General features: G+C 44.7%; 4 protein-coding genes, 2 non-coding genes and 1 pseudogene across 14 annotated transcripts; 4 read left to right on the top strand and 3 right to left on the bottom strand.

Annotated features, from left to right (window-relative positions):
* Positions 1-9,848: 9,848 nt before the first annotated feature.
* On the bottom strand, positions 9,849-42,190 carry TAF8 (TATA-box binding protein associated factor 8). Of its 2 annotated transcripts, none has more exons than XM_069487744.1 (9): positions 42,128-42,190; positions 41,199-41,355; positions 38,145-38,243; positions 37,743-37,805; positions 36,561-36,685; positions 33,026-33,173; positions 31,517-31,659; positions 23,696-23,835; positions 9,849-10,019 (listed from the first exon to the last, which is right to left on the bottom strand). In XM_069487744.1, exons 1-9 carry the CDS (start codon positions 42,170-42,172, stop codon positions 10,004-10,006), a joined length of 936 nt encoding a protein of 311 aa, XP_069343845.1. In that variant the 5' UTR covers positions 42,173-42,190; the 3' UTR covers positions 9,849-10,003. The 2 variants fall into 2 exon arrangements, with proteins under 2 accessions (XP_069343845.1, XP_069343846.1); XM_069487745.1 differs by lacking the exon at positions 9,849-10,019 and adding an exon at positions 21,569-23,420 and having other exon boundaries at positions 42,128-42,172.
* LOC138395579 (E3 ubiquitin-protein ligase RAD18 pseudogene) lies at positions 20,551-21,490 on the top strand (annotated as a pseudogene).
* A 1,198-nt stretch (positions 42,191-43,388) lies between the features above and the next one.
* Positions 43,389-123,321, top strand: CCND3 (cyclin D3). Of its 6 annotated transcripts, none has more exons than XM_069487699.1 (6): positions 43,389-43,571; positions 57,573-57,761; positions 117,590-117,805; positions 120,795-120,954; positions 121,494-121,630; positions 122,085-123,318. In XM_069487699.1, exons 2-6 carry the CDS (start codon positions 57,681-57,683, stop codon positions 122,250-122,252), a joined length of 762 nt encoding a protein of 253 aa, XP_069343800.1. In that variant the 5' UTR covers positions 43,389-43,571; positions 57,573-57,680; the 3' UTR covers positions 122,253-123,318. The 6 variants fall into 6 exon arrangements, with proteins under 6 accessions (XP_069343800.1, XP_069343802.1, XP_069343803.1 ...); XM_069487697.1 differs by lacking the exons at positions 43,389-43,571; positions 57,573-57,761 and adding exons at positions 116,381-116,705; positions 117,003-117,213 and having other exon boundaries at positions 122,085-123,272; XM_069487701.1 differs by lacking the exon at positions 57,573-57,761 and having other exon boundaries at positions 43,453-43,571; positions 122,085-123,272.
* Positions 64,763-64,948, top strand: LOC138396196 (small Cajal body-specific RNA 16). Its single transcript, XR_011235661.1, has one exon. It is a non-coding gene; the product is annotated as a small Cajal body-specific RNA 16 (non-coding RNA).
* Positions 79,179-79,285, bottom strand: LOC138396132 (U6 spliceosomal RNA). Its single transcript, XR_011235611.1, has one exon. It is a non-coding gene; the product is annotated as a U6 spliceosomal RNA (small nuclear RNA).
* BYSL (bystin like) lies at positions 122,077-134,484 on the bottom strand. Of its 2 annotated transcripts, XR_011235509.1 has the most exons (8): positions 133,905-134,484; positions 129,623-129,785; positions 127,303-127,441; positions 126,838-126,971; positions 126,083-126,243; positions 125,792-125,894; positions 123,762-124,887; positions 122,077-122,098 (listed from the first exon to the last, which is right to left on the bottom strand). XR_011235509.1 is itself a non-coding variant. In XM_069487696.1 (7 exons), exons 1-7 carry the CDS (start codon positions 134,170-134,172, stop codon positions 124,542-124,544), a joined length of 1,314 nt encoding a protein of 437 aa, XP_069343797.1. In that variant the 5' UTR covers positions 134,173-134,484; the 3' UTR covers positions 123,627-124,541. The 2 variants fall into 2 exon arrangements, 1 of the variants encoding a protein (XP_069343797.1); XM_069487696.1 differs by lacking the exon at positions 122,077-122,098 and having other exon boundaries at positions 123,627-124,887.
* A 142-nt stretch (positions 134,485-134,626) lies between these two features.
* MED20 (mediator complex subunit 20) lies at positions 134,627-146,168 on the top strand. 2 transcript variants are annotated; one of them, XM_069487940.1, is made up of 4 exons: positions 134,627-134,726; positions 137,444-137,598; positions 142,401-142,654; positions 145,179-146,168. In XM_069487940.1, the coding sequence occupies exons 1-4, from the start codon at positions 134,713-134,715 to the stop codon at positions 145,392-145,394; spliced, it is 639 nt and encodes a 212-aa protein (XP_069344041.1). In that variant the 5' UTR covers positions 134,627-134,712; the 3' UTR covers positions 145,395-146,168. The 2 variants fall into 2 exon arrangements, with proteins under 2 accessions (XP_069344041.1, XP_069344042.1); XM_069487941.1 differs by lacking the exon at positions 137,444-137,598.
* The last annotated feature ends 67,863 nt before the right edge of the window (positions 146,169-214,031 follow it).

The following is a 214,031-nucleotide window of genomic DNA, read 5'->3' as shown; positions in this document are numbered from 1 at the left end:
TACCAGGGTTTATGACCCCAAGAGGTCAGGGAGGGCCTCTTGAGGTGGTGACATTTACACTGACTTAGGTAGAGCATCCAGCACATGCCTGGAACTCAGCAGCTGCTCAAGAAATGGCATCTTTGGGTGACAACTACCTTACATTTGCGTGTGGCCCATCCATAATGCTTTGACATGGTGTCTTCTGTGAAGCCTCTACCTATCGTGCATGTTTCACAGAGCTGTTCCTGCCAACACTCACCCACCCCAGCAAAAAATTTCCAGAAAAGAAGACAGAACCAGAGAAGTCATCTCAAGACAGCATCATAGAGTTGTGCTTCCTCCTCCCAGTTTTTGTGGGGAGTTGTTGGAAAAGGGAGGACGACTCCCTTATTTGGCAATGTGGGCTTCCAGGAAGGGCCTCCCAGGCTCTCCCAACAGAGCTTCCTCGCTTTGTCTCTCAGCATCCCCCTGCCATGATGTCCTCATCCTGGTAACCCAGAGTGGGGACAAGGGCCCCAGCTCCCAGCAGGGCTTGGGGCTCCGCATCTGGCTTGTCTCCCCTGCCCAGTCCCTTCTGTTTCCCCCTCACTTGACATGGGAGGGCCCACAGAGGTTAACCCAGGCTGGGGGAGGGCGTGGAACAAGGGCCCTGCATCCTGGCCCTGCCTCTGACAAACTGTGTGACCTTGGGTGTCCACTAACTCATGTGAAAAGTGATAGACCTGTGCTGTGTGTGGGTCTGACATTTTGTTGGGTCCCTGACCTCTCTGAGAAGCTGATGAGAGCCATGGGTCCCCGCTAGTAAGAGGCTGCATGTGCATTTTTACACTTTATTTCACGTGCTCCACAGATCCCCAAATTCAGGCCCATGGACTTCACGTTGAAACCCCTGCAGTGACAGCAGCCGAGGTGACCAACACCTACCTACTTGACCCTGACAGTTTGGAAAATTCATTCATTCTCTCATTTACTCCCGACAACCCTCTAAAATGTGTTGGCCGTGTAATATTCCTAATCCCATTTTGTTGATGAAGAGAGGAAGCTCCAAGAAGAGAAGTGAGTTGCTAGAATAGCCCACCTGACTCGAAACTGTTCTGCACACTTCCCCACGGCGGCCTCCCTTCTAGCTGTATCCATTCTCGCCCATTTATCCTCTCCCAATCCTGCCCCGTCCAATTTTATATCTTTCTATCAGAGTAGGGGAAAGCTACTCTAGTGCCAAAAAGTTTGGGTGGGGCAGATGTTCCTGGATCAGGCTGGGCACACCTTGGTTTCTGAAGCCTCCTCACTGCTCCCTGGGTTTGGCCCAGGCCCCAGTGGCCAGAACCCCACCTCTATTGAAAGACCCAGCCTGGCCCAAAGCAGCAGCTGGGGCAGGTCCCAGGAAAGGCTGTGCTGGAAGCCCTGGACCTGGCATCCGCAATGTGTAAGGGGCCTCTCCTCCTCTCAAAAAAGGTCAAGCTCAGCTTTCCCTAGGGCCAGACTCATTTAAGGAGAGAAGCTTCTCCTCACTCCAGGTGACCCTTGGGCTCCCTTCTGTGCAAAGCTTTCGGATAGATGTGACTTTGGAACATAGAGGGATGAGGGAGGGGGCCCCTCATCGCTGAGCTGTCAGGCAGGCCTGCCCCTACCTGCTTGCTGCCTGCCCAGGCCCAGCGGCCTGTGGCCACTTTCATCTCTGCAGCTCAAAGGCAATGCTGGCGTCCCATCATTAGTCAGCTGTCCCGGCTAGGTGGCCAGTGACACCAGGCAGAGAGCCTGGGCCTCCTCCCTCCAAAGCCCCAGGGATGGCCAGATGCTGCAGACCTGCTGTTGGGGCCTCTGGGGATGCTTTTGGCCAGGAAGGCAAGAAAAGGTGCTCTTCTGGGAGAGAGAAAGAGACTCTGGCAATTTATTATGAATACTCCTTCATCTGCATGGATAGTCCGGTACTCCCCTGCCCAATTCTCAGAGCCCTAGAAGCTTCGTTTGCATTTGGCACAGAGAGCCACTCCTCCCTCTTTCTCCTCCTTGAGAACTGTTCTCTGAGCTTCTACAGAATGACGTGCTCCGATCCTCTCCTGCCTTCCGCACTGGCTTCCTTCCTGCACCCAGGTGTCTTGGCACCCCGTCCGTGGCTCTCCAGGCTTCTTTCTCTCTAGCGTCTTCTTCAGAAGACTGAGTGTCACCCCCTGCTCGCCTGCACCAGAGGGCCACCTTTCTAACTTTGGAAGTGCCTCGTGCACATATCCACGTGGATGCCTGGCCCTCCATGCAGACTCGGCCCCTCCAAAAGGAACTATTCTCCCCTTTACTTCCTTCTCACACAATTGTGAGACCAGAGCAGCCAGACCGATGGCCCCAACACTCCCAAATACTCATTCCTGCCCCACTGTGGGGACCCCTCTGCTTCCTCAAGGCCAACTCACTGTCAAGGCCCAGCTGGGATGCGAGCTCCTGCAGGACGCCTGCCCCAGCCCCGCGCTGCCCAGAGATCTCTCCCTCCTCCACAGCTCACTCCATTTCCTCATCTGCGGGCCTCAGCGCTGACATCCCTCACCTGCTAGGCCACACAGCTCCTGCTGAAGGCTCCACAGCCCCTGGCCCCCAACTAGTGCTCCATGTTTCTGGCCCCCAGCAGCTATAAACTCCACAACGCAAGGACTGCCTGTCTTACTCAACACCTATGCCCAGCATCCAGTGCTGCTCCTGGCACTAGCAGGATCGGTATGTGCTTGTTGAGGAACACAATTAGTACTTAATCACATATTGTCAGACACTGTTTAAGTTCCTTAAGGGCAAAGGCCATGTTGCCTATGCACTGGGTGAACATCTAACCCCATTGTTTCTAGAATTGTGTAACCTAATCTAATGCTGGGATGGGTCTCTAAGGTTTCATCATAAACATGTCAGGATGCCTTGAAGTGGCTCCTGGAAGGCTGAGACACGATGCCCTCCAAGTGGAGCCATGAGGTGCTAGCTTGTGATGGTACCAGGTGAGGGAGTTCTGGGCCTAAAAAGGGGCTAGGGTTGGGGATCTCAGGCAGTCCTCAGCACACGCAGGGCTCTGCACCTGCCACTCAGCCATTCAAGAGGGTTAGCCAGCCACCTGGGGCTGCAGCTCCCACCATCCAAGCAACTTGCACGCACTCTGTTTACTTCCCCTTTGAGCTCCTTTAGTCTTCAGAAGCCTTATTTGGTGTCTCAGCCTATCTCAGCTGTGCTACGGGGACCAAGTGTAAAGTTTCTGTCAAATACAGGCCAGTAACACCTCTGGGGCTGGGTGGCAGAAGCCAGCCAGGCCCGACCTGTTCACCATTCCCCGCCACCTGGAGAGCTCCCTTGCAGAGGAGAGCCTTAGAGTTCTAGATTTGGTTTCCATGACGCAGCTAGCTCCTGCACAGGGTTCCCAGGGCCTAGCAGGGATCTAAGCACAGAGTGGGACTCATCAACTTGTGCTTTGAATCTCTTCCCCCTCTGTAGGATAATTACCCCTAGTGCTACCCCCAGACATGGGACACTTGCTTCTCATTCTTGAAAATTAAATTTCTTCAATATTGCACAGACTGAGCTGTCTGCCTCCTTTCACCTTCCCTCACTGCAGGGGAATGTCTTCTGCCACTTCTCATGCTTGCCTTAGTTCATTTTCTGGGCCATTCAAGAGGCTTTGGTAGGCTCCTGCATTCCTTCCCTCGTTTTCACTCTCTCTCTGTCATATCTATCTCTTTCTCCCTCCCTCTCATATCTATCTCTTTCTCTCTCCGTTTCCCTTTCATCTCCCTCTCTCCCTCTCTCTGTCTCTGTTTCTCTCTCTCTTCCTCCCCCCACCCCCGTCTGTCATCTTCCTGCATTTTGGCTCACAACTTTCCCGCGTTTGTCCCAAATACCTAAGGGCAGCACAGGATTCCATCAACTAGATGCAACAGCGCTAGGGGGCGCTACTCGGTACCAGCCAAGGAACCCGGTAAGAGGCTCCCAGGCGGCGCGGGAGACAGACACTCACACAAGTAACCGGGCTGTGGAGCAGGAGAATACAAAGTTCTCCCGCCCAGGAGAGCCCATGGGGCGCTGTTGGCCAAGCCCTGTGGGTGGCCTCCCTTGCTGGCCTGTCACAGGTCCCCGAGGCTGCCGTCAGCCCTGTGGCCCTAGTGGCAGCACGTGCATGAGCTGGGCAGAGGAAGGAGGGCTGCCCTTTGTGCGCTTGGTTTCCCTACGGAGTGTGCTATTGTCTTTTGGTGACCTCTCTTGGCCATTTAAAGCTGCCCTAGACACTCACTGTAACCTGATTTCTCCAGGGAGAGGGGAGCGGGGTGAGCAGAGGGCATCTGTGTGCTCTGCCCTGGTGTCCGGCACTGCTGTGCTAGCTGGGCGTCCCCGAGTCGGCGCTGGCCAGCAGGTGGCGCTTTGCCCCCAGGCGCCTGCCCCCGGGCGGAATTCAGGTTCAGACTTGGATTCCACTGAGGTGGACGTGGCTCCTCCTCGGATCCAAGCGCAGAGCTAAGAGCTGTCCCGCACACCGGTAATGCTCAAACCCAGAAGCACATCAAAAGTACTTGTCAAAACGTAGGTTCCTGGGACTTGTTCCCAGAGCTCCCAATTCAGTGGGTTTGTAGTGGAGCCAGAGAATTCCCATTTCTAACAAGTGCCAGTCCTGATGGGACAGGGCGCACACACTTTGAGAACAGCCGCTGTGCAGTATCACATTTAATCACTCTGGCCCCTCCGGGCAGGTAGTATCACTCCTGCTTACCGATGAATAAACTACAGTCCCCACAAGCCTAGTGACCTTGCCAAGGCCACACAGCTGGAGGAAGGTAGGGACCACACTGCACTGGCTGCTCTGTCCCTTGCGGCCAGGACAGTGTGGCTGGGGTGGGTGTGGCAGCACCTCTCCAAATTCCTGTCCCAGGGTTGGCAGTAAGAAAAGGGGGCAGGTTTGAGAGGTGGTCACAAAGTCACTCTTGCCTGGGAGTCACTCTTTGGGTGTGCACGGTGTTTTAAAGACAGTTTTGCTTCTATTTAAGTCTAGCCTCGTGACAATGGCCAGCAAGCACTCACAGTGAATGCTGCTTTGTCCTGACACCCACCCTCTTCAGGACGGGGTGCTCACTCCCCCAGCCAGCTGGGTGCTCTCAGCCTAGTCCCTCCCAGGACTGTTCTTCCAGGAGAGAGCCACCTCACCCAAGGTCACCCACTCCCTAGGGCAGGCCACATTCGCTGACCTGTCCCTCCCCTCGGCTCAGGAAAACTCCAAAGGGCTACACAGCCCAGGCCCCTCCACTGCGAGCACAGGCAGCCCGGCTTCTCCCCCTGCCTGCGCGGCTGTGGCTTCCACACACGTGTGCGTCCTGCCGTCACTCCCAATGAACGTCCTCCACGCAAATGTCAGTCTCCCGGGGAGCCTGTCCCGCAACGACTTGTTAGGTACCAAGCATTATTCTAAGCACGTTACACATATTATTTCCTGTGATCCTCCCAAGAACCCCAGGAGGTAGGGATTTTTGTTACTGAAAGGCTAAGTAACGTGCCCAAGGTCACAGGATTCCTATGCAAGTAGCTGGGCTCTGAAGTATTATACAACAATGTCTTCGGGAACATTCCTGTGGTCTACCTTCAGAGCAATTAAACACAGGAAACAGTGAAGATAGAATATCTTCTGCCTCCAGTTCTCTACCAGCCTCTTGCTAGCGCCTGAACATGCAGCCTGGTGTTTTATTTCAGTTTAGTGATTCTCATCCGGGGGTGAGCTTGCTCCCCAGAGGACATCCGGCAATATCTGGAGTCATTTTCTGGTTAACCTAGGGGGATCCTAAGGGCATTTGGTAGGTAAAGGCCAAGGATGCCACTAAATGTCCTACAGTGCATAGGGCACCTCTTCACAATAAATCCAGCCCCAAATGTCGGTAGTGTTGAACTTAGAAACCTGCAGTCTAGCCTGAAGCCTGGTCTCCTGGCTGCTTTTACCCTGAAGGAGTCCCAGTGTGATGGCAGCTTAGGAGTAGACTTTGGTGAAGGTCGTCAGAGATACTTGAGCATGCGGGTAGAGAGAGGGTTTGGAGGGCAAACCTCCAAGGACTTCACAATCCTCGAAGAACAAAGTATTATCCCAAGTTGGTTCGGGGGAAGATCACACCAAGCTTCTGGTTAATACCAGCGGCTGAGCTCTGCAGGCACCTCCTTTTCCATGAGCAGGAAGCTCCTATGGTTACACACGGTAGACCAGGCGTTCTCTACTGTCTTCCCAACTCCCCTATAAATATGAACACTGAGGGGTGGGGGAAGGGTGTTCTTCTCCCTGAGCACTTACCCAGTGCTTCCAGCTCTGTCTGGACAAGTCCACCTCTACAAGATAAGGAGGGTTCAGAGAAGCCAGTCACTTTGCTGTTTTTCTGCCTAAAAGTTTCTCCAAGAAAATCTTATTCTGTGTTTACACAGCATGGCTAGAAGCGAGTGTTTCTGAGCCCCGGCATGCCTCGGTCTTACCAAGGAAGGCAGCCTTAAACAGGCGACTCTCTACCCCGTTACTACATCTGTGCATGTGTCTAGGGGAGTCAGGAGGAGGGCAGGGAATGCTGGTCCTCTGTAGAACAAAACAAAATAAAACAAAATGAACAAAAACAAAAAGAACACAACCACCCACTGGGGTCATGGCTATTCAAGGAGGTAGAGAACTTCAGCCTAGTCAATCCTTCCAAGTATTCTAGATGGGTTCTCTCCTTAGATCTATCAAAAGGTAAGCCCTGGATAATACAGGTGACATCCTCCTACCTCACCCATACCTGATACTCCCAGAGCTCTCCCCTGAATGCCATTCATAGAGCCAACTACCCACTCAGTGTTTCCACCTGACTTCTAATGGCATCTCAAACATAACAGGAGCACAGCTGAGTGCGGAGTCCTGCCTGGCCACCAAACTGAGTCTTCTCCATCTCAGGGAGTGGCGTTCTTCCCTGAGCCCTCTTTCACACTCCACATCCAATCCATCAGCAAATCCCATCAGCTTGGCTTTAAGATTTACCCACCACTTCTCATTACTTCTTACCTCTTCAACTACCACACACTTAGTCCAAGCCACTATCACTTTTTTGCCTCCTACCTGGTCTCTCTGCTCCCACCCTATGATGGAAGTCAATCACAGCATCCAGGATGAGCCTGTTAAACCTAAGGGAGATGACCTCCCTCCTCTGCTCAGCCCACCCCCGTCATAGTAAACGCTAATGTCTACGATGTCCACAAGGTCCCACCTGGTCAAGCCCTCCCTCACCTCTGGCCTTATCCCTGCCACTCTGCCCCTTACCCCTCCATGCCGGCCATACTGAACCCCTTAATACGCCAAGCCCACTCCTGCCTCGGGGCCTTTGTACTTGCTGTTCCTGCACCACCAATGCTCTTTTCCAGCTATCTGGTCTCCATTCAAATGTCTCCTTCTTGGAGGGGACAGGCCTACCCTAATCCCTCCACAAAAGAGCAATACCCTTCCTGCTCCACACTCCCTCTTCTCATTACCCTGCTTTATTTTTTTCCTCAGTACTTAGCACCATGTTATGTGGGATATATTTATTTGTTTATCTCTGGCTCTCTTCCTTCTCCCTTCCGAATCGAATTATTTAATGCCCATTTCCACTGGTTCTGCTTTTTAATTTCATATACTGTTGTCATCTACTGTTTTTGTTAAAAGCTCCCTCTAATCTGTTATGGAATAAAAAGAAATATAAAAAGGGAACCAGCTCACTATCACCTGGTTTAAGGCAGACCAGTGCTTCTAATATTTTTCTATTAAGATTTCCAAACAGAAAAGTGGAACTGACATGCTCCCTCGAGCTTTAGGAGAGAAGTCTGAAGCTGCCATTAAAAAAAGCAAAATTTCTTTGAGGCTTTACTTTTCATGGACATTTTATACTTTATTTCCTAATATATTCACATGTATTCAACCATAAAACTTTTGCTCCAAATTTTTTCAGTAAAAATAACCCCACCAGAAAGGTGCTCAGTGTGAGCTGCTGCGGATCTGGGGTCCCCAGGGTTCCGTCTGCCCCTGCCTGGATGTTTACCCAGGGTTGGGAGTTGGGGGGTGGGAATGGGCACACACTCTCCTTGGGGCAAGTGAATTGGCTGGAGCTAGCAAGGGCCCCGCTGGAGTCCTGAGTTGTGGTCCCAGCTCTAGCACTTACTACAGTTGCTCAGTGACCTTGGGCAGGTCCCCCCACTTTAGTTTGGCCTCAGTTTCCTGAAGGAGTTGGGTTTGTAAGCTTAGTTCCCGCCAGGCTGAATATAACGACAGACTTTACTTCTGAACATGGTCAGATGGAAGAAGCCGGGGTGTGGAGAGGCAGGTGATGAGAGCAGGGCTGAGGGGCCGCAAGGCTGGATGGGCCTCCGGCAGGGCGTGGGCTGGGGGAGGGAGGCCTCAGGGGTGGCGGTGGCTCCTGGAGGACCCAGAGCTGGGGCTGCTCAGGCCCAGCTCTCCCCTGAGCAGTAGAAAGCTCTGCGGTGAAGGGGGCTGGAGGGCCGGGCTGTGTCTGGGGCTGGGCTTTCTGGAGGTGGGGGAGATGCCCATCTAAACTTCCGAAAGAGGCAGAGATACCAACTCATCTGTGCCAACATCTGGAATAAAGGCCAAGAACACCGCCCTCCTACATCACCCTCTTCTCTCCCTCCCCACTCAGGCAGCACAGTGTGGAGGGGCAGCCCTGATGCTCACGAACACCTCCTGGTCCTGCTTGTCACCTGCAGTTTCCAGAGGCTTGGTCCTAAACCCAGCTCCCGGCCACCCATCAGATGACCACAGCTCTGGGGCATGGAGGCAGCTCAGGGAAGAGTGTCAATACCAGCCACGAGTGTCACTTATCATGCCTAATATCACATCTCTCAATGACCCCTGTGAGGCACTGTTAGCCTGCTGAATATTAATATATGAGGAAGGTGCGACTCAGAGCAATTCGGTCACTTGCAGCCCAAGGAGCGGATTGCGGGGGCTGGCCACAGACCCGGCATGCTCCGGGGACAGTCAGGCATCTTTCCACCTGTCACAGTGCTCGGCATTTAGAGGCAGGAAGGGGTGGGGGATAAGAATGTCAGGGGAGTGAAAAGAAAAACAGAAAAAAAATCAACCAAAAAAATCCCAAGATACAGAACGTGCATTTCACATGCCACCCCCTGTGTGACAACACAAGAATACATTCCTGTGTGTTTATGCTTTCACAGAATAGCTCTGAAGATACCAGTAATCATGGCTGTTTCTGGGGTGACTGAGAAAGGGGACGAGAAGGAGGATGGCTTAGTTTTTACTGTGTGTCCTTTTGTGCCTTTCGATTTTGCACTGTATCTGTTCATTACGTGAGTTAATGTACAGCACTTAAAATCCTACCTGGCACACAGCAAGTGCTACACAAATGTACACACTATATAATATAAGCTATTATTACTATTCACAAATCATGTAAGATCATTTTGAGGGGGAGACCCTGGGAGGGAGGGAGCGCTGGGCTGGGCTGGGCCGTGGGTCTGACACAGTCGGTGTGCCGGTCGGCCCTGTGCGGGGAGGCTACTGGACGGCAGGGCTCCTGGGTGCTTCCTGGAGCTCAGGAGGGGTGCAGGCCTCCCTCGGACAAGCTGGGGACACACTTCCTGACAAGACCCCAGAGTTCCAGAGCATTCCATGCAGCCAGAGGAAGGCTTGAGGTGAGGCCACGAGACGTGGTGCACTCAGGCTCCGTGGCGAGGGCCTCTGAGAGGGAGGACAAAGTATTCCAGAGGACACGGCAGGACGAGTCTCGGGCTCCTCAAGGACGGGGTCCACACCCTCCGGGTTGGCTGAGTGACCTTCCAGAGGGCTGTAGCTGGCCCTGTCACCTGGGCGATCCAGACAGGGCCCAGGTCCCCTGGTGCTGACCAGCTTGTGGGGACAGCGTCCTGCGCCGGCAAGGATCGGAAGGAGGACAGAACTCGGGTTTGCCTACGTGTGTGTCTTTCGGCGGCTGCTGCTGTTCTGGAGACCGACCTCCTTGGGGAGCACTTGGTAGCTTATGACAAGTCTAACAATTCAGAATGTCCCTGGCCTCATGAACTGTGGGGAAGAAAAACTGCTTTGCTCGTTCTCTTTGGATTGTCAGGGGAGAGTGACGGAGGAAGGGGACAGCTTGTGACACCAGAGAGGGGATGGCGCAGATCAGGGCAGCGGCTGTGATGCGCTTTACAGTTTGTGTCCCCACAGGAACGCAGAGTTTCCGAGGGAGGTGATGGCTTTACACATCCACACACCTGGAGGACGATCCCTGAACTGAAAGGACCGCGGTGCCCACAGCACTCCTGGGACAGTGGGGAAAGCTGTGGAGGGACAACCCCTTGGCTCCCTCCTTGGCCAGGCTTATCCTGGGGACGCTGCCTTTCAAAGTTACACCACGGAAAAGCTCACCTCGGTCATAATAACAGAAATGCAAACTACAGCTATTCTGAAATGCCATTTTTCACTCATCGAATTGGCAAACTATTAAACACATTGTGTTGGCGAGGGTGTGGGGAAATAGGCCTCTTTTTCCTGGCAGGAGGCTGACTTGGCACAACCCTCACGGACGGCATGTGGCAATAGCTGCTGACTTCGTCTGCTTGGGCTGCTATGACAAAGTACTGTGAACTGGGTGGCTTGTAACTCACAGAAACTTATTCTCACAGTCTGCAGGCTGGAAACGCCAAGGTCAAGGAAGATTCAGTGCCTGGTAAGGACCTATTTTCTGGCTCACAGATGGTGCCTTCTCAATGTGTCCGTCCTCATATGGTGCAAGGGGGAAGGCAGCCCTCTGAGGCCTCTTTTATAAGCCACTAATCCCATTCGTGAGGGCTCCGCTCTCAGGACCTAACCACCTCCTAAAAGGCCCCCTGTCCTAACGTGATTGCCTTGGGGGTCAGGATTTCAACATGGATTTTGGGGGCACACAAACACTCAGACCATAGCCACTACCAACATGTTAAATACATATACTATGGACTAGGAATTCTGCTTCTAGGAAGTTGGCCTGCAGATACACCAGCAAGATGGCATCATGTCATTGCAGTGTTGTCTGTTGGAAACATTCCTAATTTCTCTAAATAGAAATTTAATCAAGTTAGGATAAGATATACAATGGGATACTCTGCAGCCATAAAAACAAATGAGGAAGCTCTTCATGTACCAGGAATGACCTCCAAGAGACAGTAAGTGGGGAAGAACACAAGTACAGAAGAGGGTATGCAGTATGCTACCATTTGTGTAAAGAAAGGAAAAAATGTGTATGTCTGTATTTGCTTGTGCACAGAATATCTCTGGCAACAAGGGCTGCATGTTGGGAGGGGCCCTGGTGGTATTTTAGAACAGCCTTCCCTGTGGGGGACTCTATCTCCTCTACCCCTGGGGAGAGGCGATACCTCCCACCCATCCAAGACACGAGCCCCCTCCGACCTGTTGCTCTCCGGGTGCAGCAGGAAGATGTGTGGTTGGGAAGGCAGGGCCATGCCACTTAGTGGCTTGGTGACCTCACCTCCAAGCCTGTTTTCTCCTCTGTTCAGCAGCAAGCATAATAGTATTATCAGTAATGAGATGATACTTGTGTAAATGGGGTAATAATTGTACCAACCTCATTAGGTTATTGTGAGGATTAACAGAGTTAATCTACGTGAAGTGCTTAGCACAGGGCCTGGCGTGGAGCGAATGCTCCGGAAATGGATTTGCTCCAAAATACCTCTTGGTTTCTCATCTGCATTTCTGATCCTTACAGGATCAAAACCCAAACTCCTCAGCAAGGTCAACAAGGACCCCAGGGTCTATCTCCAACCTTCGCTTCCACACTCAGCCCTTGCCACTCCCTCGTTCTCTGTTCCCACTGCCTAGGATGCCCTTCCTTCTTGTGCTTGACTTGGTCAACTTCAAGGTCCAGCTCAAAAGTCACCAGCCCAGAAAGTGTTTGTGCTCCCTCTGCCATGACGGCAGAGCACCTGGGTGTACCTCTGTGGGGTGTCATCACACTGCATGGTGATTATGTCCTTCATCGCAGCTGATACACACACATCTGTTGTTATAATAAAAGGAATAGGGGAAAAAAACACTCAACTCTATTCAAAACTGCAATGAGATCCAGTTATCTACGTATCAGACTAGCAAAGTTCAATGAGTTCCAAGACACTGAGGTGGCGGAGAGAGACCCGCAGACGGGAGTGTCAACTGGTACATATTCCGAGAAGGGGGCAACATCCGTCCACATTCGGTGGCACCCAGAGCAAAATGACATAGCTCAAAACTCCTCATTGCATCAGTGCTGACATAGCAGAAAGCTGGAAACCACCTAAGCGCCCATCAGTTAGGGACTGGGAAGCAAGCCATGGCAGAGCCGTATGACCAACATTATGCAGCTATGGAACAGAGAGAAGCTCTTTATTATTGACATGGAACATCGCCAAAAGATACACTGAGAGGTAGCGAAAAAGCATGGATAGTTTATACAGTATCTACTGTTGTATAAAATGGGGAGAAAATATATACAAGTATTTGCATTGAATGCATAGAATTTCTGGAAGCACACATAAGATAATATTAACAGTAACATACTAGTAGCCTCCAGGAATAAGAACTGTGAGTCGGGGAAACAGGGGAGGAGGGAGATGCTTAGTTATTACTTACAACTTCTTCTGTCTTTTAAATTTTACACTGTATACAAATCTATTCGAAATTAAATAACTTTTTAACAAAGGAGGAAAAGAAAAGCTAATAATAAGATGGAGATGAGGGTAAGCCCCAAGCTCCGAAAGGAGGAAAAATACCTTGAGCTTGTTCCCAGGAGTGAGAGAGTCCATGGCAAAGCTCTACCCTCAGGCCAGTCGCCCCCACTTGCACCTGGGCACTGGCAGTTGGTGTTCAGAGAATTAACAACTTGTTTCAGTATGAGTCTGAGTAAAACAGAAGAGTGATAAACCCACCATCAGTAGCTGAGGATAATTCATAAATGAATGTATAACATCATTCAAAAGAAATAGAATTAGAATCTGGGGGCCCAAGACTCTTTCATTATGACAAAAACTGACAAGGCTCAGGCTGTTCCTCCCACAAAGCCACTTCTAAGAGTCTCCAAGGATCCTGACCTCCTATTTAAAAGCCTCTGAAGACCAGGCATGGTGGCTCACGCCTGTAGTCCTAGCACTTTGGGAGGTCACAGCAGGAAGATAGCTTGAGCCCGGGAGTTTGAGCCCAGCCGGGCAACAGAGCAAGACTCCATCTCGACAAAATATAGAAAACTTAGCCAGGCGTGGTGGTGCGGGTTCCAGCTACTTGGGAGGCTGAGGCAGGAGGATCACCTGAGCACAGGAGTTTAAGGTTGCAGTGAACCATGATGACACCATGGCACTCCAGCCTGGGTGACTGAGCAAGACCTTGTTTCTCTCTCACACACACACAAACACACACACACACAGCCTCTGAAGATCAAGAAATTACCTAGGTAAAGGCGCATGGGGCAGGGCCCCTTCCAACCCTGGACCCCATGTGGCCTCTATGGGAAAGACCCACCAGAGAAAGGTACAGGAACACCTGTCAGCTCAAACAACCCCTCTCCTGGGCAACCTTGATTCAAAGCAGGCAGAAATGTCCCCAAACCCAAGCTGCCTAGCCAGGGTACAATCTGAGGGCTACTACCGTCCCAAGGAGACCTCTGCTGGCTTTACGAGGGAGAAGGCTGGTCACAGCTGACACCAAACTAGCCTCAAAAGAGATGTGACAACAGGGACACAGGAGCCTCAGGGGCTGTGCCACAGCAGACAGCAGGCACCCCGTTCAGTGGCTGAGTCCTCATAGGCTGAGCCAAACAACACCCCACCTCGACTGCCCTCCCACCTTCCCTCTGCCGTCCCGGGCCCTCCCCACTCCTTACTCACCTCTTCCTGAAGCTTCACTTGCTAACCCCACCCTGTTCGGAACTCAGCACGGGCTTCAGCCCTTAAGTCCTTAAGTCCAACCCTCTAATGACAGTTGCTCTCCTCTGTCTAGGTAAGTGGAGTTAAAAACAGGTTCCTGTGTGTTTATCTGTCTCCCTGACTACCTGACTAACTCCCCGGGGAAAGGGAGTTACCTGTAGGTTTATGTTTCCTCCCTCTCCCTTGGTACAGGCTCGGGCTGCAGTGAGTAGTCGCACTTGGCCTTGCTGACCGGCTGGCTGGCTCTCCTGAGGCCAGGACTAACCTCCCCCCAGTTTTAGGGTGGCTAGCTGTCCCCTGCTGAATCGTGTTTGGCAAATGCCAAACTACGCAGGTCTGACTGGAAGAAAAATAGCGTCCCCCAGACCTGCTTCCAGCCAGAATGACCCCACGTCAACTCCTGTCGCTCCCTTGCTACTCATCTCCCTCTGAATGACATCCAAGGCCCTTCATCAGGCCCGTGAGGCTTTGCACGTGTGGCCCCTTCTCCTCCCCGACTCCCTCTTGCACCCTCATCCTGCTCCTGCCCAGATATATAGCCCCTTGCTGTCGAGGGTGCTCACCCCCGCCTCAAAGCAAGTGCGCTTGCTGTTCCCCCGCCTGAAGGCTTTTCCATGTGGCTGGCCCCGTCACTGCATTAGGTCTGTGCTCAAAGAGAACCTTCCTTTCCCACCTTGTGTAAAACAGCAGCCCCTGCAGCAACCACTCCTTCCCCTGCTGTCTATTGTGTGGCAAAGGTGCCTTTCACCCGCCTCTCCAGATCCACCCTCGCTAGGCCCTGGAGGCTGGCGCTGGTGTGGCTGCATCCACAGACTCATGCCCGCTGCCTTCCGCTCGGCAGAGGGCAGGGGAACACTGGAGGCAGGGAGAAGAATGAGGTCAGGGTATTAGTTTCCCAGGGTGGCTCCCTCCGTGCAGGGTGGCCGCGCTGCCTGGGCTCCTGCACCTGAGGCCTCAGCTCCTGCAGAACACTCTCCCATCCCCCACCCCCCAGGTCCTGGTAACTACCACCTCCTCTTCCCTGTACCAGCCCAGGTGCTACATTAACCCTCCTGCTTCCCCTGTACCTTGCTCACACTTTTGGTGGTAATCCCTTTATTAAACCGTCCCCAAATGACCCAACCCAGGTATGCTGGCACTTTCCTTTCGAGCCCCTAAATTCACTACCTGACATTACATGTCTGTTGTGAGCTGTCTGTCCCCCTACTAGACCACAGGCTCAGAGACCATGGGGATCTTGTTACTTACTCTCCGCGGTATCCCAGTATCTGTATCCACACCTGCACACAGCAGGAGCTCAGTAAATGTTTGCTGAATGAGTGACTGCACAAGGAAGGATCAGAGTGACCTGCAGAGAGGCTACGGGGCTGCAAGGACAGGCAAGGCTTTAGGAAGTGACAGGGAGCAAGGGCTCCGTGGAGGTGCAGGAAGCAGCAGTGGTGGGAACGGCCTGCTCCGCTCAGGGCATAAAGACCCTAGTTTATGTCCTTCTTAGCACATCTCCACGTCTGTAATGATTTGGGTTCTGTTTTCTTTGTATGTCTTCCCACTAGAATGAATTCCCTGTAGGCGGGGACCACGTCTGTCTTGTTCACCGTGGTATCCTTAGAGCTGGCACAGTGCCTGGCAAACACAGAAGGCACTAGATTTGTATTTGTTGAATAAATGAAAAGAAAAATGAGTTATCCAAAAGAAACAGTGAATTGGCAGAGGGCCTCAAAAGCCTGGCTGGGCAGTTTGGACTTGGAGTGAAAAGCAGTAGGGAGGAAGCGTGAGTCCTCCCGCAGGGAGAGGACCCACAAAGCAAGGGCTCGTAGGAAGACCTGGCAGGGGCTGCAAGCCGGGGAAGACCAAGGAGCCTGCTCAGCATCCCGAACCGCAGGGAGGGTAGAGGGGGCACCAGTTGGTTAGCGACTCAATATAGATGAACAAGGAAGATGACTCTGAGTGTTTCACCCCGGGGATGGCGGTGGGGCCAGGGAAGATGAGATGATGCTGTTAAGCCTGCCGTCCTCGCCCGAGGTAAGCACTGCAGGGTCAGCTGCTGTGATCCTCACTGTTTCTAACCTGTCTCAAGTGGGAAAGCTGCAGAGTGGAAGTGGTTTGGGAGGAAGGTAAACCAAACCTGGCCCTGTCGTATTGCAACTGCAACCAGACAGCCGGATGCCGAGGCCCCCCAGGAGGTAATGGCTGGAGGAGGAGCAACAGATGAGCCATCTCCTGTGTCAGCAGAGATGGAGTATTTGGGACCATCCACAGTTGGGAGCATTGGAGGGAAGAAGCAGGAAAGATAAGGAAGGCCAAGCGGTAGAAAAGTGAGGAAAGGAGGGCAGTGTCACGGAAGCCAAAGGACAACTTTGAAGAAGGAAGGGGCAGCCAACACAGTCACCTGCCAGAAGCAAAAGCAAGCGGGTTGGACCTCACTGAGGAGTCCCGATCCTGGAGGAGCACCTTACTGCTGGTCTCTGGGGCAGGCTGGGAGAGCCTGTGGCACAGAGCCAGGGGGTTCATTGTTAGTAAAGGGCTCGCTGCCTGTCCTAACAAGGCATTCCTGGGCGCATGCCCTAAACCTCATTTATGGTGGAGATTGCCAATAAATCTGTTCTTTCCTTCTGCCCATGGTGACAAAGCTCCCAAATTTTACCTAGACAGAGCCACCCAGCTAAAGACCACATTTCCCTGTTTCCCTCGCAGATAGGTGGGGCTGTGTGACTAGCAGGGGCCTGCTCTTAGGAGGAAGGTGAGAGATCTCTTTACACATCCCTTCCCCTTCTCTCTCTCTCTTCCTCATGGCTGGAGCAGGCCCAGCAGATGGGGTGGCAACCATCTTCCATCATGTGGGTGCAAACAGCACCTGAGGTGACAGAGGAGAAAGAGCCACCAAGCCAGCCTGGACCACCTACCCAGCCTTTCATAGAAGGCCTATGCTTCTGACTTAGGCCATGAGATTTTGGGGACTTTTTGTTATAGCAGCCTAACCCATATTGGAACACAACATTGGATCCAGTAGAAATGCCACCTTAGATCAGATGAAAAGTTGCTCAGCTCATCTCTGCCAGGGGCCCCAAGGGGCTGTGAGAGAGGTCACTGGCATTTCCCTCAACAGGAGACGCATTATCCGTGCACCCTCCTCAATCATCTGTTACGGAGCCATCATTCATAAATGGGCCAAAACCCTTCCTAAAAGTTTTTGTCTCTCCATCTACTCCATCGAGGAATGAACATGAGCAGTGCCTAGCGCCCAGCCTGCCTCACCCTCGCTCCTTAACTGGTTCCATTCCTGACTCCCCTTCTCCCACCCACAGGCCAGGAGTACGTGGCAGGAATCAGCTTGCACAGCAGTGCTCGATGCACCTGAGCAAGAGAATCTCTGCAGCGGTCGAGAGGCAACGGCGTTAAGGGGAGAGAGCATAAACTCTGCGCAGAATGCCCGCGTGCAGCCCGCCGCCGTGCCACCCAGCAGCAGAGCACTGGGGCAAGTCATTGCCCTCCCTGCCCTCGACTGCAGATGGGGACGGTAAAAACATTCACTTTTAGGGTAACTGTGAGGCTCAAACAAGTCACCACGTGTAAAACACTTAGAACAGTGACTGGCGAGAGCTATGTTCTCAATTAGCGTTGGCTTTTATAATTTTTAAAGCAACAGGGAAAAAAAAAAAGGCCCGGCAATGGAATGACACTGTCATTTATAAAGCATAGTCAGGCTTTATTAACGAAAAAGACAGTCCGTTAAGCCCCCGAACAAGGTATTATAATGATCCCATGTTGTAGAAACTGACTTGGAAGTTTAGTGATTAGCCCAAGATCTCACAGGTGGTGGGTGGGTTGTGGGGCCATAAATACAAGTCACCAAGCCTTGTTTTAATGAGCCACATGAATTCCAGAAAAAACAAAGCTCAGGAATGTTTTTTACATTTGTTTCCCTGAAAGCCAGCGCATTTTGTTAGTGGTCTCTCAGATTCACCCCACTAACCACCATGCAGGTGCCTCCTGGTCAGAAATATGGGAAGGGGCCTGCTGAGCAGCTTCACCCAAGGACAGAGCTGGGGCTGGTGACGAGGAGGAAGGTGGTCAGGGAAAGGGGATGGCCAGGCTGCCTGCTCATAGACACATACAGGAGGCCGGGCGTGGTGGCTCATATGTGATCCCAGCACTTTGGGAGGCCGAGGTGGGAGGATCACTTGAGCCCAGGAGTTTGAGATCAGCCTGGGCAACAAAGCAAGACCCTGTCTCTCCAAAAAATTTAAAAAGAAAATTAGCCAGGCATGGTGGCACACACCTGTAGTCCTAGCTACAGGGGAGGCTGAAGCAGGAGGATCACTTGAGCCCAGGTTACGGTGAGCTACGATGATGCCACTGCACTCCAGCCTGGGCAACAGAGCAAAACCCTGTCTCAAAAAAAAGAAAAACAGGGAGACTGTCGTATAACTTAAGAAACTTAAAAAGTAAGCAGAATATGTGGATCTTATTTTGATCCTGATTCAAACAAATCAACAGTTAAAAACAAAAACACATCTTTAAGACAAATGGAAAAATTTGAATACAAACTGGTATTGGGGGTGTTATGAAATTACTGTTCATCCGTGATAATAATATAGTGGTTATGTAAAAAAAGTCTATTAACACAAATATGCCCAACTGATTTTTGACAAAGGTACAATAATAATTCAATGGAGGAAAAGTATCCTTTCAACAAAGGGTGCAGGGTCAAGTAGACATCCACAGGAAAAACAAGGAACTTGACCTAAACCTCATGCCTTACATAAAAATTAACTCAAAACAGATCAAGGACTAACATGTAAAACATAAATCTATACAAATTTTAGGAAAAAAATATGGAAGAAAATCTTCAGGACCTAGGACTTCGTGAAGTTTTCAGATTCAATACCAAAACACAATCCAAAAAAAGCAAAACTGATAAACTGGACTTCATTAAAATTAAAAACTTTTGCTCTGAAAAAGATCCTGTGAAAAGGATGAAAAGACAAACTACCGAGTTGGGGAAAGTATTCGCAAGCCACGTATCCAACAAAGTTCTTACATCTAAAATATATAAAGAAATCTCAAACAATCCAATTAGAAAATGGGCAAAAGACACAAAGGAACATTTCACCAAAAAGGATACTCAGACAGCAAATAAGCACAAGAGATGTTCAACATCACACTAGCCGATAGGTAAAAACAAATTAAGAAAACAATAAGAGGGCCAGAGCAATGGCTCACATCTGTAGTCCTAGCTACTGGGAGGCGGACAGAGGAAGATAGCTTGAGCCCAGGAGCTCCAGCAAGCTATGGTTGTGCCACTGGACTCCAGCTTGGGCGACAGAGTGAGACCTTGTCTCCAAAAAAAAAAAAAAAAAAAAAAAACCAAATTAAAAACAAAAAAAGGCTGGGAACAGTGGCTCACGCCTGTAATCCTAGCACTCTGGGAGGCCGAGGCGGTAGGATCGGTCGAGGTCAGGAGTTCGAGACCAGTCTGAGCAAGAGCGAGACCCCCGTCTCTACTGAAAAATAGAAAGAAATTAACTGGAAAACTAAAAATATATAGAAAAAGTTAGCCAGGCATGGTGGTGCATGCCTGTAGTCCCAGCTACTTGGGAGGCTGAGGCAGCAAGATTGCTTGAGCCCAGGAGTTTGAGGTTGCTGTGAGCTAGGCTGACGCCACGGCACTCTAGCCCGGGCAACAGAGTGAGACTCTGTCTCAAAAAAAAAAAAAAAAAAAAAACACCAACAAGAAAATAATAAGATATTAGTACACAACTGTCTAAAATAAAAAATAATAACACCAAATGTTGGTGAGGACATAGAAAAACTGGATCACTCATACATTACTAGTGAGAATGAAAAAATGGTACAGCCACTCTGGAAAGTACTTTGTCAGTTTCTTATAAAATTAAACATGCAGTTACCATAGGACCCAGCAATTGCATTCTTAGGCATTTATTGCAGAGAAATGAAAAGGTTATGTTTGCACAAAAACCTGTACACAAGTGTTCACAGCTTTATTCATAACAGCCCCAAACTGGAAACAGCCCAGATGTCCCTCAATATTGTGAGTGGTTAAACAAACTGTGTTAAAGTGTGGTACGTCCATACCATGGAATGCTACTTAGCAATAAAAAGAAACAAACTATTGATCCAGCAACCTAGATGGATCAAGTAAATTAGGCAGAGTGAAAAAAGCTAACCTCAAAGGGTTACATACTTTATGATTCCATTTAGATGACATTCTTTAAATAAAATTATAGAGATAAAGTAGTGGTGGCCAGGAGTTAAGAACAGGGAAGAGACGTAGCTCGGTAGCGCGGGGAATTTCTAGTGGTAGTGGAACGCGGGAGGCTAGGGGATGGCGGACGCCCAGCATCCTCAGGAGTGACCGTGGACTCCTTGGCTGAGCCTTGGTGGCCTCTGGGCCTGGCAGTCATGAAGACAACAGATGATTTGCTGTGGTATGGAATTTGCTTGAAATTTATTTCAACATTGCAATGATAATTCCTCAGTGTTCACAGAACTACTGTTCTCTCTGTATAAGAAAATTTCTATCCTATAAAACTCGATGTCCAACTTGTTATGTGCCAGTCACAGAGCAGGACCTGAAAAATAACTGCATATTAGATGAACTGGTAAAAAGCTTGAATTTTGCACGCTGCTGAAATAGATTGACAAATTGAAAACGTGGAGAAGACCAGGATGCGTCTTGATGCTAGTAAATGCAACAAACCTGTAATGGTTTTTACTAAGGACCAAACAGAAAAGGAAGTATATGAAATTCACAGTAAATATTGTAAAAAACATCAGAATGAATTTCAGTTTCTGGTGGATCGGGCCAAAAAAGAATACAAGAAAACTGTTGTGGCCAGGCGCGGTGGCTCACGCCCGTAATCCTAGCACTCTGGGAGGCCGAGGCGGGCGGATTGTTTGAGCTCAGGAGCTCGAGACCAGTCTGAGCAAGAGCGAGACCCCATCTCTACTAAAAATAAAAAGAAATTATATGGACAACTAAAATTATATACATAAAAATGAGCCAGGCATGGTGGCGCATGCCTGTAGTCCCAGCTACTCGGGAGGCTGAGGCAGGAGCCCAGGAGTTTGAGGTTGCTGTGAGCTAGGCTAATGCCACGGCACTCTAGCCTGGGCAACACAGAGTGAGACTCTGTCTCAAAAAAAAAAAAAAAAAAGAAAAGAAAAGAAAAAGAAAAAGAAAAAGAAAAAGAAAACTGTTGGAATGGCACAAAAAACAGTAATAACAAAACAGGAAGATGACTCTACAGAAAAGCTAGTATCTGTATGCATGGGAAAGGAAGATAATAAAATGAAGTTCTCAGATATGACCTCAGTAACACACTACTTCCCTAAATCAAAGCTGGGCTCCTTAGGGAAATTGGAGTCTGATAGACGAGATGATTCTTCTAGTGGGACTGATATTCAAGAAGTGCTTTCTTCACCAGAATCAGATTCATGCAACAGAAATGATCTTCAAGACACAGAAATAAGTCCAAGATGGAATCACCACACAAGAGCAGCTGGAAGTGCTGAGACTGAACCAAGAGATAAGCACAGTAGGAACTGGTGTGAGCTTTTGAACACAAATTAAGTTCAAAGCTTCTAGTTCTATTTATTTGCAAAGTTTTTATTATGAACCTTTATTATGAGCTATAAGTCACATTTTTAATCTGCCTCTACTACTTCTTCCCTCTAGGAATTCCCCCAAAGCTATAAAAAATAGAAATTTATAAATATACATTGAGAATTACGCAGTTTTTACACAACATCGGGCAGGTCAATGTTTCAAGTTGTTTGACCCTTTCCCAGTGTCTCCCATCCAGAACTGGCAGGAGTCCGGCCTCTGAAATCTCAGCAGCAGAAACGGCAACCCTTTTCCAAATCCCGCAGCACAAGGGCCTCCAACAGGTGCTGATGTGGGATAATAACGAGTGAGGACCTGCAGAAACACTGACTGGGATGACCACTCCCGAAAGCAATGAGAACAGCAAGCTGGGCTTGAACCTGGGACTGTATTTAAACTCGCCAGGCCGAGAACTGCCAAGAGCTGAATCACAAACTCCGAAGGGTTGGCACAGACTCAGTCTAAGTTGGGGAATCCAATTTTCTCATTGTTGTCCCCTCTTTAGTTCCCAAAAAAACCCAGCTCTTTCCCTCTGGGCAAAGGGACAGAGTGTCCCAGAGAACAGTGGTGCCAGGGGGACACAGAGCCTGCCGGCAAGTCCCCAAGTTTCTCGGGTTTTCAAATTCACCAAGAGAATGGACAATTATGAGATGACTCTAGTTAAATATGGACCTTAGGGTTCTAATCTAGGGAACAGCTTGTTTATCCAGTGGTAACTTCCAGGTGTTTACAGGCATTTTTCTTCCTTCGGAGATCAAAGGATATCAGCCTGCCCAGCATTTTCCTTAAAAACTTCTTTTCTGGTTTGTTGAGTACATCCAGTATGAAGTCTTCTCTCTCCAGGAGGCAAAGAGGTTGAGCAGATTCAGATCTGCTTCCTGGAGAAGCAGGTCAGCTTAGACTACAGGCTCCTCTCGGCTCACTTCCACCGCAAGGTGGGAATGTGGCCTTCCGTCCACGCCGGCCTTCTGGCAGACCAGCAAAATTTCTCAGCTTTCAGAAGAAAGGCCAAGCCCAGCCTTCAGAATCCCACCCCACGAAATCCTTTTCCTACAGCTTAAAAATCTATGTCTCCTCTATCAAGTCCCAGCATAACACAGTCAACGCTCTAGGCTCTTGTCAGAGAAGACCTCTTTTCCCAGGAGAGGCAGGACTCGGTAGTTCCCAAAGCACACGCTCCACAGAGGGACGGTAAACGACTGACCACAGAGGGGAGAGAGAGCACTGCCCCACATCACACGCTGACCAGAGGATCAGCGCCGCTCTGGCATGTCATTGTCCTCCACGTTGACGAGAATGTGATGAGCTCGCAACTCCTGCCGGCCCTAGAACAAAGCCGTGACGTGTGGGCCTCCTGTTACCAACATGTTGAGGGAGCAAAGTCACTTTCCATCAGCTCAGCAGGGCACTTGGAGCCCAAGTGAGGACAGAATTAAGAATGAGGTCCTGACATGATAAATCCGTGCCACAAATTGTGAGTCACAAAAGGGATATCCCGAAACACACCCTGGGCAAGCAGTCTTCTTGGAATTACAGCAAGCAAAGCAGCAAAGAACCCTTTTTTCCTGCCACGTTCCCTGGTCTTCTGGGTTTCAAAGGAATCAAGTCCTATGACAGTAAATGAAGTCCCTGGGTGCTGCTACGCCCACAGTATGTCCTCGCTGATTAAGAAGCCTCATTATCACCATCAGATCTTCCTCAACCCAAACATCCAGTGAAAACAGGTCATCTTAATATAAGGTTTGCTATTAAAATCATGTCCAATCACACCCGCAGCCTTGGCTCAGCCACAGAGAGGTCACTCTCCCTTCTTCCCTCGAGTGGCTTTAACTCCCCAGGGGGTTGGTGTCCGGGCCCGTGGACAAGCCAGGCTTCCTTCTCAGCTCACGAGAGGGACCTAGAAAGAAGAGGAACCATGGAGCCTGCCTGGAGGGGGCCCCGTCTGCTCTCCCAGGGAAGCACAGCTCCAGGGCTTGAGGGTCGGTGCCTGGGACACTCAACACTAAGGAACGAGAGGCACACACGGGAGCCGACTAAGCAGGGAAAATATTTCCTCTCGCCAGAGCAGTTTTCCCCAGGCTCAAACCCACTGGCGAGCCTCTCTTTTCCACCAGGGAGCAGAGACCACCTTGGGAGGCCAGAGGCGGCTCTGGACCTCAGCCTCCAACTCACTTCTTCCTGCGGATCTTGGGTTTCTTCACAGGTCGTAGATAGGGGTTATCAATGATGTTCTCCTCCCCATTCCGGCTTCCTGACAAGGAGGGGTTCTGCTGCAGGACAGAAGTGTTCTCCTTCTCGGCTCCAGAATCGTCCTTTGAGCAAAAGCCGAAATAAAGCACAACACCAACGGCATAAGGAAAGAAATCGTGCCCCTAGTAAGAACTGCTATTAGCATCCCTTTCACTGAGAAATTCTTTCAAATGTTCCTGTCTCTGCCCCAGACAAGATGAGGCCCAGGCAGGGGCTGGCCATAAGGGGTAGGCGAGACTAACAGCCTTGACGCCGGGGGCACACAATAGTCTTGAACCTCCTGAAGGCAGGGACGTGAGTTAGAAAGAATAGAGGCCTTGGAGGGGCAGGTAGTTGGGGGCTAACATTTAGATGCTGCAGGGAGAAGCCCAGCCTGGTGGGGAGAGAAAGAATAAGGGAAGGACCCTGGAAGCCTTGCAGGACCAAGAGATACAGGGCCGGGACAAATATTTGCATAGGGTATCTCCTGGACCAAACTAGCATAAATCAGAACAGATTTCCCCCCAAATTCTCAAATTTCTGGTACTTGCAGCTGGGTACCAATGATCACATCCCAGCACAGGCCAGAAACTTCTTGAGCCCCAGGGTCCCCCCCAGACCAAGCAGAGCCTGCTTGACCAGCACGTGCACGTCATTGATGGCGCCTGTCTGCGCCTGTGAATCCGGCTTTTTACTGTCTGTTTTTTTGAGGAAACTGTGATTCTTAGAGAAAAGGTTATAAGTTCACATACATTCAGTATAATATCAATTAAAATTTTTTAAAAATCACAACTGTGTTTAGATGGAAAAAAGGTAATATGCTAAAATTTTAAAAACTGTTCTGGGAATATGGGTGATTGATTTTTCTTCCCTTATTTATACTCTCTATTTTCCATGTTCTTTTTTTCTTTTTAACTTTTTTTTAAGGGCTAGAGGGTTGTGAGGAGCTGTGGTCAGTTGCCTTGTTTGTTTGTGCTGAGACAGAGTCTCACTCTGCCGCCCTGGGTAGAGTGCCGTGGCGTCATTGTAGCTCACTGCAGCCTCAAACTCCTGGGCTCATGCGATCCCCCTGCCCCAGCCTCCCAGGTGGCTGGGACTACAGGCGTGTGCCACCATGCCTAGCTGGTTTTTTTTTTTTTTTTTTTTCCTTTCCTCCTTTTTTTGGTAGAGATGGGGTCTCACTCTTGCTCAGGCTGGTCTTGAACTACTGAACTCTGGCAATCCTTCCGCCTCAGCCTCCCACAGTGCTAGGATTATAGGTGTGAGCCACCGCGTCCGGCCTATTTTCAACGTTCTTTAAAATGAGCAGAGGCTGCAGGGAAAGGGGGAGAAAATCCCATCAAAAACTTGATCCAGAAGCTCAGGCCTAAGTGCCCAGAAGCTGATCGGGCTGCGCCCCCTGGTGACGGGCCAAGGGTTCCATCGGGGAAGGAGTCACAGAGATTCCTGTTCTGCAACCTGCGGTAAAAGCGGCCCTCACTGACTTCAACCAGGAGAGGCTGCTGTGGAGACAGACAGCAGAGCAGAGGACGCTGTCTGTCGGATGGCACAAGATGAACAGCAGGTTCCTCCAGCAAGGGACAGGTGGCCTAGGGCACAGACACCAGTCTCAGGCTTAAAGCGCCTGCAGAAACTGCATCACGTCTAGGTTCCACTGCACGCCCTCTCACTGTCTTGTCAATTCAGCTCTCCTGAAGCCCCAGTTCCATCCAGGGCCTGTGTGCCTTCCCTCTGCAACACCAATCCAGAGGGACCACAAGGTGACCTCGAGCCACTTTGGACCTTCTGGAGACTCTTGAAAGCGAGCACCCCAAGACCAGCCTAGCTCATGCCAGACCAGGTGCCCAGCAAAGGTGTGCCCACAACCAGACCTACCTTGGACATGTGGCTCCCAACCTTTCTGAAGTTCTCACTGGCATGACCGAGTACCATCTTCCCCTGCTCCATCCTGTCATTTCTCTACGGTAAACATCCTATCTTCAAAGTTACTGGAAGTTCACTTTAACCATGCCTTAAGTGTTTTCTGAGATAATACAGAGGTGACACTGTCAGAGGAGAAAGCCAGCCCTGGGACACCGCTGGAGGGTGCAGAGGCTGCCTCCACTGGGCTCACTATGGCTCACAAGAGCAGGACAGGCCTCTCTCCTCCCAAGTAGAGCTTATGGAAATGCCACTTTCTTACCCGCTTCAGGAACTGACAGCCTTGAAATGGGCAGGGGTACAGGAAGTAGGTAAAAGTAAACTGACCCAGAGATTTGAAAAAAAAAAAAGGCAGGAGCAGAATCACCTGTCAGAACTCTCTGAATTGCCTGTGAGCTCTAGCAAACCCCCCACCCCTGGGTGACTGCATCCCAGCGTTCAATGCCATTTGCACGCCAGCAACGCCCACAAGTACATCTGCAGCCCTCTCCACTCTCCCAACCTCCAACTCATACTGCCAACTGCTCACTTGGGAGTCAGGTAGGCATCTAAAATTTAAAATTTATCTAAAACTGAACAGGGGCCCGGGCACAGCTCATGCCTGCAATCCCAGCACTTTGGGAGGCTGTGGGAGGATCACTTGAGGCTAGGAATTCGAGACTAGCCTGAGAAACATAGCAAGACCTTATCTCTACAAAAAAGGAAAAAGGAAAGGAAAGGAAAGGGAAAAGGGAAAAGGGAAGGAAACACCCTGAATTTGGGACCTTCCCCTGGGCATAAACAGCTCTTCCCACGGTCCTCCCTGTCACAGGTGATGGCAACTCCATCCTTCCAGTGGTTCAAGCTGTAAACTCTGCAGTCATCCTTGCTTCTTTTCCTAGAGACAGGGCCTCAAGCTGGAGCATAGTGGCCATTCACAGGTGCGATCAAAGCCCACTGCAGCCTCAAACGCCTGGACTCAAATGATCCTCCTGCCTTAGCCTCTCGAGTAGCTGGGACTGCAAATGTGCCACCACACCTGGCATGCTTCTTTTCTTTCACTGACATCCCATACCCTATCTGTTAGGATGTCCTCTTGGCCTGACCTTCAGAATACAGGCAGATTCTGACCACCCTGGTAGGGCCCACCATGGCCTCTCACCTAGACTACTGCAACAGCTTCCTGACTGAGCTCCTTTCTCCAATCCATTCTCACCACGGACACCAGAGTGATGCTCCAAGGTCAGAAATGTTCCTCCTCTTCTCCACACCCCCCCAACCCCCACCAACTCCCATCTACTCAGTTAAAAGCCAGCTCTTAAAACAGCCTGTAAGGCCCTGCCTGGTCTGACCCCGCCCCCCGCACCTCCCTCCACCACAGCCACGTGCCGTTCCTCAAGGCCTTTGCACCGGCCATGTCCTCTGCCACAACACTCTCCCCTGCAAGTCTGCATGGCTCACCTCCCCCCCACCCCCCGCTTCAAGTCTCTGCCCAGACATCACCTTCTCAGTGGCTCTGTGCACCCCATTTAACACTGAAGCCTCCATCCTCACTCTGGATCTTCCCCTGGTTTCTTTCTTCCCATAGCACTTTCATCTTTAATATACTATATAACGATTTATTTGCGTATTATGTTTATCATCTTCTTCCACTGCCAAACATGGGCTCCTACAAGGCAGAAGTTTGGTTTTGCTCACCGCTTTACCCTAAGCCACCAGAACAGTATCTGGCACACACTAGGTGCTGGAGAAATACTTGCTGAGTGAATGACTGGTACATTTTTCATAATAGAGTAAAAGTTTCGACATCGTGATTGCCTGCAGAAGACAGCTAGTTCCAATGTATGAGAAAAAAATTATATTATACACTAATTTAAAATGAATAGTTCCTTCATGTTCAAGTACATGAAGAAACTAGAGCTAGGGTAAATCAAGTTCTACCTAGCAAAAGTCCTTGAGAGATGCACCGTCATCCACAGAGAAAATAATTTAAACTACTGGTTATTTAATTCACTGAAACAATGACGGTAAATGCCAAAGACAGAAAACAACCTAAAAGTCTGCAGGGACAAGATAAAGTAAACTGTCACATCCATCCCATGGAGCACGATGACGCTGTGAGGACCGGAGAAGCTCCTCGCATGCAGAGATGGAGTGATGGCCAAGACACAGCCACGGAGGTAAAGGCAAGGAGAGAACCATTCGTGACTTGCTGTTTGTGTTTAAAACAACAATAAAAAATGTCTCTAGAAGGATATACAAGAGACTGGCGAGACAGTTGCTTTGTGGGAGGGAAAGTGGACAGGGGGACGGGAAGAATTGTCACTACATATCTTTTTGCACATTCTGAATTTTGAAACATGATTGTATTTTTCAGTCCAACAAAATAACAAGTCCAAGTGACTGTATATAAATTGTTGCCAGAATCTTTGTCTTGAAGTCTTTTATCTTTCACAGAAGAGCATATGCTCACACCGCCCAAAACAGCAGGGGAGGGAGCAGCGTGTGCCAGGAGCCGCCACGCGCCAGGCACTCGACCGCAGCCCGCTGCATCTCGGGCTCCCCCTTCCCCTTGGGGTGTATGTTCCTACTCCTACTTGGACTTGTGAGGAAACAGATTCCGATGTTAGGTGACCCAATCAGTCACACATCTGGCAAGTGGCATGGCCTGGATTTGAGCCCAGGGTGGTCTGACCGTAAGAGTCAGGCCTTTCTAGGCTTTGCTGTCTATAACCCTGGCTCGGCCTCTTGGTACCCGGGAGTCCTCAGGTAGCCGCTGGCACTCTCCAGCCTCGCCTCACCACCGGGCTGCTGGGGAACACATCTGCAAGCCCTTTAACCGCACTGTGCTTACAAAGGTGTGGTGCTGTCTGCTTAGAAGATTCCTCCTCATAAGGTGAACCTCAACTTAGTCCGTGACCCAATCACCGTATCTCAGCCCAAATTAACTGAGTCCGAAACAGAAGTGTAGAATCACAAGATCCTCTGCTTTATTTAAAGCCACGGGCTCCCAGCCCTAATTCTGAAAGGAATGATTCAACTTAAAGCAATGTGTGTTCAAGCAAGGACGACCTTCAGCAAATACTAGAGATGGCATGGGCACACTCCCCCACCCCCTCCCCGCACATGGGGGCAGCCGGCTGCCATTCCGTGCACTGCATCTCAAAGAACAGGAGAACGCTCGGTCCCACTGCAGCCACTAAGGCAGCCTTCGCATCAAAACCAGGGCTGATTTTAAAGGACAGTTGAATACGGTAACCTGATCATAAGGACCCTGTTGGCCTTGAAGGCATTAGAGCTTCCACAGTTCTGTGACTCTACTTGGCAGTTTCTGCCAAGATGCAGGAACAAGAATGGGGTCTTATCCTTTCACTTGCTGAGTATGACACACCAGTAACCAGAAAAGAACACTCATCTCCCCACCCGCCTTGATCTCTGCACCCACACTCTCTGTCCCCTCCCTGGGTATGAAATGTCCAGAAGAAAGATAGCTACGTGTGGGCACTAGCCCATCCCCTCTCACTGACAAAACACATCATCCCAAAAGGTTTCTTTCTCTCCTGCATCAATTTTCCCTCCCAACCAGATCATTCCTATCAGCACACAAATATGCTGTTATTTCTTTTATCTTAAAAAACAAAAACCACAAAAATGCCTCTCTTAATTCCTTAATTTTCCCCCGTTAGTTAACACTCCTCCCTCCCTCTGCAGCAAAGCCCCTCAACACACCTTGTCTACACGAGCGTTGTCCAGCAGAACTTTCTTTGATGATGCTCAATATCTGCACTGTCCAGTTTAGGGGCCCCTAGCCATGTGTCGCTATTGGGCACTTGAAATGTGGCTAGTGAGACTAAGAAACTGTTTTTTAGTCTTATTTGATTTTAATTAACTTAAATGTAAATAGCCACATGTGGCTAGTGGTTACTACTGTGCCGGACAGCACAAGTCTATACTCACTCCAGTACCTTTTCTCCCATTCTCTCCGAATTCTCTCCAGGCCCCTGCTCTCATTCTTACAGAAATTGCTCTTATCAAGGTCACAAATGACATTCACATGGCCAAATCTAATGGTCAAATTCTCAATCCTCCTATTACTAGAACTAACTGCAGCTTTTGACATGGCTGATCACTCTGTTCTCCCTGAAACACTTACTTCCCTCGGCCTCCGGGGCACAGCCTCTCCTGGTGCTCCTCCCACCTCCCTGGCTGTTCCTTCTCTGTCTCCTTGGCTGGTTGCTCCTCATCTCAACCTCGGACAAAGTGGACAGCCCCAGGGCTGAGTCAGTGTGCCTCTGCTCCTTTTCCCTCTCAGCCCGGGGAGAGCTCCTCTACTCTCCTTGTTTTAAATACTATCTACACACTTCTGATGCCCAAATATGCATCTCTGGCCCTAAGTGTGCCTCAAACTCCAACTTGGATACCCAACTCTCTACCTGACATCACTGCCTTGATGTCTGGCAAGCATCTCACATTTAACACGTCTAAACCTGAACTCCTGGCCGGGCGAGGTGGCTCATGCCTATAATCCTAGCACTCTGGGAGGCCAAGGTGGGAAGATCATTCGAGGTCAGGAGTTCAAAACCAGCCTGAGCAAGAGCAAGACCTTGTCTGTACTAAAAATAGAAAGAAATTATATGGACAACTAAAACTATATATACAAAAAATTAGTCGGGCACGGTGGCACATGCCTGTAGTCCCAGCTACCGGGAGGCTGAGGCAGGAGGATCGCTTGAGCCTAGGAGTCTGAGGTTGCTGTGAGCTAGGCTGATGCCACGGCACTCTAGCCAGGGCAACAGAGTGAGACTCTGTCTCAAAAACAAACAAACAAACAAACAAAAAAACAAACCTGAACTCCTGACTTTCCCACACACACCTGTTCCACCCAAAAGTCTCTTCTGTCTTGGCTGAACATAGGTCCATCTTTCCTTTTTTTGTTCAGGCAAAAAATCTTTCAGTTATCTTTGACTCTCACATCTCACATCCACTTTGTTAGTTGGCCCTGCTCTGAAAAGGATCTAGAGTCTGACCAATAATCGATGTGGCCATGTCTCATTCTCTTTGCTCCTCCTGCCACTTCTCAGTTTACTGCGACAGCCTCTCCCTGGTCTCCCTGCTCCTGCCCCTCCGTAGTCCATCCTTAGCACAGCAACGTGACTGAGCCTGTCAACAAACCTACATCGGATCCTGACCCTCCTCTGCTCAACATCTCCAGCGGCTCCCATCTTAATGAGCAAAAGCCAAAGTGTTCAATATAACTTTTAAGACCCTGTAAGGTCCGATTCCCCCATGAGCTCTCTGACCTGATCCCCTACTGTTCTCCCCCTTGTTCAGTCCACTCTGGCCACCCTGAAGTCCTTGCTGTTCTTCAACACAATAGGTAAGCTCTGACCTCAGGGCCTTTGCATCTGCTCTTCCCGCTGCCTGGAAAGCACTACCCCCAAATACATGCAAGCCTTGTTCCCTTCAGCTCTTGACTCAAACATCACCTTCTCAGTCGCCCTACCTAATATCACATCCGCCATCCCCATACCCACTTCCTATCTCCTAACTTATTATTTTTCCTTAACTCCAAGAGGGCAGGGAATTCTGTCTACTTTGATTCCTACTAATTGCCCAGGACCTGGAACCGTGCCTGGCCCTGGGAGGTGCTCATCCAGTATTTATTAAATGAATGAGTGAATCCTCAGGACATGAATATGTCTCTCATGCTGGATATCACGTCACACCTGGATCATCACGTGCTCATCCTACAAGCCCCTACCATAAAGCCAGAGACCTGGGGTGGGGCATGTCCGATTCCCAGGGCCAAGGGTGGGATGGGCTGGTATTGGGGGTACTCTGAGGCAAGCAGAAGGTGGGACCCACCGTGCTGATATGAAGAGTGAGGTTCTCTGTGTCTGTCTGCTCATCCTGCTCCGAGGAATCCGTCTCTTCCATTTGTTGCATCTCCAGCTCAGACGGAAGAAGAGCTGTCAGGTAGGGGATGCTGAAAGGTCTGGCAGCAATCACTGGGGATTGGAAGAGAGGCACGAGTCCACTGTCACAGAGTCCTTGCGTCTGGCCTAGAGCCTCACAACAAATCAGTGAGCGGCACCAAAAGACAATACTAGCATGCTCGGAGCACTTATACGGCAGGCCAGGAAATGTCCTACGGGCTTTACACTTGTAATCGTTAAACCTTGTTCCCATCCTATTAAGTAAGTACAATTAGGCACAAAGAGGTTAGGTGACTTTCTCAAATACACAAAAAATGGCAGAGTGGGATTCAAACTCAGGCAATATGACTTCGGAGCCCACTTTTAGCAAGTACAACTGAAATCAGATAGAAGTGGAGTTACAGATAGAATCGTAGCAATGAATCAGCTTTGTGATCTTGTACCCAAGGTCAGTTAACCCCTCTAAGCCTCATTTCCAGAGCAAAGATATTGACCTTATCAGCCAAGGACTCAAGTCCGCAAGTAACTCTATCTACCAAGCTATTAAGATGCTGTGGTAAACGAGAATTATAGTTCTTCCAAAAAGCAATGAGGATGAGAGGAAGAAATTGATTAAAAAATATTAAAAGAAAGTTTCTATGTATACTTCTACAATAGGTTGTGATTGTCAGGATATACTCTAAAATTATTTTTACTGAGGGTCAGACGTGGGGTCCTGCAGTCAGAAAGAGCTAGGTTTGAATGCTACCTGCCAACCATGTGACCTTGAGCAAGTTATTTCATTTCTCTTCTGTATGAGTCTTAGCTTCCTGCGAAGGTGGTGACAATAACAGCTCCTAACTTGGAGGCTCACAAGAGGATTTAATGAGATGATGTATGGGAAGTGATTAGCACAGTGTCTGGCACTTACTAACTGATAGCTGCTGTTATTTCAGAGCCAGGAACACAGCAGGCATTCAGCAGGAGCTTGCTGAATGAATGAATCATCCAAACCAATCTCCCTCATTCACCTTTGTAGAAACTGCGGCCTACAAAGTAGCTTGGTCAACATGGCCAAATATAGTAGTTCTCAGACGCAAAGCTAAATGAGATGGGACCCGTAAAAGGGTATCATGATGGGCCACTGGCCCCTGGCGCCAGCGCTCCTTCTCCTACCTGGGCTGCCACTTCTGTATCAGTCTCTCTGATGCCCAGGGCTCAGCTATCCTCAAGGTAACCTCAGGCAGCCAATCCCAACAGAGGCCATTACTGCTTTAGAATCATCAGTTAGGGACAGGCTCTTAAGACCTGGGAAAAGGAGCCAGAAATCTAAGGAACAAGCTATACCCAAAAGAAAGACAAAAGTATATTCATTTCTTTCTCCCATGATGAAAGAAAGGAAGATGGTGGGATTATCTCAAATGACAAGACAGGGTCCACAGAGGGGGGCAACTCTCACATGGAAACGTGCTGACATCATCTTTGAAAAGACTCTGGGTCTCTCCTGTCTTGGCCATGAAACGGGTGAGTGCCCGCTCCACATCGCGCCTCTGGGATGCCGCCTTCTCCCGCAGGACCTGGTAGTCCGACACAGGCTCACGGTAAGTCTGCAAGAGAACAGCCACGACAGTAGGGTAATGCCACCATGTCATTCTGCTCACCTGGAGTCCCTGCCTTGCTGTTGCTATGTCCTTTCACCCTCTAAAATAACCCATTACTTTTATTTACAGCAGAGATCTCCAGAGTGTGGTGGAAGGGCAGAAAGAAAACAACTACATTAATATTTCTAATCTTAAAAATTAAATGTGCAAATGGAGATTGACCCTGGGCCTTCACTCAGCTCCCACGACAGCTGGTCTCAGGTGTAAGAGACACATCCTAAAGGAAGAGTGGGAGTCCCCCAGGGAAGCCCTGACAGGGACCATCGGTTCCATCAGTGTAATGTGACATCCTGCCGTATGGGAGTGGCTGTCTCTGTGGATTTGCGGATCTCGCCATCCTGTTCTCTTAAATCAATCCTCACGATGTGGACACCTTGTTCCAAAAGATGCCCTCAAAGAAAAAGAGACTGAAGATATTACTGCAAGTCCAAGTAAACAAGAAAATGGCAGGCTGCAGCTCCTCGTCCTAATTATGAGCTTGTTAGCAATCAAGTTACAGAGGGAAAAACAACTGAGAGCTAATCAGAATGGGAAGTTAGCCAAAACATTTTAAATGGTAATGGCAATGGTGATATTTTAACAATGACCAAAAAGGTAACTATTCTTCATGATCTAAAGATTTTAAAGGAGGCACTTGGCCGGGTACGGTGGCTCATGCCTGTAATCCCAGCACTCTGGGAGGCCAAGGTGGGAGAATCGCTTGAGCCCAGGAGTTCAAGACCAGCCTGAGCAAGAGTGAGATCCCGTCTCTACTAAAAATAGAAAAATTATCCAGGTGTGGTGGTGAGCACCTGTAATCCCAGCTACTTGGGAGGCTGAGTCAGGAGGACCACTTGAGCCCAAGGTTTGAGGTTGCAGTGAGATAGGCTGACACCACAACACTCTAGCCCAGGTGACAGAGCAAGACTCCATCTCAAAAAAATAAAAATAAAGGAGGCACTTGGAAACATTTCCACTGTTGTCATTGTCAATTCAAGTGTGTCACCTGTACTTCCCATATCTATATGTAGACATAGACACAATTTTCTGATGTTTAAAATTTTCCAAAAATGAAAATGAGTGGATTTTGAACATACTATACTTGTTTAAAACATTAAAATGAAAAATCTTATAATTATTTCTAAGACAACTGTTTGTCATTTGGTAAGTTAGAAATTTAATATAAAATTTTCAACAAAATTCTTTGGATAACTGGCAAATGAGAATGAAAAAAATTAGTTTTATGATTTATTAAGAACAGCATTGGAAATGCCTCACCTGTAGGGGAAAAAATTATGATATGCTAAATGATAAGCGAAACTGAAAAAAAAGAACAGCCAAAGATGCTATGTATCTTTGTGATGTACCCTTTTCAACTATGAGAACCATTAAAGTATCAAAAGAAATTGATCTTAGAATCAGACCTCCAACTTAGTATTCCACCAAGTATTAAACCAAGATTTCAAAAACAAAAAGCTGAGGCAATCACATGGCTCCCATTAAAAAAGTCACAGTTTCCTGAACTTTTAAAAAGAGTGAGATTATTTTTTTTTGAGACAGAGTCTTGCTCTGTTGCAGTGGCATCATCATAGCTCACTGCAGCCTCAAACTCCTGGGCTCAAGCAATCCTCCTGCCTCAACCTCTCAAGTAGCAGGAACTACAGGCACATGTCACCATGCCCAGCTAATTTTTCTATTTTTTGTAGAGACAAGGCCTCACTCTTGTTCAGGCTGGTCTCGAACTCCGGGCCTCAAGCAATCCACCTGCCTCAGCCTCTCAAAGCACTAGGATTATGGGTGTAAGCCACCATGCCTGGCTGATTATCTTTTAATGTACATTATTTTAGCACAATGTTACAATATTCATGTAAATAAGCAAACATGTACTGAAGTATGTACTCAATATTCATAATGACAGAAATGCACTATATAAAGAGTTACAGAATGTTATGGGTTGAATTATATCCCCACAAAAAATGTTTTAGATATACCCTAGTACCTTAGAATGTGACCTTATTTGGAAATAGGGTCATTGCAGATATAATCACTTAAGATGAGGTCACACTGGAGTAAAGTGGATCCCAAATGCAGTATGACTGGTGTCCTTATAAGAAGATGGCCGTGTGAAAACAGAGATACAGAGAGAAGGCCACATGAAGACAGAAGACCGGTGTAATGCATCTACAAGTGAAGAAATGCCAAAGAATGTCGGCAAACCACCAGAGCTAGGAACAAGCAACGAGGGATTCCCCTACAGGTTTCAGAGGGAACGTGGCCCTGACAACACCTTGATTTTGGACATACAGGCTCTGGAACTGTGAGTCAGTGAATTTCTGTTGTTCTGAGTCACCTAGTTTGTGGCACTCTGTTATGAAAACAAATAGATTTGATCAGGGGCAATGGCTATGTTCCATCCGATGGGAAGGCAGCTATTCCTCCCCCCATATCCTGAGGTGTGGTGAAATGTCCTGGGGATTTGCCCCAACAGCCCCCACGATGGCCATCCCTACACAGTGTGAAGGCAGGAAAGAGGGAAGTGTGGGGAGACGCCACAGTCAAACCACGGAGGACAGCTCAACTTCTCATTCAGACCTAAAGCTCAGAGTTATAAGTTCCATTTCATGATATTAAGTAATTTTTAAGTAACTTTTCCTCCAATTTTAATGCATTTTCTGGCCCGGCACAGTGGCTCACACCTGTAATACTAGCATTTTGGGAGGCCGAGGTAGAAGGATCGCTTGAGGTCAGGCATTTGAGACCAGCCTGAGCAAGAGTGAGATGCCCATCTCTACAAAAAATTAGCTGGCATGGTGTTGCATGCCTGTAGTCCCAGGCTGCTGGAGAGACTGAGGCAGAAGGATCACTTGAGCCCAGGAGTTTGAGGTTGCTGTGAGCTACGATAACACCATGGCACTTTAGCATGGGTGACAGAGCAAGACCCTATCTCAAAAAAAAAAAAAAAAAAAAAGCAAAACTTTTCTATTATGGAAAATTTGGAAAACCCAGAAAAACATGCACAAAAACAAAAATTACCTATAATCTCACTAAGAATTACCATGAACATTTTGTGGAGTATCCATCCTTCCAGCCCCGTTTCTCCGTAGCGATGTACTTTTGTGTTTCAGTGAGACAGGCAATACTGGGGCCAGCTTCAATTTCTTTGTTAACTATATTTTTGTTGGCAAACTTGGGAACATAATTCTCACTTCCGAATTGTTTCTCAATGGGGAAAGATATTCTGAGTTCTAAACTACCCTTTTACCGGCAAATGTCTGGACTGCCACCTGACCACCAGTAGGAACTGACTCTGTGTTCCACATCTGTCACAGCCCCCAGTGTGGCTTCGTCACTCACCGGAGTTTTGATGTAGGTGTGGGGATCAGGGAACTCAGGAAAGTGGCTGGGAATATGTGGCGGGTGGGGTCGGTTCTGCCCTGCAGTGAGGGCCTTGGGGGTCACTGGCTGATTGGTCACTGGAGCTGCAACAGAGTCACAACTGGTTACTTCTCCACCTATGGCCCTGGTTTCTACAGATTATGGTCTCTGCCCAAACCCTTCTTTTCTCAAAGTAAATGCCGGACCTTAGTTTTCTAAACAATGGGCACTTTGTATTTCTATCAATAAAAGGCCTTCAATGACTTAAGGATCTGAGAAGATAACCCCCCCAGTGCCCAGCCCTGCTAGATGACCTTGGTTGACATTTACGTCTACAACAATCTATCTGCCTGTAAGCCTTAAGCAGGTAGGTGGGTGGCTGTGACCATGGAAACCAGGGAAAAGAACATGCTCAAGAACCAGGGAAGTGAGATGGGCTGCAAATTCTCTTTTCAGAGACCTCAGATAACAGAAATATACACTGAGCTGGGGAAAGTAAGTATGGGCTTAAAGATAACAAGATGGGATTGAAAATGGCACAGCCCGCTGTTACTTTGAGAGAGAGTTCTTAAAAAGATGCCAACATGAAAAAAAATGACTTTAAAGAAAAAAATCCAAACTGGATACTGTCAATGCAGCTATGGCAACAGGTTTTACCTAAGGCAGAGGTCATCAAACTTTCTGTGTCAAGAGCCAGATAGTAAATATTTCAGGTTTTGCAGGCCATACAGTCTCCATCACAATTAAACTCTGCCATTACAGCATGGAAGCAACCACAGATAATAAGTAAACATGGCTGTGTTCCAATAAAACTTTATTTACAAAAACAAGCGGCAGGCTGCATTTGGCCCATAAGCCATAGTTTACCAATCTGTGACCTAAGGGACAGCAAGAACTTTCACACTTTCCAAGCAGCATCATTTGCTCTTCTGGGGCTAAAGCACACGAAGCACAGCAACATCTCAGAAATGGTTTATCTTTCTGGTAACTGAATTTCACATTCTAATCCTGCTAGCCCAGATAAAGATTATATTGTAGGTAGCCCCAAAGATTGGAAGGGAGCCTGCAACAGGGAAGTAGCTACCAATCCAATCCCTGCCAATTCAATTTGTTTCACAAGCATTGATAATTTACTAAGTACCTCAGTTCAAAGTCACTTACGAGCAGTGATGACCATCCGCTGAGACCGTTTTGCGTAAGCTGGGAGAGTGTCCACATTAAAACCTAAGAAACAGGAAAACAAAAACCAATGCCCAGACCACTGGATACTAAACACGGAAAGGGGAGTAATATTGTGGTGAAATGGCTTAAACACCCAACTCAACCACTCTGCTGCCACTAAAAAGAAGCTCCAGCAGAAACCCCCCACAGGGAGTTAAGAGGCCTCTTACATGGGTTCAGAGGAACCTCTGTTGATACGTCTCTCAAGCTAAAAGCAAATCAGGAGGACCATGAGGGAAACCGAGAACACTCGGCAGACATGGCTGACTTCTAGAGACTCCTCCCTCTCTCATAACCCCAACTCAGATGCACTGAAGTACTGGAAACTGGAGGTGCACTCACCCATCTCAACAAGCGTGACCACGATATCCGACAGTGTGGGCTGAGTCCTGGCTGTGTGCTCACAGTAAGACTTGGCACTCCTCCCAATTTCTGAAATGTCTAAGAGAGGATTCAAAGGCATAAAGTCGTATTCTCAGTTCCTCAAAAAGTTAAACATAGAGTTACCATATCAGCCAGCAATTCCACTTCTAGGTATATACACAAATGAACTGAAAACAGGGATTCAAACAGATCCAGCACCATCATTCACAATAGCCAAAAGGTAGCCAGTGTCTACTGACAGATGAGTAAACAAATTGTGGTAGGTATATACAATGGAATATTATTTGGCTTTTAAAAGGAAGGAAATTATCATACATGCTGCAACATTGATGCACTTTTAAAATATCATGCTCAGTGAAATAAACCAGACACAAAAAGACAAATAAGATTCCGCTTGTATGAAGTACCTAGAAAAAGCAAATTTGGGCCAGGGGCAGTGGCTCATGCCTGTGATCCTAGCACTTTGGGAGGCCAAGGCAGGAAGACTGACTGACACCAGGAGTTTGGGACCAGCCTAAGCAAGAACAAGACCCCATCTCTACAAAAAACAGAAAAATTAGCCAGGTGTGGTGGCATGCACCTGTAGTCCCAGCTACTCAGGAGGCTGATGCAGGAGGATCACTGAGGCCAGGAATGAGTTTGAGGTTTGCAGTAAGCTATGATGACACTACTGTACTCTAGACGGGGTGACAGAGTAAGAGCCTGTCAAAAAAAAAAAAAAAAAAAAAAAGAAGAAGAAGAAGAAGAATGAAAGGAAAGAAAAAAGAAAGAGAAAAAGAAAATTCATAGAGACAGAAAGTAGGTTTGAGGTTACTAGGGGCTGGGGCACAGGGGGAGTGGAGAGTTACTCTTTACAGGTACAGAGTTTCTGTTTAGAATGGGGAAAAAGTTCTAGAAATGGATAGCGCAGCAGAACATTGTGAACATACTTAATGCCACGTTAAAATGGTAAATTTTGCTGTGTATATCTTACCTCAAAAAAAAAGTCTTATTCTATGATAGGTTTTATAATTTTTGTTTCTTCTGCCTGAAGCTGAACCTCTATGTAGTAGTCATGCTGATGTCCTTCAGGGGTAAGGGGAAGGTGTCTAAGATTGAATTTATGAAGCTGGGATCTGTGAATGGGTTCCAAAGGTGGATGGGAGGTTCCATGAATACTCTGAAACTATGTTGAATTTTTTACCCACAAAAAAAGCATTTTTTCTGGGAATGGGCCCACAGATTTCATCAAATGTACAAAGGGGCCCTAAAAAGCAAGGAATCCCTGCTTTAGGTGTTCAGTGGTTCAGAAGATAAAACCAAGTGGTGCTTGACAGGGAAGGGTATCTAACTAAAGTCCTACCACCAACTCCCCTACTACCCTGAGCAAGTCACTAATACCAGTCTCCAGACTCTAAATTCCAAGATCTTTTCAAGAACTTTTTTTTTTTTTTTTTTTTTAAAGACTGAGTCTCACTCTGTTGCCCTGGCTAGAGTGCAGTAGCATCATCATAGCTCACAGCAACCTCAGAATCCTGGGCTCAAGCGATCTTCCTGCCTCAGCCTCCCGAGTAGCTGGGACTACAGGCATGTGCCACCATGCCCGGCTAATTTTTTCTATATATTTTTAGTTGTCTGGCTAATTTCTTTCTATTTTTAGTAGAGACAGGGGTCTCGCACTTGCTCAGGCTGGTCTCGAATTCCTGACCTCGAGCGATCCTCCCACCTCGACCTCCCAAAGTGCTAGGATTACAGGCGTGAGCCACCGTGCCTGGCCAAGAACCCAATTCTTACCTGGTAGGAACTATTATTTCATTCCTTTAGGACAAACGTTCTCAAAGTGTGGTCAGGGAAACCTGGGAGTCCCCAAAATCCTTTCTGAAATCCACAGGTCAGAACTATTTTTATAATAAAGTCATTATTTGTCTTTTTCACTCTCATTCCCTCATGCAGTTTTCCAGAGGCCACATGACTTTGATGACATTATGGCTCTGATGAATAATGGAATGTATGAATATACATTCTTATATTTTAAAAATTTGTTTTCTAACATGGCAAATACACACACACACACACACACACACACATATAAAACACATATACAAAAGCTCCTTGGGGTCCTCAATATTTAAGAGTCTAAAGGGGTCCTGAGACCAAAAAGTTTGAGTTAGGAAAACATTTGATATTTAAAAGCTCCAAGCATCAGCTGCAGACAGCCACTTTGCCCAAGACCACCCCCTTCTTGGGACAGTCTTCACCTAGTATATGATCAAGACCTGAGTACAAAGGCAGGGCCTTTTCGGCTTGATGGACAGTAATTACTCCAGGGCTCCCAGCTAAGCCAGCCCGTTCTTTTTTGCATTGCAGTTCAACATCTCCCTCTGCCCAAACCTTTCTCCCACTTCCTTTCATAGGTGTTGATCCCTAAGAAACACCATATATACCCCCACCCCTCATCTCATCCTATCCCCAAAAAGTTCTAAATGGGGAAATATGTTGTACACGCAGAAAAGCCTATACGAGACCATACCAGGCTCTTAAACCTCACGACATTTCCTTGTGTTTTTTTCCATTCTATAAAACTTATTCATCTTCATTCTTTGTATCACACAATATAGCATGTGACTGCATAGTGAATTAGCCCTGACTCTCCACAAAAATTTAAGTCAAGAATAGAGAGCAATACAGCAATATTAAGGGCACCTGTAAGTCATCAAGATGTTACAATCTCCCTTGCATTGAATGTTTTACATACATCTCACTTATACTCACACTCCATGAAGTACAAATTATTATCCCATTTCACAAATGAAAAAATTGAGGTTCAGGAGGCTTAGTGATTTGCCCAAGCAATTAAGTGGCAGAGATTTACACCCAGGTCTGTTTTTTTTCCCCCCCCTACACCCGGGTCTGATTCTAAAGCCTGTAAATACTTCACTATGCTCTTCTTTTTCTTAAATCTTCTCTAACACTATCATGATGCAGGGCATAGGACTGATGTTGAGGTTGACTCAAAGAAGGACCAGTACTCACAGCTCTGCAGCATCTCTGTCAATGTTTCCACGGATGCTTTTTCGGCACTCTCAAACCCTGCCTCTGTGAGCAAGGAGCTCACAACCACCTGCAGTGTTCTCCTCCGGGCCAGATGGTAGTTATCAGCAGGATTAGTAGACTGTTTACTTCCTGATCTCTGTGAATCAGCCGCCCAGAGAGAGAGTTCCATCCATAGGGACAAGGATGCAATCACACAGTTCACGCATTGTCAATGGCAAAGAAAAAGTGCTTTTGTTAAATACACCTTTATCAGTGCTTAATGTTTAGATTTACAGATCTTAGCCAATTGAGTAATAATTAACCAGGATGCTCTAAATACAGAGGCAATTTTTCTGCCTACCTACAACGGTTCCATACGATAAAATGGTTTTTTTTTTTTCTTTCTACTTTAGCAGATTAGATTACATAGCTGAAGAAACTAGCATGATGGGATGGAATTAACAAATCTCCCAGAAAAAAAATCGGCTCGCTCTCTCTCATCCCTCCCATCGCCACACCATTTCATTAACAAGGAAAATTAAAACAATAACAAACACGTGATGTCGAGGAGAGGAAGGCAAAGGATAACAGCACAAAAAACAAGGGAAACTAAATATTTTGAACCGGGAAGCCCTCCCAACTTTGGCTGGCCAATAAGAAGGCGAAAACGGTCTCTTCGGGCCAATCAGGAGGTGTTCCGGGTTCCCAACCCCCCAACAGGGAACTAGCCAATCAGGACGCGGGTCCCGTAACTCAGGAGGCCGCAGCAAGTCCCAAGGAGGAGGGGCACGTTCAGCCTGGAAGACCCTCCTCGGTTCGGAGCTCATGGTGGGGCCGGGTTTATGGGTATGAGCTTGTTGCCCAGGCCAGGGGAAAGGTGCAGAACGCGTAAACGCTCTCGGCTTCGGCCCCGCGCCCCTTGCCCTTACCGTTCCGGACCCGCCGGCCCCGGCCGCGGCCGCCGCGTCGGCCATCTTGCTCTGGCGTAGCGTGCGCGGGCGCGGGGCGGGATGGGACTTGTAGTCGCGGAGCGGGGCGGGGCGGGGCGCCGCGCGCCCCTCAGGGTTTTCGGAAGGCCAGCTGGGTGGGGGACGCGTTGGGTGACCCCGGCGCACGTGACCTCTTGTGGGCACAGTGTTTACCGGGCCTTCTGTGGGCTTGGAAGTGGGCCAGGAAAATACGCTGCCGGCTTCGGAGTTGAATAAACGTATTTTTAACACGAAACGGTTCTTATAAAGAGCACCCTCCTGGAAGGATCCAGGAGGTCGTCTACACTCGCGGGATTTTCCAAATTGGTCTTATTATTGGCCACATCTGGCTGGGCCCATGCCGGACCGGTGACCTCACTCTCTGGGAGAAGGGCTTGGGAATCTCTGTTGTTACCGATCTCCCCAGGTGCTTCTCCTGAGCGGGTAATCTGGGGAAACCTGGAGCGGCCAACCTCGCGATTGTGTGCCGGGGGCCCCTCAGTCTGTCAGTGACCCAGAGTAGAGCCTCACGGCCACCTGGTCCAAGTCTTCCACTCATTCCGCTGCCTTCGCGCGCTCCCTCCGCCAGCGCCTGCGGGGGAGCCCGAGAGGGTTGTGCCTCGCCCGTCTCCCTCCCGGGGCCACAGGGCGTCGCGCCCACGCAGCTGCCGGTGGTTTTCTGTCACTCGCCGGTCAGCCCTGAGGACTGGGCTTTCCTCATGCAGGGACCGCGCCTTGTCCGTCCTCATTCTCAGGACGCAGTCTCTGTGTGTCAGTACTAACACTCACCAGCTCTATGACTTTGTGCATGTTTACCTAACTCTCACCGTGCCTCGGTTTCCTCCTCTGTAAAGCTGGGGTGGGGTTCATAGCAAGAGTGCAAGAGAGAATGCTCAGAAAGGGTCTGTCACGGTGCCTGACGTGTACAAGAGACCAAGAAATCGCGCCTAACGTTGTTGTTTCTTTCCCGGGCAGTGTGTGGACGAGTCCCAAAGGCCGGTCCGGTCCTCCGCGCCGCGCCTGCCGTGCCGCCCACACCTGAGCCCGGAGGCGGCCCCGCCCGCCTCACCTAGGGCGCGTGGGGCGGGGTCTGCGGGCGGGGGGGTGAGCGGGGACCGAACCTGAGCCGACCCGGGCACCCAGCTCCTTTGTCTCCCCCGCCCCCTCTTCCCCACTTCCTGCCCAGCTTTAAACAGGATTGGCGGTGCGGCGCGGACTTTGTAAACACGCCGAGCCTGCGGGGGTGGAGACGGGTTGTGTTTGGGCCCCTGGGGGAGGGATGCACTCCCCTCTCCGCGGCTGGAGGTTGCGACCACCCTCACTCCCCAAAGTCAGGAGCCGGAGGCGGCGAGAGAGAGCGTCTGCAGCCACAGTTGGTGCTCCGGGGGCCTCACCTGCCAAGGAGGTAGGCACAGAGAAGCCAGGATAGTGGGGCCGTCTGCATCGCCCCCTCTCCCTGGGGCTTCGAAGCTCAGGCTGGAGACCCCGGGTTGGCGAACCGAGCTGGGTGGGTGGAGGGAGTCGCTGCGCCCTCATCACCTCCCCGTTGGCACCCAAAACTTGGCTCACTTTCCCTGCGAGTGAGCTGTTCTGCACCGAGTTGAAGGGCAGAGAAACCCCCAAAGGCCCCGAGCCTTTATGTGTGCACACTTCCTCACATTCCAGAGATCTGGAAGCCCAATGGCTTTACAGGGCTGTTCCTGTTCTTCATACCTCAGAGATGGAGTGGGAGGGCAGACCAGTGTGGGTAGGGAGCCTGTGGGTGCTCTGGCCAGCGCCCTGGAACAGGAAAGGACTAAATGGAGGGACCCCTCAGTGTTCCTCCCTCAGTGGTGTCTGGCAGGTACACACGTGATGGTCTTAGCCTCCTCTGTGTCTCTTAAAGTGTCAACAAGAGGAATAACTGAACAAATTGGTTGCTGTTACTAAGGGGGCAATTAATTTATTCATTTACATGGATTGAACACCGACTATGTGCCTGGCATTGTATGGGATGCTGAGGGTGTGATGACATTCATCCATAGCTTGCATGGGTTGCAGAACAACAGAGATAAGTGCCAGGTGCTGTGGCTACAGTGGCTGAAAAGGCTTCAGAGAGAAAAGAATATTTGGGTTGGGTTCTGAAGGACGAATAGTTCACCAGGCAGAGAAGTTAGTGGAAAGTCTTTGGGGCACTTACTCATTCCACAGAGCTGGACTGAACCCTGACTGCGGTGCTGGGCATTGAGATACAGTGGCGACCCAGAAACAATTCCTGCTTTCTCAAACCCACGGTCTAGACATGAAGAAGAGACAGGAATGAACAGGATGAATTCAGGGAAACAGTTTTATGGGCTGGTTCCCAAGAACCCGGGAATTCCCAGCTGGGTGCAGCTGGGAGGGTCCACTTGGGGGTGATGTGGCCATCCACAGAATCTCAGGCACCTGCTCCACATCCCTAAAACTCTGGGCTGTTTCTTTTTGCCCTCTGCCCACCACCTCAGACTCTGGGACCAGACATGGGTGGAGAATTGGGTCTCCCGTTGCTTCTCTGCACATTCTTCTGCTCTTTGCATTCCTGGGCTCCTTTGAGAAATGGCTGGCACAACAACTTTTGAACTCATTCAACACCTGTTTGCTGTGCCTATGCTCTGTTTGCACATACTAGCTGTTGGGGATATCATGGTAAACAAATCAGAGCTTCAACCCCCTGGAACTGAAAATTGTTAGCATGTCTGATAATTCCAGCAGGGTCCCAGTCTATGCCAGTCATTGACATCACAGCCTTCATGATCCCAAGCCCCTTCTCCTTTCTGTTTTCTTTCCTGTAAGAGCTCAGAATACTAGCTAACAGTTATGTAGCACTGCCCACTACTCTTCTAAGTGGTTTAGAGATAATATCTCATTTAATCCTCCTAATAATCCATTTTATAGATGAGGAAATCCACAGGCGATAAGTCATCTTCCTAAAAAGGACACAAGAAATAATGGCAGAGATGGGATTTAAACCCCAGTTACTTGATTTGGGAGGACCTGTTCTTAACCACTCGGCTAGCCTGCCTCCTAGACCAACCACACAGAATGTACACTTGAGCCAGGGACTTACGAGTTTCCTTGAGTCTGTGGTCCTGCATCTTGGGTGATTCAGAGGAACATGAGCAGCAACCTGTTAGCTGAGCTTGGGTGCTGGTTCTGATCACAGAGAGCCTCCGCAGGCCTGGAACAGGGTTGTGGGGACTGCACAGAACTGCTATCCTTTCCTGAAGGCTGTGTGTATGTGTATGTGTATGTGTGTGTTCCCCTGTGTAAGCTTCATGCACCAAGGGGAAGGAGGAATGTAAATAACCAAAGAGGAATGAACCAAGGTTAGAGGCAAGAAAGAACTTCTCATCGTGTGCTGGAATCTGGGGATGTGGAAAACCAAGATACCTCTTTTATTCGGAATCTAAGAATAGCAGAGGCCCTCATATTCTGGATTCCAAAAGGAACATCCCAGCGTGGTATCTGAGTGAGGATGGTATTCAAGGAGTGGGTGGGATCTTGAGATGCTCACCACCTCTCTTCCCCACGGCCACTGCTTCTGAAGCTGCACCTGTGTATCTGACCCAGTCCCTCCAGGCAGGCAGGACAGTGGCCATGAGGCAGGCCAGGCTACAGGGCGGTTTCCATGGACTCCAGCCATTTTTCCACCCCCTTTCTGAAACCCTTAAGTTTCTCACAAGGGCCCTCAGCAGGCCGTGCCTCTCTGCCTACAGCCAAACAACCTTGTGCACCATCTTTGAGAGAGGGGGGTGTGCTGGGACAATGGGTGTTGAGGCCGGGGGTCAAGGGTAGAGGGTGGGCATCCTGAGAGAACAGATGAGCAGGATGTGAGCGTTCAGGACTACACAGACACCTTCCTCACTGCAGGGTGGGGTACAGTGGAACCCTTGGCACGCCCCGCCCCACCCGGGCCCCCTTCCCCAGGCTTGCTCGGCGGTAGAGAACAGGTTGTACTCTTGAGAAACCACAAAAGGAAGTTTAGGGAGGGCTGGGGGTGGGGAAAGTTCTGGGGCCCCTGCCAAGTTTCCCTTTCCTTGCTGAGTGGTAGGTGTGTTTATCTTGCCCACAAAGACATTTAAATTTTAAATCCTCTGAGTTTCAAAGAACTGTCAATGCCTGCCTGTTTACTGTGGGTGGCCATGGACAGCCCTGAGAATGGGACTGGAACAAGTTACCCACTTGTTGGCTTTCACCTGGGATTGGGCAGGTTGGGAAAGGCTACTTTAATTCCAGAAAGTCTGCTTTTCTCCTTCTTTCTGCCCCTTCACCTTTCTCTTCCCCAAAGCGCTCAATCTTTAAACTCAGAGGAGTGTGGCTATAATGGACACAGGCGCTGAAGGGTGTTGCCAGGACCCCGTCAGTGTTTTACCTGCACTATCTCATTTAATACTTATTCACCACAACCCCAGGGAGTAAACGCCTCTAGCTCCAATTTACAGATGAGGACACTGAGGCCCAGAAAGGCTAAGAAGGTTGCCCAAGGTGACACAGCTAGTAAGTGGCAGAGCCCAGATTTGAACAAGGCTCTATGTGATTTCAAAGCCTGTGCTCTTTACTTCTAAATTAACTCCCAAGTAAGGGGAGCATTGACTTCCCCAACAAGTCAAACGAGGAACAATAGGAAGGTTGAGATCTACAGATGTCTTTTAAATGCTGCTAGGGTGGGGAGGGGAGAGAATTGGAAGGGATTACTTGGGAGTTAACATGTTTAAAAGAGGATAGCCGAGTGAAAAAAACGTGCCCTGGGTGAAAAGTTGAGGTCGGACTCTGGAAGCTTGAAGCAAGTGAGAAGAAGGTTGGGAGGGATAGTATAGGTGTGTGCAGGTATCTGGAAGATTGCCCTGGGAAGCCCTGGGTTTAGGGCGTGGGAGGCTGGAGGAGGCAGATTTCCAAAAAGCATAAAAACTTTCTAACAAATAATTGCCTAATCCCCAAATGATGAAGTGAGTTCCTGTCTGTGGGACCCTGGAACGCATGCTGTAAGGAGGGCTTCTGCCAGCGACAAGACCTCAAAGCCCCTTTTCCTCTAAAGCCCCATTGTGGTTATTCCCTGGCTTCCCTCTTCTGGCCAGCCCTTGGCTCCCCCGGACTCCCTGGCTGGTGGTAGTCCCTGTCCGTCCACTAGGTGGAGCTGTTGCCCAGTGTCTCACTCCAGCGGTGGCTGGGTTGGTAAAAAGCACCACTTGGTCCTTCAGGGCTGCCAGCTGGTTTCATGGGGCCTCTGCCCCAACCCCATCCCCAGCTGTTTACACATCAGGGCCCAGAGAGCCCCTGTAACGTGTGTTCTTCGGTCTCCTCCAGGCTCAGGACGGAATGTGCAGGCCGCCACCAGAGTGCGCTGGGCAAGCTCCCTTCCCAGTTTCAGGGGTTCCTCCCACTTCTCTTTCCCCTTCCTGACCTTCCTTTGCCCTTGAGATAGAAGGACCCAAGGCCAGGGGCCCTGTAGGCACAACAGGATACCTAACGTGGCATGGCCTTTTGTACCCTTCAAAGGGCTTGACGCCCATGTCATCTCCTGGAAGGGACCTCAGAAGCCCCACCTCTCTGAAACTATTTGCCCTCAGCAGTCCGACCAGTTCTCCCACCCTGGGTGAAATCCCCCCAGGACAGCCACTCCTAAGGTGAGGAATCAGAGGCCGAGGTGTTGTCTCTAGAAAGGAGGGGGAAGAGAGGGTTGCTGGCACCTTGTTTGTTGGCCAAGGTCTGTTTGCTGCCCCCTCCGACCCTTAGAAAGGCAGAGAGCCGCTGGGGCTCCAGGGACACGCAGGCAGGGCCCAGACTGAGCGGGGACAGAAGAGTGCAGTTACAAGCTTTGTGGCCAGAGGGCACCATGGAGGGCAGGCCCAGAGAAAGAGGCCCTAACTGGTAGTTTCAAGCCCTTAGTAATGCATATATCTCTCCGACAATGTTATGAGGCAGGGCATCCATTTTACAGGTGAGCAAACCAAGGCAGGTTAAGCAGCTTACTTCCATTCACACAACTGGTCTGTGGTCTGACTCAGCCATTTGGTTGTAAAGTTTGTGCACGTAACCTCTAATTTGTGCCGTCTCTCATGGAGTAGTTGAGAGAGCCTGTGCTCTGTAGGCAAACCGCCCTGCTTTGCATCCTAGCTCAGCTCCTTTCTGTCTGCGTGAAACGGTTTAGTCATCTGTAAAGTGGGCATAATGATAGGCTCTGCCTTGCCAGGTCCTTGTGAAGATTAACAATAGCCGATATTAAGCCAGGCACAGTGGTTCACACCTATGATCTTAGCATTTTGGGAGGCCAAGGTGGGAGGATTGCTTGAGGCCAGGAATTCAAGACAGCCTGGGCAATATAACAAGACCCCATCTCTACAATAAAAATAAAAATTAAAAAATTAGCTGGGTGTGGTAGTACACACCTGTAGTCCCAGCTGCTCAGGAGGCTGAGGTGGAAGGATCACTGGAGCCCAGGAGTTTGAGGTTACAGTGAGCTATGATCCCGCCACTGCACTCCAGCCTGGCCTCTAAACAAAACAAAACAAAACAAAAACAATAGCCAGTATTAGTTGAATGCCTACTATGTGACAAGCACCATCTTTTTCCACCCTCCCAGCAGCCCTGTGAAGGAGGCACTATGATCCTGCCTTTATAGATGAGGAAACTGAGGCACAGGGGATATGCAGAGACTGCTGGACTGAGGCTTCAGAGCCTACACTTCTCTAGGCCCGGGATATAATGCACACAAAGCCCTGCAGAGTGCCAGGCAGGCCCTAAGTCCCATGAGTGATAGCTGCTGTCATCATTGGCATAATCGTCTCCCAGACTGACCTCCTTGGGGTGGGCCTGGGACTATCCAAATCCAAAGAGGCAGCCCTGGTTTCCTTCCTCCCCATCCCACCTTCATTTTTCCCTGTTTTCTAGAATAAAAATCGGCCCACAAGTTCTGGCTGTGGTCAGACAGTTGGACAGAATACTTGCAGTTGGGGCTGTCCCAGAAACTCCCAGTTCTGGCCCCAGCTTTTTCAGCTCCAGCTCTCTTCTCTCTCTGCTGCTCCTCCCTGCCCCCTCCCCTGGGGTCCTTGAGTTCTGGGAAAGGAAGCCGGAGCAGGGGCCTCAGACAGATGTAGACCTTGAGCTCCAACTTGGGCTCCAGATGGAGGAGGGACTGGCCAGGGGAAGGGGGGCTGGGGCACAGAGGGCCTGTCTCCCTGTCCACAGGAAGGCATCTGTCTGTTATTCACAGAATCTTTCTTAAGCTCTGGTTTGTTAAGCTCACAGTGCTGGGTGCTGTGGAACGGGCTATGGATAAAGCCCAGAGGAGGGTTTATTTGTCTCTGGCACGTGGCTGCATCTTGAGTATGGAGGGGCGAAGTGCTGTTTCCTCCCTGCAGCCGGCCCCTGAGACTCAAGGCTGCTCTTCCCTCTCCTCCCAGCCCCGTCCCTTTCCTCTAAGCAGTATCTACTACAGAACCACACACTTGGAGACTCTTCAAATGTGGGATCTATTTTCATCACAGTGAGAAAGGATCTTGGGGTAACAAACTCTCAGATGTACTGGGTGGCTGAGTGTAGGCCAGGGCATAGAATGTTCTAGTTTCCCCAGGCCCTCTCTTCCCTTCCCTGTCGGCTGGTCCCTGCCATTCCTATGGGCAGTTTCCATCTTTTCTTTGAGTTAACTTGACTTCTACCTAGGACCCGACTTGAGTTTTTCTCTCAGCTCTCTTCATCTCCAAGGCAACAGTCTTTTTCCACCTGGGCCCAGCCTCTTGGGTTCTAATTCAGATCTCTTTTTACAGCCACTGGACTTGAACTTGGTGCCTCCTGGGTGGTTCTCAGAAAGTCTTTTTTTTTTTTTGGAGACAGAGTCTCGCTCTGTTGCCAGGGGTAGAGTGCCGTGGTATCATCGTAGCTCACTGCAACCTCAAACTCCTGGGCTCAAGTGATCCTTCTGCCTCAGCCTCCCGAGTAGCTGGGACTACAGGTGTGTGACACTGCACCCGGGTAATTTTTCTATTTTTTGTAGAGATAGGGTCTTGTTTTTGCTCAGCCTGGTCTCAAACTCCTGGCCTCAAGCAATCCTCTGATCTCGGCCTCCCACTGTGCTAGGATGGCAGGTGTGAGCCACCGCGACCAGCCTCTCCCCTGCATCTTCCCTGCCTTTCCTGTGACACAGGTTCTAGGAGTTGTTTTTGGTGTTTCTTGTGGGAATCTGTTTTGTGGATTTTCTCTGAACTGTCATTTGTTCCCAGACACGTGGTACTAAAGATGTGAGGATAAGAATAGCATACCTTTTGCACAGTACTTCCGTGTGCCAAGGACTGTTCTAAGTGCCTATATATACTATATACCATTTGTAAATAAGTCAGTCTATAAAAGTATGGATATTTATTAGCTCATTTCTCATTTACTCCTCACAAGAATCCTGTGAGATTTCCTTGTTTTACAGATGAAGAAACTGAGGCACAGAGGTTAAGGTACTTGCCCAAGGTCATACAGATGGTCAGTATTGAGAGCCTGGTGGCTGAAAGAACTCTGACCTGAATCAGACCCTGCACACAACTGTGCACCGCACACGTAACCAGGGGTAGTGTGAGATGACACCGGGCTTCCTGTTGAGACACTGTCCTGTACACAGTCTCAGGACTGTAGCTTAGACCGCCTCTGTGTGTGACATGCGTGCATTGGTGGAGGTGTGATGGTGTTGGTGCCAGTGCCCCCAGGCAAGCCCAGAGCACCCTGGATCCCTCAGTGCTCTTGCCAGAGCTTTGGGATTTTCCACTAAGCAAGGAACATAGATGGGAAGGACAAGGACAGCCCAGCCCTGCAACATCAGGCGGGTCAGATGTCCCACACAAGCCAGGAAGAGAGTGGATGGTGGCGAATGTGAGCTCTGTTAGGTGAGGCTGGGCCTGACCTATCTGAGGAGCCCTGGGTGAATCATTGTGACCACAGCCACCCCAGCTGCGGTGATGCTGCAAACAGGCTTTTCCTCCAGCTCCCCTCCAACGCTCATGTTCCTTTCCTTGCTCCCCTCAAGACTCAGGCCATGGGAGGGGTGTGGCACCAGGGCAGTGGCTGATGGCACAACTCTGGAACTGGTGATTAAGCTGGGTTCTAGTGCTGGATCTGTGATCTTGGCCTTCTCATAAGGCCTGAGGCCTCCACCCAGAAATGGGCAGCAACCCTGGCCCAGAGTGGGGGCCACACACCCTGTCTAGAGGACAGGATTGCATAGGTCTAGGACTCCTGGGCTCATCCGCCTGCTATATTCACCCAAGAACATGCTTAAGTCTCAGAGGCCTTGGAACCATTTATTTGTTCATTCCTCGTGCATACTGGAACCACATTTTATGCAATTTGGGGTTGTATAAAAACAGGACACACATCAAAATTACCATTAAAGTCTCTTTAAACTGCTCATAAAACACAGGATACATGGTCTGGGCATTCTCTCTCATCTCTAAGACTCTTCCGCATGGCCAGTTTTCATTGGTCCTGATAGCTGAGTCTCCGGTTGAGCATTTTGTTAAGGGATCACATTGTATAAACAGTACATAGATTTCTATGGTTGGTTAGTGTCTCCTCCAGTAGATAGAAGTGAATTTGTGACAGTTAAATGTGCACATTTAGTAATTCAGTATGCACGCTTTTATGGGCTAGCCGGGCCTCAGGAAAGATTGGAACCACAGTGCTGTGGGAATCTGGACGAAGGAGCGGCTGCTTTCACATGTGTTAGCCAGGAATTTCGTCTCAGAGGTGCCATTGGAGGAGATAAAGGAGGAGTGGATTTGATGAGAAAGTATTCAGGAACAATTTTAAATGGTGACTGCTTTTGTATATTTACTTTTCTGAATGTTCTGAGATTGTTGTTTTTTTTTTTTCTTTTTCTTTTTTTTTGAGACAGAGTCTCGCTCTGTTGCCTGGGCTAGAGTGCCATGGCGTCAGCCTACCTCACAACAACCTCAAACTCCTAGGCTCAAGCGATCCTTCTGCCTCAGCCTCCCAAGTAGCTGGGACTACAGGCAAGCACCACCATGCCCAGCTAATTTTTTCTACATATTTTTAGCTGTCCAGATCATTTCTTTCTATTTTTAGTAGAGATGGGGGTCTCACTCTTGCTCAGGCTGGTCTCGAACTCCTGACCTTGAGCGATCCTCCCGCCTTGGCCTCCCAGAATACTAGGATTACAGGTGTGAGCCACCGTGCCCAGTCTAAATGTTCTGAGTTTTTACCAAAAGCCGTATTATAGAAATAATCATTTTTTCCTATTATTTCTTTAGCTCTTTTTAGGCTTATTTTTTTTTCTATGATATTACTGATTATTTCTAGAATAACTAGTGACTATTTCTATAATCACTATTATTTCCTTTTTTTTCCTCAATTTTTTTGTTTCTTTCTTTTTTTTTGAGACAGAGTCTCGCTCCGTTGCCTGGGCTAGAGTGCCATGGCATCAGCCTAGCTCACAGCAACGGCAAACTCCTGGGCTCAAGCAATCCTTCTGCCTTAGCCTCCCGACTAGCGGGGACTACAGGTATGCACCACCATGCCTGGCTAATTTTTTTTCTATATATATTTTTAGCTGTCCAGATAATTTCTTTCTATTTTTAGTAGAGACGGGGGTCTCACTCTTGCTCAGGTTGGTCTCGAACTCCTGACCTCAAGCAATCCTCCCGCCTCGGCCTCCCAGAGTGTTAGGATTACAGGCGTGAGCCACCGTGCCTGGCCCTAATCACTATTATTTTTAGAACAATAATTATTCTTAATGTGATCACTTCTTGTTTTTTAGTAGTTTAAAAACCAGCAACACGCTGGGACTGGGAGGTAAAGCATGAGTACCAAGAATGGTGAGGACTGGGCATTTTAGAGACCCTGGGTCTGCTTAAACTGACATGTTAGTCAGTTTCTGGTCTCAGCAACACTTTGCACTCTTAGAAAATTATTGAGGATCTCAAAGAGCTTTTGTTTTTGGTAAGCTATGGCTATTAATAATTTGTTTCAAATAAAAAAATTTAATAGGAACATTTTAAAAAATATTTAGCAATGCCTTTAAAGTAACAATAAGAAACTCATTACATGTTAACCTAAGTATTGTAATTTTTAAAATAAAATAACTATTTTCCAAAACAAAAACAATTAATGAGAAGTATGGGCTTGTTTTCCATTCTTGCAAATCTCTTTAGTGCCTGACTTAATAGAAGACAGCTGGATTACCATATCTGCTTCTGGTTCAGTCTGTTGTCCTATGTTGTTTTGGTTGATGTATATGAAGAAAAATCTGGCTTCAGTCAGATATGTCATTGGAAAAGAGAGGACCTTGTGAACTGAACTAGAGGACAGCTGGCCTAGCAGGACATAAAGCTGGGACGAGTGTTTGGGGTGATGGTGAGGAAGCTGAAATCAACAGTGTGGGGTTGGGGGGTTTGGACTTTATTTCATAGGTAACGGGGAGCCATTAAAGGCTTTTCAGCAAGGAAGTGACATCATCAGAGCTGTTTATGATGATTTCTAGGGCAGTAGTAGAATAATAGAATTGGAGAGAGAGAGTCTACACAAAATATAAAAAGGATTGAAACTAGGGTGAGGCCGGTGGAAATGGAAACAAGGGGGCGGTTTGGCAAAATATTTTGAAGGTAGAAGCAACAGAACTTAGTAATCATTATTTGGTAGGAAGGTACAAAGACTCCTCTGCCCTTCCCCGGGAGGCACCGGCACACTTCTCCGGTGAATCTGTTGCCCGTGCCGCAGTCTGCTGCTCGCATCCCTTCTCTCCTAGGAGGCTGTGTGCTCCAGCAAGTGCAAGAGTGAGAGCAATCAAGGACGACCCCTGCATTTTTCAGCCTGGCTGACTGGCGGAACGTTGGTTCCATTAACAGAAATTTTAACACGAGGAGGAAAAGATGTCCATGATCATTAAGCGTCATTAACTGAAGGGCAGGGAAAGGTGTCAAGCTATGAATAGGGGGGAAATAGTGGGTGGACCTTGAAACATCCCATTGTGTTGGCAAGGAAGTATATTTTTCTAGGTACTAAAGATTTGGGGAGAAATAATAAAAACATCTACCAGAGATTGCTCTGTTCTCTGTTCTCAAGGAACTCAAATCCAATTAGGGTAATGTTTTTCAAAACTGGAAATGTTTTTTATTTTATTCGCTTGCATATGAACACACATACATATGTCTGTGTAAAGCAAGTCTCACTATACAATACTTACCCTGGCTACAGATGATACGCTTTTTTATTTTATTCTGTTGTTTCATTTTTAAAACTTGGAAAACTTGCTGGTCTTGATTAGCTTCATCACTTCATGAGCCAGTAAAGCATCCTGACTTGGCGATTTGAAAAGCACTAAGTCAGGGAGATATCTGTTCTCCAGGCTCTGCTAGCAACAGAAATGGACTGGCCAGTATAAGGCAAAGGGAATTTACTGGAAGAAGGTTGGGAACTCATAGGCTCACCAGGAAGGCTGGAGAACCAGGCTTGGAAATGGAGAAAAACTGAAAAAGTGCCCAAGGGCTGGGAAGAGGGAACTACAGGGAGACAAGAGCAGCTGACTGGTCAGTTGACCGGTCCCCTGTGCCTGGCTGGGCATGGGGGGAATGGATGGGCTTCCGAGCTGTGGCCAGGCGGCCTGGCTCGTCGATTGGTAGTAGGGGAGAGGAAATTCCCTAAAAAGACGTGATGGTGCTGCTGGAGAGGGGACTGGACACTCGGCAGCTGAAAAAGAATAAAGTTTACAGGAGGTACAGGACATGGGCACAGTGAGTGGTATCCCTGCGTGGCAGTGACACTACAGGGCGTGCACATCCCCTGCTCCTGGCCCTCTCATGTGCTGACTTCTGCCTTCAGAAAGCATTTGGCCATAGGTGTCGAAATCAAATGGCTCCGGAATATTCCAGCCTCCTGCCTTGGTAATTCCACTTTGTCAGTTCTGTCCTAATTCAAGAATTCTATTGAAAATGCGCCGGACGCGGTGGCTCACTCCTGTAATCCTAGCACTCTGGGAGGCAAAGGCAGGAGGATCGCTCGAGGTCAGGAGTTCGAGACCAGGCTGAGCAAGAGCAAGACCCCATCTCTACTAAAAAATAGAAAAAAATTAACCAGACAACTAAAAATATATATAGAAAAAAAAATTAGCCGGGCATGGTGGCGAGTGCCTGTAGTCCCAGCTACTCGGGAGGCTGAGGCAGGAGGATTGCTTGAGCCCAGGAGTTTGAGGTTGCTGTGAGCTATGCTGACGCCATGGCACTCTAGCCCGGGGAACAGAGTGAGACTCTGTCTCAAAAATAAATTAATTAATTAATTAAGAATTCTGGCTGGGCATGGTGGCTCACGCCTGTAATCCTAGCACTCTGGGAGGCCGAGGCGGGCGAATCACTGGAGTTCAGGAGTTCGAGACCAGCCTGAGCAAGAGTGAGACCCCGTCTCTATTAAAAATAGAAAAAAATTAGCTGGCCAACTAAAAATATATATAGAAAAAATTAGCCGGGCATGGTGACACGTGCCTGTAGTCCCAGCTACTCGGGAGGCTGAGGCAGAAGGATTGTTTGAGCCCAGGAGTTTGAGGTTGCTGTGAGCTAGGCTGACGCCACGGCACTCACTCTAACCCAGGCAACAGAGTGAGACTCTGTCTCAAAAAAAAAAAAAAAAAAAAAAATTCTATTGAAAATGTAGAAAAAACTTTGTCCATAACAATTTTCACTTAAGCATTAGGTACAGTGACAAAAATTTGGAACAACCGGAATGCTTCACCGTACAGCATGGTTAGGCAAATTTTAGTGTATCTATTAGATGGAATGTTAGACAGCCATTAAAAATGTCAGTTGCAAAGATATGTGATAATGTGAAAATTACTTATAATGATAATGTCAAGAGGGAAAAATCAGGATGCAAAATTGTACCTTTATTTGCAAGTATACATTTTACACACACACGTAGAGAATGTTAACAGTTGTTTTTTGAGGTAGTAGAACTAAGGGAGATTTTTTTTCTAGTACTTTTTTCCCTTTTTTGAAATGTTCCAGTTCTGAAATAACATGTAAAACAGAAAATATGTCATGAGTCATGTTTCCATAAGTATATAGGAAATCAGCTTTTTACTTTTCATAGCATTGGAGACAGTAGGTGCCAAGTACAAAGTTGGCAGCGGGGAATACAGTGTGAGGCCCAGAGGAGAGCCCTGGGAGGTCACAGCTGCCTGTCCGGAGTTCCCAACTAAGCCTGCACTGTCTCCAGCTCTGTAAGTCCTGTACCACCAGGAAAACCGGGGAATGTCCAGGCGACTCTGAGGTGACCAGCTCAGGCTGTCGTGGCAGTTGGGGGTGGGTGAAGACAGATGAGGGGCAAATGACTCATTTTCAAGCCCCAGTTCCCCGTGGATGGGCACAGAGCGGGTCCAAAGTGGAGCGAGCATTTCTTTGGGGGGCCTGCTTTCCCCTTGTCCTTCGTGGTGGCCTGGAGCAGTGGGGAACTAAGGTGGCCAGAGCAGGAAGCAGGACTGCCCACGGTGTCTGCCTCCCCAGCTCAGCAACAGAGAAGGAGGTGGAGTCTGGACTGAGCCCCAAGATAAGGAATATGCAGCAGCTGACAGGGAGATCAAAATAAACAGCTGTGCCCCCAGGAGAATGAGCTCACATTCCATTCTCTGATCCCACCCCCAATTCCCACTTCTCCCCAGTGCCTTCCGCGCCCACCCCCCATCCGTGCACACTCAGCACCCGGTCAGCTCCAGGGGCCTCCCCTCCGGTCAGCTCCAGGGGCCTCCCCTCCGGCCTTGGCTGAGCTCCCTCAGAGCCGCCTTCCCACACCCGCCCCCCCCTAACCAGAGGCCCTGGGGCCGCTCTCCAGCTGTCTGGAAGGAGTGAATACTCAGGACAGGTGGCCGGAGGCGGATGGAGAGGGGCCTCTTCCAGGGCCAGGATCCACCTGCCAGGCTGGGCCACCCTCAGACTCTCCCCTAGGTTGCTCCAGGAAGGCCTGGGAATGCAAGAGGGCCAGGCTGTTGTAGCAAGTGTGGGGAAGCTGAGGCAGGACCTGGGGCATGGGGAGGAAGGTATGCAGGGGTCCTGGAGGCCGGGTCTGCAAACCTCAGTCAGCCCTCACTGTGGGTGGGCCCTGCCCTCCAGGAACCCCCGGGCCAGTAGGGGAGACACACAGCAGGTACAAGATGTGCCTCCTGAGGTGGCTTATGGGCCGCTCTGGAAGGTCATGCCTCATCACAGTGTCTAGGGTACCCCCAGCACCAGGGAACCCGTGTAAGGTGCCACATCTCCCCCTACACCCCGGTACTTTCTAGACGTGCTGGCCTGAGATTTAAAAACTAAGAGATAGAAGGAGCAGATATTTTCCATCTCCTGGGGCTGGGCCAACCCCTCAGGCCACTTCGAGTGATAGTTAACCCCCTTCTATGCTGCCCCGATGCCAGTTCCAGTGTGAGCAGCAAGACCCAGCTTGGACCTGGGCACTGAGGGCTTCGGGGCAGCACTGGTTTCCACCGTGTAGTCCCTCCATGTCCTGAAGGTGCAGGGTTGCCATGGACATCACTTCTGTATGCATGAGCTTGTGCATGGCCTCTCTCCTGCGTGCAGAGAGGATTGCATCCAGGGGCAGATGGGTGGGTGTTTGCTCTGAGGTATGGCGGCACCTTTGCCCTTGCTGGGAGGCAGTGGTGAGTTCCAGAGGCTGCCCACTGTCCTCGCTGTCTGAAGGAGGGCACCCCCCCATCCCCAGAGCGTGTGTGGGGGTCTCACATGGCCTGCTCCCACATCAGTGTGCTTAAATCACTCCCTCGGGGCCCCCAAGGCCCTCTGATGTCCCACGTCTCCAACAGACTGCTGGCCGTGTACTCCCTTGTGTAGCCGCCCCAGCCAGCAGACCCAGAAACGTATGCTGATAATAGCCAGCACCAGCTACGTCATTTGCAGGGCTCCTTGTTCAAAAATTATTGAGAATGTCACGATGGCGATGACAGAACATTAAACCAAGTGTGGGGCCCTTCTGAGCAGGGGACCCTGTGTGACCACACAGGTCGCAGGCCCATGGCTAGCCTCGATAACCGCTAACGTGCATTGAACGCGTGCCGTGTGCCAGACGCCGTGGGAGGCGCTTCCATGCGTGGTCTCATTCCTTCTCCACGGCACTGCTGTCCCTGTTGTGTAGACGCGGAACCTGAAGCTTTAGATGAATCACGAACTTGCTGAGGTCACCCAGCTCTTCAGTGCTGGAGCTGGGAACAGAACCTGGCCTGTCTCCAGGGCCTGAGCTCTTGCCCAGCTCTCGGGGCAGCTCCAGGCTCCAGGGGCAGGGAGGTTGCCGGGGAGAGCAGCTGCTTCCCCTGCTGCCTTCTGCCATAGCGTGGGCAGGAAGGAAGATGAGGCAAGAAACAGCAGCTGAAAGTGTAGCAACAGTGACCGTGGTGGCGAGGGTGGCCAAGCCGGCAGAAGCACTGGGGCAGAGACAGAAGTGAGATGGGCACAAGAATTGTACGAGCTGGAAGCAGCTGGTAGACACCACAGCTGTGCCTCCACCCTCCTGCCCAGTGTGGGCATTGCCGAGCCCTCTTCTCTCCTCTCCCCTGATGTCACCTCCAGCTCTGCCTCACTCTTCCTCTTTACAGCCACAGTTTCCTCTCCCCGACTCCCTGCCTGGCCACCCTCCACTGGGGAGGTCACTGGGTCTCTTCTCCAGCTGTGTCCTCAATGCTCCCATGCTTATCTCCATAGTAATCATAGCCACAATTTAGTGAGCATCTACTGTGCGCCAGGCCTGCTGCTAGGGATTTTGTTACACATTTGGTAATTATATCTTGAATTTTCTCCAGAAACCTGTAAATAATTATTACCCCCATTTTATAAAGAAAGAAACTGAGGCTTAGAGAGGCAGAGAGATTTGTCCAGAGTTACACGGCTGGAGAGCAGTGGAGAGGAGATCTGGGCTAGGATGAGAAGCCCACGCATTTTCTGCCCCTCCTCACCACCTTCCACGTAGGACAGGGTTGGCCTGGCTAGATGCAGTGGTCCCCTGAGCATGGAAGAGCCTTTTCTCAGAAAGGAGATAAACAGTTTGAGAAATGGTCAAGTTGAGGAAAGAACAAATATGTGCAGTGTGGGAGACATCCACCTGCAGCCTCAGTTTGGCGTTAGCTGGGGTGGGGATGGGGCATCTCCTCCACCTGGAAGGCGCTCTCTGACACCTGGGCGCAGAGCTGCTGGAGCTGGAGGGCTGAGGACACGGACGAGGAGGAAGGCCCCTCGCACACACCTTTACCCGGCAGCATCCTGGCACCCAAGAATGGCCTGAGATAGGTATTAGGGGAGTAGGCTGCTGTAACAGAAACCCCCAGATGACTGGCTTAACAAAATGGAAAGTTCTCACATACAAATCTGGGTGGGTGATCTGACGCCTTGACAGTGTTAAGGACCCAAGCGCCCCCCTCGCGCCCCCACCCTGCCGCCGTGATGCCGGTCTCCCGCCCTCGGGTGCGGAAGGTGGTACACCACCACATCTACCGGCTCCATCACCCGGCCGGTGGGAAGGGGATGAGTTAAGAGGGGGAGAAGGCACTGCCCTTCCTTTTCAGGACATGACCTAAAAATTGCCACATCATTGGTCCCTTTGGCCAACACTTGGACACCTGCCACACTTAGCTGCGGGGAGTTTGGGGAACATACGTGCTGGGGCTTCCAGTGCGAAAGGTACAAGAAGGGGAAATGGATTTGGGAGGGGCAGTTAACAGCCTTTGCCGTGGGATCTCGATGGGACCGGGGAGCCCACATTCACGTGTGAGGATGCTTTCCTGTGGGGACCCTCTGGGAGGAGAATGTTCTCGGACGGACTGCTCTTTGGGGGGCCTCGAGCAGAGGGGCCAGAACCCCCTTGGGTAATGCCCTCCCCCTGCACTTCCTCCTCCCTGGGGAAAGGTGGAGGGTTTGACTCTCCCTCGCCCTGGGCAGAGGCCCCTGGGAGTTTGTTTTGGAGCCCTTGTCCCAAGAGCACTGTAGGATCAGGGCGAGGTTCCCTGAGGAACACCACATTTGCCACTTTGGGGAGGCTCTGCTGTCCTCTGATGGGGTAGAGGAAGGTCACGTCCCCACACCTCGGACAGGTCATTGAGAAGGTCAAATGTAATGTGAGCAGGGTTGAGGCAGGGCCGTCGAGGTTCGTCAAAAATAAGGGAAAATGTCCTTTTCTCTGGAAATGGCGTCTCCACGCGGCTCGATGCCGACAGGCAGTCTTCTGGGTCCAGCACTGAGTCATTCATTCCCTCATCCACTCGGCGCCTGTTTGTTAAGTGCCTTCCCTGGATGCGCCGGGCACCGTGTGGGTGGATGAGGAAAGAACAGGACAGGCACAGTCCCTTACCTTACAGGGCCCTCAGTTTCCCCTGGTCCCCTCTCTGCCTCCCCGAAGAGGAGAGACCAGCCCATCACAGCTCTGAGAGAGCCGCCCTGTGACTCAGAACTCGAGAGGGCCACAGGGCACCCGTGCAGGCGTGTGACAGGCCTTCACCTCAGAGCCGGACAGCCGCCATCCTGGGGAGACCGGTGGGGAGGGCGGTGGAGCAGGCATTGGAGTTACGGTTTCACTTCTTGCTCACAGCAGGCGTGGAATCTGATTTTCTCAGTTGGTGAGGTTTGTGACTTCTCATGTGAGCTGAGGGGAAGTGTCCCCTCTCACCCCCTCTCCAGCCCTCGCTGTCCCTCCAGTGTTCCAGGTTAGATGTGACCCCCTTCCCATTACCCGTGACCCCCGTTCACCAACTGCACGGCTTTGCTCCAGGAAAGAGGGCGGCGTGGGAAGGGGAAGTCTGTGGGGACACTTCCTCTATGAGGCATTTTGTCTCGAAGGCCTCTCTCTGGGACTCACCTCCTTGGAGAGCTGCCCGGGCTCCCTGTGTCCTCTCACAGCTCGTGCGTTGGCCTCCGTCACACCACCCCCACTTCACTCCCTGAGGCAAGGCCCCCTTCGGGCCCTGCTCACCTCCTGTCTAGACTGTGGAGTGGCCTCAGCCTCCCAGTGTCACCTCGTGCTCTCTTGCTACTGGACAGTGCCAGAGGCCCAGCTACAGAGAGGGACCCTCCCGTTGCTGGGGGCTGGGGAGCGGCTGAGATCCTTACAAGCTGCAGGGTCTCCTTTCAGGCCACAGGTGGTGGCGTAAACCCCTCTGTCTCTGCCACACGCCAGCTGTGTGATGTGGGTGGGTTCTTCACCTCTTTGCCTCTCTGTGCCTCAATGCCTTTATGTGTAAAATGGGGATAATAATAGCATCTACCGTACAGGGCCATCAGGAGGATTGTGTGAGTCCTTAGGAGGCTTCGTGCACACAGAACACTCAGAACAGTGCCTGGCCCGTAGCAAGCGTTACGTAAGTATCGGGCTGTTTTTATGACACAAGGGTTTGCCATCATGATGAAAACACTGGCAAATATTGTAGCCCCCAAGACTGGTATATAAACTCTGGGGTCTAGGCCAAGTACACAAGTAAAACCTTCAGAATCACATGTCCCCATCCCTGCAGTTAAGATGGTCAGTGAAAGGCCAGGGCCCTGCCTGTGTCCCGTATTTTGGGCTTTTCGTACTGGAGTTTGTACTTAGGAGGTATTCAGTAGATGCTGCTTGGTAGATGGGTGACACTTGTTTACACTAGCAGAGCTGAAGCGGGCAGAGCGCTGCCTTGTTCAGCCTCCCCTGGAAATGTGTGTCGGGTGACTCAAATTTTTTGCAGCTCTGATATGTCCCCAAATGACTGCAAAGCGCCTCATGTACTGATTTTGAGGTTATAAATAAATTTTAGCAGGTAGGTGAATTTGCTAGCACAGAATCCATCAATAATGAGAATTGACTGTACCTCCGCATGGTGCCCTTCGGCCCTAGTCCTGCCCACCGAGATTCAGCCATCTCAGGATTGACTGCCTGGCCCAGCAGGGGGTCCCCAGCACCCCAAGGCAGCTCTTGGGCTCCCCTACGCATACCTCCCCTGGGGTGGGGGTGGGTGATGTTGCTGCCCCAGCCTGCACTGGAGGAAGGGTGAGGAAGCCCTGCCTGCCACCCTTTCCCCTTCCCGCTTCCTCCTTCCCCTACTTCCCCACTGCACGTGGGCCTCCCTGGCGAGCCAGACCCACACATGCATAATGCCAGGCAGAGGCGGGATGACTCAAGCAGGCAGCCACCTGTGACTTCTCTAGGCCAAGTGCTGCATCAACACCTGGGGAAGACCCCCCGGTGGTTTGGGGGAGCCTGTTTTGGCCTGATCTTTATTTACCCCTCACAAAGGAAGTAAATAAATAGCTCTTTGTGTGTCTTTGTGGATGCGCGTGTACCAGACTGTACGGGTCCTGTGCACACCGTTACAAACCGTGACCCAGCCCCAGAGGAAGTGGTAACGATTGTTTGATTGTTTGTTTTATTTTCCATTTACCCTTACATCTCCTCCCCACCTCCACCCTCCACCCTTTTCATGTGTGCTGGGAGGTTTTCTTTGCCAGCCTGGGAGCCCGTCGTTTGCTCATTCATTTCTTCACTCGTTCTAACGTGTACTGAACCATCATAGTGCCAGATGCTGGTGAACGTAAAGGCTGTTATAGAAGAAAGTGAGGTAGGGAAAGGCTGCCTTGGCTGTTGGATGCAGGCCAACTTGGATTCAAATCCTTGGGACTGTTCACTAGCAAGATGACCATGGGCAGGTTTCTTTAGCCTGGGGGCACTTGTGAGTCCCCTCTCACAGGACTGTTTCAGGATGAAAGACAGTAGAATGGTGATTTGCTCAGGTCAGCACTCAGTATGTGGTACTTCCCTCCTTTAAGACAGTGACGTGGGAATGAGGTTGCGATCTCCCCTCTGCCCCCACCTGCCTGCTCAGCCCTCTGTGAGCACCACCGAGGTCACTGTGCATTTCTGCAGCTCAGGAGCCATCAGAGGCTTCCCAGGGCCGCGAAGTCAAATTCAGCTTCTCATGGTGTTCTGGTTCTCTTGGGATCTGGGCCCAATGAGCCTTTCCAGGCCTTTTACCCACAATCAACCTCTATACCCTCTCCTGACCAGCAAGATACTGATAGATCCCGGGGTGTTCCTATTTCCATCTCTTTGCACACACTGTCCCCCACCCCCGAAATGCCTCCATCCTCCCCGCATGTGCCCCTATCCCTCCAAACCTGACCAGTCTTCAAGGCCCAGCTTAGGTCCATTCAGCTGCTCCCCAGCACATCTCCCTCCTGGCCAGCATTTCCGAGTGCACGTTGTGTGGATGCTGCTTGTTGTCTTTGAGACTGTGAGCTCCTCGAAGACAGGCTCTGCGTCATCCAAGGCTTCCACCCTTCTTTCATGCATTCAGCCCATGCAGAGGACGACTGCTCTGTGCCCGATGCCTTTGGGCCCCATCCTTGTTTCTCCAGCAGTGTCCGTCACTATGTATGGTTCTCTCTCAATAAATATTGCGCCATTTATTAAGAGAGAGGAAACAGAGTGAGAACAGAAGGTGGCAAATACAGTAGTCCCCCCTTATCTGCAGGGGATCCATTCCAAGCTGAAACGGCAGATAGTACTGAACCCTGTGTTTACTACATTTTCTTCCTATACATACATACCTATGATATAGTTTAATTCATCAGTGAAGCACAGTAAGAGATTAACACCAATAACTAATAATAAAAGAGAACAATTACAACAATATACTGTAATAAAAGTTATGTGAACGTGATCTCTCAGAATACCTTTTGTCTGTACTGCAGGTAACTGAAACCTCGAAAGCAAAACCTCACGTAAGGGGGACTACTGTATGAGGCCTTGGGGTGCAGCCTCTCTGTGCTGTGGACATTCTGAGGCAAAGGAGAGTAGGGGCGAGGGGAAGGCTTTCTGGAAAGCTGAGTGGTCTTTGGAGGTGAACAGGTCGAGTTTGGAGGGTTGGGAGGTGGAGGTAAGGGCAGGCAGGAGCCGTGGCTGTCCTGTCAGAGCCAGGGACTCTTGCTCCAGCCCCTCCTCACTGCACAGGTGTCTGGGTCTGGGGAGGGCGCTGTGGATGGAGGCCTGGACCATGCACACCCGTAGACAAAGTCCTTCCAGGGACCTGATAAGCAGAGTGGAGCAGGGGAGGGCAGAGAGACAGCCAGGAACCTCCTGCAGGTTGGGTCAGACGCAGGCAAGGAGAGGGCTGGGGAAGCTTGTGCATTCATTCATCATTAAGCCTTTGTTTTTAAGGTTTAAAAAAATAATAATAAAACAAATACTTGCTCATTATAGAAATTTGGACAATATAGAAAAATAGGAAAAATTTAGAAAAATCACCCATAGTTCTTACACTCAAAGACAGCTCTAGTTTACATTTTGTGATTTCCTTCTTGATTATTTAAAAAGTTAATTTTGAGATTTAACTTTTAAATTTAATTAAATTGAATAGTAAAAAATTGTAATTATAAAAGTAAAACAAACTTCCTCATTGTAAATACACATTACAGACAGGAAGAAAATAAAGGTGGAAATGCCACCCCCCCCCCCCCCCCGCCCCCAAGTCCCATCCCTCAGGGAAAATCAGTGTTAAGGGTTGGTGTATGTCCTTCTGAGCCCCTTTTTCTGTGCATATACATTCTGCATATAGTTTTCTTCTTTTCAAATAGGATCATAATGGTCTAGGGAAAGGCTCTTGTGCTTTTGAACCTGCCCAGTGATGTGTGCAGCCTTGAACCGGGCAGCCCAACCCTTACCTAAAGTGAATTTCCAGGAGAAGTCTTCCCTGAGTTTTGAATTGCAGTAACAGGTGTGAGCATTCTAGAAGCAGTTAGATGATCACATATGATACTCTAAACAGGAAAAAAAAAAAAAAAATAGGATCATAGAATACTGTTCATGTGCAATCAGTTTTCTTTTTACAAAGTTAGGATGACTTTGCATGCCTAGTGTTGTATTTCCTTTTTTCTTTTTATATAACTTTTTTGATGCTATGTAAATTTACGTAAGTATCTGACATTATACAAAATGAATTCATACCATTGGTGATATACTTCTACACATGCAAGACTGCAATTTGTAACAACTGTTTGAAAATGTGGAGTAGTTTGCCTAAAAGCACAAGAATATTTGATTTGCTCATTTTTAGAACATGACTGAAATGTTCCATTGATTAATTAAAATTATTTGAAAACTTTAACATTTAATATCTAGTTGTAGTATTTTAAAAAATAATGGGAGATATCTTTTTTATTCTGTGATTAGTATATAAAACTAAAGGAAAAAGACATTACTCTTAGATCTCTCAAGTGAAATGAAAATGGCTTCTTAAGTGAACATTTTATTGCTAAAGTATAAAATGCTAATTACTATTTTGAAAAACTTTGAAATTCCAAGCTTTTACCTTCTACCCATAAAACATTTTAATGAATGTTTTTTCTATGTCAATAGATTTTTTAATGCTGGTATAATATTTCACCCATATTTTATTCAGTCATTGCACAATTTCCTAAGTTTTATGCTAGACCCCTGAGACAAAGTGCCTGCCTTCTGGAGTTCACAGGCTGGCTGGGACCTTAATACCTGAGCAGTTTCCACTTAGTGTCATAAATGGCACTAATGGATGCTGTGCTGGGTGCAGTATAAGCTTGCAGAGGTGGGGTGATTGGGGTACAGTCAAGGAAGGCTTCGTGGAGATGTTTTTGCAGTGGACCTGGAAGGACAAGCCGGAGGTCCCAGATGCAGAGGCTGGAGACGAGTGGAGGGCTGCCAGCAGCAGTGTGACTCATTATCAGCCAGCCCCCTGGCTCTGGTGGTTTGTTTCTGCTTTTCCTTTGGAGATGACAGATTCTGCAAACAAGGGCTCCAGCTGTTTATCAGGGGCCCTCCCAGGCCCCGAGTGCCAGGGGCTCCCACTCCCTGCTGGAGAGGCTGTGGGGCCCTGATTAGGGAGACAGCTGAGGCAGGGGACCCCAGGGAGCGGGGGCGGAGGGAGAACCAGCAGGCCACAGTGAGGACAGAGGCGGAGAGCACAGGGTAGGAACAGAGTGACGTACGGGGAGAGCCCGGGCAAGGGAGGGAAACACACGCTGGCCCTCTGTGCCCTCCTCTGCCTGGCGAGACGCTGCTCTGTCGAGGCCCCTTCACATGGCGCCACATCTGTGACTTCATCCATTCGTGGCACATTTCCTGACGGCGCCACTTAGAATTAACGTTTTTCCTTTGTCCATTTAGCAGGTGAACATGTAGTTGAGGGTGTGAACTTTGGAATTGAGAGGAGTAGCAGCTAACATTTATCAGGCATTTAACATGCTGGCACCATGATGAATGTTTTCAGTCTACTTTCTCACTTCGTACTCCCCAACCGTCAGTGAGGTAGGAGCTGTTACCATCCCAGGTTGCAGAGCGGGAAACTGAAGGACTGAGGGATTGGTAAACTGGAGATATCACAGCAGAGATTCATTTTCCCCATTTCCAACACAGAGATGAAAATAGTACCCTTTTATTTTAGCCAAAGGATACAAAATTTCAGTTAGACAGGAGAAATAAGTTCAAGAGATCTATTATGCAACATGGTAACTGTAGTTAATAATGTTAATAATAATGTATATACTTGAAAATTACCGAGAGAGTAGTGTTTAAGCGTTCTCACCACAAAAAAAAAAAAAGAAAGAAACAAAAAACAAGTGAAGCAATGCATGTTACTTAGCTTGATTTAGCCTTTTTTTTTTTCTTTAGAAGCAGTATCTCACTCTTGCTTAGGCTGGTCTCGAACTCCTGAGCTCGGGCAATCCTCCCACCAATCCTCCCACCTTGGCCTCCCAGAGTGCTAGGATTACAGGCGTGAGCCACTGCACCTGGCCATTGGTACATTTTTTAAAATATCATGTACACCATAAATATATACAATGTTTATTTATCAATTAAAAAATAAATTTTTTTCAAAAAAGAAAATGAAGTCATTTCCTGAAGGTAGTTGTAAAAACTAAATGAGGTAATGTACATCAAGCACCTGACACACAGTAGTCACTCAGTCAATGTCAACTCCCACCCCTCCCCTGAGAGTCCTTAGCACTGCTCGTTCTGTATCATCATTCCTTGGGCGGAGCTAGTTTGAATTTATGTAGTTTGGTGGAGTGGTGAAGTGTGTTGGTGCTGAAACTAGAGTGCATTCAAAATTCTGGCTCAGATCCATACTAGATAGGTGACCTTGAGCAAGTTACTTTAACCTCTTTGAACCTCCATTTCTTCATCTATAATAAAGAGATAATAATAGAAGCATTGCTGTAGGATTAAAATGAATGTGTGCATGTGTGTATGTGTGTATTTGCTATTGATATTAACTAGACTAGAGACTTTTTGAGGCCAGAGTCAATTTCAGGAAGGTGTCACCTGGGTTCTCATTGCCTTACTGAGGACATGTCTGGCTGACTGGTCCAGATGATGGTACAATAACAAGGATAACAAGTACCTATATATTGGAAATACTAGCTTATTACAGAAACTTTGTTTTTTGGTTTCTGTGTTTTTTGAGACAGTGTCTTGCTCTGCTGTCTGGGTTAGAGTGCAGTGGCATCATCATAGCTTACAGCAACCTCAAATTCCTGGGCTCAAGCTATCCTCCTACCTCAACCTCCTGAGTAGCTGGTACTACAGGTGTGCATCACCATGCCCAGCTAATTTTTCTATTTTCTGTAGAGATGAGGTCTCGCTCTTGCTCAGCCTGGTCTCAAAATCCTGGCCTCAAGTGATTTTCCCACCTCAGCCTCCCAAAATGCTAGGATTACAGGATTGAGCCACCGCGCCTGGCAAAACTTTGAAAAATATAATGAAGCAAATGAAAATGAACCATAATCCCACTACTCAGAAATAATCACTGTTAACATTTTGGTATATTTCCTTCCAGTCTTGTTTCTATGTAGGCAGCTATTTTGCTTTAACTGGGATCATGTGCTATATTACAGTTTTGTGTCCTCCACTGACCTGGGGTATACATAAGATGAGCATTTTCCAATTAAAGTGGTCTTTGAAGCAGTGTTATTAATGGTATTTTGTTTTACTGATTGAGAGACTATACACTAAATGAGCTCATTAATAGCTTGATGGCATTCTGGAGAAAGAGAGGTCTTTCCTGTTCCACATTTTTACCAGTGACTTGGGAGATAGTTAGGGGTGGCATGAGATCAGTTGGGACCTTTGTGTCTTACTCATCCTAGCGTCACATACATCCCTGGGTCTGGAGCAGTCGTCCATTCATTCATTCAGTAAATATTTAGGGAGTATCTACTGTGTGTCATTTCTTTGCACTTGGGATACTTTGGTGACCAAAACAGGCAAAAATTCCTTCCCTTGTATAGCAGGGGGCAGGACTGGGACAACAGGCAGCAAGCAGTACACACAAGAAATAAGCAAAAGGATAGGGCTTGTTAACAGCCAATCAACACTATGGACAAAACAAAATATAGAGCCAGATAAGGGGTATAGCACTGGGGAGGGAGACAATTTGTAGCTTTAAATAGGGTGACCAATGTCAACCTCACTGGGAAGGTAGCATTTGAACAGAGACTTGATGAAGGTGAGGGTCTCGACGGCGCAGCTATCTGGGAGAGTGTGTGCTGCAGGAGACACAGCCCAAAGATCCTGGTGATCCTTCCAGAAGTGTTGGGGGAACGTCCGGGAGACCAGTACAGCTGCTACAGAGAGTCATTCTTGGATGTGTGGCTTGACATTGGGAGGGATGGCTGACATGTAGGCTGAGAGAGCCAGAAATTAGATGTCCATTGGCTGAACTAATGATGAAAATTTAATAACATAAAATCCAACAAGAACAAAGTCTGCTCTGAAGTTAAAGAAAAATGTCTTCTGCAAAGCAAATTCACCTCAAATCCCTCTTGTGAGGTGTGGCTTAACAGTTATTCATTTATTCAGCATGTATTTATTGAATGTCTACTATGTGCCAGGACTTGTTTGTACTAGGTGCTGGGGACTCAAAACAAGACATAGCCCCTGCCCTCCTTAGCTTATATTCCAGCAATGTCTAGAGACAGACAATGAGCAAACAAATACATAATGTGATTTCTGAGAGGGAGAACTGCTGAGACTAACAGCAGGTAACCATGGTTCACAAGAGAAAACTTTAAGTTGGGTCTAAACTCATTATGAGTCAACTGTGTGATCTAGTTGTGAAAAAGCCTAATTCTACCTTGGGCTGTGTGAATGGAATGCCGAAATTGAAACTCAAAACTCGAGAGATCATGTTCCCTCTGCTATCTGATTGTTAGGTGGGACCTGGAGTTTTGTATTTATACTCTAGAGCAGTGGTCCCCAACCTTTTTGGCACCAAGGACTGTTTTCATGGAAGATCATTTTTACATGGACTTGGGGAGAGGAGATGGTTTCAGGATGATTCAAGTGCATTACATTTATTGTGCACTTTATTTCTATTATTATTACATTCTAATACATAATGAAATAATTATACAACTCACCATCAGTTGGGGACCCCTACTCTAGAGGGACATTGACAAACTGGAAGTTACTCAGGGAAGAATGACTAGGATCATTAGGGGCCCTGTATCGCCATCCAGAAGAAAGGGCCAGGATTGGTGAGTAGAGGCTCCAGGAAGTTAGGCTTCAGCTCAGGAGGTCGAGGAATGTCCTACTGGTCAGAACAGACCAGTAATAAAATGGGCTGTGACAGAGGGTGACTTTCCCATCACCAGAAGTGTTTAAGAAGGGCCTGGATTCACCTGTCTCAGTATAGGATATAATGAATCTGGTAGAACCTTGGATTAAATGGTATGTACAGCTCCTTCCAGTTCCAGGTCATACTATGCATGAGAAGAAGAAAAAATAATTTTCTGCAAATAACTTACAATGTACATAATTCCCCCTTACCCACATTTTAATAGCCAACAACCACCAACGGCATAAGTAGAATCCCAGCATGTGGAAATCAGAAGTTTTCAGAATGTCTTCACTCATCACTTCAGTTTGGTGTCCAGATCTAGGATCTAGGCTCCAAGAACTTCATACGGTTACAGAAAGTTCAGCCAGGTAGACACAGGGGGACAATAGACTCCCCCTCTACTTCTTATTTTGACATAATTTCAGACTTGGAGAAAGTTGTAAGAATTGTACAAAAACTTCTCATATAGTCTTCACCCAGGATCCCCAAATGTTAACATCTTATCACATTTGCTTTATCGTCTTGTGTCTGTCTTTCTTATACAGGAACAGTACATCCTTTGAATGAGAGTTGCAGTCATAATGTCCCTTACCCATAAATACTTTGGTGTATATTCTTAGAGCAGGGTCTTCTCTTATATAACCCCAGTAGAATTATAAAAACTGGGAGATTTAGCCAGGCATGGTGGTGCACACCTGTAGTCCTAGAACTTTGGGAGGCCGAGGCTGGAGGATTTCTTGAGGCCATGAGTTCAAGACCAGCCTGAGCAAGCCGAGACCCCATCTCTACTAAAAATAGAAAAATTAGCTGGGCTTGGTCGCATGTACCTGTAGCCGCAGCTACTCAGGAGCCTGAGGCAGGAGAATCACGTGAGCCCAGAGTTTGAGGTTGCAGTGAGCTATGATGGTGCCACTGCACTCTAGCCTGGGCAACAGAGCAAGAGGCCTTGTCTCAAAAAAAATGGTTTTTAAAACCAGAAAATTAACATGATACTAGTGTCTAACCTGTAGACCTTATTCATATGTCACAATCATCTTAATGATATGCTTCAGAGCAAAGAAAACAAAGTCCCGGACCATAGGATGTATTTATTCATTTGTTATGTCTCTTTAACCTGAAATGGTTCCTTAGTTTTCTCTGTCTTTTGTGTCATGGACATTTTTGAAGAGTGGACGAAGGACTTATAAGCAAAGTCTTTTTAAAAATGAGCTAAGGAGTGTCAGAGTAATGAAATGTGAGAAACTCCATCAGACATTGTCAGCTTTTTTTTTTTTTTTTTTTTTTTTGAGACAGAGTCTCACTCTGTTGCCCTGGCTAGAGTGAGTGCCATGGCGTCAGCCTAGCTCACAGCAACCTCAAACTCCTGGGCTTAAGCGATCCTACTGCCTCAGCCTCCCGAGTAGCTGGGACTACAGGCATGCGCCACCATGCCCGGCTAATTTTTTGTATATATATATTTTAGTTGTCCATATAATTTCTTTCTATTTTTAGTAGAGACAGGGTCTCACTCTTGCTCAGGCTGGTCTCGAACTCCTGACCTCGAGCGATCCACCCGCCTCGGCCTCCCAGAGTGCTAGGATTACAGGCGTGAGCCACCGCGCCCGGCCAGACATTGTCAACTTTGAGGAAAGAAGGGGGCCATGAACCAAGGAATATGGGCAGCCTCTAGAATCTGAAGAAATCAAGAAAATGGATTCTTTCCTGAAGTAGCCAGAAAGGAACTCAGCCCTGCTAACATCCAGTGAGACCCATTTCAGATTTCTGACTCGCAGAACTATAAGATAATAAACTTGTGTTATTAAAAAAAAATAAAAATGAGCTAAGACTGGGAGAGGTTTCGATATGAATCCTCAAGTTTCTTGGGCTTATTGATCAAGAACGATTCTATGCTGTTTAAGATGCCCCAGTGGTTCCACGTTGCTTATAACATAGAATCCAAACTCCGCCTGTATTCACATCCTAGGGCAGCTCTCACAAACTGCCACAAGCTGGGTGGCTTCAAACAACAGAAGTGTATTCTCTCCCAGTTCGGGACGCCAGAAGTCCAAATTTAAGGTGTCAGCAGGGCCATGTTCCCTCAGAAGCCTCTCGGGGAGGATCCTTCCTCTTCTCTTCCAGCTTCGGGTAGCCCCAGGTCTTCCTTGGCTTGGGGCTGAATCGCTCCAATATCTGCCTCTGTCTTTATGGGGCATCTTCTCTCTGTCTCTTCTTTTCTTATAGGGACACCAGTCATATGGGATTAAGGGACCCCTCTACTCCAGTATGACCTCAACTGATTCTATCTGCAGTGACCCTATTTCCAAATAAGGCCATATTCTGAGATACTGGGGTTAGAACTTCAACATATCTTTTGTGGGATACAGTTCAACCCATAACACTCCCACCTTGTCTTTCCAGCCTGACCCTGTATTTCCTCCTCTGTGGTCCCTTTGCTCTAACTGCACAAATCATCCTGAAGGGGACACCCGCTGTCTTCCAGCCTCCTCCACTCCCCTCTGCCCCGTGGGGCTCCTTCCTTCCCAGCAATGCTAATAACGCTAACTTTCACATACCCGATGCTTATTCTGTGCTGGGCACTGTTTTAAACTCTTACGTGCAGCACTCTTGTAATTGGTAGGAACCATCATGTTCCCATTGGACGGATGAGACAACAGCGTGGAAAGGTCGCCTTGCTCAAGGCCTCGCCAGGAGCTGATCCTGGGACAGTTTCCTGGCTGATTTCCTCCTCTCTGAGGCTGTGCTGGTTGCTGTAACAGAGAGCTCAGCGCTGGTGAGCGTTCTAGACAGTGGTCAACCCCTCTGAGATTTGGGGGCCTGGTGAGCACCCCTCTGCCCCCATGGCCTCAGTTTACACTGAGCCATCCTCTGCTGTCTGCGTGTGCAGGCGGAGGGCTTGGCGGTGCCCGTCCAGGGTTTGTACTCTGTGCCCTCAGTTCTGGGGTGATGGTGGCGGGAGGATTCAGATCCTTCATGTTAGCTGCTTCCTCCCTTCCCACCAGAGCAACTAACCCCTTGTACCTCACACCAAGCCTGAGTTTCTCAGAATAGGGCCCCGAGTGTCCAGTGTATCCACATCTCCTGGGAAGAGTGTCAAGAATACACAGTCTTGGGCCCCGCCGCAGATCTCAATCAAAATCTCTGGTGGAGAGACCCAGGCCTGCCTCTTTAATAAATTCCCAGTGATTCTTACAGGTTTGAGAATCACTGTTGAAGCCCTCATTGGATGCTTGCAGAATGACTGATGGGCTGATTGACCAATTGACTGCTCGGGTGAGCCGCTGCCGCGCTTCTGCGGAGGACGGGCCAAGAGGAAACTTAACATTTCCTCTCAATTTTCACAGCTCGGTGTTGCTGTGAAGCTAAAACTGCTCTAAAAAATAAAGTCTATTTAGAAAAAAAAAAAAAAAAAGAAGGGTATTGCCTTAGAGGAACTAAAGAATGTTGTGGAACAGTGTAGGGTTTAACAACGGGGAGCCTCCTCAGCGTCGATGGCGGTGATGTGCTTATTCAGTAAGAGAAGGAAATCAGCTTGTCCCTGAGCAGGTCCCAAGCCACCCAATCCCTGCCGACCTTGCCTGAGGCCCTGGGACCCTGGGGGTGACACGAGACAGTTGCTCCACCCCCCAGAGGAGCCCAGCTGTTTCCCCCAGCCCCTCATTCACCCACCTGAAATCATTCACAGTTTTCCTGTCCGTTAGCCCTGCCCGCTGCGGTGTGGGAAGGGGCCCCTCGACATGGGGTGGGGCTGCGTTTCATTTACTGTCAGGCTGGGTGTCTTTCCTTGGGCCTCCGCTGAACAGGTGCAGGCCCTGCAGCTGGGTGAAATGAGGACATTCTTCCTCGCCCTTCCTCCCTCCAACTCCCTCCCCCAACCCAGCCACACCCTGTTTCCTCCCCCTCATTCAAAAGCTTCGCTCTCCCTTCTGTCCTCCGTCCTGCAAAGTGCAGTGCCCCAGGGGAGGGGACACGGTGAAGGGAAAGTCGAAAGCAGTGGGTTTCCACTGCCACCCTCCCTCTCTGTTTCATTCAGAGGGGGTGGCGGAGAGATGGCAGTGGTGTCCTAGGGAGGAGAGGGCTGCTCCAGGGACTACCTAGGGCCCTGACTTGCCCTACAGCTTCTAAGCTCACAAAAGAAGACAGATTGTGAAGTTGGCTAACTCATCCCCTTCAGGGCTGACTCCTCCTTGTCCCCTAGGAGAATGGGCATGGGGGTGGGGGTGGATGAGGAAATCTGACTCAGATCCACAATGTAGCATAAAGGTTCTCAAAGTCTAGCCCTCATCTGCATCCCTTGGAGGGGTTGTCCAGCCCGGACTGCTGCATCCCACCCCAGAGATTCTGATTCTGTAAGATTGAGGTGCGGCCCAATCATTTGCATTTCTAAGTTGTTGATGCTGCCCCCACTGGTATGGGGACCACACTTTGAGAACCACTATTCCGGGGCTCCCCTTAAGTTTCTGACAAGTGGGCCTGCCTAGGCACAGCTGAGAGAAGAGCAGGTCACTCAAGGAAGTTGGGCCCCCAGCAATGAGCCTTATCACTCAGGCTCCAATCACAACCCTTCCCCCTTTGCAGTTGTGTGTGGCTTAGCTGCATTCGGATGGGGCTCTGGCTCAAGAGAAGGTGGCAGAAAGGAGACCTCTGTCTGCATGTTCCCTGCGCCCAAGGGTAGCCCCCCTCCAAGAATACCTCCTGCCATCTTGAACTTTTTGTTTCTACATCTCCTTTCCTGCCAGTTGTAGGGAAAGAGATGCCCCTGTGTTCTTTGAAGTTTACCTTTCAACTATATTCTATGGAACATTAGGCAGCTGTTCAAACGCATGAGGTTAATCTCTATGTGGTGATTTAGCAGAGATCCAGTATGATTTATTGTAGAGTAACACTGCTCAACTAGCGATAGAAAATGTTCCTGCTTTTATAAAAACAACCATAAGGCCGGGCGTGGTGGCTCACACCTGTAATCCTAGCACTCTGGGAAGCCAAGGCGGGTGGATCGTTTGAGCTCAGGAGTTCGAGACCAGCCTGAGCAAGAGCGAGACCCCCGTCTCTACTAAAAATAGAAAGAAATTAGCTGGACAACTAAAAATATATAGAAAAAATTAGCTGGCCATGGTGGCACATACCTGTAGTCCCAGCTACTTGGGAGGCTGAGGCAGAGAATTGCTTGAGCCCAGGAGTTTGAGGTTGCTGTGAGCTAGGCTGATGCCACAGCACTCTAGCCCAGGCAACAGAGTGAGACACTGTCTGAAAAAAGAAAGAAAGAAAGAAAGAAAGAAAGAGAAAAAACAACCATAAAACTATAAATGAAGGCCGGGCACGGTGGCTCACGCCTGTAATCCTAGCACTCTGGGAGGCCGAGACGGGAGGATAGCTTGAGGTCAGGAGTTCGAGACCAGCCTGAGCAAGAGCGAGACCCCGTCTCTACTAAAAATAGAAAGAAATTCCATGGACAACTAAAAATATATATAGAAAAAATTAGCCGGGCATGGTGGCACATGCCTGTAGTCTCAGCTACCGGAAGGCTGAGGCGGTAGGATCGCTTGAGCCCACGAGTTTGAGGTTGCTGTGAGCTAGACTGACGCCACGGCACTCTGGTCTGGGCAACAGAGTGAGACTCTGTCTCAAAAAAAAAAAGAATATATAAAAAAAATAAATGAATACATACATAAGTATTTATGTGCATGTAGACCCTTTCCAGAGCGCCCAACAGCAGTTAGCTCTGTTGGGAGATTTCAACAGGATGGGAGATTTCACCATGTATTTTTTCTAATCCTATATTTTAAGGAGCTTATCTTGCTTTGTAATTAAAAACCAGCGGACAGCAAATAAAAGAAAATGGTATAGCTCTGGAAAACTACAGCTTGAACTGTTAAGCAGTAGGAAGAGTGGGAGGCGAGGCTGAGGGTTCTGCCACTGTACACACATACACACTTCTTGACTGTTTGAATTGGTCTCAGGAAGTACTATTAGTTTTTGAATTTAAAAAATAAGACTGAGATATAGGCAATAAAGGAAATAGAACAGCCTCCCGCTTCCCTCTCCCCGCTCTCCCGACAGCCCCGGGCTGGCCCTGCCAGCTGCTGCCGGCCTGCGCACCCCACCAGCTGCTCTGCCATCTACTGCTTCCTGTCGCCGTCAGGTTTCTCCATGAGTGGCCTTCACTGCTGTCTCCCTTCCTTCAGCAGCCACTTTTTATTTTAAAGCCCGACGTTATGTGTTTTTGTTTGCTGATCGCCAACATTCCAGAAAAGAAAGCAAATCCCATAGACTTTGAACCACCACCCGTGAGCCTGACTCGATCTCGTCCAGCCCTTTCTGCTTCGCCCAGCACACGCATATCCTTTCATAATTGTAATCTGCACAAATGCTATCTTGTGTCCTGAAATTTTTTACGTCACCTAATTTTGTAAGCCCATCTATGTATGGACACAGCATCATTGCTTCTATGAATGGTACTATGGTTGTTTAGCCAGGCTCTGATTGTTAGGCCTCTGGGTGGTTTCCAATTTTTTGCTATTTATTCATTCACCATTTAACCCCTTACATTTGGACTCCACCTCCTGCCAGACTATAAAAACTGCCCTCTTAAAGGTCAATGCTGTCTGTCTTCCCTCCAGTTCTACCAGCTTCTGCTCAGTCCTTGACTGAGCCCTTGTCCTGACTTTAATTGGACTTGGCCTTATGAGCCACCCGCACAGCCATCCACCAGCCCATCCGTCAAACGCTTGGTGAAATTCCAGCCTCCTTTTGTTCTTTTTCTTTTTTTAATATTTTTTCTTTCAAATACAGACATTTCTATATTTTCATTATAAAAGAATAAAACAACCAATAAATGTACAATATAGAATGGAAATATATATTTTGTTTTAAATTTTTATATTTAATTATGAAGTATATGATACATACAAAAGAATATAAATGCGTACATATGAATATATATGTACATGTGTGTATGTGTGTGTGTGTATATATATATATATATAATGAAGCAGTATAATAAAACTAAAGAAATATAAATAATCCGCAACTTAAGAAATACATCACCAGTTCCATGAAAGCTTCCTGTGTTCCCTTTTCCTGGGCTAGCCCTCTAAACCTCACTGATATACTCTGAATTTTGTTCATTTTATCATTCTTCTAATTAATTTTAATAATTTATGGATTTGAAGGGATTCGAGGTAGACAATTGTATCATTTATGAATAATGGCATTTCTTTCCAATTCTGTATCCTTTATTTTCCTTTTCTTTCTGCCTTGCTAGTAGTCCGGTTTAATGTCAGCTAGAAGCAGGAACAGCAGGCATCCTTGACTTGTTCCTGAATTTAAAACAAATGCTTCTAATGGTTTCCCCCTAATTCCCATTAATAATAAGGATTGCTATAGGTTTAGGGTAGGTGCTCTTTAACAGGTTAAGGAAGTTTCTTTTTATTTCTAGTTTGTTGTTAAATCTTATCAAATGCTTTTTCTACATTTATTGAGATGATGTTACGAGTTTTCTTTTTTCATCTATGAATCCAAAAAATTACATTAATTTTTTATGTTAAATTTTCTTTGCATTTCTGGGATAAATCCAACTAGGACATGATATAGTATCTTTTTTATATACTGCTGGGTTTAGTTTGCTTATATTTTGACAAAGCATTAGCATGTATGCTCATAAATAATATTAACTCGCAATTTTTCTTTTTCTTTTTTTTTCTTTTCCCCACACTTTGTCCAAAAACCCGTAATTTTTCTTTCTCATACTATGTTTGGCTGGTTTGGAATTAAGATGTTACTAACCTCATTGAATGAGTTGAGAGTATTTCTTCCTTTTTTAATCTCTAAGAAAAATGGCATAAAATTGGAATTTGTGCTTTCTTGAATGTTTGGTAGAACATACTACTGTAAAATTTAAGTTGTTGATTTAATTTGTACTTATGGCTATTGGTAAAGTGACTATGCATCCTGGTCTGCCTGGGCGAGGGCCAGGTTTGCCTGTTGTCCTGGAATATATATTGGTGGCATCCCCTCTCACTTGCAAAGAAGTCCTGGTGTGGATAATAAAATATATGGTTATTCTCTATATAGGACTATATAGGTTTTTCTCTTTCTTCTTAAGTTTCAGTAAATTATATTTTTCTGTAATATCATCTAGTTTGTCTGCTTCAAATTATTGGCATAAAGTTGTTCATGGTTCTCTTATCTTTTAAACCTCTGCTGTAGATTTAAATACATCACTTTTAAAATACCTAACATTGTTTATTTGTATCTTCTTTCTTTTTCATGATCAATATTACCTAAGTTTTGCTTGTGGTGTCAGTCTTTTCGATGTTCAACTTTTGACTATTGATTTTCTCTACTGCTTGTTTTCTATTTCATTTTTACTCTTATTGTTTTCTTCTTTTTACTTAGGATTTATCCTGCTGTTCTTTTTTAACGTCCTAAGTTCTGTGCTTGATTTATCAATTTTAAATCTTTTTTTCTTTTTCTAATATATGCATTTAAAACTATATATTTCCCTGTAAATGTTGTTTTACATTTATAAGGTTTTTTCTTTATTGAAGAACATATATTAATATTAAATGCACAGATCTTAAGTCCGCAGTTCTACGAGTTTTGACAATTGTAAACATCCATGTTGCCATCATCCAAATCAAAATATAGGACAGTTCCATCAACCTAGAAAGTTCTATGGGGCCCTCCCCCCACCCTTTTTTTGAAGATACAGATGGGCTCTCGCTGTGTGATCCAGGCTGGCCTCTGAACTCTTGGGCTCAGGGGATCCTCCCACCTCAGTCTCCAGAGTAGCTGGGCTTATAGGCATGCCACCACGCCCTGCCCATGGTGCCCATTTTGCCTCAGTCACCCCTTCACCACTGGAGTTAACCACTGTCAGAACCATACTTGTGTAGAACTTCATCTAAATAGAATTATGCACTATGTTTTCTTTTGTATCTAGAGCCTTTCACTCAGCATATGTGGTATATATTAGCAATTTGTTCCTTTTTATTGCCAAGTTGTATTCCATTGTATGGATGTATATGCACTATTGGTTTATACCTTCTTTTGTTGATGGACATTTGGGACATTAGTTTTTGGCTATTAGCCCCTGTGAACATCCTTGTGCATGTCTGTTGTGAACATCGCTTTCATTTCTCTTGTGTAGGTACCTGGAAGTGGAATAGCTGGGTCTTAGTGTAGGTATTCTGTAAGTTTTAATATGTGGTATTTTCATTATCATCTAGTTTTAGTTCTTAAAAACTTTCCATTAAGATACTCTGGTTTCACTCATAAGTTATTTGAAAGTGTTTTCAAATTTCCACATGTGTGGGACTTGTTGATGATGATTTCTAACTTACTTGCATTTTGGTCAGCTAATATAATCTTTTTTGTTTTCTTTCTTTCTTTCTTTTTTTTTTTTTTTTTAATATGGAATGCTTCATGAATTTGTGCATCATCCTGTACAGGGACCATGCTAATCTTCTCTGTATTGTTCCAATTTTTAGTATATGTGTTGCTGAGGTGAATACAAATATAGTCGTTATGACATTGATTTTTTTTTTTTGGCGGGCAAGGTGGCTCAAGCCTGCAATCCTAGCACTCTTGGAGGCTGAAGCAGAAGGATTGCTTGAGGTCAGGAGTTTGAGACCAGCCTGAGCAAGAGTGAGATCCCCATCTCTACTAAAAATAGAAAAATTAGCCAGGTGTGGTGGCACATGCCTGTAGTTCCAGCTACTCGGGAGGCTGAGGCAGGAGGATTGCTTGAGCCCAGGAGTTTGAGGTTGCAGTGAGCTAGGCTGATGCCATGGCACTCTAGGCCAGGCAACAGAGCAAGACTCTGTCTCAACAACAACAACAAAAAATCCTACTGGTCATGGTGTATAATTCTTTTTATACATTCTATGATTCAATTTGCTTATATTTTGCCGAGCATTTTTCATCTATGTTTATAGGAGATAGTGGTCTGTAGTTTATTTTTCTTGAAATGTTTGTGTCTGGTGTTGGTAGTAGGGTTATGGTGGCCTTGTAGAATGAGTTAGAAAGTATTCGCTCCGCTTCTTTCTTCTGAAAGAGATTGTAAAGAATTAGTATAAATTCTTCCTTCAGTGTTCGGTGGGATTTTCTAGTGAGCTCATCTGAGCCTTGTGCTTTCTGTTTTTAAGATTTTTTTCCCCTTAGGATATATATATATAGGATTCATTGTGAAAGGTTTGATTGTGTATGTGTGTGTGAGAAAGAGAGGAGAGAGATTTTGAAAGTAGCACATGCTCAGAAATATACAGAATGTATGTACAGAAATATACCAAGCAAAAAAGTAAATTTTCCAACACCCCCTTTCCCCAGACACACAATGTGATCACAGAAATGACCACTATTAATGATTTGCTGTGGTTTTTTTTTTTTTTTTTTTTTTTTTTTTATTGTTGAGACAGAGTCTCACTTTGTTGCCCAGGCTAGAGTGAGTGCCGTGGCGTCAGCCTAGCTCACAGCAACCTCAAACTCCTGAGCTCAAGCGATCCTCCTGTCTCAGCCTCCCGAGTAGCTGGGACTACAGGCATACGCCACTATGCCCGGCTAATTTTTTCTATATAGATTTTTAGTTGTCCATATAATTTCTTTCTATTTTTAGTAGAGACGGGGTCTCGCTCTTGCTCAGGCTGGTCTCGAACTCCTGACCTCAAGCGATCCACCCGCCTCGGCCTCCCAGAGAGCTAGGATTACAGGCGTGAGCCACCGCGCCCGGCCTGCTGTGGTTTTTTTCAAACATTTTTTATGCCTGGTTTGAATATTTTTAAAGGCCTTGATAAATTGCTTTCTAAAAGACCTGTAGCAAGCCACAATCATTTCTAAGACGAGTGAAGTTTAAATGTTTTTCACTTTGTTTCTAAGTATAGAAATACACTATGTCATTGTAGAAAATAACATTTTCTTTAAGAAAATATTTAAATCACTTGTATTCCTACTATAGAGAGATGAACAATAGTAATAGTTTATTTATTTATTTATTTATTTGAGACAAAGTCTCATTCTGTTGCCCGGGCTAGAGTGCCATGGCATCAGCCTAGCTCACAGCAACCTCAAACTCCTGGGCTCAAGCGATCCTCCTGCCTCAGCCTCCCAAGTAGTTGGGACTACAGGCATGTGTCACCATGCCCGGCTAATTTTTTCTATATGTATTTTTAGTTGTCCATATAGTTTCTTTTTATTTTTAGTAGAGACAGGGTCTCGCTCTTGCTCAGGCTGGTCTCGAACTCCTGACCTCGAGCGATCCTCCCGCCTCGGCCTCCCAGAGTGCTAGGATTACAGGCGTGAGCCACCGCGCCGGCCAATAATAGTTTAGAGTATTTGTCTCTGGGTATAAAACAGGGGCACACATCACAGGTGTCATGGAACAAGCACCAGGCACCAGATCAATAGACAGAACATGTCAGTGCCCCACCCCTCAACCATGCATCGAGACTTTAATATAGTAGGAATCATCTTCTCTACTCAGGAGTTTTGGGGTTTTTTAGCTGTTTGGGGTTTTTTTTTTGTTTTTTTTTTAACCATATGAACCAGTTTTCTTTATTCAATTTTGCTTCTTTTTTTTTTCTGACTTAATATAGTGAGCATTTCTCTATATCTTTAAAACTTCTGAATAATCTTGGAGTGATTATCCAAATTTATGTAAAAATTTGTCCTGCCCTCTGGCTTCCTTGGATTAGATACCTAGAAGAATATGAGCATTTCGAAAGTGCTGGTACTGGCTGGGCGTGGCAGCTCATCCCTGTAATCCTAGCACACTGAGAGACCAAGGTAGGAAGATCCCTTGAGGTCAGGAGTTCAAGACCAATCTGAGCAAGAGCGAGACCCCATCTCTGCTAAAAATAGAAAAATTAGCCAGTCGTAGTGGCACATGCCTATAGTCTCAGCTACTTGGAAGGCTGAGGCAGGAGGATTGCTTGAGCCCAGGAGTTTGAGGTTGCAATGAGCTATGATGATGCCACTGTACTCTACCCAGGGTGACAGAGTGAGACTCTGTCTCAAAAGAAAAAAAAGTGTTTGATACTTATTGTCTAATTGTTTCCCAGAAATATATCAAATGTATGCCACAGTTTAATGGGGAAGGAAAGTGGGAAGAAGGCCAGGAATGCCCAGCACATGGCCATTACTTATGGTGACTCGTGGCCAGCTTGATGTCTGATAGCTCTTCCAGCAGTTTGGGGCCCTCAGCTTCATGGATCCATGGTCTGAACATTCATTTATTTATGGAACAAGCCTGTACTGAGCACCATCTCCTCATCTGCATTGTTCTAAGTGCTGAAGATACTGTACTGCAGGGCTGTGACAAACTTTCTGCCCTTGGAGAGCTTACATTCTGATGCATATTCAGAACACAGGCAGATAAACAAATGAGCATGTAATATAATGCTGACAGTGAAAAACTTACAAAGAAATACAAAGCGGGGTCTGGGCAGAGAATGACTGCCTAGGCATGATGGTGACGTTTTAACTGGGCTGGTCAGGGAAGATCTTTCGGACGCAGTGACGTTAGAGCCAAGAGTAAGATGTCATAGGAAAATCTAGCACAGTTCTCAATCCTGGCTGGACATTAGAATTGCCTGGGGGAGCTTGAAAAATGCCAATGCCCAGGATATACTCCAGGCCAATTAAATCAGAACCTCTAGAGGAGGAACCCAGGCATGGATATTTTTTAGTTCCTTGGGTGATTCCAGGATGCAGCCAGGGTGGAGAACCAGTGGTTTAAGGCAGCTCTATCCAACAGAAAAGTAATAGAAGCCTTATATATAATTTTAAATATTCTAGTAGCCACATTTAAAAAATAAAAAGAAACAGGGATATTAATTTAATTTAATTTTTGTTATTTTTTTGGTGCCATGACTTGAAAGGTATTAACTTTAATAATGTATTTTATTTTACCTAATTCACCCAAAATATTGTAATTTCATCATGTAACCAACATAACAGTAATTTATTTGATGTTTTACATCTTTTGTACTAAGTCTTTGAACTCCGGTGCATATTTTGCATTCACAAGCACATCTCAGTTCAGACCAAGCTCAAGTGCACAATAGTCACCGCCCAGCTCTGAGGAAGCGCTTCCCAAGCAAAGGAAACTGCAGATACGGAGGCGTTAAGACACGAACAGATTCTTGAGTTTGAGGTTGGAGGCAAGCGTAGCTGGAGGGAAATAAAGAAAGATGGGAGTAGTAAAAAGTCAGGTACAACAGATAGCCAGGGCCTGACATTTTGGATTTTATTCTAAACGTGATAGAAAGCTATTGGACACCTTCAATGCAAAAAATGGTTTGCTCTAATTTACCTTTTAAAAGCACCCTTTACTGAATTGGAAACAGTCCTCACAGAGGCCAAAGCGAAGCAGGGCGGTCCAGATATAGGCTATTACATTAGCAGGGGTGAGAAATACAGATCGTTTGGATTTAAGAGGTCATTGTGCAGATGCTGAAAAGTGGGTTCGTGATAGAGCTTGCAAGGTAAACCCCAGGGGAGTTGCTGATGGGTTGATGTGGGATGTGTGAGAAACAGAGGAGTCAAAGATGACTCCAAGATTTTGGCCCTGAACAAATGGTGGTGGAGCTTGAGCTTGAGGTAGGGGGTGAAAATAGGTTTGGGAGGGAAATAAGAGTTCAGTTTAAGGATGGACCGCTCAAAATTGGATGTGTTCTCTAAAATCTAGAACATACGTGTTAGCAAAGGCCCTAGCAGGTGGGGAAAGAGTAAAGGAAGTGTTCAGGCAATGGAGAACCCCATAAGGTAAAAATGTGGGTTGGGCAGGGGCCAAGGTATAGAAAAATGGGAGATAAAACACACTGCAATGGATTATGAAGGGCCTCGAATGCCGAACTCAGGAATTTGAAATTTATTTGACAGGCATTGTGGAAACTACTGGAAATTTTTAAGCGGTAACTAACATGATCAGAGCTTAACGTTACACTGGCAACTCTATGTTTAATAGCATGAAAAATGCCCATGAGATAAATTTCACTAAAATTTTACATATAGTATGATTATAGCCAATTTTTAAAAATCTTATGTATGAAAGGAAAAAAGAAAACTCATATATTTTTTAAAAGCCTCATGTATTTAAGAAAAAAAAGACTGAAAAGATCGTTATTGAAATGTTAATAATAGAGATGGTTTTAGTGGTTGGTAAGTCTATGGGTCGGTTGGATTTTTTTTCTTTTCTTTTTGCTTCTCTGTATTTTCCAAATTTTCTTTAATTGAATGTAACTACTTTTATACTGAGAATAAGTTTAAACTAACAACTTAAATGTCTGCAGGGTTGAAGGAGGGAGTAGATTGGATGGGGAGAGCAGAGGCAGGGAGATGGGTTAGGTTTATTGCAGTAGTCCAGTAGAAAGGGAAGAAACCAAAGGATGAATGAGGTAGGAGCCATGGGAGGAGAAGGGAAGTGGAAAATGTATTTCTTTCTTTCTTTTTATTTTTTTAGAGATAGGGTCTTGCTCTGTCACCTGGGCTGGAGTACAGTAGTGTGATCACAGCTCACTGCAACCTTGAATTCCCTGGCTCAAGCAATCCCCCTGCCTCAGCCTTCTGAGTAGCTAGGATTACAGGTGTGTACCACAACGCCCAGCTAATTTTTTAACAAAATTTTTTGTAGAGACATTGTCTTCCTAGGTTGCTCAGGCTGGTCTCAAACTCCTGACCTCCAATAATCCTCCCACCTCCGCCCCAAAGTGCTGGGATTACAGTGTGAGCCACCATGCCTGCCCAGAAAATGTATTTCTTTTCTTTCACGGAGAAAATGTATTTCTTATCTTCGAATTGGATATGTACGGAAGCCTTACAAAAAGCGAGTGCAGTGGTTAAGAGGATGGGCTCTGGGCCCAGGCCGCTGGGGTTTGAATCCAAATTTGGCCACTTAATTGGGCAAATGACTATGCTTTTTAAAAATCTGTAAACATTAACAATAATTGTACCTTCCCCATAAGATTGTTGTAAAGAGTAGAGGAGTGAATACATGTTTACCACTTAGAACAGCGCTCAGCCCATAGCAGGCACTGGATATCCTAGCTGCTCTTTTTGTTACTCCCTTGGGCCTGGCCTCAGTGGAGTTGGTATTGAAGGTGGATCACCCCGGCTGGAATGGATTAGCTGAGGGCTCTCATGGGATCTGTGCCTGTTTCCCAAGGGCATCCAGGAATAGCGGGCATCTCCTGTTTCAAGCTTGCAACAACACACTTGTCACCACACTGGCAGTGTCCTGACTAGGGTAGTTTCTGGCATTGCAGTGGAGCAGAGAAACTGAGAGGTGAGAGAGCCCTAGGGCAACTTAATGACAAGCCATTTGCTTTGATGACCTCTTAATCTCACTTTTTCATACACAGAGGGTTTCTGCTTTAGGCAAGGAGTGGGGCCTCCTAAGACAGGACTTACATCCCTGGGATGTGGGAGTCAGAGGAAGAGAGAGTTGGACTCATCATTTAAAACAACAACTTCTGGCCGGGAGCGGTGGCTCACGCCTGTAATCCTAGCACTCTGGGAGGCCGAGGCGGGAGGATCGCTCGAGGTCAGGATTTCGAGACCAGCCTGAGCAAGAGTAAGACCCCATCTCTACTAAAAATAGAAAGAAATTATATGGACAGCTAAAAATATATATAGAAAAATTAGCCAGGCATGGTGGCACATGCCTGTAGTCCCAGCTACTCGAGAGGCTGAGGCAGCAGGATCGCTTGAGCCCAGGAGTTTGAGGTTGCTGTGAGCTAGGCTGATACCACGGCACTCTAGCCTGGCCAACAGACTGAGACTCTGTCTCAAAAAAAAAAAAAAAAAAAAAAAAAAGTTAAAATAACAACTTCTGACAGTTGTTCAGGCACATTAAAAAGCAATGTAGAACTATCTATTAAACGTAAAAATTCCCCAAACATTTTCATTACAAGTAAAAATGGGCTGGGCACGATGGCTCATGCCTGTAATTCCAGCACTTGAGAGGCCGAGGCAGGAGGATACCTTGAGTCCAGGAGTTCAAGACCAACCTGAGCAACATAGCAAGACCCCATCTCTACAAAAACATTTAAAAATTAGCTGGACATGATGCCACACACCTGTAGTCCTAGCTACTCGAGAAGCTGAGGCAAGAGGATCACTTGAGCCCGGGAGTTCAAGGTTTCAGTGAGCTCTGATAGTGCTACTGCACTCCCGCCAATAGACCAAGACCCTATCTCTCTAAAAAAAAAAAGTAAAAATGCCCATACCCCATGATCCAGCAATTTGCCAGTATTCAATCTCTCTCCTGAAGAAACACTTCTTACAACATATGCCAAAAACAGTCATGCACAGGTATATTTCTCTCGGTGATGTTTGTAATGGCAAAAAAAGGGGGGGGCAACCCCAAAGTCCATTCAGAATTAGAAAGACTAAATAAAACTGAGGTGTAAGCAGAATGCTGTGTAGCATATAAATTAGCTAGCTAGCTGTAAATCAATAAGATGTTACTGAGAGAAAAGGAGGAAAACAAGGTGCAAACTATGTAATACAGTGGAGTGGATAGACGGAGCTTACTGAAGCATCATCCCTAACACTTTGATATTTTTATCAGAAGAATATAGTTATATATTATACATATTTTAAAAATCTTAACAGAGTTTTTTGAAAATAAGTTGGGCTGTCTCAAAAATTGTGAGCTCCCCATGGTTGAAGAAATTCACACAAGGGCTGCATTGGGCCCTTTGAGGGGCTGGTGCAGGACGGTGACTCCAAATTAGTGTTCATCAGACGATGTACTGATTTTTTCATATGAAAAAATTCATTCCATTTAAAGTACAGTCCTTTGTTTGGAGCCCTCCCTAAGGTATGGTGTCCCGGTATTCTTTATTTTATGAAATGTAATATATAGAGACTATGGGTTTTTTTCTCTAATAACCTTACTTGGCAACCACCTTACTTTTTGGTCTCTAAAATTTTGGGGGAAATTTTATTTAGTCTTTGAAATGTAAATTTCTGGGACTTTGGGTTGTGGGGAAAGTGAATAATTTGGTTAGGCAGAATTAGGCACCTCTGAGTCCCCTTCTGACTCTGAGATGCTCTCATTTCGGGGCCACGGCCTGAACCCCTCATCCCAGTGAGTCATTCTACAAGCACGAGCTTTTGGAGGGGGACTGGGTAAAGGATGAGGGCAGATCAGTGCAGGTCTGCTGCGACAACTGTCGTACAGTTCTTTACGTGTATGTTCCTGGCAGCGAGTCAGTCTGTTTTAGGGACTAGTGCCCTGTGGCCCTGAGCAAACAGCAGCCCCCAGCATCCTCACATTCGAATTAGCCAGTCTGTGCTGATGGGGAAGCTCTGTGCCCTCCGCGGGCCAGGAGGGTTGTTGAGCTGAGTCTGTCAGCGTGTCTACCCCCAGGAAGCTTACAGTCTAATATCCTTCATATACTTACAAAAGATAGTTTTGCTATCACAACTTCTCAGAGCCTCAATTTCTCCATATATAAAATGGGAATAAAAATAATAGGATCTAAAAGCCACAGAAATGCATCTTTCCTTACCTCCCTCACCTCCATCCTGAGCTGGAAAGAAGAGACAGACTCGGAGAGGTAGACGATGTGATCAGAACAGAATGGAGGAGCTGGGCGTAGGGGTGGGAAGAGCTCCTGTAGTCCCGGCTACTCGGGAGGCTGAGGCGGAGGATCACTTGAGACCAGGAGTTTGAGTTCAACCTGGGCAAACATAATGAGACCCCATCTCTAAAAATGTAAAAAAAAATTTTAATTAAATAACGGAATCGATGGAGCAGAGGTGTGCAAAGTTACCTTAAAGAGACAGAATGGCTTCCAGACAACCAAGGACTGATTGTCAGTGGACTAGAAAATTAGCATATCTACAAAGAAAGGTCCCTGGATACTTAAAGAATAAAAAAGCAATCAGGAGATCACTGAGTGCAGAGGTGGCCTGCTGTGACCTGGTGATTTTCCCAGTAGGAGGGTCTCCATGCCCAGCCTGGGCCCGGAACCCTTTGGCTGACCCAAGTTCTGTGCCCTCACCCACCAATACCTTTGAGATGCCCCACTGGCCGCCCTGAGGGAAGGGCCTGCAGGGACAGAGTGTGCCAGCCAGACGCTCCGGCCCCTCTGTGCTGCCGCTGTTCCCACTGCCCGTTTGTACCTGGCCGTGTGGGGTGCACTGCCGTCTTAGGGCACCCTGGGAGTGGAGGCCCCTCTGGACGTTCTGGCAGGTCATGTTGCGGAGCCTGTGAGGCTGACGAGGTGGGCCCAGGAATGAGGTGTTCCTGCTAAGGTCACCCCACCCACCTGGCCCACCTCCATAGGCAGCACCCCGTGTCTCCCTGGTCTCACCTTTCCCTTGCTTGAGTCTCACCAACGTGCAGCTCGCTGCGTTCTTGTGCAGACACATCAGTTAGTGGAGGAGTCAGTGCTTTCTAAAAGGGTTAAACATTATACACACATAAATGACAACGATCATGTAGGTGTAAACTCTTTGAAAAGTACAACGTGCCATATGAATTACCCTCATTCCACTGGAGGCCAAGAGCTGTGGGGAACTGACAGTTAGGCTTCGGAGAAATACCAGCTTGGCCACCCACCCCCCATACCTCTGTCAGGGTTAAATTCGTAAGAGTGCCAGAGTTTACCCAGAGGAAGAACTCGGATGGGAAATGAACCATGCTGTGGTTCAACAGGTGGCTGCCTCTCTGTGACCCTGGCTAAGTTGGGCTGTTGTTGAGTAGTAACGTGGGCACTTGGGACCCTCCGTCAGGAGCCCCCTGCGGACAGCCGGTGAGTTTCCAGTCAAGCTCGCGGGCAGCAAACACCATCACGTGGCTCACTGCACACTGAGCTCCGGCTGTTGTTTTTCCACCAGACTCAAGTGAGCCCTCGCAGCCCCCAGCTGCTCCTGTTAGAGGGGAGAGAGTACCTCCACGGTTAACCAGCTCTTGTGGATGACAACCCCCCTGCCAAAAGCCCACCTGAGCTGCAGGCATGTTGATGTCGCACAGGTGGAGCAGCACAGGTGTTCCTTTTCCAGGTGGCATGCTGTAAATGACACGGATGTGCGCTTGTATTTAGACATCACTTGTGGGGTTAGAGGTGGGCTGTGGGTGGAGGCACGATAATATTATCTGAGCTGTGCTGGGCACTGTCCTAAGGGTTGTACGTGTGTTATCTCATTTTATTCTCACCCAGAGAAATCCCTGTGGGGTGTATCATGTTTACAGATGAAAAGACTGAGGAACAGAAAGCTTAATTAACTGCCCAGGATCATACAACCATTAGAGAAGGATAGAACCAGGATTTAAATCAGGCAGGAAGTCTGGCTGTGAAGTCGGAGCTCTTTTTATTATTATTGTCATTTTTCCAATGCACAACTAAGGCAGAGAGAGATTTGTCAAGGTCACGCAGCTGCTATGTGGTGGATCTGGGACTCAAACTCACGTGAGTCCAACTCCAGGACTTACAGGGGTAACTACCACTCTAGTCTGCATTCACGGTTGCTTCTAATATTCAGTCACAATGTATAGTATTGTAGAACAGCAGTCCATATGAAATAGTGCAATGTTCTGTTACAGTACAATATTCTGTTTTAGGGCTGGGCAAGGTGGCTCACACCTGTAATCCTAGCACTTTGGGAGGCTGAGAGGGGAGGATCCCTTGAGTTCAGGAGTTCAAGACTAGTTGTAGCCTGAGCAACATAGTGAGACCTCGTCTCTACAAAACATAGAAAAATTAGCCGGGCATGGTGGCACATGCCTGTAATCCCAGCTACTTGCAAGGCTGAGGCGGGAGGATTGCTTGAGCCCAGGAGTTTGAGGCTGCAGTGAGCTATGATGACACCTACAGCACTCTAACCTAGGTAACAGAGCAAGACCCTATCTCATAATATGTATTTTTAAATTCTATTTTAGTAAAATATTCTATAAGATTGTAAATTATTTAATGAATCCTCTATGGTTGGACATTTTGGTTGTTTTCATTTTTTAACCATTGTAAATGCCAAGATTTTAAAAAAGAGAAATGATAGGAATGTTGTTTATCAGTTTGTTTTAAAGGATTTGGGGTAGATGAGCTGAGCTTTCAGAGGCTAGAAGAATTAGAAGCTTCGAATTGACTGCTTGAGTACAGAACAAAATTCTGATTAGGAATGGTGCCAGTGTGGAAAGAAGGGAAGAACAGACTCTATACTTTAGCCCAGGGGTTTGACATTGCCTGCTGAGATAGAAAATTTGGGGATGTAGTTCTCACTGTGGATATTTTAGTGTTCTCTGGCATTTTCCAGCCCAACCTGTCCTTGACATTGCACAGACGTACGTGAGTGGGGCTGAGCACAGAGGGAGGCCGTTCTCTTCCCCAGCTTAGCCACATGCAGCCATCTGGAGTCACACCATCTGTCCATGCCATGTCCCTTGCCCCTTCTGCCCCTCTCCAACTCAGTCTCCCTTTGAAGTTTCCCCTTCAAGTTCTACCTCCCAGGTCCGAAACAGACACGGAGTCCTCAAACATGTTAATGTCGAGTCCTCGGCAAGGTGCTGTGCACTTTGCAGGCGCCATCTCTGTTATCCTCTCAGCAACTTCTTGTGATGGGGAGGGACCCTTATGCAACCACCATTTTATGAAGGAGGAATAGGACACTTTAAGAGGTTAAGGTCTTGGCCGGGCACAGTGGCTCACGCCTGTAATCCTAGCACTCTGGGAGGCCGAGGCGGGAGGATCACTTGAGGTCAGGAGTTCGAGACTAGCCTGAGCAAGAGACCCCCATCTCTACTAAAAATAGAAAAACTTAGCTGGGCATGGTGGCGCACACCTGTAGTCCCAGCTACTTGGGAGGCTGAGGCAGGAGGATTGCTTGAGGTCAGGAGTTCGAGACCAGCGTGAGCAAGAGTGAGACCCCTGTCTCTACTAAAAATAGAAAAACTTAGCTGGGCGTGGTGGCACACACCTGTAGTCCCAGCTACTCGGGGGGTGAGGCAGGAGGATTGTTTGAGCCCAGGAGTTTGAGGTTGCTGTGAGCTAGGATGATGCCACAGTACTCTAGCCCAGGTGACAGAGCGAGACTCTATCTCGGAAAAAAAAAAAAAAGAGGTTAAAGTCTTGTCCAAGGCCACATAACCGGGGCTGGGCCTGGTGGAGCTGGGATTCAGGGCTGAGGCTGTCTAAACTGCATGGCCACATCATGTTCACCACCACATATACTTTGTAGCCTTCATGATATACAGAGGACATTGCAGCTCTCGGGGGAAATCTTCAAAAAATCAGCAAGAACATATTCAGTTACCTCAATAGTATATACACAGGATGGGCTCACTTCAGCGTTGGAACTGGGAAGGATCCTGGAAGTATTTAATCTCTTTTCTACCTTATCTGAAAATTGTGGCAAAGAGGTCCAGGGAGATCGACTGACTATGGTGGACCAACCAGATTAGGACCAGGGTCTTCTGACACCTACCCTCTGGCTCCATAGAGGCAACTAGTTCTTAGATCGACTTTGTAGGGAGCATTGGGAGCAATAGTGTAAGTCTGTAAGCCAGGCGTAGGGGGAACAGGAGCAGGTTGGCAGTGCCAGTGTTCACGGGAGATGTGGAACCGCTGGCTCTCCATACCCTGCTCCAGCTCACACCTGCGTCCTGATTCCACTGTCCAACTGGCTGGATGACAGGGCAGTTGGCTGGAAGGTAACATAGTCAGTCTAGTGATTAAGAGCCTGGGCTCTGATGTTAGACAGACCTGGATTCATGTCCAGGTAAGGCACTTTACCTCCCTGAGGCTCCATTTCTTTATCCACAAAACTTGGGATTATGAATACTTATCATCCGGAACTGGGCTCAGTGGTGCACACCTGTAATCCCAGCCACTTGGGAAGCTGACGTGGGAGGAAAGCTTGAGCCCAGGAGTTTGAGGCCAGCCTGGGCAACATAGGGGGACCTCATCTCTAAAAAACAAACAAACAAAAACTAAACACTTATCATCTAGAGCCACTGGGAGAATAAAATGAGATAATGCTTCTAAAGAAACTGGCCCAAGTTTGTGGAAAGAAGAGAACAATCTTGGATTGTTTGAGTTGGTGGAAAAAAAGAGAACACAAAACTGGTAACCAAATATATGATTTCAACAAAGGGCCAAGTATTTCTCGACATCTGGTTCATTATTTCCCACAGGCACTGTCATAGGGGCGCTCATTTCCCTCTCCCCACGTGGACGCTCAGGGTGGCTGGGGAACGTCTCTGGGACCTGTCTTTGGTGAAGAATGAAGGAAGAGTTAGACTGACTTCAGGTCAAGGATAACGCAGTCTTGCTTTTTACTTCCTGTCTTGAAAGGGATGGACAATCGAAAGGAAGTGAGATTGTTAATGTAAACTTGAAATCCAGATCCTTTCTAAAGGACATCCCCTGGGCTGTGTGACCTCAAATGAACCTCCCACTGTCTCAGTTGTCTCTTTACCACAAGGTTATTGAGATGGCCACATAATAGGCACTTTACATACAGTATTTTATTTAATCCTCAAGACAAGCCTGAAAGATAGACACGGCTATCTGGGTTGTTTTTGCTTTTGTTTTTTGGTTTTTGAGGCAGTCTCGCTCTATTGCCCAGGCTAGAATGCCATGGTATCAACTTAGCTGATGGCAACCTGAAACTCCTGGGCTCAAGCCATGCTCCTGCCTCAGCATCCTGAGTTGCTGGGACTACAGGCATGTGCCACCATGCCCGGCTCATTTTTTCTATTTTTAGTTGTCTGGTTAATTTCTTTCTATTTGTAGTAGAGATGGGGTCTCGCTCTTGCTGAATTGGTCTCAAAGTCCTGACTTCAAGCCATACTCTCACCTTGGCCTCCCAGTGTGCTAGGATTACAGGCGTGAGCCACCACGCCCAGCCCCATTTTATTATTTTATATTTTATTTTATTTTTAGAGACAGGGTCTTGCTATGTTGCCCAGGCTGGACTCAAACTCCTGGGCTCAAGCAGTCCTCCTGCCTCATGAGTAGCTGGGACTGCAGCACAGTGTCCACCACTGCGCTGGCGCACCATCCCATTTTAGATAGAGGAAAAAACTGAGGTTCAGGGAGGTAACGTAACTTGTCTCAGTCCACATAGCACATAGTCAGAGAGTGGTAGATTTGTGATTTAAGCCTATACCTGACACCAAAGCCCATGTGCTTTCAGGTATACCCAGGGTAGATTCAGGTTTTTTGTCTCCCTCTATTTTCCAGGCTGGAGTGCAATGGCACTGTCATAGCTCACTGCACCCTCAAATTCCTAGGCTCAAGTGATCCTTCTGCCTCAGTCTCCCAAGTTTTTGGGACTACAGGCGTGCTAATTTTTCTCACTTTTTGTAGAGATGGGGGTCTCACTATGTTGCCCAGGCTTATCTTGAACTCCTGGCCTCAAACAGTCCTCCTGCCTCAGCCTCCCAAAGTGCTGGGATTACAGAGGTGAGCCATTGCACCTGGCCCAGATCCAGGTTTTACCGGGTCTAAGTCTTGTGCAATTGGGGGAGCCTTCTTTAAACATTATAAAATCACAGATAAAAAGATACAAAAGTGACAGGCTTGAAGCTCTGCCTGGGGGGTGGGGGGTGGGAGGGGCGGGAACGGCAAGAGCAATATAACCTAAACTTTTGTACCCTCATAATCTGCTGAAATAAAAAAAAATACAAAAGTGAATATTTATTTAGATTTTTAAATGAAATCACAACACATTAGAAAACATTTTAAAGGTGAAACATCACACAATCCAGAAAAATAACATACCATTTGTGTTAACTGCTTGAACTCCTCTACAATATCTTTTTTCCTATGTCTTTTGGCTGCATTCTCTTTGCAGCTTCATATGACAATAACTTTATAATATTTTCCATAGAGAGACTAAAAAAGATAATCCAATATTCCTCTAGCATGGTTGATTATTAATTTCTTTATTATTGATAGTTTAGAAAAGTTTATTTCAGCTTCACAAGTCATTATTGGTGATGCCATAAAAATATTAGGATTGGTGTCAAATTTGGGAAACCCACCATCAAAATTTCTTCCGTATGTGAGCCATCAGATTTGGGGGCATTTCCTGTTTTTTGGTTTACAGTGATTCATCTAATAATCTTTGAGTTGGCGGTACTTCATACCCCGTTTGCTATCGGCTAAATGTTATCTTCATTGATACCAGCATTTCATGACAAATCAGCAAGAAATTCTAATCTTTTCCAGTATAGCCTCTCCTCTGCTACCACTTTAGATGGAATGGAGATGGTTTACATTAATAAAAGACTCGTAATTAAACTCCTTTCTCATGAATCTCTGGCTTTTAAAGGGAATTCATTACAAAATCCCAGATATGAAAATATTTGAAGCATTTGGAGTGATTTGGCCTAGGCAAGGGAAGGCTGAAGAAAGCAAAAAAATAGCCATCGTCAAGGACACGGACGTTAGTGGGGAGTGAGAACCACCAGGCCATCTCTGAGACTTTGATTCTGGGGTCTGGGGAAAGGCCATGTAGCTGCAGTTAGCAGGTCCTGCGAGTTCCCTAAAATGGACACAAGGGATAAGAGAGAAATCTGTGAGTGAGAACAGCTCCAAATCACCTCCGTGTGGACTCCAGGTGTGATCTTCACCGCTCAGTGTGTGATGTGTGGTCCAGCAAGTGCTGTGGGAGCTGAGAAATGCAGGCTCTCGGGCCCTACTTGGAAGTATTGAATTGGAATCTGCACTGTAACCAAGTTCCACGTGATCTGTGTGGAGGTTATTGTCTCAGAAGCCTGGACTAGCGACTTCAGCAGGAACTTCCTGATGTGCCCTGCGCCAGCTTGGCGCTTGGTCTCTTTTCCTCTGTGCCTTTAGCCTTGGGAACGGGCCTCTCTTCCAGCAGTCGTCCCAGTGTGTTGATTCATTACATCTCTATGTCCCCTCCCACTGGACTGTGAACTGGAGGGCCTGAGGGATTCTTCTTTGATTTCCAGCTCCTCACAGTGCCAGGCACACAGGAGTTATCGGCTATGGAATGCCCACCGTATGCCAGGATCCTTGCCTCTCTTAGCTCACGTGTCCCTCACCTCAAGCTTGTAGGCTGAAACAAACATTATCTCCATTTTGTAGATGAAGAGACTGAGGTTCAGACACTTGCCCAGGGTCGTAAGTGGCAGAGCTGGGAAACAAATCCACGGAGTTTGATTCCAAAGCCTTCAGTAGGGGATCAAGAGATGTTTGTTGAATTACTTATTTACTTAATTTTTTAATCAAGTGTTCATTAGTGTTATTATTTATTCATTGAAGAGACTCAGGGTAAGATGAAGAACATGACGCTGTCTGGTCTTGGTGACTCTGCTGCCCTGGGAGTGGGGAGGTGACACTCACTCCTGCACCTCCCCACCCTTTCAAAATGTCCTTCTCTATGACTCAGCAAAGAAACCATGCATGGGTCTGAAATCAGAGATGAGGCAAAAAAAAAAAAAAACCAACCTCAAAAATGTTTTCTTTTCCTGGAGGAATTTCCTTTTCATGTCATTCATTCCTCTGCTAGGGAATCCAGGAAGCCTTTGGCCTGTGGTCAGCTGTGACCCTCAGTCTAGGTTCTCTGGGACTCACCCTCTCCTCCTGACTCCTCACTGGGCCTGGGGACAGCATTGCACTTTCTTCCTCTGTAGTCTCAGATTCCAGGCCTCTGGGGGCCTGCCCAGCCCTACTCTGCTTAGGTTAGTCATTAAATCCTGATCCTGGCCCAGATTATCTGGGTTCAAATTCTGTCTCTACCTCTAAATAGCTGTGTGACTTTTGCAAGTCACTTCACCACTCTGTGCATTGGGTTCCTCATCTGTAAAGTGGGGATAACAATAAATTTGAGGATCAAAATAATTAATCCATGTAAGGCACTTACTCAGCACGATGTCTGACACAAAGCATTGATATAACTGTTGTAATTGTTAATTATGAAACAGTTAATACCTGAAGGAGACTTGGGTGAACTTGTGCTAAACTTCTCTTTCCATTTGGTCTAGTCACCCTAGAATTTGTGTAAATTCTCAATTATTCATGCTGTAGAGGGCTTATGGGGGCAACTGCAAATGAGTGAATAAATTAATAAATTAGAAAGCTTGGGTCACCCTCTGAAAATGAGATTATTGTTATGGATGAAGAGGCATGACTCAATAGATTGTTGATTTGGGAATAACCACATGCAATCCAGGAGGGGGCTGGCCCTCTGACAATTTCCAGTTATGGGATAGACAGACCTGCCTAAGAGAGAGCTTACTGATAGACCGTGATAAATTCTGTATAAGATAATACAGACAACAGCATAATTCCTGGCTGGGACAGAAGGGGGTTAGGGGTGGGGCATGGTTGTGGTTCTCAGCCCTGGATGTTTCAGAATCACCTGGGGATAAACATATGGAACCTGGACTCTGTGCCTAGAGATTCGGATTTCCAGTTCTGAGAGTAGAACAGGGCTCTCAGAATTCTTAAACTTACCAGGTGATCAGGACATGAAGTCTTACAGTAAATGTAAGAATAATAGCATATATTATGAACTGGGCATTTTAGGTATATTTTCTCTTACCCTCATAACCATCCCTGAAGGCAACTTATATTATCCTCATTTTACAGGCAAGAACACTGAGGTTTAAAGAATATGGCCACGCAGCAGAGCCCACATTTTAATCTAGCTCTGAGTCTGAAGTCCTTATTTTGCCATATCCCACACTGCAGGAGGTCGGCCTGCTGGAATCTTACCAGAAATTCAAATTAAGATGGTCAGCTCAGATGTAAACTCTAAAATCGGTACATAATAGGTCAGGGCAAAGATATGCAAACTGCTTTAAAGAGACACAAAGGCTCCAAGCCTCTGAAAGGTTCAACCTTAACCCCATGGCCTCTATTAACATATCTAAAGAAAGAATGTGTCCTTGCGGGTGGGAAGGTGCTTGGGCCAGTTAGTCTGTTACTTTGTGAGCAGAGGAAGGGGTCCTGGCCGAGCAGACCCCTGGCAGCTTTGTGATCTGGCATTAGCCTTTTCCCTTGGCTTCTGGTCTCTCCTGACCTCTCCAGCTGTTCTGTTTCCTTCCGTGGCCCCCTTTTCTCCACTCACCCCTTAAATGTGAGTGTTTTCTGCATTCCACTGTGCCAAGGACTTCCAGAGGTGTGCACTCCGAGGTCCAGACTCAAGGTATCAGTGCCGAAAGGTGAGAGAACAGTGTTGTTGGACATGACTGGAGTTCACGTCCCAGCCGGGCCCCTTGCTGGCTGTGGACCTTAGCAGTTACTTGCCATTATTTTTTAGTCTCGGTTTCTGTACCTGTGAAATGGAATAGTAACGCCTACCTTAAATGATTGTTGTGAGAAAGAAATAGATAATAGGTATTCTAAACTTGCAGTAAGGACTCTATAAATGGTACCTATATATTGTGACCAACTGGCCCAGGACTTCTCCGAATGTCTGCGGGCACTTTAAAAGCAACATGTGAAACAGAGAACATTGTCCCCAAATCTATTCTTCCACTTGGATTCCTATCAGAGAAAAAAGAAACACCTTCCATGAAATTGGCAGAGCCAGAAACCCTAGAGTCAGCCTGGACTGCTCCATCCCCTCCTCACCTGGCTAGTTCCCACTCCAGATGCAGCTCAGGGAGCAGCAATCAGCATCACTAAGTCTTCCCTGGGAGAAGACTGCACACACACTCAGGCTGGCCAAGTGCCTTCCCGCTCCTGAGGCTCTGTCTGTCTTCTCAACAAGACTGCGAGCCCCTAAGCCCCCAGCTTTGGGGTGCCTGGTATGTGGGATGTCCTCAGTAGGAAGCTCTCCCTAATGTTACTGAAAGTTTGACACTTGTCCCCAAGTCTGCATCAGAAGAACGAGGACAAATGTTTTGAGGAAAAGGAAAGAGGAGTTTATTAATTTGCCACCAAATGAGGAGGTTGGCAGACTCCTATCTCAAAGTACCAACGTCCTGCTTCTGAGCAGAAGTACAGAGCTTTTAAAGGTTCTGGTTCATCCCATCTTCAGCCAAGACAATCTTGTGACCTCTACCCAGACAATTCCCTTAAGCCATCTCCTGTGGCACAAAGAACAAAGAACACTCCTCTGCCCCTCCCAGCCACTGGCCTGAGGCAGGGATGTAGACTTTAGTTCTCAAAAAGGGTAAGGAGTTTTGAAGAGAAAGAAAACATTTGTACCCTTTTTCAGCCCATTTACTCTGTTACACTGATGAGCTTCAACATTTACTTGGGCCAAGCATAGTTCTAAACCTCCTCCCAACTCTATAGGCACACATCATTTATCCCTTCTATTAATGCTAGTATTTATTGAACACTTCCCTCTGGCCAGGCGCTGGTCCAGGCACTGGGGTTATGGCAGGGCAAGGGCGATGGGGTGTGCTGGAGAGGGAGGAGGAGTTCCTATTTTGTCTTAGAGGTCAGGAAAAGCAGCTCTGAAAGGTGAAAATTGAGCAGAGACCGGAGGGAGGTGGGGAAGGGAGCCACGTGGATATGACGGGAAGAGTGGTCCAGGCAGAGGGAGGAGCCAGTTCAAAGGGGATCATTAGCCCCACTTGATGGATGAGGAAACCAGGAGTCTAGGTAAGTCACCCACCCAGTCTCTGTAACTCTTAACTCACACTGTTAACCATAGCTCTTTACTGTGTTTCATGGGACACAGTGGCTGCCTTAGCGAGGGACAGACTGGCTCCGTGTGCACCACCCCACCCTCAGATTGGAGTTTGGCTTTTTGTGTCAAGAACATGGGCTGATTGGCTTGGTATTCAGGTTCGCTTAGTGGCTGTTTTTCTGTATATGTTTCTGTGGCATTTATTAGAGACAATTAGATTGTGTCTACTCTCCAGGCAGCCTCAACAGAGCATGCTTTTCCTTCCGCAAGGCTGAGAACTAGACACTGGAATACGGTGACTTGGCCAAGAGGGCAAATTCTCTCTCACTGGTCAGTAATCAGGGCAGCCTCTGGGCGCAACCACTGTATCTTACCTCTCCCCTCCTTCAGACTGCAGCAGGAGGGATTGAGGCTGTTTACGGACGTGGTATTGGAACTGGCCTTGAAGGACATGGAGCATTTCTACCTAATAAGAGGTAGAGACGGGGGCAGGGTTTTAGGCAGAAAGAAGTGTGTGAGCTGAGCAGAAGCATCAATGCTGGACCATTCAGTAGACCTGGAGTTTAGGTGCCTGTGTGTTGAGGGAGTGGAGATGAGGCTGGAGGGAGAATTTAGGGTCAGATCATAGCAGTCTTTTTGAAAATTGTTTAGTGGCCAACTTTACATGTTCATTTCAGATAAATGGGGCTGGGCGTGGTGGCTCACGCCTGTAATCTTAGCACTCTGGGACCAAGGTGGGAGGATTGCTTGAGCTCAGGAGTTCGAGACCAGCCTTAGCAAGAGCCAGACCCTGTCTCTACTAAAAATAAAAAAAATTAGCTGGCCGTGGTGGCACAGTCCTATGGTACAGCTACTCAGGAGGCTGAGGCAGGAGAATCGCTTGAGCCCAGGAGTTTGAGGTTGCTGTGAGCTAGGCTGACACCACGGCACTCTAGCCCGGGCAACAGAGTGAGACTCTATCTCAAAAAAAAAAAAGGAAAGAAACTGATCATTTCAGATAAACAGTTTGGATTTTGTCCTGTAGATGTGAGGGTTTTAAGAAGCAATGAAGAGGCCGGGCGCGGTGGCTCACGCCTGTAATCCTAGCACTCTGGGAGGCCGAGGTGGGCGGATCGTTTGAGCTCAGGAGTTCGAGACCAGCCTGAGCAAGAGCGAGACCCCATCTCTACTAAAAATAGAAAGAAATTACATGGACAGCTAAAAATATATATAGAAAAAATTAGCCGGGCATGGTGGTGCATGCCTGTAGTCCCAGCTACTCGGGAGGCTGAGACAGGAGGATTGCTTGAGCTCAGGAGTTTGAGGTTGCTGTGAGCTAGGCTGACGCCACGGCACTCACTCTAGCCTGGGCAACAGAGTGAGACTCTGTCTCAAAAAAAAAAAAAAAAAAAAAAAAAAAAAGAAGCAATGAAGGCTGGGTGTGGTGGCTCATACTTGTAACCCCAGAGCTTTGGGAGGCTGAGGCAGCATGACTGCTTGAGGCCAGGAGTTTAAGGTTATGGTCAGCTATGATCATACCAGTGTGTTTTAGCCTGGCGACAGAACAAGACCCTGGCTCTAAAAAAAAAGCAGCAACAGCAGCAATGAAGCACATATGCATTCCTGAAGCTTCTGAAAGACTGCTTGGGCAGTCGTGGGGAGCACAGGTTAAAGAGGGTGAATAGAGGTGGAGAATCTACTGCAATGGTCCAAGTGTTAGATGGGAGTGCCTGAGCATGGAGTGGAAGGACCAGGTTCCAGGGACATTGTGGAAGAGCGGGTGACAGGACCTGCTTACAGGTTGGTGTGGAAACTGTGGGAGCAGGAGAAGCTGAGAAAGAACGTCAGCATTTTCATCTTGGGTTACTCAGCGGATGGCTGTTAACTGACACACAATACAAAAGAGGAGGGTCAGGCTTTGAGCATCTTGAGTTGAAGGCATCAGTGTGACACCCAGGTGGGGACATGGGCTGGGAGTTTGGGTTGGAGGTTAGAGCTAGAAAAATGTGAAAACTGAGGCTGAAGGAATAGAGTTTTTAGTATATTTACAGAGTTACCCAATTATCACCATAGTCTAATTTTAGAATCCTGTTATCTCCCCAAAAGAATCTCGGTACCCATTAGCAGTCATTCCCAATTATCACTACCGCCCCAGCCCTGGGCAACCACTAATTTACTTTCTGTCTCCATAGATTTGCCTATTCTGAACATCTCAGATAAATGGAATCATACTGATAGGTGGACTTTTGTGTCTGGCCTCTTTCATTTACCATAATGATTGCAGGGTTCATACATGTTGTAGCATGTATCAATACTGCATTTCTTTTTGTGGCTGAATGATATTCCATTGTATGCATATACTATATTATGTTCATTTTTCATATGTTGATAAATGTTTGAGTTGTTTCCATTTTTGGCTATTATGAATAATGCTCTCTGATATTTGTGTAAAAGTTTGTGTGAATGTAAATTTTAATTTTTCTTGGTATATACCTAGAAGTAGAATTGCGAGGTTAGATGGTAACTTTATGTTGAACATTTTGAGGAATTGCCAGATTATTTTCTGACGTAGCTGTACCATTTTACATTTTCACCAGCAGTGTATGAGGGTTCCAATTTCTCCACATCACCACCAACACTTGTTTTCAAACTGGGACCCTTTTGAGAGTGAAGGGGTGCACCATTAGTAATTATGCCAGTACAGCCAGTGCTGACTGGAACATATTCTTACTCTACTTAGATACCTACTAAAACTAAAAGATTCAATTCCTGATTCCAGGGAACTTTCTGGCCATGTGATGAGTCAAAGCCCAAAACCCGACATACTTGAGTCAATTAAAGATACAGGTAAAGGTAAATTATTAAGAAGAAAAGCAAAGCACATCTTAATTCCCCCGGGAGATTGTATTCTCTTTAGAGAAAAGAACTGTTTTGTTTGTCTTTATATTGTTCATGGCCCCAGGAGCATCTTGGGTTTGATAGGGTCTCAGTAAGGTCTGTGGAATAAGTGAATGAATGGGAGAATGAATGATACAAACTCTCCTAGACAGAATGTAAAACAATAGAATGGGTTACCTGGCACAGCTTCGTGAGTTTGGAGGAGGAATTGATCTTTTCTAAAAATGCATGTATGTATAGGTATGTGTGTGGGTATATATAACACACATTTATAGAAAACACACACACATATATATTTTGCTCTGTGCTGTGACACTAATGACAATCTAAAAGTGAAAAGGTAAATAACCTACAATTAGAGGAATCTTAAACTGGATTTGCAAGTGATAATGGCCTACAACAGGTGGAGGAAAGACCATCCAAATGGGAATTGCTTGCGCAGGGAGGCAGGAACCCATAGAGCACTTCTTCCAGCAGGTTAAATGAATTCAGAACTAAACCGATGTAGTGCCTACTCCCCCCAGGAGTTTCCAGTCTTTGGGGAGAAAACAGGATTTATTCACAGGAAACAATGAAAATAGTTGAGAACAACCATTAACTGGCTGTGTGCTCTCAATTTCCATGATCTTTCAGTCGTACCACCCTGGGAGCTTCATGGAAGAGGTGGGGCAGGAGCTAGGCCTTGAAGGAGGAGGCTGGATTTGGCAAAGGGAGCAGGATGCCAGTGGTGGGTGATAAGGCCCTGAGGTGGGTTGGTGGGCTGGAGTGCTGGGGCCGAGATAAAATTGGAAAGGGTGGCTTTGAAAGCCAGGCTGGTTGACATTTAAATTTACCCAGATAAGCAGGTCCTTGGACTGGAGATGAAAGGAGTGTCTGCGAGAGATTAATCTGATGGCCTTGGGCCATTGATCTGGATCTATCTGGCAGCAGCGCCAAGAGGAGGCTCTCTTGGAGGCTTTTGCAATAATAACATAGGCCCAGCCTTTCAAAGGAGGGTTTGAAAACCCCCAGCCAAACTGATTCTGCCAGTTGTATGATATATTAATACTTGGCTTCCGCGGAGGTTGCTTTTCTTAACCATCCGTAATTTAGACCATTATTTTTATATTATGACAACTAGGGTTATCTTATGGGCCAGAATCCAAGATGTATATAACTTTCTAAGGGAGACTATTTAAACTTCAAATACATTTCAGTTTTGGAAAAGGCAATTGTAGATTATGCTATAATATTCCTCAGAGAGATGCATTCCCTCTTCTCTGCCATAAAGGGATTACTTTGGTGACAAATTTTGAGAAATTTACTAAAAGTCTCCTGGAGGAATAGGAAGAGTAGGACCCAAGGGAGTTTCAGGGAGTGGTTTTGTTGTGCCAGGTAACTGATCAGGTCAGGAAATCAAAGAAAAAAAGAAAGCCAAGATGGCGGCAGGGTTTAAAATCTGAGGACTCTGAAGAAAGATGGTGCTATTTATAAAAATGTGTAAGTTGAGAGAGGGGTACGGAAATGATGGCCTACCTTTAGAACGTTGAGAATAGACCTTGCTGGTCCCAGGAAGATACTGGCTAGGTTGGCAATGGAGAAGGAACCAGCACCTTTTGGTCTTTCACAGCCTCTGCTAAGGCCCTAGAAGTTCTGCCTGCTGGACTGGCACATTTGCTAGGCACTTTGCCTGGTTTACTTTTGATGTATCACCACTAAGTCAGATGTTTGCTGTGGGGTTTTAGTACATACCCTATATAAGACTAAGGAAGTTCTCATCTAAACTCTGCCAAGAGTTTCTTATTATAATAAATGAATGTTGACTCTTATCAAATGCTTTTTTGGCACCTGCTGATATGATCATGTGATCTCACTTTAATGTCAGTGTGATCAATTATATTGATTTTTTTCTAATTTTTTAATTTTTTTCTTTTATTTTCTTTTAGAGACAAGGTCTCACTGTCACCCAGGCTGGTGTGCAGTGGTGCAATCGTAGCTCACTATAGCCTCAATCTCCTGGGCTCAAGCAATCCTCCAGCTTTAGCCTCCCAAGTAGCTGGGACTACAGGTGTGTACCACCACACCCCAGCTGATACATTGATTTTTTTCAAAATAATAAACTATGCACTTTGGAGGAAAGTCAACTTAATCATAATGTATTACCCTTTTTACATATTGCTAGAATCAGTTTGCTAATATTTTGCTTAGGATTTTGCATCTGTGTTCAAAAGTATAATTTTTTTTCCACATACTGTTCTTGCTGGATTTTGGAATCAACATTACATTAAAAATGAGTTGAAAAAGCTAGGTGTGGTGTCACATGCCTATAGTTCTTGCTACTCAGGAGGCTGAGGCAGGATTGCTGGAGTTCATGAGTTTGAGACCAGCCTGGGCAATATAGCAAGACCCTGTCTCAAAATAAATAAATAGAGTTGAAGCTAACCCTCTTTCTATATTCTCTGAAAGAGTTAGTGTAAGATTGAAATTACTTCTTTCTGGAATGTTTGGTAGAACTCTTTGCCCATCTGCTATTGACAGTCGACCCATCATGTCAGTGATAGCAGAAAAAGAAACTCGAAGAGTGAAAATAGCTTAAACAATAGGAAAATATTATTTCACACATCACAAAAAGTTCAGAGGTAGGTGGTCCAGGATTGGTTAATTCAGCAGCTCAACAACGTCATTAGGGAGGGAAATTCATTGTGGTCATTCTCAGGTGTCAGTTCTTTATTATTGCAAGATGGCTGCAGCTGCTCCAGACATCACTGCATAGTGGTTAAGAGTGTTGATTCTACAAGCAAAACTCTTAGTTATTAGGACAATTGAGTAAATTGCTTAAACTGTCTGTAAAATGGGATAATAGTACTTTATCTCAGAAGTTTGATATTATATGGATTAAATGAAAGAGTTTTTTTCTTTAACTCTTAGACTAGTTCCCATCATGTAAGAAGCATTCAGTAAATTATTTTTTTTTTAAGGCTAGTCAAGTGAAGCAGTGGGAGTGGAGAAGGAACAAAGGAATCTGTAACTGGTTGTGATCAATTAGTTGTAAACACCACTGCACTCGGACCAACCCAGTAAATATTAATATTAGCTTATCTAACTCCATTCTCACACAGGGCAGAAAACTGTTCTCCTCCTGTGCCCCTTTGATAGAAGTCCCTTAGCCAGCTTACCTGCACACCTTATTGTCTAGAATTACAGCAAGTGTCCATTCCTAAACCAGTTGTGGAATCATCATAATTTAGTTTGGAGTAACTTGGATTCACCTCTGAGACCGAGGGGTGCCTGATCTCCCCTGAAACACAAGACCACCTGATAGCTCAACAAAATCTGGATTTTGTTCACAAGAAGATGCTGGAATGGTGATGATGGGGGTCTGTTGGGTCACATAGGAGGGGCAGAATAGGAGTCCCCATTCCTGATGGTTCCCCATGGGATTCCTTGGGCACTCAAATAATTATCCCTTACCTACCATTTGCCTACCATGCCATAGTTACTTAGCACTTTTTGACTCATGCATTATCTCATCTGGTCCTAGAACCACCCTTTAAGTACTCTCGTTATCCCCTTTACAGCCCGTGCTACCAGAGTCGAGGCCCTTGCCTGGTTGCGTGTATATGTATATACGTATGTATATGTGAGTGTGTGTGTACACACATACGTGGTTGGGACGGAGCCAGGTCCTGGGACTCAAGTTGAAGTCTTCAGACTCAAAGTTCTGTGCTTTTATTTCTCTTCCTTTAATTCCCAATTGTCTGTCATTTACATGCCACCTTCACAACTGCCACTTCCTTGTGCCCTTTCTGCTATGTCTACTTAATATTTTAAAAATAATAGTTTTTCATTAGATTAAAAAGAAACTTAATAAAGTCTCAGGTTTCATGTCTGATACACACACACACATTACTTTAAAACAAGCACAAAATATTTAATCAGGCTTAGAACGTGGGCTCTGGCATCCGACTGCCTGGGCCGGAGTCGCAGCTCTGCCAGTGTAGCACACGTGGTTGGTTTCCACCCAGATGTCCATGGCACTTCCAGAGTGCACCAGCCTTACTTCCCAGTGCCAGCACTGTCACTTTGCGTGAGAGCTTGTTCTGACTATCAGAGTACATTGTGCCGCCCACTCAGAAGCTGGAAGTGTTGGGGAGTCGATTCCACCTCCCCCTTCCATCCCCAGCAGCCCTCCCCCAGCAGCTGTTCCAGGCAGGATTGAGCTCCATTTGCCCGCAGTGGTAACTGACTCAGTAATGCACTCTTCACTGCCCGCTGGCTGTTCCTGCCCACTCCCCACTCCCCTCAGGGTGCTTCCTGGAGTCACCTCTCAGGCAAATGATTGCACTTGAATACTGGTCCCAGGGTCTGCTTCTGGGGAGCCCAAACTAAGACAGCCACCTGCTAGCTGTATGGCTGGCACTGGGAGTTGGCTAACTTCATTGTGCCTTTTTCCTATCTGTAATTTAAGAGGAATAATAGCACCTCTACCTCATAGCACAAATGTGGTAAAGCTCTGGCTAAGAGAAAGCACTTAAAGAGTGGAATGTGTTCCAGCCTGAGCAAGAGTGAGACCCCGTCTCTACTAAAAATAGAAAGAAATTATATGGACAACTAAAATATATATATACAAAAAATTAGCCGGGCATGGTGGCACATGCCTGTAATCCCAGCTACTTGGGAGGCTGAGGCAGGAGGATTGCTGGAGCCCAGGAGTTTGAGGTTGCTGTGAGCTAAGCTGACGCCACGGCACTCATTCTAGCCCGGGCAACAGAGTGAGACTCTGTCTCAAAAAAAAAAAAAAAAGAGTGGAATGTGTTATCATTGCCACCTAAAATGCTCTGGTGTGCTACCAGGGGTATTGTGTCACATTGGGACACACCACTCCAACTCATCCCCCAGACTTTCCCTGGGTGCCCCTTCCTGTCCCTTCTTACTCCCATTTACTCTCTGAGCTCCTGCAATCACATTTCTTCCACCATACTGTTTCATGGAATTCAGGTGACCAGGACCACCAACCCCCACCAGTCCTACCCAGTCAGCCCACCCTTCCCATCACACACAAACCACCCTGCCTACCTCTGGTGAGTGTTGCACAAATGCCTGGGTAAAAGTCTTACCTTGATGACATCTTAGGATTCCTCCACTATGTAGGATCATCATAGTCATCCATGTTAGACTGGAAGCTCTTACAAGGGAGGCTTCTCTGACCCACCTCCAGTATGTCCTAGGGCATCCGAAAGCCTCACTGAGGCCTGGAAAGCACTTGATAAGGCCCTTGATTGTTAATGATCACAGCTATCTTTATTGACCACTTACTATGAGCCTGGCATCATTGTGGGGGCTTTCCCCATATTAATCCTTGCACTCACCCTATGACATAGGTGTTACTACCATCCCCAGTTTGCAAATGAGAAGGCTGGGACAGAAAAGTTATCACGCAGCTGGCAAATAGCAGAGCTAGGGATCAAGCTAAATCCAGAGTTCCCTTACCTAATGACTATGGTAAATCAATGCCAGCGCTATCTCAGACCTACAGTGAGGAATGCTTCCCAGCTGAGAGCCAGAAGACAGAGCTCTTTGCCAGGTGTTTGCTATAGCAGGTTACCCTTCCACACCTGAGGCCCAGATGCTTCCCTCACCCTTACCGGTGGAACAGGAATCTCATGCAGAATGATAGAACAGGAAAGCCTCATCTATTCAGAATCCAGGTAGCCAGAAAGAGGGAGAAAAAGCAAAAGTGTAAATATATAGGTTGTATTCTTATTTTATGAAGAGAGACTTGACAGGTTCAGGCCAGTACCTGAGGTTTGTTTTCATAAACAGCTTATGAGCTAGAATTGCAAACTGCTCGTTGTCCCTCAGATCCGGCCTAGAGACCATCATGTGTGGCTTGCCTTGTTGTTTTGTTGTTGTTGTTTTTCAACTGAAGCAATAGAGATTTTGTATTTGAAGAAATATTTCCTTTGGGAAACAGGGAATATATGGCAACACTAGTTACCATGGTGTAGCCGAAGTCTAGAGCCAAGCGGCACCTCCTGGGCTTTGGATGGGACACGTACTGCTTGTTCACTGCGTCCAGCCCCAGCACCCCCTACCCGTCCCTTGCCATGCGCAAACTGCCATTTATCGTGTGGCTTGTGCTGGTGTTTTTCTTACATTCAGTTTGTTTTATTCATTCAAGAAAGATTTATTGAACATCTGCCATGAGCCAGGCACCATTTTGTTTTGATGGAGTGGTGGAGGAGCAAACTGTAACAGAATATGTCATATATACTATGTTAGTGAGCAGTGGTAAGCAGAAAAATAAAGCAGTGAAAGGGCATAGGAAGCGTCAGGGCTGGGGAGCTGGCATGAAAAATTTAGGTAGGATGGGCCGGGCGCGGTGGCTCCAGCCTGTAATCCTAGCACTCTGGGAGGCCAAGGCGGGAGGATCACTTGAGGTCAGGAGTTCAAGACCAGCCTGAGCAAGAGTGAGACCCCCCCCATCTCTACTAAAAATAGAAAAAATTAGCCCAGCAACTAAAAACAGAAACGAAAAATTAGCCGGGCATGGTGGTGTGTGCCTGTAGTCCCTGCTACCCAGGAGGCTGAGGCAGGAGGATCCCTTGAGCCCAGGAGTTTGAGGTTGCTGTGAGCTAGGCTGATGCCATGGTACTGTAGCCTGGGCAACAAGAGAAAGATTCTGTCTCAAAAAAAAAAAAAAAAAATGTAGGTAGGGTAGCCAGGAAAGGCTGTAAGAGGAATGCAACTCTCGAATGACCTGAGGAAGTGAGGGAGTGGGGCCAGGTGGATATCCGGAGGCAGAACATTCCAGGCAGACAGAATAGCAAGTGCAAAGAGAACATGTATGCCTGGCATGTTCCACGAGCAGTGTAGCCAGAGCACAGTGAGAGAGTAGTGGGAAATGGGGTGGGGGTGCAGGTCATGTAGGGCCTTTGGCAATGACTCCAAGTGAAATGGGGAGCCACTAGAGGGCTGCTTTGTTGCGACTAGAGTGGAGGGGGCAAGGGTGGATCAGGGAGACTGGCAGGAGGCTACCACTATCATCCAGGTAACAGGTGACACAACTTGGACCAGGTGGTAGCAGCAGAAATAGAGAAAAGGACTGGAGATGTATTTTGGACAGAGAATCAGCCAGAAATGGGTAATAGGTTGGATGTTAGGGATCAGTAAGGTTGAGGAAGAACTGGAGAGGTAGCAGAGGAGGAGAAAGAAAGAGAATGGATTCTGGAGGTATTTTGAAAGTAGGTCCTCTGTGATCTGCTGATGGAGGGATGTGGGATTTGAGAGAGAGGAATGAAGAATGACACCGAGTGTTTGGTCTGAGCAATTGGAAGAATGGCGTTGCGGTTCTCTGAGATGAAGAGTCCACAGGAAGAGCAGGTTTGTTGGGGAAAGATTAGGATCTTAGTTTTGGAGTTGAGTTTATTAATAATATGCCTATGGGACACCCATGTGGAATGCCGAAAAGGCAGCCTCCTATGTAAAACAGAAACAGAAAACAGACCAATTCACATGCCAGCTCTGATTTGCTAGTACTGCCTGAAGTGCTGTGTTGAGATTTTAAAGGTTCATCCAGATTCAGTGTCTTGATCAATACTGAAGCCTGTCTTGGGTAGGTAAGAAATGGTGAACTCTGGGTATAATAGTCCATTGGAGAGAGAAAAGAAAATGTGAAAAATTGTATTCGTATGTATTTTTGTCTTATCCTTTTGACATTTCTTAGTATATTCTATAATGTATATAATATATTAAAATAGCAATTATGGACATAGTTTATAAATTAGGTATTCTGTGTATATTGGAAGAGTGCTCAGTTTTTACTGATAGGAATGGACAGGCACAAAGTTTTGAAGATTACTGATGTGAAGCATTGTACAAATATAACAGATGCTCAGAATAGTGACCTGGAATACTATAAGCACTAAAGTACCTCCTGAATTCTCAAAGCAAAAACTTAAATATATTCAGTTTGGTTTAATGCTTGATTTTTTGTCACAACAAAATACATGTTCTGTCTAAATAAGACAGAACATCACCTATGCGATATCGCTACCAAAAATGTTCAATCTGCATCTAATCAGGAGAAAACAATAGACAAATCCAAATTAGAGTACATTGCATAAGATATCTGTCTTTCAAAAATATCCATGTTATCAGAGACTTTTTTTAAAGTCTCAGAAACTGTTCTATTAATAGATTAAAGGAGTTTAAAGAGTTAGGGTAACTAAATGCAAACATGATCCTTGATTGGGTCTTGGGTTGCAAAGGAAAAAACCTATAATTATTGGATATTATTGGAAATCAGGGGACTTTGCATTTGGATTGCTTATGGTATTGTATTAGTGTTAATTTTTTAATTGTGATAATTTTTTTTTTTTGGTCATGTGGGAGACTGTCCCATTTTTAGGAGATACAGGCTGAAATAGGATGAAGAGTCATGGTTTCTGTGAGTCAGTCTCAAATGGTTCAACAGACACATGAATTTAGGCAAGGGATATGGTCGTGTTTACTATTCTTGTAGCTTTCCTGTAGGTTTGAAATATTTCAAAATAAAAAGTTAGGGGAAAATGTTATGTAGGTTTTTTCCAATTCTCAGAAAACTAGGAAGTCCAATAATGGTCTATCACACGACTCTCAGTATACTAGGTTGTTTCATTGACTGGGACACTGTCTTCTTCGCCCTTTCTGAAGCAGATTTGCCAAGTATTCTCCACCACAGTAGTAATCACTGGCATTGTCATAGTCCAGGTGCCTTCACGTCTGTTGTATTATATTTATTATCGTGAATAGTCATATACATGAAGAAGTTTGTGCTTTTAAGTCCCACAGTCACAACTAACTTTTAAAAAAGTGCTCACCATGTGTCAGGCACTGTTCTATGTATTTTATACAAATCAACCCATTTCATTCTCACAGTCACCCTAGAGGGGAGGTACCACTATTATTGCCATTTTCAAAAAAGGAAATTGAGGCACAGAGAAGTGGTATAACTTAACCAAAGTCGCACAGTCAGCGAGGGTGTAGTGGCAGAGGGTGTGGCTGCATTTAGCAGCCCGGTCGTCTAAGTTTGCTAGGAGTAGGGCTTTTGCTACTCAAACTTTTACTTTTCTCAGAGGGGTTATGGTTGCCTGTCCACAGCAGAAAGGCTACTCCTTGAGAGAGGGAATAATAATAGTAATAATAATTACAGAAAATACCATCTTTGAATACTCGCTTTGTGCCAGGAACAGGCAAGATGTTTTCCGCCTGCTTAGTCTTCAGAATACCTCTGTAGGGTGAGGGCTATTATTATCCCCATTGGACAAAAGAGGAAACAGGCAGAGAACTTCCAGTAATTCCCGCGGTCATAAAGCACGGAGCCAGGTCTTGAACTGAAAGCAGTCTGACTCCAGAGCCTTGTCACCTCCCTGTTTAGTACCCCTGCCCCCAACCCCAAGGCTGGCTTAGCTCTACCTGTCATCTCAATGGATCTGAAGGTAACTGAGCTGTAGAAAGTTGGCTTCTGGGTGATGGGCCACACTCATCACCTTGTTCACCCTCTCTGTTCTCAGATGGGGACACTTTAAGGATGAGGAGGGGGAGGAGGAAGAAAGTATTGTATCCTTCCTCCTCGGGGCTTCTCATTGGGCTGTGACATTCCATCTCACCTCTCCTCCAGTTTGCCATTTTATTGAGTGACTTTTCTAATTGAATGCACCTGGGCAGAAAGTCCTCTCCATATTGATTGTGGTCATTGCTTTGTCTTTACTTTTCCTTACAGGAGCAAAACAAGGGGAGCCCCTATTCCTTTGAGGTGGAGGTGACTGGTGAAGTTCCCAGGCAGATCATCCAATTGCCCACTAACTCCTTTGCACCTGCCCTGTGTCCAGCTCACCTGCCTCCTCAGTGGCCAGTCCTTGGTCCTGGAGGACCAGGGTGACCCGGCTCTGGTTATGGAAGTCCCAGCCAGGGGCAAAGCAGAAGTGTCTCTCATAAAGCTCTGCTCCCCGGGGTCTCCCTTCTCTGGGCTGCAGGTTCACACCTCAGCTTCCAGAACTGGACAGTCTCCATGTGTCCCTACCTCAATTAATAAATCAGCAACCAAAAACAATATGTACTCATGGGACAGCACGAGAGGCAGCAGGATGAAGTGGTTAAGAGCATGGACTCTGCAGCCAGACTGCCTGGGTTGAATCCTGCATCCACCACTTACCGGCTGTGTGACCTTGGGCTGGTTACTTAGCCCTCTGAGCATTGGTTCCCTTTTCTGTAAAATAAGGGAAAATAACAATATATTTCTCATAAGGTTGATGTGGAGATGAAATAATTTACTACATATCAAGTATGGGCAGTGCCTAGAACATTGTAAGCACTACACAAAGGGTTGTTACTATTGCTAGTGGTCACAAGGTGCTAGACCCTGCAGAGGAGACACAGGCTTATAGGACACAGTCCCTGTCTGTAAGGAGAGGTAGTGCAGCATTAATAAGGGTACAGTTTGGGGGAGCTAAGTAGACCTTCAGTGTGTTATTTAATCCCAACGTACCTCAGTATTCCCCTCTAAAAACAATTCTTAGAGGGCAAGATGGTGGATTGTAAACACTTTGCCCACTGCCAAGCACTTCGTTGGATCTCAATCCAGGTGAATTGTCTTCCCCTTCCAGGAGCTTACCCCCTGGCTGGGGGTAGAGAACAGGTCTAGAACTAGACAGCCAAATGTAGGCCATGTGCTGTGGGATCTGCAGGAGTTTGGGGGCCCGAGGTTTAGTTCCTGGAGCTCAACTGTTCCAGGGAGGCTTCCTGAAGGAGGACAGACCTGAGATGGGCCTGGAAGGACGAATAAATAAACTGAGAGGAGAGGACACTTGAGGTGGAGGAGATGGGGTGACCAGGCATGGTGTGGGGGCATTGAGGAGATGGGGAGGGCAAGGAGAGGACCTGCTCTGCTTTTAGAAGTCTGCAGAGAAGGCGATTGTGCTCCTCTTCCCTTTCCCACATCATTTTCTAGTTGGAGTTTTCCCTGCTATCTAATTTACATGCCTCTTGCTGTAGCTGAAGGCCAGTTCTCTCTAGAAGTAGAGGGCAGTAGTTATTTCTGACTGAATAAGCTTTTGGTGTCTTCCTTAGGGATCTTTATGCGTGATATTGGGGTAAAGACCAGATGAGATTTCTTACATGAAAGTGGCAGGGATTCTGAAGGCCAGCTCCCAGTGAAAGTATTTGGCTATGAATGACCAAAATAAGGCATTATCTAAAATGCAAGAACTAGGCCAGGTGCGGTGGCTGATGTCTGTAATCCCAGCACTCTGGGAGGCCGAGGTGGGAGGATCACTTGAGCTTGGGAGTTCGAGACCAGCCTGAGCAAGAGTGAGACCCCCCCATCTCTACTAAAAATAGAAAAAATTAGCCGGGCATGGTGGTGTGCACCTGTAGTCCCAGCAACTTGGGAGGCTGAGGCAGGAGGATCGCTAGCGTCCAGGTTGCTGAGAGCTAGGCTGATGCCATTGCACTCTGGCCCAGGTAACAGAGCAAGAATCTGTCTCATAAATAAATAAATAAAAATGCAAGAACCAAACCCAGGGATGCTTATAGCAGGGAAGTGAGTGAAATAGAGAACAGATTGTTAAGTCGGTGCTGTGGGACACACTGGCCAATCATTTGGTAAAATAAAGCTAGACACTCCCCCCCACAGTATGATACACTGACTAAATATAGGCAAAGATTTACATTTTTTAAAATAGGCCTTTATTGTAGGTACCCTTAACATGCAGATTTTGGGGCTTCATCACACACTTGGAGAATGAGAAGTTCTGAGGCAGGGCCTAAGCATCTGCATTTTCTGGGACTGCAAACTAGTACATCTGCTGTGGAAAGCAATATGGAGATACCGCAAAGAGATACAAGTAGAACTACCATTTGATCCAGCAATCCCATTACTGGGCAGCTACCCAAAAAAACAAATGACATTCTATAAAAAAGACATCTGCGCTAGAATGTTTATAGCAGCACAATTCCCAGTTGCAAAGATGTGGAAACAACCCAAGTGCCCATCAATACATGAGTGGATTAATAAAATGTGGTATATGTATACTGTGGAGTTCTACTCAGCCACAAAAAACAATGGTGATATAGCACCTCTTGTATTATCCTGGATAGAGCTGGAGTGCATTCTACTAAATGAAGTATCCCAAGAATGGAAAAACAAGCACCACATGTACTCATCATCAAACTGGTATTAACTGATCAACACTAAAGTGCACATACAGTAATAACATTCATCGGGTGTCGGGCAGATGGGAGGGGGGAGGAGGGGATGGGTATAGACACACCTAATGGGTGCGGTGTGCACCATCTGGGGGATGGACACGCTTGAAGCCCTGACTTGGGTGGGCCAAAGGGAATATAGGTAACCTAAACATTTGTACCCCTGTAATATGCTGAATTAAAAAATTTTTTTTTAAAAAAGAATCTGCATTTTCAACAAGCTCCGGGGTGATAAGAATCACATATAAATATTTCCTGGCCGGGCGCGGTGGCTCACGCCTGTAATCCTAGCACTCTGGGAGGCCGAGGTGGGCGGATCGTTGGAGCTCAGGAGTTCGAGACCAGCCTGAGCAAGAGCGAGACCCCGTCTCTACTAAAAATAGAAAGAAATTATATGGACAGCTAAAAAAAATATATATAGAAAAAATTAGCCGGGCATGGTGGCGCATGCCTGTAGTCCCAGCTACTCGGGAGGCTGAGACAGGAGGATCCCTTGAGCTCAGGAGTTTGAGGTTGCTGTGAGCTAGGCTGATGCCACGGCACTCACTCTAGCCTGGGCAACAGAGTGAGACTCTGTCTCAAAAAAAAAAAAAAAAAGAAATGTAAATGTCTAATAATATGCCAAAATAGATTATTACTAAGAAACTATTTTTCATTTTTCCAGTTGGCATCGTTGTTTTAAAAAATAGATATCTAGTATTGGTGGAGTAGATTGGGTCAGCCTTTCAGCAGGGAAATTTGGCAATAAGAACTGTATCAAAAGCCTTAGAATGTTTCATAACTTTAGGTTGAGAAATTCCACTTCTAGAAATTAATTCACTTCTAGAAATAATCATGAGTATGCACAAAGATAATACCACAAAAAAGTTTTGCAGTATTGTTTTTAATGGGAAGAAATAGCAACAATTTAAATTTCTTTTTTTTAATTTATTTAATTTAACTTTTTTGATTTCAGCGTATTACAGGGGCACAAATTTTTAGATTACATATATTGCCTTTGCCCCGCCCCGAGTCAGAGGTTCAAGCGTGTCCATCCCCCAGACTGTGCGCACTGCACCGATTAGGTGTGAATGTACCCATCCCCTCCTCCCCCCAACAATTTAAATTTCTAACAGTACAGGTTTTGAAAAATAAATTATGATACATTCACCCAGTGGTTTACTAGTAGCCATTAAAAATGATGTTGTAGAATATTTAATGACATGGAAAAATGTTAACAGTACTTTTGTTTTTAGTGAAAAAAGGTTACAGAACAGTTTGTGATGATCCCATTTAAAAATGGGTGTGTTTATTGATAGAACAAAGATTGGAAAAACAAACACTGACATTTTACTTTATTTATTTATTTTTTTGAGACAGGGTCTCACTCTGTTGCCCAGCCTAGAGTACCATGACATCAGCCTAGCTCACAGCAACCTCCAAATCCTGGGCTCAAGTGATCTTCTTGCCTCCGCCTCTCCAGTAGCTGGGACTACAGGCGTGCACCACCACACCCAGCTAATTTTTACTATTTTTAGGAGAGACTGGGTCTCACTCTTGCTCAGGCTGGTGTCTCACTCTTGCTCAGGCTGGTCTTGAACTCCTGAGCTCAACAGATCCTCTCAACTCTGCCTCCTGGAGTGCTAGGATTGCAGGCCTGAGCTACCACGCCTGGCCAACATTGACATTTTAAAGAGTTATCTATGAATGGTGAAATTGCAAGTGATTATTATTTTCCTTTTTTTGTGGCTTGTCGGTATTTTCCAAGTTTTCTACAATGCAAAAAAAACATTTTCATGATATGAAAACTACAATAATATTTATTGTATAAGAAAGAACAGTTAATTGAGAAAATAGCATAGAATTTGCATATTCTATATAGTATCATTTCTCTAGTTATTTCCTTAGTGAGTAAGGAAGGAAACACTTCCTTAGTGTCTCCCAAGACAGGAGGACTCCAGGAAAGGCAGGGATCCTCAAGGCCTCATCCCATCTGGAGCATTACTGGAGGTCTGCAGTCTGCCTGCTGATCATGTGGAATCCAGCTTCCGGCCCACCTACAAAGTAACCCAAAGTTTGGGAGGTTGAAGTCTGAGCAAGAAACTCCTTCAGAGAGAGGCCAGTTTCTCCACCCACAGTCTCCCCAAACAGAAATGGAGGCCGACTTTAAGGGCTTGTCCAACACCACACAACCAACTTAATAACAAGGCGAAACCTTGAATCCATGGCCTTTCCTTCCTGTTGCATTTCTGTAACATGCTGATTTAGACCATGGCTTTTCGTACTTTAAAGTGCACAGGAATCTAGTTAAAATGCCGATTCTGACTCAGCAGGTCAAGGGTGGGCCTGAGAGTCTGAATTTCTTACCAGCTCCCAGGGGATGCGGACCTATGTCGGGGAATCACAGTTTAGTATTAATACAGTGGTATGGAGTACAGAATCTGGAGCAAAGGGCCAGCTTCCCAATCTTGGCTCTTTCATGGGCCTACTCCGTGTGATGGTTACAGTTACTGTGCCTCCGTTTCCGAGTTTTCATGAAGGTTTAATAGTATTGTATATCAAGTACTTGGGAACAGCGTTCACTGAGAAGTAGCTCTTGTATTATTTACCACATTCCTTATAGCAAGCGGCCGGTGAAGTAGGGTTTAGCGAATGAATAAATGAATGAGAAAAGTTCTTTCCTGGGTGAGCACAGAGAAGAAAAATGGGAGGGCCCGTTGGTGGGGAAGACACCCAGAAAGTTCTCCCCACCCGGTGGTCAGGAGGGCCGGGGGTGCCCGGAAGCCGGCCGGCTCGCGCCTGGCGGACCAATGAGCGGCGGGGAGGGAGGGGCGAGCGGCCCGCCAGCCCTTTCCGTCTGGGCGCCGGCAGCCCCGCCCCTTGGAACGTTGCGACGTCCGAGCATTCCACGGTTGCTACATCGTCGCGAGGGGCGGGGCGCCTGTCAGGGAAGCGGCGCGCGCGCGGGCAGCGGGCGGGCTGGGGCTCCGCCGCGCAGTGCCAGCGCCAGACCCGCGCCCCGCGCTCTGCGACCCGCCGCCCGCGCTCTGACTCGCGAGCCCGCACTCCGGTCCTGCCCGCGCGCCGCCCGAGTATGGAGTTGCTGTGTTGCGAGGGCACCCGGCACGCGCCCCGGGCCGGGCCGGACCCGCGGCTGCTAGGGGACCAACGTGTCCTGCAGAGCTTGCTCCGCCTGGAGGAGCGCTACGTGCCCCGCGCCTCCTACTTCCAGTGCGTGCAGAGGGAGATCAAGCCGCACATGCGGAAGATGCTGGCATACTGGATGCTGGAGGTACCGCCCGGACGGGTCCCCCTCTCCCACCACCTCTGGCTCTGAACATACTGGGGCCTCCCTGTCGGGACATCCTGGTCCCAGCAACAATCTGCGGGATGCTCCTGTGGCCCAGACTCCCGGGGCCTGGCCTTTCACTAGGGCACCCTCGCCCGCTGCCTCTGTGGCGTCCCTTTCCCTTCCCCAGCCTTAATCGGCTTCTTCTGACTGTGACTGCCAGTCAATTGGCACCCTAAGTCTCTCTTCGGGCCAGGAAAGCGGCACAAGGGACACCCTCTCCTCTTCGGCTTCTCTCGGCGTCTCCTGCTTCCCTCCCCCGCCCAGTGTTCTCAGGAGAGCGCGCTTGGAAAACCCTGGGCCCGGCCGCCCCCGCCCCAGAGCCGGTTCCTGTGTCTGTCGCGGGGTTCTGGCGGGGAAGGCGGTGGGGGTGGCGCGCGCCCTGTTCCGGCCGACAGGGAAATGAAAAGTGCGGGAGGCAGCTGCAGGAGTCTCCTCCCTTCCCCTCGGGTGTGTGCAGTGGCGAGGGTAATGGGGGGTAATGTCCCAGTCCTCCCGCTACCATGGGTGACCCTTCCGTGCCACCTCCCCTCGCTGTGGGGGAGGGGAGTCCCTGTTTGGAATCCTTCATAAGGAGGGGCGCCTCTGCTTTACCACCCCCCTGCCCCACGCAAGGGACGAGGGGAGACAGCAACGCAGAGGAAGTGGGGGGCGTCGCATTGCGAAGGGCGCATCCTCCTTAGTTATTGGTCCTTGTCACTGTAAGTAGCTTACCCTCTCTCGTTTTTCGCTCCGTGTTCCACCTCCCTTCAGCGCCCCTCTCCCCCTTAATGCTGCTGTGTTTCCCATGCTCCTGCCCCAGCGGTGACTGTGCGCCCTCTCCCAGGTGTGTGAGGAGCAGCGCTGTGAGGAGGAAGTCTTCCCCCTGGCCATGAACTACTTGGATCGCTACCTGTCCTGCGTCCCCACCCGAAAGGCGCAGTTGCAGCTCTTGGGTGCGGTCTGCATGCTGCTGGCCTCCAAGCTGCGGGAGACCACGCCCCTGACCATCGAAAAACTGTGCATCTACACCGACCATGCTGTCTCTCCCCGCCAGTTGCGGGTGCGTGTGTAATTCCCCCCACCCCAACACATACTGTCTCCCCACTTCCCAGGAAAGGGAAAGCTAAGACTTCACAGAGGCTTTCTGCCCCCTGGAGAGGGAGCAAGGCAAGCCCCCTGAAGCATTTTTAGAAAGGAACTGGGTTGGGGGAAGAGAGGGCAGTGTGGTGTGCTGGTTAAGGTAGCCCTCACCGGGCTTGAGCTGCAGGCATGAACTAAACCCCCTCCTCCTGACCTCCAGGGGATGCCACTCCTTCCTGGTCTTTCCCCCAGATAGCAACAAGTCAAACTGCATGTCTAGCTCACTAGTACTTTGCCTCTGGGTTTACACAGCCACCATGAGTTATTTATTGGCAGCAGAAGGGCATGCCTGCACACCCCCACTGGAGTGGGGGAGTGGAATGTGCCTCATGTGGGGGAGGGGGGGCTGCCTTGGTTCAGTCTTTATCCCCGTGTGGACTTTGATAGAAAAGCCTCGCAGAGCAGATTAAAGCCAGGCCCTGATTACTTTAAGGAAGGGCTGAGTTGTTTCATCCCACCTTCTTTCCTTCCCCTTATATCCCAGAAGAGACAGCTTCTTCCTAATCCTCTCTTCCCTGGCCTTATTCTGAGGAACTGGAGCAGCTGCTTTGGGCCTGGTGGAAACATCTCTCCCTTTCCCCTTACCCAAAGGCCCAAGCCGAGGGACAGACAGGGAGCTGAGCTGCAGCTGCTTCCGATGTGATAATGGTGCCCCTCCCCCGGCCTGCTGACTCTGACCAAGGTCTTTCATAACCCTGTGGGGAGCTGCTGTCACTCCTGTGGTTTGGGAAGTGGCTCCCAGGGCCTCTTGCTGGGAACTTGGGCTGGTTTTTCCTCTGAGGCAGGGCAGGAAAGTCGCTCACTGGTTCTGTCCTGCCTCGGAAGCAGCCTGGGAAGGAGGTGGGGGAGCTGCTTGGATTTGGAAGAGGTTATTTAAGGCATGCAGATCATCTCCTAGGGGACCGAGGGGAGAGGGTGGGTGAGCTGGCACCTTCCTCTACCTTGCTCTGTGGCCGGCCAAGTCTTCTCCTGACCCTGAGAGGACTCTCTGGGCTCCATCTCCCAGGGAGGAGGGCAGCAAGCAGGCTGCTGTGATTGGCTGGCGGAGACGCCAGGGTACTGGGGCCCCCGGACTGCTGTGAGTCGAGGAACAGGATTCCTCTTCCTGCCAAGTAGCTCAGAGATGGGAGTAAGAGGCCGGAGTTGGGAATCCAGGAGGCTCCACAGCTCTTTGTGATGAATCTGGTAGTTTTGGGCAAGTCTGAAGGTGGAATTAGTTTCCAGGGCCAGAGAGCAAGATGTTTTTGCAGGGATTAGGGATAGAAGGTAGAAGGGAACTTCCTTTTTTGTGAGAAGATTGGGGCTATATATGTGCCTTTGTGTGAGGGGGATTTTTTAGAACACACAAAAAGTACTCATCCCTGACTCCTGCCTGAGCTGGGGGTGGAGCGTCCAGTAGACTTCCTAGAAGGTCAGAGTTGGAAGAGACCTCGGAGAACTCCAGTCAGTCCAAGTCCTTGTGCAGCAGAGGAAGGTGGAGGCCCAGGGAAGGAGGAGAGGGTCCTGCCTCAGCATTGCACTGAGCAGATACTGTAGAACCTGGGTCTTCTAGCTAGACCAGGTTGGCTTAAAAGTCAGGGATGTGACGAATGCTGCCAGCCACTGAAGCTAATCACTCCCAGGGGCATGTTCTCTGCCAAGTAGGGCTGGGATTCTCAGGGGTTGCCTAGATATGGGGGAGGGTAGCCACCTTCCTCACACAGGACTCCAGGACTCCACGCCTCGCCAAAGGGAGAGCCCCACTCCCAGTTGCCTTGTAGATAATTTCCTGGAGGGTAGGTCCTTTCTGTTTACTCCTGAGTTAGGAGTTTGGCTACTGGGACAAGTTCTGAAAGTAGAATCCTAGGTTCTCTGCCTTATTTCCAGTCCAGGCTATTTTCTTGGGGGCCCTGTGAGAGGCTTGGGGCTGATTAGAGAGGCTGACATCTAAGCTAGGGCTAGGAGAGAGACAGCTGTGGCTGTGGGCCTGGAAGAGGCTGGGTGGGGTTGCCATTTCTGCCTCAATAAGGAGTCAAACCCACAAGTTCCTTCCTGAGATAAAACAATGAAGAAATCCTCATGTGTGCAACTTGGAAATGGGGCCAGGTCTGGTAGCCCCAGACGAGTGGACTGGGGTGGAGCTCTCAGCCTCCCTCCAAGACCTAGCATTGGTATGTAGGCTTGGGTAGGTGGGGATAGGAGTTGGTCCCTCAGGGATCATCTGGATCCATCCTGTATGGCTTGGCCTCCACCTATGCTCCTGAGAGTCAAGTGGCACTGGGCACCATGGAGTCCAGCTGAAGGGGAGGGTGCCATACCTCAGCACCCACCCCTGATGTCCCACTAAGGGGATGTGGGTTGGGTTAGGCAACCTCCCATTTGAGGAACCTCAGAGGAGACTCAGTGGCTTTGTCATAGGAGTGGCCTCATACTCACTCCTGTGTATTCAAGAGGTGTGGACTTGGCTGGGATGCAGTTGTCGGGGGAGGCTAGTGGTGATCTCCCCTTTCACAGTTCTTGGAGTTTTGAGTCTTTCTGCTTCATCCCAGAGGATCCTCAAGTTCATGGTGGTGTTGGTGATATCTGCTACTTCAGTCTTACGACCCTGGCTGGAGAAGTGCTCAGAGCCTTAAATGAAGTCAGGAGAAGGCCTGGATTATTGGCCCCTTAAAGATAATCAGACAGGATTAAAAGGGATAATCCATGTAAAGCATGTTATCCTGGCACCTGGTAAATGTTCAATAAATCCTTGAAGCAAATGCCTGTAGCTCTTCTCTGCCTTGGACTCCATGGTGCCAGTCCTTAAAACCAGAAGCAGAACTGGGGTCTTGAGCTTCAGGAGTTTAGGCTTCCTTCTCTGTGAGATTTCTGCTTTACTCCTCCCCTTCCCTTCTCCAGTCACTGACCCCACCCTTTTCCCCATCCCCCAGGACTGGGAGGTGCTGGTTCTTGGGAAGCTCAAGTGGGACCTGGCTGCCGTGATTGCGCATGATTTCCTAGCCCTGATTCTGCACCGACTCTCTCTGCCCCGTGACCGACAGGCCTTGGTCAAAAAGCATGCCCAGACCTTTTTGGCCCTCTGTGCTACAGGTAAGAGCCCTGCACACATTTTTGCCAAACTGGGAAAAATCAAAAGACTAAAGGTGAGAGGTAACTAGGAGATTCCACCTTATACTCCTCTTAAAATTCATTCTGCCCCCAGTTTCAATATAAAAAAGCAGATTATAACTGGAGGTGTATGGGATCTCAGAGACCCCCAGTGTGCCGGGAGGACAGTGAGGGTGTAGAGAGGTGACTTGCCCAAAGTCTCACAGTAAGCTGGGAGCAGAACCCAGGTCTTTTGGCCCTAGTCATGTTTCCATACTAGGGAGGGTCTCCCCTATCCCCTGGTCCCTGGCCAGAAGCACCCTGGACCTAGGGAAATTTGCTGTTTTTCCTGATCCTCTCTAGGAAAGTGGCTCTTTCCTCTTTCTCCCTTGCTGATATCCTACCCCACCCACTGCTGGGGTTTTCCAGTATGCCCCCTGCTCCGTTCATGCTGCCTGGCACTTTCTGAGGAGTAGGAACTCCCCACTGGCTGTTATCCTTGGGGTTTCCTTGTCTCATGGTTCCCTCTCCTCCTTTCCAAGATTACACCTTTGCCATGTACCCACCGTCCATGATTGCAACAGGCAGCATTGGGGCCGCGGTGCAAGGCCTGGGTGCCTGCTCCACCTCCGGGGACGAGCTCACGGAGCTGCTGGCAGGGATCACAGGCACTGAAGTGGTGAGTGCTGGGCAGCGAGCGGGGCAGCAGCCTCTCCATTCATAAGGCAGCGCTGTCCCCTAAGCCTCCAGTAGGGGGAGGCAACCACCCCAACCTGGTCCCCTCTCCTGGTTTCACAGCCTTGGGGCTTCTGTGGCTTTTTATCTCCTGCCTTGGTCTGGAGAAGAGCAAGTATCTTGGGTAGCGTGAAGGGTGCTGGCCCTAGGTGCCCTTTTCTTGCCAAGTGGCGTGCTGAAGAGGGGGTGGGGGATTTGGTGTCAGATGCAGGGCTGCTCTCACACCCTCTTGCCACATCCTCTTGCCAGTTTCTGAGAAGCGAAGACCGATTCCTGGGGCTGGGCTGTGGCCTAACCTCCCCAGACTTCCCTGTGCTGGGAGGTGTCCTTCCCCCACACCTGCTGCCAGATGTTGTTGCGGGGAGCGGTCCCTCCTCACTGTTCCCTCCTGTTCCCAGGACTGCCTGCGGGCCTGTCAGGAGCAGATTGAAGCCGCGCTCAGGGAGAGCCTCAGGGAAGCTGCCCAGACCAGCTCCAGCCCAGCGCCTAAAGCCCCCCGGGGCTCCAGCAGCCAGGGGCCCACCCAGACCAGCACTCCCACAGATGTCACAGCCATCCACCTGTAGCCCTGGAGAGGCCCCCTCCAGTGGCCACTAAGCAGAGGAGGGGCCGTTGCCAACCCCCCTCCCTGCCTCCAGGAACAAACCGTGCCACATCTGAAGCCTAAGGGGGCTCCTATTCCTCCCCTCACAATACCCAAGAGGGTCAGGTCCTACCTATCCCTGCAGTGTGCACTAAGGGGCCTGGCCAGCCAAGATTCTGTTTGGGTGGCTCGCTGAGCTCCTCCTCCCCGAGTCTGACCAGCTCAGCTCCTTCCCCGACTCTAGTTGGGGGTGGGCTGGGCTGGTCAGACGACATTGGAATAGGTGAAATCCATGCACCAGCATTCCTTTTGAGGCCCCCCCCCCCCAGGGGCTCTCATGTTCTCAATTGCCAAAATGCCCCAGTGCCTTCTAAAGGTGTTGCCCCTTCTAGGGTTATTGTATTTGGATTGGGGTCCTCCTGAAGATGAAATTTCAGGCATGACTGGTTGACAAGACATGTGTGAGGGGAAATAGTCTAAATGGCTCCTCTCAGCACACTTTTGGAGGCCCCTGTTTAATCCCTGCTCACAGCTGCTCCTAGAGGGAAGGGCCTAGGTCTTGGCCAGAGGGGCAGAAACCTACGGAATTCCTCCTTGCTTTGCTTTCTGCTTTGCTTCTCCTGTGTGATTGAAGGGTTTGGTGCTGAAGGAAGAGGTCGTTTTAATTTATTAATTGCTTTCAGTACAACTGTAAGAGGGTGCAGTGGGGCCTGCCTGTCCCACAAGTGGTGGTAACCCTGGTGGTTGCTGTTTCCCTCCCCTCTGCAACTGGCTAAAGAATCGTTGTGGCCCAGGAGCTGCTACAGCCTGGAGTGGGGTCATGCCCTCCTCTCCCTTTGGCCCTCTGCCCCATCCTCCAGGGAGGAGGATGAAGCAGGGATGCCCTAGAGGTGGCCAAGCCCCTGTCTGGAGAAGGAGGCAAGCCCTATTGACACAGGTCTTTCCTAAGGCCACAAGGTTTGGGCTGGTGGCCCAGGACCATCATGCTACCTTAATAAAGATTCTGGAATAAAACTGGCTTTGGCTTCTTGGGGTGGATGGTGGTGTGGGTAAAAGCCTATTTCTAGGCTCTACGATGTATGGAGGTAGAAGTCAATGGCCTAAAGCAGGGATCAAGCCTTTTCTGTAAAGGGTGGATATTTAGGCTTTGTGGGCTATACGACCTCTGCCCCAAATATAGTCAGTTCTGCTTTATAATGTGACCTATACATTCCTAAAATCGCTATGCTATGCAAAATTGCACAACAAAAACCACAGGGCTTGTGGGAAAAATGGGGCTTGAGCTACAACACCCAAAAACTTAATGAGTGACACATTTTTTAAAAAAGGAAACAGAGGACAGCTTGGTTTTTACACGTCAAATAATTAAGAAATAGATAAATATTACAATAAACACAGCCTATTATCTTGAAGAAGACACGAAGTTTACTTGTGGAAACATGGAAGCTGACCTGGGACCTACTCATCCCTGGGCCCAACCTTATTCTCTGACCTTTCTTGGCCTCCGTATCTCTGCTTTCCTCGAGGGGCTTTCTCTTGTAGTCCTTTCATCCACAGTAGAGACACGACCATCTTGGGACAACCTGCTCCTGGTTGCTGGCATTCAGCCAAAGCAGCCTGTCTCATGTGAGGGGGAGGCAGCCAACATCCCCACCCCGCCTCAGGTGTAGCCTGGAGAAACAAACTTGTAGCTTAGTTAGCAGGGACGGGGGTGGGGGTGGGGGGTTGGGGAGTGTTACCCTCCCAGCTGAAGAGGGAAAGACGAAAGACCTCCACTGACCACACCAAAACACAGACGTCCAATAAATACCTGCCTGTTTTTATGGCATCCCAGTGACTTGACAACAGCAAGAGAAGTACTTAAACAAAGTCCTAGCTGGGGAGTGGGAATGCTGGGGTGTGGGAATGCTGGGGAGTGGGAATGCTGGGGAGTGGGAATGCTGGGGTGTGGGAATGCTGGGGAGTGGGAATGCTGGCGAGTGGGGATGCTGGGGAGTGGGAATACTGGGGTGTGGGGATGCTGGGGAGTGGGAATACTGGGGGGTTCACTCTAAAGTCAGGTCTCAGAACTGAGAAGGTAGGCCTAGGAAGCAAGGAAGGAGCCAGTGAGGCCCTCTGTCCTTGTCCTAGGCTGGAAGCCACAGATGCCCCTGCGACCCATCACTGCTCTGATCTGGGTCTGCCCCCATTACAGCTCAGTCCTATCTTTAGTTACGAGCAGGGAACCTGGTGTCTTCCCACCCCCTCTGATCAGGACAGGTGACTGTTTGCTTCACTCCACGGTGATGGGAACATCTTCCACATCTCGGGGGACTGCACTCTGAAGCTCACGCCTGATTTCAGGGGACAGTTGTGGATGGGTCTGCAGCCGGAGCAGTTCCAGAAGCGCCTCTTTCTGATCTGTGGCCAAGTCTGCCTTGTAGCGCTGGACCAAAGTCAGAAGGCATTGGTGCCAGAGCACGGGCAGCTCGCGATTCTCTGTTCGGAACCCCAGGAAGTGGAAGACCAGGGCATCCAGTACCCGGTAAGGCAGCGCGTACTTCTTATCCAGCAGCAGTCGCAGGAAGATGCTGTTGGCACCGTTGTATTTCATCTCAGCAATTTTCAGCATGGCCGCACTGGGGAAGTGGGGTGGGATTAGTGGGGGAGATGTTAGAGGAAGGATCGACTTGTCCCTCTGCACTCTTCCCTTCTTCTTTTCCTCCTCTGCTGGCGCTTAAACTATAGGATTCGTAAGGAGGCCATCTCAGGCCTCCGCCTCACCTACCCAATCTCATTATACTCCCTTGACTCCAACTACCATCTCTAAGTGGATCCATCCCAAACTGCTACCTCTGGCTGAGACTGCTTGTTTTTTTTTTTTTTTTTTTTTTTTTTGAGACAGAGTCTCACTCTGTTGCCCAGGCTAGAGTGCTGTGGTGTCATCCTAGCTCACAGCAACCTCAAACTCCTGAGCTCAAGCAATCCTCCTGCCTCAGCCTCCCAAGTAGCTGGGACTACAGGCATGTGCCACCACGCCGGCTAAGTTTTTATATATATATTTTTAGTTGTCCATATAATTTCTTTCTATTTTTTTTTTTTTAGTAGAGACGGGGTCTCACTCTTGCTCAGGCTGGTCTCGAACTCCTGAGCTCAAACAATCCACCCTCCTTGGCCTCCCAGGGTGCTAGGATTACAGGCGTGAGCCACCGCACCTGGCCAGACCACTTGTCTTAATATCTAGCTGGAATATGTCCAAGTGTCTTGACATCGCCACCCCTAACCTACTTTCTTCTTGTGTTCCTTACTGATTTATTCAACTATTTGTGGAGCACCTACCACAAGCCAGGCACTGGGATCCTGTTCTTGTCGAGCTTACATTCTAGTAATGATATACCCACTGGAGTAAACAAGCCACAAACCAAGGGCTATTCTTAGTTCCTTCCCTACTCTGCCCCCCACCCCAAGTCCTGGCAATTTCACTGTCTGGATATTCACTCGCCAGCCCTCCCTGCCCCCCTCCCTGCCCCCTGCAAACACTACCTGGAGTGCAACACAGGGATGGAGCACTTGGTGATGATGCTACCCACGATGATGGCTTCCCGGAGGGTACAAGTGCCTGACTCACACAGTGGGATCAGGATCCCTGGGGAGGATCACAGGGCAGTCACTTTGAGTCCAGGGTGAGCGAAAGGTGCTATAGCAGGAAGCACTCCCACCCACCCCAGGGACAGTCACTAAAACTTGGCCTGAGACCATTTCCCAAGTCAGGTCTGCTACTTTTCCCCGAAGAGCCCTACCGTTTTCCTTTCTTCCCTGCCTCTGGGCTCCCACCTTTGAACCAGGCTCCAGGCTTGAACAGGGCCTTCTTGAGTGCCATGTAGAGGTGGAAGTTCAGTCGTTTGTATTCGGCAATGTCGTCTCGTACCCTGGGCAGCAGGACAAGGTTGTAGAAGCGCTGGACCATACGTTCCTTCAGGTTAGAGGCAAAAATCCTAGTGGGGTGTAAGGGGGGAGTTCCCAAGTCACATGATAGTCTGGACCTGGCCCTTTAAATATGACTGTGGAAAGCACATGCAAGAGATTTTAAAGTAAGATATAGAACCATTGTCTCAGTGTGGGAGCTGTTGGAATGGAACCCCCAGGTCGGCTTAGAGAGAGAACAGGAGGGGCAAGAAGATGTACCCAAACAGGGGGAATGCTATCTGTTGTTGGCAGAACCAGAGTGCTTCCAAACTGATGGCTCCTCAGCTCCTCAGCCTCTTCTCCCCAGCGTGAGTCCTCTGTACCCTGCTGTCACACGGCCCTGAGCATGCCTGGGCAGCCACAGACTTCTGAGGTACTCTGACAGGGTTGTATCCCAGTAGCTATATCACTCCCCTAGCAATTCATCACAGGAAGTTGCCAACTGGGTCTTGACCCCCCAAAAACGAAATAGGAAAAGCTAGGAAAATGATAATATATAGAAGCACAAAAGAGGACTCTGGGACAAAGCTCAAATGTAACGGCAAGGGGAGGGAAAGTCTGTATGTCCCCAGCCCAACCCCCACCTGCAGACCCAAGGCTACTCTAACTCCCATCTACTCTACCTAGTAGCTTGGTACATGGCAGCTGCAGTCCAGGCCTCAGGCTCTGTGACATAGAGGATCTGCTCCCAGTTGAAGAGTGCAGGGATGATCTTAAATGCTTTGGGCAGTTTTCCACTGCGGTACTTAGATAACACCTAGGGATGAAGGAGGTAAATAATCATCATTAACACCTATAGTGCTTGCTATGTGTCAGGTACTTATCTGGATGCTTTTTACATAGTAACCCATTTTGTCCTCACAGTAACCCTATTAACAGGTGCTATTATGTTTGCTTTGCAGATGACCAGAAGGTTCTAGTAACTGACTCAAGGTTGCCAAGTCACTAACAGGCAGAGCAGGAATCTGAATCTACATGCTGACTCTTAAGTCTGTTTTCTGCTACCATGCCTTATTTGGTATGGGATGTGGGCAAAAAAGCCTAAGGCAGGAGCCCACAGCCCCTGTGGCTCCCCTCTCAGCTCTTACCTCTCGGACTCCCCTGTAGACCTCCAGCACTCGGGGATCCAGCTGGGGCATAGGAAAGCCTGACACCTCTGACATGACCGTCTCAACCTCTGTCTGCTTCTCAGTCAGCTTCTCCATGATGATGTCAGCCAGGGTGCGCCTAAGAGGCGAGGTGCCAAGGGAAGGGGAGGGAGGAGAGAAGGAGAGCCGTGGTCACTGCCTGGGAAGCTCCAGACTCCCCACGCAGTCCCTTGTGAGCACTGACAAACTGTCATCCTGCTGGGATGTGCAGCCTCAGTCCCGTCCTTGCACTCATCCGCTCACCACAGAATCGCTGCAGAGTGCAAAGGAACTGAAAGTCATTCCATTTAGGACACAGCTGGTAGTTGTACGGCATTATTATGAACCCAACTCTGAAGTCAGTCTGCCCAGGTTCAAATCCTGGCTCTTCCACTCCCTGTGATCTTTGGTATGTTACTTTACCTCTCTATGCTTTAGCTTCCTCATCTGTGAAGAGGGATAGTAACAGTACCTGCCTCACAAGGTTAACGTAAGGATTGAATAAGTAATGTGTATTTGTTACTTGGAACTATCAGCACATAGCATGCGTGTAAGGAGCGCTGACTCTTTCAAACACACCTAGCAATATGCTGAGGACTCTCCAATGACAAATTCCTGGTCTAGCGTGGTCTTGTAGATAATCTTAATTATCTACAAGATTTCAAGTAGCTGGGATCATTAGGGAGAGATTATGGCTCAAACTCTCCCCCATTTGAATTTATTAAAATTAAAATCTATGGAAATATTTCTCAGACCTGTTATATTCTTCTCAGTCTCCTTAAACAGAGTACTGTATATCAAACATAATTTTAATGAGGCAGAATTACCATCACCTTGGGCTGTGGTGTAATAACAGCGTTTTCAGAGGCTGCTGAAGTGGATTTAAAACTGCCCCTGTTTTCTGAGGGCCTACTTCATACCAAGCGCTGAGTTTGGGACTTTCCAGATAGTATGTCTTATATTCCATGCAACACTTATGGGAGACATGGGAACTTCCTCAGACATGGGAGCGAGGACTTAGGTTACTAACTCGCCCAAGGTGTCACAGCTGTCAAGTGGGAGGAAAGAGTCAAACGCAGGTCTTTCAAGTTCTAAAGTGAAGGTATTTTACAATACCCTATAATGTGCCCCCAAACTAACTGGCCTCTGCTGAGCTTACGTGGATCTAGGCTTGCTCTCTGAAGATGCCAGCTATCATTTTTTAAGACTGCCAGGAGTTCCTGTTTCCAGTAGTTTCTCTCTTCTATTTACTGCAAGCTGGAAAACCATTCTGCTGAGTCTATCAGAATTATCTGTAAAGTAGGTGTTATGAGGTGCTGAGTGAGAACCTGAGAGGCTCTCTGGTGGGACCAGCCCAAGTACACGCTTTGTGACACCTGTTTCAGCTGCTGGGCATCAATCTGAGAGAAGGACTCATTTCTTCATTCTGTGCTCTCAAATGAGCTGTCACAGAACTTATCAGCCTCCCTGTCTTTTTACAGTATGATTAGCAATGAGAGATGCATTAACCCCAAACAGCCTGAAGAACCAAAGATAATATGTTATTATTAAAGGGTCAGAATGAACTGGTTGAGGACCCTTATCCTAGACTCCCCCCCTCAGGGCCAAAATCCCTGGCCTCACGAATTTCACCACAGGCAGCCTCAATGCCTGCCTGTTTTGGAGTTAGCATTTATTATAGAACTGAGTAAATTAGTGGTTCTAACTGGAGGTGAATCTCACCTCCCTGCTTCCCACCAACCCTGGGGACATCTGGCAATGTATGGAGTCATTTTGGCTATCACAATCAGAGGGAAGGTCACTACCAGTGTCTAGATGGTAGAGATCAGAGCTTATCCGCTAAACATCCTATATTGCACAGGACAGCCTCCACAAAAAAGAATTATCCAGCCCAAAATGCCAATAGTGCTGAGGCTGAAAAACCCTAGATTAAATGAAGCTTAGGTATGAAAGAGATTTGACCAAGGAAGATAAACTTACCACTAAAAAACTGAGCATACTAAGACCAAATGCAATGGGATGGATCTCCCCAGAGACATAAAAAGGGCCTTTACCTGTTTCCCTGGGTAATTGGGCAGTTCTAGAACAAATATACATTAGAAAAGGAGGGATTTTGAGTCTGGGTCATTTCCCTATTCAGAATGGTCCTTTGAAGGTGGTCCCCCAGAACTAGCAATGCCAAGGCCCTTTCTAGAGGTAAAGAATCAAAAGCTTGCCAGGGTACTTGTTTCTCTGCAGAAACTTTCTACCAGGACCCACTATCCCAAATCCCCAGGCCAACCTGGCAGGAGGGTTCTTGTTCATGAACATCTCAATGGCACGCTCATCCTCAGGGTCCACGACCACCTCTGCATGGTGGTCCTCTCCTGTCATTGTGGCAGCCTTCTCCAGGGTGGGCCACTCCTCATCCTCATCGTCTGATCCATCTTGCGGCACTCCTGGACCTAGAAAAGGGGAGATGAAATGGATGAGCACAGCAAGGAGTGGGTGAGGGATTTAGTCAATTTATGATAACTTTAGCCACTGTGTAGTACAGGCCTCACACGTGCTTGTGACAGCTACAGATGTGTGCAATGAAACAGATGAGGCACATACTATCTTCCTGTCCCCAGAGACTTGCAATTTTGCTTGAGAAACAAAATGTATACATAGGAAACAATGAGAAAGCAATGCTAATAAGTAATAGTTAACACACCCTACTCAGTTATGTAGCAGAATTTTCTAAACACTGTATCTATGTTGACCCTCATAACCCTAAGAAATAGGTACTATTATTATACCCAGTTTCAGTGGGGACATTGAAGCACAGAAAAGTTCAGTATTTGCCTAAGGCAGGTAGTCTGGGTCTAGCCTGCTTTCTTTGCCACTATCCTACACACCACTATCCTACGCACATGCCAAAATGAGTGGCAGAGATAATATTAATATATACACTTAGAAGATGAGTGCTGAAGATGGTTAAGCTCTGGACAGGCAGTTCAGGAGCAGGAGGAGTATGTTCCAGACCTGGGTAAGTTTCTCGCAAGCAACAGCAAAAAATAGTGCTAGGTGGGAAAGGTGAAGCCAGACTGGAGGGCCTTATAAAAGACAGGGCAGAGGAGTTCAGATTTTAATCCACCGGTCCATTTGAATAAATGATTTTTGGAAGGTTAAAGCTGTCTGGGCATCTGGAAAGAGGTCTAATAATCCAAGTGGGCAGATAAAATGCTACATATGAATAGGTCATTAAGAACAGAAGCAGTGTGTGATACAAGCTAAGTAAGTGGCAACAGACATTTTGTCTCCACATGCCAACAACTCTGTACCTGGGGGTGGATTTCCTATCTTCCTGCCAGACCCTAATTCTAGCTGCCTTGTGTGCAGCCATTCTTGGATGACCCACAGGCATGCCAAATCTCACCTGTCATCAACTCACTCTCTTTCCTTCCTAGGTCTACACCACTCACTATGTTCTATAGCTCATTAAATGACACCATTATCCACCCGATGCTAAACCCGGGAGGCACTCCTGCCTTGTCCCCTACCTTCACCCTCAACACCCAATCAATTACCAAATCCCATTTGATTCTACCTCATACACTGTCTCTTAAATCCTTTGTAGCCCTAGCAGGCTAGACCAGCATCATCTCTTGCCTAGATTAATTCAACAATCCCCCAACTGGTCGCCATGTTTCTGACCTTGCTTCCGTCCAATTCATTCTCCATTATGCAAATAAGAGTAATCTTCCACAAACACACATTTGATTTAGTCAGTTTTGTACTCAAAACTCTCCAAAGCTTCCCATTGCTGTTAGGATGGCTTTTAAAAAATTTTTATTCTGGGTACATAATAGTTGTATATCTTTATAGGGTACATATGATGTTTTGATACAGGCACACAACGCAAATTAATCTAATCAGGGCAACTGGGGTATCTGCCACCTCAGGCATTTAACATTTCTTTGCGTTAGAAAATTCCAATTCTACTCTTTTAGAGGATAAAAGATAAGAGGTTGGCTTTAAATCCTGGGCATAGCCTCCAAGTCTTTTGTAGGGTTGGCTCTTACCTACCTCACCATCATTCATTAATCCACTCATTCAGCAAACATTGAATGCCTACTGTATGTGATGCCCTGTTATGGGTCCTGGAAATAGATCAGTGAACAGTAGAAACAAAATGTCTGCCCTCATAGAGCTTACATTCTAACTGGATGAGACAAATATAAATAAGCATCACTATACTAGGTTAAAAGAAGATAAGCACTATGAAAAAAATAGAGCACAGATGAAAGGAGTATGGAGACAGGTGGGGGGGGGTTGCAATTTTAAATGGAGTGGTCAGTGTAGGCCTCTCTGAGAAGAAAGTAAGCCTACAGGTTTAAGGGAACAGACAGACTACCCTAGGCAGAAGGAACAACCAGGGCAAAGGCCCTAATTTTCCATGTTTAAGAAGCAGCGAAGCCTATCTAGGTGGAGCAGAGAGGACAAAGGGAAAAATAGTGGAAGAGATCAGACTGGCAGTGGAGGTAGATCATACAGGGTGCTGCAGACCACTGTAACCCACTAGCTGTTAAGTGGATTGTAGGGGGTATGGGATACTAATTAGGAGGCCACTGCAATAATCTAGGTGAGAGATCATGGTAGCTTGAACATGATGGTGTTCCAAGGTTGTGAAAAGTGGTTTGATTCTGGCTCTATGCTGAAAACTCATTAGAATTTCCTGACAGATCAGATGTGGAGTGAAATAGAGAGGAGTCCAGGATTTCTGTCTTGAGCAAATGAAAGGGTATCATGCTACTAACTGAGATGGAGAAGATAGTGGGAGGAGCAGGTTTGGTGAGAAGGTCAGGATTTCTGTTTTGGACATTTTTTTTTTTTTTTTTTTTTTTTTGAGACAGAGTCTCACTCTGTTGCCCAGGCTAGAGTGAGTGCCGTGGCGTCAGCCTAGCTCACAGCAACCTCAAACTCCTGAGCTCAAGCGATCCTCCTGTCTCAGCCTCCCGAGTAGCTGGGACTACAGGCATGCGCCACCATGCCCGGCTAATTTTTTTTTTTATATATATATTTTTAGCTGTCCAGATCATTTCTTTCTATTTTTAGTAGAGGTGGGGTCTCGCTCTTGCTCAGGCTGGTCTCGAACTCCTGAGCTCAAACGATCCGCCCACCTCGGCCTCCCAGAGTGCTAGGATTACAGGCGTGAGCCACCGCGCCCGGCCTGACATGTTTAATTTGAGATATCTATTAGACTTCAAATTGGAAATGCCAAATAGGCAGTTGAATATAAGAATCTGGGTTTCATGGAAGCGATCAGGGATAGAATATAAATCTGTGAATAGTCACCAAATAGATGGTGTTTAAACGATGAAACTTGACAGCACCGAAGAGAATGTATTTGAAGAGAAGAGGTCTGAGGATTCAATGATAAGAGGTTGGGGACAAATGAAGAGTCGGCCAAGGATACTGAGAAGGGAAATAGCAGTGAAACCGAAGTGTGATGTCTTCCACGTGAATACTACAGGCAGAAGGCCAGTCAGTATTCAATTGTGCCAAATGGTGCTTTAAGATGAAGTCTGAGAAATGGTTGCTTAATGGATTAAACAACTCGGAGGTCAATATTCCCTCCCTACTGAGAACATATCAAAAGTCTTTCAATTCATCTCTCTCTTTGTTCCCTAAACAATACTGTTTTTTCTGCTGAAACACTCCTCATTCTTTTTCGAGTCTCAGCATAAAGGTCATGCAATCTGGGAAGCCGGACCCCAAGATTAATGCTACTGTTACCAAGAAAATGATACTTTATCATGGAATATATTACTCTAATAGTCTATTTAATTGTCTTTCATGGGCTTGATTGTAAGGTCTTGAAGTCAGACACATGTCTATCTTGTTTATTCCTGTGCTCAAACCATGCAAAATCCGAGCACAGTGCAAACCTCGTGGTAAGGAGGTACCCCATAAATATTCACAAAACCGGCCGGGCGCGGTGGCTCACGCCTGTAATCCTAGCACTCTGGGAGGCCGAGGTGGGCGGATCGTTTGAGCTCAAGAGTTCGAGACCAGCCTGAGCAAGAACGAGACCCCATCTCTACTAAAAACAGAAAGAAATTATATGGACAGCTAAAAATATATATAGAAAAAATTAGCCGAGCATGGTGGTGCATGCCTGTAGTCCCAACTACTCGGGAGGCTGAGACAGGAGGATCCCTTGAGCTCAGGAGTTTGAGGTTGCTGTGAGCTAGGCTGACGCCATGGCACTCACTCTAGCCTGGGCAACAAAGTGAGATTCTGTCTCAAAAAAAAAAAAAAAAAAAAAAATCACAAAACCAATGGATAAATGCTATAACTTAGTGGCGCAAGCGATCAATTTCTGTTGGCTTAACTTTGGAGGTGCCTAGATGGGAGTGTCTAAAACTAGGAGTGGGCGTGGAAGGCTCTGGTTAGGGCTGTCTTCCATTCCATTAGCTTTGCAAGTGCGATATGGATCCCTTTGCTGATCACAAGCTATTCCCCTGACGGACACCTTTTAGCTGTCCACTCGACCGCTAAGTAACCACTCTCTCTCCCTCGGACCCCTCGACACTCACCCAGCCGCGTGGTGCGTTCCCGTGGTGCTGCGGTACTGCCCCCAGTCCCATGCTCGGCCTCGAGCTCCTCCTGTTGTTGCCGCGCTTGCTGCAAAATCCGTCGGCTCAGCCGCGGCCCTACATACTCTTCCTCCTCTTCTCCATTTCCGCGACCCCGCCGCTTTTCCCGGGCCCCTGTCCGCACCGCGTCCCCAGCCAGGATCTGCTCGGCCAGTGGTGCATGTTTTTCCTGAGCCCCGGCCCCTCGGGCCGCCTTGAATTTAGGCATTTTTCTCGAAAAATTTGCCAGAAAGGCTCACACGCGAGGACGGAGGTATGGCTGGAATGCGCTTGCGCAGTGAACTCCCAGGTCCCAAGACGCCACGCAGCTATCAGAGTGCCCCCTATCGGTTGGAGGCCAGAAGTGCCACCAGCGCCGCTCCACCCACTAAAAGAGCTCCCGGGTTCCGGAGCTGAACTCCCGGATAAATTGATTGTCTTTAATGTTGGTTTCTCTAAATGGTGGAAGTCTGAGCCTCGCTTTGCTAGCTTCCTGGAAATAGGCCTACGGTGCCTAGCCAAAGGAGACGATCCGAAGCTGCAAGCCTGGGGGTGGGACTCGATCGACTGACGTCACTGAAGGCGTCACCAACGGGGTGCCCAGATACACCCCCGTTCCCGGTGGGCGCGTCCACCCGGCGCTCTGGTTTTACGTATTTCCGGAGCTCCTGCTGTGACCGCAGCTTGCGTTAGGAGCGTCAGTTAATGTGGGCTGACAGAGACCCCTGCATTTCGACTGTTTGATCCTGCCACCCTCTGGCCGGACGCCATGGGAGTGACTTGGTAGGATGGCAGGGATCGTGTGGGGGCGGCCTGGGGTTGTGAAGAGCCCTCGGAGCTTGGAGTGGCTCCGGGAGGAGGACAAGGACCCAGGTTCGGTGTCCCCCGGGAGCTGAGCAAAATGTCCTCGGGTTGTGTGGATGAGGGGACACTGGGCGGGCCGCGGGTTCTATAGGCCTGTTTCTTCAGCGATGGGCTCCTTCCTCTTGGAGGGCAAAGGTTTTATCACATGAATCTATCTGCGGTTGTGTGCCATCTCCTTCCTTTTTTTTTTTTTTTAGGTACATTTGCCTTCTCGTGAGGCCATAGTACTGCTGGGAGTGGGATCTCAGGGTCATAAATAGGATTGCTGGACTAAGACAGCAGACAGGCTTGCAGACAGGCCTGGAGAGGGTGGGTGAAGGTAACGAGGAGACAGTATCCCAGTATCCTTTTTTTTTAAAAATTTTTTCCCGATTTTCGCCTGTCCCTCCCTCGGCCGCCAAATGTTGTTAGACCAGCCTGTGTTTGGTTCTTATTTGCTCATTTTAAGATCTTGGATCTAGAGGAAAAAAATAAGGCCATTGGCAATTAGGAGATTGTGGTTCCAGGCACCGTACCTCTTCAGGACCTGTTTCCTATTATGTTTAATTACAATGATTGGTCTAGTTTCCAGGGACTTTTTATAACATGTTACAAGTCTCAGTTGGAAGGTGAGGTGGTGGAGAAAGATATGGGCCCAGTGCTTTTGGTGGTGTTAGTTACAAGGTGCTAGGTCTCAGGACTCTTTTTCTTTCTTTCTTTCTTTTTTTTTTTTTTTTTTGTAATCTCAGTAGATGTGAGCACCTTTCCCATCAGAGAAGCCTGGAGGCTGCGATATCTGGAGTCAGTGGCTATATGCTTCTCATATATTAATAAGTGCATGTGTGGAAGAAATACTTTTCCTCCTGGGTAGCCCAAGTTCTCGCAGGTTTCTCAGCGATTGCACTCTTTCCTGCAGTTGACATCTTGATCCTCCTCTGAGTCCTCTAGTGTATGAGGGATTTGTGATGGATGGAAGTGGAAAGGTTGCAGCACAGAGGCTTGGAACCCTGGGAGTCTTTGCTCTTTTAATAGAGAAGGCAGCCCAAGGGAAGGGGGCTCTCTGTTGACATTCTTATCAACTTTGAGAATCCTGGAACTTCTCTCCCTTGTAGCATCAGTTTAGGGATTCTCTTATATTTCAAAATAAGTCACATCATCAGCATTGCTTATCAGTGCTTTTCCTGATAGAGTAGTAACAATTTTTAAATCTTTTTTATTATTATTTTTGAAAGTTTTGCTCAGTTGCCCAGCTAGAGTGCAGTGGTGTCATCACAGCTCACTGCAACCTCCAACTCCTGGGCTCAAGCAATCCTCCTGCCTCAGCCTCCCTAGTAGCTGAGACTATAGGCACGTGCCACCATGCATGGCTGATTTTTTTCTATTTTTAGTAGAGATGGGGTCTCACTCTTGCTCAGGCTGGTTTTGAACTCCTGAGCTCAAGCAGTCCTTCCGTCTTGGCCTCCCAGAGTACTAGGATTACAGGTATGAGCCGCCACGCCAGCCAGTAGTTACAATTTTTAGCATCAGTCGGACTCTACCTTAATAGATTCATTTAGTTGATCATAAAATAATGTACTGTCACCCAAAATTCAGTCATCTATGACTGTCTTCATGATTCTTACATAGCTAAGTACCACCTGTACTATTGTTTATTAATTTTTAAAGAAAAAATTTGTCTCTTTTTCTTAGAAATACTGTAACAAGCAACTGCATCCCTCGAGAGACAGTCTAGAATAGTGGTTAAGAACATGGACGTGGAGCAAGGTTGATGGGCTTTGAATCTTAGCTACACCCCCCCATGACCTAGTGCAAGTTATTTAACCTCTCTGTACTGTATTTCAGTGTCCTCATTTCTAACAAGTTGATAAATAACAGTTCCTCTCATAGGGCTGTTCTGAGGATTTGAAGTTATTAATAATTCATCTAAAGGCCTTAGGACACTGTCTGGCACATAGTTGGTGTTGGGCAATTGTTACCTACCACTCTAAAGAGGAAGCCAGTTTCACTCACCATACAAGGAAACCTTGGAAATAATGTTTTTGTTCCATGGTTTTGATTAAATTCTTTAAATACTGTTGCCTCTGACTTCCAAAGATTATAAATTTGAGGCCTACTTTCTCTTTGTTCGTAGGGCTTTTTAATAGCACTTTCTGCAATGATGGAAATGTTCTATATTAGCATTGTCCAGTACATTTGCCTGCAACCATATGTGGTTTCAGGCTACTGTGCTGGACAGCTCAAGTTCAAAAAGTTGGTAAAAACATACTAACCCCAGACTGAGCTTTTCTCCCCGATGTAGTCAGACCTGAAAGAATTGCAAAAGGAATCTCTTTCTCCTTATATGACACAGAATTATTGAATGCTGAGTTTATGTGCCACTTTACATGAACATTGGCATACCTGCCATGCTTGGGAAGTTCATTGCCCTGGTATGAGAGTCCTGAGACCTATGCTCCAGTTTTAGAGAAGCTCTCAGAGACTGTGGGCCTCTCTTTCCTCGTCTTTCCAATGGAGTTGGGGGAGGGGGAGGGGGCCTTCAGAGCAAGTGTAATTTCTCTCAGATAACTTCTGCCCTGATGAGCTGTGATGCTGTGAGTGAGTGGCTCAGGGAGTGCACGTGTCTCTGGATACTGATAATTTGGTGCTCTCATTTCCAGTGTGTCTCAGATGCCTGTGGCCGAGGGCAAGAGTGTCCAGCAGACCGTGGAGCTCCTCACTCGGAAATTGGAGATACTTGGGGCAGAGAAGCAAGGAACATTTTGTGTGGACTGTGAGACTTACCATACAGCTTCATCTACCCTTGGCAGCCAAGGTCAGTGAGATGGGTCTGAGGATGGCTGGAACTTGGTGTGGAGTTCATGATCGTTGAAGTCGTTCCGCTTTTCTGCTAAAGGCGGTATTCTTGAACAGGTGGCAAGATGTGTTCCTGAATTTGTTATTTCTTGGTTCTTCATGTCTTAGGATGGGGCTTTTTAAAGCTTTATTGAAGCATAGTTGATATACAAACAGTTATACACAATGCATATATTTTAATGAGTCCTTTTGGGCGTATGCATATGCCTGCGATACCATCAGCAATCAAGATACTGAATATAACCATCACTTCCAAAAATTCTCTTGTGTTCTTCTGTGTGTTTTTTGTTTTGTGTCATTTGGTCTTTTAAAGCAGTGTTTCTCAGAGGGTTGGTTGCTGACTAACCGCATCAAAATTACTTGAGTTACTTGTTAAAGTTGGAGATTCCTGGCCCTGCTTACCGATTGACTGCTTTTGCAGACCTCATGTTCTACATTTTAACAGGTTCCCCAGATGATCCTTATGCAATTTGAAGTTTGAGAAAGGCTCGTTTTAGGCCCAGAAGTCTTTGTATATGATTCTTTTAGAGCTTTAGAATTTCTAGAACTTTCTGTGTAAAGGCTTCCTATTTCCCACACCTAACCAGTGGCCTTGGCCTCCTCATTACCATAACTTTGATCAATGAATCAACTTTTCAATGTATTGAGTGGTGAGATGGGGTGTGTCTGGTGGTGGTGGTAGTAGGAAGGGAAACAGGGTCTTTGAATATGAATTAGGGAACCTGGTTCTCTTAGTCTTGGAAGGTCTCTGCCATAACTTGACCTTGGGCAGTTCCATTGTGCAGTACTTCTGATCATGGAGTAAGACTCCTGAGCCCCGGCTCTGCCACAGTTAACTGTGTAACTGTAGGTAAGTCCCACAACCTATCTGTGACCGTTTCCATGTCAGTTATGTGCCAGTTTCCCTTAGATCCATTTCTGGCACTTCTGCTGCAAACTGTATTTTCCAGCCCCTCTTCTAGTTACCTTTGGTCAATGAGAGACAGTGGGGAAGATTAGAAGATGGGAGAAAGGGAGACAGTATTCCTCTCCCTTTGCTATGTATGGTCCCCGTAGCCATGGCTGTGTGTCTTTGGTTCTAGCTCCTGGGCAGCCCTTGTTCCTGGCTCTGATAACAGCATATCTTCTCTTTTTCCCTCCAGCCTTAGGGATGGTAGTGACTTGTTGTGTTGCTAATCTTTGGGTTGTCTCATCATCCTGTTTGGTTTTTCCCTTCTTCCAACCCCTGTATTTGTTCCCTGTATTGAATTTCTTGTGCTGAAACTATCTGGCATGGGCTCTGTTTTTGGGCTCTTCCCAGGACAGTTCTCTGATCTATAAAATGAAGATATTCGTAGTGCTTACTTCCTAACATGCTAATTAAATAAGTTTGTGTGTTTTTTGTGTATGTGTTTTTTTTCCAGACTATTATGGGGGTACAGATGTTTAGGTAACATATATTACCTTTGCCCTGCCAGAGTCAGAGCTACTAGTGTGTCCATCTCCCCTCCCCCCCCTTTTTTTTTTAAGATAGAGTCTCTGTCTATCACCCAGACTGGAGTTCAGTAGTGTGATCACTGCATCCTCCAACTCCTGGACTCAAGCAGTCCTCCTAGCTTAGCGTCCTGAGTAGCTAGGACTACAGGTGCATACCACCACCATGCCTGGCTAATTATTTTTATTTAATTCACTATGTTGCTGAGGCTGGTCTTAAACCCCTAGCCCCAAGCGATTCTCCCACTTCAGCCTCCCAAAGTGCTTGGATTATAGGCATGAGCCACCGTGCCTGGTCTAATTACATATTTTAATACATGCAAAGCATTTAGAACCGAGATTATCATGTAGTATTTAATAAATGGTAGCTAGGAGCTGTACTGAGTTCTTCTATCATCATTGATAAAATTGCAGTGTTACCATTTGTTTTGTCTTCAGTAAATAGGAAGGCAAAGAGATACTGGTTATGAAGGCATTTGGAAAATAAAACATTTGTACATAGATATAAGATGGCGTACTACTTCTAGTGAAACTACCTCAAGTGGGTTGATTAGGCCCTTACTTTCAAGAAGCTACAGTGTAGTTGGGGAGATAGAACATGTCCCTGGCAGGCTGTGGGGTAGAGTGTAAAGAGCAGTAAACCTGGGGTCAGCAGGCCTGGATTGGAGTTTCAGTTCTGCTGTTCCCTGGCTCTGTGCCTTTAGGTCAGTGGTTCTAACACTCGACCAACCTTAGCATCATCTGGAAGGCCTGTTAATCACAGATTACTGGGCCCCACCCAGGAGTTTCTGACTCAGTGATTTGGGGAGTTGGGGAGGGTAGATGACAATTTGCATTTCTAACAAGTTCCCAGGTGGTGTTGATGCTGCTGCTGCTGCTCTGGGACCCAGTTAGCTTCGCTTTCCTCTTCTGTAGAAGGGGGACAGTAACATTGGTTCTGCTTCCTTCACAATGGTTGTACAGATATGAAAGGACTTCGTTGTGATAAAAAATATTATTGTCTATAACAACTGAAAGTGCCTTCCTCATTTAACAAAATACACCTTAGTTGACTTTGAAAATGTTTCCAAGGCAGTAACACTTGCAGACTCAACTCATACAGTGTGAATTAAGTATGTAATTACAGTGAGCAGACATGAGAACAGAATAATGAGATCAGCTTTAGATGGCTTTTTTTGTGTGGGTTGAAATGTTTTGAACTGGACTAAAAAGGGGATGAAAGGTGTGAATTGGCAGCAAGCAGTCAGAAGGGATGTGGGCTGGAAGTTCTTATGCAGAGCCTGCTATGTTCATGAAGTGGCAGCAGAGTGGAGGCCTGTTTAGGGGAGTCACAGTGCCCCCTGCTGCCCCACCCCTGCCTCTTTTTCATTGCTACACTCTGTTTTTTTTTTTGGAGACAGAGTCTCGCTCTGTTGCCCGGGCCAGAGTGCCTTGGCGTCAGCCTAGCTCACAGCAACCTCAAACTCCTGGGCTTAAGCGATCCTACTGCCTCAGCCTCCCGAGTAGCTGGGACTACAGGCATGCACTACCATGCCCGGCTAATTTTTTTATATATATATTTTTAGCTGTCCAAATCATTTCTTTCTATTTTTAGTAGAGATGGGGTCTTGCTCTCTTGCTCAGGCTGGTCTCGAACTCCTGACCTTGAGCGATCCTCCCGCATCGGCCTCCCAGAGTGCTAGGATTACAGGCATGAGCCACCGCGTCCGTCCATTGCTACACTCTTACCCATGCTTAGAATGTCTTCTTTCCTTCTGCGTGGCTGAATACTGCCCTCGCATCATATCCCAGTTCAAGTCCTGTTTTTTCCATGAAAGTTTTTCCTGCTGACCCTTGCCCATTTTGATGTCTTCCTATCCTGATGTCTTTCCTTCCTTCCAAAAGAATTATCTTTCCTAGATAATCACTTTTATTTTGTGGTCTTTTGATCTTTTTAAAAGTTTTTAGTTTCTTTGACTCAGGGGCTAAGTTCTCTACTTGTATGTCTCTTAAGCCCTAAGCACAGTGTTGGGGTTGGCTTAAGTATGTAATAAATATTTCAGACTATGGTATTCTATGCATTAACTCTTGCAGTGTCTAAAAGAGGAATCTTTTTTTTTTTTTTTTTTTTTTTTTGAGACAGAGTCTTGCTCTGTCACCCTGGGTAGAGTGCAGTTCATCGTAGCTCACTGCAACCTCAAACTCCTGGGCTCAAGCGATCTTAAAGGAGGAATCTTGCTTTCTGTTTTTGCCTTCTTGTGTTTTCTACTTCAGCCCACATCCCTTCTGACTGCTTGCTGCCAATTCACACCTTTCATCCCCTTTTTAGTCCAGTTCAAAATATTTCAACCCACACAAAAAAAGCCATCTAAAGCTGATCTCATCATTCTGTTCTCATGTCTGCTCACTGTAATTACATACTTAATTCACACTGTATGAGTTGAGTCTGCAAGTGTTACTGCCTTGGAAACATTTTCAAAGTCAACTAAAGTGTTTTAAGTAGAAAACACAAGAAGGCAAAAACAGAAAGCTATATATATAGCCTTCCCTCCTTCTTGCAGAAAGCCTATAGAAATCAATGAAAAAACTCATTTCTCAGAGACTAGAAGGGATGAGCTGAGCCTTGAAACTGTATCTTCTGGTTCCAGATCCTGAGTTCTCTCTGCTATAGAGTGCTGCTTGCTTCCCAAGTTGGCTAGACTTCTTAAAATTTTCCAAGGGTTCCCCATTGCCTTCAGGATGAAGTCTAAACTTCTTGAGGTATGGTAGACAAGACTTATCACAACTTGGCTTTGGCCTACCTTTCCAGTTGATGCTTAGATACTCCCCTTTGCTGCTTCTGTGGGACCATTTACTAGACGTCAAAGAGGGAAGAGGTCAAGGTAGGTAGAGATGAAGAAATGAGCACCTGCTTCATTTGACATGCCTGAATGCCGTTACTTCTATTTTACTTGTTATGTAATATATGCCAATATACAAAAGATTATATGTAAAGTCTTTGTAGAGTTATTAATCATCATGATTAAGTATCCATCTCTGAGCCCACCATTCAACTTAAGAATTAAACCATTCTCCACACTAGCAAAGTTCCGTATGTGTCCTCCCCTTTTCCTGTAGAGCAGGGTGGGTTTCATCACATGCTGCCTTGCCTGCTGCTCCTCTCCCAACCTCTCTGGAAAAGGCTGTCAGTGAGAAGATTTCCCTCCCCTTCCACCAAGATTGCCATCTGGCCTTTTTCTGTGCATTGACTCTATTCTGGGGTTTGCTGGTGGAAGTCTTGATGATGAGTAGGATCTCCCTCCCTTGCAGGTCAGGCCGGGAAGCTGATGTATGTGATGCACAACTCAGAGTACCCATTGAGCTGTTTTGCCCTCTTTGAAAATGGCCCTTGCCTTATTGCCGACACCAACTTCGATGTGCTCATGGTGAAGCTCAAGGGCTTTTTCCAGAGTGCTAAGGCCAGCAAGATTGAGACTCGGGGCACCCGTTACCAGTACTGTGACTTCCTGGTGAAGGTGGGCACCGTCACAATGGGGCCCAGTGCCCGGGGCATCTCTGTGGAGGTAAGACCTTGGCGAAATAGGAGCAGAATGTGCTGAGAGGGCTGCTGAGCAGAGGGCTCTGAAGATTTCCCAGTTCTTTTCAATTCAAATGGTTATTTATGTCAGCCTCATCCCTGATTCCAGAGCATCTGTGCTTTCTCTCTAGGAATCTTTTGCCCTTCCTTTAATCATTCAGAGAATCTCTAGCCTAGGATGGGAAGTGGGAAGTAGGAAGCTGAGTTCACAGCAAGTAGAAAGCTTAGGAAGGCTGGCTTGCTGGAGAAGGGAAGGATAGTTAAGGAAGGTAGGTGACTTATGATGTGGAGGGACCAGTCACCCATAACAAGAAGGACTGGAGCAGAACAGGGCAACTTTTGGGAGTTGAGCCCTAAATCATACGTGTCCATGCACCTCACCTTAGTATGCTTTAAGATAGGTCTCAAAAGTTGTGGTGCAAAAATGTGCCTTTCCTTTTGATATGCTGTCTGGTTTCATTTTGGAAAGGGGTGTGTGTGAGATGACTTCATTCTGTGAGCCTAAATACGTATGTTGAAAATGGTGCTGCATGCGGTGGCTCACACATGTAATCCCAGCTACTTGGGAGGCTGAGGTGGGAGAATCCCTTGAGCCCAGGAGTTTGAGGCTGCAGTGAACTACGATCACGCCACTGCATTCCAGCCTGGGCTACAGAGCAAGACCCCATCTCTAAAAAAATAAAATAAAATAAAAGTAAATTAAAAAAAGAGAGAATGGCAGAGGGAGTATGGCAGTAGCTAGCTTTGGAACCAGGTAAAGTCCACAGCCTGTAATGTACCCAGTGCTGAGGTAAAAATACAAATAAGCTTACAGGGCCTGCCTTTTGAAAATTTGTGATTTAGTAAGAGAACAAGGCACACAACTATTTTTGAAGTTAATCTAAGAAATGCCATAAAAGAGGCAGTTTGTGGCTGGGCACAATGGCTCATGCCTATAATCCCAGTGCTTTGGGAGGCTGAGCAGGGAGGATCTCTTGAGGCCAGGAATTTGAGATCAGCCTGGGCAACATAGCAAGACTTCATCTCTAAAAAAAATTTTAAAAATTAGCTGGACATGGTGGCCTATGCCTGAAGTCCCAGGCTACTTGGGAGGCTGAAGTGGGAGGATCGCTTGAGCCCAGGAGTTGAATGCTACTGTGAGTTGTGATCGGGTCTGGGTATGGATCACTGCACTGGGTGACAGAGACACCAGGAACTGCACTGGGTGACAGAGAGCGATAACTGTTTCTTAAAAAAAGACGGGGGGGGGGAGGGGCCGGGCGTAGTGGCTCATGCCTGTAATCCTAGCACTCTGGGAGGCCGAGGAGGGTAGATCGTTTGAGCTCAGGAGTTCAAGACCAGCCTGAGCAAGAGCAAGACCCCGTCTCTACTAAAAATAGAAAGAAGTTATATGGACAGCTAAAAATGTATATAGAAAAAATTAGCCGAGCATGGTGGTGCATGCCTGTAGTCCCAGCTACTCGGGAGGCTGAGACAGGAGGATAGCTTGAGCCCAGGAGTTTGAGGTTGCTGTGAGCTAGGCTGATGTCACGGCACTCTAGCCTGGGCAACAGAGTGAGACTCTGTCTCAAAAAAAAAAAAAAAAAAAAAAAGATGGGAGGGGGAGGCAGTTTCAGGCCAGCGACTTTGGTTGTGATGCTTCCTGGGGGATCAACATTTAAGTGGGGACTTCAAACGTAGACACATGGGAATAGGTAAGTCTAGGAAGCATCCCAGGTGTAGACAAGGGCCCAGGTGGTAGTTTCTGCTCAGCAACTTCCAAGATTTCCTAACCCATTTCCTAACCCACCTTGCACTTGTTGGGACCCACTGAGGACCCACTGTTTATTCTGCACATTTCCAACCTTGTAGTACAAACACATACCAGCCATTTCTTTACTTGTTTCTCCTTATGGTTACCAGTAATTTCCTCCTACCTTCTTTCCAGTGAAAAATTAGGAGAGAGGAATGAGAAAACCTAAGATGTATATTTTTGGGCCCTTGTCACATTGGGGCAAATTCTTAGGGCAAATCTTAAGGTCAGAGCCCAGGCTGGGTCTACCTTGGGAGTAATGAATGATTGGTCTTGAAGAGACTCATTTGTCCCCTCTGCCCTCTACTTACCACCCTCACCTACGCCACACGCACATTTTCTTTCTCTCTCTGTTCTCTCTCTCAGAATTTTCCTGAGCTCTCCTTGAACCTTCACCCAGCATAGCAGGGGATTACACAGTCCTAAGATAATAAAAAGGGGCCCAGATCTGCCTCTGGGTCTTGTAGGGAGGGCTGTGGGTTGGCACACCACCAGGATGAGAACGTCAGAGATAGATGCCCAATGGGTATGAAGCCAGGTGTGCTGAGTCCTTGGTGTTCGGGTTGAATATTTCTTGTGGACCAGCGCTATGCTAGAAGATGTGTGTCTCTGGCTTAGGGTTGGGGAAGACGGGAGCGGCGGGGGGCAGGAAGTATAAGAGAAGTGAACCTTGTCCTTGCCATCACTCACCCTCATTCTCTGTTCTTTTGGTGCCCAGGTGGAGTATGGCCCCTGTGTGGTAGCTAGTGACTGCTGGAGCCTGCTGCTCGAGTTCCTACAGAGTTTTCTAGGCAGCCACACACCAGGGGCTCCTGCAGTGTTTGGGAACAGACATGATGCGGTCTACGGCCCAGCAGATACCATGGTCCAGTACATGGAACTCTTCAACAAGATCCGCAAGCAGCAGCAGGTGCCGGTGGCTGGGATTCGTTAGTGACTGGCAGCTGCCAACCAAGCTCTGTCACCAGGGATACTCCACAGGAGGAGCAGGTGCTGTACTCTTGGGTCCCTGGACCCCAGACACTCAGTGTAGAAGTGGAGCCTACTCTCCCTCTCCAGTTCCCAGCTGTGACCTTTGTTCTGGGGCTCTGGACTTCCCTCCCCTGACCCTCACACACAGGCCCCCAACAGCTGTTTTACCCCGTGCCCTACTTGGTTTGGCCTGTTCTCAAGAATGCTAATTATGAAGAATGGAGAAATTTGGACCTTTCCTGCTTTAGGGGAAAAGGTAGTACAGGGGTGTCCCTGCCTAGTGCTGGTGTGGCAACAGTCTGTATCCCCAAATATTGAGGGTTTGGCTTAGGCCCACGGTGAACACGCTGCGTTTGTGTTTGGGCTGTGCTGTAACAAAAGCCTCTCCCTCCGCTGAAAGGGTGTGGCTGGGCCTGTATCCTGGAGATGGAGTGAAAGACTTGTTTGATGATTATTTTGTGACCTGTTTGTTGAAGCAATTTGTGAATTAACTTTCTTAGGGTGTTGCCTGAGTCCTTTGAACTCTTGTTCTGACATCTTTCCCTTCTGTTGTGAATGCTGTTAAGCTATAAGCTAAACTACTGTAACAGAGAACCAAAAGTACAGTGGCTCTTACTAGATAGAAGCTGATTTTTCTCTCATCTAATAGTACAGAGGCAATCAGATGGTCTAGGGCAGATTTAACTCTACAAGGTCATTAGAAATTTGGTTTCCTTCTGTCCTGTTGTTCAGCCCCCACCCCACCCCCCTACCCCCAGGATATTGTCCTTACCCACAAGGTCAAAGTAGACTCATCAGCTCCATGTCTGCATTCTAGTGGGGGAGAGCAGAGGGAAGGGAGGGAGAGACTGAGAGAAAGACAGAGAGAGCAGTTTCTTTTTTAAAGAATATGACCTGGAGTTGCTTTAAATCACTGTGGCCACACTTGCTGATAGTGATGCTGGGACATAGAGCCTCTTATCTGGGCAGTCATATGCCCAGTTAAAACTCACGGGGTTCTATGACTAAAAGATTTGGAGAGTATGGATGCTGGGGTCCAGTTAGTGGCCTCTGCCACATGGAGCTAAATGGACATGCCCAGTAATGCTGTTGGCTGTTATTTTGCACTAATACCCCTTGTAACTAAGGCATTTGTTTATGAGTTGGCTTGGGATAAGGGCTGATCCCAGAGTTACTTTGAACTCAGCTGGATTAGTCACACTAGGAAGTCAATTCCTTGTCTAAGTCTCAGCATTGAAGCCTCTTCAGTTCTCATGCACCCAGAGCTTAGGGTTAGAACAGTTGATCCTGGTGCTTGCACCCTGCTTCATGGTTTCCTGAGCGCTTTCTCCTTGTTTCATTTGAGCCTCCAAGCTACTCATTTGACCACATTGCCTGCCAACCCCACTCCTGCTACAGAAATATTCAATCAGGCTAACCCTAAGATACATAGAGATGGTCCTAGGAACATTGTTAACATATACATTATAGTGTCATCAGAGATACTGTTCCTTATTGAAGGCATCTAAAGAGAAATTTTCAGATCTAAGTGCTCAGATCTAAAGCCTCTGCAACAAGAGTCAGTTACTGGTCTTGTTTCCCTTTGAGCTTTGGCTGTAGGAAGCTCAATTCAACTTTATAACTATAGGACCTGTCATTTGCATTTTTTGTTCTAACTTCCCCATTTTTGTTGTTGTTTATTTTGTTTTTGCTTTTTTATATTATGGTATGTTTTAGATATCATTTACAATAAAATGCATAGATCTTATGTTTTTGGCCTTCTGATTTATATTTGCCATTGTCCAGATTTATCTATTTGTATTTTTCTGTAGGCTGCCTCAAATCTTTTATAGAAAGAGACAACATATAGGTAGGATTTTGAACATAATATGTTCCTGAAAATATACAGAAGTTGAGTGTGGTAAATATGGACTCTCTAGACCAGGGGTGGGGAACCTGTGGTCTTCTAGGTCAGGGCCTAGAAGTGTGGCCTTTTGACTGAATCCAAATTTTACAGAATGAATCCTTTTATTTTTATTAATACATTTTTGTTCGTCTTTTATATTTTTACTTTATCTTAAAAATGAATGTATTTAAAATACCAAAGAATAAAATAAGTTTCAAAAAATAAAATAAGTTTCAAATAATCCTTCCAGATTGACTGGCACAATTAGAACATTAGTGAGGCATGAGGGCTAAATTGATGGCTGCTACGCTCATGATTTAGTTCTAACTTTCTGACTGGTTGGTTGGTGAGAGTTTATGGGGGTTGAATACGCCAGTCTGTTATCAGCTTTTGACAATGGTGCAGTATGTTTCTATTTGAAGTGGGATTTGTGAATAGTTGCACAGCTCGACAGTATTTTTTAATTCTGTCTGCTTAACAGCCCATCATGTCAAAAAAGACAATGAGAACACTGAAGGAAGAAAACTTTTTTTTAACGAGGATCGGGAATTGCAATATTATCTTGTTTCTGCTAAAGATAAGATGATTTGCTTCCTTTGTGATACTGCAATATCAACATTAAAGAAATTCAATGTTCATCAGCATTATAACACTCATAAGGACCAAAATATTTTAAATTAAAGGAAGAGGCATGAAAGGTCGTATTATAGAAATTAAAAAATGAAAAGCAAAAGCAAAGACAATTCTTTTAAGCAGCAACAAGACCTGGAAATAATGCCACTGAAGCAACTTATAAAGTAGTATATAACTTATAGTACTTTATAAAGTATACTTGGGGAAAAAAGGGAAGCCATTCAGTGATGTAGAAATTGTGAAAGAACGCATTGTCAGAGTTGTAGGATGCTTAGACCCCAATAACATTTCAAAGCACAAACAACTGCCTCTTTCAAGGAGAACCATAACTGATGGATTAGCCTTCAACTTAACAACTTCATGCAATACTTCAGAAGGAAAATATGTATTATTCAATCACTTTGGATGAATCAAGTGATACTACTGACTCGACACAGGTTTTATACTTCATTTGGGTCATGACATTTTGCCATGAAGAGTTACTCGCTTGGGACACTCTTGTGAACAGAACATGGGGAATAGACATCTTCAACAACTTTCAAAATAAATGTCATGAAGTTGGACTGAATTTGGTAAATTTAGTGAGTAGAAGTACAGATGGTGTACCTTCCATGACAGGAAAACACAAAGGATTTATTGCACAGATTAAAAAAATATTAACAGAAACAGATGCTGATGTATCTTGCATCAGCAAAATCTCTGTGCTAAAGCTACTATTTTAGGTGACACTTTGCAACAAGTTACAAGTATTGTTAACTATATTCGTGCAATGCTAAAGTTGAATGATGAAGCATTCAGTGTGGATTTGCCATATCATTCTCAAGTACGTTGGCTATCACAGGGGGACGGGTGTTAGCCAAAATTTTTTTTTTTTTTTTTTTGAGACAGAGTCTCACTCTGTTGCCCAGGCTAGAGTGAGTGCCGTGGCGTCAGCCTAGCTCACAGCAACCTCAAACTCCTGAGCTCAAGGGATCCTCCTGTCTCAGCCTCCCGAGTAGCTGGGACTACAGGCATGCACCACCATGCCCGGCTAATTTTTTCTATATATATTTTTAGCTGTCCATATAATTTCTTTCTATTTTTAGTAGAGATGGGGTCTCGCTCTTGCTCAGGCTGGTCTCGAACTCCTGAGCTCAAACGATCCGCCCACCTCGGCCTCCCAGAGTGCTAGGATTACAGGCGTGAGCCACCTCGCCCGGCCCAAAATTTTATCTCTGCAAGAACAGATACTTAAATTTTTTGAAGAACAGAATCAGCAATGTGAATTATTGAAAGAAGATTTCTATAGGAATGCAGCATTTCTGTGTGATATGTTAAATTAAAACGACTTAAATATTTCTTTGCAAGGTAAAACTAAGTCTACATATGATATGTGGCAAAAAATCCAAACTATCATTTTTCAAAACGCTTCATCAAAAGGAAATTTTGGATGAACATTTTCTCCAGTTAGCAAAGGTCATTGATCAGCAGGATGATAGATGTGAATCATTTGAAGACTATGCAGCTATTATAAACCTATTAATTGGAGAAGACAAAGCTTCACTGACTTTGGGACTCATGACATCACACTCAGATTAGCATTTCAGCCTCACCTAGGTGATATCACCAAGGCACCTAAAGAACTACAGATGGAATTGGTTGAGCTCTCAGTAGATGACATTTTAAAGTCATCATTTGATGCTAAGAAAGATCCAATTGAAATATGGAAAAATGCAGTAGAATACCCACGTCTTTGGCAATATGTTTGAAAAATACTTTCTTGCTTTTCAACCACTTATTGCTGTGAATCTACATTCTCCTACCTGACCCAAATCAGGATGCCCTTAAGGTCACAAATGACTGATACCCATCTAGAGGATCAACCGAAACTGCCGACCTCCATGCTACAACCAAATATTCAGATGCTTTCCAACAAAAAGCAGACACAACAAAGTCATTAAAAGGTTAGTTAACTTTAAAATGAACAAATAGTTTTCATTTTTTGAAATTAAGTACATAGTAGCTTAGTTTTTACAAAATAATGTACATTTTTAAGTATATCTAATTGAAGTTTTTTGAATGTGACCTTATTTGATTATGGCTACATTAATTTGGCCTTCCAATGTGAAAAGGTTCCCCATGCTTGGGATTTAGGTATTATAAGGAGGGGCTCTGTTGCCTAAGAGCTGAAAAATAGTGTAAAATCTGTAACTGTACTTTGCCTTTTAAGTATAGTCTTGGCTCATACATTTCCAGCATTTATCACTTTTGTTCCTTTCCCTTACATTTGAGTACACATTTGACTATTAGTATCTTTAAGTCCATTGAACACTGGATCAAGCTTTAAGAACTGCCATTTGGGTACTTATGTCTATTTTTGTCCTTTGTGTCAAAGGGAATTTGTCATTAAAAGAGGCAGGTAATGCATTCACTACATTTCTTTTTTTTTTTTTTTTTTTGAGACAGAGTCTCACTCTGTTGCCCAGGCTAGAGTGAGTGCCGTGGCGTCAGCCTAGCTCACAGCAACCTCAAACTCCTGGGCTCAAGCGATCCTCCTGCCTCAGCCTCCCGAGTAGCTAGGACTACAGGCATGCGCCACCATGCCCAGCTAATTTTTTCTATATATATTTTTAGCTGTCTATATAATTTCTTTCTATTTTTAGTAGAGGTGGGGTCTCGCTCTTGCTCAGGCTGGTCTCGAACTCCTGAGCTCAAAGGATCCGCCCACCTCGGCCTCCCAGAGTGCTAGGATTACAGGCGTGAGCCACCGCGCCCGGCCTACATTTCTTAAATAATTCAACAAATATGGCTCCACTAGCAAAGTTGCCAAAACTGAACTGGTGACTTGTGGGAAGGGCCCAAATGTCATCCAGATTTTGTGTGCAGTTTTGATTGGGGCTTTCTAGAGTAGTTTAGGATAAGATTGTCAATGTATAATTTTTGAAAATTCAGGTTGAATGAAAGTTGAGGACTATTTATATAAATTTAAGGCAAAAAGGCATGATTATCCACATTAAAAAAATTTTTTTTAATTTAATTTTATTTTTTAGAGACAGGGTCTTGCTCTGTCATCCAGACCGGAGTACAGTGGTTTGATCATAGGTCACTGCAGCCTTGAACTACTGGGCTTAAGCAGTCCTCCTGCCTCAGCCTCCCTGAGTAGCTGGGACAGCAGATGTGTGCCACCACACCTGACCAATTTTTAAATTTTTTTTGTAGAGATGGGGTCTTGCTATATTGCCCAGGCTAGTCTTGAACTCCTGGCTTTAAGTGATTCTCACACTTCTGCCTCCCAAAGTGCTGGGATTACAGGCATGAGCCATTGTGCCCAGCTGATCCCCATTTTATAAATAAAATGTCTTGAACTCAGCTAGTAGATAGAGATCCCATATTCTTTTTGCTCAAATCTAATGTTCTTCATTTTACACTAAACTGTCTTCCTGCCTATCCTTCTGCTTCTAGATGCTTTAGCCCTTTCTCCATCTGTGGCCACCATGAAAAGAGCAGAAACTAGGAAACTTCTAGGGTCCTGCCAACATGTCCCCTTGGTGGGTACTTTTGCCAGGGCCACACAAATCTGCCAGCCTTGACTGTCAGCTGTACAGGACAGCTTTAGAGCTCATCTAGTTCTCCCTCACTGTAAGATGAGGAGTTTGTGACTCCCAGAGAGGTCATGCAGAGAGATAAGGGTGGATTCAGGACCAAACTTCAGATTCCTGGCTACCAGCATTGCTGAAGTATGGCAGCTGGTCCTTTCTGAGGTGCCAGGTGATTTTAGTTGGAATATGGAAAAGATTCTTGTACCTAATGCCTTATTTTAACATGTATTAACAGAAAAGTACAGGGTTTCCCAAAAGTTGCCACAATTTTACAAAATTTTTCCTCTGTATGGAGACTACAAAGGTTAATCCATATGTAGTATGGAGACTACAAAGGAAAAATTTTATAAAACTTTGTAATGAGGCCGGGCGCGGTGGCTCATGCCTGTAATCCTAGCACTCTGGGAGGCCGAGGCGGGTGGATCGCTTGAGGTCAGGAGTTCGAGACCAGCCTGAGCAAGATCGAGACCCCGTCTCTACTAAAAATAGAAAGACATTATATGGACAACTAAAAATCTATATAGAAAAAATTAGCCGGGCATAGTGGCGCATGCCTGTAGTCCCAGCTACTCGGGAGGCTGAGGCAGTAGGATCGCTTAAGCCGAGGAGTCTGAGGTTGCTGTGAGCTAAGCTGACGCCACGGCACTCACTCTAGCCTGGGCAACAAAGTGAGACTCTGTCTCAACAACAAAAAAAAACAAAAAAACAAAAAAAACTTTGTAATGAATATTTTATAAATAAAGGTAAATTTAGCTACAATTTCCCATTTTCTCTACGTATGGCAATTTTGGGGACACCCTGTATAACTAGCACTTTATTCCTTAGAATAAGTAAGTTAACAGATCACCTTGCACAGGTTTTCCCTTAAAGGGAGCTATTAAGTTATAGTACAGGTGATACATGCAAATGGCAAAATCTGTGGATGTAGAAGGCAAATGCTGGGATTTGGGGAACAGTTGTAATCTACTTTGTGTCTAGTCTAGTTCCTGCATCCATGGATGGTTCCTGCTCTGGCTGTGCTTTCCTGTTGTCTCTTGTGCTGCTCTGATTCCCTATACCCTTTCCCTTGCTGCCTCCTGCTGGCTTTCCTCAGATAGTAAGTACAAAGTAGTCACATTCCCCATCTATTGGTGTTGCTGCTTCACTGAAGGAAATACCTCTAGATTGACCACTCCTCCTCCCTGTCTGTAGGTCTACCCCAACCCAGTGTGTCCTGAGGCTTCAGGGTAAGGCAGTTAGTAAAATTTTTGTCTCCAAATCCTGGGAGGTAAGGGGAGCAGTTAGAAATTTTCCATTTAAGCATGTGCTCCAGGTGTCAAAAGTTGACAGGCAGGACTGATGTATGGCCTTGCTGTCTCCAAGCCATACTTTTAACTCCCAACATTGCCTGCTCCTTGCCACAGCCTCCTTCTCCACGTCTGTTGCTGTCTGGGTAGGCCCCAACTACCATTGCATGTGGAATGGCTAAAACCAGTTGCATTACAAGTTTGGGTGTCTCCTAGGTGTTTGGTGTCTTTGGCTTGTGAACACTCACTTCTTGAGGGTGGGTTCTCCCCCAAGATGAGTCTCTACCATTGTGCAGAGCATTCCCAAATCAGTTTTTTGGGTTAGAAGGACGCTTTAGATCACCCGGTTGGACCATCATTCAGTACTCAAATGAAAATCTCCTTTACACTGTCCCTCCCAGAGGTCATGCATTCTTGGCTTCATCTAGGGAAATCCCTTCCCTTTATATTTAATTCTTTTCTCATTAATTCTGAGACAAAACACAAGACAAATCCTTTCCCTCCCAGATTGTGGAGACTATATTACGCTTAATGAGGGAATGTGTTAGTTCATGCTGGAATGTGAGAGGACTAGGACTCTAAAATGGGTTCTTATGTTACTGCAGATTATCAGCTCCTGAGGGGAGCCTCAAGAGGCCTAAGATGCCTTGAAACTAGACACAGCATTTTGTATATGTGTACAGTTTTTTGAGAATTGGATTTATAGGTCTTCGTAGAGTATCTTATATGTCTGTGATCCAAAAAGGAGTCACTAAAGGAAGAGCAAATCCTGAAAGGGAAACAGCAGGTTTGAAATAGATCCAGCAGGCTGTTGTGAGCAAGATCTTCCCCTGCCTTTTGGACCTTGCATCGGGGTTCTTAGCCAGAGGATTGTCCTCCTTCATTTTATAGTCCTTCAGGGCTATCAGACAGTTTCTGGGAAGATGGGCTGTGTTTGTGCTCTTATCTTTCCTATAAGTTTTCCCTTTTCCTTTTAGAAATAGGTAGGAGTAAAGATGTGTGAAGCAATCTTTATAGCCTTCTTTGTGGCCTCAGAGTTACTCTTCCATTATGACACACTCTATAAGATCTGACAATTATTCTGTTGTAATGGAATTTGGCATAATGAGTATATATTTATTTTTCAGAATGAGGTGATTGATGAGGCAGAGAAATAGTTCTTTGCCTCTATGATGAAATTTGCAATAAAAAAAAAATTCTTGAAACTATTAGGGCAAAGATTCCTAATTCTCTTGCATTCTCTGTTTCATTTCCCAACATACCTCTGCCCTATCAGATAGCATAGATCAATTTTTAAGATTAATATGAATTCTACTGAATTTCTTTGGAGGCTTTAAAAAAGCGAATTTAGGGACCACATTTATGTAGCCTAGATTGTTCCAAAGCCAGAATTCAATATTGGAAATCCTTTTGTATAGGAAAGGCAAAGCTGGGGATTGTGGAGATGACAGGTGTTCTGAGGCAGCCTGCTGAAGAGCAGAGAATGCTGCTTCAGAAGACAGATGGCTGGGTGCTAGCCACTGGCCCTAACTTGCCAGGTGACTTCAATCAAGTTGTTCTCGCTGGGTCTCATTTGTATAATGGGAATAATGATGCCTCCTTTCCATATTTCATAGGGTTGTTGAGAGACTCAAAGGAAAGTAGATATGAAGAATGCTTTGTAGGCAAGGAGATGCTGTCTCTGCTCTTGAGTCTTTTTAATGTTGCTAAAATAATTGGTGTTTGGTTAGGATGTTTAACATGGGAGGTTTATGGAGTCATTGCTGCTTGGTGGCAGGTTATAATTCTCCCCCAACCCAAAGAGTGCTTTTGTAATAGAGAATGAGCAGTGTGGAAAGAGGGTCTGGAGTGTATTTTTTTTTTTTTTTTTTTGAGGCAGTCTCGCTCTCTTGCACAGGCTAGAGTGCCATGGTGTCAGCCTAGCTCACAGCAACCTCAAACTCCTGGGCTCAAGTGATCCTCCTGCCTCAGCCTCCCAAATAGCTGGGACTACAGGCACACACGACTACGCCCAGCTAATTTTTTTCTATTTTTAGTAGAGACGGGGGTCTCGCTCTTGCTCAGGCTGGTCTCGAACTCCTAAACTCAAGGGATCCTCCCACCTCGGCCTCCCAGAGTGCTCGAATTCAGCATAGTGTATTTTTTGTAAACAGATCCATGAGCACAGTTGTATGGACCATCTCTGGAATATGGAAATATATTTTCAATACTTATTCATAGTGGTAAGATTTTACTTGTTTTCCTATGCCTTCAAGGAAAAGAGCCTGGGCTTAAAAAAAGTAGAGTAAAAATTACTGTATCTTTTATGTATAACAAATCCATCCCCTATTTTCCCTTAGCTCCCAAGCTTTAGTTGTACCTGACTCTGAACTTTTTTTTAATGCCATGTATATTATAATTGCACTCTTAGCCAGTGTGTCTTTAAAGAAAGTCCAGTATTCCTGATTATATTTTCCATTCCTCGTGTATGAACCACCTAAGCTCTCAACTCTGAAGCTACAATAAAACCTTTTGTTACCTATGCCAAATAGCCTTTTCATTTTTTTTTTTTTTTTTTGACAGAGTCTCACTCTGTTGCCCGGGCTAGAGTGAGTGCCGTGGCATCAGCCTAGCTCACAGCAACCTCAAACTCTTGGGCTCAAGTGATCCTTCTGCCTCAGCCTCCCGAGTAGCTGGGACTACAGGCATGCGCTACCATGCCCGGCTAATGCCTTTTCATATTTGAATTACGTAAAAACAGCCTTCTTTCTATTCTTTCTGCTTCTCAGATATCTAATTCATGATTCTCAAACTTTTTGGTCTCAGGACCCCTTGATGTTCTTAAAAAGCTTTTGTTTATATAGGTTATACCTATTGATATATGCCTTATTAAAACTTTTTTTAAAAGTGGTGGGAGGCTGTGAGGATGGGTGTTCGGTTGCTTTGTTTGTTTTTTTTTTTGAGACAGAGTCTTACTCTGTTGCCATGGGTAAAGTGCAGTGGCATCATTGTAGTTCACTGCAACCTCCAACTCGGACTCTAAGCAATCCTCCTGCTTCAGCCTCCAGGGTAGCTGGGACTATAGGCGTGCGCCGCAACAATGGCTGGTTTTTTTTTTTTTTCCTTTCTTTTTGGTAGAAACAGGGTCTCACTCTTGCTCAGGCTAGTTTTGAACTCCTGAGCTCAAGCAATCCTCCTGCCTTGGCCTCCCAGAGTGCTAGGATTACAGGCATGAGCTACCGTGTATGGCCCCTTATTAAAACTTATAAAAAAAACAAAAGCTGGGTGAGGTGTTGGGCACTTGCAGCCCCAGCTACTTGGGAGACTGAGGCAGGAAGATCATTTGAGCCCAGGAGTTCAAGGCCCGTCTGGATAACATAGCAAGACCCTGTCTCTAAAAAAATTTTTAAAAATAAAATGTTTATTAATTAATTTAAAGGCAACAATAAAGCCATCACTTGTTAACATAAATGAAATATTTTTAATAAAAAATAACTATTTTTCCAAACAAAATTTAGTGAGAAGAGTAGCATTGTTTTATTTTTTATAAATCTCTTAAATGTCTGGCATAATAGAAGAAAGTTGGATGCTCATATCTACTTTTGCATGAGTCTGTTGCAATACGTTGTTTTGGTTGATGACTATGAAGAAAATCCAACCTCATGGGTGTGTATTTGGAAAAGGGGAGGTTATATAAATCTTTTCAGATAATTGTGGATATTCTTTGATGCTAAAAACTCTGCTATAGGTTAGTTACAATGTGGAATCTCAAACTATATCAGTGAACTTTTTATACCCTATTATATAAATAAATATTTATTGGTTTATTTTGTACTTTGAATGGATCTTTTACTAATGTGTAATTTTGTAGCATCATGCATTGGCCATTTGGAAAATACTGCAGATCTCCTAAAGGCTGACACTTTATACAATATCAAAAAATCATGTGTTAATGTTACTATTAAATAATACCAGTCTTATTAGAAAAGGCTTGGGAAGCTGTCAGGCTCACAGTGGGAGATAACAGGTTTTCAAAAATCCTAAGTTTTGCTTGAATCTTAAAGTTTTATCATTGGTGATAATACTGTTAGGTTCAACTTTATTTTCAAGAAAATGTCTGCCAAATACCCATGAATACCTACAGTTTATCTGTTAGCTGTAGTTTTGAGTAAAAATGGTGTTCCATGAAGAAAGCCATTAATTCATTGCAAAACTCAAAAAAATTGCACAAGTACTTTTCCTCAAGATAAACATTGTACTTATAAGTGCTTTATGCATATGTAAATCCATTTAATCACATAGAATAGTATTATTAAAAATGTGTACTTAAATACTTTTTAGTGCTTCATTAAAGACCTTCTTAAGTGAAACAGGTAGTTTTTACTCTGACAGTGAAGAATACGTTGACTGCTAGTACAACTTGGTGCCATTGCCTTGGTTTGTGCTAGGGCAGCAGCGATTTTACTCATTGCTACTTCTGTATCATCAGTGCAAATGTCATCACAGTGACAAAGGCAGATAATGTCTTTATTACCACCCCCACCCCCCAACGACAAAAGGTCCCAGGGATCCCTAGGGCGTCCCAGGGATCCCTAGGGCTTCCCAGGCTACTGGTGAGAACCACTGATCAAATACGTGCTCACAGCACTGATGGTCTTTCCCCTCTGTGTTGCTATTATGAGAGCACCCCTTCCATTAAAAGTTTTAAGTGGCTCCCAAATTCTTCACTCACCACAAGCACCTTGGTAGGTAACTAACATTGAATAACATACAGCCTTTCTTCTCCAAGAATTTTCTTGGGGATTGGAGAGTAAGGGTAGAGCACAGATAATTAAGGAGTTGTAATGTAAGAATTCCTTAAAAAGAATTATGTTAAAGGTGATACACAACAAAGGGAGTGCTAAATTTTGGATTTCACTGAGCCCTTGAACCACATGAAAACCAAACTGAACAACTCTACTTCCTCTCCTATCAAACCTGTTTAAAATGCCCAAGTTTAATTGCCTTCATTGCACTTAGCTCCAGGCATTATAGTTTCCCCTTTCCTGTGTGTGAGCGTGTGTGTGTGTGTGTGTGTGTGTGTGTGTGTTGTTCTTTGGCTTTTGTACTTACCTATTTCATATTTACAGGTGTGTAGCCTGTAAGCCTGTGAGCCACTCCTATTGCTGATAATGCATGTTTCTTTTACTTGTCCTTATATTTAAATGTAAGTCTTTATCTGCCTTAGCCAAATGTTGTTGAAACAGTGTTGGTCTTATTTGGGGTGACATCTTCTCCTCACCAAGTATGTTAGACAATGCACCAGGGACAGCGCTCTGGAAATAATGCCTTTTGTAGAACTAGGGGCTATTCTGTTTCCCCATGGTCTTCATCCCCAGTCCTCTAGAAGTCCTTAGGGCCATTACCAACTCAGTCTGGCTTACACCACAATATGCTGAACTTCATTTCATGGCAGCGATCCTCTTCCTTGGGGGGATTTCCATAAAACAGCTGAATCCCGCCTGGGTCATCGGTGGCAAAAGTCAGACACACGCTCGCCTGTTTGGGAGCCAATAGTAACTTTTACAAACGCTGCCTTTGGAAGCCCCGTGGTTCACAGGCTGCTTCTTTGGGAACAACACAGTTAAAAATACGTCTTTTAACAGAACAAAACACAAACATATAGATGGGATAGTGAGAAAGGCTTTGCCCTTTTGTATTGGGGAGAGATGTTAAAGGTGAGCCAAAAAGAGTACGGGGAACTTATGTCAAATTCCTTTACAACTCCCGTGGATGAAAGGCTGGAAGAAGGGGACAGATAGGTTCGGGAGAGTCTCTGGCCCTTTAAGGAGGAGGGACAGACATAAGACTCTGTACCTTTAAGAGTCTCTTTGTCTAGAAACCTTCTTATTTACCCTCCTGTGCTTCAACCAAACTTCGACCGGCGATTCACAACGGCCCTCTACGCCGCCGCCCCTCACGCCAGGCTCTAATCGGCCGCGCGTTTGTGGCTGACCCTAAACTTGGCGCCTACGGCGCGAACCCTAGGAGAGGGTGTCGGTGCCGGGTCGGGACCCAGCGCTGCGCCGTTGGCGCAATGCAGGGCCCGAGGGGCGGGGCTGCGGCAAGCGGGCCAATAGGCGGGCAGGGGGCGGGGCTGGGTTCGGTTGTCTCGCGCCCCGGTGACAGCTCGCGCGTGCTGATGATGGCGGTAAATAGAGGGGGGCCGAGGGAGGGGGCGGAGGAGGTGGGCAGGCAGCAAAGGGGGTAGCTCCGGGGGGTGGGGGGACTGGGACTGGGGAGGCCGCAGCGGCCAGGGAGCCCATTCTAAGACTCGGAGGCGGGGACAGGAGTCTCCGGCACACTAGCCCTCCCCTTTAAAGAAGCAAAATCCTCACACACCGGGTGAGGGGCGACAAAGGCGGCGCGCGCCTCGCGGGCGGGAGGAGCGGCGGCAGGGGGCGGGACCGCGGCGCCGGCGGGCTGGGGGCGCCCGGGGCGGGGGCGGCGGGAGGCAAGAGCCCGGAGCTGGGGCGCGCGAGCGATTTATTTTGGCGGGGAGGGCGGCTACTAGGTTTGGGGTAAAAGCCTTGAAGGAAGAGGGGAAGGAAGGCTTGGGGGCGGTTGAGGGGAACCGGGCTAAGAATGAGATGAGGAGGATTAAGGGGAGAAAGGGTTAGAAGCCGGGGAGAGGAGGAGTGAGAAACAGCCAGCCACGGAGGTTGGAAGGAGGCAAAAACCAGGGTGGGCGTTCAGCGAAGCCGGGCAGGGAATGAGGTTAGGAAGACCAGGGCTGAGAAGAGGGACCCTGGGGTTAGGTGTAAGAGCTGCGGTTTGAAGGGAAAGCTTTGTAGGGGGTGGTACAGGGGCGAGGGGTACTGGGGTAAGAGTTGGAAGTGGAAGACAAGGAGGGGCAGAGCTGGGGTAATAGTTGGGAGAAGGGGAGAGAGAGTGATTAAGAGCCAGACGTGACAAGGGTGTGAACTAGTGCAGAGCGAGATGAGCTGAAGGACTAGGACTGGCGGTGTGGTGGGAACTGCTGGCGAAGGTTCTGAGAAAGGTATGGGTTAGGTGGGCAGTGGGTGTGAATTCCGTAAAGTGAGGGAGGGCGAATGAGAACCTGGACGAGAACCAGGTGGAGTCAGGAATAAGAGCGTGGTGGAAGGGCAAAAGGAAACATAAGGGATGGGCGTTTATCGGACAACTCCGGGACCAGAAAAGCTGAAAGGTGACTAGAGTAAGGGTGTAAGAAGTGATGGCTGTCTGGGACAAGGGTAACTGAGTGATCATGTTAATTGAAGAGGTTCAACAGGATCCAAGGTGGAAACAGTGAAGTAAAGAGACAGAGCTGAAAGCAAACGGGAGAGGAGCAAGGAAGAGATGGGCCCCGGGATTTAAAGGATAAGATGGAGAGTAAGGGAAGAGAAGGGGGCTGGGGGAAGCTGGGAGAGTCCTAATGGAGGTAGAGCTGGGGTAGATGCACAGGGGTGGGAATCGAACGTGCGTGTTATGGGGAGATGCTCCAGAAGGTCTGCAAGAGTCAGGGCACAAATGCTGTAGTGAAGGATCAAGTGTTGGGAGCTTTTGGTGCAGAAGAGGAGGAACCATGGTGAGTGAAAGGGTACCTAGATACAGGGGTAAAAATGTAAAAGTAGGGTCAGGGGTTGGGGGGGGGGTGCAAGAAAGGGATTCTTTGTTGAGAAGAGAACTGTGTGTTGAAACTGTGAGTCCTTTTGTCCCTAAAAGTAGGAAATTCCAGAAACCTCTTTTTCTCTTCAAGTAATCTTGAATCCACTTCCACTTTTCATTGCATTTTATTTGACTTTCATGCCCCCTTTGAGGAGATGAGACTCGTTTTGATTCGATTTTGTTCTTGTATGAATGGTGAAGCATCAACTCTGAGTGGTGAAAAGCTCTGCATTTCACTGGTGGTGTGATAATGAGGGAAAGGTGTGTTATTATAGTGTACCTACCTGTGTAGTGTGATAGTTCTGGTGTTGTAGCCGTGTTGTACCTGACAAGTGCTGGGCAGAGTGTTTTATCTACAGCATTTTCATTTTCAACGAAGAGTGCTCTGTTGTTGGGATAAAGAGAATCTTTTTGTTTCCGTAGTCAACCAGGTTTCTGCTTAATTGTTTTCAGTGGCTGGAGAATATTGAGAAATCATTTCAGAGAAAGGCAGATAACCAACCGGGGAAGTTTGCTGGGGGAGAGATTTGAATCAGGGCTGCAGGCTTTGAGTTCCTAAACTGCCTGTAGCCTGTGTGGGACCTTTCATACTGCAGTAGGTAACTCACCCAATTAACAAAGTGGAATAAAGAAAGGGAGAAGAGTGGGTAGAGGATTTTAGAGTGGTGGACTTATTTTTTAGGTTAAATAATTAATTTATGAGTAATTTTTATGGAAAAACATCTCTAAGATAATATTGCAAGCTGGAGCTTTGGACAGCTCCACTGCCTCTCTTGTGTTTTACGGTTGTGAATAAAGAAGGCCAGATTAGTATTAATTTTCTAGAAGCTTTTGATTTTTAAGACACTTTTGGAAATTAAAAGAAAGATAAATTTGGGACAAAATTTAGATTATTCTTAGTATTTGGCTTTTATGATTTTTATTCTGAAATGTTTACATTTTGCTTAGAATGTGAATGAGTATGTATTTTGCATTTGATACCAGATGATAGCATATAACATACTTGGGAAAAGATACAAACTGTTCTTGAGAATCTTATTTAGAATTATTTTGTTAGTGTACATTCAGATACGCAAAGATACTTTTTTCCACCCAAAGCTGTATAAATTTTGGATTGCCACTGTTTTGTGTGTGTTTGTATAAATAGCAAAGATTAGATTTATGGCATTTGTAGTAGTTAGCAAAGATTAGGTTTTGATTTGTGGATATCAGAAACACTGGTTATTGGTATAGATGAATAATTAGAATTTAATTCTTTCTGGATTCAGCTGCTTTGTTAGCAGCATGGTACTTAGTTCATGGTTTGTTTCCTTATTCTGTTAAGCATATGTTCAAGGTGATTAGATTGATTTAACAATCTGACAGGATTTTTTTTTAATTACTATTTTTGTTGCTAAGTTTTAAGTGGATTAGTTTGAAAATGTTAGCTTTCAAGATGAAGAGTAACTTTGATACGAGGCACTTGTTTCTCTAAAATGTATATGCATATTCCTTTCCTTTGTAGATGTTTGGGCTGAGTTAATAGCAGGTTGTACTCTGTGTATGGTATTGCCATTTTTAAAATGTGATTCTCTTAAACACGATATTTTTATACAAATTATTTTAGACTTATTTGATACAGGCAAAGAAGAAAATATAAATTATAGGATCAAATGAGGGAAAGAGGTCCATTTGGGTCCTGCCTTTTGTTTCTGTACGCTGCTGTAGTGCGCTAAACCACTGATTGTCATTATGAATGGTTATTTCTTAGTTGGTATTTCTAAAACTGAAAATGGATTTTTTAAAAAAAATTAGATAATACTATATCAATGATAAATTTAAGCTTTATATTCATTTGTCCATCAAGTAGAATTCTACCCAGTTTAACTGTATTTTGATTATAATCTTATTTGCTAAGCAAAAAAACTTTTTGTATTTTCAGATTTAAATGAGTAAGTTGTACATAATTAAATGTTTTCCTGGTTAATCGTAGATTCTTTGGATGGGAAGAGACCTTGAAAGGACCTCTAGTTTATCCTGCAACTTCAGTCAATATCCCACTTAAATCATTCCAGGTAGATAAAAATTTATCCTATTTTTTAAATCTTCAGTAGTGTGGCAACCTTTGTAGAGATAATCTTTTCTAGCATTTAGTTATTTTCTGTAGCAGGAGAGTCTGTCTTCTATTTAACCAGCACACACTTAATACTATATTTGTATTTGTTTCCTCTTGCCCCATTGTCAATTTTCGAGGAAAAAATATCTGCTTACTATGGTATTTGTAAGACCTTAATTCTTCATAAACTTAATAACAGTAGCTAACCCATGTATAATGCCTTTGTGCCAGACGCTATTATAAGCCCTTTGCAAATTGTAACTGGTTTATTCCTCATAGCAGTCTTAAGAAGTAGGTACTATTACTATTCTCATTTTACATGTGATGAAATAGAGGGTCCTTGAGATTAAATGACTTGCCCAAGATTATACTCAGACATTTCTACAATTTGTTTGATAGGTAATATTTTTTAGTACAAATAATACTGGTTTTTGTTAAAAGCGATACATTTAATCTTTATTTTAGTTCAAAAGATAGACTTCTACTAAGTGTCAACCTTGGCATTTTGCCAGCAGAGTCTGTGTTCTGGTTTTACCTCTATTTGCCTGTTGTGAAATCATCCCTACCTGTTCTCTTCTTCAGATTCAACACTTACCAGATTTTGTTTGCCAATCCTTAAATTATCCTTATGGTTCTGTTATAAGGTTTTCTCAGTGCTTTTCTAGATGGGGAACCTAGGGCAGACACCATAAGCGTTGTGTGTAATGCAAAGATTACATCAAGATTCTCAAATACTTCTATTTTTTTAATTCCAAAATTATATTTATAAAACAACCCCAAACCAATAAAAAAAAAAGTGCCTTGCTGCATTACAGATTGTCTGTCTTTTTAGCTAGAAAAAGGCCCTGGATTTGTTATGCACTATAACAGGTTTATAGTTGAAAGATTTTCCTGTTTGAGAAAAAATGGATTTTTCCTGATTTCCAGATTTCGGTGTAGATACCTGTAAGCAAAATCTGTTCAGACCCTTACTGGTTTTTTATTGTCTTCTGTTTATGTGTGCCTAAGTAATATACTATGTCCATTTACCTATGCTTTAATTGGTTAAATAAATTGATTGACTCATTTTTAAAAATAACAATTACTGTTTACTAAGTATCTGGCATTAGCTAATTGTGTGAATTGTTTGAAACGCAAAACAACCTTCTGTTGTAAGTACTCCATTTTTTTGATGACTTTTGATTTTATTACAATTTTCAAATTTATAGAAAAGTTATAAAAGTGATACAAGGAACTTTTGTATATCCTTACCCAAAATGACCTACTGTTTTCATTTTGCCTCATTTGCTTTATCATTATCTCTCAATTTTGAGTATTCTTCAACAAGTAAAATTGAAGAAAGTGCATATGAAGGCTTTAATTTTAAAGAGAAAAGTGAAGAAGGTTTTGAGTACATCAGAAAGTTTGGTATATGTTTGGTTTTAGTCAAGCACTTGAAGCAAAGGAATCTTTTTTTTTTTTTTTTTTTTTTGAGACAGGCGTCAGCCTAGCTCACGGCAACCTCAAACTCCTGGGCTCAAGCTTCTGCCTCAGCTTCCCGAGTAGCTGGGACTACAGGCATGCGCCACCATGCCCAGCTAATTTTTTTTTCTATATATTTTTAGTTGTCCAGATAATTTCTTTCTATTTTTAGTAGAGACAGGGTCTCGCTCTTGCTCAGGCTGGTCTCGAACTCCGGAGCTCAAACGATCCACCTGCCTCGGCCTCCCAGAGTGCTAGGATTACAGGCGTGAGCCACCGCGACCGGCCAAAGCAAAGGAATCTTAAGATTAGATTTAGAGTGGATTTTTGTGTTTTGTTTGTTTGTTTTTGTTTTTGTTTTTTTGAGACAGAGTGTCGCTTTGTTGCCTTGGCTAGAGTGAGTGCCGTGGCGTCAGCCTAGCTCACAGCAACCTCAAACTCCTGGGCTTAAGCGATCCTACTGCCTCAGCCTCCCGAGTAGCTGGGACTACAGGCATGCACCACCATGCCCGGCTAATTTTTTTTTTTCTATTTTAGTTGGCCAGATAATTTCTTTCTATTTTTTTAGTAGAGACGGGGTCTCGCTCTTGCTCAGGCTGGTCTCGAACTCCTGACCTCGAGCGATCCACCCACCTCGGCCTCCCAGAGTGCTAGGGATTTTTGTGTTTTGATGCTCTGCTGTCTTCAGTACATTCTGAGAAAGATTCTTTCACCTGTGAATGACAGGTTTGTAGGCCCTCCCATCAGCAAAAACTCCGTCCTGCTGTACCCCTCTGTTAGGAACCTCCCCAGTGCCTGGCATGGTCTGCTCACATGTGGGCGTGTCCTCAGGACATGCTAGCTTTGATGATGTACGGGTGATTGTTGTGTGAGAAACAGGAACCATGGGGCCTTTCATTGCCATGACCAAGAAATATTTAGGTGAAGTACATACTTTGAAGATTCTTATGTAGCTTCAAGGAGCTGGAAAAGATCAAAGTATGAAATGTATTGCTTTAAGAACATTGGTTGGGGCTGGGCACTGTGGCTCATGCCTGTAATTGTAGCACTTTGGGATGCAGAGGCAGGAGGATGGCTTCAAGCCCAGAAAGTTGAAGACCAGTCTGGGCAAGAATGAGACCCCTATCTCTACAAAAAATAGAAAAATTAGCCGGGCGTGGTAATGCATGCCTGTAATCCCAGCTATTTAGGAGGCTGAGGCAGGAGGATCACTCAAGCCCAGTAGTTTGAGGTTGCAGTGAACTACAATGACACCACTGTACTCTAGCCTGGGAGATGGAACAAGAACCTGTCTCAAAAAACAAATAAACATTGGTTGGGATTAATACAAATAAGTGTGCCTTACTTATGGTGAGGGAATCAATAGACATATTTTAACAATCTATTACCTTCCCCCCAAATAAACCTAAATTTTGGGGGTCTTTTCAATTTAACTGACCCCATCTCCACTTCCAGTCATCCCCAGTGCTCATTAAAATGATAGCCTGTCCATTTGATAAAGGCATGACCTGCAGAAGGTCCTGTTGATTTAAGTGAAAGGAATATTAGTTGTATTCTGACAAATGTAAAATACAGCACTTGTGAGCTTATTTTCCTTTTCTTCCTCTCTTTAAGCGATCATCAAAGCTATGAAATATAGCTCCTTATTAAAGCTGATTGTGATAATTAAAAACACTTCCCTTTCATAAGGATGAGAAAATTATAAATTATTTGGAAAGCATCTTTCTAGCTGTGCATTATTGTTTCTGAGACATGGGCAGTTTTTAAAGACTGTAATACTGTTCCTTTTCCATTCACATGTTAATAGAAGTCTGGAAAGTAAGACGCTCCCCTGAAATTTTCAGGGTTGATTTTTATTATATGTCAAGCTGTAAACAGCATTCCGTGACAGGTATTTTCTCTCTTTGTCTTCTATTGAGCTAATTAGTAATTTACACTCTAGTAGCATCTCTTCCAGCCTTACTGTGTTAAAACGCCTGCTACTCTGTGCCTTCCGTGCAGCCAGGGCTGGCAAATGATTGGGGGCAGATGTTGGTTAGCACATCAAAAAGATCAGGGATAAAATTCATATTTGTGTGATGTTTTAAAAGATGTGTTTTAAAGGCTTTTGTATGTGTCCTTCCCCCACTCCACCATCCCCTGCCTGCATTCAAATAGGAATATTATGATCTTCTGTAACCCAGAGCTACTGTCCTTGATTCAGTTTTGGATTGTATTCTATTCTGTCCCCCACCCCCACCCCAACGATGTGGGATTTGGGGAGGATTAGCAGGGCAGTCTGGCATAGTTTAGAGCCCACGAAGCTGGTCTTCACTACTCCCTCCCATCATCAGAATACAGAGCTTTCAGTCATTGTCTTTAGAACCCAGCAGTGCTTGCTTCTCTTTATGAGCAAGTAGCGTGAAGGATAGGGGAACAGCACTGTGGCTAGTGAGTTAGGAAGATGCTTTTATATGCTGCTTATAATCTATCCAAAGAAAGGATAGGCCCTACTTTTGTGTCAGCTTTTTAAAAATGCAACAGAGAGTGACCAAAAGATAATTTATAGCTTGGCTTTAGCATTTTTGTCACATTGATGTCCTGTTCTTTCTTGCCTCCTGTTCTCTCTCTTTCTTTCAGTCTCTGACCTGGGAAAGAAGATGTGTAGGATCTGTCATGTGTTCACTTGAATGGGTCATGTGGGCACGTTAAAATAGCAAAAGCTTTTGACTTTGAAATACAGTCTTTAAGAATCAGTTTGTGCCAGGCACTGTGGCTCACACGAGGTGTCTCATGCCTGTAATTCTAGCACTCCGGGAGACCAAGGCGGGAGGATTGCTTGAGGTCAGGAGTTTGAGACCAGCCTGAGTAAGAGTAAGACCCCTTATCTTCTAAAAATAGAAAAAAATTAGCCAGGCATGGTGGTGCATACCTGTAGTCCCGGCTACCAGGGAGGATAAGGCAGGAGGATTGCTTGAGCCCAGGAGTTTGAGGTTGCAGTGAGCTATGATGACACCACTGTACTCTAGCTGGAGTGACAGAGCAAGACTTTGCCCCCCCCAAAAAAGAAAGAATCAGTTTGTTTTGTGAATATAAATTTTAGTTGAAAATTAAAGGAAAGGTAGATAGGCGTTTACTGACTTATCAGTTTTGAGCCAAAACCTTTCTTGAATGCCAGATAATTTGTGGTATTTATTTTTGCAGTTATGGATGCTAATTTATCAGGATAAGGTCAAAGTCCCTGTTAGAGCTAATTAGACTTTCCTTGACAAAAATTGTTACCTGGAGGTAGCCACAAAGAAAATCAGGTAAGAAAATGTGTGAATAGCCATCATTGCTAATAGCCATCATTGCTAAAAGCATTGTAATTATAGACATGTAGCCCTTGACAGGAAATCAGCACTCATGAACAGAGGTCATCTCATTTATGTAAGCATTCATAGAGTTGGATGAGGCTTAATTAATGTTTTATTTTTATAAATCAGAATGCCTAGAATATCCCTATGAATGGCTATTGCTAACATGTACGTGTCTTATTCTTCTTTTTCTTTTCTTTTCTTTTTTTCTTTGCCTTGAGATAGGGTCTCGCGTTGTCACCTAGGCTGGAGCGCAGTGGTCCAATCACAGCTCACTACAGCCTCGAGCTCCTGGGCTCAAGTGATCCCCCTGCCTCAGCCTCCCAAGTAGCTATGACTATAGGCATGCACCACTTTGCCTGGCTAATTTTTTTTTTTTTTTTTTTTGAGGCAGTCTCACTCTGTTGCCCGGGCTAGAGTGCCATGGCATCAGCCTAGCTCACAGCAACCTCAAACTCCTGGGCTCAAGCAATCCTGCTGCCTCAGCCTCCCGAGTAGCTGGGACTACAGGCATGTGCCACCATGCCCAGCTAATTTTTTCTATATATTTTTAGTTGTCCAGCTAATTTCTTTCTTTATTTTTGGTAGAGATGGGGTCTCACTCTTGCTCAGGCTGGTCTTGAACTGAGCTCAAACGATCCTCCCGCCTCAGCCTCCCAGAGTGCTAGGATTACAGGCGTGAGCCACCGCGCCCAGCCTCCGGCTAACTTTTTAAAAAATTTTTTTCTAGAGATGAGATCTCACTTTGTTGTCCAGGCTGGTCTCAGACTCCTGGCCTCAAGTGACCCTCCTGCTGTGGCCTCTCAAAGTGCTGGGATTACAGGCATGAGTCACCCCCCCCAGCCTTACTCTTCTTTTTCTGTATTCTAATACAACGATCTATATCAATTGTCTTAATTATATTTGATGCTCATGGCTAGACAGTAATTGCAGTCTTGTATTAATACCATAACATCTAAAAAGTCAAAGGTCAGATTAATAAACAACATTGCATATAAAAAAGTAAAATATCATCAAAATGAACTGATCAGAGAGGGTTGTTATAAGAAGAAAAAGTGAATACATGACTATGGAATTGAATATAATCTTAAAAGAAATCTTCCTAAAATATATTGCATAGCTTGAAAAGCTTATAACAGTGTATTTCAAGTAAAGGTAGGTAAGTGTGTTTTAATGAAGACATCAGTCTCATTTGTGGTTGGCATCATTTTCAATTCCATGCTAAAAATCCCAAGTTGGTGAAACATTACCAGTCTCCCTGATTATACTTTTTTTCTTCATAGGTAGTTCAGTTTAGGCTACAACTAATAAAAGAGTCAAAATCTATTTAAGCTATAAATTCAGTAATCCTAATCACTTAAGTAAATATAAAATAAGACATAATTACCACTTTACCTATCAGACTGACAAAAATTTAAAAAGTTGATGATAGCCAGTAGTGGGAAATTTGGAACGCTCACATATCATTGGCAGGACTGTAAGTGTTCTTGGAGGTAAATTTGGCAGTGTCTATTGGAATTTAAAATGTGTGTACCCTATGACCTAGCCGTTCCACTTCTAGGAATTTGTTCTAATGATACATTCATACACTTGCATGAAAAATTGCTTACAAAGTTTTTCTCTGTAGCACTGTTCATTATAGTAAAAATTGATGTTTGTCAGTCAGAGACTGGGTAAATAATTTATAATGAGTCCACACAATGGAATACCATTTAGCTGTTAAGAATGTAATAGATCTCTATTTGCTGATATGGAAAGATGTTCATTAAGTTATTAAAAAAAAGTCATGTTATAGAACAATATGTATAGAATGTTCCTATTTTTGTAAAATGGAAGGACTGGGATTAAAGTGTTCCTTTTTGGGGGAGGAAATGTTCACTTTTTACTCTATATACTTCTAGAAGTGTTTAATTTTAACAAATATGTGAGGTTGGGTTAGTTGACTAAGAGCATTTTTATGAAGGAACCTTCTGTAGCAGTAAGGGAGGGGAAGGAAGTTGGTTAGAGGAGAGAACTGTTCCATTCATATGAGAACTATTAGTTGAGTTTTTGAGTCAGAAATGAGGACTGGAATGATAGGGGATATAGTGGAAGTTGGGGCCCATTGGTGGAGGTTTTAAAGGCAATGATACAGAGGCTGCATTTGATTTGAAAAATGATCTATAAAATGGAGATGATAATAGTACCTAGTTTATTGGGTTATTAATTAATGTATTGATTAATGTGTAAATTAATGTATTGTCTTTTATTATGTGTGGTGATGATTCCAGTGACCCCACTGATAGATCATGTAGTTTGAGTTTTTTCTGGTAATATTATTGGTTGGCCAAACCCTTCCTATTATTTACATTTGGATCCTCCCACCTAATGACACTTAGTATCAAAATCTGAAATACTGAAGTATTGCAATTTAGAGACTTATGGGCATGTGATATCTACAAGCTATTAGTTTTCTGTACTAATATTATCATGTATATTAATTAATATTTGGGATTTGTGGCATTTCGTTATGAGACATTAAAAAAGGGGAGAACAGGTGATTTTTTGGAAACTGTTATTTGCTGTGCCCAGGGAATGTGGAGTAGACATGTTGCTTTGCACTGAACATGTTAATCAGTTTTTGTTAGCAGTGTGACATAATGAGCATATTAGCTACAACACCTACATTGGCAGCCAGCAGTCTGCTTGTGAAATCTTTCAGAAAACAGAAATCTGGTGAGAAGTGTTTCTGAGCAGTTGAAGTATCTTTGCGTTGGAGGTGGAGGGAGGAATTACGAGAACAAATAAAGCGGAAACAATTTCTCCTCCAAAAAGTAATTGTTTCACCACTGCAAGCCATGAGAAAAGGTATTTTACCTGAGGATTGAGATATGGTAGTGTAATTTATGTAGGGCTTTAGAGTTCTTTTTTGTATTTTTGACTTGTCATTTAAATCTGTCATTTAAAGAACTTCAAGGTATGTTTCTATTTGATGAAAAAATTTTGTAGAGCATTTTAAGGATGATGACTTTCTCACTTTATAGTATATACATTCTAATATAAATTATTTTTCCTTTCCACTTCAAGTTGAAACATATCTTTTCGAGGTTTAAAAAAATCAGAAATAACAAGAAAAGTTTCTGTTTAAGCAGAGTTTTTGACAAGAAGTGTTCAATAAGGTTTTATTGAATAAATTAGTGTATGCTTCAATGCAAAATATCATTCTGAATTTGGACTTCATACTTCTATGATTTGGACCCAGTCTAGCATTGCAGTACCAAGGCCTGTTCAGCCCTCATTCCCATGTGCATTTTCCTCGCCTACCCCACGGGCACCTTCTCTAATGTGTTTCATATATGTCCTTGATTCCATATGCACCTTTGTAAAATGCTTTGTGATTTTTTTTTTGTATATGTATCTTTAATTACAAAATAGCTCATTATGCCACACTGTTGTAGCATTTGACTATAGAATTCTCTCTGTAAAATTGCTGTAGGTCTTACTCTGGTTTTTAAAACCTTAGTACTGCGTTTTAAGATCTATTTATGTTGGATGTAGATTTAGCTAATTGCTCCTAACTGCCGCATAGTATTCCGTGGTGTGCATTCATTCCCATAGTGATGGGCACCTAGGCTACCACAAACAATGCTCAGGAGTAGTCTTGCACGTCTCCATTATGGACGTGTTTGATAATTTCTCAGGGACACAGACCCAGGAGAGTCACTGTGGCTGTCAGGCTGCTGAATCAGTTTACATCCCACAAGCATTGGGTTCTTATAAACTCCCCAACACTTGGTATTGTCTACATTTCTAATTTTTGCCCTTTAGTATTTCTAATACTAGTGAGTTTGAGCATTTCTTCATATACTGGTGAGCTGTTTTCCTTCTGTGAATTGCCTCTTCATATCCTTTGTTTCCTGTATTTTTCTTGTTGATTTATAGAACTCCTTTTGTATATATAGAAAATATATGTATATAAAACCCCTGGTTGGTTTTGGACCATACAAATATCATTTCCTGAGCTGTCATCTGTTAATTTTGTTTGTGATGTTCTTTATTGAACAAAAATGCTTGATTTTGATGTAGTCAAATACCTTTTTAGCTTTAATATGTTTGCCTTATTAGTGCTTCTTGGACTTAGGTCACCAGATTGTCTCCCCATATTTCTTTCTTTTAGCTTTATGGCTTCACTTTTCCCATTAAGTTTTTTTTTGTTTGTTTGTTTGTTTTTTTTTGAGACAGAGTCTAACTCTGTTGCCCGGGCTAGAGTGCCGTGGTGTCAGCCTAGCTCACAGCAACCTCAAACTCCTGGGCTCAAGCAATCCTCCTACCTCAGCCTCCCGAGTAGCTGGGACTACAGGCATGCACCACCATGCCCAGCTAATTTTGCTATATATGTATATTTTTAGCTGTCCATATAATTTCTTTCTATTTTTGGTAGAGATGGAGTCTCGCTCTTGCTCAGGCTGGTCTTGAACTCCTGAGCTCAAACGTCCTCCTGCCTCTGCCTCCCAGAGTGCTAGGATTACAGGCGTGAGCCACTGCACCTGGCCTTCCCATTAAGTTTTTAATGTGTATGGACCAACATTTGAATGTGGTATAAGATTTGAATCCAGCTTTATTTTTCCTGATTTCCCAGCACTATCTACTAAACTAGTCGAATTTTCCAGTTGATTTGAGGTAACACCGTTATTATACATCAAGTTTCTGTTTATACATAGGTCTATTTCTCACCTTTCTATTCTGAGATTTCTTTTTATTTTTTTATTTTTTTGAGACAAAGTCTCACTCTGTGGCTCAGAGCTAGAGTGCTATGGCATCAGCCCAGCTCACAGCAACCTCAAACTCCTGGGCTCAAGCAATTTTCCTGCCTCAGCCTCCAGAGTAGCTGGACTACAGGTGTTGCTGCACCCAGCTAATTTTTGTCTATTTTTAGTAGAGACGGGGGTCTCGCTCTTGCTCAGGCTGTTCTTGAACCCCTGAGCTCAAGCAATCCTCCCACCTTGGCCTCTCAGAGCACTAGGATTACAGGCGTGAGCCACCACGCCCAGCCTCACCTTTCTATTCTATCTCATTGGTCCATTTATCTCAGAGCTTCTTAATGGGGGCACAGTTGGTACAGTGGGTGTGTTTAGCATCACTGGCCCTATACACTCAATGCCAGTTGTACCGCCCAGTCATTGTGATATCTTTGATGCCTGTGCATTTCCAGACACACCCTAGCTGAGATCCTGCACCATATCATGTTTATTTCTATAGCTGGATTTCTTCGTTTATCTAGTTCCTCTCCCTCCCTAAATGTCCTGTTATAATTTTGATTGAGATTATACGTAACTTTTAGATTAATTTAGCAAGATTTGGCATCTTTTTTTTTTTTTTTTTTTTTTTTTGAGACAGAGTCTCGCTTTGTTGCCTGGGCTAGAGTGAGTGCCGTGGCGTCAGCCTAGCTCACAGCAACCTCAAACTCCTGGGCTTAAACGATCCTACTGCCTCAGCCTCCCGAGTAGCTGGGACTACAGGCATGCGCCACCATGCCCGGTTAATTTTTTGTATATATATATTTTAGTTGTCCATATAATTTCTTTCTATTTTTAGTAGAGACGGGGTCTCGCTCTTGCTCAGGCTGGTCTCGAACTCCTGACCTCGAGCGATCCACCCGCCTCGGCCTCCCAGAGTGCTAGGATTACAGGCGTGAGCCACCGCGCCCGGCCGATTTGGCATCTTTTTATAAAATTAAGTCACTCTATCCATGAGCATGAAAGAATGAACGTGGTGTTTTGTAATTATGTTTTTTTTATAATTTTATTAAGCTGGAGGAACTTTTGGGTATGCATTATATTTTGTAAGTTAGTAATGTATTTTCTCAAACTTTAAACAGGATATGAAGGATAAAGTATGGTTTTCTTTCTGATTCCAGAAAACTATGAAACAAAAAAAAAATTTTTTTAACATTTTACTTGAAAGCTATCAAGTTGAATGTTTAAAAACATTCAGTTACAGTTACAGAAATGGTACAGTTAAACCACCTTGCTAATCTATTCTCATTGTCTTTATGTATGCTGAAAAATTAGAGCAAGTATTTTTGCCAGAATGATTTGATTTAGTTTAATTAGTTTTAAAAAATCTCCCTTGGTCAAAAATCAGTAGTTCATAAGAAAATATCAGATCCAGCTATTTCCCCTTTTGCAGTTTCCCTAGATGTCAGAACACTGAACAAATAATAGGTAATATTCTTTTTACCTCCCCATCCATGAAGAGCCCAACATTTGATCAATAAGCATGGTTTAACATACACTGATTATTAGTAGATGTTATTAAATGATTAGCAAATGCTTTATGATACCCGTCATTTTACTATAAAAGGGCAATAGAAAATACAGGTGTTCTGTTTTTTAAAGAATTTGAAGATAGAGAAAAGCATATTTCCTAATTGACATGTCATTTCTTAGGGTTGAAGAGAAAGCTGGGCAGCAATTGTTTCAGATTTGAGTCTCTCAGTCTTCAGAAAAGAATGAGTGACTTTCTCAAATTGCTCCTTGCCGTGTTCCAACAGACTCACAGTATTTACGCTTCCTTTCCTGAGGAAGCATTACAGTTTTTTAAGTGTTTTCATTCCTGACCAAGATGTAATGCAATCAAGTGGTTCTTGTGACTGGTTTAGCATCTGGTAAAAAAGAATTTGATTTGTTAAGTGGTTCACATAGCTATAAACCATGAACTTTTCCCAATGACATCATAATATGTTAAAAAAATTTTTCCTTTTCTTTTTCTCTTTGCTGGTTTTTTGGCTATGACTTTTGATTAAGTATCTATCAGTAAAACAATATTTCCTGCTCTTAATTGTTTTCAGACACAGCCACGGTCTATGCTAAGGAGTGGAGTTTTCCAAATACTTTGATTTTGCTGTGCCTTTAAAGTTTTTTTTCCTTTGGTCTGCCCCCCTCACCCCCCGCCCAGAAATCTTGCTTAGAAAAATCATATTTTTAGATGTGATTTTAAAACATTTATTTTAACCTTTTCAAGAATCTTTTAAAATTTAATTTTTATTAATGGTAAGCCTGTACATAGCATAAAGAGTATATTACCTGCCTTTCCCCTCCCCAACATTTGTCGTCTCCAGGGACCTCCACTTTCTACTCTCCTACCTGTTTTTTGTTTTGTTTTGTTTTTATATATATTTTGCCATATTTCTAAACAGTAGGCTTATACTAGTCTTTTTAAAAATCTATATAGATTGTCCTCTAGACCTGCACAGCTGTCATCCTAGGATCAACTTTTTCCCATGTCCTGGTGTTTGTTTCCTTTGCCTCCATATATGTTGGAGTCCTCTGTTTCCTGGCCCCCATATCTTTCTCCTTTATTTTTTATATTTTAATTTTTGTGGAGCACATTCTCTAGCAGCTCCTAAGAAAAAGGTATATGGAATGTAAATTTGTTTTGAGAATCTGCATATAAAAAAATGTCTTCATTTTCTCTCATACTGATTTATAGTTTACCTGGGTATGGAATTCTAGATGGGAGAATATTTTCTCTGAGTTTAACAGTCATTGCTGTATTGATTTCTGGCTTCTGTTGCTGCTAATGAGAAGTCTGATGGTGTTCTGATTCTTGAATTTTTTTTCCTCCCTGGAAATGTTCCAAAATTTTATGATAATCTTTCTCACTCTGGGCCTTGTTTTATCTTTTGTGCTGGCCACTCTGAGGGTCTTTTCAATTTGCTAACAGATTTTTCAGTTCTGGAAGATTTTCTTGAATTCTTCAATTCTAATTAACTTCTCCTTCCTCCCTATTGCCCCTGTTTTCTCTATTCTTTCTCTCTGGAACTCTTATTATTTGTATTTGGAACTTCTGGAAGGAGGAGTCTTTTAATTTTCCTATCTTTTCTATTTCACATCTTTTTGTCTCTTTGTTCTACTTTCTGGGAGGTGTCTGGATCTTCATCTTGAGACTTTTCTAATTTTATATTTCTGCTGCCATATTTTTAATTTTCAAGAGTTTTTTCTCTGAATGTCACTTTTTAATAGTCTATTTTTGAAACTTTTTGTTTCATAGATGGACAGCTCTTCTCTCAGTATGTTAATTATAATTTTTTAAACAAGTTTCTTCAGCTTCCTGGACCATCTCTGTTTTCTTAAAATACCTTTACTTGTTCATTTGTTTTGGTCTTTTATTTAGGAGATTTCTTTAAATGTAGAGCTTTGGCTATCTTACTCATGTTCAAGAGTAAGCTGCTAAAAAACCGAAAGCTGGATTTGCCAGAGTGGCAGCTTCTAAAGGTTAACTGGTGGTCTTCATTGTAAGGTGATTAGCCAGAGACCCAAATTTCTTTAGGGGTCACCTCTAGCAGTCAGTATTTGCAGGTGTTTTTCTCTTGGCCAGGTTCTTCCCCAGAGAAAATGTTGCAGTTATCTGCTTAGGGCTTACAAACCTGGTTGCAACATTATGGAGCTGAGTGGGGAAAATGCTAGGGACATCTCACCTCTCATGATATCAATTTCTCTGAATCCCCATCTTTCTTAAACTGGTGGGCCTGCCCCTGGTTTTGCCTAGTTCAGAGTCTCTCTGATGCTCTTACCAGAGAGTAAACCTCCCATCCTCTGCCCAGTGGCTACTTAGAGTCCAAGTGAGAATCTAGGGGTAGAACTTTCACCCCATTCTCTTCTTTTCAGCCCTTCCTGCCATCCCTCCTTTCAGAGGCATCCTGAGTTTTTCTGGTATATCTTAGCACAATTCAGTTTGCCGTGGGCACCCCCTCAAAAATGTTCTTAGGTTTTTGCTTTTTTTGCTCTGCTAAATCAAATAACTTACTCATCTGCTTTTCAGCTTCCAAAAGCCTTGTTGCACTTAATCAAAAATGATATGTAAGGTGATGTATGTTAATTAGCTTGATTTAACCATTTCAGAGTGTGTATATATCAAAACATCACATTGTACATCATAAATATATACAATTTTTGTCAACTATACCTTAATAAAAATAAATAAATGTTCATCTTAAGAACAATACATTTTTTTTTTTTTTAATTTTGAGACAGAGTCTTGCTTTGTCACCCAGGCTGGAGTGCAGTGGCATGGTCATAGCTCACTGTAACCTCAAACTGTTGGGCTCAAGTGATCCTCCTGCCTCAGCTTCCCGAGTAGCTGGGACTACAGGCGTGCACCAACATGTCCCGCTAATTTTTGTATTTTTTGTAGAGATGCTATGTTTCTCAGGCTGGATTTGAACTCCTGGCCTCAAGCAATCAATCCCCCTGCCTCAGCCTCCCAAAGTGCTAGCACAATGGGCGTGAGCCACGCTGCACCCAGCCATTTTTTTTTTAATGTTAAAAATGTTTTTGTCCCAGATAGAGGGGGAAAAAAACCTTTGTTGTAGTTGTTTCCCCTCTTATTCTTTGTCCTTGTGGATTTTATGTGTATACTGCCACTGCCATTTTAATGGAGTTATGGAAGGAGCAGAGGTAAGTGCAGGCGTTCAATATATCATTTTCACTGAAAACCCAAGCTTATTTCTTTGGTATCTTGTTTAAACACAAAACTTAATAGGTGGGTGGCTTGTAGCAATTGCAAAATTTTGCTACAGTAGTGGAATTGTATATAACATAAGTTCATTTTTGTTTCTGTTACCCTCAATGATTAATGCCTAACATATAGTTTGCTATAAGAGAATGACATCAGAATGACCGAAGATTTTGCCGATGGAATGGTAGAAATTTAAGTCATTAAGTAACTTAAATGTTCCTTTTACACCAGGGCACTGGTGCCCAGAGGAAAGGCCATGTGGGGACACAGGGAGAAGGCAGCTGTCTGCAAGCCAAGGAATGAGGCCGCAGGAGAAACCAACCCTGCCAACACCTTGATCTTGGACTTCTAGCCTCCAGAACCGCGAGAAAATAAATTTCTGTCGTTTAAAAAAAAAAAAAATGTTCCTTTTACAGATGTGGAAACTGAAACTTGTGGAGCAGAAGTGGCTAATTCCTATTCATTCATCTTTCTAGAGCTAGAACTGAATTTCTTCTCTCACTTTCTTTTCCTTGCCAGTACAGTTCTATCTTCTCATTAAACTAACTGAAAATAGAAGCCCTTTATCTATTGCTTATGTCACCCAAATGTCCTATTAATTTTGTATAGGCTTTAGGTCCCAGTCATTTGTGGACTTTTTTAAAATTTTATTTTATGTTTTTCTTCCTGTTAATGTTTGGGGTCTAGTTTTCAGTAAATTTTAAAACTTGAGAAAATTTGCGTCATACCATTTAAAGATGTTTATGCTTTAAAGAACTTATATTTAGCATTTATAAGATTTCTTTTTTCCTATTATTCCCTTTGTCTTAGTGGGTTCCAAAAGTTCTTTGGAGAGGAGAATGGGAACTCTTTCCTGAGTATAATTATAGCAGGTAAAATTATTTAGAACTAATCAGTATACCTGTTAAAATTTTAAGGTATCATGGAAAGGGAAAGCAGATATTATAAAAATGTCAAGGTTTCTTTGGAGAAATCCTTAGAATGGTTTCTTTCTTTTCTTTTCTTTTCTTTTTTTTGGGGGGGGGGGGACAGAGTCTTGCTCTGTTGCTCGGGCTAGAGTGCTGTGGTGTCAGCCTAGCTCACAGCAACCTCAAACTCCTGGGCTCAAGTGGTCCTCCTGCCTCAGCCTCTTGAGTAGCTGGGACTATAGGAGTGCACCACCATGCCTGGCTAATTTTTTTCTAGTTTTAGTTGCCCAGTTAATTTTTTCTATTTTTAGTAGAGATGGTGGGAGGTGGGTCTCACTCTTGCTGAGGCTGGTCTCGAACTCCTGACCTCAAGTGATCCTCCCACCTCAGCCTCCCAGAGTGCTAGGATTGCAGGCCCATTTTGTTTTTTTGATGAGAAGGAATTTCCATTCTGCTTAAGATCTTACGTCCTTTAGTCTCTATTAAGCTGTCAATTAAGACCATAAAGACCCAGATACCAAACACATTTTAGGATTCTTGAATTCTCCCTGAATGATCCAGCTCTTTTTATCCCACCCTTCCCCAGAACCCCTAACATGTTTGAACATCATTGTCTTTTCTTGCTAGAATAATGATATAGTCTTTGCTCTCTTTGGTAGCAAAGAAAGAATAGCTAACACATGTACAGCTCTTGCTAGTTTATAATGCACTTACACATATTTTCTTATTTGATCTTTGCAGCACCCTTGGAAGGGAGTAGAGCTGATGTTATATCCATTTACAAGTGAGGAAGTAGGGTTCTCAAGACATTAGTGAGTTGCCCCAGGTCACACCACTAATAAGTGGATGACCTATGCCTTAAACTCGAGCCTTCTGATTCTTAATCTAAGGCTTTTTCAATCTTTCATGCTCTTATGCCCCTCATAAATTAATAGATCCTTCTAGTATCTTATTAGATATGGAAGTCAGTCAACAGGGCAGGTGGATTCCTAAAACCTTTTTAATCCTAACCACCATATTAGGCATTTAGGGAAGAAACTGTCTAATGTGGGGCTTGACTGAGACTTCTGGATCTCTTAAATATCATTATATTAATCCTCAATTTTTTTTTTATTTAAGAAGGCTAAAAAATATGAAATGTTTTGTTCTAATACAAAAATTTGTGTGTGGAGAGTTGATAAAATTACAATTTGCAATGGCAAATACCACATGAAAGTTTAAGTTGAAAAGAGGAGCTTCAGAGCTGGGTGCGGTAGTGCACGTCTGCAGTCCCAGCTACTTGGGAGGCTGAGCAGGATTGCTTGAGCCCAGGACTTCTAGGCTAGCCTGGGAAATATAGTGACACTTTGTCTCTTTAAAAAAAAAAAATAATAATAAGTACTTTATAAATGTTAGAAAGCATATTGCCTAAGAAGTAAAATTTAAGATAAACTTAAATTTTAAAAATGGGGTCCTCTATCAATGATTCATTCCACCAGCAATGTATATTAATTCATCCTTTGTACCATGTACTATGCTTTGTCAACAGGAGACAATAATGGATGAGAAACAATCCCTGCCCCCAGGAAGCTCACAGTCTAGGTCGCCATTCCATGTATGCTGTATAACGCAGCTTCATAAACCCATGGACCACATTTCTGTTTAATGGTGAAAAAATATTTCAATAGCTTATAGAAGATCAATCCATTTGGCAAGTGACAGCACTGTTATCATCTAGAGTTTCTGAACTATAGTCAAAGTGTGTAAATGCAGTCCTAGCATCCTTTGTGTTTCACAGGAATTAATAAATCTGTTTTGCAGTTTCTGTGCAGAGGCCCTGAATTTGAACTTAAACCGTTATTGAGAGCTGTAAATGGGTAAAACCCATAGCACACTAATAATGTTGAATCTTAGAACAGTGAAGTCAGCAGATCTTGAACCTTTTGTTCATGCTATGTTGTGCACTGAAATGTAAAGTGCTATGTGTTTCTTATTATTTATTCTGGGTGATATGTACAAAATTTTAGAATTTTCAGTTTGAGTGGGTCTGGAGATCGCATAATTCATCAGTGGCAGACTGAAACTCAGGCTTCCTGATACCTAGTCTAGTTCTCTTCCTACCAGTCAATGCTGAGCTTCCTAATGTAGCAGCCAAGAGAGATTTAATTGTAACTGCTGATTGTGGTCTCCTTAAAATTTTATACAAAGTTTCCTTATTTAGCTGTGGATGCATGTAAAATTTTTCTTTATTTAGTTGTGTGAGTTTCCTCTGCCTTTGTATCTCCCGAGGCTTTTGGAAGCATCTAACTCAGGGTTTGAGCCATTGGTTCATTGACAGTGACAATGCAGATATATTTCCACTACAAAACAGTCAGCGTTAGATTATCCTAGATTATCACACTTGCCTTGCCTACTGTCAGGGCTGTCTTGAGACCTGGGGGATATGTGTGGAAGCATTCCGAAAACATAAAGTACTATACCAATATGCTTTGCTCTTATTCATGCATAAATCTTCTAATTGTATACTTGAGACTTTTTATCATAAGACATTTTGCTATGTGAGCTTATATATTGGGATAGGCCAAAAATGTGACTAGATCAAGGAAAGCGCTTAAATCCAGCAAAGCCTTGCTGAGAGTAAAATTCTGGAGTAAATGGATGGTGGGAAATAAGCCTAGTTTGTTAGTGCTTTAGGATGTAAATGGAAATAATAGGTGGACTTGAAAATTTTGTCCGTGTTTAACATCTAGCCTCTTCATTCTTTCATCAGTATTCATGGAGCACCTAGTAAGGACTAGGCACTTTTTTAGACACCATAGATGTTCACAATAAGTAAAACAAAATGCCATTGCTGTCCTCCAGGAGCTTACAGGAGAAGGCATTTGTAGACAAGGTACAACATAGGATAATACATGTTTGTATTTTGGAATGTGCCACTTTACTGAGCTTGCTGAAAAAGGGGTAATCTTGGTGAAATTTATTTTCTGATTTAAATTTATTAATATTCTCTTAGTCAACTTTTTAAACTTTAAAAAATATGTTAGATTCAGGGCTTTTTGCATTGTTGCTAAATAAAAGTTTAAAAAAAAAAAAGTTTAAAAAATGAAAAAATAGAGGCCAAGCATGGTGGCTTACACCTGTAATCCCAACACTTTGGGAGCCCGAGGGGGGAGGACTGATTAAGGCCAGGAGTTCAAGGCTGCAGTGAGCTATGATAGCGCCACTGTACTCTAGCCTAGTTGTCAGAGTGAGACCCTGTCTCAAAAAGAAAAAGAAAGAAAGAAACAATATATTATAAAATATATATAATATATTAAAATATTTTGAGATAATATACAAACACATTTTAAAACATATAAGCTATATTTTAAAAATATATGAATTATGTATGTATATGTATATGTATTTTTAAGATAACAGATCTATTCTACTTGGTAAGGCATCTGAACATTCCCTACCTGACTACATTAATATTAGAGAGCTCTCAAAGAAAGGGCATTGCTGCTATCATCTTGACATTATTTGTTGGTGCTAGTATTTCTTAAGAGCAGAAACGTAGGTTTGAATCCTAGCTCTGCCGCTTATTAGCTGTGGAACTTATTTGTGCCATGGTGTCCTCACCTGTAAAATGGGAATAAAAATACCTACCTCATAGTTGTGAAGACAGAATGAGTTAATATATGTAAAAACACTTATATGAGTGTCTGGCACATGTTAAAGGCTATGTAAGTGCTGTAGAAAACAGTGTGGAGATTCCTCAAAGAAATAAATACAGACTTACCATTTGACCCAGCAATCCCACTACTGGGTATGTACCCAAAGAAAAAGAAGTAATTTTATCAAAAAGATACCTGCACTTGAATGTTTATTGCAGCACAATTCACAATGGCAAAGGTACGGAATCAACCTAAGTGCCCAGCAATTCAGGAGTGGATTAAGAAAATGTGATATATATATATACCATGGAGTACTACTACTCAGCCATAAAAAGGAATGAAATAATGTCATTTGCAGCAACTTGGATGGAATTGGAGACCATTATCCTAAGTGACGTATCTCAGGAATGGAAAAACAAATACCACATGTACTCTCTAATAATTGGGAACTAATTGATGGGCACAAAGAGATGTAAAGGTCATTTGAAATCAAGAAGAGGGGAGGGGGAAGCAGGGAAGGCTAAAAACCTACCTGTCAGGTACAATGAACACTATTTGGGTGATGGGCACACTAAAAGCCCCAACATAAGCATTATAAAAGGTATCCATGTAACAAAAACATTTGTACCCCCTTAATAATTTTGAAATAAAAAAATTTTTTTAAAAAAGGCTGTATAAGTGTAAATAGCTATCATCATCATCATTGTTGTTATTTGGCAGAATAAGAGTAAATGGGTAAGGTTTCAAGAATGGATTTTCTCCTTTTCAAGCCCTGAAAATTGCTCTAAAATAAAGGTAGAAAGATATAGAAAGGAAACTAAACCTTTGTTGTTCATCAGCTATGTGCCAGGCAGTGTACTAGTATTTTACCTGAATTCTCATTTAATCCGTACACCAGTGCTATGAAGTAGATTAGAAAACAGGCCCAGAGAAGTTAAGTAAGGTCTCATACTAATGAATGGACACCATGGTGATAACTGGTCTCTGTTACTCCACATCCTGCACTCTTGCCTTGCATGACACCAGACAGCCTGAGATTTCTGCATGTTTCACTAATAGGTAAGCTTGGAATACGCTTTCCTGACTGTTGGGGACCTCATTTCCCATGACCATTTAAAGGGATGTCATCCACATTTTTAGTTTGTTCCTACTGTGGTGATATGTTTTATATATCTGTAATTCCACTTCTCTCCCATTCAAAAGTATTTTGCAAAAGTTTAAATGATTTAAGTGGGCCCTAGATAGACAATATTTGAACGTATGGAGTCTCATTAATAGTTTTCAGAATTGAGCTGGCTATTATAATTTCCCAGTTTTCAAAATCGCTGTTGTAATTATTGAAGTTGTTATTCTTCACCTTAATAACTGTTTCCTGGGGCTTTAAGCCTAAACTCCATGTGGTTACATATCCTAGGTGGTACTTAGTATAGAACTGATCATTGTAGTCAGCTTTTGGGCTAGAACTCCTGGCTTCAAGTGATCCTCCCTCCTTGGCCTCCCAGAGTGCTAGGATTATAGGCATGAGCCACTGAGCCTGGCCTGTAGTCACATTTTGGGGAGCATCCAAAATTATCAAAATAACTTGGATTTAAATGCAATTAAGTTAACTTTAAAAGTTTTGGTGTTTTTATATTGAAACTAGGGTCATTTGGATAGGAAAGAGGGACATTTTATGGATGTGAAACTCACATATATTTAGTATCAGCGTAGCTTTTCATGGATAAGGTTGCCCCAGAACCCCCTAACCCAGAAACTGTGGAAGTTGTAAGCTCTCCCTAAGGATATTTGTGTATTGCCTGGGCTTCATGATCTTGCAATCTCTTCTGTCTCCTGGGCCTGTACTTTCTTGCCTTATGCCACTGATTTGCACCACAGTGCGCCTGGATGTGAAACTTGCCTCCTCCTCTGATTTTCAGGAAGGCCCTATTCCTGGGCATTTATGGATTTTGTATACCTAACTGAAGAAAGAGGGCAAAATAGAGGTAGAATGAACCTTACTTTGCATTAATACAAACAACTTCCCTAGTAAGGCATCCCCATTCTTAAAATGTTTTCAGACCTCTCTTGCCAGAGAGGTTCACCCCCACCAAACCCCAGCTTTGCTCCATTACACTAACTCTTCTTATCCTTTCTCTCTCCTCATTATTCTTTTCCCCATTCCTTTCAGAGATAAAACAATTCTTCCCTTTCTCTATTGCAGAGCAGTTTCCCTTTCTTGGCAACCATGCTGGGATCTTGGCAGCCATAATGCAGGGAACCACCTACTCTAAGGGGAGTGGACATGAGAGGTGGGGGCCCATATTATGGGAACATATATTCACAAAATTTCTTTCAAGAGGAATTCTTTTGTTGGCTGTTAGTATGGCAAAGTAGAGAATTTGGGGGGCCAGATGTGGTGGCTCATGCCTGTAATCCCAGTGCTTTAGGAGGCCAAGGCAGGAAGATCACTTGAGGCCAGGAGTTAGAGACCAACCTGGCCACATAGTGAGACCCTGTCTCTACAAAAAATAAGCCGGGCGTAGTCGCACACACCTGTAGTCCCAGCTACTTGGGAGGTTGAGACAGGAGGATTACTTGAGCCTAAGAGTTCACGGTAACAGTAAGCTATGATCAGGCCATTATACTTCAGCCCAGGTGACAGAGTGAGATCCTGTTTCAAAAAAAATAAAGAATTTTTCATCCTGTTACATGGTGGCTGAGCATACCAATCTCAAGCTTTATCAAGTCCTGCTTCCTAAATAAAGTATCAGAAACCTAAAAAATGATTATACATGTAATTTATCTAAATCGTAAACTCTAGATATCTTTGGCTAATACAATGTCCTAAAGCAGAATATATACTGCTTTTAAAGAAGCGTGCTGTTTTCATAAAGGCCATAAACCCATGTAGCACAAGAGTCACCTCATATCATATATTTCACTTATGAAAAAATAATTTTAGCTTTTGATACTTGTATTTTCATTACCATGAACTTTTTTTTTCTGACAGTTTCAGGATATATACAAAGATGATGTGTAATCTTTAAAACCTAAAACAAATTTAGAAGTACATTTTTTCAGGTAGTAAACCTTTAATACTTATGTTTATGGATCAGTCTACCCATAAGTGACTAAACCTTTGGTTGCTCTTAGCAAAAAAAGAATCATAGTTTTTTACACTCTTATATCACTTTTGAGGATTGTAGGGAGTTCACTGCATTGTAACATATTGATCTTTTTTTGAATTTGTAAATAAATTCATGAAATTGTTTTTATCTTGCCATGTATTAGCCCAGCCTTACAGTTTGTTTCCTCTCTCCATAGGTAATAGAGAAGAGGAAACCTAACCAATGACTGTGGGATAATATGGAAGAAGATGGAAAAAACTTGTTTAATGGGTAAGAAATAAAACTATAATAAAACATTTTTAATGAAAACTATTCATAATAGTATTAGGTATGGCCGATCTGTAGTATGTGGCTGAGGTTGCATACTGTTAGGGTAAATGATTAATCACTATCTTTGTTTCATCCCTGTTCTGAACTTTTACCATCTGCTTCCATCTTAACCTTGTGAATTTTTCAGTACCATGAATTAACTTCAGCTAAGAAGGAATATTGCCATATTTCAAGATAAAATGGGACCTGGAGACTAACAAACATACTAAACAAGTCTAGGATAGGTCTTGAAACTTATTGGTGGTTGGATAGAGACCAGGTCTGTCATGACCTGTCAAGAATACTTATCGACCCCTTCTTTTTCGCTAAATACCGTCAGCTGCTGTGATGTTAGTCCCACCATGGGGATCCTGTTCATTTGAGCAAGTGCAGATGTGTGTCAGGTGGTACTCAAATAGAATTGCACAGATAGCCCAGTAAAAAATTTTTTATGAGATATAAAAAAATATTTAATTACACAAATCCATACATTCTTATTGTCAATAATTCAAACATTATCGATAGCCAAAACCCTCTATCTGAATCTTAGCCCCCTCCTGGAGTATATAAGTGTATGGAATGTATTTGTGCAACCTTCTTTGCCTAGTGGTTAAAAACATGGGCTTGGAGCCAGACTATTTTTAACCAGCCACTGTTAATTTGACATTTGGGCACGTTAATCTCTCTGTGCCTCCATTCCTTGGGTATAAGATGGGGATAATAAAATGCCCATCTCATAGCAATGATGAGGACTAATGAATTATCCCGTGTAAAAAACTTTAAATAATGTCTGGAACATGGAAAATGTTCAGTAAATGTTAGCTACAATTCTCATATATATCCCATTTAGCATTTTTTTGTACCAACCATCCACACGTGAATTTTTCTGTGATACACTCCAAGAGTTAAACCATCTCAGATAAGGTTAACCCTGGTGGCAAAAGATTTAAAAAATTTTTATTTTTATTTATTTATTTTTTTTGAGACAGAGTGTCGCTTTGTTGCCCTGGCTAGAGTGAGTGCCATGGCGTCAGCCTAGCTCACAGCAACCTCAAACTCCTGGGCTCAAGCAATCCTACTGCCTCAGCCTCCCAAGTAGCTGGGACTACAGGCATGCGCCACCATACCCGGCTAATTTTTTCTATATATATATTTTAGTTGTCCATATAATTTCTTTCTATTTTTAGTAGAGACGGGGTCTCGCTCTTGCTCAGGCTGGTCTCGAACTCTTGACCTCGAGTGATCCACCCGCCTCGGCCTCCCAGAGTGCTAGGATTACAGGCGTGAGCCACCACGCCCGGCCGACAAGCTTTCTTGAATTTCCTTTTTTCTTGTTGCACAGAATCATAGTAGTTTTGGAAATGTCTTCGATATCTTTTCCATGGCTTGTCAGCACTTTCTTAGGTACTGCAGACTATTACCTATTTTAAGAAGGAAGGATATTTGGAAAACAATAATCTATTTTTAGTATTAATATTTCCTTCTTGAATTGTTCTGAGCCTCTATTAGATTATTATATACTATTCTATCTGCTGTGACTATAGTGAGGCTGCTTTAGAAGACTTAAATATAAAAACAGAAGTTAAAATTCACTGAGTATTTATTGCGTGTCAGGCAATGTGTTAAGTGCCTTCCTCATTTATTCATCATCTCATTTAATCCTGTCATCTGTTTATAAGGTAGATACTGTTATTATTTTCATCTGAAGGCTGAGAAAAGTGAGGTGAAGATTAAGTAACTTGCTCAAAGTCACATTTTAAGTGGCAGCTTCAGGATTTTAACCTAAGCCTATATTATTGACCAGGGGAGTGCTGGCCTAGTTAATAAACTCTTATAAGGTTTGCTGAGGTGGGTGTGAATTTAAATAAAACATGACAACCAAATATCTCTTGAAAAAATTACCATAACTAATTTGTTTTTACTTGCCTGTGAGAAGGAAAATTTGAAATCATGTATCTTCTTATGTACAGGAAAAATGATGTGAGATGATATTCATAAATAATTTTCTTCACCATACTTAAATGAAGACAGCTGTTTTGCTTCCTTAGACTCGTTTGTAGTAGACAGAAATCACCTGAACTAGCTAAAGAACAATACACGTTTAGAAGGGATTAGAGTGTGTTGGTTTGTAGATTACCATTTAGCAGCTATTCATAGAAACATACAAACAGAAAGATTGAACTGTGCAGCAGTTTGGAACTGATTGATAATTGGAAATTGCTCTTTTGTCCTGTTAAATAATATTTGAATGACAGTCAGCAGAAAGTTGTACAAGAGAGGAAAAGCCAGGAGAAAGGTGACTTACGGGTCTTATAATTAGAATGTCACTTATAAGTAATGGCCTAAAAAGTAAATGTACATTAACAATTGACATTTATATAGGAATTGGAAGGAGTTATACTATATGGTTTTTGTTCGGAGATCTGCCTTGTCAGAGAGAAGCATTGGCTTTTCTTTTCTTCAAATAGTGATTCATTTTCTACTGAAATACAGTGAAGTACAAAGAGTAAGCGACATTTAAAGTAACAAGTATGCTGTTAAAATCTCTTGGCCTTCCTTAAGTGTGGCTGCATGTAGTAGTCATTGGTGTTTTCCTCTCTCTTCGCTCTGTTTTTTAAGCCTTATTCCCTTGCTTGAGAATTGATTCTGAATGTTGATCAAAGTTATGGCTCTTACTGTACATATGTTTTGAAACAATGTCTTAAACAGTGATCCATGAGCTCCTGGGACCCTTTCAAGGACTGATGAAGTCAGAACTATTTGCAATACCAAAATATTATTTGCTTTTTCCATCCTCATTCTCTTACGAGTGTGCAGTGAAATTTTCCAAAGGCTACGTGTATGTAACTGACTGAATGCAGAAGCAGACATTAAAAAGATTTGCTAAAATGTAAAATCGGGCCATTCTTCTCGCTAGATTTGCTATGATAAGCACTGTGATTTGTTTCTACATCAAAACATTTCAATGACCCCAGTGTGGGCTAGAGTGTTTGCCCTCTTTCACCAATGTACAAAACTCAGAATATTCTTTGTATGGTTTATTCCCAACTTTGAAAAGGACCTTTCAGGACAGGCTTTTATTTTATAGTATTAACTGAACACCTACTATGTTCCAGCCTTGTTCTAGGGGCTGAAAGCAAGGCAGTGAACAAAATGAAAGCAAAAATTCTCTATCCTAATGAAGTTTGCATGCCAGTTTCCATTCTAGCTTTTGAGTCCTTTGCCCCGGACACAGCTCCCTCTTCAGGGGAATCTCAGATTAGATAGCCACTATGAATCTTAAACACTGGTGTTTCTGAGTGGCTGAGTGCTGAGGATAGAGTGGCTTGACATTTTGTGATTTTTTTTTTTTTTTTTGGAAAGACAGAGTCTTGCTCTGTCGCCCAAGCTGGGGTGCAGTGGTGCGACCACAGCTCACAGCAATCTCCAATTCCTGGGCTCAAGGGATCCTCCTGCCTCAGCCTCCCTAGTAGCTGGGACTATAGGCACACAACACCACACCTGGCTAATTTTTCAATTTTTTATAGAGACGGGGTCTCACTCAGGCTAGTCTCGAACTCCTGACCTCAAGCAATCCTCCTGCTTCAGCCTGCCAAAGGTGCTAGGATTACAGGTTTGAACCACTGTGCCCAGCCTGTGATTTTCAATTATTAAAAAAAAGGCACCAAATAATTAGGATTTTTCATATATTACCTGGAACTCCAATATAGCAATGAAGATGGGCCTATCCAGTCGTACTTGTTGTGATTGATTTAATCTTGTTTTGCCCTTAAAGTTAGTGCCAGGTTTGTCAAGAAATTTAAAGAAAATTAAATACCAATGGATGTTAAATTTATTCTAATTGTTTTTTATTATTTGAAGAAAAATGTTCTTACATGTGTGAGATTTTCTTTGCCTGGTGAGTTGCTCCCAAGACCTTGTAATTTGTTTAATAGATTTTTATACAGAAAGAGATTACTTGGCTCATTAGATTGAGTCACTTAATAATGACTTGAAGGTTAACTAATACAGCCGTCAGCCTTCTTGCTCACCAGCTAGACATTGCCGTTAACACTCACTAACTTCAGCCATTTCTAAGTGCAGACAATTGGGAATACCATTAGAATATTAATGGAAAAAGAAACTGACATTCAAAATGTGAATGACACAAAATTTTTTCTAAAGATTATTTTAAAATGCATTTTAATAGAAGTTCTTTTTTTTTTTTTAATTGTGTGGCATTTTGGCCTTTCCTTCATTGAAGATGTGAAAGGAGCTTTTTGATCCAAAAAACCAAATGATCCAAATGGCTACTGTTCATTAAGCACTGCTACCTGCCAGGGACCCCATTCTCAGCTGTGCCTGGTGCACCAAAGACCAGACCTTTTTTTTTTAAGGGACGATCTCACTCTGTCACCCAGGCTAGGTTGCGGTGGCTCAATCATAGCTCACTGTAGCCTCAAACTCCTGGGCTCAGGTGATCCTCCTGCCCCTGCCTCCCAAGTAGCTGGGACTACAGGCATGTGCCACCACAGCCAGCCAGAATATCTAAGGTTCAAATAAAATCCCAGTCTTGCCAGAGCTGAGGAGAGGGAATCCTCCTTATGAAGGGGGATTCTTATGAAGGTGTTCAACCAAACTCTTTGTTTTGGTCCTATACCTTACCTCTACCTTCAGAGGTTTGTGGAGCCTCCAATTCCTGAGCCTTTCCATGTCCTGAAGTTCTAACCAATTTATTTCTTATTTATTTCATCTTGGCAGCACTTAAATTTTATCATGCTTCTGTCTGTTACAGTTTCCATTCCTCCATTTACTGTCCAGCTTCCAGAATTTTCATGAAACCTCTTATTTGCTAGTCTATCATCTTCTCACATTCTTTCTGTCCTTATGAATTCATGCCACTTTTTACTCCTTCATTGTGATTTTACTGGGGTTTTAAGAGGGAGAGGAGTTAAACGTGTATATTCGTTCTGCTGTGTTTTACCGCAAGCCCAAGGTTAAACATGTATTATCAAGCTCATGCAACATACCAGGAATTGTGTTAGACACTTAGTCTTTTTTCTAATTTAAAAATTCCTTCAAATTCTATTGAGCTTAGAAAATTCATTCACATTAATGTTATTCACCTAATTTTTTGAGCACTTTCTATATGCTGTCACATAAATTATTTTATGTAATCATCACAGCAACTCTGTGAGGTTTATAGATAATTATACTCCATTTTGATGAATATGGAAATAAATTCAGAAAAGTTAAATAATAAATTTAAAGTCACAACTAGTAAAAGGCAATGCCAGATTTGAGATAGATTTCTAAAACAAATACGCTTTCTGTTATACCATCTATTGAATGTTGGATAGCTGTCGTGGGTTTTTAAAGCAGGAAAATACAGCATAGAATGAAAGTGTTGTTTTTATTTAATACAGTGATAATATTTAAGATTCACTGTAGTAGATCCAAAAAGGTCAGAGGCATCAAGATCAGCTGGCAGTAAAAGCAGTAATAAAGCAGGCATGCAGTGTTAAGGGCCTAGATTCAGGGGGAGGGGATAACACTGGAAATGGGGGAGGGGTGACTGGGTTGAAGAAGCAAGGGGGCCTTTGAATTCATTCTCTTAAATGAACTATTGTGATGAAGAACCAAGACCAGGGTCTGGTATTCCCATTTCTGAATACAAATTAGTAGGCCTTGATAACTGACTGGATTGCAACATGAATAAGGAGTTAAAGAGAATGCCAAGTTCTTCCAGTCAGGTGAATAGGAGTGCCATATCTAGGACTGGGGAAAGGTGGGGAAAAGTGCTGAAATAAGGGGACATTAGGAAATTTAAACAACATTATGTGTGAATTCCATGGTTGCTTGAAGATACGAACATCTGACATGTACTGTCTTCTTTTGTTTTATGACATTTATCAGAATGTCAAAATTGTAACAGCTGTAAGTCACATTGTTTCCTGGTGGTAGTGTGTACTCCTATTTTTAAGCTGATCTTTAGTATTTTTAAATCTGTAATTTGAGGATCATTTTTCCTTTTGAAAGCAAGTATTTTGATTTCATTAGTGTTTTTGCAAATCAATTTTACAAGACCAAGAACCCAGTAGAAAAGACATGAATTGACAATTCATGGTAAAAAGAAAAAATAGATCAATATTCATCATAATAAAAGACATGCAAACAAAATATGTATGTATTTATTTAATTTTTAAAATGTCCTATTGAAACATATTTAATGATCTGTCAATCCTCGGTATTGGGGAAACCTGTACTCTCAAATACTGTTGGTGGAGGTTGTCAGAGGGGGAGTGCAAATTAGTGTAACCTTTTTGGATGGCAGTTTGACAATATCTATCCAAAGTGTAGGTGCGTATATCCTTCAACACAGCTATTCATCTTCTGTAAAGTATCTTATAGACACACTTGCACAAGTGTATCATGATATATGCCCAGCTATATCCATGGTGTATTGTTTGTAAGATAATACAAGAAACACTGAAAACAGCATAATTTTTCTTTTGTAGGGAGGCTAGTAAATGAATTATGCAGTCCATATCTTAGGATATGCTACTGTCTTTAAAAATAATGAGGTAAGATATATGGGAAAATGTCTAAGATATAATAGGCTTTAAAAAAAGGAAGATGCAGAATAACATGTATGATGAAATCTAAATTATTTTAAACATTACGTTTCTAAATGCATAAAATATTCCTGGAAGTATACCCCAAAAGAATGCTCAGTTAATTGCAGTTACCTCTAGAGAGGCTACTGGGGACAAAAAGCAGAGGGAGAGTATTCTTAGAATTTTTATATTCTGCACTCATATTAGTTTTATATTTTTAGGTAAATAAAATTAATAGGAAAAAACAAGGACTCCAGTTGTCTTTTGTCTGTAATGAACCCTGCTTTCCATAATTTTCAAAAAACATTTCATTATGAAAAATTTCAAACTTTATACCTTCTTTTTTTTTTTTTTTTTTTTTTGAGACAGAGTCTCACTCTGTTGCCCAGGCTAGAGTGCTGTGGAGTCAGCCTAGCTCACAGCAACCTCAAACTCCCGGGCTCAAGCCATCCTCCTGGTTCAGCCTCCTGATTAGTTGGGACTACAGGCATGTGCCACCATGCCTGGCTAATTTTTCTATATATTTTTAGCTGTCCATATAATTTCTTTCTATTTTTAGTAGAGACGGGGTCTCACTCTTGCTCAGGCTGGTCTCGAACTCCTGAGCTCAAACAATCCGCCTGCCTCGGCCTCCCAGAATGCTAGGATTACAGGCGTGAGCCACTGTGCCTGGCCCTCTTTTTCTTTCTTACCGTACTCATGGATTATTTTGAAGCAAATCCTAGACATTATATTATTTCATCCATAAACATTCCATTTTGTGTCCCTAAAGGATGAGTTCTTTTTAAAAACATAACCATAGTAATCATCAAGCATATAAAATTTGATAGTAATTCCTTAATATCATTGACTATCTAGTAGTCAGTGTTCAAATTTCTCCAATTATCTCATTTTTTAAATAGTTTGCTTGTTTTGAATTAGGATTCAAATAAAGTTCAAGCATTGCTATTAGTTGATTATCTCTCTCTTTCTTGCCTACCTCTCTTCTCCTGTCTCTCGCTCCCTGCCCCTTACAAACAATTTGTAAAAGAAACTGAGTCATTTGTCCTGTGGAGTTTTCTTCAGTTTGAATATTACTGACTTTATCACAGTGGTGTCAGTTAACATTTATTATGTCCTTTACTGTGTTATGTATAAATTGGTAGTTAAATGTACACACTAGATTCATATTCTTTTTTTTTTTTTAAGAAATACTTAATAAGTTTTAGTATATATTTCCATTGGGGAGTACATACCATCTGGATATCTCTCTCTCTCGCTCTCTCTTTTTTTTATGTGAGTAGCCATTGTTGGTCATTGCTTAGGTCTACTAATTCATAGGAGTCTTCTATAAGTGGAACTATTAGCTAGTAGCTCTGGCCAATATATTAAGTATTCTAGGGTATACAACATTTAAGTACAGATTATTTTAAACAGTTTCTAACTTTTTATATTGTCTGAAACTATTTCCATTGGTGTTCTAGTTTATCTTTGGACCCTTTCTTTCATCATGGTTTAAAAAGAACTCTGTTTGATCTGAAGGATTGTCTTGTTTTTCAAACCCCAATCAAAAAATTACTTTTGCCTTCTCAATTTTTATCAGAATAATTTTTTCCCTTCTGAGAGTATGTAAAAGGAATCTTAGACATAGCAATTAATAATTTTACCAAAGAGGACACTGAAGTAGAAAGTTGTTTGTTTATTCATTCAGTCTTTCATTCAATAAAGTTTATTAAGTACATGCTGTGTTCTTGGCACCATGTCTGCCTCAGATTCGTTATAGTTGGGATACAGTCAAGCAAACAGGCACTTACAGTGCAACATGGTAGATGGTGAATAAGAGAAAGTACACTTGTGGTCTGACAGTACATAGAAGGTACACCTAACCAAGTCTTGGAGGACAGGGGAAGGCTTTCGAGAGGAAGGAACGGTTATACTAAGATGTGAGGGATAAGTATGAGTCAGACTAAGGAAGGAGTGGGTAGCCAGGGGAATGATGAGAACGCACTAAAGGAGGGAGCAGTTTATGGGAAAGCCCAGAAGTAAGAGAGAGTAGTTCCTTAGGGGAACTAAAAATGATCTGGAACAGCTGGAGCATAGTCATGGTGTAAGGAAAGAGGGGTGGACTAGAGAGGTATGCAGGATCAGAACACAAAAGACTTGGTGAACCATGTTGAGAAGTTTGGACTTTACCCCAAGGCAGTGAGAATGACATTTTGGGTTTTAGGCTGAATAGAGGAAGATCTATTAAAAGGCAGTTACAGTAAAGTGGACTAGAATTGATGATAGTCTAAATCAGATTAGAGGCAATGGAGGTGGAGGTAGTTTTGTTCATTCTTTCAGAAAACAATTACTGGATGTGTTTTCTGCTAGGTGCTATTCTAAGCGCTTGGGATACAACTGTGACCAGAAGAGAACTCCCTGTCCTCATAGAGCTTATAGTCTAGAGGGGAAGACAATAAATAAGTAAATATATACTATGTTTAGATAGTGATAATTGCCAGGGAAGAAAACAAATCACAAAGGGGCATAAGGAAGTGTTAAGTGGGGAACGATTTTATGTAGTATGACCGGGGAAGGGTTCCCTGAGCACACATCTGAACAAAGTGAGGAAGCAAGCCATGTGGGTACCTGAAGGATCAGCATCCTAGGCATCAGAAACAACTGCACAGGCTTGAGATGAGAGAGTGCCTGGTGTGCTGGGGGAACAGTGAGGAGGCCAATGTCACTGACAAGGAATAAATGAGGGAGAGAGTAATGAGAGCTGAGGTCAGAGAGGAAAGCTTCTGAGCCTGTAGATCCTTACTGGTCATCGTAAATATATGATGGAGAGAAATAGAGTCAAGGTTCATAATGAAGAATCAGTAAGACTTGGGGATTGACAAGGTACAGGAAGTGGTGAAGAGAAAGGAGTGTTGAGATAGGGAACTATCACTGAGAGAGGGAACACAGTGATCTCAGAACTAACTGAACACTGTGACTTCATTTAAAAGAATAAAGCAGCTGGAGCAGACAAGCTTAGATGCCAATTATTATGCAAATCTCTTTTTTATTACAACCTTGGGGAAGAGGTAATATTGATTACACCCATTATAAAGGGGGGAAAAGTCTCTCACAATAGAATGGGTTTTCCTTCAGTTTTGGTAGGTCTCTAATTAGGGACAGAGTTTGTTTGGCAGCCAGGAGAATGCCTGAGTGATGGGGCAGCAATGCCAGGCTGGAGATGGATGGAGCCCCTAGAATACTAAAAACTGCTCCCTGACACAACCACCCCCCACCCCCCACACACAGCCATTTACATTTTGTCCTTATCCTTAGTCTTTAAGATGTCTGCTAAATCCCTGGTTGACACTAATGTAGTTGAATAATATAGCAGCTGCTTCTACTAAGAAAGAAGTCATTATGACTCTGTGCTAAACATGGTTTCAGGAGATTCATCCATGCATTGAATCCGCACTTACTGATGAACTATATACATCTCTGTGTGATGCCTGGGTTACAAAGATGACAATAACAGGATCGTTACTCTGGGTCTTAAGGACTTCAGGTAGATAAAGGAAACCAGGGATAGGCATACCTAATATTGGGTGTGAAGAAGATAATATAGGAATACCAAGGAAGAGATCCTCACACTCTAGGCTCAGTGAGCTAAGCTTCTAAAAGAGGAAGATAACTTCTGAATCCATGGTCTTTTCATTTACCATCTAATGTGTGTGGAACACTCCCTTCTACGTTGGGTCTTCCTTTCAAGTCCCTCAGACCCACCCTCATGAGGAAAACTGTTTACAGGTCCCTGAATGTTCTTCCTTATTCTTTCCTAGTGTTCTATAGACTATAGTAGCCAGAGGGGAACAACTCAAGGTCAGTTAACAGAAAGCAAATCATGTAAGCAAGTTCATGTGGATTTTATTTTATATTAATTTATAATGTGCACTAATAATGCTATTATAAAAATAGAACTATACAGAAGTAGCTTTAAAAATAAAGTGCCTTTTATCTTGTAGAATGGTATTTCCCAGATTACTTCTGTCATTTGTATACCATTTTCATGATTTTTGCCCCATTCCAGTAATATCCTAGAGTTAATATTTTTCTGTAAACCAAATTACTTTTTTTTTTTATTTAAAAGCCTGCATGAAACTCATTCTTAAAACATGGAGTTATGGATTTTCTGTTATTTTATAGAACACATGAAAATACTATTAATATATGACCATTAAATTTAAAAAGATTTGCTCCTGGAGGGTTCCAGTTCTGGAAGACAGAGCAGACAGAGTCTGCTCAGTGTCGCCCACTGCATGCTGCTGGAAGCCTGGACAGATGCACAGACAAGCAGTGGAGGACTCTGGATAGTAAATACTAGCAGGTGGATTAGAGAAGACCAGGGTTTGAAGTACTATCAATCCAGCTGAGAGTTTTCCCTTTTATTTCTAGTATCCCCCGGACTGGACTCAAAGCACTTGGAAGTAGGGACCAGGCCTGGACAGGGAGAGCTCCAGGATAAAACTTCTAATTCTGGTTTGAGTGGACAAGAAGACTTCTAATGGTCAGAGTGGAAGAAACTCCTCTCTTTGAAATATTTTTCTCTTTTCTCTCATGCCCCAGGCAATCTTGTGTTCGTATTGGCAGTGACAGCAGCAGGGGCCCACAGATGCCTGAAACTGTAAGGGAGGGGAACGTCTATTTGGAGAGGCTCTAGTCCTCAAAGAGGGGGTTAAACTCCCATCATTTTTTTCTTTCTCTGTCTTATTGCGACCTAGCCCCCCAAATATGTGGTAAAGCATGATAACTAAAGCCCCATCTTTCTGGCTGGCAGACAGAAAAGGGGAGCTCCAGGGAAGTAGAAAGTACCCGGGAGAAAATGGGGAGGGAACACTTATTCTATCTTATGAGTTGAAGTGTTGCTCGATTCTAAAATCGCAAATAAAGCCACCTGAGATCTTTAAAAATTAAAAAAAAAAAAATGGGAAGAGAAGAAAGTGGGGAAATAGACCCAATAAAGTTGTTCATGAATTCCCAGGCCCACCCTTAAACAGCACATGTGTGGATCCGATCCTAAACAGCATACCAAAGACTTTGAGAATTGAACTATGAGCTAGATCACTACCCAGGTGCTAGACTGGCCACTGGGTAGCGCTCATGCCAGACAGATCCGAATAGCTCTGCAAAGCTTTGACTATGCTACTGATATTTTAATTACATGCACAGAAGGTTGGTTGAATCTTGTGACCTACATCCAACCAGACTGATTGCTTACTAAAACGAAACATTCATTGTGTGATTTAAAGAAGACTTCTGAGTGTCAGAATATTAAAAATGTTCAGGATACAAAATTACTCCACCTACAAAGAACCAGGACGATCTCAACTCATTTGGAAAAGACAACCAATTGATACCAGCATTGAGATGACAGCTTTCTGTTACACATGGATTATGCCTTTCCGTTCAATTTGTTGGGCAAGCCTAGACCACATCATGCCCACAGCTGGACCAGTGACCATCGTCAGGGGTACCATGCACAAACTGGCTTAGACTTTTCAGCACCCACCCTTGAGCTAGTACTGAGGTCAGCTTCTCCTGAATCACATAGCCCTGTGAAGGAAGAGTAGATACTCAGGGTAAAGTAAAGAAAACAACAAAACTACTTTCCGACATAAAAACTTATCCAACTTAAGCTCTTAGATTTTAAAGGACTTTTCTATATATATAAATAATAAGATACAAACAAAGTTGAAAGGAGATAACATGTCATATGGCTCAAAACATTTTATTAAGCTTTTTATGTTTTCCCTTTATGTAGGATTCTTTCCATTTTTATTTTGTAGGCAGATAAATAAATATGCCTCCAGGCCAACTGTTGCTTTAGCACTGAGACAAATAACTGGTTGAGGAATGCAGATGTAGACAGACATACCTTATCCTTTGTATTGAAGATGACAGCCGTGGACCAGCAATTGCTATCTAGCCCCACCAGTTGACATACTGGTCCCTGATTTGTGGCGGCAAACTCCATGTACAGTAGTCTCCCCTTATCCTTGGGGGATATATTCCAACCCCCCCAGTGGATGCCTGAAATCATGGATAGTACTGAATCCTATATATACTATGTTTTTTTCCTATACATACATACCTTTGAGAGAGTTAGTTTATAAATTAGGCACAGTAAGACATTAACAACAATAATAATGAATAGAATAATTATAATAATATACTGTAATAAAAGTTATAAGTTATATGAATATGGTCTCCCTCTCTCTCTCACTCTCTGTCACTCACAATATCTTATTGTACTATATTCACTTATTTTCAGACTACAGTTGACTGCGAGTAACAAAATCCTCAGAAAGCAAAACCTCAGATAAGGGAGGACTACTACAGTGAGTTTGTCACAGTCTGCTCCTGCCATCCTCTCTTCAGAAGGAAATACTCCAGGTGCTTGTCAGTGCTCCCTACGTTTATCTGCCTCTGATTTCTCTGAGTCCCCAGTGTGGTGCTGTATCATGTGAAGTTGCACTTTAGTGTGTCTTCAAAGAGTTTCTTTTGCAAATTCTGCTATTGGGAATGCAAAGCAGAGAATTTCAGAAGGTGTGCTTGAGAGAGAGGCTGCTGAAGTGTTGGAGCTTATTAATATTACAAGTTTTTAAAGCCTTAAGTGTGTCAAGTTTCCAGTTATGCAAGTGAAAAAGGAGTATGAAAGAAGGTAGTTTTAAATCATAAACAAACTTATAGCATTAAAATGGCAGGATTAGGTTGTGTGGAACTAAGCAGTTGAGTTTTACTTGAAGAGATAACTCTTAAGAGCTCAGAGTAATAATTTGCCCAGAAATATCATGTGTATTACCTTTATAATATTCACCCAGTGAGAAGGGGAGTGTGTGGGGACCTAAGGGAAGGATCTTAGCAGGGAGTAAGCTAGTCATAGTAGCAGCTTTGTTAGCAGTGCCAACTTGTGACCTGGAGCAAGTCTTAGGATCACTCTATGTGATAACTGTCGTTTCTTGAGCTCTAACTATATGCCAGGCATTGCTTTAAACATTTTATATCTATTAACTGATTTAATACCCCAACAATCCTATGTGGTAGAAATACTGTTGTTCATATTTTATGGATGAAGTAACTGAGACCCAGAGAGATTATTTGCCCTGGGTGATACCTAGCTAATAAGAAAAATTTCTACCTTAACCATTTTACAGAGTTGTAAGGAACAGAAAGCGAAATAATAAAAGTACCTTTAATGAAGAAATAGTGCTAAAAAAAAACACTATAGCAGAAGAGCCCAGCATCAGTGCTGGTAATTACCATGAGAAGTTCTGCCCTAGAGAATTGTGATATTTAGAATCATTGAATCATAAGGTTAAGGCTGGGCGCGGTGGCTCACGCCTGTAATCCTAGCACTCTGGGAGGCTGAGGCAGGAATATCAGAGTGAGACCCTGTCTCTATTAAAAATAGAAAAAATTAGCCGGGTGTAGTAGCGTGCGCCTGTAGTCCCAGCTACTTGGTGGCTGAGATAGGAGGATTGCTTGAGCCCAGGAGTTTGAGGTTGCTGTGAACTCAGCTAACGGCATGGCATTCTAACCTGGGCAACAGAGCAAGACTCTGTCTCAGAAAAAAAAAAAAAATCATAAGGTTAAAAGGCTGTCCAAGGCTTTATTCTCCCATCCAAGTACTAACCAGGCCTGACCCTCTGACCCTGCTTAGCTTCCAAGATCAGACAAGATTAGGTATGTTCAGGGTGGTATAACCATAGACTCCAAGGCTTTGTTGTAAGAGAACTTGATTTAAAACAGTGATTCTTAGACTTTCTTGATTTCATGAATCTGGAAAATACACACATGCATGTGTGTTCACACACACACACCGCCCCCAACCTAAACTACCATCTGCTGTCATCACCATAAGAAAAAGAACATTTTAATACTATGAACGTTAGAGAGATACAATCTCTTAATAAGGAATCAGTGTTTCCCAAGAACAAAACATATAGGAATCTTACCCCAGCCAGTGAAATTATTGGTCTGAACATTAGTGATAGGGGACTCATTCATCTTGTCTGGTGGGTTTAGATCCTGTTTTGAGTTAGGATAAGTTACGCTGGGGTAGAATGGACTCCCAGGTGTGATAGCATCATCCTATCAGTTGGAAGCCTGTTCAGGGAAATACTAGTTGAACTGTATTTTACCCTGCCTCTTAGTAAGTCTTTTAGTGTTTGCCTTGGCACCCTGAAATGACCTAACCTATCCAAGTTCTCTGTGTGTGTTTCTCGTCTTCCATATGAGATTGTAAATTCTGAGGTCACAGCTCTTGTTTGTGTTGGACAAATGTTTTAATATTCTTTTTGTGTGTGGTAAAAAGCACATAAAAATTTACCATCTTAATCATTTTCAAGAGTACAGTTCATTAGTATTTAGCATATTTGCCTTGTTGTGAAACAGATCTTCAGAACTTTTTCATTTTGCAAATCTAAAACTCTATACCCATTAAATAACTCTCCCCCGCCTCCCGCTCCTGGCAGCCACCATTCTATTATACTTTCTGTCTCTAGGAATTTGACTACTTCATTTCCCTCACGTAAATGGAATTAGACAATATTTGTCTTTTTGCAACTAACTTATTTCACTTAACATAATGTCCTCAAGATTCCTCCATGTAGCATTTGTCAGAATTCCTTCCTTTTTAAGGCTGAATAATATTCCATTACATGTATATACCACATTTTGTTTATCCATTCATCTGCTGATAGACATTTTAGTTGGTTCTAATTCTTAGCTATCGTGAATAGTGCTGCTATGAACATTGGTGTGCAAATACCTTAGGGTCTCTTGAAATTCCATATGAATTTTAGAATGAATTTTTCTATTTCTGAAAATGCTGCTGGAATTTTGATAGAAGTTATGTTGCATCTGTAGATTGTTTTGGACAGAATTTATAACTTTTCATTTATTTGTGTCTTCTTTAATTTCTTTCTTTTTTTTTTTTATTTCAGCTCATTATGGGGGTACAAAAGTTCAGGTTATATATATTGCCCATGCCTCCCCATCCTCCCTAGTCTGAGCTTCAAGTGTGTCCATTCCCTGGACAGTGCATATCGCACTCATCATGTAGGTATGCACCCATCCCCTGCCCCCACCCACATCCCTCCCAGTCAGAACTTCAAGCGTGTCCATTCCCCAGGCAGTGTGCATCGCACTCATCAAGTAGGTATACACCCATCTCTTCCCCCCAGCCCCCACCTCTGTCCGATACCCAATTGGTGTTATTCCCAAATGTGCACTCAGGGGAACCAGTTTGCTGGTGAGTACATGTGCAATGTTTTGTAGTTTTCAGTGTACAAATCTTTCACTTCCTTAGTTAGGGTTATCCTTAAATATTGTATTCTTTTTGATGCTATTGTTAATGAGATTTATTTTCTTAACTTACTTTTGAACTGTTTATTGTTAGTATATATAAATGCAGTAGATTTTGAATCCTGCAACTTTACTGAATTTGTTTATTAATTCTAACAGCTTTTTGTGAAATCTTTAGGATTTTCTACATACTAGAGCATGTCATCTGAAAACAGATAATTTTACTTCTTCCTTTCCAATTTGGATACTTCTCATTTATTTTTCTTAGCTAATTGTACTGGCTAGGATTTCCAATACTATGTTGAATAGAAATAGTGAGAGTGGGCATCCTTGGCCTGTTCTTTATCTTAAAGGAAAAGCTTTCAGTTTTTCACCACTGAGTATGATGTGGAGTTTTCCTGTAGATCTTTATGATGTTGAAGCAGTTTTCTTCTATTTATAGCTTGTTCAGTGTTTTATATCATGAAAGGGTGTTGAATCTTTTTTTTTTTTTTTTTTTGAGACAGAATCTTGCTCTGTTGCTCGGATTAGAGTGCCATGGCATCAGCCTAGCTCACGGCAACCTCAAACTCCTAGGCTCAAGTGATCCTCCTGCCTCAGCCTCCTGAATAGCTGGGACTACGGGTACCACCTGTGCACCACCACACCCAGCTAGTTTTTTCTCTTTTTAGTAGACATGGGATCTTGATCTTGCTCAGGGTCTTGAACTCCTGAACTCAAGAGATTTTCCCACCTTGGCCTCCCAGAGTGCTAGGATTACAGGCGTGAGCCACCCACACCCGGTCGGGTATTGAATCTTATCAAGTCCCTTTTCTGCATTGATTGAGATCGTCATGTGGTTTTTGGTCCTTCAGCTGTTAATGTGATGTATTACATTGATTAGTATTTGTATGTTGAACTGTCTTGCATTCCAGGAATAAATCCTACTTAGCTATGGTATATAATCCTTTTAACATGCTATTGAATGTTCTAGTATTTTGTTGAGGATTTTGCCTCAATATTCATCAGGAATATTCATTTGTAGTTATCTTTTCTAAGTAATGTGTTTGTCTGGTTTTAGTGTCAGGGTACTGCTGGCATCATAGAGCTGAGAAGTGTTTCCTCCTCTTCAGTTGTTTGGAAGAATTTGAGAGGACTTGGCATTAATTTGTCCTTAAATGTTTGGTAGAATTCTCCAGTGAAACCATCTGGTCCTGGGCATTGGTTTGTTGGGAGGTTTTTGGTTACTGATTCAATCTTCTTACTTATTGGTCTTTTTAGCTTTTCTATTTCTTCATGATTCAGTCTTGGTAGGTTGTATGTTTCTAGAAATTTATTCGTTTCTTCTAGGTTATCCAAATTGTTGGTGTATTAATACAATTATTTATAGTATTCTTATAATCCTTTTTATTTCTGTAGCATTGTTCATAATGTCCCCTCTTTCATTTCTGATTGTAGTTATCTGAGCGTTTCTTTTTTCTTACCCTCACTAAGGGTTTGTCAATTTTGTTAATCTTTTAAAAAAAACTATTAATTTTGTTGTTTTTCCCCGTATTTTTTAAAATTCTCTATTTTATTTCTCTCTGCTCTATTCTTTATTATTTCCTTTGTTTTGCTAGCTTTGGGTTTAGCTTGTTCTTCTAGTTTTTGTTTTTTTTTTTTTTTTGATGTGTAATGTTAGATTGCTGAGTTAAGATCTTCTTTATTCTTTTACAACTATCAGCTTCCCTCATAGCACTGCTTTCCCTGAATTTCGTAAGTTTTGGTATGTTTTCATTTTCATTTGTCTCAAGGTATTTTCTAATTTCTCTTATGACTTCCTGTTTGACCCTTTGGCTGTTTAAAAGTAGGATATTTAATTTTCACATTTTGTGGATTTTCTAGTTTTCCTTGTGCTACTGATTTCTAGTTTCATTTCATTGTCATTAGAAAAGATACTTTATGTGATTTGAGTCTTCTTGAATTTGTTAATACTTGCTTTATGTCCCAATATGTGGTCTGCCCTGGAGAATGTTCCATGTGTACTTGAGAAGAATATATATTCTGCTCTTGTTGGGGGGAGTGCTCTGTATATGTCTGGCAGGTCCAGTTGGTCTGTAGTGTTGTTCAAGTCCTCTTTTTCCTTATTGACCTTCTGTCTCTTTGTATCAATTATTGAAAATGGAATTTTGAAGTCTTCTACTTTTATCATATTGCTATTTCACTCTTCAATTCTGTCAAAGTTTGTTTCATATATTTAGGAGCTCTGAGGTTTGGTGCATAAATATTTATAATTGTTATACCTTCTTGGTTAAATAACCCTTCTATCATTATATAATGTCCTTCTTTGTCTCTTGTACTAGTTTTTTATTTAAAGTCTATTTTGTCTGACATTAGTATAGCCACTCCTGATCTCTTTTGTTAGCATTTGCATGGAATATCTTTTTCCATCCTTTTCAGTCTGTGTGTGTCTATAAATCTAAAGTGATTCTCTTGTAAACAGCATGTAGTTGGATCCTAGGTTTTTAAAAAAAATCCATTTTGTTAATCTATGTCTTTTGTTTGGATAGTTTAATCCATTTATATTTAAAATTGCTGTAGGGAGAGAAGGACTTGCTATTGCCATTTTGTTAATTATTTTCTGTATATCTGGTAACTTTTTTGTCCCTTTTTTTCTTCCTTACTGCCTTTCTTTGTGTTTTGTTGACTTTTTGTTGTGATATGCATTGATTCCTTCTCCTTTCCTGTTACATGTATGTTCTATAAGCATTTTCTTTGTGGTTACCATTGTAATTACACAAAACACCTTTAAAGATATAGCATTCTGTTTTAAACTGATAAATCTTTAACCACATACCAAAACTCTACATCTTTATACCTTCACCTGCTCTTTATTATTGATGTCACAAATTACATCTTTATATATTATATACTCATTAACATAGATTTATAGTTTTTTAAAATGTTTTTATCATTTAAATTTATGCACCCAAATATAGTACAAGTTACTATATTTGTCCACACATTTACATTTACCAGAGAACCTCATATTTTTGTACAGCTTATTGTCGCCATCTACTTTAATTTCTACTTGAAAGACTCCCTTTGGCATTTCTTTAGACCAAATCCAGTGGTAATGAACTCCCTCAGCCTTTGTTTATCTAGAAAAGTTTCAATTTCTCCTTCATTTTTAAAGGATAGTTTTGCTGGATACAGTGTTCTTGGTTGCCAGTTCCCCCCCCCCTTTCATCACTTTGAATATATCATTCTACTCCCTTTAGCCTCTACGGTTTCTGCTGAGAAATCTGCTTATAATCTATGGAAATTCCCTTGTTGATAAATCACTTTTCTTTTGCTGCTTTAAGATTTTATCTTTGGCTGGGTGTAGTGGCTCACGCCTATAATCCTAGCACTCAGGGAGGCTGAGGCGGGGGATTGCTTGAGCTCAGGAGTTCGAAACCAGCCTCAGCAAGAGCGAGACCGTCTCTACCAAAAATAGAAAGAAATTAGCTGGGCAACTAAAACAGAAAAGGTTAGCTGGGCATGGTGGTGCACGCCTGTAGTCCCAGCTACTCAGGAGGCTGAAGCAGGAGGATTTCTTGAGCCCAGGAATTTGAGGCTGTAAGCTAGGCTAATGGCCTGGCACTCCAGCCCAGGCAACAGAGCAAGACTTTGTCTCAAAAAAAAAAAAGATTTTATCTTTGTCTTTGACTTTAGATAATTTGATTATAATGTGTCTGTGTGTGATTCTGTTTGGATTTATCCTAATTGGAGTTCTTTGAGGTTCTTGAATCTGTACATACATTTCTCTCCTTAGATTTGGGGCACTTTCAGCCATTATTTCTTCAGATGAGCTCTCTGCCCCTTTGTCTCTCTCTTCTTCTGAGTTTTCATAATGCACATTTCATAATGTATTCTCTTGTTAGTGTCCTATAAGTCCCTTAGGCTCTCTTCTTTATTCTTTTTTGTTCTTCTTCTTTTTTTTTAAGTCATCATTGGCTTTTATTTGAGATTGTAGAATTGGGCATTACTTCTTTTTTTTTTTTTTCTTTTTTCTTTTTTCACAGATGATTAGAATAGTTAATGGGTATTACTTCTTTCTATGCAAGTGTTCCCCTCTTCTTTTTGCTCCTCTGATCCAGTTCCAAGTGACCTGTCTTCAAGTTTGCTGATTCTTTCTTTGGTCTGATCAAGCCGGCTCTTGAACCCCTCTAATGAATTTTTCAGTTCAGTTATTGCATTTTTTAAGCACCACAATTTCTATTTGGATCTTTTTTATGGTTTCTTTTTGTTAATATTCTTGTTTTGTTCATGTATTGCTTTCCTTATTTTGTTTAGTTTTACATCTGTGTTCTCTTCTAGCTCATTGAGCATCTTTATAACAGTTATTTTAAATCCTATGTCAAGCACTCATAGGTCCACATTTCTTTAGGTTCTATTTCTGGAGTTTTATTTTGTTGCTTTAATTGAGTCATATTTCCCTGTTTCTTTGTATGCCTTATACTTTTTTGCTTGGATTTGGGCATTTGAAAAAACAACCACTTTCCAAGTCTTTGTATTGTGACTTTGTGGAGGGGAAGACCTCCCCACCAGTTAGCCTGGCTATTGGTTCCAGGTTCTCTTAACCTTTTTGTGATCTCTTTCTTCCCCTGATGTCTGCCTATGGAACTACAGTGCTTACTTGCTGCTCTCCTTTGTTTTTCATGTCTTCCAAATTCTGGAACCTGCCTAGTCAGTTCTCTGAAGCATGTGAGGTAGAAACCAGACCCCCATGAAACCCCCAGACAAGCCAGAATGCTGGACACACAGTCTGCTGTTTTGTTTCTGTCCAGAGGGAGGAGACTGGTATGGGGGATTTCCTCCCTGTTGCTCTGTGCTATGCCTTGTAAGGCGGAGAGACACGGATGGGCATGACAAACACTGTGAATTTTCCTATTCTTTTTGCTGTAATCTCTTTGGCTTTACAATGGCCTGAATGCTGTAGCTTCTCAGCTCATTTTTCAGATTCTCACAGAGGCATTCTGGTGTATATATATATATATATATTATTGTGTATATATATTATTGCTGTTAAGTAGACTCTTACCCTCTCACCTTTGTTCTTTGTCCCCCTCTAGGAAGGGCTTCCACACTCCCTTCCACTCACTCATTTGTTCAATAAATAATTCAAATATCTATTTGGCATCCTGTTGGCTCTGGAAATATTATAGTGAAAAAATGCACAGTGCTTACCTTCTCTGTGTCTCTGTTGGGGAAGGACCTATAGCTTCCTAGTCTATTATCTTGGTGATACCACTCCCTCCAATGATTTTTATTCTTAAAGGATTTTGCTTGGCGTTGGAGATATGAGGTAATGGTAGCTGCCCTGAAATAACTTACCTTCTGGCTGAGAAGATAAGATTTATAAATTAAAAGTATCCATATTTGGTAGACTATAAGAAGTGAGGGGTCTGGGCCATAATCCCTAAAGATACAATTCAGAATGCAATAATGCTGAATGTTGAAATCCCAGAAGATCACAATCTCTAAAGTCTAAAATCCCAAATTCACAATCCTGAAAGATCAAAATCCTGAAAATATAATTCTGAAAAAAAATTTTGAAAGACGTTTATTTACATTTAAAAATTTTGTTTATTTTTATTTTTAGAGACTGGGTCTTGCTCTGTTGCCTAGGTTGGAGTGCAGTGGCTATTCACAGGCACAATCATAACGCACTGTAGCTTTGAACTCTTGGGCTCAAGCAGTCCTCCTGCCTTAGCCTCCTGAGTAGCTGGGATTACAGGCATGCATCACTGTACCTGGCTGAGAAATTTTATCTTTCACAAATGCAGATGTACAAAAAAGACATCTGTTCGTTACTGAAGAGGTTTGAACATTTTTATGTACATGTACCATCTCAATGTTGTGGTAATGCAGTATCATGGAGTCATATTTGCAAAAACATGTAAAACAAATTAGAACTTTCTAAAAGTCTTTATACAAGTTATACTTCCAGTATTGGAAATGATGTGAAGGTGAATATATAGCATGGTAAATTGTAAAAAATAATGCATTGTAATGAATAGCTGCTTTTTTTCTTTTAGGGCATTGCTCTCCTTGGAAAATACGTTCACATTCATTTACTACATGGTGCTACTCCTTTTGAAATTCTTTTGTGATTTGACATCCACTGACATGAGCATTCCCTATTAAATTTTCCCATCTTCTGTAACGTGCTTCTATGGTTTGGGTACGTGGAAATCCATTCCACAAATGATATATATACAGAGAAAAAAATTGGTGCAAATGATACTGGTGATTGAAGAGCAACACCATTGCATGTGTGTTTTCTTATCCTACCATGAACATAATTATTTTTGGACCAGTCAGTAACTTTGCTGGTTTCTTTAGGGTAATGCTGCTTTAATTCTCTTGGAATTTCATCAGCTGAAAGGAATGCCAATGCAGATAAGTGACACATTTTTAAAATGAAGTATTCATCGCTGTTGTATCACGTGGCCAGTCCACTTGCCTGAATTTTTCACCAAATGCAAATAAGGACAATGATAAAGTAATAGTTCTGCTTAACATGATGCAACTAACAAGAAAACAACCGTCCTGCATACAACCGAAAATACTTTAGTCTCTTCCCCAGAATTTGGATTTTAGGCTTTCAACATTTGGAATTTTATTCCTTCAGGATTATGATTTTTGGGATTTTTAATTGTTAAGGATTTTGATCTTTCAGGATTATGGTGTTTGAGATTGTGTCTTTCAGGATTATGATCAGCACTGATAAGTGAGCAACCTCTAAATACAATAGGAGCTCAGAGTAGGACCTCAAAAGTACATGGGCCTTCAACCTAGAATTGAAGAAAGAATAAACTTTTCTAGATGGCACGTTCCTTGCAGATAAGGACTATTTCTTTTTTCACTCTAAAATTTCTAGGGCCAACAGAATGCCTAATAGATATCCAAATTATTTACTGAGCAGATGAACAATTGGAAGAAGGTGTGGAGGTCATTCCTAGAGGAGGATAGAATGGGCAAAGGTGAGAGGGCAAGAATGTGGTTAGTTTGGGAGGCAGACAATGAGTAATTTAGTTTGTCTACATTGGAGGGAGCAGGTGGGGCCCGTGGGAAATACTCAGAAATAGTTGGAGAGGATGATGGGGCCAGATAGTAAAAGGTTTTCAATGTTTTGTTTTTTTGTTTTGTTTTGTTTTGTTTTGTTTTGTTTTGAGACAGAGTCTCTCTCTGTTGCCCAGGCTAGAGTGTTGTGGTATCAGCCTAGCTCACAGCAACCTCAAGCTCCTGGGCTCAAGTGATCCTCCTGCCTCAGCCTCCCACGTAGCTGGGACTACAGGCATGCGCCACCATGCCCGGCTAATTTTTTCTGTATATTTTTAGTTGTCCGGCTAATTTCTTTCTATTTTTTAGTAGAGATGGGGTCTCGCTCTTGCTCAGGCTGGTCTCGAACTCCTGACCTCGAGTGATCCTCCAGCCTCGGCCTCCCAGAATGCTAGGATTACAGGCGTGAGCCACCGTGCCAGCCTAAATGTTAAACACAGAATAGTAAGGTGTTGTGGACATTTTTGGAGCAGTTATTATTGGAAGGGGGTGGTTTGGGTAAGATTAGGTGGAAAGAGTCCACTTGCTCAAGGCTTCTTGGGCATGGCTCCAGAAAAATGATAAAGTGTAAATTCAGTTTTTTTAAATATAAAAACAAAAAATTTAAAAAAAGTAAAATGAATGAGGACAGAACTTTTCAGTCCTGTTAAGTGGGAGAGTCATGGTGCCACTCATGGAAATGGGGAGAACAAGGAATGGGAGTGTTTTAATTACTTTGCTTTTAACAGGACAAACTTGATATTTACTGGTCAAGATGTCTTATTTCAGGGCCTTTGGGTACTGCTTTGTGAAGAAAGACTTAGTATTCTCTATGAGCCAAAAGAAATACTTTTTTTCTCATCTGCCTTCCAGCTTACTCAACCTACTCCTGTTAACGTCCTTCTTACCTACTCGATTTATGTTGTTCCATAAACTCCTTTACCCACCTTCCATTAGCTTGCATTTCCTGGTTCTTAAAACAACAGTTGTGTTTACATCTAGTGCCTTCCATTTTCCATAGTTGAGTAACCTAGCAAAACTTAATTGCAATCCAGTGGGCTTTCATGAGTGCATTTCAGAATCTTTAGTGGAACTGTTAGTGGCATGAGCATTCCTATAAGTTAGCTAAAGCTTTCCTTGTATGCTAAATGCATTAATATATTTGTCATCCTTCCATCTACTCATGTATTCATCCAAAAGGCATTATTAAGCCTTTTTCCATTCTGGAACATACCAAATAAATGTAAGACACAGCAATCCAGTAGTAAGCTGTTCTCTAACCTGAGGATTGCTCCTTTGATGGTGGGTAGAGGGCCAGATTGAAGACTTTAGTGGTGGTTTGAGCTTAGCATGATGCATCTCCCTAAGAATCACCACTGGTTTTCTTTCCCTGGCCACCATCTCCCTCCCCATTTCTACTGTTACATTATTTTTTCCTTTCTATCTCTTGAATGCAAGTAAGTATTACAAAAATTGAAGATAGGCAGTACTGAGTCTAAGCCCTGACTCAGCTATTTTCTAGCTAGGTGTTCTTGAGAAAATTATTTACCCTCTCTGAGCCTTGGGATCCTCATATATAAAATGAGAATAATAGTATCTGGCTATTTTAGGACTAGAGAAGTTATGAAAAATACCTGATACTTGGTGTACTTTGCTAATTACTGTTGCTATTATTATGGTAACCATTGTTTCCATTTTCTCAACAGCATGGGAGACTTGTTAGTGTTCCATATTATGATAGAGTGAAGTAAAGAATGGGAGTCATAGGAATGGAATTGGTAGTTATTAACTTGAAAATCATAAGGCCAGACATTTCCAGGACATTGAAGACTCAAGAATGCCCCATGCTACAGAGGAACTCACAGAAACTAAAACAGGAAATTTGCTTTAGTTGCCGACTTTGATTTCTTCCATGAAATGCATGCATGTTTCAATGTTCTTAGCTATACAAATATGTGTGCATTTTGACTTTAAAGCCTTGTTTGTTGATATACCAGTGGACCCGCTAATATGCTCAAAACATTTTCTAGTTTTGTGCTCATTTTAGCATCATTGGCAGTGTTTGCCAAAAGGGCAGAATTCAATAACAGCTTTGGAGGTGGCATTGCCAAGACAGATTTGAAATCAGACACTGAATAGCCTGTGCTGGGTGAATAACTGGGGTTTTCCAGATGGACTGTCAGCCCAGTCTTCATCATTTGGCCCTTTTTGAGATATAGAAATCTTGCTACTACTTGTTACATTTCCTTTAAACCCATACTGTGATAATCTTCTCCACCTCTGCCTTATTCGAGCCTAGATTGTCACATGTATGGCAGGTATAAGAGAATTTTTGACCATACCAGTGATAGGTAGTGAGAGAGAAGCCTTGGTCAGTGTTTTACGTGGAATGTTTTGCACTTGTATTTGAATTTCAAACTGGAGTCACTTTCCAAAATCTTTCCAAAACTGTTACAGTATGGAAGATGTCATTGGAGCAGTGTTTCATGTCAGGGCCTAAGCATTTATATCACCTATTATAATTCTCAAGTTGTTAATCACTTACTTCAACTGTGAGAATTAATGGGGAAACATATTTGGTGAGCAATAACAAAAATTCTGCTTCCCTAAATGCAGGTCTTAAATTTTTCCTTAACTGGAATTCACGTCAAAGGCACCCCTCCCAAAAAAGGCAGAAAAGGTAGCTAGACATACCACAAGATCTTCAATCACAAAATAGTAAAAGAAATATTGAATTATATTTATTCTAGTATTTTAAGACATCAAATTAGCCAATCATTTTAGTTAATTGAGATTTTTGTGATGTTGCCTAATCCCGGTTTTGACTGGTTTCTGTGCCTAAAGCATAGTGCTTGATATATCATAGGTGGGCTCTCAGTGAATATTTATGGACTAGATTCATTTCTAGTGATAAAGTGCTAGTTGCCCAAAGTGCCCTTTCATGGAAGCTGGTATCTTTTTTTTTTTTTGAGGCAGACTCCCACTCTGTCACCCTGGCTAGAGTGCCGTGGTGTCACCCTAGCTCACAGCAACCTCAAACTCCTGGCCTCAAGTAATCCTTCTGCCTCAGCCTACCAAGTAGCTGGGACTACAGGCATGTGCCACCCTGCCCGGCTAATTTTTTCTATATATTTTTAGTTGTCCAGCTAATTTCTTTCTATTTTTTAGTAGAGACGGGCTCTCGCTCTTGCTTAGGCTGGTTTTGAACTCATGAGCTCAAATGATCCATCCGCCTCAGCCTCCCAGAGTGCTAGGATTACAGGCGTGAGCCACTGCACCCGGCTGAAGCTGGTATCTTTGAACAACACAGTCCTCACAATAACACTGAGTTTCTAGTTGGAAGAAACCAACTTTGTTTAAATGTATAATGTTGTTGGGAGCCATTAAAAATGTCAGCTTTATTGTGCTTGTTTTTTCTCTTTGCAAGCAACACACCTTGTATGTGAGCTGTCTATAGAAAACCAACTCTTTAAATATGAAACTTTTTTGCCTTCATGTACCCAATTTTGTTTATACGAGGACCTAGGCATTTGCCAGTACATACATACGTAGCTAGGAAAGCATGACAGTCCTATGCAGTGCCCTGCAAAGAAGCTAGAACTGGAAAAAAATAGGTTAAATGAGCAGTCATCACAGTTTATCTGTCAAAATGAAGGTGCTCCACCTAGGATTAGAAGTTAAGACCGGCAACTAACATAAGTAAAAGATACTCAGGAAAGATTTGGGATCTTAGTTCTTATAGCAGGAGTACTGGGTAGGGAGTGAGTGGTAAGAAGCAGTACAGCCTTTTCCTTAAGGAGCTTGGACTATGGTTAGGAAACCAGATAAACAACTGAGGGCTGTGGACAATCAGGTCTTCTTTGAGGGAGAGATTCACTATATAGTTGAGTGGTCAGGAAAAGCCTTAAAAAAGGATAGGACCTGGGCTGGGCTTTAAGGGTTAATTAGTATAGAAGAGGAAGGAGAGCATATCAAGGAAGTAAGTGTTCTTGGGACTTCTGAGGAAATGGTGAGTAGACCAGTCCAGCTAGTTGTTTGCATGCAAAGAAAGGGTAGGCGATAATATTAGAAGCTAGTTTGGGATCAGATTGTGTGGAATACTTTTGAAGGTCTGGCTAAGGAACTTGGAATTTATCATACAGGCAAGCCATTAAAAGTGGTGGTTATGAGTTGTTTTGGTTGTTGTTTTAGTTTTGCTTTGGAGCAACGGTTAATGTTAAGTATGGATTTAGATGTTCAGGAGAGCTAGTGGTGAAGGGAAAATTGATTAGTTTACTTCGAAAATAATAGCGCCACTTTTTATAGCAATAATGTAGGTTATCTTGTTTGGAGGTGCCTATCATACTCTCCATGTCAGTCAGTCTGTACAAGTAGCACCAGTGTACAAGCAGCTCTTCTCCAGTTAGCACTAGTGTTTCTTACTGGTTTCCTAAATTTGAACTGCTTGTAAATCTGTTTTGTTTCCTCTACCATTCTCTCTCTTTCTACCATTAATATACTATTTATTTGAATATTTTCAAAAGTAGAGGCCGGGCACAGTGGCTCATGCCTATAATCCTGGCACTCTGGGAGGCTGTGTCAGGAGGATGGCTTGAGGTCAGGAATTTGAGACCACCCTGAACAACAGTGAGACCCTGTTTCTACTAAAAATAGAAAAAATTAGCCAGGAGTGGTGGCACATGCCTGTTATCCAGCTACTTGGCAGACTGAGGCAGGAGGATCACTTGAGCCCAGGAGTTTGAGGCTGCAGTGAGATATGATGATGCCATTGCACTCTAGCCTGGGCAACAGAGCAAGACTGTCTCAAAAACAAAACAAACAAACAAAAAAACTAGAAACCAATATGAAATTTCTGCAGGAGTTAAAGTAGACACTGGGTTACCAAGACAGACTTTCCCAAGGTTTGGGGACCTATGATGACTGGGAGGGTTTTTGGATCTTGTCCTGAACTTAGCTGTAGTAACCACTTAAACAATCCTACAGAATGCCTAGAAGAAAGCTGGGTGTGGAGGCTCATGCCTATAATCCCAGTGACTTGAGAGGCTGAGGTGGGGAGGATGGCTTGAGGCCAGGAGTTCAAGACCAGCCTGGGCAACGCGGTAAAACTCTGTCTCTAAAAAAAGTAATAAGAAAAGTTAGCCAGGTGTGGTGGCATGCACCTGTAGTCCCAGCCACTTGGGAAGCTGAGGCAGGAAGATCACAAGTTGAAGGCTGCAGTGAGCTGTGATCGCACTACTGCACTCCAGCCTGGGCAACAGAGTGAGACCCTGCTGTTTCTTAAAAAAAAAAAGGATGCCTAGAAGAAACAACTTTGCAGTTTTACCACACCTTCATGAAACAGATAAACCATGGGAGAAATAAACTGTTTCAGAGAGGAAATAAAAAGGGAAAGCTGCCCATCTCAGTTTTTAAAATTAGTGTAATCTTCATACAAAAACAGGAGAGGACAGTACATGTAAGAAAATGGAAGACTAATCTCACTTCTGAAAATGCAATATTAGCAAATCAAATTTATCATTATGTTAAACAAAACATCAAGACCCAATAGTTCTTTTTAAATTTTTATTATATGCAAGGATGGTTCAACATCCAAAAATACATCACTGATACAAACCAACATATTGATTTTTAAAAGGGGAAGGTCATGTGGTTTTCTTAATAGGTTCAGAAGAAAACTTTAGATGAAATTTAATATGTAGTCTTAGTAATTTTCTTTTTTAACCACACTAGAAATAAAAGAGAATTTCCTTAACCTAAAGTTAACTAAAACTCCCAATGGTAAACATCACGCTTTACAGTAAAACTATAGAGCTGTTCCCACTAAAGTTAAGAACGAGACATGGTGCCCACTCTCAGTCTTACTGTTTACTGATCAACTAGAGTTCCTGGTTAATGCCAGAAGACAAGAAAAAGAAATAAAAGAGATAGAAAAGAGAGAACAAAGCTGTCTGTATTTGAAGATGTGGTTATCCATAGAAAATTCAAGGGAATCCACAAATTAGAGCTAGTAACAAGAGTTCAGCAAGGACACTGAGTATCAGATCAGCAACTTTATGATTGAACCATATGAAATTATAATTTTTGTAGGTCAAAATGGTCAACTATCAGCAGTTTCATATGATTCAACCTAATACAAAAATCAGTCACATTCCTGTATACTAACTAAATATACATTTAGTAAATATATGTTTTTAAAAAGATCCCAGCCAAGTGTAGTGGTGTGTGCCTGTAGCCCCAGCTACTCAGGAGACTGAG

This window comes from Eulemur rufifrons, chromosome 15 (genome assembly GCF_041146395.1).
Source record: "Eulemur rufifrons isolate Redbay chromosome 15, OSU_ERuf_1, whole genome shotgun sequence".
Taxonomy (NCBI): Eukaryota; Metazoa; Chordata; class Mammalia; order Primates; family Lemuridae; genus Eulemur; species Eulemur rufifrons.
The sequence above is the reverse complement of the archived record's forward strand: the minus strand, read 5'-3'. Positions and strand labels throughout refer to the sequence as shown.

Coding starts and splice junctions, on each gene's coding strand:
- BYSL (XM_069487696.1), bottom strand. CDS start 134,172: ATGCCTAAATTCAAGGCGGCCCGAGGGGCCGGGGCTCAGGAAAAACAT. Junction 126,972..127,302: donor TCTACAGGGGAGTCCGAGAG/GTAAGAGCTGAG, acceptor CTTCATCCCTAG/GTGTTATCTAAGTACCGCAG. Junction 125,895..126,082: donor GCCTGGAGCCTGGTTCAAAG/GTGGGAGCCCAG, acceptor GATCCTCCCCAG/GGATCCTGATCCCACTGTGT.
- CCND3 (XM_069487697.1), top strand. CDS start 116,509: ATGGAGTTGCTGTGTTGCGAGGGCACCCGGCACGCGCCCCGGGCCGGG. Junction 116,706..117,002: donor CTGGCATACTGGATGCTGGA/GGTACCGCCCGG, acceptor CGGCTTCTCTCG/GCGTCTCCTGCTTCCCTCCC. Junction 117,806..120,794: donor TCTCTCCCCGCCAGTTGCGG/GTGCGTGTGTAA, acceptor CCCATCCCCCAG/GACTGGGAGGTGCTGGTTCT.
- TAF8 (XM_069487744.1), bottom strand. CDS start 42,172: ATGGCCGACGCGGCGGCCGCGGCCGGGGCCGGCGGGTCCGGAACG. Junction 37,806..38,144: donor GGTCACGCTTGTTGAGATGG/GTGAGTGCACCT, acceptor CCTGTTTCTTAG/GTTTTAATGTGGACACTCTC. Junction 36,686..37,742: donor GCGGATGGTCATCACTGCTC/GTAAGTGACTTT, acceptor ACTCTGTTGCAG/CTCCAGTGACCAATCAGCCA.
- MED20 (XM_069487940.1), top strand. Junction 137,599..142,400: donor ATCTACCCTTGGCAGCCAAG/GTCAGTGAGATG, acceptor CCTCCCTTGCAG/GTCAGGCCGGGAAGCTGATG. Junction 142,655..145,178: donor CCCGGGGCATCTCTGTGGAG/GTAAGACCTTGG, acceptor TTTGGTGCCCAG/GTGGAGTATGGCCCCTGTGT.